At 42.8% G+C, this 284,344-nt stretch overlaps 11 protein-coding genes and 2 long non-coding RNA genes across 26 annotated transcripts; 6 read left to right on the forward strand and 7 right to left on the reverse strand.

Moving 5' to 3' along the window:
- Window positions 1–2,607: 2,607 nt before the first annotated feature.
- Window positions 2,608–29,758, reverse strand: SLC22A3 (solute carrier family 22 member 3). The gene is made up of 11 exons (XM_084514197.1): window positions 29,116–29,758; window positions 19,841–19,944; window positions 17,688–17,842; window positions 15,184–15,349; window positions 13,990–14,107; window positions 8,712–8,809; window positions 8,361–8,575; window positions 5,336–5,444; window positions 4,999–5,111; window positions 3,630–3,729; window positions 2,608–2,855 (listed from the first exon to the last, which is right to left on the reverse strand). Exons 1-11 carry the CDS (start codon window positions 29,527–29,529, stop codon window positions 2,798–2,800), a joined length of 1,650 nt encoding a protein of 549 aa, XP_084370323.1. The 5' UTR covers window positions 29,530–29,758; the 3' UTR covers window positions 2,608–2,797.
- Window positions 29,759–33,938: 4,180 nt separating this feature from the next.
- LOC311433630 (solute carrier family 22 member 2-like) lies at window positions 33,939–63,829 on the forward strand. Of its 7 annotated transcripts, none has more exons than XM_084512949.1 (13): window positions 33,939–34,070; window positions 35,245–35,387; window positions 35,818–46,427; window positions 47,771–47,874; window positions 51,894–52,048; window positions 52,953–53,121; window positions 53,956–54,070; window positions 54,663–54,769; window positions 54,933–55,147; window positions 56,757–56,865; window positions 57,132–57,244; window positions 63,033–63,106; window positions 63,621–63,658. In XM_084512949.1, exons 3-13 carry the CDS (start codon window positions 46,017–46,019, stop codon window positions 63,645–63,647), a joined length of 1,599 nt encoding a protein of 532 aa, XP_084369075.1. In that variant the 5' UTR covers window positions 33,939–34,070; window positions 35,245–35,387; window positions 35,818–46,016; the 3' UTR covers window positions 63,648–63,658. The 7 variants fall into 7 exon arrangements, with proteins under 7 accessions (XP_084369075.1, XP_084369073.1, XP_084369074.1 ...); XM_084512947.1 differs by lacking the exons at window positions 63,033–63,106; window positions 63,621–63,658 and adding exons at window positions 57,790–57,889; window positions 58,625–60,577; XM_084512948.1 differs by having other exon boundaries at window positions 63,033–63,829.
- LOC311433631 (solute carrier family 22 member 2-like) lies at window positions 55,288–75,388 on the reverse strand. 2 transcript variants are annotated; one of them, XM_084512951.1, is made up of 11 exons: window positions 73,276–75,388; window positions 71,094–71,197; window positions 69,831–69,985; window positions 67,533–67,701; window positions 66,431–66,545; window positions 65,879–65,988; window positions 65,547–65,761; window positions 65,021–65,129; window positions 63,844–63,956; window positions 62,804–62,903; window positions 60,511–62,501 (listed from the first exon to the last, which is right to left on the reverse strand). In XM_084512951.1, the coding sequence occupies exons 1-11, from the start codon at window positions 73,684–73,686 to the stop codon at window positions 62,435–62,437; spliced, it is 1,668 nt and encodes a 555-aa protein (XP_084369077.1). In that variant the 5' UTR covers window positions 73,687–75,388; the 3' UTR covers window positions 60,511–62,434. The 2 variants fall into 2 exon arrangements, with proteins under 2 accessions (XP_084369078.1, XP_084369077.1); XM_084512952.1 differs by lacking the exons at window positions 60,511–62,501; window positions 62,804–62,903; window positions 63,844–63,956; window positions 65,021–65,129 and adding an exon at window positions 55,288–55,693.
- Window positions 75,389–75,540: 152 nt separating this feature from the next.
- On the reverse strand, window positions 75,541–128,963 carry IGF2R (insulin like growth factor 2 receptor). Its single transcript, XM_084512943.1, has 48 exons — window positions 128,774–128,963; window positions 122,591–122,724; window positions 117,710–117,834; window positions 115,947–116,045; window positions 115,426–115,558; window positions 114,123–114,243; window positions 113,082–113,196; window positions 111,460–111,622; window positions 111,111–111,291; window positions 110,233–110,336; window positions 109,678–109,842; window positions 109,215–109,355; window positions 108,737–108,883; window positions 107,714–107,845; window positions 107,118–107,265; window positions 105,705–105,882; window positions 105,006–105,121; window positions 104,441–104,603; window positions 103,630–103,809; window positions 102,625–102,726; window positions 101,918–102,019; window positions 101,088–101,262; window positions 100,104–100,271; window positions 99,428–99,571; window positions 98,426–98,604; window positions 98,001–98,088; window positions 96,369–96,575; window positions 95,858–95,988; window positions 95,047–95,144; window positions 94,431–94,567; window positions 93,653–93,843; window positions 92,890–93,016; window positions 92,406–92,528; window positions 91,280–91,542; window positions 89,394–89,606; window positions 88,308–88,457; window positions 87,065–87,226; window positions 86,361–86,568; window positions 85,821–85,967; window positions 85,134–85,368; window positions 83,989–84,125; window positions 82,910–83,024; window positions 81,844–81,990; window positions 80,268–80,452; window positions 79,338–79,524; window positions 78,089–78,253; window positions 77,641–77,710; window positions 75,541–77,241 (listed from the first exon to the last, which is right to left on the reverse strand). Exons 1-48 carry the CDS (start codon window positions 128,899–128,901, stop codon window positions 76,837–76,839), a joined length of 7,434 nt encoding a protein of 2,477 aa, XP_084369069.1. The 5' UTR covers window positions 128,902–128,963; the 3' UTR covers window positions 75,541–76,836.
- Window positions 128,964–141,295: 12,332 nt separating this feature from the next.
- Window positions 141,296–142,285, reverse strand: MAS1 (MAS1 proto-oncogene, G protein-coupled receptor; the record flags this gene model as incomplete). Its single annotated transcript, XM_084515649.1, has 1 exon — window positions 141,296–142,285. The coding sequence occupies one exon, from the start codon at window positions 142,283–142,285 to the stop codon at window positions 141,296–141,298; it is 990 nt and encodes a 329-aa protein (XP_084371775.1).
- A 22,976-nt stretch (window positions 142,286–165,261) lies between these two features.
- Window positions 165,262–178,096, reverse strand: PNLDC1 (PARN like ribonuclease domain containing exonuclease 1). Of its 5 annotated transcripts, none has more exons than XM_084512956.1 (19): window positions 178,080–178,096; window positions 177,286–177,343; window positions 177,081–177,154; window positions 176,136–176,169; window positions 175,865–175,988; window positions 175,109–175,197; window positions 174,530–174,630; window positions 173,386–173,465; window positions 172,210–172,347; window positions 171,204–171,273; window positions 170,883–170,968; window positions 170,629–170,684; window positions 169,358–169,425; window positions 168,547–168,600; window positions 168,290–168,332; window positions 167,636–167,741; window positions 166,301–166,476; window positions 166,030–166,128; window positions 165,262–165,455 (listed from the first exon to the last, which is right to left on the reverse strand). In XM_084512956.1, exons 2-19 carry the CDS (start codon window positions 177,333–177,335, stop codon window positions 165,383–165,385), a joined length of 1,521 nt encoding a protein of 506 aa, XP_084369082.1. In that variant the 5' UTR covers window positions 177,336–177,343; window positions 178,080–178,096; the 3' UTR covers window positions 165,262–165,382. The 5 variants fall into 5 exon arrangements, 4 of the variants coding, with proteins under 4 accessions (XP_084369082.1, XP_084369080.1, XP_084369079.1 ...); XM_084512954.1 differs by lacking the exon at window positions 178,080–178,096 and adding an exon at window positions 177,821–177,935 and having other exon boundaries at window positions 167,669–167,741; XM_084512953.1 differs by lacking the exon at window positions 178,080–178,096 and adding an exon at window positions 177,821–177,934.
- Window positions 178,097–178,467: 371 nt separating this feature from the next.
- Window positions 178,468–181,083, reverse strand: MRPL18 (mitochondrial ribosomal protein L18). Of its 2 annotated transcripts, none has more exons than XM_084512957.1 (4): window positions 180,883–181,083; window positions 180,482–180,662; window positions 178,918–179,152; window positions 178,468–178,668 (listed from the first exon to the last, which is right to left on the reverse strand). In XM_084512957.1, the coding sequence occupies exons 1-4, from the start codon at window positions 180,944–180,946 to the stop codon at window positions 178,597–178,599; spliced, it is 552 nt and encodes a 183-aa protein (XP_084369083.1). In that variant the 5' UTR covers window positions 180,947–181,083; the 3' UTR covers window positions 178,468–178,596. The 2 variants fall into 2 exon arrangements, with proteins under 2 accessions (XP_084369083.1, XP_084369084.1); XM_084512958.1 differs by having other exon boundaries at window positions 178,468–178,661; window positions 178,914–179,152.
- Window positions 181,084–181,340: 257 nt separating this feature from the next.
- TCP1 (t-complex 1) lies at window positions 181,341–188,212 on the forward strand. The gene is made up of 12 exons (XM_084512960.1): window positions 181,341–181,520; window positions 182,325–182,410; window positions 183,020–183,148; window positions 183,523–183,620; window positions 183,925–184,035; window positions 184,170–184,351; window positions 184,551–184,677; window positions 184,877–185,052; window positions 185,784–185,907; window positions 187,034–187,226; window positions 187,516–187,679; window positions 187,914–188,212. Exons 1-12 carry the CDS (start codon window positions 181,448–181,450, stop codon window positions 188,125–188,127), a joined length of 1,677 nt encoding a protein of 558 aa, XP_084369086.1. The 5' UTR covers window positions 181,341–181,447; the 3' UTR covers window positions 188,128–188,212.
- A 142-nt stretch (window positions 188,213–188,354) lies between these two features.
- On the reverse strand, window positions 188,355–195,618 carry ACAT2 (acetyl-CoA acetyltransferase 2). The gene is made up of 9 exons (XM_084512959.1): window positions 195,472–195,618; window positions 195,228–195,362; window positions 194,232–194,413; window positions 193,152–193,269; window positions 192,166–192,309; window positions 191,401–191,523; window positions 191,012–191,166; window positions 189,134–189,244; window positions 188,355–188,627 (listed from the first exon to the last, which is right to left on the reverse strand). Exons 1-9 carry the CDS (start codon window positions 195,518–195,520, stop codon window positions 188,460–188,462), a joined length of 1,185 nt encoding a protein of 394 aa, XP_084369085.1. The 5' UTR covers window positions 195,521–195,618; the 3' UTR covers window positions 188,355–188,459.
- Window positions 191,468–192,544, forward strand: LOC311433637. Its single transcript, XR_014690868.1, has 2 exons — window positions 191,468–191,604; window positions 191,937–192,544. It is a non-coding gene; the product is annotated as an uncharacterized lncRNA (long non-coding RNA).
- A 6,035-nt stretch (window positions 195,619–201,653) lies between the features above and the next one.
- WTAP (WT1 associated protein) lies at window positions 201,654–225,510 on the forward strand. 2 transcript variants are annotated; one of them, XM_084512961.1, is made up of 9 exons: window positions 201,654–201,688; window positions 201,856–201,955; window positions 205,422–205,459; window positions 205,555–205,610; window positions 210,286–210,344; window positions 212,107–212,234; window positions 217,407–217,585; window positions 222,305–222,459; window positions 224,286–225,510. In XM_084512961.1, the coding sequence occupies exons 3-9, from the start codon at window positions 205,430–205,432 to the stop codon at window positions 224,867–224,869; spliced, it is 1,191 nt and encodes a 396-aa protein (XP_084369087.1). In that variant the 5' UTR covers window positions 201,654–201,688; window positions 201,856–201,955; window positions 205,422–205,429; the 3' UTR covers window positions 224,870–225,510. The 2 variants fall into 2 exon arrangements, with proteins under 2 accessions (XP_084369087.1, XP_084369088.1); XM_084512962.1 differs by lacking the exons at window positions 222,305–222,459; window positions 224,286–225,510 and adding an exon at window positions 217,773–218,321 and having other exon boundaries at window positions 201,682–201,955.
- Window positions 225,511–229,400: 3,890 nt separating this feature from the next.
- Window positions 229,401–237,263, forward strand: SOD2 (superoxide dismutase 2). Its single transcript, XM_084512963.1, has 5 exons — window positions 229,401–229,479; window positions 229,980–230,182; window positions 234,532–234,648; window positions 235,555–235,734; window positions 236,738–237,263. Exons 1-5 carry the CDS (start codon window positions 229,451–229,453, stop codon window positions 236,881–236,883), a joined length of 675 nt encoding a protein of 224 aa, XP_084369089.1. The 5' UTR covers window positions 229,401–229,450; the 3' UTR covers window positions 236,884–237,263.
- Window positions 237,264–244,082: 6,819 nt separating this feature from the next.
- LOC311433639 lies at window positions 244,083–248,832 on the forward strand. Its single transcript, XR_014690869.1, has 3 exons — window positions 244,083–245,511; window positions 245,840–245,932; window positions 247,845–248,832. It is a non-coding gene; the product is annotated as an uncharacterized lncRNA (long non-coding RNA).
- The last annotated feature ends 35,512 nt before the right edge of the window (window positions 248,833–284,344 follow it).

The raw sequence follows: 284,344 nt of genomic DNA on the forward strand, positions 1-284,344 counted from the left end.
AGATTATATTCTGGCTAGAAATGTCCAGACATGCCTGAGAGGCTATACACAGCCCACCTAAATGATAACTCTTTAAAGCATGTAAATTGTGTAAATTGTGATCTTTTCCTTCTATGAGAGTGTCAATGACAATATATCACATATGTATCACAATAGATCACATCATTCATTGAGCTTCTAGAATGAGGTGTCTATCACATGCAAGACAACTAAAGCTGGCAATGTTTGCCACTCACCCAAGGCTGTGTAACCCCATCATCACCTGGCCGTGCTAACAGGTTACTTTTCACAGCCTTCAAGGGGCAGCCCAAATTCACACAGACACAGAAGGATTCTCCATCTTACAAAATCTACCTGTTATGGGTAAGAGTTAGCACAGGAGCCATTACTGAATATAAACTTGTCCTGAATTTAGACCTCCTGTTGGCATTCATTGTTATTGTATTAAAGTCAGAACACATACACAGCCTTTTTTCTGATGTTCTCTACATAATTAATTCTTATAACATAAATAAATTTAATCTTCTGACACTGCCTCTAGTTAGTTTACATACAAGAATATTTTACTTGTATCCTCTTCCAAGCAATGTATGGTGCTATGCAAAACAAAGCACAATCCAAAAGGCCAGAAACAAGCCTTCACCCCTCTCACTTCTCAAGCACCTTTCAGTCATCTACAAACAGCAACAGCTGGCAAATAATATTGACATTAGTTCGTCAATGAATTATAGCTTTGAATGACCTTCACCGTCCTTCCCAGACTGCTGCAATGTCTACGAAACTGTATAAAAAATAAAACAAAATTCAGGAAGGAGAAGCATTAAAGGGAAAATGGAGGCTTAGCTCATCCAGCATCACATCTGAGCACCTCCCCATGCCTCCCAAGGGCCAGTGGGGTCTGGCTGGCTGCCAAGAAGCCAGGGCTGAGTTCTGTGCTCCCACCCCACACTGAGACACAGCAGCGGGTTTGCCCAGGGTTTGCACCAGGGCAGTGCAAACCCATGGCTTCCAGTTCAGGGCTGGTCTCTGCCAGACAGCCCTGGGGAGCTTACAGCTGCCACAGGATGATCACATTGGTGTAGGAGGAGTGTCCCCCCCACACCAGTAACTCCAATTTCAGGTCATATGCTAATCACCAATTTGCCAGATGTTATGACATATGCATTTAGTTTCATACCTTCCAATCACTCCTGACTTTTGCTAAGCATCCTTTTGACCTCCAGCTATGCCTCAGAGGAAATTAAGAATAGCCTTGAAAGACAGACTTTCATTGCTAACTATTCAAAGCATGCAAACTTTAATTTGAGATTACTAACATAGATCCTGTTTTCCTCCAGCGTGGTTGGTGGTGTGGGCAGTTGCTGGGAAAAGGGAGGGAGAGCCAGGAACTGTTGAAATGTCTGCTATACTCCTCACCACAGGAAATCCCCATGCACAGCAGTCTTTTTGCGCTCTTAAGATGATAAGACTGCAGCAGTAGTCATTCAGCTGCACTGACCTTAATGTTAGCATCACTCATTTGTGTTATGAAGCCTTAAAACCCATTCCTATATTTGCCTATGCCAAATATTTTGTTCTGAGCTAATAAAGCCCTCTACAACAGCTCAATGTCTTTCTTTGGTTTAATTCTCCATTGTTAACAGTGTATCATTTGGGTGCCACTCTCACATCCTTCACCGTAAGGACACTATTGACTGTCTGGCTCTGGCCAGGACCCAACTCTTGGTGGAGAAGCTCACAGGGACCAAAACAAAGGCAGGTTGTGCCAGCTGTCTGCTTGCAGAGCCACAGATCCAAACACTTGCTACAGGTCAGCTTCAAACAACTGGGTCCAGTTAATACTTCCCTCCATAACCAAACTTGTCTTGTCACTGCTCATTTTCCCAAGACAGCTAAACATCTCTGTCAGCATGCCAGATAACTTATCCCCAAGGCAGAAAGATGGCCAATGGTGTGAATAAGAGCAGCTCTGGGAGTCAGCTTGGCCCTTGTCAGAGTGAGGTGATTTGGTTTGCAGGAATGGACAGAGACTGTAGCTTAGAACATAAAAAAAAAAAAAAAAATTAAAAAATCAGCATATCTGGCACATGAACCCCAACAGGGCCTGGAAGGAGGCAGCGGTGGGCAGTTGTATGATCTGACCTGCAGAGCTAATGCCCTGTCACAGCCACATAACAGGAGAGGAGGAAGAGGAGTGCTGCCACATTCAAGAAAGACCGTTAATGGGCAGGGCTTTTGTCACAGAGTGTCACTGGGAGATAGGAGCAGGCTGGGGTGAGGATCTCCTGGTCTCATCCCTCCTGACCTCAGAAAGGTCTGCCCTGACCAGCACCCTCCCTCACAAGACGTCTTCTCTTCTCTTCTCTGTCCAGATTCTCCAAGGGCGAAGAAGAATGGGCTCAAATACTCATCCTCCCTTCCCCAAAGTCATCCAGTTCTTACCATTTCCAATTGTCCTCACCCAAGGGTATATGCTAACAATAGAAATAAACAAATGGCTCAAATATACAAATAAATAAATAAGAGCTCACTGAGCTAGATAGTGCATCTTTTTAAGCAGATCTGTTCTACCTAAACCAAAGAATATTCCCTTTCTGGAAACAGCACTTAGAAAAAAAAACAAATTTATTCCATATTTACAGAAAAATACGCTGCTTGTTCTGAATGTCATTACACTTAGAAGAAGAACATGCATTTTCATCCACACTCTGCAGCAAACTTCAAAGTGGCAGCAAAGTGCCAGAATAAATTCCCAGTGTGGGAACGTGGTTCTTTGTTCAATGCCATCCTTCAAAGATCAAATATAAGAGTTGGTGTCCCGATGTTTCCTTTTCTTGCCGCATTTACCATAAGGACTGAAGAAATGGAAGAGGAGGGGCATAAAGGTGGAAGAAAAGAGAAAAGAGAGTTATAGTTGAAGATACAGTACTGGCACGTTTATTATCAGTGTAGAAAGTTTCCTTATTCTTTTGTTTGTGTATCAAAGTGGGGAAAAGTTGCTGATGCAGGATCCAAAACCACACTGTGAAACACTAATCTATGGCACTACCTCCTCAAGAAATCTACTGCCAGGCAAGCCAGTGTGTTCCCTGAAAGCCTGCAGCACAATGAAGAATCTCACTTGCAGTTTCCTAGGAGTGGGGAAACTATGTTTATATCTCTTCAGCTACAAATTCATCTTGTAGGTGACTTTTCAGTGGCTTCACAAACTGTGGAAAAGCTCCCATTATCAAAAGCCCTTCCTCACTTGATGCTTTGACTGAGGTGAGGGCTGGTTTTCCTGACCAGAGAGCTGCAGGCTATGTTTTGCAGCCTCTCCCTTGTACACTATCACTTTCTGTTTCCAGAAGTGCACAGGACAACTTTGTGCCCTTATGAGAATTTTTTCTGTATTTACAGGACCTGTCTCCATAATTTTGTTGTTGTTGTTTCCTGTTTTTTAACAACCTGACTTAGTGGTACTGAAAAAGAAAATTGAGGAAAATATCACCTGCTCATAGTATCATCCTGATTAGGGAATTTACTTTGACACTCAAAATACATCAATCATTTATGACAGATGACAAGGTTAGAGGAGGACACCCTAAGGAAACCTCACATGGGTAAAAGTAAGAAAATACATATCATACCTTGATAGCTGCTCTACATCCTCCACTGTCTCTGGTAAGGAGATTCCCTTTGTCTCTGGTAAAAGCATTACTAGGATCCCGCAGACAACTGCAAGAATACCTACAGTGGACACGGAAGAAACAAAAAAAGCAATAAAAAAGTATTATAGCAATTGTGTTAAAGCAATAAAAAAGTGTAAAAGTGTTAAAGCGATAAAAAAATGTTACTTTTCTTATTTTCAGGGTTTATCAGCTGAGGAAGGCTTACTCAGATTAAGATTAAAGTGAGATGTTTAAAGCGCAACATGTATTTCTGATTAATCCTGCTTGTAAAAGCACCTTCATGATAAATTACTTTAACCTATTAAAAAACAAACAAACAAAACAAAACAAAAGAAAACACCTGAGGGCTATGGGTTCATTTGCAGCCTGAATTACCCCAAAAGGGATCATTTAAAGATCAAAATTTTACGTCCTTCAACAGGTGCAGATAGTGTGATTAGATAATGTGAACACAGTATTTCTATAAATGTCTATTATTGGAATAATGGTAATTTTTTAATGTCTTTTTTTTTTAATGTCTTTTGTTTTTCCATTTTTGTTTTAAAGCTAAATTTGTCATTATTACCATTAGCACCATTTTCCCTTCTTACTTTATTCTATCCCTTTTGCTTTTTTCCCAGCCACATGTACTTCCTTTAAGATGGGTTTATTTGCGGACTTCAGCTTCCTTGTTGGAAAAAATCTACTTTTTTTTTTTTTTTTTTTTTTTTTTGTTCCCGCAGACTAATTTCATAGGGCTCATTTCTCCAAAATTAAACTGAGGAAAAGAGTTTTAGAGGAAGAAGTTGTGGCTAATATAACATCCGGTCTTAACCGTATATACAAAACAGAAAAGCAAACCAACTAACCAAATCACAGAATCACAGAATCACAGAATTTCTAGGTTGGAAGAGACCTCAAGATCATCGAGTCCAACCTCTGACCTAACGCTAGCAGTCCCCACTAAACCATATCCCTAAGGAACAAATAAACAAACAAAAAACAACAAATATTTATTAAAGGACATCAACCTCCATTATCCAGAGATTGAGCTTATTTCTCTGCAATTACAGGACTTAGCTGCAATATTTCTCAGTATCGAAACACCTCACATAATTTCTATGGTTTTTCAACCAAGTTACTGAAAGGGCCTGAGATCTTCCATCGTGTGCTGTGAAACCACCCATACCTCACCTATTTGCTGGTTAGGCTCTTTTGCTAGACATGAAGGTTGAGAGGGGCTGGCTTGAGTGGGAGATGAGGCCCATGCTACAATTTTGCCCTAAGAAAAAAGCTCAGCTAGGAGGAAAATATATTAACAAAAAGTGTATTTAAAGTCAATTCTTACTGAAAATAATTAGAGGTAGCTCCAACCAAACAGCTGCTAGTCGGAAAAGCAGGAATGGGGCTATGATCCCACCTAGGTCACACAAACTCGAGCACAGGGAAACACCAAAGTTTCTGGAAAAAAAAAAATAGTGCCAGATATTTGAGAGATGCTTAACAAACAGATGAGCAGCAGTTTGAGAAGCAGCATGTAGGATTAACTCCAAAATTATCTTGTCAGTATATGCCATCCACACTGATGAGCAGCTTGCTGTTCAGTAAGGAAACTCTGGAGAAAAGTGAGTTTTACTCAAAAGCAGTGAAATAGGTGAAAAGCTAAGGGAAAAGTTTCAACTTACCTCAGTATTGTTGGGTACAACTCGGAGTTCACAAGGTAGACAATTTCAAAAGCGATTGTGATGCCCAGCCTTCCCAGCGTGGCCACCGTGGTTTTGAGCCATGGGATATCTGTCCGTTCAAAAAGAAACCCTGGTGAGCCGTGCTTTACCAAACCCTGCGGCCTGCTGCCAGCCAGCTCTCACTTATAGGGATTTTACTCCGGTACCTGCACTGGTTGCAGCAGAACATTTCTCAGATATAGGGGCACAAGGAAAGCCTCTGCCCTGTTGTCTATGAAGTGCAGATCACAGTAAAACACAAGCAAGGGTGAGAAAACTATATTAAAAAAAAAAAAAAAAAAAAAAAAAACTGTGATAGGTGGTGGAACAACTCCTCTCTGCCTGAGTGACCACGCACCCTCCTTGTCAGAGCCTGGTTATGGAGCTGAATGGATCACGGGTCTCCCTCAGCCATGCCATTTCTATTCTCCGGCTCCTAAAAGAATAAGCCCCAAGCCCTGTCAGCGAAAACTACAATGCAGGAACACTGAATCAGTGCAAGTCAGACTGAAAAACCACTGCTGTAGATATCAATCTATATTGACATTTATTGCTTTCCGACATCATGAGAGACTGCTTTGGAGAATCAGAAATAAATTCCAACCTTATGATTCAAGGGGTATAACTGTTCTCCTTAGAGCAGGCCAACTACAATTCACTATTTGTTTAGCCATTGCACATTAGACACACTCCTAACGATGTTAATTTTGAGTACCCTTGCCATGTACCTCGTGAAGGCACAGCCAGCTCTGGGTCGCTCTGACCAGCTCTCCCTGCTCTGCTCAGTCTCTGCAATAGTCACATCTGCACCACAGGGCAGAGTCATCCTGCCTCACTGTATGCAACACTTCAGCAGTCCTCGTGCCCTATCTGGAGAGCTGGTGGCCTCTGGAAGAGAGCCACAAGGAACATAATAAGGACTGCTGCAATGCAGTCCTTATGCAAGAGGACAGTCTGCCATATGAAACAACCATGACAGGGCAGGCTGGGAGGTTAGTGAAACAGCAAGCCTGAGCCTGTCACGAAGGGGAGCTCTGCCACTGGAGAGGGCTCTGGCAGTGGCTGTGTTTTCTCATGACTCCAATAGGAGGAACAAGAAAACATTTCAGTTTGCTCTGAAGTGGAAAATGGATGCTTGGATGTTTTTCCCTTCCAAAACAATCAAACAAACCCCCCAACAAATTTCATCCCATGCTGCGAAACTGCCTTTGCCCTGAAAAGCTCTATTTTCAAACACTTGCAAGAAAAGCAAAGGCTGGAAAGAACAAAACAAATTCACATTGTCACCCTGGCACCCCTTCAGTCTGTTGGGCCCCTGAGGTGAGGGTGACGCACGTGTGGCTCTTCCCTCTGCCATGGGACTTGAACTGTGTGAGCACCCCAGGGTGACCAAGCCCTCATAAGTTGCCGCTTCATTTCACATCTGTGCAAACACTTCTCTTGAAAGCAGGACTTGGGACTCAGGTGTTCCATCTGTGATCTCCAGGACTGGGCCCTCTGTTTCTGAATTGCAGTGCCCCATGGTGGAGAGCAGGCAGGCACCCACTCATGGCCTGATGGCTTGTCAAAGAGGCTTGCAGCAGTGGGGACATAAGCGATCATGGGCAAAATCCATCAGCAGAGCAGAGCCAGCCAGCATTCACAGACTTCAGTGGTCTAGCTGATGAACTCAAATAAGTGAGGACAACACTGCATCATCCCAGGGTGCAGTCTCACAGTCACCAGTGCCAGCACCACAACAGAGTACTGACCTTCCTGCTCCATATCCCTGTCACATCATTTCTACTTCTACTGAAGCAATGAAGCTCCTCAAACATGCAATACAATTTTAAGTATTTTTGGAGAAAACCCTCTGAAGGAAGCTTAACTGAGAGGGAGGTGAACTAACACCCCTCTCTGAAGTATTTTATTTTGCACTCACTGCAAACCTGCCTGGTCTTGTCAACACGTCTTACCTTGAAGCGGCTCCCTGTGGCTCTTCTCAAGAAAAACTATTGTCCCATGATAAAATCTGGAGCTAAAACCTTTAAGGCTAGCCGGGATTGTCACTCGCTTTGATAGGAACATCCCTGGGAGGAATCAGCCTCTCTAATGCCAGTTTGGCTGCCAGTTCCTAGCTATACTGAGGCAAAGCACACTGACATGGTAACACAGGGTGCAGAGCACCTTCAAATGCTTCCCTGGGGATACACACTTGGTGGTACAATAAAACAGCTGCACAGGAGGGAAAACAATTTAAAGAAAAGAATGGAGTGCTGGGAAACCTTCAAGCAATATCAGACCCTTTGGTCATTCTTGAAATCAGTTAAGAGTGATGTAATTGAAAGTCATAGCTTTTCTCTACCCACTTCAGCATTGTCCAAAGCCCTGGGAGGGTGAGGGCAGGGAAGCTGTCCTTGTTGCCTGCTGCAGACCCTACACCCTGTTGTGGTTTGGATGGGGATGGAAGGGCTGGGGAGAATAAGGGTGGGCAGAGCACATTGCAGCCTGGCATTGCTGGGCCGCTGGAATGACCTGACAGTGCCAGGAGAGCCATGACATCAGGGGAAGGTCTTGAGAGGTTAGGCCATATTTTATTTTTCTAGGCATCATTTTATTTTTGAATGAGGAGACTCCAACAGTGCCTCAGCTAAATCACTGATTTCTTCCATTTTTAAGTGTCTTCCAAGTCAGGGAATGTATCTTCCTCTCGTGTTAGTATATTCTTCCCTTGCACACATCTTCAAAACAATATAGGGCCTTTATATACATATTTTCCATGACTACACCCATTTGCTGCTCACTGCCCATCAGAGATCTGACCATTACATGTCCCAGGACAGTCTATAAGTAAATAAGGAATTGTTTCATGACTGTGGTGTTGCTTGAATCACCAGCCAGCTTGTACTTCTATCTACCACTTTGTGTGGCCTCCTGTCCTTGCTTAAGGGGTCAGAAAGAAGATATTGACCTAAAGATCTTGATGTTGGGAAGGGTTGGAAATTACCTTCTGGCAAGAAGGCAGTAATGAGACATGCAATTCCTGCCACAAAGTTGCTTATTGCGAAGGGAAGGCGCCGGCCAAAGCGATCAATTGTCACTAAAATTAGGAGAGCGGCAGGCAGCTCAACAGCTCCTGAAATGAAGAAGTCCAGGTAGAGGTTTCCTCCAACAATTCCTAGGCGCATGACAAGCCCTTGGTAGATCAGGGCACTTGTGAACCTAGACAGCAAAGGGAAAAAATACTGAGAGGCAAACAAATGACTGCAGGCAGCCAGAAAGACCCTAAAATTCACGAGGGGGTTATTCTTGATAACACCTCACCCTTGTAACAAGTAGCACTGAGGTGGGCACTCACCAGGCATACATCAGGATAAGCGTGTTTCTCCTCATCTGAGGAGTCCTCACCAGGTCCAGAAAGGAGGGATTGCTGACCTCTGCGTTGCTAACAGTGATCTGAGGAGAAAGGCAAGCAGCAAAGTCAGCTGTCAGATGTCAGGCAGGCACTGGAGCAGGGTTTCTAAGTAAATGCCGTGCTCAGCAGTATTTCAGTCAAGCAAGCAAAGGTGCTGATGACCTGGTTTGCTGCTTTTAGCACTCCAGAGGAGTGTGAAGTTATGGGAAATAGCTTACAGCTGAATACAGCTGCTGGCTTTCCTTCACAGCGACCATGCAAAAATTGGAAAGAAATCCCAAATCTTGACTAGAGAGTAGAAAAATGATTTCCTCAGAGTAAACTGAGAGAGGTTGACCTGGAATGCCTTGAAAGACAATAAATGGCTTTTGCAATGTCACAGTCACTTGGAGTAGAGAATGTCACAGGATGGCCAAAGCTATCGGGTTGTCAGAAAGCTGCTGGTAATACACCTGGGCACCAGGAAGTAAAGAGAAGTGTGAGAAAAATCAGATCTGTGAAGGCGCTTGGGTGATGCAAAACTTAACTGGTGAAATTCAGAGGAACTTAAAATATAAAAGCACTATGATGAGCAAGGCTTTTGCCCTGAAACAACTAAAAATCCCACAAAGTATGAATTAACAGTTCTCATATGCCTGAGAGGTACCGTAAATCTGTTCACAATTTCTCCAGTACAGACACAATGAGGCAGTTGGTGAAGTTATTAGCTAGAAGGTTTAACACTAACAGAATGGGCAGGGTTTCATGCAGCCTGTGATTATGTTTTGTAATTCATTACCATAGGATTTTGTGGAGCCAGAACACATCCATGGAGGCTGGCTCATCCAGCAGGTTTTAACCATGATGGGTCAAAGGGACACCCTGACCAAGGGGTTCCCCAAGCTGGCCAGCAACTGGGGGAACATACAAGGGGAAGAATCAGTCTACTCCTGTCAAAGATGTTGCCCTTAATTTGTTTCCCAATCATCTACTGTAGGTATTTACAACACATAATAATACTAAGACACATGCTGGCAGCCCTTTGGTTTGTACGTTCACTTTGCAGATGAGGAAGACAAGGAAGAGAAGGCATAGGTGGTTTTAGGCAGGGACCAATATGGGTCTGCCCAAGAACTGGCAGCCACAGCCGAGGTTTCCATCAGCTCTCAGAGAAGCTGTGGAAGACATGGGGTTAAAACTGATGCACCATTTTGAGGAGAACTCCAGGCAGCCTGGCTGCTGGGACTCCCAGATGTTGCCCCCTCTTGCGAGGAGCCTTAAGAAAGCAGATGGAGGAGCAAGCCCTTCTCTGCAACCAAAGCACTCGCTGCCCTGCACCCACACAAGGAGCCCAAGGACACAATCCCAGCCCATGGGGAGACAAGGTGAGAAGACATAGAGGTATGTGGGATCTCACACATCCATGATGAGGCAAGAGGCAAAGCCCAAGGCATTTGCCAAGGGGCTCCTCAGCTATGCCCACAGTTCTTCTGTGTTGTTCACATCAGAAGATAGCACAGAGAGATTTGGCTGGCTGAATTTAAGCATGACTTTTTCGTTACTAAGTGCCACAAAACTCGGACAACAAGTGGACAGAGAAATGCCACATTTGTTTGAACTTCCTTTCTACTCTGTCTTGCTTTTCTTCTGCAGCCAGAGCCAGAAGTTTTCTTCAAAGCACTGCCACTACTGTTGCATGCCAGAGCACTTTTAGGACAGGCTGATGTTGCCAGGTTTCTACACTGCTCTTGGACTCTCTCATAATATGGTTATAAAGCTTCCGTGACTTGTTTATAAGAGCAGGCTGCCAGCCATCATCTGTGCCTTTGTGCAAATATGGTTTTAGTCCTCCAAAGGACCAAAGATAAACTCAACATGGCTGTTACCATATATTTTTATGTCTTAATAAAGTCATAATAACCCCAAGCATGACTGAGCTTTTTTTATACATGAAGAAAAAAATCACTGTGGAGTCAATGATTTGTTGGGAAGAAAATCCTCTTTTTGTTCCTTGAAGTCAAGGAGAGCTTTGCTATTCACATCACTGCAGCCAGGAATTCTAAGACAGAGCCCATGTTTCCAAGATACACTACCTGGAGACTCTGTAGAAAGTTTTGTAAATAACTTCCATGACATTTTTATGTCCCATCAAATTACATCTCATTCTTTTCTGCAATAATTTTTAAAGGTTCCTAAAACACAGCACAGACACATAATTCTGCACAGGAGAGTACATGCATGCATATGTATAATATTTATGCATGGACATTAATATATACTAGAAATATCTATGTGTGAAGGGAGATGGGTTCTTGATCCACAACTCTCTCAAGGAGCAGTCTTTACTCAGCTGGCCACAGCTCAGTCTGCTTTTGGACAGAGACCAAGAGATAATTACAAGCAACTAGGAAAAAAAAAAAAAAAAAAAAAGTTTATAAAACACACACACACAAAAAAAAAAAGTTAATGAGTTCTGTACAGAGCTGAACTGTACCAGTGTTGTAACTCAGACAGCAAAATAAGGAAATGTTTATCTGTTTTTATACAGAGGTCATTTGTGGCTTCTGCATGCCAATAAAAACACAAGGCTCTTATGTCCAGAGCCATGCAAGGGAGCCAGACAATGAAACTGTTCTAGAGGTACTGGAAAATCATAACCGAAATGCACTGAAGGATAACGTTTTTCTCTTCTCCCTGCCCCTCCACACCTGCACCTCTCTGCCTGAAATTCTGGAGCTGCAACATGAAAGAGCACTCTGACGTGACTTAAGGCAAGAAATACACTCGATCCCCCACTGACATGCTTCCTGGAGATTCTCTCTCTTCTCTGGGCACAGCACCAAGGATGACAGACATTGTGTATTTAAAAGGTCCTGGGAAGAGATCCAGCATGAATCTGGGTGTGTGGAGGTTAATCTGCTGCAGCTGTGAGGGGCTTAGGGACATGAGGTGGAACTCTTCTAAAAGAAATTAAATATGACTTTAAGCAATAAGTAGTGAAAGACACACATCTCCATTCTGACGTGAGGCTCAGAAAATGCTCATGTCTTGCGAGAGGCAGCAGGTGCAGGAGTGCAGGGCTGAACATGAAGGGAGAGCTGCAGCAGCACAAATTTCCCACTGAATTTCTTTGGCACCGGGTAATGCTGACCAGGACAGGGGAACCTCAGTGAACCTCTAGCCATTTCTTTCTCTTTAGCCAGTCTTTTCAGTTGTTTTTTCTTTCACTGATTTCAATCTGCAGTCCTCCAGTTGTGCCAGAAGCTACTCCGACGTGCCTAGCACAGATCACTCTGTTTTGTGGGACAGCTGGGGGTGATTTCCTGACCTTGTCTGGTACCACAGCGATGCCCATGTTCATAGGAGAAATGGCTCACTAATTTCTGGCCCAGCCTATTACTCCTTATCAAAGCTCCCTCTATCACAATGCTTCAATAATGTACAACAGTCTTATTCTTTATATCCCATTTCTTGGCTAAAGAAGTAATATATAACTTTTTCACTGACAACCCCTCCTCCCTATCATTAATTTTTGCCTGCTACCCTGAACCACACAACATTCAAAAAAAATTTATTTTTGAAGTTTTTGAACAGATCTCTGCTGATCTATCTAGTTTTGACTTTTGACTTTACAAAATCATCAGTCCAGATTCAGCTACCTTAGGAAGTATAGCATAGGTCAGGGCCCAGCTTCTCTACAGAGTTTACTCTATGAAGTTTAACTTGCCAGAGCTGTTATTATCTGTCATTAACATACGCTTCATGAAGTGAAAATATGATCTTACCGTGGTATAAATAATCTAGCTATTTCTATAATACTTCTGTTGTTGTATATCTCTTCCTGTGTGCACTTCATGCAAAGTCTGTATTTATACCAAGAATGTTCTTGAATAAGCAGAACTGCTTAGTCTGAGTGTCTGATTTATGAAGCATGCTTCTTACCAGATAAATAAAATCCTGTGCATTTGGAAACAGATATCTGGTGTTTCAGGAAGAGAGTTCCAAACCTTATTGCTTGGGGTTCATCCAGAATTATATTCTAGGATTTTGGTGAAGCATTTCCACTTTTATTTATTTATTTATTTATTTATTTATTTATTTATTTTGATAAGCTGGTCTAAATTCTCATTTTCTCCCTTGCTAAAGAAGAGCAATGGGAAAGAGCTAGGTAAGATATGAAGCTGTGGGAACCCAGGCTGCCAACTACCTGCTACAAAGCATACACATCATGATGGCCCTTCCTGACAGGGTAGGACACACCAGTCCTCTCTGAACACTGCCAACCCAAAGTCTTTTCCTTTAGACTAAGTGACACTCTAATTAAAAGTCACACATGGTAATTTTGTATATGTGTGAGAATGAATGTATATGCATATGCAAATATGTAGGCTACATGCATATGCTACTACTGTGTACTCATAGATGGCCATTTTCTGTAACTAGTTTCTTTTCAATATGAAAACAATTTCTGAAAGTGTTTAGCTAGTCACCTTCAGGCTAGCAGTCTGCCAGTGTTTTCCCTGTGATTCAATAATGATTTCAAACATTACTGTTAATAGCATTTAATCTCAAAACCTGTTTTTCTGGAGCAAAACCCCCATTCACATCTGTTATCATTAGTCCATGGGAAATATGTTCTAAGAGCCAGGCTATGCTACCCAACAAAGCGAGGCAAATGTTATAATGCATAAAAGTGTTATGTGAAATGCATCAGTCCTTTCAGCTTTGTCAAGACCACTTTTCAAAGGACTCTAATTCTAACATATAATTTCCTATTTTTAAACAGTGACAGTGCTTCCCATATTTTGAAATTTTCTGCATGTTTTCCCTAATAGGGATGGAAGCAAATTGATATTTAGAGTCGTGTTTTCTACATGATCTTCTGTTTGGGTTGTAGAAGAAAGGTCTAGCAAAGGAGCCAGGGAAGTGGATCCTTCCATCTCCACTCACTCTGTCAGTTTAAACTGTAGCTGCTAGTTTCACATATTTCCCACAGGTTTTTAAAATTAGGAGTGTTGCAAATGAAAGACTCAACTAACTGTTTTGCAAACTCCCTTTTTTAGCCTGTATCTTTCCACCCAATTTTCTTTTAACCCTCTTGTACATAACAATGTAGGTATGGGACTGAAAATCTTGTTCTGGTATGACACTACAAGAGTTTTGCCCACCACACAAATCAAACTGAACCTTCAAAAGATTAGGAAAGCTTAGAGAAAACACTAGCTCAGACAGATGACAGTACCTCTGAGTAATGTGGTGAGAGATATTTCCCATTGTGTTTTGCAATGTCATGCATGATTTTTAATGCCTTCTCTCCCTTTTTGCGTGTCAGGAGCCAACGTGGAGATTCAGGAACAAACCTGTAGGAACACAGAAGCTATTAACAGGGATTTCATCCATTACTACCTTAAGTAAAGAATATCCTTTGCCTTTTTCCCACCTTTATACCCAACACACTGATTTTTCAGTCTTGTGGGTAAGAAAGGAGAAAATAGAATGTATCAGTGCTCTGCAAAGTTGGAAAAGGGAGAAAACTTCTCAGGTGTAAAAGACTTCCATCCCTTGCTGTGTTCTTTATTTAGATACACATGGCCAGTGGATCAGGCATTTAACCCCATCTCAATTTCCACAGTGTACATCAAAAGTACACCAAAAGATAACCAAGAAAATGACAGGCTGTCTGTAGAATGGCAAGGAACTAGTGGAAGTCAACATCACCTACATGTAGTAACAAGAACAAGCAGACCAGGAAGCTTCTAGCTGTATCACTATAAGATAAATGCACATGTGCTCAAATATATACATACATGTATATATAAACTGAACCCAAAGCAAGACTACAGATCAGTGTTTCAGTCTGTGCTAGCCCACTGTTAAGATGGCGCACAGTTTAAAAGTGCCACAGCAATGACAGACAATGTTTGAAGAAGCAGTACAACGTACAAGAAGAGAATATGGGGCTTAGTTTCTTTGCATTCAGCCCACAGGATTGCTGCAGTCCCCTGGGATGGGTGGTCACCTGGGCATAGTGCTCTGCTTTCTATTACCCCTACTGCCCAAATTATGGGACCTACAGGGCAAGTTTGGACTGAGTACATAATTAGAAGTTAAGGTGGAAATAATGTCTGAAGGGAAAGCAGACAAGTTAAACTGATCTGGGCAAGTTAACAGAAACAGCCAGTCCTGGGCTAAGAAGCAGCAGAGCAGGGTTCTGGGAAGGACTGGCTGTGGCTGATGGCAGAGACAGACCCTGAGCAGAAAAAGAAAAGTGTGTGTCTGTGATTCACTAAAAAAACGTTTAGAAAGACAGAATCAACAGGTGTCTTCTTCCTAATTTACACCATCTTGCACACTAGAGACTTTGGACCACTGTGGGGGTCTCAAGGTGCTCAGGTACCAATAGTAATAGCAACAAGAGCAATGACTGTAATGTTACCAGTAGTAGACCAGGAAAAGGAAGTTGGGCAGTGAAATGGCCAGCTGGATCCCCTGCCAAGTGGGAAGCAAGTAGGCAATGCCAGGGAGAATCATAATTCCCAGGGTGAAAAATATTTGTATGACGATCCCAATGATCCGCTGGGAAGAACCAACGATCTCTGTCACTGAGGAGATAGAAAGCCGAAATAAACAACACAGAAACAAACCTAACTCAGAAGAAGAATATTAGTGGTGGAACATAAGAAAAGATAATACTGTATCAACTCACAAATCTGTCTAGCCTAGCATCTTACATTCAGTTGTTTAAGTGTGTCACTGAAGTTGTCTAGGGCAAGCATGGGTGATACTTCTCCATCAACTCACTCACAGGTCTTCAGACACAGAAGTCTCTGACTGCATGTTAACTAATTAATTAAAAAGGGCCAGGACAGGGCTTGAGACTGCATCATGATCATGCTCAGTGGCAAATTCTTAGCACTCTCCCTGGCACTATTTTGGCCCATGCCCCAGAGAAGAGGATCCTGTGGCAGGGGCTGCACCCAACAGTTAATACGGGCAAGACTTCTGTCAGAAAAAAGTTTAGCCCTACCATGCTTATTTGCTCTGAGGGCTGAGGTACCAGCCCAAAGGCTTGTTTTATTTATGGCTGAAACTTTCCCTAAAGTCTGATGGTCTAATCTGAGTACTGCAAAATGAAGAAAGAAATGTTCCTTTCTTGTAAAACTTGACCCTGTCCAGGAAGTCAATGTCATGAAACATTTTGCTGGTTAGAGCTCTTAATAACATTGTAGGATAGGATCTCACTTTAAAATTAGACAATGTTCTTGAAAATGAAGGGGAAAGCAAATTCTGGCCCTTTCACCAGACTTTGGACCTGAGCTGCTCAGCAGTGAAACTTTGGCCAGAAAACTTAGGTGTTTCTGTGAGGGGCTTGGTGGAAGCATGTTTGTACCCATGTCCCCATGATGTCCCCAGGTCTCACTGTAACCCTTTATGTCTGGTTGCAATTCTGCTCTTGCTCACTGACTACATACAGACATGTTAAAATACTATCCCAGGCCTCACAGAGTACAGTGATGGTGCACATTTTTGTGCTATATGATGATGCTTCCACTGTGTTTTGGAATATCACAGCAGATTATTGAAGGGCTGATCTTCCTTTTAAGTAAATCTGATGCATCATCTCTAGTAGGATACTTTCCTTGGTGCCATCTTATTTCATGTTCTGCAAAGGAGCTGGAAAGTCTCCCTTTTTGAACCTGGCAGTCAATCAAAATGCCATAAAAATACCCTTTTCTCATGAACAGTAAGCTTGTTATGAAGGAGCTTCATTGCTAAGCCATGACTATAACCTACTAAACAGTCTGGATCCCTGCTGTTTTGATGCTATTTATAAAAAAGCTCCCCTTCCTTCTCCCTTTTCAGGAGGTAATAATTTTAATGTGTACCCTGGTAGACAGTATGTCCAGCCTGGCACTGAGCAAAGCTTCCCAGCTAAAGGATGACGAACAGCCACCTAAGTGTCTGCCCTCCAAGCGTGGAAGAACAGTTAACTCCTCTGAGCATCTGTGGAAGATGCCCAGACTCTGACAAAGTGTCTGCCCTCCAAGCGTGGAAGAACAGTTAACTCCTCTGAGCATCTGTGGAAGATGCCCAGACTCTGACAAAGTTAACCGTGTCTGTATTTGCACATCCTGTTTGAATCTGGGCTTACTTCATGTATTTTGATCATCTCGGTGATCTTCTATGTAATTATTAATAATAATAATAAACTTTATATACACACATTCCACTCCTCCACCTCTTAATTGTTTGTTAATACTCTACCCCTCCCCACTGTCCATAGATTAGATAGCCATAAAATCTCTCAGATAACGTCAACAGAAGCATTGTATGGCTGCTGAATTGCCAACTACCAGTTGCACACAGCCATATTCAGGAGAGCAGAACCAAGACAGATCTGAAGGACGTGGCACTCCTGCTGGGCTGCCCTTGTGCATTACTTCTTCCTCACTCTTCCCCATTGGAATTCATGAGATCAGGCAGGCAAGTACATTGCTGCTCATATCTATCTCATATCTGTACTCAGCACTGAAAAGAGTTGCAGTCATTCCCAGAGGGCACTTCTGTATTAGTAAATGAGAAGACATTGCCAGGCAAGAAAACTACCTTGTTAGCTGCTAGAGGGGTCCCTGGCATGGTTTGGACTCAGGCCAGTGGCTGTTTCCCCAAATATTGAGTTCTGGCTTGAGCCCAGACCAAGGATCATGCCAAGTTACATTTTGTATACAGTCACACCTTGTCTTGCAGGATAGTGCATTAGAAGAACGGACATGAGTTATTCATCATCTGCTCCCCCCAGGGTCAATGCTTTTTCCAAGGAAAAATTATTATTAAGGGCAGACATAACTGACTCTTTGTCCTCCATCCCAGCTGTTCCTAGCCAGGGGAAAAAAAAAAAAAAAAAAAAAAAAAAAATTAAATGAAGATAATAGCTCTCACCAATCACATAGCATGTCATCCAGGTTCCCTTGGCAAATACGCCTTGGAGAAAACGGAAGATCAGAAATACAGTGAAGTTTGGCGAGAATGCTACTATGATTCCACATATCCCATCCCCAAGGCATGAGAGCAGGTAGATGAGGATTCTGCCATATCTGTTGAAGAAAATGAGAAGAAAGTGAAAATCATGATAGACATAGAGATTTTTTCTTGTCATCTCATTTTAATGTTAGATCCCAAGGTGCCTTTTTGAGACCTGCCTGGTTCCAAATGGAGGCTGCCTGAAATTTTGTACTGTTTGCCCCAGGATATGAAACTCTTTTCACTGTGGTAGTTATCCCTGTCTTGACATCACTGATTTTAAAACTCGTGATGCCCCTTTTATTTTAGAAAACAGTTTATATTTTTGTAGCTAAACTTTGGCCTATATGTTTTAGTTCATAATTTTGATACCACTGAAACGAGGGAAAAATTTGTCAGGGATTTCTACTTTCATAAATTAGTCTCCTAATCTTAAATACAGCCAGCTCTGTGAAAACAAGTCATTTTTTCTTTAGTTACTTTATCTGATTTTCCAGTGTTTTGTTTCAGGTTAAGACCACCTGTTTTTCACGTCTGCCTAACATTTTCAGGAATCTCATCTTCTAACAAACAGTGTCATAAGCAGGTGAGCTGAAGGTAAGCCAGAATCCGGGAAGAAGAAAAAAAAAAAAAAAAAAAAAAAAGAAAAAGACTTCCTGTTTCCTGCAATTGTATAGCAACTGTGTCCTTGGAACACAACTAGAATTTCCATCTTGATCTCTTCTGCCATTGTTATTGTTGCCGTTTTAAGAAGAAATTGCGAAAAATTGTGAAAACTGGTGTAGCTGTTTATCATATCAAAAAGTGTTAATAAGAATATGTTTGTTCGTTTTGTTCTAAAGGTTTTATGAGAAGAATTGATATGGGACAAAGATCAGGATATTTTCCATCAGGCCAATTTTGTTGAGTGCTGTCAAGGAGTGTCTAATGGTCTGGCTGCAGCACATTCCCTGATTGCTATCAGGGTACAATGGTCGTATTTGTACTGTAATTACATTATCATTAATACACAGGTACTCCTAGACATAATATCTTATTTTAATAATTAGCCATAATATCTCTCCATTTACACAGTCTTAAGGTACCAGTAATATAACTGCACAGCCAGACACTGTGCAGCGTTATCTAAAGTTTGCCAGTGCCATGGCACCTCTTCCACCTTCCCATATTACTTATTCCTATATCCCTTGGAAAACTCAAGTTTTCCTTAAAAGTATTTTTGTTTGGTAGTTTAAAATTTGTTATCTGAGACGACATTCTGGGTAATCCTATAAGCATCCCTTCTTACAAAGAAATCATACTTTAGGTTAGTATTATCATTACCACAAGTACCAAGGAAAAATAGAACAGTCAGATGGAATGTATTTTACAAAGAAATATGCTCTGCCAGTGAAATCATCAGTGGTGCTCTCAACCAACACATCGTTTGCCTGTCAGTAATGACCAACACAAAGCAGAAGCCAGGCTCCTTCTTTCGCTTTAAGAACAAGGTAGGGCTAGTGGAGGCATGAAGGCTCCCAGCTCTGGGGTGGGTTGCTGCCCAAGCCTGATCATCATCCATATATTTTCCTCAGCACTCATCCAGCCCTGACACAGCTAAGGACCGCATGGAGCCATGAATTCAATGGTCCCTGTATGATTCCATCATAGGAAAGGAGAGTTACTGTACTGAGTTCACTCTTCCTCTCCTCAGGTAGCTGCTTTCTTCATCAGTGGTGCCTTTAAATGTCCTCCCATAAACACCAGTCCAGAAATCTCTTCTGAATGCCTCCTTTTCATTTCTGTGTCCTTCTGCCCTTCCCGGGTCCAGATGTGAACAGAGCACATTAGAAACCACAAAAAAAGGCTCTTTTCAGGACATTTTAAAGTCCAAGCATGATCAGGCAGCACCACTGTGTGAAGTTTCCAGCCCAAAAGGAAGTGAAGATTACTGGCTGGGTCTTGTTAACTCAGAATGGGGATATTCACCCAAAGTGAACTAAATCTCCAAAATGGTTAAACATGCTTACTGCAGGTTGCTACAAGTGACTTCATCTCCCAAAAACTGAAGGACAGCAGTGCTTCTACTTTACCTGTCTGCCGCATAGCCGAGGGTGAATGCACCAGCCAGAAACCCCAGATTAAGGATAGCCTGTGAGAGATCTAGCATCCAGGAGTGGCCGCACACAAGGTTATACTGTGGGAACAAGGGAGAGGCGTAAGTACTCCAGGTGGTTTATTCATCATCCCCAGAACAAGGTGTATAGAAACTGCATAGGGCCAAGCAGGAAGGGAAAGGATGGAAGGATGGGGACGGGGTTCACTGGAACTGGAGTTTTGATCACTGTGGATTCGCATATAGGAACTGGGTGGTTTGGTGCAATGGAGGGTTTTTGCTGTTGTCTAAGCTCCCCGAAGAGGATGCTGAGGGTATCTGACAAACGTTTCTCCTTCCCAACTGTTACCTCCCTCCTGTCTCCCTTTCTGGTCATCTCTGCTGTTTCAAATGTGTTTGTTCAACAAGTGCCGGTGGACCAGGGAAGTGCAGCAGCCTGAGCAGCTTCAGCACTCTTCAAGCCATTGTTATGATTGAGGGAAAGCTCTTCTTCGCCAAACGGATGCTGTATTTCATACATCATTTGTCCAGATAGGGAAAAAAATATTAGGGGAAAAAAATAAGGCAAAGCCACAACTTTGTTTAGTGCAGAATAAGGGTGCACAGCTATAACTAACAAAACCTGCAGCTTAATGAAATTGTTTAATTATTTCTCTTAGTGCCTCTTGGATAAAAGCAAAAACATGTGGCTACTGAGAAAACTGAAAGCAGATCTCAAGCAATTTGGACATATTAAATATGTGCTTTTTTTTGGTGTAGCTTTGCCTGACTTTTACATTCATTATACTGCAGTAGACATAACTTCACACACTTCTTACTTTTTAACACCACATTAGATTGGTGCGTGTTTGAAGAATTCATTAGCAGGACACATCAGGCACTCAGATTTAGGTTTCATTGAGCCTGAATCTGGCTTAGTTTTGGTGCCAAATGTAGTGTTTGCACTGTCACTGACAGTAACTATAACAGATTTTTGTTGTTAGTTATGATGATTTTACTGGAAGTCCAGGACGTGGGTTTGCTTGTGGGATTCTACTTTTCTTGAAGTCACAGATCTGGGAAATTTGTGACTGAGAACTGCAGCTTCCAGCTGGCTCTCACAACTGGCAGCAACCTGGGCCAAGGGAACCCACAGGTCCCTAGCTCGATGGATATCCCAGCCCCACCTACTGTTCACAAAGTCATGGCTTTGATGTCAGCCTCAGTGCTCCGGTGAGCCTGACTAGCCGCCTCTCAGCAAGTGAGGCAGTTAGCATTTGGCTTCCACTTCTCTAAATCTCAACCAGGGGCTGCAGAAAGTTCAGCTTCCTCTGGAAGGAATGAAACCTCTTCTCAGTTATCGTATTCAAGACCTATTGCAGTGCTTTCCTAAAATAGCCTAGACATAGAGCAGCACATTCAGACTTCAAACGCTGCTTAACCTCTTGCTTTTTTGAAACTATGTCAGTCGTGGCAAATCACACTAAGTGATGTGGCTTTGGAAAGCAGTTTGTTGATAAGAATAACCACTAAATTAAAGCAGCAATGCAATTGACTGTGACAGCACATGTTGGGACTCTCAGAGGAGCATCTGAGGCCACTTGCAAAGGTTACCAGAGGGTTAAAAGTTAGCAACAAGAAAGTGCTGGCTTCAAAAGTGTGCTGCTGAAGTGTAACGGGGAAGGAAATGACCACATGAAGAAGTAGGCAGAGAGGGCAAACAGGAAGAGTGGCTTCAGATGAACTCTAGGAAACCTCTCTAACCTAGCTGTACCAAGCCAGAAACCTCACAGGATGTGTGCCCAGTGTGGGACCCCCAGCCAGGGCCCATGCTGGCACTGCCATGTACACACCATAGGGACCATCTGGACAGCTGCTGGACTTGTACATGTGAAGATGTGTGTATATTGCCAAATCAGCTGTGTGTTGGCACAGCTCCTCTGGCCAGCTAGGCCTGCATTTCAAGCACAGCAATGTGTTTGAGCTGGCAGCTGAATGCTGCTGCTCAGCTGAGCTTCAACACAATGCAGCCACTGCTCTCACAGGACTTCAGTCTGCACCTGTGTTCCAGCTCTGAACATGATTTCACATGAAACTTCGCACCCCTTTATTCTCCTTCCAGCAGACACCTGTGGAGTCAGCCTGGACGTGCCATTCCCTGAGAGAGGCAGAGAGGAGTCCTCACACATCTCTCCTGAGAATCCTCGGGAAAAACAGAGATCAAGCTCACGTCCTGTGGAGCCTCTCCTGAAGGCTAAGATCACTCCAGCACCGTACAAAGATCTTGTCAGCTCCTTGTCAGATTGAGACCTTGGAGAGAAATATCAGGCTGGGAAATTAGCAAAGAGGGCTGCATACAGGACTAGATGTTAGAACCCTCACAGACTTGCCTGAATCAGAGAGCAAAAAGTCCTCTGACACTTCTGATTGCTCCTACAGAAGATGGTCATGAGAGAAGATTCCCCCTCATAAATCAAAACAGTCAAAGAGAAAGCAGGGAACCAATTAAGAGCATTACTGCCTTGCCAGAAACACCCATAAATGAGTGTGAGAACAAAATTAAAAACTTATGTAATAACAGAACCACTTAAGCTATGTCAAAATGAGATGATGTTTACGTGAACATCAAAATCAACAAATAAAAACATTGTGAAGCACTTAAAGTCTGTTGTTAATTTCAAGCCCAAAACTTCTAACACGTAAAAGCTGCGTTGGAAGCATGTACTTTTGATCCTTTTTCAAGGTATATTTTTAGTCTTTAAATAATTTGATCCCTCTTCACTATAAACAGGCAGTGAATAAGCAGTCATGAAAGAGGGTTGGAGAACACGTGCCAGAAATATACAGGGAAAAATGTGCTTACTGGAGAACACTCTTTCATCTCAACATTAGTCTCAGATGACTTAGGCAACAGCTGAAACCAGCCCTTGTCTAGCAACATAGTCAATTTTTTGAATATTCTGGGAAATAAGAAAATACGGGAAACTTCTAGGAAGCTATTTGATCTTTCTGAAGGGATTAGTGATGACACACTAACCTGTACCACCTTATTCAAGCTCACTCAGGACAACGCAGCAGAAAGGGAATGTCACCATATACTGCATTCAGTCCCCTTAGCTCTGTAGACTTGAAATTTAATTGCAAAAACATTTACTGCAGTGGAAAGGCAAAGGCAAAGGCTTTAGGTTATTTTCCCCTGCTTTGAAGCCTACTTGTTGGCATGTACAGCACTGGTTATGTCTAGAGCCTGTAGAAGCCTTGCCATCTCCTCATGGCAATCGTCAAGAGGTGAGCTAGCTCAGCCGGCCAGCCCAGCAAAGGGCATGTCTCCTTCTTCAGCACTGTCCTGCTCTCAGCTAGGTGCCTCACTGCACAAGTGCTCTCACCCAGCTCAGCACTGCCCACAGCTTGTCTCAGCATCCAGTGCTCTGGAGGCCTGAGCATTAACATGAAATCCCAGGGCACACTGCCCTGCAGTGTGACTGGAAGGAGTAACGCTGGTGCACTTTGCTGATCTCCAAAGCAGCAGAAAGCCACCTGAACCAGACCTCTCTGCGAGAAGGAAGAGGTTTTGCACTGGGCCTCTCTATTTCATTAGTGGAGCAATATTTATAAAAGGAGTGGGAAGTGGTTAGGATGAAACACAAGAAATGCTCATACATGACTAATGACCGGGAAACATAGCAGCTGTGGCAACTTCTCATTTCCCCATAGTTCTAGCAGGAAGCAAACATTTTCCATTTCACTTTGACGTAAAGACTAACAGCAGATTTGCAATTCCTTATCTTTGAGAGGACTTATGCACTGAGATACTCCCAGAATACTTCAACACACCTCTGCCTGCAGAAATTCATTGCCTTAAATGACAACACGTTATTAAAAGCTCCTCAAACATTGCACCTTTGAGTAGGAGTTTGGAAGAGCTTTTATTGTCTGTCACAATTAAATTGCAAAATGATGGGTAAAACTCTTTATTCAATAAAGAGATCTATGGGGTCCATCAGTCCAATTCCAACAGCATGGGGAAAATCCACACCTGTTGAGTGGCATCCATACAAGTGGCCAAACAGAGGCTAGTTTATCTTCCCACTCCCAGTGACAAAGATTTTAGGACAATGTTCATTGTTAAAGGAAAACTTGGGAGATGCACGCAGTAGTTCATTTGTTGCTGAGCAACTTTTCTCCCACCTCTTCCATCCTCTGGGCAGTCAAATTGTTATCTTTTGTTATCATTGAGCCTCCTAGGACATAAAGCCTTCTGTGTCGTTCCCTTTTCTCTACCCATGGCCAAAGTAAGTGGAGGTGGAGAAATGTATCATCTCCTAAACAAACAGCAGCTCTCCAAAACGCAATGAGAAATCTCAAGGCTCAAACCCTCAAGCAGCCTCAGATGGCTCAACTGCAGTGACAGAAACATGACTCCATGACGTAGCCCGTGCAGGGAACTGCTCCAGCCCCTCTCATACAGGGAAGTTTAGAGTTTCATAAGGAATTTAGCAATTCCTTCTCTCTCTGCTCATCTGTCTGCCCTTTTCCCCTTCCCTTCACTGCTTAATAGTAATCCCTCCGTGACAGTAGAAATAAGACAGGGTCCTGCTCTGCCAATGACAATTATCATACGAGATCAGCATGTGGAGGGTGAATTGTGGTCTTTATTGTGTCAGAGGAGGAGAGCAAAAGGACCAGCTGTGCTTTATCCACCCTGAGCAGCACTGCCACAGTATCCCCTGCTCTGAGGGACTGCAAGAACTCAGAGACAATCATTACTGCTCTGCTTGCAGGTTCCTCTGCAAATGTTGGCTGACCATCATTTTCTGAGACAGCTGGCAAGCAGAGAAGTGAGAAGATTTATTCACAGCAGGTGCAACAGGATATGTTTGGATGATCATTTGCCCACCTCAGACCTCACACTTCAGCAATAAGTCATTGCCAGGTGTCCAAATGACATCATCTGCAGCGTGGAGACTTGCTGCAGACAGGGCACGTTGTAATCGGTCCCTTCTGCTGAGCTTCTGCCAGCCGAGCTGCTAATAAGCCCCAACTATGCCAGCTGTGCTGGAGCTGCTGATGAGCACATAGACTTTCCTCATCCTATCTATCACCCGCCCCGCCAGAGGATCCAGCCTGCAGGTGTGACTGTAATTCATGCACATGCCTGCAGGAGTCATCGTCGCCAAAAAGTGCCTGAGTAAAATACCTACCACTTTTCAGACTCTTACCTTTCATAGAGTGCTCAATATTCCCTGCTAGGACTAAGGTGCACAGTGCCAAAGCCCGGCAGTATTAAAGGTCAATGACTCAGCACAGTTTCCTGGGGGAATTAGGCTTATTGACTTCTGTGTGTCCTGTGTACATGCGGCCTTTCACTGCAAGTCTTGTAGTGACGGGCTGGTTTTGGTCAAATGAGCTGCACTGAATGCCAAACAGTATGGCAGCCCACAAAGGTAGTAGACCTCAAAGGCAGTAGGGATGCTCCTCATCAACCTCCGTAAGGCTCACCTGGCCGGGGGTGGCAGGAAGGACCCTTCAGGTGTTACAGGGTTGGGGGGAGGAGGAGCTGGGCCGCTTGCTCACTGTCCCCAGCAGGGATGGCAGAGAGAATCGGAAAGGTAAACGTGCAATAATTCATGGGTTGAGAGGAGGGCAGTTCACCAGGTGAAGCAATAGCCAGGAACACAAACAAACCAAGCAAGAGATCCCCTCGCTGCTTCCCATCAGCAGGCAGGGGTTTGGCTGCTCCCAGACCAGCAGGGCTCAGCATGCTGAGCGGCTCCTTCAGGGGGACAAACACCATAGTCCCAGTGTTCCCCCTTCCTCCTCCTTTGCCCCAGCTGAGCACGGTGCTTCATAACATGGGACACCCCTCTGGCCAGCCCAGGCTGTCCTGGCTGTGTCCCCCCAGTCCCTGGTGCACCCCCAGCCTCCTCGCTGGCCGGGCAGTGCCAGGAGCAGAAGAGTCCTGGGCTCTGTGTGAGCACGGCTCTGCAACAACTGAAACGTCAGGGTGTTATCACCGCTATTTTCATCAAAACCCCAAAACGTTGCATCATACCAGCCTCTACAAAGAAAATTAACTCTATCCCAGCCAAAACCAGGACACTGATACATGCAGTGACATCTCCTATCTTCATGGGGAGCTGCACCAGACCCCACCAAGTTAAATGGGAGCAGAGGGCCGACTAGGCTCAGTCTTCTGCTCAGACCCACCATCAGCAACAGCACCATATTGAAGGGATCTCTGCCAAGTTTCACACATAGCGTAGCCTTTGCTCATGCCTCAAAACTGCTAAACCATCCAATTTCCAGTTTGCTCAACTCTACTTCAGGCACTGCAGTGCCAGCAGGTGACTCCCACCCTGATCTGGGTGCAGAAGGACCTACTCTCAGGTTCCATATGACATCAGAGGATTTTAAGAGGGACACCTTAGAATCACTCTCTCTCCTGCCACTAGACTTAGCTAACTGGCTTTGCCAAGCACTGATCTTATAATAACTTCTTAATAGATTTTACTCTTCTCAAATGAGGAAGACGGAAAACCTTGGCACGCTCCCAGCACCCCACTGTACCCCAGCACTAGGACTCGGGGCTCCCACAGCCACAGGTGTCTCAGGTACTGCTCACAAAGCAGCAGGGGCTTTTTAATCAGCCTGTGTTCCCCTTTTTTCCTCTACTTCCTTCTGCTGACGGTATTGTAAGCACCTGCTGAGCAGATAGCCATCTAAAATGAGATAGCTGCTAGTGAGCAGCATCCTCTGGTTACACAGAAATCAGAGCAGTGACATCAGGTACTGCAATATCATTCATTTCACATCTCCTTATAAGTCAGTCCCTGCAGCCATAAGATCTAGCTTCTTTGGGGAGCTCAGGACTGCAATAGCTTGTGCTTTGGCTGTGACATGTGAAAAGTGACATCTTTTTCCAGTGAAGGTTTCACATGCCTGCAATTGCCCTCTGCCTCCCCTGCCATGCTGCAAATCCACACCAGAGCTGTGCTGGCCACAAGCCTGGAAGATCTCCTTTGGTATCCCCTCTTCTTTTTTTTTTTTTTTTTTCCTCTCTCCCTGAACATGTGCTCTTCATGTAACTCATCCTTTCCTCTAATTTTCTCTCCTTGGTCACTTGCACTGTTAATTTCGACAGACACAAAGTGCCAGAAACCTTGAGATAGTTGAAAGAAACAGAAACATTTCTGCACACACATGGACAAAGTAATGCACTTGCAAGCAGACACATAGGAAAAGAGAAGTTTGGTGATCTGATTAAGCAGAGCGCAGATCTGTATTAATAACGCATTATTAGATATCCAGTTCCTTTTAATAACTGATTTCAAAGCAACTGAACTGGGATGTGCATGCCACAAGTTTCCTTTTTACATAAAAGAACAGAGCCTCATGGAATGGAATTTGTCTGGCAAATGTTGCACAACTGTAAATGAACCCAAGTGCCACAGGATGAGATGTCCCTGCCACCCCTGTCAGCCAGAGCCCCTCCAGGAGCAGCGGTGACACTGATGGGGGACCTGCTGCCCTGGTGCAGGGGACAAGCAGTCCCAACCTCACAGTCCAGTCCTTTCTGGCTTTGCCAACATGTCCCTTTGGGAGCAGAGGTGGGGAGCACTTCCCTGAGCATCCCCACATCTCTCCTCCCCTCCACATGGCCCTGGAGCGTCTCCTGGGACAAGGAGAGGGAGGTGCAGCTGGACAAAAGCCAGTGAACACTCAGCTTTCACTCCCATTCACTACAGCAACACAAGCAGTGGTTTCATTTTCTTTAAGCCGTACCCAGAGGCTCAGTGCTGCTGGGAAATTACAGCGACTACTAGATGCACCAACAGCTGCCATAAATATGGTGAGCACAACCCTTTGGGTGCAACTTACATGCTTTCAGCAAGGCTGAAAGGGGAAAAAAAAATGAAAGAAAAAATGGAAAAAAAAAAAAAAAAAAAAAAAAGTAAAGGAATCTCCTTATTTTTTGTTTTTTTTTAAGCTGTGACGGGAATGTCTAGCGCAGCTCACCCAGGTAAAAGACACCAGGACCTAAAACTCTCCTGTCCCCCAGCAGAGTCTCTGGCAGGCAGCAGCACAACCTCCTCACCACGTCCCCACCAGCATTTGCCCTCCCAGGTGCCAAAGTTTGACACAGGCTCCCCACGAGTCTCTTACAGCCCTCATTGCAGCCCAGATTTCGGCAGTGGCACACAAAAACTAGTGCAAGCACTTTGCTCCAGGGCCAGCCAGTTGCTCTTATTTATGCAGAGTCTGCTGAAAGCTGCCCAGATCAGGTGCAGTGCTTAGGGCACGGAGTTCCTGCTCTGAAGACCCTGCAAGATGCCAGCAGGGCTGTCCTGGCTGGATGTCCTGGGGACAGGCACTGCTTTCGGCTTGTGTTTGCTCAGGGCTTCATCTGCTGTGCCCGGCTGTGTGTCGTGGAGGGCATGGCTCTGGTGCAAGCACTGAGTTAAAAGCTAATGTGGAAGGCTCGTGAGACAGGCAGGAGCCAGAGCCCATGGCTGTGCTGACACATTTTGCAGAGCACCTGGATTGTTCCCGACCCAGCCCTTCGAAACACACTTCTGGTTTTTCAGCACCACACCGGTGACACAGTTACTGTCAGGATGACCTTAAAGCACACGCTGCTGGCGAGCAGACCATGCTCTGGAGCCACACCACAGCACAGCCACCGCCTGATTACAGCCTGCACTGGTTACCTCTTAGGTCAGCATCTTAGTGGCCTTTCTGTGCCTTATAAAAAGCAATCACTTCTGCCAGCGCCTACCACCAGTGGTAACAGGCAGCCTGCAGTACTCCGGGTGAGACATTTCAGGATAAGCAGAGCAATGGCTTGGGGCACAAGTGTGTGCTTTTCTTCTTCATAAAGCACACCCATCTCCACTGGTTCCTGTCAAACCTCAGAAGGGCAGCCAGCCACCAGTTTTCATTATTAGCCTCAGCTGCAAGGGCATCACTCTCTGTTTTAACCTGACGTCCCCCCAGTGACAGGGCGATCTCTGCGTGGGGCGTTTGGCTGGCAGAGCCACTGAGAGAGGCACCATGCGGCTCAGCTCACCTTTCCCTAGAAGCCTGACACTGACACTTGATCTTACTCATTCTCCCCGTCTGTCTGCGGCTTGGACCAGAGCACACCCGCTAAGAAAAAGCAGCAGCACCCGAAGCAGCGACCCTTCCCCACACCCTGCAGCAGCAGCCCCGCTCCCCTGCCTCTATCCTGCCCCGGGACGGAGGCACTGACAGGAGGACAGGGCTTCTCCTTACCTCGCTGACGATGGACAAGTGGGGCTGGTGGTACACCCAGCTGCCCTGGCAGGCTGTGAGCCGCGGGCTGCCCATGCTGACATTGGGATGGTGGGCGAGGGGGCTGGCACAGCTGGTGGAGGCATCCCAGGAGATGTCCAGCCGCTCACAGTGCCCGCTGGCTGAGCCGTTCACCAGGCGCAGGGGCAGCAGGGTGAAGTTCTGCTCCTCTTGGAGCGACCAGTTGCATCTTTCGCTTAATTCGTCTGCCCCGGGGATCCTGCACCAGTAGCTGCCTGGCGCCTTCCCCAGGAAAACCACGCTGGCAAACAGGAAGGAAAAAGTGACGCCGGTCTGGCAAAGGAGGAAAAAGACCCTTTTCTGAAACCGGCCGAATTCCCCGGCTTCCTTCAACACTTCATCGAACGAGGGCATGGTGCGAGGTGGCCCGACGTGCCCGGAGGGGTGGCAGGGCTCTCTCCCACGCCTGACGGTGGCTGCCGGCGCTGGCTCCCCACGGCCGTGTGCGTGTCCTCGGCACTCATGTGCACAGCCCCAGCACCACAAGCGGGGCCGTGGCGGGGCGAGGCAGCACCCACGGGTGCGCCCACGTCCCCGAGCACGCCCAGCCGGCCGCTCACGGCGTGGAGCTCACAGGCAGCCCGCGAGCAGCGCGATTTAAAGTGCACGAGCATATTGAAGGAGAGGAGGGGCGTGCGTTTCCTTTTTATCCAGAATGTTAAACGGATCGTGTAATAAAATCTGTTAACTCCTTAGGGGTGGGTGAGGCACTAATGCCTGCTGCCACCCCAGCTGTGGTAAGTACACGGGCATGAGGGCAAAGCAGAGAGCTGAGTGGGAAGGAGGCCAGGGGCTGCTGCTGAAAGCAGCAGTGAGGGATGCAGCTTCTCTGCGGGGCAGCAGGGGCAGAAGGAAAGTTATCTCAACGTGAGCCATAAAGCCTTCCCTTCGGCAAGGAGAAGTGAGTACTGCGGCGATGTTTATTTACTTTTCCAGAGCTCTACTTCACCCCTCACCTCCTGCACAGATTTAATTCGCAAGTCTTTCCTTTGTACAGTGGAATTAAAGTGAGGCTCACAAACTATTCTGTCCAAAATACAGTTTTTTGGTGGCTTTTTTTTTTTTTTTTTAATTTGGCTCCACCTATTAATAAAGGGCTTCTATATGACCTTGTTCATTTTATTTTCACAAAGTCTCCCAAATATTTAAAAGATCAGTTATGAGTTTCTCCTTCTGTCCTTCAGAATGAATGGAAAACTAATCTTGTGCTTTTCTGTTCTGCTGTTCTTTTTGAGTGAGGGGAGAAGGGAAGGGAAAGCCAAGGCTGGGGTTCATTCTGTGTGCTCATGGGCACGTCTTGTTGCCCTGAGTGAGATCAGTGGCAACAGCAGGTATTTTGCACTTTGCTCAGGATTTTAAGGTCCACAGCCCTTCTCTTCCCTTGCAGGAAGAAACACAGGGCCAGCACTGATGAAGAATGTCTCCAGAAAACCCTTGTCTCCTGTTCCCTGTAGCTTTGACCATGGATGTCTATGGCTTTGGGTAGAACTCAAATTTCCAGAACAGCCAGATCCTGTCTAAGGAAGGCTCTGATCACTGTACAGACTATCTGACATGGATTTTGTAACTGCCATGAAGACCAGTGCTGTGGTGTGAGCCTGCAAAGATGTGTGTTGCAGGGAGACAAGCTGCTGTGCTTGCATCAGAAAATGCTTTCAAGGGAATTTCTTTTGGCTCCTGGTTATGCTGTTTTGCAGTAATTGAACTTAGGGGTGATGAAAACGTCACCTTTGGGTCCAGGTCTGTGTCTAACCAAAAGGGGCACAGTCTGATGGCTGGTTTTGAAAAGGAGGAGCTATTTTATCCCAGCTGGGCTAACTGAGGGCTGATCATGCTGGGATGTCAAAGGTGAGGTGGCTTATCCTGACAGCTCGCAGTGGCCAAGAAGGTTGTCTCTTCAGGGACCTCCACAAAGACAAACAAATGGGGACAGAGCCTGATGCAGGCATCAGCTCAGCCTGTGCACTACCCTCACAGCTCCGCTTGAGGGTGTATCTAACATCCATGGCTCCTCAAGCCTTCCCCAACAAAAAATGTGGCTTTTAACCCTCTCAGGTATGGGCTCAGCTCTGAACCACAAGGGCTGGTCCCCTGTCAGCCATGTAACAGCACAGCCACACTCAGCTTTTTACCTATTTAAGAAACCATCAGTTTCCAGTTAACCAGTGGAGCTAGACCAGAGACAGTCGAGGGAGAATTTGGTCCAACATTTAAACATTGCTTCTGGAGCTTCTTTATTTCCCCAAAGTACATACGGTCTAGTAGCTGGATCTCGAAATTTCATGGATCTCACCCATTATGCTCCAGTTATGCATAGCATGTGCACCACAGCCTGCCAGAAAACCTAGCAGCTGAGAGAAATCAGCACTAATGTCACAGCAGTGGAAATCTGGGAATGTTCATAACATTCCCCACTGTAATTTCTCCTGGTAGATGTGAAGGTTCATTCAGCAAAGTCAGTTCAACTGTCTGGTATACACAGTTTCAAAGTGACCTTAAGTTTGTAGTGTTCACTAGTGTTTTCATTTCTTGCTCCAAAAACAGCTTATCAGTATTTGCCACCATATCAATGTGCTGCAAGACTCTGGTTTGTGAAAGAAATTTAAATATCCCAGTGAGAGGTGCATGAGATTATGTATTACGGTTACTCTGCAGCAAGCAATTCCCATTTTTGCTGAGGCTTTCCTGGAACTTGAACTTTGCATGCTGCGAGAGATGAACACGTCTGAGAATGGAAAGATGATGGTTTGTATACAAAGCCTGCAACTGTAGCCTCTTGAAAAAAATGTTTTTGAGGATGGATCTTGAGGTCAAACCATAATTCTAAGCATTTTATCCTACGCATACAGTTAAAAAATATTCTCTTTGATACTGGGAGATAAGCAAGGGAAGAAACAGCTCAGGAAAACCTTGACTGGTGAAGAAGACAGAAGCAGTAAAAATAGATGAAGAGAAGTGAATAGCAAGAGGGAAGGGGAAGAGTGGAAAGGCAGCAAGCCAGGGAAAGAGTAGAGGCAGAAGGAGCCATGAAAGGGGAGCAGAGGAGAAAGAGATATAGAAGAACAACTAGATTACAAACATAAACATCTTTAGAGCTGTCTTAAAACCCTAAATGTCACAACTATTTCAAAAACAGAATGAAAACTGTGTAGTCTAAAGGAGGAGACACATACGTTCCCCGTCTACTCATGGCACTAGACTACTGTTTATACTAGCCTGGAGAGCTACCCCAATCAAACAAACCCTGGAAAGTTCCAGTTTTAGTGCAACACCCTGTATAATTGTTACCAGTACTTCAGAGAAACACTTAAAAACTTCAGTGTTCTTGTTTTGGACAACATAAGCAGTGAGGCAGTGACATCAATCAATTTGCAGACACCACCCTAGATTATAGCATTATTTCCTTGATAAAATTACACAGCAAAGCACGACCTAAGTTTTAATGTCCTACGGACATATGCCTCTTGATATATGAAAGAAGGCCTGGGAGCGAGACTGGACAGTCATCTACCACCATTCATGTTATGCGACTGCTTATGTGACTGCTGCTTCGTTTTGCACCAAATTTTTATCTCCCAGACAAGTTTACTACAGGCTAGACAGTCCTAAGCAGCAGGGGTGCAAACCAGTCTGTGTCACATCATCCTAGGGCCAGGAGACTGCCTACACCAGCCTTTCTTCAGCCCTCCATGCCAGGAAAAGGGGCTGCCTGTCTACTGGGCCACAACCCTGCATTTCAGGGTTGTCTGAACCTCCACTATCTGGTGACCCCACTGCAGAGACCACCACACCTAACTGGGCAGTAGTAGCTCAAGGCATGTTGAGAAGATCTTAATGGCAAAGCTTGGTTCAAAGCAGAAGATGGCAGGACCCTTTTGTGTTCTTGTCCACTCACTTCACCTCCAAGAACTATCTGCATCCCATGGGTCTGGCTGTCCTGTACAGAAAGCATTTTTATGCCATGCTGAAATGCAAAATTTTCATCTCCTTCTTTTATCTCCCCATTCTTTCCCTTCAAGATTTCCTTTTTCTTTCCAAGAGGTGCAAATCTATTCAACGGAGTATGTCCTTTCCCAGGCCTCCAGGATCAGCTTAGCTATCTGCAGGCTAACTGTGAGACATGGGAAAGGTCAGCTCCAAACAACAGGGTTTCCACCTTTTGGCAATCCATGAAAGCAGTGCACAATGCACTATACTCCCCTCCCTCACTATTTCCATGGCCTTTAGGCTATTTTTACCATCTTGGTTCCAAGAACAAATATAAATAAATGTAGTTCTAGGAACTGTAGAGTACAACAACCAGGGGGATCTGTACTCATCACTAGGACAGCAGCTGAAACAGCAGAGAAAAATGGGGACATGGGGAGAAAAGGGAAAGCCCAAACATGATAGAAAAAACAAAGTGTGAAGGGAAAAGCAAAACAGAAGCGATGAGGAACACACGGGGGGAGCAGTAGTGACCACTACAGTGACAGGCTGTATTCCTGTCACTTTGGGCAAGTATAGACCAAATTTACAGCAGGGGAAGAAGACATCTTCTACCCCCCAGCCAGCACTCACTCCTACACCTGTAGCTTTTCCTCCTGCCACCCTGGTGCAGAGGGTGGGAGGCTGAAGGGTTTAGGTACCAAAGCTCCAGGGGAGCTCGTCCCTGCTGCTGGCAGTGACATCTGCTGCACGAGGCATGCCAGGGCAGCTGCACACTGTCCCTCTTTGCCTGCCAGAGAAGATCAGGTGCTGGGCGTCTGTGTGCCCATGGATAGTGTGCACCCATATCCCACTGGCTTTAATCCTACTCTTGTGAGGGAACAAAAAGCATCACAGCTTCCCTGTGACCAACGGAAGGAAGGACAGCCAGAGGAAAAGGGATTCCTGTGCATGCATTTTTACGGTCGGTAAGTGGCTTCCCTTGTCCTTTTCCACTTCACCCGGTCACTCTAGAGATCCGCAGAGAGGCTGCACTACCTTCCTGTTCAGATAAATATGCCATGATCACAGAGTACATTTGTCAGGACTCTTGACAATGACTTTGAATAACCGAGCATTTTGGTCACAAGACAAGACAGCCCAAGTTCAACAAAGACTAGTTTACACAATGGAATGTACAAGGAATTCTCCAGAGATGGGTGTAAAGGCCTGCTTAAAAAAAAAAAAAAAAAAAAAAAAAAAAAAAAAAAGTATCCTCCTGTTGTCAGACAGCTGTCAATCACAAACTTTTGTTCTCTCTCAGCTATCCCTGCCTCATCTGCTGCCTAGAAAGACGGGAAAATTACGTCATTTTTGCTTGTGTTTTTTGTTGTTGTTGCATACCCCTCCCTTCTGATTCTGTTTGCATCCAGTTTGGAAGCAAGTGTTTCTCAATACTAAGAAAAGGGCTGTGCGTGAAAGTTTCCAGCCCAGATTTGTGACAATAAAGGTTAAATATTTACATTACATCAAGGATGGTGTCAGTGTAATTTGGATTTCCAGGGCTGCCACTCAATAGCTGCCTGCTTCTCTAGCTGTTTTGGATGTGTAACTTCACACACACAAAAGCACAAAAACCCTGCAGAGTTTCTAGCATTAGTATTTTTAATATACTTCTGTACCATTTCTCAGTTTGCTGTTTTATCAAAAATTGTCAATGAACTTTTTTTTGGTGATCTTTCTATTGCATAATCTCTCTTTCCGAGAACACTTATGAACTTTGAAAACCACTCAGCTGGTGAGTGTAACGAGAAAGCTGACAGTCATACATTTTAGGGAAGGTAATAGAGCACTTCTCTAGAGATCACCACTGTTCATCTTATGGACAGCTTTATGTAGAAGAAGCATGACTCAGTGTAGAGAGTAACTGAGGTTCAAAATAACCAACAAATCTGAATATCTAGCTGATCAAAATCAACATGGGAGAATTAATATACACCTCATACTTATGAAAACTAACAAAACAAACAAAACAAAACAAAAGGCAAAAATACAAAAAAAAAAAAGAAAAGAAAAGAAAAAAACAAACAAAACAAACGAAAACCATAGTCTTTGTTTCTGCCTTTTTCAGATACCTTTATTTATTTTTTTTTTTTTTTAAAGCCATCACTAAGAAAGACCCAAGGTACAGCCCTGCAGAAAATACAAAAGGCTGCCTGAGCAGGGTAAGTTCAGAGCAGCAGCAGGGACTCAGCGCACTCCATCAGCAAAAGTTGGAGTCATCCTGGAAGGATAGATGGGAACAAGTAATTCTTCAACACCTTCCTCTAATCTCCGTGTAGTTGTTTTTGGAAGCTCTTAGTGGTAACAATCTATTTATAGTTGACTTTGTTTTTGTAGTTTATCTCTCCTGTAACACAGTGTCCTTTGTCCTAACTGCAAAATACTAACCAGAAAGAATTCTGTACAGCTGGGTTCTCACCCCTTGCTTGATGAGCATGCTTTATTAATAGGAAGAGGGACCAAGCCACTTCCATCAGGCTGTTTAGCTGGGCATACACCCTCGCTCTTCGTGATCCAACACCTCGTGTGCTACTCAAAATGGGCATCTTTAGATGTGTGGACCTACCACAGGGTATTCCAATTACTCTGTACTTTCAGCTGTTTTAACACGTATTTGCTTTTAAATGTCAGTACATTTATTACACAGGATTTGTTTTATTTTCCTTTCCCTAGTAAATGTTCCTGAGCGTACTGAAGAAAAAATACAAAGATGTAAATGAATAGTGTGGAGACCCAAAGCAAGGCTGATTCAACAAACATTAAAATTCAAGGCAGAAAAGGAACTGATTACATTGGTCTGAGATTCTGAAAAAACGAGCAAGCAGATGAGCTGAAACAAAGGGAGTTCAAGCTGAGTGTTTCTTAAAAGCTGCAGAATTCCCATCCATTTTCCTGTGAAAAAACCCTGCAGTGACTGGATGGAAACCTTAACACCTACGTCTTTGGAAGCTGGACCAGACAAAATAATACAGCTGGCAGAGGGAGTCTGGGGCTACCAAATGGTGAAGGGATACCAACAGCCATGGGCAAGGGATGGGACCATAGCTCCAGCCCAGCTCCATGTTGGCCAGTTGCAGTGGAATAGGGAAGCAGGGAAGGGCCCCTGTGAGGTGATGGAAACCCTGGGGCAGTGCCATCAGGGCACGTGGCCTTCCCTGGAGACAGGCCTTGAAGCCTACAGGGCAGCCACTACTTCCAGTCCTAACCATCTGCTCCTCTGCACTGAGATGAGGAGACAGGGATGGACCGCCTCAGTGAACACGCAGTTACTGGACTAACAGCCAGATCCCTCAAACTCAGATTTAGGAGACTCGCCCAAACTTGAACTTTATTTAAATGCAATTTAGATGATTAATTCATACAGCATTTTTAGCAGAATGATAGCTGAAGAAAAGCAGAAGGGGCTTACTTCAGTTTTGTTTGATAAATGAAAACAGCAGTGTTAGCACGATTTCCACATATACATCAGCACAGCTGCTGGCACCACCTTGATGGTGCCTACACCAGCCGAGCACAGGGGCTGTCAGAGCTCCTGCAGGTGCTCCTCCTCATCAGCAGCAGGACAGCAGCAACTTGAAGGAGTCGCTGACCTGGGTGGAAAGCACTGAGGTGCGCATGCCTTTGGCTGAGGTTTGGTGAGGTTTGGTGGCACCACACTGGTGGCCAGCGGTGGCAGCCAGTGGTGGCCAGACCAGGCCCTGGCAAGGTGGCACAGGTGGCTCCCAGGGGCAGCCGGGGTGCTGGGAGAGAGGGGAGCTGCTGCTCCACAGGTGGCTGTCACTCCCGGGGGGGTTGTCAGTGCTGAAAATCAGCACCTGTGACTGCTAATGCAGAAGTAATGCTATCACCACCTCAAATGTCCTTAGGGATGTGGTTTTTCTCTGCACTCACTCAGCCCACATCACCAGCCACCCCCAGTGCCTGCTTAGGAAGCTTAGCTCATTTCCTTAGAGCTCCTTTAGCCTTTTAGTCACCTACAGTCTTTCCAGATATTCTTCAGCTTCTCGCTTGCTATCCAGCGGTTTTATTTAGCAGCTCTAGATGCATTTTTTTAAGATTTTTTTTCATAGAGTTCACTTTGCCTGGAAACCCCAAGATAACCACAGCAAGGCAGAAGTTTAAACAAAGTTCTTGTGTGCTATCATCTGACTTAAAAGCTTTTCTCTGAACACTTGCCTCCTGCAGTTATCTAAGAGCACATACAACTGTTACAGTAAGTTCTTGATAAGATCAAAGTTTGGGAGTCTGCAATGTATTTTTTCCCTGCTTGGTAGCTGTCAGATTTGTTCTGAACCAGGTACATCTCTGTGCTGAGGTTTGCATACCCAGCTGCATCTACCCTGCCCAAATTCACTGAAGAAGATGATGTCTCCTACTTGGTCTGGTCCTTGATAGATGTATTTCTATCTGCTATTCCTATTATGTCTATAGAGTTCAATACAACAATGTTTTTCATGAATTTAAGCCACATGTATCCCAGACACCAGACGTGTCTGATGAGTATTTATGCACTGTTGGAAGCAATGGCAAACATGGAGACTCTCATCAGTATGGCTGCAAGGCTCCTATCACTGGGTAAAAATGATGCCAAACACTAAGCTGGCATGGGGTTGCTCAGCTGATAATGGTTCTCCCAGAAAGTACTGAAGAGACCTTCTGGCTGAGGTCCCTCAAGTTATGCTGTCATCCTGGGGCTGGCATTGAGACCCGTGTAAAAGCAGAAAGTTGGCACAGACCCTACATCATGTGCACTAATTCAACAGAGGACAAATGCCAAATGCCCAGGAGCAAATCAGGTCAGCACCGTGTGCTGTGTGACCTGGGACCCAGCGCTGATGTTACTGGTGTGCTCAGTTCTGCTGCAGGCCCCAGTGGAGGCATACATACCCTGAGGTCGGGTAGAAAAGTTGAGATCGTGGCATCTGCTGCTGCCACCAAGGAACAGCTGTAGTAATATATCGACATCACTGCAAGGTAGCTATAGGCTGCCTCCCCACCCACCCACCATCCGCCCCACACCCTAAGGATGTAGTAACACATTTATTATCACATATATCACTGTGAACAGTCAGTCACATGGATGCTCCCCACACTGTGACTCATTGCCTTGGCCACCCACTGCCAGTCTTACAGGCTCATGGAGATACATTGAGTTCAGGCTCCTAATTTCCTGGTGCACTCACAGTCCACCTGCTTTTGCATTTAATCCCCATGGGAATAGCCCAATAATTCAGAAAGTCATTGGGAACCTCTTGTAATGGATGGATGGCTTGCTCAATAGGACTGTCAGGGCACACATTTTACAAGGTCACTCAGTCTGAAATACCTTTCTGCAGAACAGTCTGTGCTCTGTAAAACCGTCTGTGCTGCCGGTTTTACCACCTCCGCCTGGGAAAGCCACCGTGAGCCCAGAGGGAGGTGGTGTTTGGATGTCAGTGCCTGCTGGCCACGGGCTGCTGTTTGACCACCACCAGCTCGGTAACACAAGATCCTCCCTGTGCACACACTGCTCCCATGCACTCACAGTGACACACCGTTTTTGCCATACATGTACTTGAATCTTCTGTGGCTCCTTTTGTGAATGCTTCCTGCACTTTGTCCTTGTTTTTATCTCTATTTGACTTGGAGGCCAAGCTTCCGCAGTCACTCAGCTAATGTGCTTGACTCGGCACCTCGGCTCCAGGCCACCAAGAGACTCTTCCACTGGGACCTCCCCTGCCCTCAGCTACCCAGGTCCTCTGAGCCCAAGAGCAGACCCAGTCCAGTCCCAGAATGGCCCCGCTCTGGATTTATGGTTCACCTGCACAAAACCCCGCAAAATAGCTGTGATTTCCTAAGCCCTATTCCAAACAGTATGTTTGGCTTCAGTGCTGCCTGCTAGCAAGTTTCCTTGCCCTTCAACCTGGACAACCCCCAGTTCTCCAACCAGCCTCTTTAGTCTAGTAAAGTCTCACTGCAGTTACAGGAGTCTGGGGATAAACTGAAGGAGGACTGTCTGCATTCATAATGGATCCAGCCCCATGACTATTGTCCCTTCTGGAGTTAAGCTACTGGCCATTGCTCCTTGGCAGCTTTCTTTATTCTTGCAGACCCAGTGGGATTGCACTTACCTTATCTCATTTGTAGTTGCAACTGGCCTTGTGTCATCGGTGTGTTTTATTATCTCCCAGAAGTGCAGATGGATGTCCAAATGTTCGTGAAACCAAACTACAGGATATCAAACCCCAAAATCTTAAAACTCAAGCTAAGATATGTAAATAAAATTAAAGAGCGGGAGCTCTCGTGTTTCCAGAAGGGAAGGCATGAGAACACCTACTATGAGAGGCAGGGTTGGATAGCCCCTTCCACAGGGGCAGCAACTCACTTGCACCCATACTGTGCCAGAGGCAGCAGACCAGAGTCGAGCACTGAACCTCACCTATAAAAGTGCCTTTTCTCAGCTACAAGAAGGTGGGGTTTACAAGCAATTTGAACAGAAGCAATAGCTTCATCTGCTACTTTATGGAAAGCCCTTTTAGGAGGACAAATACCAGAGCTAATAGCATCTGTGTTTGTAAACAAACACTGGCAGGCTACATCACAGCTGTGTGCATCTGATATTTACTTCCCCAAAGATTCAAGCTAGCAGAATGTATCTGAACTGCTTTTGCATCCAGAAAAATAAAATAAAATAAAATAAAATAAAATAAATAAAATAAAATAAAATAAAATAAAATAAAATAAAATAAAATAAAATAAAATAAAATAAAATAATTAAACTCAGAGGCTGAAAAGTCTTTCGATACAGTCTTTCAGCCACCTTAGCAGCTGCTCTGTGATATGTCAAGAGCAAGGCTGCCAGAAATTCAGAAAATTGGGTCTCATAGTGCTATACTTTTCACTCCACTAGGGCCTGCAACAGCCCAGCACTCCAGGTAGCTATATATTTCTGCCTTGTAAATCCCAAGGGATTTCAGCTGAATGCCAAGGACAAGGCTTGCAGGCGCAGCCAGTGGTTGAGGCAGGGCATAGAAGTGAGTTAGGGTCTCCAAAGAGAACCAACTGGTCTTGAAGGACAGCAGCAGTCTCTCCCCATGCCCTCGTGTTCCTCTCTGTGTTCCCTGGGTCAGGGCGTGTTGCTCCAGTGATGATGCTGAGGCTGGTGGGTATGTGCCAGAGCAGAGCTCCAGAAGCAGGGGATGGGGGCTCACTGCCACTGGGATGCACTGGGAGCAGAGCCCCACGGTGGGAAGGAGGCATCCCCGCTCTGATCTCTATGGGCAGGGCAGCCTTCCCCCCCCCAGTTTGCTCTTGAGCTGGTGTGAGGTGCCTGGGGCACGTCCACACTTCACGTCACATTCTACAGCTGTAATACCCTGTCTGAGCAGAGACAAGTACATGATTAATATATGTATTGTAGGAACTAATTAGGCACTCACACACCCAAGAACTTACTACAAAACTAAATGCTTGCAATTGACTGTGTATTTAAGTCTTGCTCAACAGGGCCAGTTCTCAGCCCTTGTAGAAATGTATCCTTTGGCTCTCCTGACAGCAAACCCATTTGCTACATTGCCGCTGTTTGCTTTCTCCTATGTTTTTTCTCTTCACTTACAAATTCACATGCTTCCTTTGGGCTATACTTTGTCTGAAACCTATTTAATCCTCCTCTTCCTTCTTACAGGAAGGAGAGAAGGAATAAATGTGTTTAAATTACCCAGCAGTAATGACGCCCAGGCTGAGAACTGTGAGAAAGGTGCTGCCTCAGCATGCTGTGGACCAAAGGGTGCAATTACCCAGCAGATTGCCTCTGACAGTGCAAGTGGTGCAAGCTACCTTTGCCACCAGCAAAAACGTATGTTACGTTGCAGTCTCCCCAGGTTCACTCCATCCTCACTTGTTTATCAAGTTTCTTGTGTAGGATCTATTTTTGTAATATTTCCTGTAGTGTTTGCACTGCTCATCTCATGACACGTCCTGCTCCCTTTAGAGCAGGTGCCAGCAGTTCTCATACACAAGGGAAATAGAACTGAGATTTAGACTGCAAGCCCTTTGGGGAAGGGACTTGTAATTTCCAGCCATAAATGGATGCTCACCATGAGGCTGAAGCTCCAGGACCTGTGTCCTGTGGATGACAGGATGGGTTGAAACATGAGGATAACTGCAGACAGCCCATGCTCCGGGCATGTGCAGAAATTGTGTGACTAGATAGGCAGGTAGTTGTGAGGAAAAAAAAACAATCACACCATCTAAAGAAAAAACATGTATTTTTCCTCCAGTGCTAAGCACTCCCTCCAGACTCTGTACCAGTAGTTGCAGCGCTGTCTGGGCTCCTTTGCTCCCCTCAGTAACCTGTTATCACTGCCCCTCTTGATAAGAGTGGCTGCACACACCCCAGGTGCATTGCAGGATGACCTTGCCATCTCCTTGGTGAGTCAGGGCAAAGCAACAGGACCCCATGGCATGGGTTCACAATGCCCTAGGGCTGCTTCCCTCTCCCTGGGCAGCACAAGCATCCCTCCACCCAACCACAGGTGGCCCATGCACCCTAGTGCTGGTGGCAGAGTAGCTCAGGAGCGTTCCCAGCCCTGGCAAAAGCCATGCCCATGCACAAGTGCACAAGTGCTACGTGCAGAGAGCAAACTCCAGCAACACGTCATGCTCCATGCTGCAGCAGATGACAAAGAGTGAGTACTGGGTGCTGAGTTGTCTTTGTCACTGGCAGAGCTACTCCCATGTTGCACAATACTAGGTAGTAATTAGTGTTCAATGAGGAAATGAGCTCAAGCTGTGACTTTTGGATCTAAAGGCAAATAATGAAAAGCTAGAGGAGTTTGCCAGATATAGTGTGATTATCATCTAAGAAAAATATGTTGTTAGTGCATGAGCCAACCGTAAGGTACACTTTGTTTCTCCAAGTTATAAAATATATTCTCATGGTGTAAATAAATACCAAGTGCAAACACGTGTTGCTTCTAATAACTTAAGCAGCCTAAAACAAAGTGTGTAGGCTCCCTCAATAGCCAGCTCCTAGCTTTTAGATACGTAGCTCCCACTGCTGGGTCTGAAAAATCGAGATCCCATCATGCCAGGAACTGGTGGACTACAGACTCCTGGGCAGCCCAAACTTGCTAAACCATTTTTGACACGCACCTTTCTCCCAGCAGGAGTCAGGCCAGGGCAGGTGCTGCCTGGATGCCCACAGTCAGTGTAACAGTGCAGCCCCACTGGTGAGTTCAGTGCTTCATGCCCTGGTTAATTTGCCAGACATGCCTGCATGTGTCAGCACCTCATCTGGATTAAATACATGCTGCTTGGTGCTCCAGCTGCTACTGATAGCTGTGGGTGCTGACCTCTGCTGTCAGCCACCACTGAGCCTCCTGTTAGACATCTGGATATAGATGTCTGGAGATACCTGGAGCGTCCTGGGCAACAGGCATGGACATCTAGCTCAGACCAGATGCCCAGCATTTGCATGGCTGAAGTTAGCTGAGGTGAAGCCCTGCTGAAAGCTGAAGCTATTTCATCACAAGGAGGACATTCTGCTTCTCTCCTCCTGATCCCAGCCTCCCTCTCCTGGCAGCTCCCAGCCGTGTGGTCCTGACCCTTCCCTTGCACTGACTCTGCCCCTTCTCAGCCCTTTGCTGAGCCCTGCAGGGCAAAACTGCAAGGACAGCAAGGATCAGCCTATGCCTAGTTCACGAGTCGGCTCCACTCATAGAGCACAGGGACCACAAGTGCCAGAACTGGGCATGGAAAAGGGATGGGGAGTGTTGGGGACCTTCACACCAACAGCTCAGACTGGCTCTCCCTGCCTCGTGTATCCGCACCCTAGTGCTCAGGCCGTGAACCCCAGCAGGAGTACAGCTCACCATTTGTTTGGAGGCTTGCGGCAACTCTCCAAGGCTTTCCTATGAATGTGGGATTCCCTCCTTAGGTCTATGGCAGCGTGTGATTGTGACACGCAACTGGTACCATGCCTATAGCTCACTGTTAAATGCTTACATCCTTGGTATACTCACAGGAAAGAGAGTTGTGATAAGGCCTACACATACAGCAAAATGCCTCACCAAAATCATTACTACCTGATGTGGATGACAGAGTGACTCACGAGAAGGAATTCAGTGCAGCAATGATTACTCATGCAAGACTTTTAGAACACCTCAGGAGACACCTCAGCGGAAATGTCCAGTGCACGTCTAGTAAATCATTTTAGCCTTGAAGACCTGAAAACTAAGCTCTCAGAAGAGCTAGCCTGTTATATCTCTCTGCCTTAGTTTCTTGGTCTTCAGGAGTAAGAAGATGCTTTCAGATCTTTGAAAGTCAGGACTATTGTTTGGTAGCAAAGTGTTATTTATACATGTATATGCTGTAATTATCAGTATGCATTATTATTATGGATAAATTAGACCTGCCTTGCATTTGTATCCATATTTTTTTAGAACATAATTTTAGCCTTTGCTTCATTTCCATTTCACCCAGCCCTGTGAGCATACCTCTAAAGCTCAGGAAGGTCAGAGTACAGGAACACTTAACACATCTTTTGGAAGGCTGATTGTAAAGCAGGCAAGGTAATGTTTCACTGCTTAAACTGAAGAGATTACTGATTATACACAGTAAAGTTGTCACAGCTGATGGTTCGTTTCATGGACCTGCCACTGCAGGGCAACATGGTTCTTCTGCTGGAGGCTCAGCCAGCTTTTGCTAGCAGAGCAGCTTGGGCTTTGTTCACCTTGCTCCTCTTGCTGATGTTACACATTGTGCATCAATAGAGCCCATATACAATCCTGTTTAGGTTCTTGGAATAAAGATGTCACCCTGACAAGCTATCATGCTGCCTCTGTTTACATGCACTCGTATCCAGCAGCAGAACTGCATGCATGCTTGCTCCCTGCTCCGATCCCCTCAAAACTGAAAGAGTCTGTCTGCAAAACACCTTAAAGTGACCAGACAGACAGACTCGAGTATTCTCAGGTGATGAGAGTGACATGCCATTATGTTGGCAGGATGAACCACTGAGGGTGTACTGAGGGAAAGTGCCGTAGCCAGGGCATGCCCGCTCCATCCCCTCAGCCCTTGTCATACCAGCACAGACACTGACGGGCACACTGAGCCCCGCTGAGCTGCTGGGTGAATCCCCTGCAGATAGACAAGTCCAGGAGGATGGAACCATCCAGACTGAGCTGTGCCCTTGGCCAGGAAGCAAAGCTGAACCAAATGGCCTTTCTTCACAGAAACTACTTTCCAAAGTGGTCACTGAGGAACCAGCACATGAGGAAGGGTTAACGCAATGTTTGTTAGGGAAAACTACTCAGTTCCCCTAAGACTGGTGTCACTGTACACAGGAGAGAGTCTTGCTATGACATTCAAGGGCAGCTCAGATATCGATAACAAAATCTTCTGGATCCCATTTAATATCTGCAGCTACTCAGTAGCTTACTGGCAATACAAGAGAATGCCTAAGACATTTTCCCAGAGAAGGAACATCAATGTACCTTAAAAGTGGAGACACAACCTTCTGGCAGAAAAACTGGCATTGGACCCTGTAATTGTATCAGTCTTGTATCCTCCACTGTGAAACTACACTGGACAGAATCAGGAAAGGGAGTAAAGTGCATATCCAGGATGCTTTATGCGCTTCTTGCTGCAATTAATTAAGCTTTGGCTGACCCAAATTTTAGCTAAGAATGAACACACCAGATACATGCACTGCTGAGTCGTGTGTGTGCAGGTGGGAGTAAGGTCTGAAGGATGCTTGTGCAGTGAGGTCCTGTCACTGACCTGGAGCATTCACAAAGGGAATAGCCTGTTCCCTGCTTCTGATGTAAAACAGACTTGAACAGAGATAGCTGAACAGTTTCGTTGTAAACGGTCAAAGGTCTGCTCCTTTCTTAACGGTAAAAGATGTTTATTGCAAAGCAGCAGTCCCTTTCGTGATTCACGACAGTTCCTAGGTATGACTGTCATAGCAATTCAGCAGGGCTTGTTATTAATAGTCCTTTAAAATATCATATTACTTATCACTTCTGTTTTCCTCCAAAGTTCGTTTAGTTTTGTGCCTCGTAAATCTCAGGGAGGTCACTGAGTGTCCCTGGGAGAGGCATTAACTCTGTGACATCCACCTGCCCAGGGATTCCCTTCAGAAGCACTGAGCAAGCTGCAAAGTCATTTCATTTTGGCTGGAAAAGAGCGACAATAAAAACTGTCTTCAGAACATTTACAGGAAGAATTATTCTTTAAAAAGCCAAAGCCTTTGCCCACAGATGTTTTTGTTCAAATCCACACCTCTGATGCACTGAATCTTTTCCAGTTCCCCATCACTTCTTACATTACTTGACAAAAGCTAATTTTTACAGGGGAAGCAAATGGGGAACAACATGAAAGGACCTTATGTAACCGCAGTTATGGGAACACAATAGAAATCATCCCACACAGCAAAACAGACCAAAGATGCCTCCATTCCTTAAGCGCATGCTCAGGTCTTTCAGTTGCTCATATACAGAGGAGAGAATGACATTGCTTTAGAAATATTTATGATCTCTGTTAAATGGAAAACGCTGGACAAAGGAATCATTGCCTGCCCCATACTGTGCACTGACAGACTGTCAATGACTTGAAATGGCCATAATGTAGGACACCAACTCTTGTATTTCAAGCCTGCCACATACAAAATAAAGCAACGAAAGAAGGCCAAAACATGAGAACCAAAGTTTGTTTAGAAGGGGCATTTGAGAGACAAAGGTTGCAATGCATGGCTTGATGATTGACCATGTTCTTTAATTATTGGTTTGTGGGTTTTGAACAAACACTTCAGCAGTGATTTAAGCTCACAGCAAAGGCAAAAGCTGTGAAAAGCCACAGTTAGGTATTTTAATGAGCTGCAGCAGAGAAAGATGCCAACCCTGGATGACATTTTAGAGGAGATCGGCGAATTTGGCAGGTTCCAAAAGCAAACCTTTTTCATCCTGTGTTTGCTCTCCGCCGCCTTCACTCCCATCTACGTGGGTGTCGTCTTCTTCGGGTTCACCCCCGAGCACCGCTGCTTCAGCCCCGGCGTGGTGGAGCTGAGCCAGCGCTGCGGCTGGAGCCTGGCGGAGCAGCTGAACCACACCGTGCCTGAGTGGGGCAGCCACGGGACCGCTTTTGGCAGCCGCTGCAGGAGGTATGATGTGGACTGGAACGCGATGGGCCTCAGCTGCACCGACCCCCTGGGCAGCCTCGCAGGCAACCGGAGCTCTGTCCCCCTCAGCCCCTGCCAGGACGGGTGGCTCTACGACTACCCGGGGACCTCGCTCGTCACTGAGGTAAGGCACGGCTCATCTGACATGATCACTCGTGTCTGCCTACCTTAAACTCACTCAGGTTAGAAAGAGGAGGTGAAATAAGGTTTCCAAGCTGAATTCTGGTTACACGTGATTTAGTATTTCCATAAATCATAAAAATAAAGTTTTACTTTTATCCCACCAAATGGTGCAGATTGCTTCTGCAGGTTAAGAGGTGCACAGCAGCTGTGAACTTTGCTTCTCCAGAGCATCCTACATGCTGAACCTTGTTTTAAAAACAAGTGATTGTCCTGGAGGCTGCAATGTCTGAGTTCCTCCTCTTTGGAGGAATCATTGAGGTAAAAAAAAGAAAAAAAAAAAAAAAAAAAAAAAAAAAAAAAAAGCAGTACGATTCCTGTCTCCCAAAAGAAACCACTGCTGTAGAGAAGTTCTTCCCCTCTCTCTTGGGTGCGGGTTGGCAGCCTGCCAGTTGTAAATCAGAAGGAGGTTACAGAGCTCCCTTTCAGTGCAGTGAGAGTCAGTCAAAGCCTGGGCTTTTTGCTGGTGCTAGTGAGGAGTGGGACAGACATATTCTTGGCTCGCCCCGGCAGGGCTCATGGCAGCGTGCTTCAAGGTGCTGCAAAGCCACAAAAGAAAGACTCCAGCTGGCAGATCTCAGCTATGCGGGGGCCTCTTCCCCTGCCACACACAAGCCTTGATGAAGGTTCCAAAAAGGAGCTCAGGGATTTACTAAAGACTCCTCTTTGACCTTTATGAAAATTACATCTGGCCAACTGCCTGGCTTCTCCCAGCTGCTGCAACTCATTCATTTTGGCCAGGGCTGAGAAAACATCTCCTCACCCACAAGCAGTGTCACCCAAGGGCAGAGCAGAGCCACAGATGGAGCCTATAGTCCCTGTATACACAGACCTCCACTGGTCCGGCGGCAGCCCCACCACCTCTCATGCCCTGCACCGCTTCCACACAGTGCGATGATGCATGATTAGGAGCAGGCTTTGACATCCATGAAGGAAATGGTGCTGCAAGTGTCCTCCAGATTTCAAGCAGATGTGGGGGAGGAGAGGGTGGGATTTTTCTGAGCTTTTTCATTTGTTCGTTCAAAGAGTCTCTGCCTTTCTCACTCCCTTTATGTGTCATTGCATAATCATTTTCCAGGGTGTAACTTTTCTGCAAGTCTGGGATAATCTCTACAAGCCTTGCAGATGTTATTTATAAGAGATTAGATAGTTTCTTTTTCAGTTTTTTTTTTTTGTTGTTGTTTTCTTTTCATTTTTTTCCCATTGGTTTCTTTCCATTACCCATCCTTGACAAGCCATGGTTTGTGTTGAATATTCCCGTTCTTCTAACTGCGCTTGCCCTTGCAGTTTAACCTGGTGTGCGAGGACTCCTGGAAGCTTGACCTCTTTCAGTCATGTGTAAATGCTGGATTTTTTATTGGCTCCATGGTCATCAGCTACATTGCAGACAGGTAGGTAGCGTGCAGGCAGGTGTAAGATGAACTGCTGCCTCTGGTTTTGTTTTCTGCATGTCACTGAATTACACGTATGATTCAAGGAGGAAATGAGTGCACGCAGAACTTGGTTCAAAAGCTCACGTGTCATGTACAAAGGGGTGGATCGTGGTTCCTAAGCCCTTGATTTCAAAGGCTGTTGTGATCCAGGAATTCATGGAAATGTCACGGCGTTCACTCGCCCAGTGGTTTGTGTGGAATTTGCATACTTAGGAGTGAAGAGATTTTGTTTTCTTTTCCAGTGGCAAACTGCAATGGGAGCTCAGAGTTTGAAATGAAATTGTAACTCCCACACCAAGATTTATTTGCCTATCTTGTAATAAATTTTTTTCACGTTAGTTTTAACACTATCCAGCTGGCCAGAAATCAGATTTAAAATAGAAGTGGTTTTGTCAAATGCAGAAATAGAAATAGTTGTTCCTTCCTAAATTTTCTTTGATCCATCCTTTTCTCAGCTGGCTGTATATAATTGGGTCTAGATTTTATTACCCCTCACATTCTCTTTTCCGAGATAAATGTTATTGTGCCATATATCTGCTCACTTTTTTTTTGTTTTGAGGTTATACTCAAAACAAATTTTATGGTTTGTCACTGACCTTCCTGTTCTTCTTTGATGCATTTTTTAGCACAACAGTAAGAGAGACTGGAATTTGGAGAGGTGAAGGTAATGCGGGCTGAACAATGAGACAAAGGCTTCCTTCTCTAGCATTGCCAGTACATCTTGCAGAAATGTTTTTGTGTTTTCTTTTTTCTTGAATTCTCAGAATTTATGAGAGTGCTGATGTCTACAGCCTTTCCTTCCATGCTGAGCTGGCCCCAAAATCAACTTTGCTGAACAGATATTGCCACAGCTCCCTTCTTTTCACTTTTCTTCCTTCTCCAAGCAGAGAGGAAAACAACAGGAAGTTGCACCACTCTCACTCATAGCAGTTCTGTAGAGTGTCTCACAACAAGGATGGGACTGTGTGTCTTGCTGGTCCCACATCATGTTTTGTTGTATGCAAACACATCTTTGGTTAGGCCGTGAGCACCATTTTTGTGGAAAAAGCTGCTACCCCCATGCTGTCCCCTGACAGGGATGAACATGCTTATGAAGAAGCACATCTATGCATAGGTAGGACAGACCACTTTTCAGTCTGCAGAAAACCATTATCTTACTGTCTGTGAACCAGAGCACATTGAAAGCTTTATGCTTAAATAGATTTTTCATCAGAAGATCCTAATTTATCAAAATAACTCTTTCTGGCCACCTCTTGTGTGCTGCTACCCCTGTGGCAGAAAGCTTTCTCAGGTGAAACACATCATATGGTTGCAGAATTACCATAAAGACCCAATGTCCAGTCTTCAGGCCTGGGCTAGAGTCCGTTGTCTGATTTGAAGGATAAAGGTTCACATTCTCAGGCTATTTTTTTGCTTTTCTTCACACATTTTGAAAAATATTGTTTTCTTTTTGCACCAAAAATTTGCAGTAAAACTACAATCTTCTCTGAAATCAAAGCTCTTGTTCTCTGTCCAGTTTTCCAGGCTTTCATACTTGAAAGTATTCCATCCTTTTTCCCAGAACTGATGCTTTGATAATAAGGCACAGCTTATGGGAGCAAAGGACAAGATATGTAGCAGCCATTCTTCCAGGAATGATAGGACATGAAACAGCAGTAAGCAGATCCTGTGGCCATCAGAGGAGCTACTCTTTAAATTCCCTTTCCAGGACAGAGATGGACTAAGCAATAACATTACCTAGCGAAGGCGTTTCTTGGCAGCGTATAGCTATGTGAACCAATGGAAACCAGAAACCTCAATCCCATTTATATTCAATTTTATCTGAAACGCTTTTCTGTGTCAAAATGCTGAAGACTCTTTTTACCATGTCTTATTATCAGGCAAAAGTATGAGAAGACGAGTAGGATATTGTTGATGTTAAGATAATGCAAGTGCTGAGGAGGTTTCTGCCACTCTACTTATTGGCACTCTCTCCCAGTTCTCTGGGGTCCTAAATCAATACAAGCACCCAAGAGCTCAACAAAATCTCATACCCATAGAAAGTTATGCTTAGGGCAAAAACAACTCCAGAAGATTCCATTTTATTAGATGGAATGGGAAAGAGGCCCAAGTTTTGTGTTTGAAATGTCCATTCTTTCCTCATCAGAAATCAGGCATACATATGGAGTGCTGTTTTTCCTGTGCTTTAGGTTGCTGCAACATGATATACTCAGGACAACTCCTGACAACATTTTAGGTACTTCAAAGGGAGGTTTCATCAGCTCTTCTCAAATCTGAACTATGCTTCTCCCAAAGGGATTAGACCTTCTCATTTGCTTCATCAGTCTCTGGGCACGCTTCCAGGCATGGGTGTCTTGGAAAGGGCACCCCTGTTTCCTGAGGCAGCTGCTGAGGTCAGTGCTAAGATGCAGCGTTTGCACATCTGTCATTCATTGCCAGGGCTCTGGGAAAAGGTCTTCTCAGGAGAGGGTTCTCTCGTGGTCTGATAAGGCTCTCTTGAGCCGGCTTTTAAGACAGAGTCAAAAATGTCTGTATGTCAGACAAAAGGAGAGAAGGAAAGTATGAGAGATTTGATCTGCCCATGTTATTGCGGAGAACTAAAGACATTTATTTTGGCTGGTATTTATTATCACGCTATTTTTGTCAGTGGACATTGACAAATTTAATGTTTTTTTAAAATCATACTTCTAAGTGAATATTTGTCTGCTAGAGAACAAATGCCTTCCCAGTGCTCTAGCAAGCTTGTTTCTTTTGGAAACAATCTATTCCTGACTATCTGTGAGTCACTGTGACACAGGGAATGACAAATAACAGGGATGTACAAGACCCCCTTCAAGAAAAGCTCAGCATGTAGCAAAGGTTATTGAGAAAATACGTAAAGATAACAGTTATCAAACAATATACACATGAAAACTATTGCAGCTTTGAAAGATGGGCTGAAGAGCTACATCAGAGCATTTCTTGAACTCATTAACTAAGTCATTAACCAGAAATAAGTTATGAGCTGAAAAAAAAAAAAAAAAAAAAAAAAAAAAAGGATGGGAAAAGTTCCCTGAACTTCCATTTCCATCAAGATGAAAAATGCTGTAAAGGGAAGAGTATATCCAGACCACTACTCAAAAAAAGGTGGGGAGAAGGGGGACAGGGACCATCTCCAGCTTCTTCACAGCATTTGTTTTTCCATCCAGCCCTGCCTGCGTGGTGGGTGAGCAGGGGAGCCTGGCCAAAGCAGGTTGCACTTGCTTTCTGCCCAAGCACCACATGGACTGCTGGCATCCATCACCAGCCTGTGCAAACTAGAAGACTACCAGAGCTCAGGAATAATACAAAGCAAACTAAAACAAAGATGGTGGCTCCTACATGCTCCCATTCCTCCCACTGATGAGCATCGTGCTGTCATGAATTCTCACTTTCCAGTGCCTAGAAATGGTCCTGAAGCCCTCATGTGGTTGCTCCCCTTTTCAACCATATCTCTGAAGAGATACGGTCCCTGTCCTTTCTACTAAGTCTTGCTTCTGGACTGGACCACTCTGCACACCATCAGCTAGATACCAGTGCTCGGACTGCTGTGGCAATGACATTTCTAAGCAAGCACGGTGGCTGCTTGGTTGAGTGCCTCGCACCTGGGCTGTCCTCCACAGGTCTGTTCCCTGGGAGGGCCCAGTCAGGGTAAGGTAAACGAGAGGAAAGGGACAGGGAAGTGCCTTGGGAAGGGAAGGTCAGCTCCTTAAAAACATCACTGAGTAGATGAGAAAACAATAAATTACTGCTCAGGTCAGGACTTCAGGTGCTAGTAAGCCTTTACTCTCCTTGTACCTAAGAAACCACCTGGAACTAGAGCTGCCAGAAGAAAGCACTTGTTATTCCAACAAGTAATGAGGAATGCCATGAGGAATGCCTCCGCCGTTCAGCTGGGGTTTTGTGCAGCCACAAGATGAGCCTTTTTTCCCTTTATTTCTTCTTCTTTCCTTCTGCAGGTTTGGCCATAAGCTGTGCCTCCTGATCACAGTCCTCATCGATTCAGTCTCAGGGGTTCTCGTGGCCTTTGCACCCAGCTACACGTGGGCGGTGGTCTTCCATCTGGTCCAGGGACTGGTCAGCAAGGGGGGCTGGCTGACCGGCTACGTCCTGAGTTAGTTACAGCACCTCACAACTGCACCCTCCGGCCACGACCCCCCAGTTTAGCAGCAGGGCTCACCTCACCTTGGGCCCCCAGTATTTTAGGGATCTGTGCATAGCAAGAGCAGACAGGGACCGTGTGTTATTTACTGCCAAAAGCGGGTGTCTATGAGCCAAGCTGTGTTTTGTTTTGTGAGATGTCTGTCTGAGGATTTACAGGCCTGCAGACTTTGTTATCGAGCCTACTCATATTCCTGGAAAGCTTGCTTCAGCTCGTACATATATGAGTAATAACTGGGAGGTGGCCATAGAAACTAGGGAGTGTTCGTACCTGAAGAGTCACATGTCAAAATGGAGAACAAAGTCTAGAGACAAGAACTGGAAATGCTGCAGAGATACCCACGTTTCCAGGAAAGGCAGCAGCAGCAGTGCTGTTGTTGAGAGACAACATTCATGTTTCGCAGATGTTGTGCCAAAATGGCTTTTGCTGCAGCCCAGCGGGGTGAGGCGGGGGCACGGGGCTGCCAGCAGGCGTTCCCAGATAGTCCTCAGCCAGGAGGGGAGGGAGGGAGAAGGCTGTCTTTGCACATGTTATGGGTGAGCCCTGACACTCCTGGAGGCAGGGACAAAGTCCCCAGCTGGACGGTGGAGGCTTCATGGGCAGCCCCAGCTGTGGCAACCTCCAAACAGTGCAAACCATACTTCCTCAGACCATACTTACTCAGAGCAGTGGCAAAGACCAGCTCCTGTGCCAAACCCACAGCCCATACCACATCCTGCTGTGTTTTACCTTCCATATCCATACCCCCACACCAAGCCGCAGGGGCTCCGCATTGTGCAGCCAGTGGCAGCTCCATTTCCCCAGCTCCCCAGCCCCACGCATTTCCCCTGTGTTTCACGTAACATTATTTTTGCAGCTGCGGAATTTGTTGGCTTAAGCTTCCGGAAGACCGTGGGCGTTATCTACCAGCTGGCCTTCACCGTGGGGCTGCTCATCTTCACTGCTGTGGCCTACGTGCTCCAGCACTGGAGGTGGCTTCAGCTCGCCGTCACCCTGCCCAATTTCCTCTTCCTACTATACTATTGGTAAGTGTTGCAGCTCCCAGCAACCCCAAGCCAAGCAGATAAAAGATGGCGAATGCACCTGGAAGCTGAAGCTGCTTTGCAGAGGACCGTTGCCTTTGGTAGGACTTCCAAGACTAGATCTGGCATTTTTTGGTCGTTCTGTTCACCCTGCCCAGGGGTTTAGCATGAGCCACCTGAGAGCAAGGGACTACCTGCAACACACAGTAATGTGTCTGTGTTTGGAGGCCTTGCCACCCATCACAAAATAAGAAATCATCAGCTTTCGAAAAGTACTTCTAGGTACTGTGAAAAGTGGGATCTTTTAATCATTAATTAAATTTGCTTTGTCTTTAACACCATCTAGTTAATTATTCGTAAAAAAAAAAAAAAAAAAAAAAAAAAAAAAAGTCAATTTTCCCTAGAAAGTATCAGAACCAGATTGAGGAACAGATTTGGTTTAATTATTTTTTCTAAAGTTTATTTTTAACATGGAAGAGCTTAAGGATCAGTTTTGCAGATGTTGTTTTAGCACCTACAGGCTGCGAGTCATTTCTAAAACATATCACACAATCTATCTTAGAGGAATGTTTCCAAACTGTCACAAACTGGTCTTAACATTAAAAAAATAATAATAATAATTAGAAAAAAAAAAATCAGGCCATGTCATCATCCAAGTGGAGCCCAAATCAGAATACAATCACTGACAGCCACAAATACCATTGAATTCAAGACTGCTCACAGGTATTCAACATACCATAGGATCCTAGCATGAGAAATTCAGTTCCATTTTCATTTTACTTCTAACAGAAAAAATGCATTTTCCTGCCTCATGGATGTCATTCTTATGTGTTGCAGGTGTCTGTCTGAGTCCCCCAGGTGGCTGATAACTCAGAAGCAAAATGATAAAGCCATGGAAGTTATTAAGCGCATTGCCAAGGGAAATAAGAAGCAGCTACCTCTCTCGTTCCAGGTGACTGCACTGTGTTTGCTGAAAGCAAACATGTATGCAAAGCTCAGGACTAACAGTGTTCTGAGTTTAAGATTGCTTAGGGCTTAGAGCAGGGAGCAGCTCAGTGACCAGAAGGACAGCAGATCCCTAAAGTAAAACAAGTTCTTCTCTTTGACTGCCAAGGACCCTAACAGAGCATGTTTGAGAGAAGAGGCTTGCAAAAGTAGCCAGCAGGCAAGGAACGTTCTTCCTCTAATTAGTACCAATCAACACACTGTAAACTCTCCCAGTCTCATGACTGAACAGTACAAGACATCCTCATTCATTGTTGTTTAAATTCCTGCTTCATGCCATGCGACAGCCTCATACATGTGGCTGCACGGACATGAGGACTGTCTACATAAATATTCATGTTTCCTTTCCCTAAAACACTTTGGGGAAGTTAATTTCCCTTCAGTTTCATAACTGACAAATCAAACCCCTCATTTTCCCATTAATCTAGAGGAAAATATCCTTGCAGTGGTCACCACCCTCTCCCCTGCCCACTCTAATCTCTTATCCTTCTCTAATCTCTTATCCTTCTCTAATCTCTTATCCTGGCTTGTGTTCCCAGTATCTCAAATCTGAGGATGACGATGGAGAAAAGCTGAAACCTTCATTTCTAGACCTGGTCAGGACACCTCAGATAAGAAAGCATACATGCATTTTGATGTACAGTTGGTAAGGAAATGGATTTGCAGCCCAGATGGAGGTATATTCAGTGCCTTAAATTGGCATCATTGATTTAAGCCTGTTTTGCTCCTGACCAGCTGCAAATCTGAGTTCTTTGCACAAACCCTCTCCCAAAGAGTTGGTCTTCAACCGTACCCTGTTCTCTGCCTAGGTTCATGAGCTCCGTCCTGTACCAGGGGCTCATCATGCACATGGGAATAGCCAGTGGGAACATCTACCTGGATTTCCTCTATTCTGCCCTTGTTGAGTTCCCAGCTGCCTTCATCCTCTTGCTGACAGTGAATCGCATCGGCCGTCGCTACCCGTGGGCTGTAGCAAATGTGCTGACGGGTGGTGCCTGCCTTGTTACAGCTTTAGTCCCAGACAGTGAGTCGTTCAGACCTCCTTGGTCAATGAGTTCTCTCCCTATCTCCTTATTATTTCTCTGGAAACAGAAAGCAATCTTTGTGAACCTACACCATGTCAGTGTTGTGATCCAGCGAAGACAAATACTGTAAAAGCTCATGTATGTCCCAGCACCACCATTTACACCAGCTAATGAGAGGCATGAGAAAAGAAATGAACGTTTCCAAAATGGCATCAAATCAGATAGCAAGTCTGCAGGTGCTAGACCCAAGGCATGCCATGTTAAGTCTACAATTTTTGTCTACCTTGCAAAAGCTAGACAAAAAAAAAGCTAATTTGGATTTAAATGCACAGTTCTGGGTGTTCAACCACAAATCCCTGTTTTCTGCTTCTAACAAGGAAAAATGTAGGGGTGCACACACATACTTAGACACTATCTGGATACAGTAAGTGCTTTCTGCAGTGCTGCTGCCATCAGCGTAGGATGTTGAGCAACCACGGTGACAGGCACTTGGTGTGTATTCAGCTGGGCATTCTCTGCAAGGAGAATGTGTCCCTCGAGGGCAACTGAAAGAAACATCTTTTCTTTCTCTTTATGGAGTATAATTAGGCTGAAACCACAGAAGTTACAGTTCACAGAAGGACAAGGACAAAAACCACAAAGTGTTATGGAAAAATGTCACAGGCAAAAAAAAAGCAATGCATTCAGACAGTAGACACTTTAACAAGTGGCTAGGGACTGCAGAGGCACAGACGGGTCCGATGTGCTTGGCTGGGGTGGAAGCCCACAGCTGCTGCCCATAGCTGCAGTCAATGCCAATCACATGGAGCAGCAGCCAGTGGTATGGCTCTAGAGAGGGTCTGAGGAAGGGGTTAGCAGCAGCTATCAACTGGTTGAATGCTGCCCAGGGCTGGGTGCATCCCTCAGCTGGGTAGATGAGGGAGAAACTCAGTGCTGCATATGTACTATTTGCTGAAATGGCCGAAAACACAACCTAAGGTCAGGTTGGGATCAAAGAACCCGTGGAGAACACAGCAGTGTCCTGGACTGACACCCAGTGCAGGGCTGGGATACTCATTTGTTGGCAGCAGGCATTTGTATATCCAGGTGTGAAAGCAATTGAGAGCACACACCAAGAGAGGGGGACAGCACAAGCTTGTCCCTGTCTGAAAGCCATGAGAAGCCTCTGTGCAGAAGTACAGAGTATCTTGCAAATTAACCGATATCAATGTTAATTTCAAAGATTTCAATGCTTCAATTAAAAAAAAAAAAAAAAAGAAAAAAAAAAAAAAAGAAAAGAAAAAGCAGCTGTGCTCTGTTTAGTTTTATTGCAAGCAGGAAAGGGTGGCTTTGTATAAGCTTTTGGTTAATACTCTGGACTAACCAAATTACTTTGTATTATTGACATCTCTTCTCTTTGACAGTTTTAAATCCCAGTTATTTGCTTGAATCACAAGACAATCATGTTATTTCTTTAATGAATGAAACAGAACACAATCACGTGCTGTCTTCATGACATTTCATACCACTATAATTACTTTTTTCTAAAATTAAATCTTTAATGCTATTTTAAGTTAAGAAAGAATGCAGTTTTATATTCCAACGTAAATGTGCATAATATCTTTCCAGCTCTTTATTGGCTTAAAATGACCGCAGCTTGCCTGGGCAGGATGGGGATTACCATGTGCTATGAAATGGTTTGCTTGGTAAACCCTGAGCTGTATCCCACTTTTCTCAGGTAAGTGCACCATCTTCTGTTAGGGACTAAAAGCAGCAGGTGTTCCCATGTATCCACTTGAGTCTACTGTAAAGACCTCAGAAATGCCTACAGTGGAAAAAGAAGAATCCTGGGAGCTTAAGGATCAGCTTTACAGATCATCTGTCAAATGACAGAAGCATCATTTAAAATTAAAAGCTCACAAGAAAGCTGTGCAAAACCAGCCCTATACTAGGGGAGAGATGTTAATGAGCTTTAGCCCAAAGCCTTGTCTGCATCCTTTCCAGGAACCTGGGGGTGCTGGCCTGCTCGTCCATGTGCGACTTCGGTGGGATCATAACACCCTTCATCGTGTACAGATTTGCAGAGCTCTGGCACGAGCTGCCCCTGGTTGTCTTTGGTAAGAGCTACAAGGCCTGTTGGTTTGCCACAGCCTAGATCAGTGAGTCTGAAGTCCTATTTCCCTCCTGTAAAACAAGCGTCGAGTAAAATGCACACACACCTGTGTGTATATAGATGCATATCAGACATGGCAGGGTCAAAAACTAAACAGAAGGCAAAATGGGCTGGGAGGGCTGGTAGTAACATTTCTTTCATGTCTGAATTAGCTAAAAGTAGGGATGGCAGCTAGCTAGTGTCACCCCCATCCCATGCCAGCTGAACAAGCGGAGCCAAAAGCTGTTTCCTACACACAAAGCGAGGGAGAAGGGAGGCAGACTGCCTGTGGACCTATGGGCCAGGGTGGCTTTCCAGGCCTCCAGTGCCCCTCAGAGATGACTGCAATTACTCTGAAAAATAAGCATCACTTAAACAAAAATCAAGTGTTATTACCACTCTGAGGAGCCCTCATTCAATCACTGGGGCAGCTGTGTCTAAATGAGAATTAATTAGCAACTTAGAAGTTGCACTGCCCTTGCAACTCCTGCCCTTGCTCTGTCTCTGCAGCTGTGATCGCTTTCATCGGAGGTGGCTTGGTTCTGCTCCTACCTGAGACCAAGGGAAAAACTCTGCCTGAGACCCTTGAAGATGCTGAAAACATGCACAGGTACGACATGGAGCACAGGCCCAATGGGGTAGGGCAGCTCTCTTTCGCATCAGCAAGGCCTGGGAAGACAAACTGTCTTGTCACTATCTTCACCAGGCTGCCTTGGTGCTTCACTGCCAGTACAGAGAGACTGGGAGAGGGAAGGGAGCAAAGAGGATGGAGGCAGATGGATGGAGAAAAATATGTGGGGCAGGAATTGAAGAAGCTGGAAAGGGAGCAGCTAAAAGTGGTTCCTCCAAGCAGGGAAAGGCCACAGAGGGCCATGGAGATGCTAAATCCTGGGCAGAGCTCAGGAGCCCTGAGTTGGGGGGTCTATAGGACCTGGCCAGAAAGGGATGGCAATGCGGCACAGGGTAGGACAAGAAGAGGCTGTCTCTAGAAGAAGTTGGTAAGTCCACACATACAGCTATACAACCAGACATTACTTCAGAAAGCACCTAAAATAACAGCTCTTACAGTAGGAAATGCCAAAGTTACTAATGCAACCATTGATATGATTTTCAGACAGCCATGCAGCTGCAGCAAGGCCACAGAAGATCTCCAAATTACTTTTTTTTTCCTGCTCTCTTTGAAACAATCTGACCTCATCTGAAAAACTGCCCATGATGAGATAACCATTATGTTTAGTTTTCCATTATGTTTAGTTTTCAGCGAATGCGAGCATATGGATTGCTTAGTGGATCACGCTCTTTGCCACCCAGAGCTTCACATGTCTTTTCTTTATTTCTTCTGCAGGCAAAAGAGAAGAAAAGAAAATACGATTTATCTCCAAGTTCTGACTTCAAAAGCCACTCCCAAGTAAAAAGGACCCACTTTGCCCCAGACCTGCCTTTGCCTGGGCAGAGGGGCAGCAGAACAGCCCTCACCTAGCGCTGAGGGAAGAGCTGCACAAACACAGCCAGCTCTTCCCTGGCTTGCTCGTGCACTGCCAGCGGCCAGAGCTGCTCCCAAGCTGCACGTCAGCTCCTGGATTTCTACTTCAGCCCTTCATGGGCCATCCTTCCCTGAATTTCTCTGCCTTCTGAGTACTTTAATGTTTCTGGTGTTCCTGGTTATCCAGTAGCAGTGACTCTTACGACTTGGGCAGGACTATCATGAACGATTTTATTATTTTTAATTATAGCAAACAAAACAAAAAATCAGACCTTTGGGCTGCTCAATTGCCGCTCATTTCTGTAGCAAGCAGGAGTGTATTTGTTCTCCCAACCCCCCCAAACACATTTCATCTGATTTTACATGAAAGAAAGCATGCAGACAGTAGCTGATTTACTGCCACACTTCCCCTACACTCCTGAAAACCTTGGTACTACTTGTCTAAGTCTCCTGGTGCTCAGCAGATTCAGCTCCAGCCACCCTGCAGCGAGCACCTCTGCAGAGCGTGCTCATGGAGCCTGGGGGCATTCAGCAGCATCTCTTCCTGCCCATGTGATCCCTCCTCTTCTGGAGATCTAAATACAAAAATTATAAACACTTATAAGTCCAGACTGGCTTTTAAGTCCAGAACTTGACTGTTAGACAAGCTGAAAAATGAAAAGCAAGGCAAAGAGGAGCTGCAGGCAGCAGAGCCTTAGGACATGGCTCAGGCCTAAGGGGAAGATGAGCCACGAAGGGTCTGGCTTTCTAAGCAGATCTCCATGAATAACATGCTGGAAAATCACTGCTGTAGGGCTTAAAGTTGAAGATGCTCTCTGTAGTCCTTAGGATCCCCTTGCAATGTGGTTCACATTATGTTCAGCAGCTTGTGTATATTCTGTGGAGTTGGGTTTGTCTCCTAACCAGCCCCAGCTCTGGGAAGAGGTGTCATTTATTCACATTTTTTTTACTAATACACTAAATGAAATGTGACAAGTGTATACAGTAGGGATTGGACTGGAGCAAGCTCAAGCACAATCTAGCACACTTACAGTTTTGATCACACTATAACAGGAGCTGGAAATGACATAAGCTTTTCATTGACCCATGAATTGGCAGAAAATCACAGGACACACACAAGACCACCTTGACGAAGCAACCACATTAAGATTATAGCTTGCAGACAATAACCCTTAATGAGTTTGATAGACTACAGAGGCTGTGGCCATGTTTGAAAGGATACAATTAGCAGTGAAGTCTCCAAATTGCAGCTATGCCAGCACTGGGATGTTTGGATGCTGGTGCTGAAAGCAAGAGCAGAGGACAAGAGGAGTGCTTAGGGACTGCTGCCCTAGACCACATCCGCAGTCAGGCTGTCTCTCAGACAATGCCAGGGAGAATACCAGCAACTTTTTGTCCAGCAGTTATGAATTAAACAGCAATTCTTTCCAAAACTCGGCTACTGTAGGCTCACGGGTAGCCTGAAAATAGAGACATTATGTTCTTCCCAGGCACAGTCTCCTTGTGCTGCAGTTTTTCAGTGGTTCCTAGGCTGCAGGTACAGCCGTGGCACAGAGCTGGGCCCAGCTGCTGCTACAGGGAACAGGAGCTGGCACAGTGCTGCTTTACCGATGATGCCACCAAGAGCAAAGGGCCCTTATAACTTTCAGGTGGCTGCAGAAGCGAAGGCACGCCAGCACCTGCCACCTCCGCAGCTCCTGCTGCAGCAGCAGGGTCGTGCTTATGGAGACACACACCTCTGTGATATGTCAGGGTTTTGAGACTCAGCTTCTGGAGTTCTCCATTTATTCATCCCAGCATTTGTTTTACTTCCTGCCTCTTCCTCCCTGCCCCCCATCCCACCCCACCCCCCTTTTTCTTTCTGTAAAGTTTTCATCAGGTTTCAAAGTGATGTACCACAACAAAAACAGATGTTCTGCCAGCTTTCTTCCAGGAAAGAGATAAGTCATCACAAAATCACAGCAGGGGAGCAGCTCCACGGGACACATACAATTGCATCCCCACGGGCCCTCTTGCCAGTCTCAGGACCAGATTTGTTTCTTGCTGACCCCAAAGCAAACATGAGTTTTGCAACAGCTCAGGCTGAAGTCATCTGAGGGCCCTGCTTCGCTGGACAACATGCTGCCCTGCCTTAGAGGCCCTCACAGCAAGGCTGAACATTAACTGATGCTTGGGCCGGAAAGCAACCCCAGGGCAACTGCACACTGCCCGTGGGAGTCCAGCAACATTTTGCTCAGCAGATCAGTGGCAGAAGTATTTTGTGGAACACATACAGCATCCTCACTGGCTTCCAGTTTTTCCCAACAGTGCTAGGGATCAGCCAAACAGTGAAGGGGAGCCACAGTACTTCATGCCCCTTCTCCTCTGCAACCACAGGACTGTTAGGGTTGCTCAGTAGTATGGAAAAGAAAAAGCAGAACATGAACAGGAAGGATGGGCAGGGGATACACTACTGCCACCAACAGCAGAGAGGAGCAGGAGGCACAGAAACAGGCAGACCCCATTTCTGGTGCAACTGCAAATCGTGAGAGGTGCTGGACAGGCCCTAGTAGATCTAACTTTGCCCCTAATGCTCCCTGTGGCACAGGAGCACTGGCCAAATCCCAGTTCAGAAGCCCTGCCCTAAGCCTGGGCCCCACTCACTCCAGAGATACAGCTCTGTGCTGGCACAAGCCAACCCTAATAAAATTATTAGGTGGAGCAGGACACTGTCAGGCCCTGAGCTCGCTGACAGCTATATCATTCCCAACTCCACACCCCCAGCTGGGCTCAACAGAATATTATTAATAAAGTTCCATATGTCTGTGTGCACACATTTATAATGACATGGAGATTTAAGAAAACAGCATCATACCAAGAAGTATAGAGCCTGTGGAGATACTAACAAGAAAATGTAGTGGCTACACTTAGTAATGAGAAAGACCCCTAGTTCTTTACAAGTGCAGTAGCCTTTCTTGCATGCACCTTCTTCATGCCCACACCCATTCTTGTAAGCTTCGGGATAGCCAGCAAAATCCACAGTCAGGACAACTGTACACTCACATGGGCGTGCATGAACACCATAACACATACGGGATAGCAAAAAGGTCTGTGCAAAGTGGTTGCTTGTTCTAACAGGATTATATGAGATTTGTAGTCACCTCAGTTCCATGACAGAGGTAATGGTAACATAACTCTTATGCTGTCCCTGTATACAACAAAACAAAGTCAGATTTCATGGGGACTTACAGAGTTCTGTTGGGAAACCTCCATCCTCAAATTAAGACCTGCTCTCATGTTTAGGTCCCACTTGAGTGAACATTTTCCAGCCCTAAAACATTAATATTATAGCATACAGAGAGGGAAGCAGCTATGCAGTCATAGGGACAACCTGATCAGAAAACATTGTAAGCAAAGGATAGGCAGACCAAAAAAAAAAGAGGGATGGGTGAGCAACCCCAGCACTGGAGGCTTTCAAGCTGCTCTTGGACGGGGTGCCAGATAATCTCATCTAGGCTCCCGTGAAATGTTGGACCTGATGATCTTTCGAGATCCCTTCCAGCCTGTGTTGTTCTGTGATTCTATGAAGAAAAGGAAAGGAGGCAAGACAAAAGGGCATTCATTCCAGTTTGCTTGTCCGTGCCAGCAAAAGTCCGTGCCCTAAAGCAGACTGCCCAGAAGGTTGTACCATCTTCAGTCACGTGCTACTTCTGATGTCTGGACATGGAGATAGATCTTTTTGTCCTTTGGAGCACTTTGCCTGCAAGAACAGCAAGATATAAGCAGCTAACCAGGAATTAATACTTTCAGCAAGCACCTGACTTCAAAATTCCTCTTTTGCCCTACCTCTTCCCCTGAGAAGATAAGCAGTTTGTCCTCAGATGCAGAGAAGAGTGGTAAAAGAGTCCAAAACCAGTCTAGTCTTAGTCTGGGAATTAGCAAGCAAATTCACGAAAGCATAGGAGACAACCAAGTAAGCCCCGTGCTTTCCCAAGGAGCTCTAGCTGGGGATTTTGTACAATTTCAAGTGAAAGTGGTCAATAGTCCACCACCATAACTCACCTGTGAAAGTTTTCAACATCTTCAACAGTCTCAGGCAAAACTCTTCCTTTAGTTTCAGGCAGGAGCAACACCAATCCACCCGCAATTAAACCAAGAACAGCTTCAAAGCAAAGATGCACAAAGAGCTTGTTAACATATACTAATTTATATGCATATAAATTAGCATATAACTCACTTTCCACTGCCTGGCACAAAGGACTCTTAAACAGCATTTTATTCCATTCTTTAGAGAGGTACTCATCAAGGCTTGATATGCAAGACAAGCATACCATCTCTGGAGGACCTGGCAGCCAAGCAGACATGGTAATGGACCAAAGTTTGGTTGTGAGTTATGCACTGACCTAGGGCACTGAAAACTGGACAGACAGCTGTAAAAAGGGAAGAACCCTTTTTAGTCTGAGCATAAGCCAGAAAATGTATGCTATTTACGTAATTAGATTTAGAAAATACTTATTAACTCCTGCACAATGTGTTTAATTTTTCTGTTTATTTTTTTTCACTGCTGATTTCATTTACCCACTTTGCACATTTGGTGTTCCTGTTTTGAACCTACTAAGCACCCTCCTAAATATGCTGTCAATTAAAAACTGCATACTGCCATTCAAGACATTTTTCTATAAATAGCACGCTGATCTAAAGATTCAGAGAAGAGTCACAGACCTCGACCTGAAAGTTCAGGTCTGAGAAAATACACCTCACAGAAGAGCAGTAATTTGTCAGATCTGAACCCATCAAAACAAAACCCCATTTAGGCTCATTAAAATGTTAGAACATTTCTCAGCTTTTCACCATCTGTCAAATCTGTATTCACCTCCAGGTTCTTTTAAAATGCAAGGAACAGTAATAAAAGCAAAGGAGATGTTGAATGCACTGACAAGTTCCAGGCTGCTACCAACAGAAGGTTACACCACACACGGATGGGGAAGGTGTTTCTGCTGAAACTGGAGCAAAATGCCTCAGCTGCTTTTCCCTCCCTCTGCAAGCTAGGCCCCACTGCTGCCCCCCAGGAGCAGCTGGCAAGGAGGTAAGGCAGCACTTACTGAAGACCACCAGAGGCAGCTCGTGCCAGATTTCCACCAGCCTGTAGACAATAAACGGGACGACAATTCCACCAACATCACACAAGGCAGAGCAGACCATCACCCCGAGATTCCTGGTTTGACAGCACAGGGATCAGGTTAGCAAGTACTGCAGGTGGAAGAGGACAGACCACGACTGCCTTTGCACAGAGCACATGGCTCTGCAAACCACTAAACATCAAGATACTTTGCAAAGTAGTTTTTAGTATCTAAAGTATCTAGTTTTCTATTGGTGGGCACATCCAAAAATTGTTTAGACCTAAACACCTAAAGAATAAAAAGCATAGCAAATAGGAACAGGAGAATATACCTGCATTTTCACAGAGGTGTGAGCAAATTCCGAAGGTTAAACAAAAGAGAATCAGGCCCAAAGTATCCAAGGAGAGTCTCCAGATACAGTAAAAAGAAAATCATAGCTTCAGTATCTCTTGGGAGACTTAGTACAAGGGGTATCAAATTATGCTTCTGTTTGTTACACACCATTAATAAAATCTTAAAATTTATCTTCCATTATGTTGATTATGGATAGAGAAATAAGATTTTCATATGTTGTGTAACTTCATGTAATGAGTTTCTCTCCAGTGAAAAAAGGATGTGTAAAAATCATCTGTTCAGTACTGACATCTTCCCTGCATGCTATGGTCTATGGTCATGGGCAAGAAGAAAACTTTGAAGGATTAGCATCCAAGCTTTAGTTACCTGCAGTGGATATATCTACATCTGAACTACGCACCCTGCAGCCCACTTACAAGTAAGGAAAATTCCAGTCTTTGGGTCAAGGGCTTGCGTGAATGTACATTCTCCATAGCAGCAGCCACTCTGGACAGATCCCTTTTCATGTTATTTTCATTCAAATGTGATACAAATCTCAGCACAACATGGGCCTTCAGATCCCCCACCCATCCTGGTTGTCCCCACTTTTACCTTTATTTCATCCACATGAGTTTCCACCTGCCTTGAAGCACATTTGTTTCTTCATCAGCTTACCTTTTAAAGCACCTTACTTGTGCTCCCACCTGCTTTGTGATCAGCACTACCTGCATAGTTCTGAGGATTATTTCATTTAGTATAACACAAAATACACATTGGCTTCAACATTTCCTGGCCATACGGCCCACTGGGAGAAGGATGCACCTACCTGATGTATGTTGGATATAGTTCAGTGTTTACAAAACAAACCATTTCAAAAGCCATTGTGATTCCCATTCTCCCAAGGCAAGCAGCAATCAGTTTTAGCCAATATATGTCTGCAGAGAAAATTCATTCATTTAATGTATTTAACTTATCCCAGTGATTTAGGATTCACTTGACACAGCAGTGCTATTTTAGCTGGACCTCTGATCTCATATCACAATGTTTTTAAGGAGCCTTCTTTCACATGTAAATCAGGAAATGGAAAGTCATCACTGCATGAGCTGTACCACAGGGAAGCTTAGAAAGCAGCACAGGGGACCCAGGTGCTTTGAAATTTAGTATTAGCCGTGCTACAAAACTGTCTCATTTCACTTCTGCAGAGTGAGGAGCACTACTAAAAGTGAGGAGGCAGCACGCAGTGATGGATGCATGTGTTTCAGGGCTGGAAGGGGAGGGAGAGGCAGGTGCTGTCCCCAGGAGGCAGTGCTGGGATGGGAAGCCACCACGTGGCTTCACCCAGGTGGACTTACCCGCTGGGATCAGTGCTGTGACAAGGCAGGCAGCCCCAGCCACCAGGTTTGCTGCAGCCCAGGGGTAACGCCGCCCAACACGGTCAATGGTGATGATGATGATGAAGGCAGCTGGGAACTCAACAAGAGCAGAATAGAGGAAATCCAGGTAGATGTTCCCACCAGCTAGACCCATGTGCATGATGAGCCCCTGGTAGAGGACGGAGCTCGTGAACCTAGGCAGAGGAGAGTGTCCCAGCTTTGTTAGTCAGTCAGAAAGACTACAGTCTATGTCCTGCTGGAGCATTCACGACCAGAGCTTCAAAAACAACTCACCAACATTATCTTCTTACCAGTTGTACATTAAAATTAATGTGTTTTTTCTCATCTGTGGTGTCCTGACAAGGTCAATTAGTGAAGGACTCTGCTTTCCGCCCTCATCATCATCTTCAAATTTAATATCCTGCGGAAGAGCCAGCACAGTGTTCATAGGAGTTGAATGCTCCCTGCTCTCCTAGGAAAGTGCCTGGGACATGTCCTGACACTACAACTATTCACAGCATGCAACAGTCCCAGAAGGGTGTGCTGGTCACCTCTTCCCATGCAGCAGGCCGTGTCTGGGCAGGGTTACCTCAAACTTCCCCAAAGGTTCTCTATGGGTCCATGCCTTCAAATGTTTCCCATCATACATGTATTTCCACAGGAAAACTCAGTTTGCTGCTTAAACAGTGTTAAGACAGTTGTGCCATCCCACCTCCACCATTAGTGTGAGAGAGCTTACCACCTCCCTGACAGCAGGGCCAGGTTTTCCAATATTCAAAGTACAATGAACTTCTACTGGAAGGAACAGATGGAAGGGACCATCATGGTTCTTGCTTACATGCATAAGCAGTCCCTGAACTTACCTCAAAATAGGAAGGCATCTTTTTCCGATTTTTTTTAGCTATATCGCTGATAATTTTCTTAGCTTCGTCATTTTTTCCTTGAGATATCAGCCACCTGGGAGACTCTGGGAGGAACCTACAATGTGAGTGAGTGGATGCTATTACACCAAAACATAAAGCACCCACAGCATTCCCACAAATGGAGACTGTAGGGAGAATATTTTGGTTGATTAGAAAGAGTTGGTTTCCTCCCAGCCAGGAAAAACAGCATATCCCCCTGTTGAAATACACGTAGGAAGAGGAGCAGTTGTTGCAGTGTCTTTGATCAGAGATGTGGTTACTAAAGAGAAATTGCAGCAGGGCTTTGAGTGAGAGTATTGCCAAAATTTTATTCAGCCTTCTGACAGAAAACTGGCACCTTCTAAAGAGCCATTGTCCAGCTGGGCCATCACAGGATAAGAAAAAATGAACAAGCTAAAACTGGTCTACCAATTCACACACACCAAAAAAAAAAAAAAAAAAAAAAAAAAAAAAAGAAAGGAATAGAAAAACAAGTCTTTTACTACTAAGCCTAATAACTCAACCCAGACAACCTATAACCAAAATTCTCAAAAACTGAAAAATATTACTCAAAAAGTTAGGAGAGATACAAAATAAAGATGGACCCATGCTCCTTCCTTCAGTTGGACCACAAAAGCTGTTTTTTCTCATAAAAAAAAAAAAGTAAATAACATGTTACAAATATGTACCTCTTTCAGTATAGGATCTTTATTACCACATTTTCAGTATAGGATCTACTTAATTGCCAAGGCATTTCTTTTCCTTTATGAAAAGGTTATCATACCAGACCATTCTCCTCCAGTGCATTTCATATTGGTGTTTAAAAAGAAACATTGGTGTGTAAAAAGACACAGAAACCAGGTGCAGCACACAGGTAAGATGCAGTGAAGCGCCAGCTGCTGAGGGATCCTATTCCCCACCCCTTGTTGCTGTGTGCCTCCTCTTTGCATTAGGAGACACACATCCAAAAAGCAGTGCCAAATCTCCCTCGATCTCAAATCCTGGGAGCTGAGAGAAACTGTTTTTTGAGTCACGGGCAGAGGTGCAAGGAAAGCAGGCTTACCAGTGGAAGAGCAGGAAGAAGCAGCTGGGCAGGGTGACCGTGAGCTGCAGCCACCGCCAGTGAGGGATGGCATAAGCAATGGCATCGAACACCAGGAGCCCAACGGAGAAGGCTGTCTGGTAGAGAATCCCCACCGTCCTCCTGTACTGTGGCCCGACGACTTCGGTCACTGAAAACAGACAGGGACTGACAGCTCCACCACCATGCAGAGCACGAGTTGCTTGCTCAGCAGCATCCACAGGAAACAAAAGCTTCCCCAGCACCTTGAAGACACCCTGAAGAAGTCCTCCTGCTAATCCTGGGCTTCCTGGCATGAAACCTCGGGACTAAAGTACCCCAGTGCTTGCTGAGGAAGGTGTGCTTTCCTGCCAGACTACCAGAAAACCCTGTTCCTGCTCTCACACTGACCTGAGGCATCCAAGCATTGTCCTCTGGCATGGAAATCCCTGAATAATTCATACAGCCCTCAAAATGCACTGAGGAATTTTGTTGCAAAACCCGGGGCTAATATACATAATGCCTCATAATGCCAATAATACCCAATAATGAAGCAGACTTCATTATTTTGTTTCCCAAGTGCACCTTTTCAGCCTCCAAGCACATGAATGTCTGTGCACAGGATGGCATAGAGCTTCATCCATTTGCACTTTGCAACCACACATCACCAGGTAGGTTGAGTCTTGCTAATGCAAAGCTAAGAGTAATTATTCCAGCAGAAAGGCATAAACATACTCATTTTTGCATCCAGTCACATCATTTCAAGAAAGCAAACAAATTAGAGAAAGAACAAAGCAGTTATTCAGCAACTCAAGGAGGCCCTTGGTTTGGGGATGATGGATTAGCTAATTCTGCTTGGCCAAATGATGAGCAGAGAACGATTCCTCAGGCTCTGTAAAACTGAGCCATAAGCAGCTGCAGGGTAGACAAATATCAAATATCCCAGGAGAGCATGACAAGGAGGCTGTTCTGCTCTTGTACCCTTCTCTGGGCACTCAGAATCAGCCATCTTTACAGAGAGGAGACAAGTTTAGATGGGCTTTGGGGTTGATTCTACCATGCCTTCTCTCATGAGAGAATTTCAAGGAGAAACAGAAGCAGCAAGATATAATTGAGGGGGGAAATATCAAGATGGGGCACGTAGTCATCCTGAGAGGGATTTTACACTCTAAAATGGCATGAAGTTCCCCAGAGGTGATGAAGGTTTTATTTGTGCCAGGAAAGTATTTAAGATGCCAGGTGAGTATCTAGAACACCCTTGGGAAGAAACAACCACATCTTGGCAGAGGACGGTCCAGACCGTGGGCTAGATGTTATTATTTCAAACATCCAGATAACTGCATCAGCACAACACCTCTGCTAAAAAGAATTCACAGATGTTTTGGGTGTTGACATTTATGCTTTAGCTACAGTTAACCGAATCACTTGGAGATAGCCAGTATAGTCACTAGCCATAATAATCCAGATAAATCTCAACTGGCCAGCTTTTACAATGTTTAATCTGCTGCTTCAGTGATTGCTTGGTGTGGTTTTACGTCTTTTTGTTTGTTTCAGAGTTTTATTTTGACATGAGCCTGAACTCCACAACAGAGAAGCTCCAGGCAGCTCCACCATCATTGGGTGACATTGGTAGTAGGGCAATGGTTGGACCAGATGATCCTGAAGGTCTCTTCCAACCCTAATGATTCTGTGATTCTATGCTGTGAGGAACACCAGCACAGCTTGGCTCTGACCATTGCTTTGAAATCCCCTGGTTTGGCTTCACTCAACCAAGTGCATAGATATCCAAACAGCTCATCTTTTCCTCAGCAAGTACATGCTGTTCTCCAGTTATTTTTAGGCTGTAAAGCCTGTTTGCCCTTTAATGTTCTTTGTGTCATAACAACGCCTCCAGACTTCCCTACCCTCCTGCCTACTTCTTCAATGTCCTCTTCTGTCCTTACCCTGTCTGAGACTGGGCTGCAGAGGGTTGGCTGCTGTCAGACCTGGGGCCAACTTCTTCCTCAGCCAGCACTCGCAGGAAGCAGGGTCTGATCTGCAAGAGGGAGCTGACCCACAGGGAAAAGCCTACCTGGAGGTGACAGCCTTAATGTACCACCACTCGCTTAATCTTGGAATGCTACTGTCATATGGGAGAAGTAACACTGCTCTAAAGAATACCAAGAAGACAGAGGGGAAACACACCCATGATGCCTGCTTGCATATATGATTTCAAAAAGCCACAAGAGGCATTTTTAAAAGGCTTTTTTTTTTCTTAATCTTTTGCAGCCCATCTATCTCAAGGAGAAGGTCCGAACTCACCTAGGATGTATCCCGCAGTCCAGCAGCCCTTGCTGACCAGCCCTTGCAGGAAGCGGAAAATCACTATCCACAGGTAGGAGGGCACAAAGACCAGGAGGATGCCGCAGACCACGTTTGCAAGAATTGTAGTTAAGAGGCAAAATTTACGGCCAAACCTGGATTGGAAGATAGTACGTGTACAACAAAACACTAGTCATGAGAACAGACATAAAATACAAGCTTTGTGCATTTTTGAAATAAAAAAAAGATCAAACACTTTGCTATACAAGGGCTAGGCACATACCAACTTTTATTTTTAGGCCATTACTCACTTATTTGCTTTTTGAATCCCTGAAAAATTACTGTGCCAATTGTTCTGCAATTACACAAAAGCTTTCAGGCTTCTCAGAGGAAGAAAAATTTCCCAAATGAGAGCAGCAATAGTCCCATATTCACAGATGTTTGGATTGTGGGTGTTTTCTCTGAATTTCAGAGCAATCCATTTATTGGTCTGTTATATGTAATAGAGTGAAAAATATGCACAGATTTATGATTCTGGTTTGTCTGTATACACCAGGGTAGCAGATTTATGTACCAATAACTTGATCCCAAAAATTGAGTGTACAGACCTTGCTGTGAGTGGGCTGCATTTCACAGCTGGAGACACACACATCCTCCTCTACTAAGAGTCTCCAGGCAGGAGGGGAACAAGGGAGAAAAAAAGGACCTTCAAATATTAGCGTTTGCTTCTTAACCCCAGCTGCCTGGGCAAGGACAATTCAATGACATCTCTGCTGGTTCTGAAGGGGCTGTTAAAGATGCCAGAACCCAGGGATTTCCAAAGCAGCTGTACCCATCTGGCGATCTCTGTGTCTACTATATCAAAGTCTCTCAAATGGAAACATGATGTTTCCAAGCTGTAGCCACACTGAGCATGACAGATGAAGGGATAGCTCCAAATCAGCATCTCCTGGCTTCTGTTAACATGCCCAGGACTCCCATGTGGCACAGCAGGGAGGTCTGGGGGCACCATCCTAGAAGAGCTTGCAAACTCTGCAGGACTCACAGAGCAGGAGAGATTTGTGCAAGCTACCCGGGATGATTTGTTCACCTAAGACAGACTACTCGCTTCTGATAACGTGACTGAACACAGTGGTTGACCTTCCTTTGAAGAGAGAACAACAGGTGATACCAGTTGCACAACCTTTTTCTGCCTTTACCTAAGGTTAGCTGCTGAACCCTGATAAGGGAGGCCAGAGGGTTTTGCTGCTGTCCCACACATACCTGTCTGCTATGTAGCCAATGTTTACGGAGCCAATAAAGAAGCCAGCATTCACAGACGATTGAAAGAGGTCTAACTTCCAGGAGTCCTCACACACCAGGTTAAACTGAAAGAACGACCACAGTTAGAAGCCAGACAGTGAAACCAGGTTGCTCACATTCACAAGCCTCGTTTGCTTCATTTAAAGATTTAAACTTGTTTCTGGATTGATGCTGATTTCATCAGCACCCAGGAACCCTACTGACTTAAGTTTCAACACTGAAAACAAGATCAAGCCCTTGGGCAATTCCCTGGTATTTACCTAGTCACGGTTCATCTCTCAATACTGAAAAGAATGTAACCCAGTTATTGCCAAGTTGATCAAATATCAAGCTAATCAAATCAGCATGGACTTGTTGATCACCCTGGGCATTTTAAACAGATTTTTAGGGGCTGATGGTTAACACATACAAGCAGTTCCAGTTGCCTCATAACCTTGTATGCCATAGCAGCCCCTGGGTGAGGACTAAGGTAAAGGCTTCACAAAGAAGTATTGCAGGTGCTTGCAGAAGCCTGCCTTGGCCCACTTCCCATGGAGCACCGGCAGCACTGCTCCAGAGGAACTTGGGATGAGGTACACCACATCTGTCCCCAAGGCCATGGCATTCTTGTTATGCTCTGGCCTTTTGCTCACCTAAACCCCCCTACAGCCTAACATGTCTGGAGATCAGGCACTCTGCATCCATGGTCAAGCTTTACCACATGGTTAACCTGAAAATATTTGCCTTCTAACCTTCCCAGCCTACTAGTAGCTGGGTTTATTTAACCAATGCATTTTCAACCAATATATACTTCTTCCTGATACTCTGTGAGGGTGCCTGTGAGGATATTCTTCCATAGGGGGGTAATTTTATTTTTTAATTTTTTTTTTTTCCTTTGAGCAAAGTAACATGCTTTGCTCTGTGATATCTTCTTCCTTGCTTAGCTGCCAGGCAAGGGATAACACAGCCTGATAGCCTTAATGGAAGCTCTCAGACAGAAACAAGATACATTGCCAAAATGAACCCTGAGGCACACGACATCTGCCAGCTATCCTGTGAAGGAAGTGACCCAAGGCCTAGCCCTGCACCACCTTCAGAAGAAAAAGGAAGACAACTTTCACTGAGCACGACTGTACAAATCCAGTCAGGCTGCAAGTTCTTTGATGTTGGATAGTCTCAAAACATGACAGGCCATCCGGAGCAGAGGCTTTGCTCAAGCCTTTTGCTGTGAAGATGTTGAGGTGCTGCCTTGAAGGGTGACCAGGACTTTCCACAACAGAATCCATCTGGAAAGATTTGGTTACTTATCTTCTCACCTTAATGTCCTGCAATCCATACATTGTGGAAAGAAATATCCTTACATTACACCCTCTGTTACGGACTACAAATAGGGAATTTACTACAACAAAAATTACCTGCTCTTACATTTGTTAAGAAGTAACAACAAATTTAAGAGATAACAGAAGTCATTTTCTTTCCCTAAGATGAAATCAAATTCACCATCCCAGATTTTTATTTTCATTTTTTTAAAAGGCTAAAGTCCCTAAAAACCTAAAACACTCTAAATAGCTTAAATACCATTTTCACATCTGTTCTGAGAACACAAAACAGCCATTGGTTTTTCTGCGGTTTGTTCCAGAATTAAACTGTTTACTTGCGGGAGGCAGTTACTTTTCCCCACCCATAGTCAGTCATTTAATCATATTTGAAACAAACTAAGATTTGTTTGTTTTAAACAAAAGAAGTCAAAACCTTCAAATCTGGGCGGATATCGCAGAAAGCATGTGTGGTTTCTGGAAGGCACCGTCCCAGACAGACGGTTTTGTTTGGAGTGTTACAGGTTCTTGATTTCTAAAACAGTGTTTACACACTTCCACCAATAGGACTTCTCATGCAATGGGAGTTTCAATCCAGACTGGACTTTATCTACCTAGGGATTTATTTGCTCCACAGCTGGAGATATAAACCTCCTGAGCAGACCAAGGCAACACTTTGCAGCAAGGACAGAGCGAAGACTATTTGCAAAGCATGCAGAGTAAGTTCAGAGATGGAGACGATCCCCTCTTACAGGTAATTGCACTTTGATACAACATCGGCTACATCAACCATCTCCCACACCATAACATCTGTAATAGCACAAGGTAAGATGGACATAGGTTTTTACCTCAGTGACGAGCGAGGTCCCCGGGTAGTCGTAGAGCCACCCGTCCTGGCAGGGGCTGAGGGGGACAGAGCTCCGGTTGCCCGCGAGGCTGCCCAGGGGGTCGGTGCAGCTGAGGCCCGTCGCGTTCCAGTCCACATCATACCTCCTGCAGCGGCTGCCAAAAGCGGTCCCGTGGCCGCCCCACTCAGGCACGGTGTGGTTCAGCTGCTCCGCCAGGCTCCAGCCGCAGCGCTGGCTCAGCTCTGCCACGCCGGGGCTGAAGCAGCGGTGCTCGGGGGTGAACCCGAAGAAGACGACACCCACGTAGATGGGAGTGAAGGTGGCGGAGAGCAAACACAGGACGAAAAAGGTTTGCTTTTGGAACCTGTTAAATTCACCCACCTGCTCCAAAATATCATCAAATGTTGGCATTTTGGCATCAAAACCACCTCAAAACTTCATCTGTCCTCTCTGCAACACTGATATACTTAGTTGGCAGCGAAGCTATTTAAGTAACGAAAACATTTGACCAAAAGTCAAGACTAACTCCATAAATTATTAAACGACATGTTGCAAGCTTTATTTTTGAAGGTTTCATTTGAAATCAGACCTTAATTCACCCAGGCAGAACTTGCATTTAACTCCTCAGAGCATGTTTTTCCCCGCCCCGAACAGCTAAATAAATACAGTACTCCAGCTGTTACATTGTGTGTATTTGCTGTGTTTTCTTTTACTTTTAAAATTAACCACTAATAGTTGTTTCAGTCTTCATTGAAGACTAATACCGCAAAAAACAAGCTTAGGCAGCTTTTCTGACAGAGGGGTAGAAAGAGAACCAGCTCCTCTCTGGCCCAGCAGGCCCACAGCAGCCACCCACCGACCCCCGGCACAATTACAGCCCAGCCAGCTGTGAGGAGGGCTCTGTGGCCCCGCACTCCCTGATCACAGCTCTACCTTCTCTTGCCAGGCAGAAGCACTGAAGCAAGGAACAAGACCTCCGTTCCTGCAGTGACCTGCAGCAGCGCTACCCCACGCCCAGCACCCCGCGGCCACCACTAGCCCATGGTGGACTTTCACCTCCCCGGCTGCAGTGCTTCAGCGTGGAGCCAGAGCTGGGACAAGCGTGCAGCACCCAGCATGCTCGTAGCAGGAGGTAGTCATGCTCACAGGGGCAGTCAGTGAGGCCAAGGAAACAGAAATCAAAGCCTGCCTGGAAAATGGGTGTAGTTGAAAACTGTTAGACCATTCCTTAAAAAAAACACACCCTAGAATACCTCACACTGCTTCTTTCCTAGCAGCTCTGTTTGAACAGTTGGTAGTGATGTACACTTGTTCCACATACAAAAACAGATCCCAACTGGTATTTTTCCCTTCTTCTGATCTCTCTCATCCTTCCCAGTGCAGGCAGGAGTCATGCAGCACTTGTCTTGTAAGCAGAGACACAGCAATAAAGAGCACTGCACCAGCAGGGGAGATGCTCCCCTTAAGGAGTCATGCTGTTGACCAGCAGAGTTCAGCCTCTAACCCACAGCCATTACTGCCCTAGACTTGTATGTTATGAAAATGGCAGGACCAGAGGAGTACACTTCCCTCTTTATGTATGAAAAGCATATTTTGCAGGAAAAATAGTTCAAGGGAGTTAGTCATGCGTACAGCAATGAACATGAGATTTAGTCTACTTACAACTGCTTAGATAAGAAGTGGGCAACAGCCCCAAGGCTCACCAGTTGTTGCTGTCAGCTTCGTATTAGAAAATGTCATCAATACACTACCTGGGATGCTTATCCAGCAGTATCTGTTCTACATAGGTTTTATTATGCACAGTAAACATGAAGCAACCATTTGGTTGTCATATACCAAGGCATTTCATGCAGCAGTTTGCAGACCGAACAACTGTAAAATGCAAGCCTTAAAGACTTGGGGAAGGGAAGCAATAATAGTCAATATCCATTCAGGGAACTCCTCCAGTGATAATTGGCAGTATTAAAAAATACACTTTGGCAAGCCTTATTTCCCCAGAGTATACTAATGCCAACTATGAAAAAGGCTGCATTTGTTTTAACAATGATGAGATGCAGCTTTAGCCAAACTGTTTTTAGACTTCACTGGGTGAAATGCAAGAGGAAAAATTATGAGTCTGAGAAAAACTGTACTGGGGAGTACCTATATATTTTTTTTGATCTTTATGATCAAACATTGAGTGATGTGATTATTAGCTATGACAGCAGAAAAGGATATCCCCAAGCTGATGACCAGTATTAGACCAGCATAAGAAAGATTCCAGACTTGAGATGTGGGGATTTGGAATACCCACGTCATATCTTTTATTGAAATTGCTGAATACTTCATATTACACTATTTTGATTCAAAATGGAGGTTTTTTTTTTTTTTTTTTATAAAAAGAAACCATTGCTGAAACTGAATAAGCCAGCCAGAATGAGCAATGAAGAGTTTCAAAAAAATTCAGACCAACACATGTATTTGTAAAATTCTTTGAAACCCTATCATTGCCCATAAATTAAACACCTGGAAAAGAGCAAAACTGCTAGAAGAAATTTGACTTCCATTAATTGCCAGCAACACTGCAAATCAATGACCACGGCCAGGACCTCAGCCTAAGATCTAGCTCTTACACTATCAGAAAAGACTAGCCCAATTCTTTTCTTGTAATGAATGCCAGAGAGGTATCATGCAGACCAGGGCTCCTCTGGTTGTTGGGCTTTTTGGGTGATGACAAACTGGGCAGTGCAAGCTGTATTCTAACAATTCTGCCTCTGACCTTGAAAACTCTTGTTCTGTGCAGTCAGTCTAGTTCAGCCATGATCTAGGAAAAAAAAAAAATCTTTGGATGCTTGTCAGCTGCTGCTCTGGCAAATACTGATGAAGTCAGTCATATGACCAGTACCTAGAAAATATCATGCAAAGAACAGCAACCATTCCAGGCTAAAGCTATACAGAATTGTACCTTTCAGTCAATACCTTTGAACCAATGATCTGTTTAAATTAGAACGAATACTCAAATTTACAGGATAAATTAGACCAGTTCTAAAATTTACATCAAATCATCCCAACACAGAAAAGTTATATTTTTCCTTGTCTTACAATGGATGAACCCATAGAAGGGCGAACCCATAGAATAATACCCTGCCGGCAGGAAGAACACGTTGCTATAAGCAAACCTGAGTAGTGAGGATCAATAAATACAAGGAGTTAAAATGCTAGTAGTCAGATAACTTGAATCTCAGGAGCCAGGGACTTAATTCAGCTTTAATCTTGTCCTTTGAAAGGTTCCTTTTTAAGCAAGCATTTAATGTCTATGCTGAGGCTTAAAAAAGTTGTCCTGGCTAGAGAGAGTCAACATAACTCAGCTAACTGGATGCTAGACATCCAGTCATTACTGAACAGATCATTGTAAACAACCAAGACATCTTTCCATCTTTCTCTTCTTCCCTTTTCAATGGTTTCTTGTTAAAGGCAAAATTCAGAAAAATCTTTCAGGCTGAAGTCCTCATATTTGGTTGGAAGTGTTGTCCCATTTTATATATAATCTCTCTATATATATTTGATTAGGCACAAAAGGAATTAGACATTCAACAAGTCCTCATCACTATCATCATGAAATGATGCTGTATTTGTAGAGTTCTGTGCCTGCTGTTGACCTGACTTGGCTTTTGTTTTCCTTTCCCTTCCCCCATTCAGCAAGTAAGCTTTGTCATCACTGCCAAAGCTCGGTGGCTTCTTTTGTGGGTGCTTGCTTTTGTCTAGTCCTCTTCCTGTCTGAATCTTTACATCTGGAATGGTTAACACTTCATCCTCACTGTCCAAATCATCCACACGGAGAGATGTAAAAGCTTCAGATGTAACGGACTTGGTAGTAACATGACCGTTCTCCTGCACTCCTTTTGCTGTTCTTTGATTTGGTGCTGCGATTTCCTCCATAAGCCACTCTGTTTCATTCTCATTAGCTTCTTCTTCTTCACTGTTTATCTGCAGGAAAAAAGATGTCCATATAGCACTCTAGACTCTTCTACATACATTGATCTCCCCAGTTCTCATACCCACTCCACACATCCTTGGGTTTAATTTAGACTGAGATAGTTATCAGCACACTCTTGCAGTATTACTATTGCTTTACTGTGTCTGAGGCGTACTCTCTTCTGGCAGATTTGTTATTTGGCTATTTACAGACTGTTCATTTCCTCAGCTCTGTTCTAAAATGGTAAAGGTTCCCATCTTACAATATAAATGTAGACAGTTTTCCTGAAGCCACATGCATTTGTTTCCATTCACTGAAGGAACTGGAAATTAAAGGTTTTTATCTATTTATTAGAGTTTCACATTAAAATTTGACAAGAAACAAAACCTTTGGTTTTGCTACTGTGTTACCTTTGTGTATTTGTAGGAAACGCCTGATGTTCTTCTGCAGCAGTTTGTTATCTTGTTCACGACAGTCTCCCTAAAGAGAAGGAAGAACACTGCATTAGGAAGACTATATTCTCCTCAATAGCCCTCGCATTTCAGTGGATTTCTATCAAAGCATTTTACCAAGCAAGCTGCAAGCTGTCGTGTAGCAACATTTGACCCTAAACCATTCTAATTACTACAGCATCATGGACTGAATATTACATCTTCCCCCCTTTAGCACAGCTTCAAGGTGGATATAGACCAGAGGTGTTTTAGTCTCAAAAAAAAAAAAAAAAAGTGGTCTTAAAAAAAGGAAGAGGTCTTAAAGTTTTTTTTAGTCTTAAAAAAAAAAAAAAAAAAACCTTCCCCTTCACTGAGGAAGCCAAATTGTCCTACCAAAAGTTTTCAGAGCCTCCCAACCATTTCTTACCTTCTTTCTTTTTTGTAGAACAGCAAGATTATCAGGCATGCAGTGAGAACAACCAGAAGGACACTCAGCACAGCACCAACAGCCTGACTTCTCCTTGAAAGACCTTTATGTACTTGGGCTTCCTGATCAGATTGGCCCTCACGGCTTCCTGGAACACTGTTTGACCTAATAACAAATTGGGAAGAAAAGGAAGACTAAGATCTACTGACAAATTGCATCAAACTAGATTAGGAACAGATTTAAATTAAAAAATACTATACTAGCCTGTCAGAATTCATAAAGAATGGAATTTAGGGGATTTTATTCTAGTTACTGAAAAAACAAAGATAGGTACTATGCCTACATTCTGGTGTGCTTTTAAGCAGTACATAAAACTAAGATAACAGTCAAGACTAAAGTGTGCAATTACTAAAGTGTGTGATTAGACACCAGATCTTAGACAGCAGCAGCTATCCACTCACATAATTAAACCTGTACCTGAGCAAGCTGTAGAAGCTACAGCAATTATTTGCTGCATCTGACAGTGGCACTGCACAGACAAACTGCCTTAACAGATAATCCCCTGCTTACACAAGAATGAACAGTTCCCCCGTGCTTTTAAGCTAGCACCTACAAAATTACAGTCCTAGAATTATTTCATTCTTTGCAGCAAGGCTGCCTGAAGAGTCAAGAATGCAGGTAAGCACTGAGATGCATCATTTTGCTTTTAAACCACTGCCTGTCACCTCATTACTCCTTTCTGGACCTGTAAAATGAAGAGTTCAATTCTGTAGAATAAGGAGATCAATTCACTGCAGAAATACATCATTATTTCTATGACATATGATTTTTTACTCTAGCCTGAAGAAGTAGGCAGATAGTTTTTGCTCTGGCTTTCAATTTTTCTAGGCAATAAGGCATGGAAAACAAAAATCCAAATACTCATTACTCCTCTCAGTAATGTGAAACAGCATGTTCTCAGCTACAGTAAGTTTTACTTAATGGGAAGAACAGTAATAAATCCTACCATACCTCTCCATTATTTCCACTGCAAACAGGAAGCTTGTAGATCCAGATCAATTTGACTGCTAAATAAATGTTTGCCATACACCAAACATTACACACGTGGACACTAGTTCCATTTACTCATAAGTCTATTTTTTTTTTTTTAAGCTTGTCCCCCACCTCCCCACCCTATTACTTTGTCAAGTAACAACAAAAAAGCCTTTAGCTGAGAAGGGTTACTTTAAGAAAACAGTTAACTACTCACATTAGTGGACACACAGCAGATGTGTACCAGGTAAATAAATACTGACAATCTGCTGTTTCGTGAAGAAATTCAGGGATGCCTTCCTTTACATGTGAACTGCAGTGGAAGAAAATTGTTGAGGAGACAAACTTTGATTTATCTTTACCACATCTGGAGTCCGATGAAAATATGACATCCAAGTCATCATCTAAAACAAGAAGAACACCTTATTTTAGCACTTCCTTGAAAACAGCCAGGAGAACTATACCCTAAGAAGTTGTGTGTTTGCATCTGCACTCCCGCATGTATTTGTTCTGCAGTAAACGCTCACATTTTGCAGCACCTGCAGGTGAGCTTATACTTTCATATAGCTCATTCCACCCAGTTGCTGTGGAATAGCGAGCTAAACTCTTTACAGGGAAAAGCAGCTAGGTGGAACAGCACAAGCAGAGGAAAACAGGAAACCTAGTCTCATCTTATATTGTTTTTACTGAAATCTTTCAGCAAGCATCAAGCCCAAAATCTACTGCTAAGGCCACATTTACAACTGGCCTCACATAATAGGAAGAAGCAGCCTAAATTATAAAAATCAGAGAATAGTTGGAAGGAACCTTAAAAGAACACCTAGTTCCAACCCCCTGCAAAAGGTAGCAACACCTCCCACTAGAACAGGTTGCTCAAAGCAGCACCCAAACCAGCCTTGAACACTTCCAGGGATGGGGAATCCACAGCTTCTCCAGGCAACCTGCTCTAGTACCTCATCATCCTCATGGCAAAGAATTTCTTCCAAGTACCTAATGTAAATTTACCCTCTTTTAGTTTAAGACTAGGAAGAGAGACTCTGGACAACTTTACAGAAATGGTTTAGCACAGATGTCATGGAAAAAGAACTATTTAATGAAACAATTCAAATGAAGATCAAGCAATTACAGCTAGCAAGCAAGTACTTACCCTCAACGTAATATTTAGCTTTTTTGGCAAATCCAATTCTCCGAAAACGACGCTCATTAGTTTTAACCTGACAGATGTTAGCTTCAGAGCACTCTGGGAAGCTTGAGTTTGTTATACCAGAAAGCTGAATTTCATATACATATTTATCTCCGTTTGTCCGTATGTCACCAGAAGCTGTGTACAACCTGAGGAGACAGAGGGCAGGTCTATACTAAGTCTAAACTCAGACTTAAGTAATTTCCAAGACTTAAGACTGGCAACAGCACTACCTGTTACCTCAAGCAGATTCCAAATCAAGTTGGAGTGATAGATTCATCAGACAGAAGAGACACAGGGCAGAGGCTTCCTCCTTCAGTATTACAACCGAGTATTATATTCAGCATAAAGCCTTCTAAGAATGCACCAAAACCAAACTCTTCTAGTTATACTGTCCTCAATGGGAGCATGAGCACTTAAACTGAATACAGAAGTATGATTCAGCAGCTCTCACACTGCTAGCATACTGGCCATGAAATCCATATTGAGTGTTCTGTAGTTATGATAAATAGCCTGTCTTAGTTTTTGTGAGTTAAGCTTTTGCGAGTTAAGTAGTCGCCCTCCTGGCAAAAGCATCTACCCAAGTGCTATCCAACTACCACTTACAGTCATATCCCTCCTTGCCGCTGGCAAAACTAAAAATGCTTTGAGACTCTGAGTTATTTGTTCTAGCCACCTGCTTGAAGACTGAGCTTGATCAAATGTGACTTGACTAATCTCTCATTACACCAAGTTTCTCAATTCACATCCTGACCTCTTCTACTCTCTCATCCAGGAATGTTTGATTTTACCTGATAACATTATAAGCACAGAGAAACATGAATGCACAGCAGGTCTATTCAAAACGCATTTGCTCAGTTACACCAATCTTGTGCTCTTCAATGCACACTACTGAATTGTGCCTTGCAGGCAGAGTTTATTCTTCCCATAACACTACTACAGACAGGTTTCCTTCCATAACACTAGAATTGATGTTAAATGTAGTTATTTATAGGAGTTCCTGGAGCAGAATTATGTGCAATGTTAGTAGAGTGTAACTGCCTTTCCCTGCCTGTCCAGAGTTCGGTCATGCTTGAACATTCCTCCAGAGCTGTACTGCTTCGCTTCTAAGGTTACTAAAGCATGGGTTCTGGCTTGCATATGGATCTACTGAGCAGGAAGAAAGGTGTTTTGAAAAGAGTCAAAGAGTACTGTAGATGAAAATCAGGATCTCTGAGAATGATCCAGTGTCTACATATTATGGAAAAGAACAACAACTCATAATAAAGAACTCTACCATCAAAATGGTGTATGTGCAGACGTTAGATTAGTCTTGAATACCCCAAGACATGCTCAAAGCTTTAAACCCAGCTGTAGGCTGTAGTAGCAACCAGACCTTTAGTTCAGCCACTGGTACAAGGCTGTCAGCAAATTCCCACTTAACAGCTAGGAATTCTTAAGGCAAATTGGAACATTATACCAAGCTTTTTTCTTGCAGTAGAGGTCTACAGAACTATATTTTTATTTTATTTATTATTTTTGTTTTTGGTCTTCAACTTACTTGTAATAAACATCCCCTAGAGAAAAGTTTTTCCCTGTTGTAGGATTAATTACTGTTCCATTCACTACTTCCACCTCCTGTGGCTTCACAGCACAAGCTGCACGTGTGTCCCAAGCGATGTAGTAAATACAGTTTTCTTCATCAATCCTGCCAAACAACAGATAACTGATTATTCCAGGAAAGAGTAACAAGCACTTAATATCTTGAGTAAGAGAAGACACAGCAATTTGCTCATGTATGGGAATCTCCTGCTTAAGCAACATGCAGAGAGTAAGCTAGAATAATAAGCACTAAAAAAAACTACCTGAGTTCTATTGATCTTATCTGAGTTAAGAGACTGCAGTCACCTGACTTCACTTAAACTCCCTGCTTCAAGAGTTCTAGAACTCACACAGTACATCACAGGGTTTTATTTAAATACTGTAGCTAACTAACATGCGAGTTTGCTCTTGGCAGCTTTACTGCTCTGCACTTTATCTGGCTGGGACAAGAAATATAAGCTAGTCAGATTTTGCTGCCTACTTCTTTGACTCAGGCACAGCCTCTTGTTCAGTTTCTTTATTCTACAGCCAATGTACAGTCAACCAAAACAAGACTGCAAAAAGCCATCAAGCTTTTTTAGTACTTGTGATCATGCACATATAACTCAGTCTAGACAGCATGTAGTTAGATAATCTGTACTGAAAGATTTGGTATGGTTAAGTAATGGAGTAAAAACATGTTTTATTATCTAAATTGCTTATCTACAGTAAGTGTTATCTACTAAATAGATCTGGAGCAAAGTTACTTAGAGCAGTTATACTACAACTGACAACATAACAGCATCCCAGCCTAATTCAGGAGTGGAATGCCTAGATTTTTGCCCAGGCAATTTAAGATACACAGAATACAGCTATTTATGAAAGTGAACAAGTACAGAAGCTTCAGGAGATCCATGTCTTACAAATACAGACCAAGATTACTCTAGGGACTGTCCAACAGAATAGAGGGTCACTGTCCTGAGAGTTATTAGAGGTCCAACAGAAATCATGAAGATCAGTCAGTAGTATGCTAATTTGTTACTCACCTCTGCAGCACAGGCACGCCAACTGTTTTTGCGCATTTCAGTACTATAACTGTTGTTACTTTCTTGTTTTTCCTGCATTCCTGCCCACTGGAATAACTAATATACACTATATTACCTAGAAGAGAAATAGCAATTCAAGGGTTTTGTAAGCAACTGACAAATTTCCTTTGTTCATTCTCCAGACTTCATTACTTTAGACTAACTTCTAGGTCCCTCCACCCCACAGACCATTTACCAGTTACAGTACTTGTGTGATTTGAGGATTTCACAATGATCATTTAAAAGTCACTCCTCCAACACTTCTGCATTCACATAGTACCTTATGTTCAGGTTGCCAGCATGGGTATAATTAACATTTATATTTAATGTCCTTTTTGACATATTAAGAGCAAGTAAACAGCTTATAAGCAAACTCAGGCAGTTAACAGATGCCTTCCTTTTTTTGTAGCTGGTTGGAAGACTTCATTTTCAGAAACTTAACAGCAATTTTAAAAAGATTCTTTATTTAAATTGAAATCTTTGAATAAAGTTGGGATTTTTACTCCTTTTCTCAGGAGAGAAGCCACTTAGTCATCTCTCACATGCTGCTCTAATTGGAAGCGTTAGCAGACAAAGGACAAGTTTTTCAAAACAGGATGAACCAAAAAATAATTCTCCCCTCCCACAGTCAGAGGTTGAAAGGTACCTCCGGAGGTCATCTTATCCAACTCCCTGTTTAACAGGGTCCCCTACAGTCACATCCTTGAGACCATGTCCAGACTGTTTTGAAAGGAGAGAGACTGCACAGACTCCATGCGACCTGTGCCAGTGCTCAGTCATCCTCACAGAAAGTGTTTCCTGATGTTCAGACAATTCACCTGTTACAGCTTTAATTACAGCACTGCTTATTTGCTTTCATGTTTTCTCGTGGCCTAAACACCACTTTTAATTTTGTGTTGTTCTCTTTAAACAGAAAAAAAAAAAAATGAGGACACATTGGCAAAAGTATCTCAAGGTTGAATAGAATCCTTTAAGAGCCATTACAGCTAGCTTGTCCGATTTAGTTCTCTCAGCTCTTTAGGAACAAAAGTTAATTATACCTGTCACATTCAGCTTCTGTGTATGAACAAGCCCAAGAACTTCAACATCTCCATTGTTGCTTTTCCTACAAATACTGGCTCTTTCAGGGCAGCCTGTGGGTCCTTCATGCACCCTCTGACAGAGATTCAAATAGTACCTAAACAAAAAACACGGCAGGAAAAAAAACTTCTTTAGGCTCAACTGTTAAGATGAAATATAAGCTTTGTAAACTCTTTGCAAGGAGCTAGCCACATTGAAAGATCAAATACTCAAGCTAGCTGAAGGAACAAAACACATTAACACTTAGCAGGTTACTCTTAGTTATCATTTTAGAGTAAACGACTGTACAGAGAAACTGATTACCAGATCAGTTCACTAGTTAGTTTTGACTCAAGTCAAAAGTAGAAATTTGAACCAAGACAAGGAATACCCAAGTTTTCTCTCAGCTATAGAGCTTGTAGCGCTCTCAGTTTAAGGCTCTTCGAAGTTATACCAGTTAAGTTTTATAAGAATAAAAGAACTAGGAGCATTACAGTTTTGTTAGGGTTTTGTTAACCTACAGTTTACTGTAATTTTAGAATTAGATGCAAATTTTTGAATTAGATTCTCTTATCCTTGCCAGTTCAACTTCTTTGTTAACCAAGTGGGTCAGACTGAAAAGATTGATGACTTCCTGACATTTACATTTTTTTAGGTTGATACTGGCAAATTTTTTCTGCCCTGTCTTTATGGAGATAAAGCCCTTCTTGAACTTTAGACAACATGTGCTTGAGTTAATAGAGAACAAACGAAACATTAAGTTTTCTTTTTTATCAACATAACTAAGAATTAGAAAATGGCATTTAAGCTACAAAATTACTTTAAGATAATTTAAGCAGAAAGCCTTTAGAAAGCTTTTGTATTAGATTTATTCATTCCTTAAATAGATACCAATAAAGGGAAATGGTGATGACGAAGAACATAATTATTCATCCTGTTCAGATAAAATAGGTCCCTTTGTGCCTTTTTTTTTCCCCCAAGGTCTACATACAGCATTAAGCATCTGCAGCTTTAAGATGCTGTCAGAAATTTAAACAACCCTGAACATGGACCTGAACAGAAGTACTATGCCATATTATAACTTCAGTTACACTGAGCAGCAGGCTGCTCCCTGTTCATTACTCACGAGTTTCCATTGTGGAAGAAGATCCATGAGCCCGTCAGAGAAGACAGCATTCTCAAGTCGTAAGTCTTGTGTTTCTCAACAAACTTGCACTCCATCTTCTTCGGAGGACAAACAGCCTGTGTCTTCCATTCAAACGTCACAGCACAGCCCAGCATCTCACTCATAAGGTATGGCCTCCCACTGCCAGCATTTTCATCACATACGAAAATAATGGTAGACTCCCTTCTTGCAGTTGCTATAAGAAGGGAGGTTGGAAGAAAATCATTTTGTAAGAGGCTTCCAGACATGTATGGATTTTAGTGTAGCAATTTAGAGGTATGAGAAATTTTAATCAGGTATTGTTTCAGAGAGAAGCAGCATAAATGCTTTACCTAGCAACCTCCTTCCCTAGGTTAACTTCCCATGCAATTTTTTCAGGAAGTTGTACAACTCCTCCCTCCAAGATGAGGGATGTCCATCAAGGCAGTCAGCACTTGAACATATGGTTTTGAATCACCATGATATCTAAAGGCATGAACTTGACTTTTAATTCACTTAAGTAAAATCAGGTTTGTTCTATAGATTCTTTATCTTGCTTACTCCCACCCCTTTCATTACATTACATCAGAGGTCTTCGGCCCAGCCCAATAATGACCAACTCACACTGTTAATTCAGAGCCTTATATATTAGATATAAAAAGTTCTTACCGTTAATACAATATCCCCACTTTTCATCTCCCTGGTAGTCTGCAGTTGTAGCACACCACGGCCTCTTTTTTTCTTCCATAATACATTCCTCATAACTCTTCCCTTTGTACTTGAAGGGGAACACACAGAGCTCTCCCTTTTCAGTCACTGAAAAAGAAAGGTATGCTCTCTGAACAACATACAGTGAAAAAGCAGGCATATCCAGATCCAGGACCATATCCAAAGCCTGCACATCAACACCATTCAAGAAAAGTCACGTGCAGAGGCAGACAACAGATACTGAAACACCGAGTCAAAATCCAATTAGAAAACTCAGATGTAGCATACAATTAGCTATGGTCACCTCTACAGAAAAATTGCGCTCTCTTCCAAAAGAGAAGCATTGATGTTGCAGGTGAGTATGGTGCACGTGACTGAAAACCATGTTTCTGCTATGGCATGCAAAATACATGTTCCTTCCCTCCCTTAGCAACAAAGCTGAGATTTAAGGGTAAGAAAGCCAACAACTCTTTCTGTAAATAGGCTCTGCTGCAGTCTCACCTGGAGGGCACCGATCACCCCCTGTATACTGCAAGATGACTGTTTCATCCTGGCGGCTATAGTCCATTTTCATTTCTTTTAGGCTTCCAAAGGATGACACACCACTTTCAGATGTCAGACACACTGCTCCATCTTTGCATTTTCCCTGGTACACATCTGCTGCCTTACTGCATACACTAACATGGTAACTTTGGGATCCAGAAAGTACCTGTGTGGACACCCAGAAACAAGGCTTTAAAGGCTGGACTAGATGATTAGGTCTTTTCTAACATAAACAATTCCATGATTCTAAGGCTGCCTCTTGAAGCCTGCAAGTCAATACTTATAGAGAACAATAGGAGTGCTTTATAAACTGCGTCTCATGCAGTCCTTGCATAATGCAGATAACTAATCTTGCAAGTTTGGCCTTCATTTATGCAGCAAAGCTGCAGGTAAGTACATCCATGGGGCCAAGGACACTGCACGTTCAGCAGACATGTCTTCGTGTTCAAGGCCAAATCAAGATTCCCTTCAGTGAAAAGTTCTCCTTCCTTCCCAACAGTAGATTCATGAACTTCCCCCTCAAAAGCATTGAAAGGCAATGCTCTAATGTTACTCCCTCTGTCAAAAAGGCAAACCACTGACACTGACCACAGCTGCAGCATGCACTTCAGTCTCTTCTCACATTCCAGGAAGTTTAGAAGAGCCTTCTGAGAAGACTTTACCTCAAATGATCTTCCAGAAAGGCTTGTCAGGTTAAAAGTATAGTGTAATTGTTCGTCAGTCACAGAGCAGCCCAAAGTTTTCACTTGATCAGGGCACACAACTGGAGTTTCCCACTCAAACACAAAACTGCAGTCAAGTTTCCGTATCATCTTTGGCCTGCTCTGTTACCAAAAACCACAAAAAAAGAAGAAGATTAGGTTTAATTGTGGAAAATTTGTTGTTTTCTGCATTAATCTCTTCCCTCCAGCAGTTCACCTCAATTATTACTGACTAGGTTTTACAGACCGTAGGACAAACTCCATATCTTAATATTGCAACTAGTACCAAAAAACCCGTAGGTGAAGAACTTTCTACCTACCTACAGAAAACAAATAGTAATTGAAGCAGGCAAGTTTTCTTATTATAATTAAGATCAAGATTTTGATGTTCACCTTGGTTGCAAGCAGGAAAAGAAATGTGAAGCTTTTGTTTCTCCACATCAGAAAACATTACAAAAATTAACAAAGTTGAGGTATGGACAGAATGCTGGTTCCTTTGTCATCCTATTTTAAATCAAAGTAGTAGTATGGCTTGTGTAGTACTCAGAGCCACCTAGGATTTCAGTTCATCTCCCATCTTGACGGAAAATTGATGGGATGGAAAACAGTTCCACTAAATACCTTTAACAAGATCTGGTGTGTCACATATACCCAAGTGCTTCTTTGCTGTTTTTGTTAAGTATTCAAAAAAAGTCATGGAATGTTAAATTTATAGCATCATGCAGCTTCAATTGTTCGGGTGTCAATGAAAAATCAAAACTTGCATTCAGATGCTATGTTTAAGTTGTAACCACTTCTCTAATCATATACATCACAGGTGAAGTATTTCATAATAGCTTTACAAAAAGTTACACTGATTCTTGTTTTAGCTTATGGTACAAGTTCAATCTTTTGGACCCAGACAAAGTACAATAGAACATTAAGCTTAATGCCAACAATAAGTTATCAGTACATTACTTCAGTGGAATCTGATCCTTGAAACCATCACAACTTGATACTTTCAAGCCTAAAGTTCACGCTCTATGAAATTTTGCCTAGTTTAGAACACAAATACTAAGCATATTCCTTCCTCGACTATATGAAACAAGACCATCCTTACACGCTGGAAACAAACAATTGATTTAGCTCTAAGCAAAGTTAATACTTGTTACTCCCCACTTCTCATTGCACTCCAATATCAACATAAATTTAACAGATGTCTTACCAGACCGGTTCCTTGGCTGCAATGAAATACAATGAGAGAAGTATAGTTCAATTTGTTGTTTATCTGACAAGGAGTAGTGCTGGTGTAAGTGATGTAAACCTCATTTACTGCCTCTTTTAGCTTGGGAGGTTCAGTAACACGACCAATATCCTACACAAGAAAAAACATAGTAAGACAAAAGTAACAAATCTAGATTTCAGATCAACTCAGATTTAGATTAGTTCAGAGATTCATCTGTTTAGCTGACATAGGAGCACAATTCCTATGCACTTTTGAAAACTTCATTCTTTAAGTAAAGAACAGTTAACTAGATTTCAGTCCTAACAAAGCAAGTTGCACAGCTCAAAACACCCTTTAGCTAAGCTTGACAAAAGCCATAAAAGCCAGGAAGATTCTGCATCTTAAGGGTGGATTCTTTTTTAAAAATCATTGTGCCAAAAATGCCAACACTTGAAAACTGTGTAGTATTAGCAAAGAGTAAGTTCCCTAGATCAGTGTGGAAGTTCATGAAAAACCATCACAACTTTTTGTTTGCGAGCTATAGAAGATGCACATAAAGCCTTAGATGCAAGAGCCTCCAGAAAGTCTCTTAAGGACATATAACACTGACAAGTTGCCCAATATCCTGTCGCAGTCTTGTTAAGACTGTGCAGCTGTCAAGTTCTTAGAAATACTAAACATGTTTCAGAGCATGCTAGGACACATCCTCCTTCATATTGCAAACAGGCTATCATAGAATCAACTGCACTATTTCTGCACCACTGAATAGCAGACTAAGAGACATTCTGCTTCCCAGCCTCAGTGCTTGGCATGCAGCTATACACAGAAATTCTCTGTAGTAGTTGTTCATACTCATCAGGGCATGGAATCTCTCTACACTCAAAAAATCATTGGAGCTCAGAATAAGTAAACACTGTTTCACAGGAAAAGCAAAGAAAGGGAATTTTGTAGAGTACATTTTAATTCTGTAGTCCATTTATTTATCCCATTGCCAAGCCTATTGCTCAAATCAGGTCTCTAGTCACGGATACTGTTATAAACTAGCAAGGAAATGCATGTTCCCATGATTTCAGGCATAATACTTACTATTGCTGGTCCACTAACAGGAACCATACAAACAGCTGCTCCAGGTGGACAATTAACATCTTTGATAGGATTGAGAGGCTCACAAATATTGATGTAGAAGTCTGGAGAAACTTCTGTTACATCTTCATCGACAAACGCCTCGTAATACCCAGTGCGATGTATCAAAGGGGACAGGTCAATAACAGAACTGCCATTCAATACTGAGCACCTCACCTATGAGAAAGCACATTTTATTTTTTATTCTTTTGTTTAACTTATTGATAATCATCCTCTCCTTCACAGAGAGAAATGTAGCTACGTTCAAAAGTTCAAAGTTTTATTGAAGTAAGGCAGCATTTATGACAACTTCTGCTTAGTTATAGATACTAAGTGCCTACAAGCTACATATGAAAAAAGTCAAGCTCTTAAATATTTATAGAATTGAATCCACATGAAAATAACATCAGAACAAACCTCTGGAATGCAGCCTCCAACACACAGTCACTACAGTGATCAGTGGATCCTACACTTCCTTCCTATTCAATGTTGTGGGGAAGATGAGGACCACTTCCAATAAAAAGCTTGGTTGTAACAACGTAAAGTTACTGCACTGCAACCTCGTGGCTTGAGCACTGCTTGAAATGGGGTCTGAGGAAACTTTTTACATGCATAAGCTCACTGACACTTGAAATCTGGGGAGTCTATTCATCTTCAACATACTGGTAGTTTTGTTAGTTTCTGTTTTCATTTCATTTCAGTAGAGACCATTATTGCTACCTAGCCATTGCCACTCTGAAACAAACTAGGGTCACTATGGATACACTGAAAAGTGATCAGAAACACACAAGTGATAACTGATCAAAGTTAATACTTTAGAAAACAATGATTTCTATGTTTGTTTGTTTTTTTAATCTGAGCATGTATTGTACATACTACTGGAGAGGAAATCAGAGCTGCATGCTGCACAACTCCTACAAGAGACTGGAAGTGGGTACATGACATTTTCCTTCAGTGAAAAGAGCCGGAAAAGCATTTCTCTAAATGATGGTGAGACCTATAATAAAACTGAGGTGGTCATGGGAGGTGGGAACAACTTGTCAGAGAATGATGGTCACACTAGGAAGTATTCAAAGTAACAAGAAGGATTAAACATTCATAAGATGTAATGTTCAGGTGTTAAAGAGACCTTAATTCACCCTCTGGCTCAGGGAACAAAACCATTCAACCTTCTATTCCTATTACTGGCTTTCATTATGTGCACCTGTTACCAGCAACAGTTTAGCTAAAACTAGCTATAGTAAGAATAGCTCAAGGTATTGTCTGGAACACCAGTTCATCCAGAGTTGACCAAATCAAGTTATCACAACTTGTGCTACAAAGCAAAGGCAGATCCTTTGTTCAGTGTTTATCAGATAGCGTGAGAAAAAAATCTCTCACAACTCTTTGCTTCTCACAATTGTCATTGCACTTAACAGAACTGATCAGACTCGCCTAACCTTTAGTCCCTTGCACAGAAGAAGACTAGCCCCAGGCACAGCAATGCCATCCCATCCTCAACTCAGCCTGATTTATTGGCCTATTCAGTTGGAGAATCTTAACAATTACTTCCTAAGAAGCTGCCTATGGCTTTTTTCAGCTGTACAGAAAAGCAGCTAAGTATATTCCAGAGAGGTTGATCTAAAGTGTTAAAGTTTTAACGTACTCACCATGTTAACAAGTTTGCCAACTACTGTTCTTCACTGCTGAACATACCAATAAAAAGTCTTTCAGAATTTCTACATGAAATTCACTTCTGGACTAGAGGAAGAGACTTTACTCTCAAGGGATTTAAAGCATACACTATTATGCATAACCTCCCCCCAGAAATTTAGTCCCACAGAAGTGTTCTGCGTGGAAGTGATTCTTACCTCTTCCTCACAAGCCAAGGACGTATGCCAAGAGAAGTAACTAGTGCACGTCTGCTCATCAAAAGACAGAAAAACAGGCTGGCTGTCATCTCCAGCATCAGACTTGCACACAAAGCTAAAATAGCTTTTATGCTTCAGTTGAGGGTCTGCAGGGCAAGGATCTCCACCTTCATAAACAAGCTTCAACACTTGATCTTCATAAGTTAAAGTTTTACTTAATTTTCCAGCATTAATTGGTTTTGGACCACCAATGATGCAGACAGCTACGGTAAAAAAGTGAACAAAGCAGATGAAGTCTGATGCAACTGCCTTTCAAACCTGTACTGCACCTCTACCTTACTGATCAGCACGTAGCTTAAGATTCTAGCCTTATTCCAATTTCCATAGGAAAGGCTTTTTCACACTATCTGGAATTACCACTAAACTGAGCTGCACTGAAACAAACTAAATACTGTTTTTGTTAACTTATTAACCAGTAGAATGTAGTATAACTATATACATTTGAGAATAGCTTTTGATTACTTCTCTGAAAATCCAAGGTATTTACCCAGAAATATCACCTTGACTATACATAATTTCATTAAGGTGCCTGCCTGTAAGAATCCTAAAATACAAGTTAAACTGCTAGTGGTATTTCAGAAGCACCCAAAAAACAGAAATCTAGAAAGGGGGCTGGCAAGATTTTGAAGCATGGACACAAGGCTGAATGGAGATGCATTATGTCAATGCAGCAATCGCCACACAGCAGTCAGTGCTCTCAGTTCATTCTAGCTGAAAGCTAATATTCTCTTTCTTTTCACAACAGCCAAAACATTTAGCATCAGCATCTACAGTCTTGCCCTCATCACCAAAACGATACCCATCCTTACAGACACAAGGGCACAGTCTGGAAGTAAACCCATTTAAGGTTTAAAATGGAATTTGATAGAACCACATTTGATTTCTTAGAACAGTTTCTGTATCTCTTCCTAAGCAATTCAGATACAGTTGTTCTCTTCAGTCCTTCCACGGTTCCAGTAAAACTTGCCACTTGCAATTTACCACAAACCTGGGCATAAGTAGTTGGTTTTTTTTCCAGGTACACCGTAGTCAGCAAATACAGAAACAACAGGGATGAAATGCTTACCAGCTCCATTAGCACATGAACTTTTAGCTTCAGCACAAACATTCAGCTCAATTCTTCTGTTATGTGAATCACTGATTATATAACCAGACTCTCGCTTCAGTGATGTCAAATCAAAGAGGTGACCTATAGGGAAAACAGGGTGTAATTTAATCCATTTGCAGATTCAAAGTTACAACATTTCTTTGTATTAAAAGCTTTGAGCAACTTTCTTTAGTTGGAAGGTCAACTAGCACCTACTTGCCCACTAGGTTAGAAGACAGTTACAATTCGTACCAAAAATTGGAAGCAAAACTACTTTCAGAACAGATATATAGCAAACTTGTTACAGATCTTTGCCAAAGAACATTGTAGTACAAGATATTTCTACCCACCACCAGTAAGCTTGTTAGTCACTACCCTTTTCTAATAAATCCCTTGAGAACAAACAGTAATGCTGCTTCCAGAAGTCTTTTCCACCTACAAAGTTCTTGGGCTTTCTCCTTACCTGTAGCAGGATTTGTTACCCGGCAGTCATTTTGCACGTTGCTTTTAAGAGGACACGCAGCAGCAGTGAACCATAAGAAGCTATATTCACAATCTTCAATGGCCATTATAAGTTCTGGTTTTGACTCCTAAACACAAAACACTAACAGTTAACTTGTAATTCAAGTGATATTGTAAGATTTCATGCCACAGGCTTATTCCTGAAGCCTCTAGCTGAGCTCGTGTCAAATACCAGTCCTAAGAATTAACCCATTCTGGGGCAGTGAATAAGCCCAAGACTACAGTATTTAACTGTAACTATCTCATATACACAGGACAGTCCAAAATCATCACCTGTAGCAATAAAACTGATGAGAATAGAGCTAAAGGCAGTCTAGCCACACAACAGAAAATCCAAAACACTACAATGAAATTCCTCAAGTGAGTATTTAATGGCTAGGCACACGGAGGTGCAACCAAGCACTGGCTACTGGCACTGCCCTATGTTTCCTACCCCACAATATGCTCACCTTCAACGTACAGACAACTTGAAGGTATTAGAGATGATAAAAACTGTTAGACTGTACAAAATGATCTCTTAAGAACTGCTCATCACCTAAAGGTCAAGCACTACTTCATAGTCTACTCATAAGGCTCATAGGGCTACCTCCCAACCAGCTGCAGAAGACTAGGGAATAGTTAAGAACTGTACCACCATCCTTCACACAGATGCAGTGGTACTAACTCATGGAAATGCAAAGCCCTGCCAGGAGAAGCCCACTTACTATTCTGCTTTCATCACATTTGAGGCGCAATATTGTTGTTTTCTTGCGAATTTTATCTGGGCACTGATCCCCATTAATGTATTTCAGAACAGAAATGCCATTTTCCCACCGGGGTCCATCAGCCACTTCTCCAAGGCTTACACATTTTGCATCCTCCACAACAGAGGCAGCAGCATCAGAAGGACAGGAACCTGTACAGATGAATACACTGCATTATTACTCCAGAAGTTGCTAAGACTGGCTTGCCTAGAATAAAACTCCATTTTCAGTTATGTCATGGCTGTTCTACCTCTAAACAAATGCCCAATCATACTCACAACCACCCGCCTTCTCCCCAGTCACAAGTAGCAGCAGCCACCTCACTTCACACAGGAAAGCAGTGGCAGCTAGCACTGGGGAAGCGGACTTCTACTCATAGTGAAAGGCTAGAGCCTGATGCCTGGTCTTCCACTCCACCATGTGGAACTAGGCTCAGAAGATGCCACGGAAAAAGTCTTAAATTAACAACCTACTCCAGACTATTTTAATCTCCAGGAGCTATGTAAGACTTTGTGTAAGAACAGAAGAGCTGGAGTGCTGATATGACCTGCAAGCAGAGCTCATGGACCAAACATGTGGAAATAAAGCCCAAAAACTAGCCTTCCCTCTCACGCCACAGTGACACCACTGTCTCCACATAATTGGCTTTTATGATCTTTTACTCTGAAGAGCCAGCAGTACTGTCCTACCATTTGCCTCCTCTATCTGTAGCTAGAATATATTTTTATTTAGCTCTTACGTGCAGCACCGTATGGTACTAGGGACTTGCAGACATTAATATAGTATTTCTGTGTAGAAGCAGATAAAGCAATTGCCTCCCAATTCTCTCTATGCCGTGTCAGAGATGAAAAGTCATAGAAGTTTCCTTCATCATCCCTGTAAGATAAAGAATTTAAATTTAGCATTTAAAAGAAGTAATTCCAGTAACTTCAAAATTGTCATTTACAATAAGCTTCATCTTAATAATTCTACAATCAGAGCCTCTTGCTAGAAAAGAACTCTGATCCAGACTCATTGGTCCCCAAAAGCTTCAAATTCAGTACAGAGATATCACTGCATCAGCAACTGGCTGCGTACATAGCCTACAGCCAATGCAAGAGTATTTCTGACTTCACTGGAGCACACAAGTTTAATGCATGGCAAGCACAAATGGAGGGTTGCAGCAGGTTGTTCCATCTTAGGGTAGAAACTTACCCTGACTCCACATGTTAAGGACAATTGCCTGTGAGTTTTATTTGACCACACTTATCAAGTATTACTACAATAACTAAAGAGGCAGTATTGCAGAGTTACAGTAGGCTGTACTCATTTCTGCCATCACACAGCCCCATCTTACATTTGTGGAATCAACTTACTTGTAGGAACACTCAGTGGATTTAACAGGTGGGCAGGCATACTGTGTATGCCATTCAAACATGTAGGTGCAATCTGGAGTTTCCTTCAAAAATACAGGCTGAAAGAAAAAAAGGAATTTACTTTCTCCAATTTAAATATAGGAACTACCAAAAGGTCTCAGTCAGCTTCAAGAAGGTCCAGCAACTTGTATTAGCACAGTATCTTAGAGACATACTGTGCCTCTGATCTGAACAGTATGGCCTGAAAAGCTCAAAGCACAGTTTCTCTCAAACCGAAGTTTATCCACATGCACACTTTTGATTAAACAGCAACCGTTAGGAGCTACTGCCATCTTCCGTGACATGAGGAAGGAAAAGAGCCAAAGGTAAACCTAAGCACCATTCTTTGTGAATAGGAAGGTGAGCACAAGAACAGTGAGAACTATTAAAAATTGCAAGTAACCAAGTAACTTTGGTCTGGCCATATACTACATGATTTTCTACAGATTCATTATCCTATATTTTATTTCTCACTAAGGGACTGCTCTTATTTCTGTGCAAGTTTCCCAGCCTCTTGAAGGGCTTTGCTAGTAGCAGGCATCTCCTAAATGAACAGCATGCTCTAACTTTCCTGGGGAATAAGGAAGATACCTTCCATAAATAGGATTGTTTTTAAACCTATTGGGAGCTTTATGTCTCCTCTATAACCTACAAGTGATTCAAGCAGTCCCTGAAGGAAGCTAATTCATGTTCTTCACCTTACCCTGCAACACATTAAGATGACAGCAACTCTGGAAGACAGTATATACACAGGAATTGTTTTGCAACTAACCTCTGATGTAGTCTTGTCACAATAGAATAATATGGCAGTTGATCGTTCATATATTTTATGACATTTTTCTCCACTAGTGTAATTAATCGTTATTAAACCATTTTTGAAAGTCAGTTTCTCTGTAAGCAGGCCTAAAAGCGAAGAGTTGAGAAAATTAAACAGTTAATCCAGTAAATACACATTATTTCAGTCATGCATGTGACAACCAGGTTACACAGCAATAACAGGCACAATAAAATAAGCATTGATATAAAGACCTAGGACTTCCTCTAAAACACACGACTTAGTTATTTAGTGAATACTGTTTGTGTGGTAGCGTTGAGCTCACTCCCAGTTGCGTGACAAGATAACTATAGACATAAGATTTTATTTGCACATGAAGTATAACTGGTAGGGTATTTTATCTCATAAAACTTGAGATTAACCAGGGTGTAACAAAAGCTACTATGTGATAAATTAATAGATCTTGCTACTCTTTCCACTTTAAGTTTCTTCTGATCAAGTGCCATACCTGCTACTTTTCTGAAAGTACTGTCCATCTTCTTTACTTGACACGATGACACGCCCCGAGCCCCTGGCTTGCAGCTTTCTGTTATTTCTCCACAAACTCTGAAGTAGTAGTCATACTCCTCTGTACTCACTTTTATGTCTTTATTGGAAAGTGGCTTCAAATTATAAACATGACCATACCTCGGATCTTTCACCTGGCAATTCTCTCCTTTAAAGGAAAGTTAAGAATTAAAATACAATCTTGTATCTGTGAGCCATACCAAATACATTTAGACAGCTAAGGCCTCCTGGCACAAATAAGGCCACAAAAGCTAAGTAGCTAGCACTCCATGGGAATGACACTACAGAACCATTTAAATCCAGCTAATCAGGCTGTCTTGAGAAGTCACTACGACCTAGAACGATAAAACTAATGCACAAATACAATTTATATATAAAAAAACTAACGAAGACATAAGAGCTACACTGTACTTCAAAAATTACATCAGGCTGGCCTGACAGGCTCTTCCTTCAGCAAGGCTGAAGGTTAAGGACAGAACCAGAGATACTAGAAGTCCAGCACTTGCTCAATTATCTGGAAAGAACAGTGAGGTCACAAGGCTGAAGCAAAAGCTGTCCTAGATATCCGTCTTCCATCTCTCTGTAACAGTTACCAAGTCTGCAGAGTTAGGTTATAACTGATATAGGAATTGTTAGCTAGAGCTTAAAGCCACACAGAGTCAATGGAGAAAAGGTTTGAGAAACATCTGGTTTCATGGGTTTAATCAGCTGAGAAGCACCTGTAACATTACTGCTGATTAAGCCCTCAGGTTTGAAGTGAGGCTTGGCTTTGAAAATTTTGAAAAGATCAGATCATATCACATGATTACTGTGCTTTCCTCAATCCCCTAACAAGCTGATACCAAGACGAATGACAAGGAAGAGGGAACTGATACAAAACCACAACTCTCGTCAACAGCATGCTGCACTGTACTTGTGTGCTACAGAGCAGCAGCTTGATAAGCATTCTTCTTGTAGCCTTGTACCACATGAGATGACTGACAGTGTCAACTAGGTTGAGTACAGATGCAACAGATACTTTACAGGAAGTCTGATATTTCAGAAGGTATTATCTACATTCACAAGGTCTTATCTACAAGCTGCAAAACAAAGCTCTTAAGAGCAGAGAAGATACCTGCACACTCAGTTTCCTACCAACTGAATATCAGAACTAGAGCCTGTGATTCCTTCTTGCATGTCCTGAAGTCAACTGTAAACTGATACTCTCTCCTCTGGTGTCTCCACCATTGCCTAGTGAGAGTCAAGTTCACAATACAATTTCTAGTTTTTGGTGGGGAACAAGAAAATATTTGACAGGCACAGGATCAACCACATTTCCATGAAATCTGACACTTACCAATATTTGCAAGACTAACAAGTTTCATTGTGATTTAACAAGGTAGCACCATGATTTGACCAGAAAGTATCTTTCCTGTTAGATTGGGAATCTTTGCTGGACTAAGTCTCTGAATAGATTTCCCTTGACAAGCCAGCATCTTTTACAGAAAGACTTGTAGGGCAAGAAACAAATGTAGCTTCACTAGGTATTCACTTCTTGTACAGATTTGATACTTGAAAGCTTAACTACATGTACCTTCTGCTTTGTGAACAGGGCAGGCTGCCAAGGTTCTCCAAACAAATACAAACTCACAGTCGTTTTCTTGCTCAAACACTGGGGAACCCTACAAGAAAAAAAAAAAAAAGCCATGTGAAGGAGATCTACTAGAAACTACATTGCAAGTACCAAAATATACATGAAAAATCCCTTTTCAATGGGGTTGCACAATCTAAGGTCTCTTACCAAATTTCTGTACCCATTTTGAACAAAGCTGTCTGCAATACAGTTCACTGTTGTGTTCAAAGGGCTCAGGAAAGCAGTTGAAAGGAAAGACAAGTGAAATGCCTATATACAAGATACTGTCGTTCTAAATGAATCAGTCTATTCCAAAAGAAGAGAAACTGTTTATGGTGTAAGTCAAGGCTCTTAAATCTGTAATAGCTACTAGCACAGAAAATTACCATTGTCTGATCGCACTGAAAGATTATACGTGTAGAATAACGTTGCTTATCTTTGCACATATCACCATTCAAGTAAATAATGCTTAGTGATCCATCAGTAGCAGCCTGTGGATTTATCTGAATGACTCCAAGGTTCTTGCTTGTATCAGCATATTTCACACAGGATCCTATGGCTCCACCTACAGGAAAACACCAGAAAAACATGTTTTAGTTCAAAGCTTCGTGAACAAGTTATCTTTATTGTAAGACAACATAATGAAATAGCTTGAAGAGAGCTTTGAGCGTTCAGCACAGTTCAAACTCCTGAAGCACAACACAGCAGACACATTTTCATAAGTTGGGAGACACTGTGTGCCTAGAGGCTTTGAGGAAGAGAACAAGTCACAGTTCTACGTTCTCTGAAATCTTTAAAACTGTATTAATCTGTCCTTATAGACTCAGAAGGCTAGAGCAACAAGTTTAAATCATACTGTCTAGAAAGGCAGTAAGACACGCATGGCATAAGCTCCTCATTCAGACTTCATTCAGTTAAGAAGCATCAACATTTAACTTGCCTTTAAAAAAAAAAAAAGTCCAGATACTTGCTAATACTCCCCCACAACAGTTTTCCTCAATTGCTTTTCCACACATCTCAACGCAAGAGTCCTGATTAGCATTAAGACTGCTCTCAGTTTGAGAATATCTGCAATGCTTCATCTTAGACATTGGAACAGGCTGTCCAGGGAGGTGGTGGAATCACCATCCCGGGGAGTGTTCAAGGAAAGGTTGGACCTGGTGTTTAGGGGGTGACATTGGTCGTAGAGGTACGGTTGGACTAGATGATCTTGGAGGTCTTTTCCAATTTTAATGATTCTATGATTATACCCCTGTGAGGTATGTGAAGTTCAGCAACTGAACAGGCAGGATTGAAGAAATTGTATTAAAATAACAAGGGTTATCATTCTGCATGCAAGGTCTGGCACCAGAAATCAGAACTTAAGAAATGCTTGCCATTTGGCTTACCAGGGCATCCAGGCACAGAGGGCAAAGGTTTGCAAACATTCAAGAAAAATGTACGCTTCTTCGCATTCTTGGAAGTATCTATAGCAACCCACGGTTCACTCTCTTTGCTCAAGTCACTTAAGTCATATTCATTACCAGCAGCATCTGGAAGAGATGTGGTACATACAGTAAACTGGAAGACCTGCTAGACAGTTGCAGTATAGTACCAGGTTTCAAATGATATGTTTCACTGATGAACGCACATAATTCAAGGTATTTTTCAGAATCACATTAGACATGCACTGAGACAAGATACTGTTCGCATAGAGATAGAGCTACACAAGATTAAAACCCAATTCTCTTGATAATCGGTTTAGCTACCACAAGCAACTATTCCACAATTCACAGGTGGATTTTTCTACAAGCAATACAAATTTAACCTGCTTTCTTCAGAGTTAGACTGAAGTTGCATTTACTTTCCATATTAGCTTTTCATCTGTTTTTATAAGTTAAACCTGCTTTAAACAACCCATTTCCTCTCCCTCTCTACAACATATCTGAAGACCTCAGGCCTCAAACTTCTTCAGACCAGGCATCCTTAAGTTATCCCAAAGCCCTACTCCATAGAAGCTTGTGGTGTTCAGTTAATCCTTCCAAGAGTTGTTGAACAAAGCCCACCTGAATCCCAGGTACTTACCTGTAACCTGACAATCTACAGGAGCAGGAGCACAGGCCAGAGCTGTGTGAAACTCAAAAAAAGTATCATGGATGTTCAGTACGCTGTTTATCTCTTCACGCACAAACTTAAGCTCTCCAGGATATGAATCATTACAAATGAAAGTCACCGTGAAAGTGTCTGATGTCCCTGTAAAACAGAGTTATCTGCTGCTGGTTTACTCAAGAATATTTAAGTTGAAGTTCAAGCTAACACTCGACTTCAACATTTTCTAACCACTTCTTCTGTTCAGGCAAACACTACATTCTGTTTATATGCTTCTTGAACATTAAGAAGTATAAGCCTTCTTTAGAGACCTGTGCTAAAGTGCTTAGCAGTCTCAAGCAGCTTTCCAAATGGGAGACAAATAGCATTACCACATCTCAAAGAGCAGAATTACATTCACTTAAGTGTGCTCCCCATGTCTGACATATGAGAAGAAACAAAAACCCGCAAGACATCAAATCAGTTATACCAGCAACCCCTACATTGCATCACACAAAAGGTGGGGTTTTATTTAGGTTGTGTAATAACTTGAAAACAAGTATTGATACTTTTTGAGTAGCACACATTAAGTTGTTTAGTTTTCCTTCCCACAGCCCATGATTACAATTAAGTGGAGGGGAGTATTTGTCTTCATTGTATCCTACAGTAATCAGAAAGGTAGAAGCTCTAGCAGTGAAATACACAATGGCTCAATCACTTGTTTTGGTATGTGTTATACAATGAAAAATCATCATGGCTATGAAAATGAGAAAATATGAGATATCACCACAACAATTTGTACAGACAACCAACACAATGGAACCATTATCATTTTTATGATTTGATCTCTTCCTAGTTTTAATATGAACTAGCCTGTTTAAGTGATTAACATCAAACACAGGTGGTTTTACAACATGAACAGACAGGGAATGAAGACCATTTACAGAACATTAATACATTGTCACAACTTCCTGAACTCACCTGATTCCACACGAAGAGGACCTCTGTAGGTAAGAGTTAGAACTCCCTCACTAGACAGATAAAGAGTTTTGTCCAATTCCACCATCCTCACTGATGTCAGATTTTCTGCTTCACATCCAGCAGCTTGTTTTCCATTGATTTCACCACAATCTGGCATGGGCCCACAAATGTTTAGCTAGAAGTTTTAAAAACCATGAGTGTACACAGCATTAACCACATCAGAAAAATTAGACCTATTTACTTATTTACATATAAGTGAGTTTTACTTTTTAAAGCCTGATTTCAAACATCACAAAATGTATTTCACTTCCACACTGCAAGACAACCAACTACACAGGAACAGCATCTTGACTCTTCAGTTTACATGGTCTACAAGCTCTCCCCACTGGAAGTACAGGATGTGGTTTAACAACCAAAAAACAACTATGGTACTATCTGTAGATAGCCTAGAACTAATGAGATAGGCAAGCCAAATTAAGAGCACTGATATGGATAGATTAAATCCATTTCTAGGCTTTCACCATCCATTTTTATAACACTAGCAGATAATCTCATAATTATACAATGAAGTCCATAATTAGTCTATGCATAGCCTTGTGGTGCCACTACAATGAGACTGATTTTTAGCTTTGCTATATAATGTCTATGCTTTTAAGACTATTTGAAACGATGAAGCAAGTTACCTTCTATTTTTTTCTCAAGTACAATACTTTTTTTGTCAAGTCTAATCTCATAAAATACTGTACAAGAGCTCCATTTCACTAATCTTGACCAGAAGAAATACAACAGCAATATCCATAAGCAACAGGTTGTACAGTCAGAATTCTTACCAAGAATTTTTTCCCAATTCCTGTTGCCATATAGCCTTTTCCTGAAGCTAATGGTTGAAGATTGAATAAAAAGCCACTGTTTGGATCTCGCACAGAGCAGGTCTACAAGAGAAAAATTACAACATTATTCTCTCACTCTGCATTTCTGGTGTTTAAGTTCTACTTCTAGCTTGCTTAAAGAGTCGAAGTAGAAATTTACATATATACCTATCCTGTCTAGGAAGCAGCAACTTAATTTGGACAACCAGAGTACAGCTCTGGCAGTAGCAACACTTCAATTCTTTCGCACAGTTGTCCACTGACAGTTATATCAAGATATCGAAGTGTAGTTCAACAGGTGTCATGTATCAGGTTAGCTAAGAGCAAAGAAATTTTAATTGGAGGATACTTCTACTCTAATGTGATCACTTTAAGACCTGTAAACGAGAAGCAATTGAGTAGCCCAGTGTAAAGAAGTGAGCCTCATTTGATGATCTGTACACAAACAATGATAACAGAAGTCCTTACGTATACATTCAACTTTACTAGCAAACTCATAAGGGAATGAAACATCCAATGCCATAGCAAGCCATTCTTCCTTGAGTGCACACTGTACCACTTTGGCCAAAAGTTACATACTTCACAAACACATCAAGACGACAGACACATCACATGCCAGAAAAATAGCACATGAAGACCATGAACATATTTGTCTCATGCTTTCTCACCTGAGAATCATCTTTTGTTTCCTTAATTGGACAAGCAGCTTCAGTTTCCCATAAGAACGTGACTACACATTCCTGAATAGATATAAACCGTGGGCTGCTACTCTGGAAACAGATAACAGAGAAAAGACCAGAATCAAGGCAAATGTAATGGCCAACACCTTCCCATGTTTGAGATTCTGCTTTAAAATTGCGATGTTCTAAAAGATTTTGCTACAAAAGCACAGAATTCCCAACCCAGTTTCCTCACTCCTTTTTATTTTGAAAGTCAGGAGAATTGAGTCTGATATACAAATATTCAAATGCAGTTCAAAACTGAACCCAGACACATATCACACCTTTCTTCAGTCTAAGTTTTGGAGAGTTTGGGGTATAAGGTACAGTACACTAAAAAAAATGAAGTACCACAAAACACTGTCAGCTGAGGCAACTGCAATAATAATTACTTGATTCATTTCAGTGCTTTCAGACAAAAACAAAACAGTTTGTAACTGCATCACGTCCCAGATTTTTACCATATGTCCTGGGGAGAAGAGCAAGTGAGGGAAATAAGACTTGCAGATTCACAAGCTATCATGAAAAGGTTTAGGCAAGCTTCAGTGGTCCCCCCCCAGTCTAAAATTCAGCAAAAGTTTTACAAAATTAAGAATGCATCTAGAATCAAGCTACGGAGATGCAAAACCTCAGCCTGAAGATGCACTTTACAGTGTTCTTCCTCTTAAGGGGATCTGCAATGTCTGCATGTGTAACTCCAATCTTCAGTCAACTCCTCATGCACTTTTTCATGCTAATTGAACTAGCCTGAAGCATCAATTTCCACTAGGGTTATTAGTTGTTAGCTATTTATTACTTATGATAAAATACTGAATCTCATATACATGTTTCTCTGGCATCTAATTTAAAATAGAGATGTAAAAACAAAGTTAAGACCCCAAGAAGTCTGTTATCATTAAACACTTGATGGAAAGCCTCCTATGATAGAACAACTGAATGATCATTTGTCCTTACCAGAGTGCCCCTGGAACAGACAAAGTGGATGGTTGTGGTATAAGTTGTCATCTTTCCATCAGCATTGATGCACACAGAGCCATTTGAATAGGTTAGAAGAATGTGACCAGGTCTTTCAACTACTAATTCTTTGCTGGCAACACCAAGATTGCTAATAGAGGTGGCTTCATAGTAAGAATCCTAGAAATACAGAAAACTGTCAGCAACTTCAAATTCAAGTGCACTGTTACAGAAATGTCCAACAAGATGGTACCTACCACAATAACCTTATATACAGAAGACTACCTTGAGTTTTGAATGCGACTGAAAGGTCTAGAGATTCCTCCATATTTCTCCCCCGTTCTATATTTAAGATACACATTTAACCACCAGGAAGTTTTACTTTACAATAAGGTGCCTAGAGTGCCTCAAAAATCATCCCCATCTCACCAGCTACACAGCTCAGGAGTTTAGGGAGGCCTACACCTCATATGCAATAACTACAATTTAATTTGTGCAGCTCTTTAAAACAGTATGTAGAAGGCCCCAGTCATTCTTAGAGCAGGCATTACTTATCTGTCATGCTTAGGAAAGTTTAAAAAAAACACTAGCAGAAGTTGAGAGAGGGAACCTTGTAAAAATTAAAGCTTTGGTGTTTCAAGAGGCTGGTAGAAGTCTGCCATACTGCAGTGACTATGCCAGCACTAAGGATGCACAGGATACCATTGTATGCTGCACTAAGGGGCCAAAATTCACGTGCTAATCTTGTACTCCCCTTTAACTCAATCACTTCGGCAAATCAGCTCTGAGCTGGGACAAAAACACTACTCACATGATCGTGTCGATATTCCATCTGACACACAGATGCTCGTCGGTCACATCCTGGAACAGCAAGCAGTGGTCGACAGACATTTATGTAGTACTTTTTGCGCTCACTTGGTCTTGAATTATCCATGGCATACCAGTTTCCACCTCTCTTCTCAGATTTTGCTAAACTGCGTGGGAGGAAAAAGTTCATGCTGGGATTCACATGTTATTCATAGATTCCCTCTAGCTTTGTTAAGTTTCAAGAAAGGAACTGCAAGGCATTTCAGTTTGCATTTCATGTAACTTTTTCCCCTCATTTTTAAGTGTCACAAAAAATTACTCCTAGGAAAGTAGAAAACAGTCAAAGCAAGTTAAGCAAAGCCAACCCAAGAAGTCAACTTACATCTCAGGAGGCGTCAATATACCAGATTGAAATATCTCCGTTTCAAGATACTTGCATTTAAGACTGTCAGAAGAGATGACTTTTCTAGTGCATTTTATGCATGAAACCGGTGTCATCCAGAGTTAAACAATCAGCTAGCACACTGAACTAAAATAGCCAAGTTCACACAAAGACTGCGTTACTTTACCTCGACAAGTCATATTGGTCCATGGTGTTGGGATCAGTCACAATACATTCCAAGGGCAGTTCAGGACAGGCATACTCTGTGTACCACCTGAAGTTGTAGGTATATTTATCTTCTACCTAGAAAAACAGCAGAATAGGTCAAGGGAGGCTTTCAAACAGACTACTATGTAAAGCAACACTACTCCTTTGTATATTAGGTTTATTTCCCCCTGGGTCTTGGGATGCACTTTCTCAGACTGATTAGTACAGGTCGGTCCATTTTCACATTGATCTTGCCATTATTTCCCTACTGTAACACCAAAAGCACTTGCAAAAACAACCATAGCAACGTAACTACTGTTGGCTGAGTTACAGGGCACAGTCCTAGCACTTCAGATCTCTGGCCAAGAAACATGGCTTTTTTTTCCCCCCGATTTGAAATACAAGAGGATCAAAAGCACTAGTAATTATATGGCCCAGAAACTAGAGAATAGAGAATAGTGAGGTGAGAACCTTGATGCAGGTCAACAGTTTACTACTGTTCAGTATAGGCAAGATGAGCACAGGCTGATATACCAAGAAAAATACCTGTTTTGTTGAGCAGTCTGCTTTATAGATATGGTTATTTCCATCCACAAATCTCTGCTGTACCAGCCTAGCAGTGATTATTTGCATGTTTTACGGATGCAGAGAGTTCCCTTCTTCATATGTAACTTCTTACCTGATATTCAGGCTGACCTACTCCAGCCTGACGGTCACACAGGAAAGTTATGAGAGTAGATCGCTGTGTTTTCTTCTCATCGTTATATGGTGTACCATTTTTGTAGGTCAACTGAATCAGACCATCGTAATATGAAAGTTTGGAATTAGGCAGACCAAGACTCCAAAACTGCTTCTCACTAGAAAAAAAAAACAGGCTCTGAGACTGTGCAAAATTCAGATGTAGTTATCTTAAAGAAAAGTCAACCAAACAGTAGGCACACAGGTATGTTTATAGAATACTCTGTAATAAGACAAAAGGATTCAGCAAGATTGAGTATACAAGTTCAAAAACTAAGATAAAAACGACTACCAAAAACAAACAAACCAAGAACAGGTGTCCTTCTTTGGGAAGCAAATGAAGTTATACCTTACTTAGGTACCTAGAATACTAATGCTCCATTCTCTAGAACAGTAACAGAAAAGAATGGGCTTCAAACTGCAGACACCCTAACACCAAGCTCATGCTGGTTTCATGCAACCATGTGAGGATGGCAAAGATCTAGGACTCCACAACAACAAGTCTGCTCACTTAAGAAAACTGCCTTTATATGCTCTTAGCTCAGGATCAGCTTTGGTCTAGGAGAGTTTCTTTACTCTGACTTCATGTCAGACTAGCTCTGTCAGACCTAGTCTAACCACCTTTCCCCACACAGGTACAGCAAACTCTCCTTAACTGGAGAATACCCCAAGATCAAGCAAAGTGCACTGCACCACATCTCTAGCAATAGGCTGACCTGGAATCTGAAGTGTTGCACAGATACTACACCTTAGACGTGGCTGGTAGAAGATAGAACAATGCTGCTTACAGAGTAGTTGTGTACATTGGGACTGTGCCTGCATTTTTACCGACGGAAACATGCTGCTACACCCAAGTTCTGGGCTCTGCTTCACATAAGGCAGCTGCTACTCAGCCTTAGGACCTTGGCTAACCTAGGCAGTAGTTGTTCTTTACAGCAAACACTCTTGAAACCCAGCTGACTTGAATTCAAAGTGCAAGTTGGCTTAATACAGCTGGAGCAGTCAATACACAGCTTAAAACCCCTCTGGGAACACTCACAGAAAAAATATCCTGAATTGAACGGGGCCCACAAGGATCATCAAGTCCAACTGGCTGCACACATGACCACCCCAAAAAAATCATACCGTATGTCTGAAGGCGGAGCAATGGACAGTCTCAAAAGCTAATTGCAGGCAAGATCACATATACTTCACTTGAAATAGTTGGCAGCATAATTACTACACTGACACTTATTTTACATGCAAGTTACCTGAATCTACTACAGGTAGTAATTACTTTACATGCAAATTGGTCACTGTTAGATAACATCACACAACAGGAGATCTATTACAAGCAACAGAACTAGCAACTTACCTTTGTGTTACTTGGCATGCTGCTGATGGTGTGTGACACAATTCGACTGGCACACTGCCACAGATATTTATGTAGAACAAATATTGTGAAGTATTAACTAAGTGGTACCCGTTTTTCTTGACCAGTGGTGATAAATCAAAAGAGAAGCCTAACAGGGAAGGAATAAAATTTCATTCAGCCTAAGATTCAGTCACAGTTTTTCCCGTCATCTCTCAAATTTTGATTCTACCAGCCATACGGCTAGTTATTATACAGACACGTTCCCCTAAACGTATCTCCCCTTCCATGTAATTGTTCCAGAAACATGGAAATTCAGACACAATGGAAGCATATGCTTTCTTATAGATGAATTTACTACAGTCAAGTACAAGTTACACCTATTTCCCCACACACACACACTAGGAAGAGCATTAAGCTCACACTGGTCTCATTTTCACATGTGCATATACTTCAGAACTCTGTGCTCCACTGTTTTAGATGCTTAGACTTAGAACAAGTTCACTTTGATTTTGCACATAAAGAGGACTTAATGCTCAATGCCATGGCAGAAGTCCTATCCTTGAAGACCCTTCAGTTTGGCCAACATAAACACGTACCTGCCTGAGCATCAGAGACTTGACAGTTATCTCCTTCAGTTTTAGACAGGACACATGCAGCAGCAGTATACCAGTCAAAAGCATATGAACATTCACCTTCAGACATCAAGATTGGAGCGCTTTCTAGATCACCTGGTATTGAAAGAGCAACATGTTAAACAATACTCAGTACAGTCAGGCTGCCAAAATTATTACCCTAAGCCTACAAACACTGACTTCTCCCCAAAAGGGGACCAGAAGTAATGAAGTACCTCTCCTGTGAAAATAAGGACCACAATCAACAATTCCTTACGCTAGTTCTTTGCATCCTTCTCCCCATGTTTAGCCAAGAGGTGAGGATGTACTGCTCAGTCTGTTCCCAAGAACTCTCTCACTCCAAAAACGTTTCTTTTGATATGCAAGCTGGGAGCTTGGCTATAAAGCAACAGGTTTATCAGAACTAGTGCATGACCTGATCTGAACAGTCAACACGCAAAGGATTTAGCTTCCTCAGGCTGAGGTGCAAGAATCCAAGATCTCTATTTCCCTGGAAGAAGTTATACTAGTGGGCTATTATAGGGAGATGAAAATTAACAGCTTCTGCAAGTGTTCCTGCTTACTGTAAAATGCAAGCAGTTCAGAGAAAACTTATTGAAAAAGGTTAACGTAAATGAATACATGTATGGTTCAGAACCAGTCTTTTCTATCAAGACAATCTAGAGGTAGAAAGTGCTTTCTAGAGCTTGCAAGTGTTCACAACGCTTTAGTCACTTAAACTTACCTTCATCTTGTTTGAAAATCTCAGCTCAAGAGATTATTAAGTGGTCTTGAATATTCAAAGAGCACTTTTATAAAAACATGAACAGAGATAGATACCTGCAGTTAAATTGCTGTCATCCTAGCAAACAATAGTCCTTCAACTTTTGCATACAAGAAAATGAAAAACAAAGACAAATACTAAGACTTAGCACTCACGCCTGGGAATATGAAGTGATCTCCATTTTTTAACTGGATTAAAGAAAAAAAAGGTGTGGATATTCTTACCTGGTCTGCATATAAGAGTGATGACAGTTTTGATTTTTTTGTTAACACCACAGCTGTCTCCATTTGAATAGATAAGTTGAATATTTTCTCCAACCTTTTTAGGCGAAGAAACAAATGTTCCAAGATTCCTGCTCTTGTTTTGTTTATCTGCAAGGAGAGCAAAGGCATCACTTTTTTCCCCTAGAAAGTTTACTCTAGGGAGAGAATATTAACTAGCCAAATGGAAAGTCATAAGAAAGCACGCCATTACAAGTTGGTTTTCAACCTTCCCTAGACCGTTCTACAAGCCATGGAGGAAAGTGTAATACCATTCAGCTGTTAGGAAAGTATACTGCTATCATGTCTTTTGAGGTCTTTAGCAGCACAAGGGAATTATGCTCCTAACTTCCATTTCCTCAAATAACAGAAGGCATCCAGTGCAGACCTTTTGCATTTACAAAGAAAGAAACACCAAGCCTTCAGAGATTTAAAGACTCACCTACAGAGCAAATAGCAGCAGTATCTGGGCAGAGAGAAGCTCCTCCTCTCTTCAGCACTTTATGGCAGATGTTGATGTAATAATGTTTCCTTCCTGCCTCTGAAAGGCTACTGTCAACAGCTTCCCAGTTCTGGGCTGAATCTGAAATACAGACAGTCACTAAGAACAAGTCAGCTAGCTTTATCATTCCAGCCTCTCGATTCCAAAACACCATTCATCACAGAAATACAGAGTCCCTTAAGACAACAATAACCAAGACAGTCACAGATACAGCTACTTTCCTAACGCGATTATTTCTTTTGAGAGGATGGAACTGGGTGCCAGTACCCCAGAAAAATACCAAGAAAAGTGACAGCCAAATTGCGTTCTGCTAAGGAATTGCAATGACATTAGAAATGGCACGTAAATTCAGAACAGAAGTTTCAGAACAAAAGTAACTGAAAGTGAGCTTTCACTGCCATACCTGAACTGCGGATCAGAGGTGACAAATCATAGTGTTTTCTCTTATCAGAAACTCTGCAAAGGAGATCTTCTCTTTCTTTAACACACGCGTATTTTGTATCCCAAGTGAAAAAATAGGTGCAGTCCACTTCGCCAGTAAACACTGGAGTCCCTCTACCATCATTACCTTAATATTGAAGATGAATACACAGATTAGGTTTCCAGTAGGAAGAGAAAAAAAGCAAGACATATTCAAGAACTCAACGCAACAAGCAAGGAAGACAGAAAAACCACAACTCCTGTGCAGCAAAAAGATTTATTTTGTTGTTAAACTGTTGACTAAGAAAAACAGGTATTTTCATGCCTCAATATTCTTTATCACCAGTGCTAATTTAACATATCAGTGCTACTACGGTGTACAAAACAATCCTGCAAGCTACAGAAATTAGTGCTTACTCTAGCAATATTTAGTTCTTGTGTTAAATGTGGCTCAAAGCATGCATTCCTTTGAGCATAAGGTCTACCAGCAAGCACAGAAGTCAAACTCTGAGCAGTCACCACAGCTGATTATACTCACCTGCGGTTTCATTGCACTCAAAGTTTATGACTGTCATTCTCTCAAAGCCGGAACTACATGCATCCCCATTCGGATAAATTAAAGTGAGATCCCCATCAGAATATCTGAGTGAAAAGTCAGTTTTAGATAGAAATGTGATCAGGCAATAACACAGTGTTCTCCTCATAACAGAAGCCATATTTTATTCTACTTTGTTTTCTTTTTTTTAAACTTAATCACCTCACTCAAGAGGGAAGACAGATGCTTGTTCAACATTAATACTGATATTTCTACTTCAACAAAGGCTTCCAGCCTCAGTGGAACATTTCTTCATATTACTTTATTTCATGGCTATTTTTGCAGGTGGAAGAAGCCATACCCCCTGGACGACTGCTCTTCCATGTCTGCCATATGCATACATACAGAATGAAAGATCCTACCTAAGCAAAGAACCTCTTTGCTACTGTCCCAGTATGGGAACCCTCAGGTTCTTAAACACACACTAATTCCTGAACTCAAGTAATCTTGAGTATGATTAATGCGTGATTAATTCTTGCAAATGAGCTAAAGCTAAAACATCCAGCCCTGATGCCACACTGCATGCAAAACTCAAGAAGGGCAAGATGCAGTACAGCAGTCTGCAGTTCCGACAAAGTTGGTGAAAGTTTCCTTCCTTTGTAAGCATTGGCCCCTACCAATCCCATTTGCTCCTGTTTGCTAATGCCATCTTGGCATACTGTTAATGTTTTCCTACACAACACCAAGCACAAATGCTTGCATTTTGTATCCAATATTGCTTACAAGACAAATAAGGGTGTCAAAGTAGGAAACAAAGAACAATCATCATTCAGATAACTTAGCACAGCTAAAGAGCCTGGAAATATTTTTAATATACGTACCTTAGGGTCTGGTTCTCAAATCTTCCTGCCACTTTTTGTTGGTTATTCATAGATTTTACTTGGCAAGATGAAGTGTATCCCGTGCTGTCCTTGCAGTTACCTGCACTAGTTTTCCCACATACATTCAAGTAATAGTAATACTCATCTTTGTCATCTTTGGCTAAATACGGTGTGACATAATCTGAATAAATAAAAAAAAAAGTGTTATAGCAGAACAGACAAAGTCTACCAAAAACTACTTGTCAGGTATGACCCAAATATCTAGATAGGATATTATTCCCAGTCTCCAAACACGGAAACAAAACTGATTAGTAGCACCACAGACTCAAAATAAAAATAGTGAGCTTACCTGGAAGTTGAGTAAGTGGTCTCAAGTCAATGGAGATATCATGTTGCTCATTAGTCAGAAGACAGCTCTTACTCTCCAGGTAATCCCTGTGACAGGCATACTCAGTAACCCACTCAATTTCATACCGGCAATTTGTTTTTGCAGTGAGTCTGGGACCTGCACTCTGATACAGAAGTAATCAGGATTAAAATTACAAGTGTAGAGATGTACTTGAAATGGAATCTGTCAGTTTTGTCACATTTGTTTCAGGTGAGTAATGAGCAGCTTCACCTGTAATAAATTGCTTATGATCTGCAAACACCATCTCTGGCTATTCAGATATTGAGAATAGAATAAAACAGCTCTTACTGATTATGTGGCAAACTACTAGAAGTCTAAAAAGAAGTAAATCATCAGCCATTAGCAGAGGATTAGAAGTAAAGTACATTTTAAAAAGCATTTTTTATTTTACATGTTGGCGAAAGAGAACATGGAGGTCAAATTGCTGAGCACAGCTTGGATTGCGTTTGCCTCTGGGGATTCCTCAAAAAAGGGAACAGATGAAGTATTCTCTGAAGGCAAAGCAGCCTCTTAGCACTGTACATTTTAGCAACTTTAACTTCCCTCAGTCCAAATCAGGATAAGAGGGAGTATTTGACAATTCTTTAGCCAACGCTTTCACTGGATGGTGTTTTTTTTTTCTGTAGAGAAATATTTTTGCACCTCTTGAAGAGGAACATTTAGAAGCTCACTGATTCACAAACTAAAACAGGTAGATACACAGGTAAATATCATGGAAGTTACAGGCACAGTTAACATTAGCAATACCATTCATATTATGTGTGTGCATAGTTATGCTGATGTATTACAAAGTGACAGAGGACACCCTATGTCACCCAGTCATGAGAATGATGTACGGTACCTATCTAGGTCATAGGAGGGACAAAACATTAAATCAAACTTAGCCTGACAAGAGTTCCTCCTTTGCCAGCCCACAGCCAAAAGCGTTGCAACATGAAGCAGTAGAGCACTAGCAATATCCACACTGATCCAATTTAAGGAATGCAGGTTACTGAAATTACCTGGCATCACAAGCAGTAATTACCATACTGCATTGAAGTTGACTCAAACAGTGTCCTGCAAAAATTGATTTGCTGCTTAACAGTACAAACTTTAAGGTTAAAGGAGTTAGCCTGCTTAGCAAGTGACAAACTTTTGCCAAGCAGTGACACTTTATTTTTTTTTTCCTGAGGAAGGCCAGAATAAGAAACAAGTAACAGAAAACTATAAGCATGCCCAAGCCTGACTGGTGAAAAAACCTTCATCAACCAAGTCCTGTGCCAAGGACTAACACTGTTTTAAGAGTCCCATTCAGACAAAAATGTTTAACCTACAAAAGGATAACTAAATTCACCAAAATAACGGAAGAATATAACCCTGGGAAAATTTTATTCAAGTTCTTGTTTTAAGTTTTAGAAGACAGTTTTTTGAATAGTATTTACTTTGAATATGCCGCACTCCTGAAAAGCCACAAAACAGCAGAATTTTTCTGTTCACTTTAGTTGTCAATTAAAATGACAGATAATGCACACAGAAGTTAGAAGACCGACCATTTAACATACACACTAGAACAGCAAAGTTACCTGTTCTCCTCTCTTTGATGGGCAAACAAAAGTGATTGTCACTGCTGGATTATGGCCTAGGCAGAAGTCTGGCTTTTCATCATCAGTGTACAGTCTCTCATAACTCAGTACCAGCCTAGAAAGAAAAAAGAAGCCGAAAATACACTTCAGACACAACACACTGCACAGAAGCATACTGCTGGAGAGACCTCTCTTTTACAGGATACAAAGTAGTCCCATTCCTGGAAGTTGCTGTTTATGGATGCGTTTATTCCTTTCATTTTACAGTTTTCTAAATAACTCTTAAAGACAGGAGTCAGAATCTTGAAGGTTGGAAAAGACCTCCAAGATCATCTGGTCCAACCACCACCCTACCACCAATGTCACCCACCAAACCACGTCCCTAAGCACCACGTCCAACCTTAAACACCCCCAGGGACGGTGACTCTACCACCTCCCTGGGCAACCCGTCCCAGTGCCTGACTGCTCCTTCTGAGCATAAAAAAAAAAAAGCAGGAAACAAAACAGAGAGCATCAAGGAAACAGTTTCTCCTAGCCCCCGCTCTTCTGCCACCACCAGAAACAATAAACCTCGCATTGCCTATCTGTTTCTTGTATTAAGAACCCATTCATACAAAACTACAGAAGGGCAACATCTGGCCCTATTCTCAATTTAAAGCACTCCTGGGCAGTAGAGAGAGCCAAACAAAGTGAGTCAAAACACAGAGCCTACACATTTACCCTTCAAGCCCTGAGACATTAGACAGATGGAATTAAAAATCATTCTTTTGCTTGGAGGCAGAGAATACTACTTAACCCTGGCTTCCAAGAAATTTGCAATTTTGTAAAGAGCCTCTGACAAGGAAGAAAATTTGCTGTGCTATGGCAATACAATGGGATGTCTGCAAAAAGACTCTACCCTCCCACTATTCAAAAAAAATAATCTCTGCCAACGCTTCAAAATTGAACTCAAGCTGATGGCAACACAGGTCTTCTAGAAGTTAATAAGACTACTTCTTCCAGCCTAGTTGACTGAGAAGCACCACCAGAAATATGAAGTACCTGTCTTGGTCATGATGCTTCAGCTGTTCCTTTGGACGGCCAACATCATATGCATGACCTTCGTGTATCAAGCAAGCCGCGCTGCCAGCAGGGCAGTTGCTGGCCTCTCCACCTGAGCTTCCTGTTAAAGAACATAGCAAACAAAATTCAATTTTTAAGCCCAGCTCTGCACAGAGTACTCCGTGATTTCATTCGTGACTTACTTGCTATACATTGCTTCACCCTTTTTTTAAAATATCTTTAAAATGGGTAACAAAGAATGTGTAACTGGCAAGACAAAACCTGAAGTACTTATGTACAAGGAGAAGCTCATGCTGTCCCATTTTTTCCTTGCTGAAATTAGTTTCTGGTAGCTAGTACAGCAGTTGGATATATATATATATATATACACATATATACACACACACACACACATATATATATATACATATATATATATGGCTCAAGAATTTCTAGAAGTATTTTAACTAATTTTTCCCCCCACGACAGTGAAACAGTACCAAGGGACAGAAAGCCCTAACTGTCAGGAAAGGGCTTTTTCCTCCTTTGATTCTTATCTTATCCAAAGCTGTCAGCAAAAAGCTTCAGACTAATAGTTCTTCTGGATTTGTTTTTAAAAGAACAGACCTGACACTGTAAGTAGAAGTTCTAGTTTAGTTGTCCACTAAACATGGGCACACAAAAAATAACTGCATGGCTTAAAAAAAAAAAAATCAGTGCAAGAATACAACTAAGCATTTTCAATAAGATTCAAAGAAATGATTTTGCTATTTTAATTCCTTATCTATATGGCTGGCTCCCAACTGACATCACATTGATAGCTATGCATCATTACTTATCAAAGCACCTAAACACTTTCAAATTCGTTTTGGGACAGACTTGTAACAAAGCAACAGCCTGAATGGGAGCCCAAAGCAACCAATAAATTCAGAGCACAAATGAATGTTAAATTTTAATAAACTCTGAATACATTTATTAAAACATGTGCTATGAACTATCTTGGTCCTATCTGGCAGTAAACATGAACAGCTAAAAGACTTGATTGAGTGGAAGAGCTTAAGTAAACTTCTCTAACAGTCCTTGCCCTTCCAGTAGGCAAATATCTCTGAACAGCTCAACAGTTAAGAGAAGAAAACTTGGCTTCACAAAAAGCAGCCTTCAAATCATCAGAAATAGTTTGAAACAATAGTGAAAATCCTAAACCACCAGTCTTCAGTCATGGGACAACCTCAACTGGGGCACTAGAAGAATCATACTGCTAGGAATTTATACTCTGACAGGTGATACAAGCTTGTGTCCACACCTAAGTCCCTGCAGATGTTTATAAACAAGGAATCATCATCATCAGAATCATCCACCAAGTAGTGTCCTGAAATCTTGATGAGAGGATTTAAGTCATGTTTCTTCAAATCTTCATCAAATACATAGCAAGGCACCTAAAAGAAAATACATACAATGCAGGCCAATGAAGTTGGGAGAAGTTAGAAACAGGCATTTATAAAAACAATTTAATACATGAAAAAGTCTTTTACTTCTGGAAGCTCAAGTACTTTCAGATAGACTTAAAGCTAGATACACTGGATAAAAGAAGGCACCAGAACTTAGCGTATTCTGCTCCAGCTCTTACAGTTTTACCATAAACCATACAGATCTTAAGGGGTTGAAGAACTACCAAAAATTCTCAGCTCCACCAGCTGTTTTATAAGCATGTGAAGAAGTCTGGCCTATGGAGGTTGTTAGGATTTGTTTGGGGTAGGAGGGTTGGAAAAGTAAGATTGCCAGATCTGTGAAAATAAATTTCTATATGTATAGTACATGGATTACCTCTTTCACAGGTTTAAACAAGTCTTTCTTGCAAGCAACAAAGGTCCTCCACTCAAAATAGTGCACACACTCTGTTGCTGTTACAAATTCAGGCGTACCCTATTTAAAGGAGAAAGTCATTTTAAGAACAGGCTTCAGTTTTATTTTGTATCTACAGACAGAAATAAGTTAATTTAAGAGATTAAGAAGAGGATACAGAACATCAGATCAAAGCCATACAATTTCTTAATAGCACCTAAATAGCATGACTGTTGTTTGTGCCTTTTATCAGATTTGTTGGTAAACTCATGAAAATGCAGGATGCCAAATCCTTCTCACTCTGCATATGCAAGTTCTCTAATTACCGTGTGCCAATCCTAATATGCAAAAATTGTACTACATCTTTTAGAAGCATTTACTTATGCCAACTGATATTGGCAGAAGTACCAGGCACATCTAGTTACTAAAAATGAAAAGACCAATATCTGTGTGTGTAAAGAGACAAACAGCAAGACAATGCATCATTTGCCCGTTCCCTATCTTTCATCCCACAAAGTCTGATTAGCAAGTTCTTCAGCTATACAGAAAGGATACCTCTGAAGCCAGCTACTTTTTTTTTTTTTTTTTTAAATAGGCTCACATCAAACATTTGCACCTATTTCAGGACAAAGCTTCTACCATAGTTTAGAGCTTGATGCTCAAGTAAATGCCTCTGCTTATAGAAGAAAAATGAGATTTTTTTGCATGCTGTCCCTTCATCACCTCAGCTAGAAATGCTTTAGCCTATTGAAACAGATACCCTCCTCCATTTAACCCTGCAAAAAGTGCTGGAGGCAAGTTGTTCCAGACACTATTACAAAATCTTTTTGCTAGGTCACATGAAAATAGGTGTTACAACTACACTAACTAGAAGAGGTTTAAAGGTGGTTATGATCTGGTGATATATCTGGAGCTGAGGAACTATTTTTAATTGCTTACAGAATCATCTGCTAAAACAGCACAGAGGAAGCCTTTAAACCTCTCTGCTGCACTGGCACCGTGTTTGAATTGGGTACGCTTCCAAAAGAGGGTGTGCAATGGTGTTACCTGTGCCAACAGCAGCCCTGATACATATTTATCTCTGATACACAAACTTATCAGTCTGTACAGAATACCAAGCTGGGGTATCAGTTAAGCGTTTAGAAGGTGCAACTCCAAAAGCACATGGATATGAACTGCATACACACACTTTTCAGGCATCTCCGTCCACACTTTAGGCAGATACCCACAAACAACTGCACCCCCAGAAGCCCAGCTAGATGCACAAGCACTCTAAGCTCAACTATGTGCAGACAAAATCTAAAGCTTACTGATGTCATCTATGCTGACTTGCACCAGATATCAGCCTTGTTCTTCAGGACTGTTTTATTAAACAGCCACTCTAGGTCCACAGCTCAGACAGAGCCAGTATTGAAACAACAACTTTCAGTTACAGCACCCAGTTGACCAATTCCTCCATATCACGCTATTAAAATACTACAGAAAAACACGAAGATACAAGTGAAAACATTAAAGACCCAGAAAAGCCTGCGATCAGACCTAAACAGCAGATCTGCAATTATTTTCTAACTTGATTGAATTCTGAATGCTCCTTTGGATCACATCCTTAATTTGGTACCAAAATGTAACTTAGGCTAAGAAGCTTGTTAATTACTACATCCACTAGTACAGCAAGTCTCTCTAAAAAGCAAGTTAAAAGTACACACTTTACCCATTGAAGATAAGAATAAGCGATTTAGACTTACCAGTGTTTTCCCACACAAGAAGTTAATGTTGCTTTGAATTTGGTGCTGACTGTCTTTCTCTGGGCACTTAGCTGTAGTGTTGAGTTCCAGAAGAGTTTTAGAAGCTCTTTGCAAGTTTAGATCACCTAATATTTGGAAAAAGAAAAGAGGGGGAGGGGTTACAGTACTGCGCTTTTGTGGAAGCTCAATACAAAGGCTCTAAGTTCAAGCACTGAACAGCACGAGACGTACCAGTCCACCTGAGAACAGTCTGAACAGAGTACAGCTGCAGACTTCCCTTGCAGTTCTCGTGATCTAAAGTCCAGATCCAAGTTAAGACTGTATTTGATCTCTCTAATCACACATCTACTTCCTCACGGCTTTGTAAGCAAACACCATTACGAGCTAGCTGCAAGTACCACAACTCACTCCTTCCTCCCACTGGCTTCAATTTATCAGCTTCTTAGCCTGTCTTTTAAACAGATCGTGTCAGAGAGTGTACTTAATGGGAACTCCATCAGTGCCTGGGTACATCTGCAGTACTGACATTATCTCCTGCTAAACCCAACGCAGAAGCACTACATCCATGCACGTCCTCCTACAGCTCTCATCCCCTTTAGCACAGCCTGCATGCTGCAAGAGGGCTGGGGTCAGTGAAGCTTCACTGCACATCCCTTTTTCTCCAACACCTGACAGGAAGGGAAAGGGTGAAGCATGTTTCAAGTTGTGGTAAGTGCCAGCTCAAGCTCAGGAATGTTCCCGTTCAAACCCATTTGGTTAGCATTAAGCAAAGTCCTCCACACTGCCCATTTTTACTAGGTAGATTTTAGTGCTGCAATAAGTTTGGGCTGAACTGCAGAGAACACTATAAAATGCCAATATTAACTGGCTTCCCTCCTTATTTTTTTTGTTGATGTCTGCACTAGAGATAAAGTCAAATCTGTAATCACTGCAGATAGCAGCTTTGCATCTAGGTCACATATGAGCCCAGCCACATTTCCCCGCCTGTTAACTCCTCAATCAGGACAGAACAAACTACACCGCACCCAATCTGGGGTAATACAGTTCTGAGAGCAAAAGCAGCAGATGTAAATGAACTGGGCAGGAAGAGGATACAAGAAGCTCAAAAACAGTCAAGGCAATGTTCTGTAGCAACACCTTCCCAACCACTGTTACCAGCTGCCAGGGCTTTCCCTAATGACATTCTTTGGCATCTTTCCATCAGGTTGCCCAGCACTGTTCTCCAGTCCTGTCCCGCACATTAACTGCTTTGAACTGTAGCAGGAGAAAGCTGCTATAGCCACCAAGCTTGCAGGTAAAACTGAAACAGTGACAGGCAGAACAAGACCTTGATAGCTAACCCTAAGTACGATAAGAACTGCCCATCGGTGCTGCACATGATCACATCACGCTAACTCTGTTACAAGAAGCCCCATCGAGATGCTAATACCTAAGCAGGCATTCACGGCACCCCTCTGTATATCAGGGTAACAAGACAGACAGGATTCAGTAGCCACCTGCCTTTTCAAGGGAAGGTAAGATTGGAGACTTGTCAGCCCAGAAGAGCAGCATAGACCGAACCTGCTCATACACATGTGCACAGGGATTTGTGCCAGGCTGAGAGCCTGACACAGTGATGCATGTTACCACCATGCAGTTCTGTACCAGCTTTCATGCACATGAAAGCTGTCTGAGATCCCCGCCTTTTGTATTTCTTGACACTTACCAAAACATGGCCTTCATGTTTTTAGGACTATGAGCACTGATGCTGACAGAAGCATCACATAGCCCTCTTATAAACATTAAGAGATGCACACTACTCTGAGAGCAAGATTTCTACTCATTACAACATCCCTTAGAAGATGCTGTCAGTGTCTTCTCTTCTTCACTAGGAGACCTGGTAGGAAGGAAGCCAGCATAACTTTCTAGTCAAAAGAGGTGCATATGGTAACGACACGCACAAGTTATTGAACTCTGTATAAATGTGTATGGTTTCAAGCCTCAGTTTAGCCAAGAACTTACAGCAGCAGCCTCTGAGGACCTAACTTAGCCCTCTGTAAGCATCAGCTTTCTCTCAGTTCTGAGAACACATTAATTACATTGCTCTAAAGGCCTTGTTAGTTGACTCCAGTTTCCTCAGTTAAAGTGATGTTCAAGAAAAAAACAAGCAAAGCCAGTACATCTTGTTTAACCCAGGACAACACGCATGCTCTCTCCCCTCCCTCGTGCATGCTTAAAAGCTACTTTAGGAACTTACAAAGATCTTAGCAAGAAACCCTTCAGTAACACACTGTGAGCAGGGTTGGGAGTAGTCTTACAAGCCACCCCCTCACACTGTCAGCTTCCCATGGATGTCCTTCCCAAGTACCAGTTCTGCAGCAACCTTCCCTACAACAGGCTCCCTCTCCAATCACATTTCTCCATGACTTTTGAGATGCATTCTCTGCTTAAAGTAACACCGCAAGCCAGCTTCTACAGGTCAGAAGAGTTAGCAGTTAAACTTCATTTTACACGGTTGTAGTAGACCAGTATTAATGACACTATTCACAACACTTTTTACGCATTTGTTCCTTCATCTTTTAGGCTGCTCGGAAGGAGAATGTCTTCCCTGATTGCCTTTTAATCAGTCACCCAAGAGAAAGGGGGCATTTAGGTGGCAGCTATCATTTCATGTCCAGCCTGTTGCAGCTGAAAAACCTCATGTTTCACCACTCAGGTTAACACAGTTACAACTAACAGTAGAAATACTGCTGTAACAGCAGTCCAACTAGGTAGAACATCAGTCACTACGTATGACACCAAATTAAAAAGGTACCAGGTCATTTCTATCCTCTGACGTTTAAGAACTATGCATTCTGCCTACACCCTAAAAGCTGCTCAGGTCAACCAATAAAGCTGAAAAGCATTTTCTAGGAGAGGCCTCTGGGATCTCAACGCGACACTAGATGTCCCGCAAACACAGTTAGCATTGGCCACAAGGCTTCCCTTGCATACAGTTTGATTACAGTCACAGATCATACAGGTCCTGCTCCCACCAAAGTTGAGTTGATTTTATTGCTCCCTATAGCTGTTACCTCTTGCATAGCAAATATTTAAGAGCAAAACTGTTGTTTGCAGTCAAAACTCCTCTTTGCAAGGTAGAAATCTGATTAAGCCCGTACTAGACCAAAGTTTACCACTTAGCAAAGTTTATCAGCTGACTTTTTGCTCTTCCTTTCCCTAAGTCAAAACCCTTCAGCTGCACTCAGCACAGGCATGCAAGTAATCTCATAACAGCCGGATTGCTTTAAGACAGGCACATGGCTTAAGCTGCCTTGGCTGCTAACCTACAATGGGAGTCTACATCCAGGTAGACATGGATTCAAGGATTGTTCTTCTCTTGCTAGAAGTGCCTTGGATTGACAAACAAGCAGCTTAATAATACATCAGCATGACCTCAACTCAGTCTGACGGTGCTGAAGTCCCAGTACAACCAAGACAATGCTAAAACAGTTGCTCACGTGCTACTTCATTTTGCATCCACATGCAACTGAAAACTCAAGAGGTCAGATCCACCTCAGCAGGAAATAAACCTTACACGTTTTGGGAACAAAAATCAGCAGCAGTGACAAGTGGTCTAGAAAGATGTCGTGCTCCTCAGAGTAGAGGACACCACAAAACGCAACTGCACTTTGAACTTTGGTGCATCAACCAGCCATTCCAGAAAACTCGTGCATAGATATACTGCACTGCTTTAAAGAAGTACAGCCACAAATTGAGGAACACTTCTACTCATCACCCAGTGATTTGAAGTCCGGGTCACAACAGCATGAAAACCACTGATTGACCACAGCCTGAAACCAAAGCATCTCTACAGCTAAGGGAGAGGGGTGGGTAAAAGGGAGGCTGACTAGATGCTGCTCATCTGCACACAGGTGAGAATCTTTTTCCTCACCATCTTCCAGCAATTCAAGCTCAAACACTTCCTGAAGACTCATAGCTTCTCATAAAAGCTGTCTGCCAACAGAAAGCACAATTGACAAACACAGCCAAATTCAGACATCAGATCTGCAGCAACCAGGATTCAATCTGAGAAGATACTAACCTTCAGAAAGCTAGCACATCGTTCTGTTTTAAGGAGCAGCCAGCCATGAGAAAACCTCTTTACTGGTATCTGTATGCTACTGCTTCAGTTGCTGAGGTAAAGAAGGAACCTCAAAAGTGAAAAGCATCCATGCAAATCAGTACACAAGTACAGTTTAGACCGTGGGCTGCTTTGAACCAGAAAAAACATGTAAAGCATGTGGCCAGGAATATACCAGTTTCATACTTAGATCAGCCCCCTCAAGTCCACCACTCCTTCGGATACCAAGGATGCCTCAGAACTACTGAAGCAGCCACCAGATTTGACACATGGAACTGAAAACAGGATTGTGCATCATTAACTTCCTTTGGGTAACAACTTAAAGATATCCCAAAAGCTAAGCAATACAAGACCGCATTACAGAATGTCACCTAACCCTGGTGAAAGAGCTAATTTAACATCAGGCTAGGCTGCGATACAGTTTAGATCCCTAACTCAAGCTTTTCCTATGTCTGGTATCGAGCTTCAAATGAGGATACACACCAGATAGGATACAACCTACCACAGGTAGTTATTTCTACTTGGGATAGTGCTGCATAGTTTCCCGCTGTAGATTTTTATTAACTAGATAGATGAGGAGATAAACTTCACTGTCCTGTCAAGTAATCATCTGAAATCACAGTTTCTCAAATTTACATAGTAAATCTACAACAGAATGAAGTGCTAAACTGTTCTAAGAAAAATCTTTACTAATACAAAGAAGCTTGGAAAAATAGTTATGAGACCATCCATTAACTTGGCTCTGGATTACATAGAAGGAAAGACGCTTGTTTACTTACCTACTGACATATAATTCTTCTTATTGATGTCATATGCACAGACTGCACTCGTCCTCCCACACTCTTCAACACCAACACAGAAGTTTATTTTATAAAGTACATGTCTGTCTGCATCAATTGCTTCCCATGTGTAACTGAAAAGAAAAAAGCACCTGGGTTAGTTCTGTGCTGCCATCCTCTAGGCCCCAGTCCCTGAAGCAACCAGGTTGCAAAGTTAAGCACACCACTACACCAAGTTGCTTGTTTGTGTTCTGTATCAGTATCAGAAATAGTTGTTACTGTGTCAGGGCCAAGAACAAAACAGAGATGCTTCTCTAGTACCTAAATATTTCCCACATTTCTTGCAGTACCCAACCAACCCCTCTCCCTCCCTGAAATCCCTGAGAAGGGTACTCTGAGCAGGTACATCACAGGTGGTGAACCTTTCTCCTTGAGAGCCTGACCAATTTGTCAAATCCCTTAGGCCAGCTGCACACCACTGCCTTTCAGCAATACCCAACAACAGTGTAAAATCCTCAAGCGTAAGCAGACTGGAGCAACAGGCCACGTCCTGAACACCAGCAGCAAATCCATCTAGCTACAAGGGAAAATCTGGGTCTAAGATTCTTACAGCACTCAGACAGAAAGATGCAAACAATGCTTCCCTGGACTATCTGCACCTCTACGCACTTTTATATAGAACTCCACATTCCAGGGACAGCTTCTGAAGGGTGACGTCAGAAGCTGAAAAGCAAGCAGAGCTATCCACGAGGGACAAAAAGGGATCGTGACAGCTAGCTACAGCCATGTCAGAAAACCAGCCGAGTAAAATCTGATAAAGGAGCATGACACTCTAGATAACACAGTGGGGAGTAAGTTAGAGCAAGAAAACAAAACCAAAAAATGTACTGCACTTCTGAGGCTGAATAAGTCCTAGCTTCCCTCATCACAAGCACCGAGACGATGGTGCGGATGTGATGAGCTGCATGACACGGCATTGCTCACTTTGGAGCCGCGCCCGGGTCAGCTGGTTTTGGTCAGGAGCTCTCCAGACGGGCTGGCCTACTAGCAGGAAGCACCATCCAGGCGCTGTTAGAGGCCCAGCTCAGCAGACATGCACCGTCGGCTTGGCTCTGAGCTCTCCCAGTTCTGGCAGGAGCGCGCATCCTCTGGATTGAGCCGATTTCTGCAGTGTAAGAGATCCCCCAGCTTTCCCCCTCCATCTGAAACAGCAACTTCAGTGGGATTTGATGCAGACTCGTGCCATCGGAAAAACAAAGGCAATAGAGCAACTTCCTAGGCATTCCTGATATTTACAATTCACCTAAGGTTTAATGAATCTGACCCAAAGAAGCATTTGCCTTCATCTACAGATTAGTCCCAAGCCCATCAAGGAGGCTCAGCTCCCCTCTCTCAGCTATCAAAAGATGAGAAGTTGACCAGAAGCTTCACCCCCAGGGTTTGGCTGCCTCCACCTCGACCTGTAGGCGCTACCTCACTCGGCACTGCCATACCCCAGCCCCCCCAGGAGGAGAACCCACCACTCTCCTGCCACTTCAGAAGCCCAATTCTTAGACAAGGATGGGGCAACAGCAGCTCAGCTCCTGTATTCTGATTTTTTTGAATCCTCTAAGAGCTCCTCTGAAATCCAGTGAATCTCATCTCTAATCAAAGAGCCAGCAGTAGAATAACACACAATTTTTCCATGCAATTGCTGAGTAGAGGCCTCTTGGCTTCCCTGTGCTACAGCAGCCTTAATTTCAATCTGCTGGTGGCTGGAACAAGTCAGGGACAAATACAAGAGCTCCCTCTGCAAACTGAAAATCATCATCTTATTACAGGAAGAGAAAGCTCAGAAAAACCCCAACATACCAGGTACTGAGTCATACCTGAAACACCAGTGAAACTATTTTTGAATCTGATCCTTGATCTGATTAAAGGATTGTGTCTCAATCCTAAACAAACGCTTGCCATTGTTCTTTCCTAGTACACAGAGTTGATATTTTACAATCATACTGATTAGCTCAGAAGTGGACCATCTCTGTGCAGGAAGATGATGCCAATTAAGTTATAGTAGAGAAAAAACAGGAAGGTAAGAAAACCTGACAAGGAAATCACACAGAATAAGTTGGAAGAACCTGACCTCAAGGGCTCTGAAAACATAAATTAAGACTAAAATCATTTTTTCCTCCATCAGAAAATGTGTTTCAATCAAAACACAACTGTAAGAGGAAGTCCTGGAAATTCCACGTTCTGCTGAAAAACTCCCAAAGGCTCCAGTGCTCTTTTTGACTTGTTTCAGCAGATTACAAAAGAGGCAAAGAATGACATTTTTTGATCAAGCTGGAGTGTTCTTCAACACCCACAGAGAATTTGGAAACTAAAGCTTGTTTGTGAACCAACAAGAATCCGAGTCCTTCATACAACAGAATTATCAATGTATTAGAGATTAGTTCCTTGCTTTCCCAGTTCCTTGTTATGAAACAGAGGACATCAACACCTTAAAGTCCTCTCACCCACGTATGAGAAGCAGAAGAGAAACAAGATGAGAATGCTTACAGAACTGCAAAAGAACAGCTGCTGAAGTCAGCCTCTCTCCGGCCTGTCATAGACCCCTACACAAGGAAGTCAGAGGGATTTTTCTAAACAATCCAGGGCAAGTAAGCATGGAATTTCTTGTTTCATCATGTTCCAAACCACACCTTCAATGGCACACACAAATGAAAGCCTACCCTGGTTGCAGAGCACAGTTATTTCAGGAAAGCTGAAGGGCCTTTTCTTTAAAAGAACGGGGACGGAAGGAGATCTGTTCATTGCACTGCCCAAACACACCAGAGCTGAACAGGAGGTTGGATGTAGTCTGAGCAGCTGTTCTCAACTACCAGCTGCAAAATGCACATCCACAGCAACAGAAAGAATTATTTATTTCACAAGTAAAGCTCCTGACATGCAATGAATGCCCAGGGATAGGATCTCACTGCAGCCCCACGGCATGTGCTCTACTTTCCGATGCTTACAAACTGATCTCTGCCATCAGGGAAACAGTCTGTCTGCAATCACTTGGCCACAAACTGATCTCTGCCATCAGCTAAACACAGTCTGTCTGCAATCACTTGGCCACGCCAGCTGCAGCTGAGCCACATGAGCTGCCTTCCTCCAGCTGCTCAGCAGACACCTCCTGCCAGCAGTTACTCCTCCTGCTTGGCCCCTTACCTGGTCCAACCAAGGTCATGCAGCTAGCAAAGAGCTGCCATCTGAGGTGCTTAGGATATCCCAAATTAATTCTAAGGGAGCTGTTACAGCAGCAGCTCTGACAAGCAATAGACTTGGTTATAGGGGTGGAGAGTGCATGAGCATTAACCTCACTGCCTGCTCCGGGCTGCAGCTAGAGCCAAAGCAGCAAGAACAACCTGAGGAGAAAAAAAATACCTGGTCATTTCCAAAGCATCGCTTCTTGACAGGCTGCAAACTCAGCTTGTGCTCCGCCACAAGAAGAACCAGAAAAGCCTCTAGTGCCACCACTCCCCGAGGCATCCCCAGCTCCTGCAGACCCCCAGGAGAGAGGAGCAAAGCCACATGCTCGTGCCTCACACCACCCAGGCAGCCACTTCTGCTGCCATTCAAGAGCTGTGAACAAAGGCAGTTCAGAAGTATCCACCTTGACATTAGTTGCAAAATAGCTAGTTCTGCTGAAATTACATGACAGCACCTGTTTCCAGATAGCCCACAGTTGGTTTTATCTCACAGTTACAGGCCTGAAACAGATCCACCTCCACCTTGCAGGGGAAGTTCCCCTCTTCTTTGCCTTCCCCTTCCCCGTTGCTTATTTCTGGCCTCTGCTTGCGACACAGGCTGGATGCAAGAACTGCTCTGCCCCTGAATTGCCTCAGCACAAACAACAGGTGCATGCTCAAGTGCACAGGGAGGAGAGGAGCCAGCCCCAGGCCTGGCTCACTGGGAACAGGAGGCAGCAGAAGGCAGGGAGGATCCCCTGCTGGAGGCAGCACCAATCCAGGCTACAGCCGATAGTTGTGCAAGCAGTGTCCAAACACGTACTTGGATTGGACTTGCCCGCAGGTCAGTCTTTCCAGCTACCTACCTTTATGTCCTTGCTTCAGTGTCTTAAAGAAAGTTAAAATACTTTCTAGCAAACCCTAAGCTCAATAAAGCGCTTGGCATTTTTTGACAAAGCAAAGAAGCAAAAAAGGTAGCATGAAAAGGGAGAGAAGCATCAGTGAGTTTAGTTTACCTTGGGAATGAGCAGCTCCGGTGTTGAAATCAGCAGCTTGCAGAAAGGCCGGCAGCTCGCATGCACCATTTAACCTGAACCACAAGCCGCTTTGGGGTTTGAATGGTAGCGAACCACCCCCAAATGCAACGAAGCATGGGACAGCTACCACCACCATTTTCATAAGCACCCTCAGCTTCCTGGTTCTCAAACCCCATGAGATGCCTGCTAGGAAGGCACACCCCCACCCCAACAGCTACAGGGCATTGATAGGAAGAGGCATTGCTACAGGGCATTGCTCTCGAGGGAGGCACTGCCGGCTCCCTTTGCTGAAGGGGCACGACAGCCAGACCGCCCAGCACAGAGGTGAGAAACCTACAACAGTGGGACTGGAAAGCTGATCCCTCAGTCACTGTGCACCCATACAGCCTCGTGCCCAGCACCTTCTCAGTATGAAAACATTGCAGAGGCGAGACTGAAACCAGAAGACTTCTGCGAGCAGGTTCAACCAGCGCGATCACAAGCTCACAGGCTTGGGAACAGTTTCCAGGATGATGATTTGCAATCAGCTTAGATGCAGAACTTCCCACAGAAATCACCATTAGATGTGGCTAACATTTTAGCATAAACATGCACAGAGCAGGTTTGTTTCTGTATCAAAGAAAGCTCTCCCTAGAAGAAAACCACAGCTTGAACGGCACAACATACAAAGCTGCTGCCGTACTTCAAGAGCTGAGAGAACACTTACTATGCACCCCTACTCATGCTTAGCTCCTCTCTGCTTTACCTGTCACCTTTTCCGATCGTCACACACGGCACATGTCTTCAGGCAAGTTCTCTGACAGGAACATCATGCGTAACAGCCTTACAGTTACACCACATGCCCTTCAGCTTTCGATCCTTGCATGCACTTTGACATTTCACCTTCTGCGATACGGTCTAAACCACATCTACTACATCATATCACAGAACGTGTGAGAAAGGGAAGAGCAATGCGAGGTTCAGACATGCAAGAGCTATAGGAAGCCAATGTGCTGAGAAGTCACACTGAGGCCATTGCAGTGGCAAATTCCCAGGCCTATGAAGCAACCATGGACATATGCAAATAAGTCCAGTAACGAGTTATTTATGACATCTCCCATTTAAGTCTGTCAAAGCACTTAATAGAGCTGAGCAAGTTCACCTACAGGTCATCTCCCTGTGCTTGGGGCATGCCTTTTCTCTGAGGCTAAGCCAAATGCTAAACCCAAGGCTTCTAACAGCACAAGAGCACACTGTGGTTCCACAACAAGTGCTGAAAGGAGCAAACATACTGCTCTGGTCATTCTCACTACTAGCTTCATCTATCCAACCAGGTCCTCTGTATTCTTTCCCAGGTGCTCACATTGCAGCAATCCTGGAGGCGCCTCAGCAGAGAAGATAAACACAGCTAATTGCAAGTCACATGGCCGCACGGCCAGCTTCAGGAGCACGCAAGAACAATAGCAAAAGCGTGACGACACCAGGCACTGCAAGCCACCACATTCCACAAAGTTTCAGAAAAAGCAACGCAGGTCTGTCCTTCCTCCCCCAGACTGCCCAAGCCTGCCTGCAGTACGGCTACCAGAAGCAGGCAAAGAAACCCACTCGAAGCTCAAGCAGCCTCACACTTCAGTTACTGCGGACAGAAGTTGTGATAGCTTTCTTCCCCACTGCAAGCGGGCCTTCCCCACCTGGGTGCCGACCTGCTCTTATTTACTTACAGGCAGCACAGCACCTGCCCCCCTCCGCAGCGCTCTCCCTCCTGGCCCAGCTCTTGGCACTGGCACGGCGGGGCAGGGCAGGGCTGCTGCAGCCCGCAGAGGCCCGGGCACGGGCCGGGGCCGGCCCCGGGGGCAGCCCCCAGCCACAGCGGCCCCGCTCCCCGGGCCTCAGCCCGCCCGCGGCCGGGACTCACGAACACGGACAGACAGCGGCGGCGCCCCCCCGCCACCCACCTGCACAGCTCCCGGTAGGCGTCGCCGAGCACCGGGGGGGGCCCAGCACCGGCTCCCCGCGGCAGGAGGAGGCCGAGGAGCGGCAGCAGCAGCAGGGCGAGGCCGAGGCCGAGGCCGGGCAGCGCCATGGGCTCGGCTCCGCTCCCCTCCCCTCCGGGCTGCGCTCGCCGCGGCCCTGCCGACGCGGCCCCGGCACGTCAGGCGGCGCCTCCTCACGTGACCGCCGCCCGCACGTGACGGCGGCGGGAGGGGCGCGCGCCACGTGACGCGCGCCCGCCCCGCCCTCTCCCCTCCCGCCCGCCGCGGTAACGGCCGAGGCGGCCGTTGGGGGGGTAATGGCAGCTCTGGGTAACGGGCGGTAGCGGCCGCTGCCCAAGTGCTGAGGGGGGAAGGTGGCGGGGCTGCTGCCAGCGATTTCGCTGGAGCACTGGGCTGTTTTCCTGTCCCATCCCCTGTCATCCAAGAGAACACGACAGCGTGAAGATCTGCCTCTGTGGCAGATCTGGTCCCAAGCTGCTCCCTGTTTTGTTTTTATACACATATTGCTCCAACCTGACCCGTGCCCCTCCTTCCCCTGAGTCACACGCTCCGCTTCCCTCCTTCCCAGCAGCGCCGCAGGGCAGCCATGGGGCTCAGATGCTGGTCAGGGTGAGACCCACCGTGCCCTCTGGGCTGCTCTGGGTTCGTTTCCAGCCCTGCCATGGCCCGAGCTGCCGCACAAACACCGGCAGCGGCTCAGGGCGAGGAAGCCCGAGGAAGGCATAGCACCAGCGTCAGCTTTTTGAGCTGCAGTGAAATGCCACCCTAGGAGACCCAGCCAGAAGTTAGAGTCCAGCTCTAGCCCACCGCTCACCGCTGCCTCGCATGGCCTCGGCCCCGGGTCCCCTCCTGTCTGCTGGCACAAGGTGGTTCAACGCTATTCAGCTCAGAAGTTCAGCCCAACAGAACAATAACCTGTGGGGAAAATAAACAAACAAACACACAAACATATTAGTTTTCTGCTGGCTCAGCAATAGTAGCAGCTTAGTGAAAGGATGAATCCTGTACGAAGGCAAACAAGTGAGAGGAGAGAGGAGGAAGAGGAGGAGGGATGAATGAAAAGGATTGGCTAAGTGCCATTACCCGTTCCAGTTTTGTATCACTGTATGACAGATCCTTGCCAACCCATGAAGTTTTGTTTCAGCCTTCAATGGATTCCTTAAAGATCCAAATCTGTTTACCCAAGAATCCCAGATGTCTGTTTTTTAAATTCTAGCCTATATAGTTCAAGGACAAGCCTAATGGCATGTACTCAAAGGCTCAGGGGAAAAAAAAAAAAAAAAAAAAAAAAAGTAGACAAAAAGGTATACTGAGTCTATTATTTCGGTGAATTTTTTTAATTTTGTTGTTCTGCTAGCTGTACCAACATCACTCACTCTATACAGAGCAAATCCATTAATCCATTAGACTTAACAGTAAATTCCAGTAAATTCCATCTCTTTTCTAAGTTGCATTAAAACTGTATTAACCACAAAGTTCACTGCAGGCATTAGTGCTAATCAAGCTTTATTCCTGAAATGATCTTTTTGTATGTTTAAACACGAGAGTGACTCCACTGAAGACAATGAGACTACTCACCTTGCTGACATTAGGAATGTGAATAAAGGTCTGCAGTGTCAGGGCCCATGAACAGTTCGTATCAGTTATCTGATAAGAGCTAGTTCTAAGTTGTTTGCTGATAAAGGAAAGAAGAAGGTTACAAGCAAGTTGCATTCTTCATTCTGCATACTGCTTTGTATGCGCTGACCGCTGTATTTGCACAAGGCTCAGAGATTTCAGAGCAGTGTCTTTGCATACAGAGAAAAGCATGTGAAAAGCTACCTAGCAGGGAGGAAAGAAGTTGAAAAGGCAGAAGACAGTCCTAGTTCTTCCCATTTTTTTCTCCAAAGGGGAAAAAAAAAAAAAAAAAAAAAAAAAAGGAACCGTACTAATACATATGCATTCATCAACCCCTAACTAGAAAGGGAAAAAACAATGTTCTCTAATTTGCAGTATTAATACATAAGCATTCATCAACCTCAACCTAGTAATGAATCGAAGTTGCCGCACAGCAAGGGTGGCTGTGGAGCTGCTTAAACACTGAAATATAATTGTAAATACAAATTTATACAAAACTCTTTAACATAAATTTTAAAAGTAAAAGATTTTTCAGGGGTGAGAAATCTCACATGCAGATTCTAAGCCTGCAAACTTTTCAATTTTCTATATATTTTCCTTAACTTTTATAACCCAGGGATTCCAGCAGTTCTCAAGATCCATGGGATTTCTCCCATGCTTAAAGCTAAGTGCATGCATAAGCATTTGCGGGAGCTGTGTGTCAGTCATTTCTATACCCTAAACTATGTTTTGCCAATACAGCATGGCAGGACTGTTTCATTCTGAATATCTTCTATAAATAATAATTTACCAGCCATGCTTAATGATATTGGCATCCCAGCTTGTCGGGTGCTGTGGAGCAGTGTTAAAATATTCTGGAATGTAATCTCATAATCTTACCTTTTCCTCGGGAGTGGCTCGGCACGATGACTGATAGTTAAGTTGCAGTACATCCTAACGATGTGAAACTCTTACAGAAGCTTCGTAGTTGCAGATGGTTTTCAGTAGACAGGGTTTCATGAATCAGAGATGAATAAACAGGTACTCTAGGATTCTTCCTTGCATCTTGCCTGGTCTCAGATGTCGGAGTCATTTCATGTTCTGATTCACACTCTTGCTTCATGTGGCCAGTATCGGCTGCGAGGTACAGGCTGCCTCAGAGGCAGCTCGCCTCTACTCTTACCGTCTCAGTTCCCTTTAAGACTCGTATCTGATCTCTCTGCCTTTTCAATAAATAGGAACAAAAACTCTTTGAGAATCCAGAGCTGTTTTTACTTTTGATTCTGGGAAGTTCTTTCTCCAGTGAGATTTGGACAGTTTATTTCCAGCTGTCTGTATAATAAAATAATTATTTTTATACTATGTGAAAACTATTCCTAAGATTCTTGCACGGAGCTATGCCGTTCTACAGAAAGCACAGTGGCACTGCTCATCTCTTTTTTCCATTTCTCTTGCTCTCTACACCTAAACTTTTGTCTTTCTAATCTTATACCTACTGTCAATATGCCCTTGTTCTATTTTGCGGCTCACTGGATCTTTCACCACCCATCTAATTCTTTCCCTTCCTTTCCCATTCTGCTTCTGCTCTTCCCCGGTCCTTTCTCTTTAGCTTTTTCCAAAAGCAAGCCCTTGATGAGCTTTACCTCCTGATTTGTTATGATGAGTTAGCCTGCTTTACAGCATTTCAAATAAGACTGCTGAGAGGAGGAAAACAGTGTTTGATGACCTTGTTTTGCAGACATAGGTTTAGGCTTCCCAATGCAGTTACAGAGATAATTAATGACATTTCCTAATCTAGCTGATATTGTTCAATGAAACTGTGAAAGGATATCAACTTTGGTCTAAACACGTTGACTTTATCTGAAATCTTTGTCATGCTGGGAAAGTTCTTACACGGTGTACTCAGCGTGAGCTCTGTTTTGTGCTGCGCCTTGGAAGACAGCCCCTGTCAGGGCCGTTCCTGAGTCACTGCCTGAGCAAGTCTGCATCAGCGCTTTGGTATATCTCCATCTCTTTTCTTCACATCCTTGGTCTAGATTTTGAGGACTATGGCTCTTGACTATTTGTTCTTGGGCCAGAATATTGATATTTCTTTAAGGATCTGAATTACCAGCTAGGGCCTAGGTTACTCAGTGGACATTCACCAAGTAGGGCAAGAACTGTAAAATACAAACCACTTCACCAGAGTTAACCAATGGTACTTTCACTGGTAGAAATTTCACTCACTCGAGTCTTAGATATCAGAGGAGCATAGTCTGATTTCTCTGCTATTTCTCTTCCATTTGGAGCATCTACAAGAAACTTAGTATCAGTGATTTAACCTCAAAGCACCTTACAAAAGCAACAAATGTAGAGTGAAAAACTGTTCAGTGTTTTAAACATTATTGCCCAGTCCAGTGATTTAACTTCTGGGCACTTTGACATCAGTGGAGCTCTTCACACTGTGGCCTGTTCTTCTCCCACAGGCTTTGGTCTCTGTGGTCTCCTGTGGACGGTCGTGTTGGAGCTAACCACCACCTTTGGTACTGTGACTTGTGCCGGTACCAGACAAGTGTGCAACACTCCCCTGCTCTTGCTGAGCTCACCCTGTTCTCAGAGCACATTCTTACAGATGAGCAGATATAAATGTGGTGGTAGCAAACAGCCCCCAGTTGCAAGGTAGGCTCAGGGAAGAAAAACATCCCCACATGCATTTGTTATTTCAGAATTATTTGCCTCTTTCCCCCTTCTGACTTACATTTCTCAGTTATCTCCGAGACTCCTCCTTTTCCTATCTGTTGTCATTAATCATGCACTCTAAATATATCACCATCTCTTTTTAAATATGATCCTCTATCATGTTTTGCTCTCCCGTGACATGATTTTTCCATTCACTTTTTCACTTCTGGAGATGAACTGTTGCTCTTTCCTGCATGTGGGACCTCATCTATAATAAATATTTCTCCATGTAATTTGCAGCTCAGCACAGAAAGATGTGATAATGGAAACTCATGGATGCTCCCTCATCTGAAATAGCTAGAAATTGCATCTGATGTGCCTGAAATCAGTAGTAGTTCCTCTGCTATGAGAAATGTTAGCTAGTACAAAGGTTTATAAAGACCACTTGCCTTGGCAAAAAACTGTGGGTATCTGTTGTGGAGCTGAAGTGAACAAATGAAACTTCTTACACCTGGAAGACATACTACCCCATGGTGTTGTATTTTTGTCCTGAGACAGTGACAGAGATAATAAGCAACTTTCCTTTCTCTAATTCAGGAGCTATTTTATCTATTTCATTAGTACTATGTATGACAATAGACTGTCATCTGCTCCATCTTAATTGTAATGAGGTAGCTGATAAATGTCTTTTTTGCTTCATTTTTCCCGGCCCTGTGTGGTGTGACTTTTTTTCACTTGTAATTGAAGGACGTTGAAACGGAAATGCCATCTCCATCAAAACACTCAGGAATTAACAGATATCATACACAGCAGGGAAACGACTGAATCAATTTTGTTTAAAGGATGACAGCTCAACCTAAATTTTCTTTCTTCATGTTCCTCTCAGGGGAAAGAATCTATGCAAGACATTGCTTGCATAATGTGCTATTTGTGGAGGACTAAAATATGTGGTATAATTTATTCAGTTGATTTTTCTTCCCCCTGTCTTGCTAGCATGTATTTGTATATTATGCCCATATATACACGTTCATTTTCATAGCCACATTCGTAAATATGCCCATGCTTGTATTAAATGTCTTACAGACGTGCATTTTATTTCCATTATATTTTTACGTAAAATATTTTAAGGCATCTGAAGCAGAAGAATAAGAAATAAGGTTACACGTAAACTCATTTAGAAGAAAAGCACCATTCCACTGTTTAACAATTGGTACCACATTTCTCTGTATGTTTTATATTCACAAGTATCTGAAGTAAACAGTGTAGAAGAAAGCAGATATCAATAGCAACGTATGTATGAAGGCACAGTTAAGCCATAACAGGATTAATGCCAAATAACAATATTGTTTAAATGGTTCAATTAAAAATAATAATAATAGATTGCACCTGTAGATCATAAGACAAATAGGACATATACAGAGTAAGTGCAGTTTTGAATCTAATATGTCCACCTAAGTCAGTGGAAGTAATGACATTTTCCTTAACTATTTTTCAATTAGAAACTGATCCAAGAGGAAAAGAAACAGAAGACATGTAAATATTATAGTGAACATGCTAAGAAATATGCATTGCATCTGTATGTGATGACAACACACGACAACAGTCTTGAGCAGTTTTCCAGCATTTTCTCATTTACTGACATGAAATCTAAAGATATGACAAGTGTTATCATGGGGAAGGAAATCTTACAGATCCACCTAACTGAAGTGAACAAAAATTGTGGGTGGAAAATTTACCAGTGCTAAATATTGGTATTTCCAGACAGCTGTTTCCTTAGCAGCTGAAATAAAGTAATATTAGGAAATACTGTGTATGATGTCCCCAAAACAGGATAGATGGTTTGTGCCACACAAGACAGAAAATAGCTTCTTTCTGTATATTTACATTCCTCTTCACAGTGCTGTGATGTGCACCTGAGCCTTACAGCACGTGCTCTGAAACAGGCGTTGTTAAGCTTTCTGACATAACTAGCACTAGCTGGACTTGAAGCCTTCAGCAAAACTGCTTGGAGGGCTTTTCTGCACTTCCATTCTTGTTCGACACAAAGTAATAAATGAGGGGCCTGACACTGTGTTGGATGATGGACAGTGGTGTGGAAAGCTCTTTTTCAATCCATCTGGCCAAGTTGAGGAAAGTAATGGCTGTAGTTGCTCTGAATAGATGAGGTGGGAAGCATCAGAGCTCAGCAGAATTTGGCAAGCCTTACGCTACAATCAAACTGGGGGAAGTATGACTGAAGTACACAGTAGAAAATTCAGGATGGATACAAAGCTGAGAGATGAATGGCATATATTTTGCTTGTAACTAACCAAAGACTTAAAAGCACAGCACTGTAGGCTTAAAGTCTTCTGCTGTAGTGATTAAAGTAGGGAAACGCCCCAGGACAGCATGCACAGCAGCTGAACGCTCCTCTGAGAGGAGGTGTCATACCCAGACTGGGAAAAATAGAGATAAACATTTCTCAGTGCTGAAAGCTGCCAAGAAGCACAGGCCAGTGCTGTGCTCAGAAAGATCTGTGCTAATGGGTAAATGAACCAAGAGGGAGCTCATAACAAAGGAAATGGTTGGCAGAGCTGTGTTTACAGAGGACCTCAGTCACGCCAGGGTTAGCAATAGAGGCATTGTGCATTGATCAGGTGCTGGTCTGACTGGCTTGGCCTGGCCACTGGCTATGGCAGAGGTCCCTTCCATCGCCTTGCCCAGGGAAAAAGTTATCAGAATTAGACACCTGCCCCCTCAAAAATAATAATGAAAAATGTTTTTACATGTTTGTTTTCACAAGAGTCATTTCCCTTCGCTGTAGTATGTAGCAGTACGTTCAGTGAGCTCAGAGTTTGTGTTCGTCTGAAAATTTCCCTTGCAGGAGAGATGGTTTTCCCCTAAAAATAACAAAATAAGCTATATCTCACAGACATATGTTACTCTTTCAGACAAAAAATAAATCCAGACAGACCAAAGACAGCATGGAACATAAAACATCCTCCTCTGATGTGTATAAGCAATTTTTTTTTTTCTTTTGGGATAGAACAGTGACTCCAGGGTGCTCAGTCCATTTTCTGCTCATAGCTGTTAGAGCTTTTTCTTCTCACTGTGGACACTTTATACATGAAAATGCTTGCTTCTATAAATATTTTGATATAATTATTCTTTGTCTTAACCATCTCTTACCATTTATTATTAATATTTATTTGCTAGAATATCAATTTGTCATATTTGGCAATTTGGTCTGTATTTAGCATAAAGTAAATACTTAATGGGGGTAAATAAATACATTATTTAAAATAATTCCTAGTCCAGATTAAATCACTTCTCTCTCTTCCCTACCCACTAACCCTCTGTGGCAAACAGATCTCTCTCTCTCGGGTGAAATACTCAAACAGGATTCCACACCTTTGCACCATCAGCTTCTTCATCTGCTGGGATGACAGCGATGACCCATTGATTTTAAGAAGAAATAAATCTATGAGAAAAAAAAAAAAAAAAAGAAAAAAAAAAGAGAATGTGCAAAGCTTTTAACCAGTTTCAGAGCTGGTTTTATTAAAGGGTTCATGTACTGTTCTTTTTGCAAATTGGCGAGCTAAGGCAATATGATTTATAAATGACTTTTTTAGTGTCACTCAGTAAGCCATGGACACAAGTGGAAAAATAATAGTTTCCTGAGCCCTAGTTCAGCAAGTCAACCTACTGAATCAGACTTCAGGTAGCTAGAGTTTCCTTTATTACCATTATCTATATTTCAAAGCTGCCTTTGCTATCTTCTTTCCAGTTCCTCAAGGAAAATGAATTCCTTGTGATAGACATTAGAGCAGCGAAGTGACAAGGCTTTGTAACACCAGGTTATTTCACAGAACATACCTGTGAAGTCAGTGAACCTCACATTTGGGTCTTTCCTTCCTTGTTACAGTGAATTCCAGATCGTGCCTTCTACTGACACTAGCAAAGGCAGCAGCCTCACCACCATTGGGTCACAGCTGGGAGGTGGTTTGTGTACACCTCAATACGGCACACAAATATTGGGCTGCAGGAGCAGTCTGAGGGCCGTGCAGGAACTATGGACACTAACAGGTCTAGGAAGCGGCAGCTCAAAACAACCAAAAGGAGGATATTTTTCAGAAAGCATTTAGTTAGGCTGTGAAACAGAATATTGAAGATATCAAAAGCTTGTATGGCCTCCAGTGGAGTGGATGTATTTGTTCAAGAGAAATCCATTGAGGGTTGCAAACTACAAAGTCTTCTAGACCATGAGGTCTGAGACGAAAACTGTCGAAGGCTGGGAGAGGATGAGAAGAAGGCATGATGATTTATGTTTCTTCTCCTCTGTGCACATCTGCTTGTGACCACTGCTGGAGATAGGATTTGAGGCCAGATGGACACTGCCACACTCCCTCCCTTCTCCTGTCCTACCTTCCCTGTTTCTGAAACAAATGAAGCAAGGATTTTGTATTTACTATGTACCAGCATCAGGTCCAGTCTGTACATTTGATAAGGCATGACTCCAGTTTGGAAAAAAAAAAAAAAAAAAAGTAATAATAGAGTTAAAAATTGAACGATTATATGCAAGGCCAAAGTATTAGAACCACACAGGCTATCTCATCTTTGTTGTACCTCTTCTCTGAATTCAGTTTTGCAACTACAGTGCTTTGCTTTGAATGCAGATCATTGTGCTCCATCTTTTAGGTTGCTGAGTCCACTGGAATAGCAAAAATAATTCCGTGTGGACATCACATAAGCAACCAGACAACTGAATGAAAACCAAACAGGCCTTCCCATTGCACAGGTAGCTAGAAGTTCAGAGTAGTGGATTTTAATAAATGATTTCTATGTGCAGCTAGGAAGAAGAGCATCGAACCACACACATTACAGGCAGCATATTGTGGCAGCTACACACATGGGCATGCACACAGACACATACAGACAATCCCTTGCTGATTTTGTGCTTTCCCTTGATGTAGGTGCCATCCAAGAATACCCTCTGCTGACCAGTATCACCACTGCAACCTCCACAGGCTACTGCTTGAAGTGAAGGAGAGACTGAAAGCACCAGCCAGCAGCTGTCTTTTCTTCAGGAAACCCAGTGGTGCAGTGGGCACACAGCTGGGTCTCCCCCATAGCCCATGGGGATGCCAAAGAGGTCCACACCCCCCCACAAGGACCAGAGCACACAGCACAGGTCTGGCACAACAGACAACAGGCTGCGGGTATTTGCAGGTCAGGAAAGCAGAGCAAGGAAAGAAATGCAGAATGCAGCAGATCCCTGTAAATGGATCACCCTCACCCTGAGATTAACCGAGTGGGAGGACTTGGGAAGAAACCTCTCCCAGGTGCATACCCTGCCAAGCATCACAAACTGCTGGAGGACAAAATCACCTGTGACATTAGTGGAGATCTCTCTAGGATATTTTGGATGACTCTGTAGTTTAACTGTCCCTCCCATCCTCCCCATAGAAAGTGACCTGAGGCTTTATAATGGGAAATGCTGTGCACTTGTAGATTATTCTCATGCTAGGAAAGGGAGCAAGGTGGGATTTTTCTCTACATCATCAATCAGTACAACTGGGAAGTAATTCAGCTTCTCTAAGAGGATTTCCCAGAATAAGAAAATAAGAAGATTTTGTAATCCTTATTTTACATGCAGGAATGTGAGGGACAGAAAGATTAGATGCCGAGTATGCATCAAAGTAGAACCCACATCTCTGGACTTCACCCACAAGACAAACTTTCCTGTTCTGCACCACTGCAAAGTGTTTATTAACACCTCCTGACACTGCACAGGGCTATTTCACACTCTCCCACAGACACAAATAATTTTTGAAAAGTCACACTGGTGGAGAATCACTTTCTTGTTGTGCAACAAATGACATGTCACATTCTCCATGTTGATTTTTTAATGGTGGAATAATGTGCTTATAAGTTTCCCTTGTACTGCAGCCTGTCTGCACAGGCAAGAGTCATCAGTCGCTGTGATAAAGAAGAAAGAACATCCCTAAGATATTTTTATCTGTGGAATGGGTAACATTAATCATTTTTCAGCTGCTAGCTCTTCATCCTTATTCATACTTCTGGATGTTCATCTCATGATTAATGTTAATTTTGTCTGCTCTGTACGCTGATCTGTGGACATTTGTCCAAATTCTGAAATGTTTGGTGGCGTAGACAGACACAGGTGAAATGGGGTAGGAAGTCAAACACCCCAGAGTACCTTGTGCAGCTTACGAGCACCCATATTGCCCTTTCAGATCTACTGACTTAGCTGCATGCATAGTGACCTTTAAGTCAGACCTGTCATAGTAAACAAGGTATGGTTAAGCACAGTGACATGTCTTGGCTCACCTGAATCACTTTGAGAGCTCTGGGTTACGTGTGGACAGCAGACCCCATCCAGCAGCAGGTGCACGCACACACTGCCATGCGTATGTGGACACCACACACACACATTTCCACTGCCCCCAGGGTGCCCACAGACCTACTTGCCATGTCCTGCAACCACCTCTGGCAATGGGAAGCTGCTCTGCTGACGTGTCATTCCAGCAGTTTGGTAGATCAGTACCCAAAGAGAGGAGCAGGCTGCACTCTTCTACTACCTAAATCTACAGAGGAGGCAAGCCTGGGACTGCAGCCTCAAAAAGAAGATCTTGGACAAGCAGAGGGGCTGTCACAGGGGAGGGTTTAATGGAGTGAGGGAACTGGAAAGATAATAGAGGTAACCTTTTCCTTTCCCCGAGTCTTTTCTGCAATGACACACTGCAACACTTTAACGTAAGGAAAAAGGGGAATGTGCGTAGAAGAAATATTTATCCTTCTGAGAGCTCTTCTCTATGTTAATTCCCATCCAATCCTAGGCCTTAACCTACCATCTTCCTTATTCCAGGGCTGGCAATCTTTCAACAAAGGAAGGGTAGGTTGTATTTTTCTTTCCCCAGTCAGCTATTAATTGTGCCAGTGGAAACTTGGCGGGAGGCTGAAGATGCTGCCGCTGCCCATGGCAGGAGCTTTCCGTTCCTGCTGGATTTGGAGCCCCGTGGGGGCTAGAGGCAAATGTGTCTCCCAGACGTCTCTGAAAGTGCCAAGACTCTCCTTACTCTGTGTCTGTTTGATAAATGTGACCTAGTCCCATCCTTTCCTTGCTGTTGTCTTCCTCTGCTCTCTGCAGCTTTGCTCTAAGTGGGCAAGCGGCCCTAGGAATTACACTTAGCAACATACCAGCACAGGTGCCCTGCCATACAGGAGGCAGTCAGCTGGAATGGTTTTGCTGAGGTATAGCTCCAGTCATACATTGCTTGAGGCACCTCTCTTTCTTTCCTCCTGAGCAAAGCTGATATTATAAAACTGAGATCACAAGGGTAATACATATTCTCCAGAGAACAGCTGAATACTGAAGACACGACTGGGACTGCAGGTGTTGGGATGACTTTCTCATAGACCCCTTGAATAACTAAGCCTACGGGAACACTGCCGTTTTGGAATAGGCCAGTCCCACCCTTCACAATTAGGGCAAAAACCCTGTGTGTGTTGACAACATCCATATGTTGCCAGCTTCTCCTGTGTGTCAGGTACCAAACTATCCAAGGAACCAGAGGATGATGATGCCACTGGGAATCATGCAGCATATACTTTGAGAGCAGACTCTGAAGTAGCCCCTTAACCACAGAACTTGATCATTAGCATATACTTGCATGTCTTGCTAGACCAAAGCCGTGCTATATGTTTGTGGGTATGTATGGGGACCATATGTGGATTTCTTCCTCTGCTCCCCGTGGGGAGCAGCTCTTTTGTGAACTTGAACAAGCTGGAAACAGCTGTAATAGATCCCAGTATGTAACGTAAATCCTGTGTTTAGTGGGTTTGACTTTTAAAAATGCGAATACACACAGGCCCTGATGACTTCAATAGCATTTATGAGTGCTCAGTGATTTTATAAATGTCACACTATTTATAACATATTTGTGTCCTTTTTTTATATTCTCTGTTGGCCTGTCTCTTTTCCACTGTGGTATCCTTGACTGACATAGTCACATCAAGATGTAGCATGTGTTTGAATAATTAAGAAAATACAAATAAAAGTTATCTTTATTCTAGTCCATATTTTTCCATTACTCAACCACCAAAGATAACAGTACCATTTCACTACTTCCCTTTACATTCTATGGAAGAAAAATGCTCTTAGTTTTGCAGTGGTTTATTAAATCTTGCAAGTCCGATTATTTGCCCCCAGAACTTCCCCCCTAAGCCTCAGAAAATCGTTTCAGCGATATCCAAACTCATGCCAACTTCCTGGCTTCTCGGCCGCAACCCATCTGCGAGTGCTCTGCTAAGAACCACTTTGAGACTCTCCTTGAACCTCTTCTTCTTGCTGCTTCCTACAAAGAAGTAAACAAGGGGGTTGATGCTACTGTTAACGGTGGAGAGAACAATGGTGACATGGTTCTGCTGGCTGAGCAAAGACGACCAGTGGTGGTAATTGAGAAGATACAACAGCCTCATAGGCATGGCAAAGATGAGGAAGACAATGACTGTGGCCACAATGATGATGTAGAGCTTTGATGAGTGAGGTCTCAGGGAGTTACGATGAATCCTGATAACCAAGATCAGGCTGGACAGAATCATTAGAGGAATGAAGATCATGAACGTCAGGATCCATGTGAAGATGAGCATTGCTTGGCAATGGTTGGCTTCATCAAACTGTTCTTTTGTTGAATCATCTTTGCATGTTAAATACTCGGCTATTGTCATCAGAAAAGACAGAGTCCACAGAATTGCGCACACAATTGCTGACTGGTGCTGTGACCGGTGGCATCGGTACCAGATGGGGTAAACAATAGACAGACACCTCTCAATACTGATGGCTGTCAGGAGATAGAGACCAGTATTATATCCAAGAAGGAAGACAATAGACAGTGTGGTGGTTACATAGTAGTAAAAACCATATGCGAATCCAAAACCAGCAATGTACTCAATTGACAGAATAAATGTACAAAACAGTAAGGAGATGTCAGCAATGGACAGGTGTGTGATGTACGCAGTGAATGGGTTTCTTTTGATCTGGAAGCAGAGGCACCAGAGGACAATTCCATTTTCACAAAAACCCAGGAAGGAGATGATCATAATTACCCAAAGTGGGGTCAATATCTCCCAGACCCTTTCCTGTGTAGAAATGTTTCTGTGCATTGAGATGTTCTCTGTGCCTTCGCTGGGATGAAACGTTATGTTTGACTCATCCATGGGGAAAGCTCAAGTTTGGATAGCACAGCTCTTCCTTCTGCAAATATGTATAAAAATATACTGTGAATATTGTGTGCTCCTCCCCTCCCCTTGTTCTTTCTACCTTGTGGACCCTGGTTTTCTGGTCATACCTGAAAGTCTTAGCAAAAGGAAAACCATCTTTGATATACTAATGCTAGCTGAAACCCAGCTGGAACTATTCTCAGCAAGTATTAAAGATTGCTAAGCCCATCATGCTAGGAGAAATACTGAGCTTTCTTCTCTGTGAGCTTCAGCATGTGGATGCTAAACCACAGCTAAAGAGATGCCCTTGAAGAGCTCTTGGACAAGCAACCTTTCTATCACATTGTGAAGTTTCTTGATGTAGTGGTCAGAGGTTTTATTGGTGTTTCTTAGCACAGCACTAGATTGTTCCCGGACAGGGCTATTAAGCTCCCTTTGAAGCTAATGGCGTTCATTTGAAGTTATACATATGTATTTCAAGTGAATTTCGCTCATACGTTTTTGTGTACCACAAAATTTTGTGTATGAAAAAATTTGTATTAATACCTTTTCCAGGAAGGTTTTAATCAAATAAGTAAAATTAATACGCAGTTACTCATCACTCTATTCCCTCCAGGTGTGGAGGTAGAGGGTATACAAAATGCCACTGTTTGAGACAGTTGTATTTGACCAGCTTTAATTGTAAAAAGTATGCAACCATACAGTCATAGAATATCCCAAGTTGGAAGGGACCCACAAGGATTATCGAGTCCAACTCACTATACCAAATTTAACCATGTTTAAACACACTGATTCCACTTAACAAAACTGCAAATATCCTGCAAACAATTACAAATCCAACCCATCACAAAGTGAAATAGTTGTTCAGGTTCCCTGTCATTGTTATAATGTTTATAACAGCTGTTTTGGATGAAGTTTTCCTTTTCTATGTCTCTTTTTACCCCATAAGAGAGAATAAGCAGCACTGGCTTCAGACTATTTTCATTGTTATGTAGGAATATGTCATGCCTGCTTCCCTGTTAGTTTCCTACCTGCCCCAATCAGGTTCTGGGCACTTGCTGATTCAGTGGTGTTAACAGGGACTAACTACTGGAAATAAGCTTGTCCAGCTGCCTTGGCTCATCTGTATATGCAGCCCTGGTGGTTAACATGCCATGCTGGGAATTTACCTATATCCTCAAGCAGTCAAGAACATCAAATGCTAGGGGAAGAAGTTTTACTGGGGTTAACTTTTGCAGTGAATACTTAAACAGAGTTGTTGACCCCAATCATAAATTTTCACTCATGAGCCATGGCTTTCCTGTGTTCACTTGCATCTTTTTAAGAAAAGGTATCACATCCTAAAAAAGAGCGTTCAGTAAATAATCTGGGGAGCCTCAGGGCTTGCCGGCATTTAAACCCGCACAAAAATGGTAATGATGATCTCACCTGTATGTTGACTGTGCCACCGTCTGATACTCAGTCGGAGGGAACAAACAACATAGCTGGAAATGTGGTAGAGAAGTGAGTGTGAGTGCAACGGGTAAGTGAAGTGACTGGAGTGAGTGGGAAGAGTCCCAAAAGCAGTGCTCTGGAAACGCTACAGAGGGAGGGTGCTCAAAAGCTGTGCTGCTGGAAATGTAGTAAAACTTCATAGGAGAAAAGGAGAGGAGAATATCTATATACTTCAAGGGTTAGAGGAAATAGAAAAAAAAAAAAAAAATATGAAAAGACCCAAGTCTCTGCCTCTGAAGAGTAAAATGAAGAGGAAAAAGTTCTGGACTTACTAAGGTCATTCCCACATGAAAGCATTCAGAGATGAGCATGGAAAAAATCTTCTTCCAGATACATCCATGGTGAGTTCAGATTTCCCTGAAGTTGTTGAAGAACGTCCTTGAAGAAGCTGAAGGTTACCTTCTCCAACCATTTGCCTTCGGTGAGAGGGAGAGCAAATAATCACTTTGACCATGGCTCCCTCAAAAATAAGTGTGCAGTTGTCCCATTGCTCAAAATGACTGAGGCATGCCAAGCAAAGGGCCCCAGGCTCTTCATCTGAGGCTGTGCTTCAAATGGCATCACTCAGTATCTGGCAAGTCATCTGTCTGAGAGCCTGGGAGTTAACTATTGTGGGAACTGAATGGCAGTACATGGAAAGTTGTCCTGAGCTCCTACAATACCAAGAGGCACAGTTTAAATAAACAAACATGAAGTGAGCAGGAAATCTATTGGGGGATAATAAAAACTGAAGGAAAAATGTCATTTTAGAACTTCACCAAACATCATCTAAAACAATGCAAGTTGATTTGTGTATTTGTTTTATATTGCTTTTTAGTATAAGAAGGAGAGAAAGTGAGAAAGAGAGAGGGAGAGGGAGAGGGAGAGGGAGAGGGTGAGGGTGAGAGAGGGAAGGAAGGAAGGAAGGAAGGAAGGAAGGAAGGAAGGAAGGAAGGAAGGAAGGAAGGAAGGAAGGAAGGAAGGAAGGAAGGAAGGAAGGAAGGAAGGAAGGAAGGAAGGAAGGAAGGAAGGAAGGAAGGAAGGAAGGAAGGAAGGAAGGAAGGAAGGAAGGAAAACCAATCCACAGAGAAAAGAAAATAAGCTAGTCCTTTGAGTTAGTCTCATATATACATTACTCTTGGTAAAAGTCATACCCTGAGATTATTCTAAAATAAAAAATAAAAAGGAAAAAGTAATATGAAGCTAAAGTCTGTTCTTGAGATTTAAACAGTCTCCCCTGAAAAGTTCAAATAAGCCTAGGAGCAGATAAAAGTCCCTTGAGGATGTCCCCTGCTTTTGCCCCAAGTATTAGGTTGTTTTTATATTCAGATATTAGCAGAACAAACATTCTTAGCCAAAAAAGGAGAGAGTTTTCTTGGTCTTCTCCTTTAGATGTTTCACTAAAACTACCAAATCCCCAAATGGGAAAAGCTACTAACTAACATGAGAAATAAATGACCCCAAAGGGAGGGTCAAAATAAAGTTAGGAAAGAAACAGACTGAAGTGAAAACAACTTCTAATTGCTTTTGGTTGGTTTAAGTTGCAATCTACCTTACATTCAACGGCTATAGCACCAAAAATTTCAAGGTGCCTCCAGAAAAGAAAAAAAACAAACTTGTTCCCAACCCATAAAATGAGACATGTATGTGAGCAACGAGAATGATCATTGTAGGAATGCATTAGTATTTCAAGAGTGAGCAGCTACCTGTGTCCGTGGTCTATTCAGTCTTCTGTGAAAACGCATTCCAAGACCAGGAATGCCCTAGCATCCATCCCTCCACTGGGGCCAGTGGTTTCTGGTAACTTTCATACGCACACAGTAAACATACAGTTCCTTCAAGACTGGTACCAACAGTCATCCTCAACATGGCCAGGGCAGTAGTGTGAAACCTGATCTAGAGGGGAAGAGATCACAAACGCAACCTGCCCTGCTGACCTCAGGAGCAATGGGAGGATTGAATAGGGCAGGGGGACCCTGTGCCTGCTAACTGATGGAGTATTCACATCAGGTGCTGCCAAGAGATGGAGTGGTTACTTCTGAATCAGTTTAACTATTCAGATATTGAAGAAGGGGAGTGTGATAACAAGACCTGGAACCCCAATGGATCTTGGAACTAGAAATGAGTATCAACAATAAAGTCATGATTGCCAATACAGGCATTCCATTAATTTAAGTCTAAACTGCTTATAGAGCAAGATATGGCATGAATGATAATTTATCTCAAAACTTTTCAATTAGACGCTGACTTGGTGGGACAGAGCAGCCTTGCCATAGGTGTAAATTGAATGTACACTTTCAAATATCCTGCATGTACATAGCTGGCAGCATTGCTTTTTTATTGTTTTGCTTTGAGCCTTTGAATAATTTCATGTTCTTGTGTCTTTGGTTACTGGAAGGAGAAGGCAAAGTTCTTTTCAAGAACTTGAAATTCTTTCATTAATAATAATAATGATGATGATGATGATGATGATGATGATGATGATGATGATGATGATGATGATGATGATGATGATGATGATGATGATGATAACAACAATGTAGGACAAAATTAGGAGCAGTAAACCAAATTAGAGGGTTTTATGGGGCTGATACAGGTGCTAGTATATAAAGCCGCCTCCATATGGCTTGGAGTCAGCTCTCCTAATTACATACTTGCATGAACCATGTAAAAACTCTAAGGAATGAGCTTTGCCAGCGCCTTCAGGTGGTACATTTTTTTCTGATGGTCATTCAGTCAATAGGCACTGTCAGACAGTCTCATCCAGCCTTCAAAGTGTGGCAGCAACTTCTTCCTCTTCTCCTCAGCAAGTCTTCAGAGCAGAGAGAGAACTAGGGATAGACAGGCCTGAAAATAATGTGCAGAGCTCTGTGAATCTCTGGAAAATAAGTGTGATATTTGGTTCATGACAGCATTGCCTAGGCTGGTGGCAGGCTAGTGGAAGTGTTTAGCTCAAATATTTAAATTCAGTGGCTGACTTTCCCCTGAACATGGAAGGATCAGGAAATAGTCCTGCTCAAGGCTTGAGCTGAACCTTCTTTTTTTCCCAGCAGCACAGCATAGGACAGCATGCCAGTTGTAGCTGTTTTAGCTGAGTGCTGCCTGGGCACACTTCTGCCAGTGGGGCAGGACAGCTCCAGGCTGACACCACTTGTGCAACCCCACAACCAGAGGTGAAATCAGCCAGCTGGGATTGGAAGCTGGATGGTTGCACTCATGTGATAGCAGGTGGTGGAGTTCATCACCTTGGGTGCATTACACATGATGTTCGGGATCTGAGCTTGTGCCTCTGCATCCCGCCAGTGCTGGTGAGGAAGCAGGCAGAGGGAAATTGCAGGGAGTTTCCCACATCAGAGAAGGGTAAGGAGGTGCAGGAGAGTAGGACAAAGTGAGGAGCTCTTAGTGGTGCTGTGAGCTTGAAAGAAACTAATGAAAATGAACAAGGTTTCCTATTGCCCAATTTATTTATTTATTTATTTATTTATTGGGACGGGGAAAGGAAAAATATTAAATATACTTTTAAAGTTGTGAAAAGGTATTGTTGGACAAAGAAAGCAAGGCATATCTCTACTAAAACCCTCAGTAATTTACCTCTCAAAGAATCTTTGTGACGCGTTTCTGATCTGTTGGTTTAGAAGAAGAGTTCTTTGTAAGAGGAAATACGTTCCTGCTCTCCACCAGACTCTTACCAAGCCACACAGAGAGGGAACTTGGGCATCCCTTCTCTTTTTCTCTCTGACCTTAATAAAGTACAAACCAGCTGTCTCCTTTCTTCTCAAACCAGGCTCACTCCCTTCTGTAATCTACTGCAGGTTGCTCTTTGCCTGTGTCAATCTTTGGTCACTATCAGTCAGTCCCCTGCAAAGCCTCAACAACATTTTGTTCCCTATTTCCCTCTTCAGAAGAAATCCACACGATCCTTTCACAAAAGCTTGCTAATTCAGCTAGCTCCTATCTTTAGATATCTCCTATCCTACACTGAATGTGAGGAGCCTCCTTGCAGCAGGCCTGGGTTTTAAAGGCTGAACAAGCCTCTCTGTAGACCTACCCTTCAGTGCTAAAGTACATAGTGGTGGCAGGTCTTGTTGTGGAGAGGGTAGAGTCTGTCCACAACAGAAATCATGCCTTTGCTAAAATCAAGTCACAATTTTGCTAAAATTGTCCAGTCACTGGTGGCCCAAACACTAACACCAAGCCCAGCATCATGACACATAAGGGAAAATACACTGCACCTGCCTGCTGACAGCCCCTCCAGCTACCAAGCGTGAGGGCCACTGCTGCCACGTAGCGTGAGGAGTTACAGGAAACACTTTGTGATAACCTCTGGGGAGACAATGCTATAAGAAAGCTAGTAATAGCCTGGCATATATGAGTGACTAGTATGGGCAGCTTAGACCACTTCAGCTTCAGTTGTGCAAAGCAGAAGTTACAGGATTAGAAAATATCTGAGACACATGAGAGATGAGTCAGAGCTTTCCATGATAAAAGGTTGGAAGAAGTATTCTGAGTGCCAAGCAACCAATAAACTGAGCTTTTACTTTGTTTAGGTTGAGACAAGATGGTCGTGCCCAGTGACCTTATATAGACAAAGACATTTTGTATTACTGGTCAAAATATTGAACAAATGCCCTGCTGTCCTGGTGCTCTGTCATTCAACCTGCGTTGATTCTGGAGGTTCTCTTCTAAAGATGTTCAAAGCTTTCTTGAAACAGAAGTGCTGATCAGACTGAGTTAAGAGAAGTGCCTGCCCTAGTAATAAAGAGCGCCCTGAAATAATCTTTACTCCTGATTGCACTAATCTGTTTGTCTTTTTTCTCCTACCCTTCTTTTTATTTTTATTTTGTATCACATAGTCAACATGTACATGTATTTCCAACCTACCACAGAATTAGCCATTATTCTTTATTTGCTCTCTGCATTTCAGGAATAGGTGGTTAGGTAAAAACCTTAGTACCCATTACTGTAAATATTCAGTGCCTTAGTCTGGATTCACTGAACACCCATGATTTTTCAGCTGAAGTCTGGTGGTCCACCTATATCCCTGAACTCTGCTCCTACTCACAAAAGAAATAGCTCTTGTACTGAAAAATTATTAAAAGAGATGGTAACTGCTGTATGGAGGTGTCAGCACTTCAAAAAATCAACACAGATGAAGCATTGACAGACTTTTCTGAACACCATTTAGACTCAACCAGGACAGGTCTGTGCTTCCTCAGGGCAACATCTTTGCAAGTCATCTAATGGCATGCTTGCAAATGTTATTACTGTGTATGGACATTAATTATGTAATAAGCTGCAAAAAAATGGACCTTCGTAGTGGCATGACTGGAAGAGCTTTATGTTATACGATGCTGGGATTTAATAAAGCAATTCCTGTCTCAGCTGTGAAAATAGTCTAAAAGTCCATGGATTAATTTCCCAATCACAATACTTTAAAATCAACATTTCATTGTGGATATCCCATTATGGTTATATTGCAGAGAAAATGTAACCCAGTTTTCTTATGTCTCATTTCTTCTTTACCAGATGGAATTCCCCACAATTCACCATGGAATGGGGCTTTGTAATACAGCTCTCTTTTCTCTTCCTGGTTGAGAGCCTGACTGATAGACACAAAATGGAGCACAATGCACCAAAACATCACTTCAGAAGTAAAATACTTTTTTCTACTTCAGGATTTTTCACAAAATCTTGAACTTTTGAAAAGGAGAAAAGCTTAAGTAGCCAAACATTTTTATATTAGTAATTTTTTAATTATTATTTTTAAGCGGCTTCTAATACTGACCTCTTTTCAAAGATAAAATATAGACTCAGTTAGTATTTTCAAGCTCATCCAGTAAAACAAGCTCATGCAGTAGGTTTACTACATAAAGCCAGAAGGTTACTAAATGAAAACACTGAATCAACTCTCTCTTCTAACAAGGGTATGTCCTTAGAGTAGATCTAGAATCCTAAAATATCAAAAAGCCATTATAATTTTTGCAAAATGATATTTATAAAGCATTGCAAGTGTACAAAACAATAGTTCTGAGGGCAGACACCATGGGACCTATGTTTACTTTGTGCCAGACTTCTTTATCAAAATTTCTCCTCTACAAAATGGTAGTAATACGGCAGCACTGGGAGGATAGCTTAAAGTTTGTGAGGTGTTTCACTAGCACAGTAATATACATGTAAATATAAAAAATACAAGGAATTCACCTACTATTTCGACCTTACTAATGTAATAATGAAGTTTGATTCTATTACAATAAAATCAAGTGGTCTTGGCTTTTTTACTTATATTTCCACCTTTTCCAACTTTCTCCCCCATAAGATTGCAGGCTCAGGGTTTCTGGCTCCCACAGTGATGTGGTGGCACATCTTGTCAAAGCTTCAGCAGCAGCATCAATCGGCTGTGTCATCAGCTTACTTACAGAAACAGGATTGACTTATCCTCTTCTATTCATAGATTAGTTTGGTAACAGAATTTGCTCTGCAGAGTTGAGATAACACAAAATATGTTAGGTAATGGACATCAACAAACTCAACTGAAGCTGGAAATAAAGATACTAAAGTTCTGCATTTTTAAAAACATCACTTCTTCCTGCATTAAAACCTCAGGTTCATTCTTCCTCTGAGGTGGAGTGGCTAAAGACACCACAGCAGTCTCCCTCCCTATAATAGGGATTTCCAGCAACTAAAAAGTGATGAGACTCGCTTGAACTATTTTAAAATCTGAGTCTTTTGTTAATAAAAATTATTTTCCTCAGAAGTATGTACTCCAAGTACTGTCGTTGCCTCTGTTTCTTGCTGAACACATGTACTAGGACTACATTTTTAATTCCTTGGCATGCTTTCCCTTTATCTTTCTATGTCAAGGACACACAGTGTTCTTTCCCCAAGAATGATGCCAGAATTTTTTGTTTGGCTCTTGGCCATGCAATACATGCCACCAACCACAATGGGGCCAGCTGCAGGAAGGGGCTCAGGGCATAACCCAGGTGGGCACCAATTTCTCTGTGTGCAGCCCACAGTGTGACAGAGCAGAGCTGAGTTGGCTGTGCAGCTGAGAGCCAGGGTAGCACCGAAATGTCTGGATTGCCACGAGCCCCCTCACCGACACTGTCCCAGTAAAAATTACAGGGTATAGCCCCAGAAAGGATGCTGCACTTTTTACTGGTCACAAGACACTTTGGTTAAAAAGCTAGAAGGCTGGCAACTCTCTATCATCCTGGCTGTTTCTCTGTCTCACTGACCTATATTTCTTTCTCCCAGTCTGTGGCCTAATCATCTAATACGCTGTTGTGGTTTACACACACCCATGTTCCCACTGATAGGAATATACATTCTCATTTAGGAACAGAGTTCGCAAGCATGACTCAAGGCACACTTAACAACAGATTGAGTTTTCTCCACCTATGTTGTCAAGAAGATTGTTCTGCTGTGGCACAAAGAGATCAGACCCTGATCTAAGATACTCCCTTGGTGCCTAATATCGATTGACTGAAGGAGACAACGAGGTATCAGTCACACAGCTAGACGGGGCCTCCTCATCAAGGGACTGTGCGGATGGGTGAACTTCTGAAGCTGGTGCTACAGCAGCCACCCTGTGCAGTGGTGGTGAGGGAGGCTGTGGCAAGGACCCATGCTCAATGACCCTCTCCCTGCCACAGAGAGCTGGTGAGATGGTCTGTGTGTGTGACAGGGAACTCCAGCTAGCTGCCTCAAGAGCCACACAAGGCCCCGTGCCAGGCGGACAAGGCAGTGGGGCTCATCTCTTCCTGTGGTGGACAAGTCCTCAGAGCCCATGTCTCCTGCACGATGTCCTCTGTTTTGATGGCTGCCTTGTGACAGAGGAGGTGATACAGGAGAGTGCTGTAATCACATGTAAATGTGCATGTGTTGTTCCTGTCACCTGTGGTAGTCTCCATGTGTATCTATTACTGTGGTTTTGGCAAAGATAAGCTACAGGACAGAATTTGCTGGCCCAACAGGGAATGAGACCCTGGCTACTTGATGCTTTCTCACCAGCTTGGTGATCCCAGCTAACTAGTTTTACAGGGGGTTCTTGCATCTTCTGAGCTACTTGAGAAGCTGGTAAGCATACCTGAGTGTGGGATCAGGGTGGAGCCTCTGCACACAATGACTTTGTATGGTGTACAAACCACTAACTCTTCTAAAAGGCAAGCTGAGTTCAGCATGGTGTAAGCACATGTTTTAAATCACATCATCTAAATTCACGCATATGTTCAGGCACTTTGTTCAATCAAGGCTTTAATGTTTCAGTTTTCACATTTTCATCAGCTGGCAAGAGACATCTGAGAGGGTGGCACTGTCTGTCCCATACCACCAAATGTAAACCTTCCTCTTGATGATGATAAATGACACGTGCAGGTTTCCTGAAGACATGTTGTGCCAGGCAAAACAAGGCCAGGCTTTTCAAGCATTCAGCCCATTGTGTCAGTGGTGAAACAGACTTCCCCAGTGGAAATGTGATTGTGTAAGCCTAATTATACCTTCTGGCTTCAGAGAACAAGCCTTTATTTCAATGCAACATTAAAATAAAGGAGGCACATGCCCTGCCCTAATTCACAGCCAAGAGCACTCTCAACTACAAGTAACCTGCACTATCTTTGAGTGACAGTACTCTCTTTTTCACTTGTTACTCACACATCTCAAAAACGTTCATGTATCACAAGCAGATCAGCCTCTTGTATCACTCTCAGACATGCATGTTGTAGCACCACAAGGCAAATTGTGTGTTTGTGTTTTGAAAAGCCTTTCTTTCCATAGAAAATGTTGCATAAGAATCAAAATTCTCCTGGAACAGGCACAGGTGGCCCCTCCCTTCTAGGGTCATTTCTTTCTCATATGCCAAAGCCAAGCTGTTTCTCATATGAGGATTTGGAAACACTTCTGGGGCAAGGAGGGAAACCATTTCCTTTTTGAGCCTCTGCCCTAGTCCGTTCTACTCTTGGATAACTTCACAAGCTGATAGATGTAGAAGCCAGAGATGCCCTCCTGGGGCTATGCAGAGGCCTGGGCTGCCAAATCTTCCCTTTGACGGATGATTTGAAAACAAACAGACCCTAAAATAGTATTTCTGCCATTGCATTGGCTTCAAACTTTCAGCCCTGTGTTGATTACACCAGGCAAAATGGGCAGAATATACAGTGCTAAAATGACAGTTGTCTCCTTTGTCCACCATTTTACTCCTATGTCCACAGCTACTGCTTCTTCTTCTTCATCTTCTTCTTCTTCATCTTCTTCTTCTTCTTCTTCTTCTTCTTCTTCTTCTTCTTCTTCTTCTTCTTCTTCTTCTTCTTCTTCTTCTTCTCTTTTCTTCTCCATTTTATCTCTTTCTTGACTTTTTGCTCTGTCCGTGCTCTCAAAAACTTTGTGCTACAGTTCTTTCCAAATGTTAACTTCCTTCTTCTGACCACTTGAATTGCTAGACATGGCTTGAAAGACTGGGAAAACAAATAGGGAAGAATGAAGGAAAGGAAAAAAAAGAAAGAAAGAAAGAAATATAAAAGAACAATGGGGAGGGAAAGAAAAAAAAAAACACCTTTTTTTTTCTGAGGAAAAAAAGTCATATGCCATCTCCTTTACCTCAGTGCAGCCAGAACCTTAAAAGCATGCTGGTGTTATTCAAGAGAAATTAAGTTATTTTCAAGGTGTATCTTCAACATAATAATTACCGCAGCAGCCAGCACAGCAAAGGCTGTTGGTGTTCCTCTAGCCCTGCTCAGGTGCAGTGAGGTTCCACCACCAAGCAGTCCTCAGCAAAACCATAACCTCTTGGAGAGCCAGTAGGGCCTGAGAATAAATCAGCTTCTTGCTTTCCAAATGTAGCAGCCAGGCTCCGTGAATGTTTTCTGTAATGAGTGCATTGGGTAAACTCTGACAAGGAGTAGTTTCTAAGGTGATTATGAGAGAATTTTCCTCAGTACTGACCAAAATCAGGTGCTTGCCTCCTGGCAGTGACCAAGGAGACGTTGTGTCACGCATCTGGACTCTCAGGATCCGCTTACTCAGTGACATCCATATGCATGGCCAGTTCTCCTTCTTTCTTCCTTAGGCAACCTCAAGCAAAATTGTGAGAAGATGGCTTGTCTGATCCTGCTCGCATTGAAATCTCCAGCAAGCTTGCCCCTCGGCTTGGCTGGGAACAGAGCCTTTTGTTCTGTAAAATGGAGAAAGACTGCTCAGAATGCACATTTTTTTCTTCCAGCTTGGAAATGACACGGTCACTTTTGACAAACGTTATCTAAAAGTGTCAGAGCACATTACCCTGGCTGACAACTTTCTCTCATCTCTAATGTGATATAGCGTCTAGGCTGGAAACTGAACCAACTGTCAGAGGAGCACTGTTTTGGGACAAGCTGGGAGAAGAATGGGCATAAAATCCTGACCACCTTAAGGAGGGTGTATGATGAGCTTGAACATGGGGTTTATGATATAATAAGAAATTGGACTTTGAAATATAAAAGATCCCTTCTGGTCCTTGTTCCCAATTACTTCAACACATTAGTGTTCTCACCCCAGTTTAGTGGAAAAAAAATTATATATATATATATATATATATATATATATATATATATTTTCTCCTTTTTATCTGTTCCAGAGAGAAGTCTCTGCTCTTGGAAACTCCACATTCAAGTACTGTATCTGTAGCACTGGTAAAGATCTGCTTATTTAATTTTCAGCTGGTTCATGGGTATGTCCGGGACTTTCCATTCCTGTAAGACCAGCGCAGCCTTCAGTGTCCCGTGTGTTTAGTTTTGCATGTCTTACAAGAAGGAGAGTTGTCTGAGGAAGAAAAGGACCATCTCCTGTCACTGCCTGGAGACCAGAGCTGCCTTAAGCTTTTGCAAAAACACATGTACGCCTTTCTGCCCTCAGTTCCACTTCAAGGGAGATGAAAAAGCACGTGAGGCTTCCGGGAAACCCACATCCTGCCTCTGCAGGGACAGCAGGTGTGAGCACTACGAGCATATAGCATAAGCTATAGCAAATGCCTCCTGCCCACTTCGCCTACAAAAAGAAAACTAATTTGAATCGTAATACTGGTTTGTTTATGTTTTTAAATCAATGACATCAAATACTCATTTTTTTCAGAGTCTTTTTAGTTAATGGAGTATACAAAGAAGTATTTAAGCAGTCTAAAGGGTTCTTTCTGTTTCATTCAAAATTTGGAGATCAAATGCACCAAAATAAAGATTTAATCTCACACTTAATAAATCTTTTTCTTTTCTTTTGTCAGTTTACATAGTGTCATTTTTAAAGACTGATGGCTGACTTTTACTTGTATTTATTTACTTTAAGAACTCCCTGTGGGCTGTCTGAATGCAGACTGATGGTGGTGCTTCCCCGTTGATGACAGGAGATAACCCAGGACATCCTGGGAAAGCTGGTGATGACGGAGCTGTGTAGTTTCCTCTCATCAGGCATATTGAGACACAGCGACTGCTCCTGAAGGAGATAAATGTCATATAGCAATACAGCTGACTGGACTTTATGTCATGGCACCACCTCAGGTCCAGGCAGAAACAGAAATGTCCTGCTTTCTGCTTTGTGACCGAAAGAAACAAGCATTTTTTAGGATTTGCTTAAAAGGGCCATTGTTATCTTTGCCTCTGCCTTCTGCAGCCATGCTGATATCCCAGAGCTTGTCACTGGCCTGATCTTCATTTTCTCACACAACCTGTCTCTTAGACATAGATTTTCCCTCTGCAGAAATACTCTCTCGTTGGGTTGGTGCAGAGCTTTCCTGTCTTTTCTATCCTGGAGACAGGGAACAGCCTCTCAGACACTCAGAATTTCCAGAGCTTCTCCTCTGCTGCCTTCTCCTGGCTGGGGTCCAGGGAGGACAGTCCCACTTGCTTGACTGAATTCATTTTTTTCCACCACAGTCACAGCATGTGATGCTGATGCTGTATTTCAAGCACCTTATGTTTCCTCATTTTCTCTGTCTTACTCTTGTCCAGTGTCAGCCAGCTGCCCTAGTCCAGAACAACTACCAACAAAGCCTCCAGCACAGTGTCACAACCCTCAGGATGCTCTCAGCCAGCCCCCAGCCTCCTGTATTACCACTATTTCTCCAAAGCTGATGCAGGGGCATGGCAATGCCTCTTGGACAGGCACCAGCAACAGAAAAAGCCCATCCAATTGCTTCAGCAGAGGACACCGGAGAAAGGGATGTGCAGGCATTCTTCACGGCCTGACAAGGCAGGGCCAAAGCACTGGTTTTCAGAGGAAAAATATTCAGTCCTCATTTCCCTCACAACTTTTATCCTGTAACACTACCGTTACTGCTACTGGTGCTACATCTGACTGAAGTGTGTGCTCTACAGGTCAGGCAAGCAAATCCCACAGGAGAAAATAACAGGAGTGTGGGCAGAGCCCAGGCTGAGTTGCCCAGGTGCTGGCACAGGCACTGTGCTCTCCCTGGGCTTGTTTCCCTCCATCAGCTCCAGGGCAGGCCTGGGTGAGTTAGGCTTTGAGCACTCCACCTGAAGAGCAAGCGTAGGTGAGATGCACTGAGGTCTGCCCAACTTATTTAGGAGCAGCGCTTACTTGAAATGGAAAATATGGGAGGACCACACAGTGCAGAGCCCTGTGTGTGCAAAGGAAAGGCAACTGAAGAGACGTGACCAGAGGGAGGAAGGTGCCTTGTTTGCTTCCACAATGCCTCTTTGTGCTGTGTATAAACACACATGGCATTGAAAGGCATTTGCAAAGCAAAGCAGCTCCGTGAACACAAGTTTTCTTCTTTCCTCATCAAGACTTGGTTCTGCTCACTTTGTAAATATTTTCAGTTATTTTAATTAGCACCAAAGTGCAACAATTCTTGCAGAAATTGCCTTCTTCCAAGTAAATCTTTTCTCCCTTTTCCTTGTAATAGGGATGAAAATAATTCAGTGAGCACAAGCCTGTGAAGAAGATGAACTTGCACAGGTCTATTTTAATTTCTATTGAATATTTAGAGCTGAAATCAGCACACCCAGAACTGAAGGAATCATTGCTGCACCCCAGCTAGATCCTTGGAGACAAATTACAACAAAGAAGTTCATAACTTTCATGGAAAATGTAGGTCTCAATCCTGCAAAGCAATGAATGTTATCAGCTGTTATTACCATAAAAGCAGTAAAAGATGTCTGCTGCTTTGTAGAATCTGTTTTGTATTACAGTGTTTGTTTGTAGGGTTTGGGTTGTTGTTTGGTTTTTGTTGTTCGTTTGTTTGTTTGTTTTTCAGTTCTATATAAATATGAGCAAAATACATTAGATAACAAATAGTGCAAGATCAAATGAGACTGTGAGTTATGTATTTATATATGTGTATGTTTATATGTTAACACAATTCATTAATTGCCATTTTAACAAAGAGGGACACAAATTATTTTGATTTCTGCCTTTGTGTGCTCTAAAAAATCCACAAACTTTTAGGTTACATAAACATGACTTTAGCAAGCTGTTGTGATTTTTTTTTCATTGGTGACAGTTACGATTTTGTCTGTTTGATTTCTATTAATAGTACTTACTAGCTGACCAAACACCTTATAATACAGATAATTTGCTAACATTTTGACATTTGCTGGATCCACAAGAGAAGAAGTATGCTTCATTGCTTCAGGGTTCTGGGTTATTAATACCCATGCACATAAGTAAGGTCAGTAGGTCCACACAGTACTTATTTTTTTCTAGTTAATTCTTTGCAAGCACTGCTATTTAAATGAGAATATCTGCTGTGCCACCAGCTGAATACTGTCAATTTAGACATTTGCACAATTTTCAGAATTTCACTTTAACCTTAGAAGCAGTCCTCTCTAATGAGTAACTTTCTCCCTGCAAGAAATTATTTTTACTTTCCCTCTCTCCTATCTGAAATGAGATCTTTGCAACCCAGCTGTAATGGAGAACTGAGAATCACTCAGTAAAATATCTGTAATAGAATATGCAGAACAAAAATGCATATCAGCTTCTGACTCTAGAGTGTTCAATAAACCTGTCTCTCCTTTGGTGAAGTGATTTAATTAAAGTAACGTTCAGAGACTCTCTCTTTTCTGTTCCTAATATGTGGGACTCATGAGAAATTAAGTTCTTTGCAGTCACTCTGAATTATAATACCTAGGAAGGTAAAAATTACTTGATTAGATGCTGATATGTTTCCGTCAGTTGCAGTAATGCAAACTGATGGCAGAACATGCCCCTCCTGCTGAGAGAAAACAGCACGTGCTTCAAGTGACACCATGGCACAGTAAAACACCACGTTGTCCCCGCTAGCAAATGACCAGCAAGGCTGAACAAGATCAAGTCACATGGTTTAGAAGACAGCACATTATTTCTGAAGGCAGCCTTTGCCAATTTAGTGCTTCCCAGCACCATGTTGGGATTAGGTGGGTACGGTAACATCCTCTGGTTTCTTTGCTTCGAGATGAAGAGGAGGAAATGTGCTGCACATGTCTTAAATATGGTCATCATTGATTTTGTCTTTCCCTTCAGATGCCTTGTTAGATACAGGCTGGCACTAACAGACCTGCGGTCACCTGTTCAGAGAAGTTCCTCAGCTATCTCCATGCTGGGTATCATTTTCTCCACTGGGGACAACACAAGGCTCTTTCCCTTGACAGCCATCAGCACAGAGCAGTGCCCAAGCATCCTGTTCCCCTTACAGTGCCAGCACAGGTGGCCTGAGCCTCTCCTGCCTGATCAGCAGGATGAGGCATTCCACTACGTGAAGGACTCACAAGCCCTGCTCTCAGGGCTCTGGAATAAGCAATGCAATCATTATCTCCATTTCCAACATAAATTTGCCTAATTTTACACACACACACACGGTTCTCTCCAGTCTGATCTTGTTCATCACTGTCCAAAAGAGGTCTCTGCAGCAGAGGCCTCATATGACGCTTTCCATCACCATCACTGTCACTGTGATGGTATTCCTCATCTTTGCTGTGCCTGTCAGACTCACAGGCATTTTGAAATGCGGGACTCCTAAATCAGTGTCATTTAGACATTTATAAAGATTAGATTTCTAAAGTCACTAAGTGAGGTTGCCCAGAAAGATTTGTGAGTCTTCAGTGCAAGCAGATGTGAAGGATCTCTGCCTCATTCTGTGGGCTGGAGCAGTGCTGTGGGTGCACTCTGCCAGCAGCACCTCCCTAGGAGGGAGAGGCACGATAGGTCCCCAGTGGTGCCTTTGGACTCAGTGGGGGCAAAGTGCTGATGCAAAGCCCATTCCAGGTGGCAAAGGCTCTGGAGGATAACCATAGGGAGAATCCACCCACATGCACAAACCAGAAAGACATGTTCCAAAGCATGGACCACAGAAACTGAGGATGGTGCCCAGCAGGAGGGTGGGAAGGAAGGGAACCAGCAGGACAGAAGCACTGCTCCTTGCTGCAGGCCGCCAGCTCCTCTCCCGGACTGCTCCAGCCCTCTTGCCTGTATCTGCTGAAAGGGCTGGGCGAGCTTCGTGCTGCTGAGTGTTGTTAGCCTGAAGCAAATTAGAGGGTGAACTTGCAAAAACCCAAGAGAAGCAGTGACCTTCAATGAGGAGGAAGTGATGTGTAGGTGAGGCCACCCAGTTTCACCCCAAAGGTCAGCAGTAGCTAACCCCTTCACATCACCTCAGGTTGCTGCCTTCCTCTCCAAATCCTGCTTCTTCTCCCTGCCCCTCTCCCCTGCTGAGAAGAGGCAAAGCCAATCTCTCTCCTGCACGCACTGACCCTGGCAGCTGGTGGGAGCCAACAACTGGGAGGAAAGGGTGGGACCAGGGTCCTCCTGTACGCTTGCTTTTGCCTGCAGTGAGGCATGTGCCTTGGCATGTGTGTCACCAATTTGTGACCATTGCTGTAGCACAAATACTGTTAATAGAAATAGCCCACGGGCAAGCTTGTTCTGCCTGGGAACTGCCTGAAGCAAGGGGATGGAGCAGTGCCTCGCGCTGCAGCAGCCCTGCCTCCTGCTCCGTGCGGTGTCCCTCATCACAGTGACCGAGCAGCCACCGACAGAAGAGATTTGTTCCTCCAGGTGCCTCTTCCAGAGTGACAGCACTGGAAGCACAAAGGTAAAGAAGACTGATGACAGGTACCTATGGGATTAGGGAAGAGCTCCAGCTGCCTCTCTGTCCCCCATCACCACACTCTTCTGTCGTGCCAAGTCATGGTACATGCAGGATGTTCATCAATGCAAGCTGAGATGCATGAACATCCCCCCTTCATGGGGATGCCTCCGGCTGCAGACAGCCCCCAGGCACCCCTGGCTCAGCCGCCAGCCCCAGCCCAGCCCCTGGAGCCCAGCACGTCTCCTGTGGCACTAGTTCCCATGACCCAGCAGCCCTATGGAACAATTACATCAAGCTGCTCCGCTACCGCATCCCAGGGGAGGGGGCAAATTTCGAGCACTGCAGGCGGCTGTGGAGCGTGTGGGTTTGCAAATCCTCTTCTTTGTGTAGGAACAGCCACGCCTGCTGTGTGTGTTATGCACAGGACAAATCAGTTCTGGTGGGTGAGTGAACATAGCCTGTTTGGCTATGCTGGCTGCAAGCAGTTTGTTAAATAATGAGAAATTTTATAGCCAGCACGACCTTCGGTAATAGAAAACCGGAGGCAAAGCAGAAGTTTCTAGCAGCATCTTTTAGAGAGAACATGCCACAGCTGTGTCTAGTATCACTAGTATCACTTTGTTCCAAGTCTTAGGGAACAAATAAAATATTCTGTATCAGTTGAAAGTACAGAATGAGAGTTGCTGATCATTCTTCAGCAGTTTTCACTGCTTAGAAACCCAGATGAACCTCAAGGGTGTTAGTAGGTGGGACCAGGTCCAGACTTAGAATTACTTCAGGATTTCTTCAATTTGTGTATGTCTTGGGTGGCATTAAACAACTTATTTTCATGTTTTAAATAGCCTGTTTTCCTCCTTTTATTTATTTATTTTTTTTTTGTAACCTGGATGTGTTTTGCAGGACATCATACATTTCTCCTGTATAGTAACCATTACCCATTGTAGATTTTCACCCCATAGATGTTTTAAAAACAAGCCTTATAGCACTGGAATTGATTTTGTTTGTTTGTTTGTTTTTACCAAGTGAGTTGCTGCTGCTATTTTCTTTTAAAATCTGTCTGGAGAGGACCTTATACAGGTCTCTCTATGATACCTGTATATATACACTCCAGAAATAGCAAGTCCACCATCAAACACTGTTGCTTGAATGGCAGCCAGGGGCATTCCTGCATGTGGTGCTCCTGCCTGAAGGCCAGCAGCTTCTGCCCAGATACCCCTCGGGGTTGGGACTGCTCCACGCTCTGTACCCGAAGGTGAGCCTGAAAGTGCTCACACAGCACTTGGAGTACTGGTTTTGTTAAAACCAGTTTAAACCACAAATCAGAGCAAGGCAGGTTTTGCAGCAAGAGAAAACCTGCATGAGCTCCACGAGACACTCAGCATAAGCTCTCCCTCCTCCCCCAGGCATCTCTGCAGTACGATTCTTCACCGCTTTTCATGGACTCCTGCCTTGAAACAAAGTCACAGCCCCCACAGAAGAAAATCTTTCTTTCTGTCAACCCTGCCTGCCTGTGCTCTCCTTCCAGTCTTCATCTTTGCTGAGGCCCCTTTCTGCCTGCCCTGGCCTGTGTCCCACAGCCTCCCTCATTCACCTTCTGCCCCATCGATCCCCATGTCTCTGGGGCAGCAGGCAGCAGCCTCCCTCCCTCCTCACTGCTCACTCACAGGCATTTTGACTGAATACATAGGACTCAGACACCCTCACCAGGACAACTCTCTGCCAGCACTCACTGGGTATGTGTGGCCTAGCCCCGGTTATGGCTCTGACGGCAGCCACATCTGCTGCCAGATGCTGGAATCCGCCTCAGGACACCTCCAGCTGGGTCAGCGTGACTCAGGAGTAATTATTGTTATTGCAGGGCAAACCAAGAGATACAGAGAGTCGTGCTCTTCCCAGAGTGGCTGGTCTGCTTTCTCCTTCAGACACTTGCCTTACAGGGGACCTGACCAACACGTTTCCCTTCCAAGAAGGGAGCACTCCCTTCTGTCATACCCTTTAGTTAAGCAGAACTGATGTTGGAACAAGTATGTCCGCAGCATTCGATCCACTGCCCCCTCAATGAGTCTTCTGGAGAATGGAGACTACAGGAGATGGTGGACTATCAGGAAAAAGGAAGATCAAATCAGAAAATCAGAGTCAAACCTGGCACTCCACATGACATGTTAACAGAACAGTTGCACAGAAAGATTTTCTCATGTTGTCTGACAAGCCCAAAGGCATACAGAAATTTCCTCAGTTGTTTGATCAGCATACAAAGTTCAGACCCAGCTGTGATGCTGCAGCACAGCCAGAGCACCCCTGACTTGTTGGGCTACATAGCATCAAGAGGGTGAGTGACACTGGCGCTTAGTATGGTGCTGTTCCTCTTGATTCTTCCAGCAAGGTATCCGTAACCTTGCTCTTCCAATATGCAGCAAGGTTTTCAGCTACAGTGTATTTTGATTGAATGCATAACATTACTAAGAAATATTAATTCACACCACTATGAAACAGAGGGATATATAAAGCTTTCTTCTATACAAAAACTATACATTGACTTTAACCAAGAAGTAAATTCTGCTCTCCTCCAATGCCAGTAACTGGAGTATTGCCACTGAAGCCATGAGCAGATTGTTGTTTAAAAAAAAATAGTGATAGTTTGGACTCTTACATTTATGGCACCATAGACTTTTTGCATAATTGAAGTGTTTTGGTGTTTGTTTCTTTTTTTTTCAAAGCTAATGGCAATGATAAAATTCCTCAACAAAGGTCTGGCAGGATGGTATTTCTTTTAACGTAAAGCAGTGCTGAGCTCCTCTGCTGCAAGACTTCTGTTGTTGGTGTTCTGCAGCAGGAGATGCCCTGAGAGGTTACCTGCCAGGGGCAGAGAGGTTAACTCAGAAAATAGGCATCTAATCATGAAGATTTAAAAAAATATATATATAAAAAATCAAATTGTTCTTAGAAGTAGATACATTCTGACCTGCAATTCTACACTGCAGGGTAAGATATTTAAGAGGGACCTTTACCATTGTTTCAGTGAGGGTTGGAATTATTCTTTCCAACCTTACAGGCTGAATTCAGTGCAACTTCCTAACAGTGCTGAGAAGCAAGTGTACAACAACTGCTGCTGGGGACTTTTTTGCTGCTGGGTTTTGTCACTGACTTCAGGAGGCAGGTTTGACTTCTGAGCTGCCAGCCCTCACAGCTACCCAGCAACTTTGGCATGCACCTCCTCAAGGCTGGAGTTACAAGGCAGGTTGCACCACCTTGAGCTGGTTTTATAAGACTCTGAAGTTCTTCCCCCTCCTTGCAGAAGGCGTGTAGGAGTGGGTGTAACCAGAACTACTTTTGATACTTCCAACTTGGATTAGTAACAGTTCCCTAGTCTGGAGCAAAATCAACAGCTGAGGTCAGAATGGCCATATTGGCATGTTCAGGGAGATGTCGTCTTGATCTAAAGCTGCTCAGAACTTGTAAATCTGTTCCCACAGATAAGAGCTGCTGCTCTGATTTGTCAGACTAGCCCCCAGCTAACCCATTTCACGAGAGCACGCATGATTGTTATCTTTAAAATGCTCTCAGAAGTGAGTGACCCTAGGTTATTACACACTGGCAACTTGTGATTGCAAATTCTCCCGAGGCAATCAGAAACCTGCTCATATTTCTTCTTCTGTATACAATCTGAATGCAAACTTAGCTGACTTAAAGGAATATCTAGTAGATCTAGAGCAATTTTATTTATAAGTTCTCTCTCCCAGCTCTAATGCAGGAAACCCAAGTCTTGGTTCAGTACAGTATTTGGCTTTGTGAGGTATGTCTGTGCCTTGGACAGGGAGAAGGCATGGTCAGATCTATGGGCTGTTCCTGAAAAAGGGGTGAAAGGACCTCTGCTTTCTGCCAAAGAGAAGCATGTTTCTTTAGAGGATAAACTACTGCCATAGTACTGCCATGAGCCAATTCAGTATTTGTCTGTTTGTCATTTGGAAAAGAAAATGGGAGAAAGGAAGCAAAAAGTTAAAGGCAGAACAAATTATTTATTTTTTCCTGAAATCAAAGTGCATGCTCTCTTAGAAGCAGCAGTGTTCCTCAAAGGTAACAGCACCTATAGTCTTGTGATCCCTAGTTTGTAAAGATTAGATGCAAGGGAGGCTGCATCTCCCCATATTTAGATAGCTAACCAAATAGGGGGCCCATAGACCAAGGGTATCGTTTCCTAGCTCACATCCCAAGATGTGTTTTTATAGGAAAATGAATGGCACTACATGTCATTCTTAGTGTAAACTTTCCCCATTCTACACAACACAGACCGTCTGCACATGAGGTCTATAGGGATGAAGACAAAAAGAACCTTACTTACACTGGCGTTTAAAGGAACATTGTGACAGAAAAGAAAACCCCATCACTGAAGGGGTTACAAAAAAAAAAAAAAAAACTCTGCTCCTTGCAGACAAATAACTGACTTATCTTATGAAACGAGAGGCACAAACCACAAGCTGTGCAGAACTCACGAACCACATCTGAAGACACAGTGCCCTACAGAGCAGCAACGCAGCTAACTGTTAGCAGCAGGGCGCACGTGATCTTCACACACACTGCAATCCTGTGTTGTTGCTTTAAGGTCCTCTGCAGCAATTCCCATTTTAGAGTATAATAAAGGCAGATTCTACTTATTGTATGACCATGAGCCCCCTTAAATTATATGGTGACTAACAAAATCTAGATTTAGAAATCATGGATTTCTAAATTGATTTAGATTTCATGGATGATTTAGATCTAGAAATCATGATTTAGAAATCATGGATGGGCAGATTGGTTTTAAGAAGGATATCTGTAAGAAATATTTCTGAAGATGGCAGTCCCTGGACTGCTAAATACTCTAGCTATATTGTAGAAATTGATCTCAGTTTCTCAGAGTGCGATGTCTCATCATATTTTCAGATAAAGGAGCCCTCACATGCTGTGCACTAGAAGCAAACAAATAACATGCCAACTCACCTGACCTGTGCATATTCTACAAATTGCAAGCTGACAAATTCCACTTATCTGCGACTATCTTCAGATCCACTACCACTGAACTGCACAACAGTCATGCACTGAAAATTATCTTCCATTCCCCACAATCCTTCATGAACTTCGAGAGTGGTTTCTCCATCAGCTCTGCCCATTTTTGTTTGGTAAACAGTGACATTTCCCCTGCTTTACAATTGAAGTTAAAAATAGTCTTTCATTTCATAACTTCCAGAACTTCAGCACGAATGTGTTTTATGCAGCAACAAAAGCACTAAGAACAAACCGAGGTTATGCATAGCTGTGAAGAACCACTAGAACAAAGTATATTAGTCATCAAAAGAACCACCTCTACCTCTTCAGGAGGGGGCTATGCTTTGAACAGATTACAAAATAATACAAACCAGAAACCAACACATCCTCTTCAAAAGCTCATTTCCAAGAAATAAATTTAAAACACTTTTTTTTTTTATATATATATATACTTTATTGAATGAAGGGAAAATGAAACAAAACAGAACAAGCATTCAAAAAAAAAAAAAAAATCGGTGTTCCTCATGTCTCAGCTGAAAGAGAGTCGTTTACGATGAACAGCAAGGACATCCTCCAAGTACAAAGGCCAAGAGAGACCACAGTGCCACAATACCAGACACTCTAAAGGACAAGAATGATAAAACATTGTTAAGGCTACTTATATTCAGGTCTGAATTTTGTTCTTATTAAAAACTGAGATTCTTTTTCTAACTGTGTCAGGCCAGAAATTCACTATTCATTAGCACTGCTGCCTCTCCTTCCAGAGGGATGCATTTCGAATTTGGAATTCTCCCCTGCTACTGAGCTTTCAACTCTGCTCCAGAAAAACCCACAGCCCTCCCACACCTGGGAGACTCTGCCTCTCTCTCCTTGAGCTTATTGGAGCTAGCACTGCAGCTCATCAAGGTAATCCTCTGTCTGTTATGATAGCACATGGTTTTGTGCTCTCCACGGTGAAATGTTCTTGGGTTAACTTAGATCTGGTTAATCAAGATCTCGTTTGAAGTCCTGCTGCCCAGGGATGAAAGATCACAAGTAGCAATCCAGCAGTCAGCATGGGAACCTCTTTCTCAACTCCCCGATCTCTAGAAGGACACAGAAAGAGCAGCACACTGCTTCTGTGACAGGGCCCCAGCACTATGAACAGGATGTCCTTCCCTCCCTCCTCCCCATTCATGTGATTTTCATAACTCACTGCAACAAGCAGTTCACACGCGGAGAGTGCCTCCAGTGGCGATAGACAGAGATCTGCAGATGAGGGTGGTGTTTATAATTGCGGAGAACAAGCCTGACACTGTAATGAAAGCAGATGTCATTAACCATGACTTGCAGGCTGCTTACAGCATCCCACAGATCAGGACAGAAATCTCTTTATCTAAGAGCTGTCATAACAGAGAGAGAGGAGGATGAAAACTTGGATCAAAGAGGATCAAGGGACAGAAAGGTAGGATTTTCCAGTCACTTACTGCTTAAATTTATTGGAGAGCAAAATGAACTGGTTCTCTGATAGCCTTCTGACATCAAAGCGACAAAGAGCTTTTAACTCCTGGTAAATCTGCCTTTCATTCATCTGTGGCCAGCCTCGGACACGGACAACCAAGGGAGGGGGATGTTGGCTGGGTACATCTTCCCCAGAAAAATTCTGGAAAATATGCAATGTTGAGACATATCTGAGTTCAGGAATAGTACAGAACTATAGAACTACAACAGAATCAGGAAACGTGACAAAAATAGGACAGCATACTGCACAACTGTTGGTGCAAGGCTACTTTTCTTTTGTCCCAGTATTTTTCTAAACTGGAGTCATAAAGGCAAACTATTGCTACATAGAAAAACAGAGAAACAGCAAGCTCTTCTACAGAGCACAGTGTTAGGACAGTGTAAAGTGACTAATGCCATCCTGTAAGGTAACAATATTAATACAATGAGGCAGCAAAACTGCTTGGCAGGAAGGGACCTGGGGGTATTGGTTGACAGCCATCTGAACATGAGCCAGCAGTGTGCTCAGGTAGCCAAGAAAGCCAACAGCATCCTGGCTTGTATCTAGTGTGGCCAGCAGGGCTAGGGAACTGATTGTCCCCCTGTACTCGGCTCTGGTGAGGCCATACCTTGAGTACTGCGTTCAGTTTTGGGTCCCTCACTGCAAGAAGGACATCGAGGAGCACATCCAAAGAAGCACAACAAAGCTGATGTAGGATCCAGAGAACAAAGCTCACAAGGAGCAGCCGAGGGAGCTGGGCTTATTTAGCCTACAGAAAAGGAGGCTCAGGGAAACCTTATCACACTCTACAGCTACCTCAAAGTAGCTGTAGCAAGGTAGGGGGTTAGTCTCTTCTCCCAGGCAACAAGTGATAGAATGAGAGGAAATGGTCTCAAGTTGCACCAGGGAAGGTTTAGGTTTGATATTAGGAAAAATTTCTTCACTGAAAGCATTGTGAGGCACTGGGACAGGCTGCCCAGGGAAGCGGTTGAGTCAGCATCCCTGGAAGTATTTAAAAGACATGTAGATGTGGTGCTTAGGGACATGGTCTAGTGGCAGACTTGGCAATGCTAGGTTAATGGTTGGACTTGATGATCTTGGAAGTCTTTTCCAACCTAAATGGTTCTATGATTCTGTTTCATGAGGCAGAATTTCAACTCATTTGCCATTTTGAAAGGTCATTTGTGTCACTTGCATGGAGACAACTTCTCCCAAGGTGGGCCCAGGCACTGGTGGATTTTTGTCCTCTAATGAAGTCATCAGCTAGGCTATGGACCTACGTACCCCACAGAGTGGTTACAGACCTGCAATTCATACGCACAATGCTTGAGGCACCACCTCGGATGAAATTCACCTTGTTCAGGTACTCAGCTAACGCAGTGAGATACTGAGAGAAAGAAGGATCAGCCTCCGCTGTATCACTACATCTGAAAACAAAAAGGAACAATGTTTTGTCTCTCCAGCACTGCAGTGCCACACAAGGTCTCTGGAACACAGAGCCCCCAGATTAGTGAGGGAATAGGTATTCCAAGGCTTGGCTTCTGCAGAAGATACCAAAAAGCTGCAAGCAGGGGGAAGGGATTTGAACAGGAACTTAACTGGCTGAAGTCACTGAATCACACAGTTTTCAAAAATGGAAAGTAATGGAAAATGATTTGACCCTTACCCAAGTGAACTGAACTTGAGAGAGCTTGTTCGAGGATAAAGGATTCACTATGCCATTTCCCAACCTCTGAGCCATTTCATGGCCCCTGATTACATTTTTCAAAATGTCAGCTTTGACATAAATCTACTACTTTCAGATTTATAAAATAACAATCTAATTAGAACAATGACATTTTCAATAACACTTTCTGTTATCCAAAAGGAAGGTCAGACTGAAAAACACAAAGTCAGCCAGAGCAAACTCAGGACTGTTTTCTGTAAGACTCATCTGTGTAACAAGACTTTTGATAAACACGTAAACACCACTCACTTTGTCACTCTGCGTAGTAGCAAATGAGCTGACTTCAGAAGAACTAGAAGGAGAAACAACGATACTTTAGATCAAAGATATAAGAACATAACTAAATAAATGGAACTACAGAAAGTAGAAAACTCAAAGTGCAGGTAAGTTACTAAGAATAAGACTGTGTATAAATAAATATTACTTAGCACGGAGTAAACAGAGCAGGAAATGAATTGCCAAGCCCCAATAATAAAAGTTCAAGAAGCGTTTGAGAAGCATTTTACCTGAACCACAGAGAAATGCATCATAGCCTGCCTCATGAGGGGATTTCTTCTCAGCTGTAAGTGTCCAACAAAATTAAAAAGAAATAAAAGCCTCCATCACACTGTGGAAACTGCTTGGCTACAGAATCCTATTTTTTTTTTTCCCCCATCCCTCAGCAGTTTCTCTCCTTCCCTTAAAGCCTTTACACCCAATAGCAGGTCTACAATTCTACAAGGCATTTTAAAACACAGCCAACAAAAAGGCAGCAGTTATACCAACAGCTGAAGAGCTTAGTAAGATGCACATAAAAAATAAAATGAACATTCATGAAAACCTAAAAGGAATTGTGTTTTATGCTACTGATGGCATGGGAACTGCTTCGAAACACAGAAGGCCATGGGCTACAGGACACCAGGACAGGCAGGAAAGGTCTGCGAGCTACCTAGCTCAGCTGTTTTCTGGGACTTACCTGCCACTAGCTCCCTCTTCTAGGATCGCTGCTTCCCACCTCCCCTTGCCCAAGGGCTGCTGACTCTTCACTGCACCAAGTTGGGCTCAGTTCAGCCCATCTGAGTGCAAATGCCATTTATGCCAGCAGCGTGGTGTAAACCTTTGTGTCCTGCCCTGCCTTACCCCCAGCAGCTACCAGGGAGGAGAGGAACATGCAACTTTCTGCAAGCCCAGGCCTTGGGTCAGGACTGACACACATCAGAAGCCCTGTGTGAATTCAGCAGTCCTACCAACATTCACTCGCACTTTCCATGTGGACATCCACACAATAAAACAAACCCTTTTAGCTACCCAACTTTGAAGATGTGCTTAAAAACATACCGTATCGTGAACAGTCACTTGCGAGAGTAATCACTGGGCCCGTTGGATCTGTGGGGTTTAGGTTGTTGCTGAAGACAAATGGATGTGTGAGATTTTTGTCTCTAACATACCAAGGAAGGACAAGACAAGTTATATGCCAGGTTTTCCTGTTCTCTAGTGACCCGTGGCTTCATTTCAGAAAAAACTATTGAACAGTTTAAAAGGAACTTTGGTAGTATCCTATTAAAGGCTGAGATTCCTTGCTGAACACTAACAGTTTTCCTGAAAACTAACTCCTAAAAACTACCTCAGTCTCCTCCCACAGCCAAACTTTCTAAGCAGCAACCTGCTCTAATTGTAAATAAAAATGCGAACTAAACTAAAAAAAAAAAAAAAAAAAAATCAATGGACAACTTCAAGGAGAGAGGTGGTTTAGATGGCTCTGTTTGAGTGCTATTTGAATGGGGGACAGATTAAATAGATACCTATGGAGTGACTGAAATAAAAGAAAAAAAAACAAAACACCAAAACTCTGAGAATCTGCAGTCTGAAAATGCTACAAAACAAGGAACAGTGCTGTTTTTATAAGCTCTAATTTGGCATCTACTTCTTGGGAGTAGGGGTGAGGGGAAGAGGAAATTTTGCTTTTTCTTACCAAGTGTTTGATACACATGCAAAAACAACATATCCAAAGAACAAGCGTAGAAAACCACATCATGGTTAAGCTCATGAAATAGGTTATCTACTGAGGCTCCACTTGATCACTGTGTTTAATTAGAGCTTTGAGCTGAGTGCTAATAGCCCTTTCCTGGGAGCTTGCATTTGAAATTAGGGTATTTTTTCACTGAGAATTTAAACTTATTCATTTCATAGCATGCCATAGCCTTACACGCAATTTTACATTTGTGTGTTGCTTATCTGCAAGCTAACCCTGAGACCAATAAAATGAAGGTGGAAAGCCCCTTTCAAAGCTCTAAAGCCCTGCTTGGTATTCAGGAACGTAGGGGTCACTACAACCACATAACTAACATGAAACATTTCAGTTACATGGTATAGACTAGAATACATTTTATGGACTCTAGGCCCATAAAGCTCTGATGTGAGCAGTGACTTTTAGAATACTTCACTCGACAATAATTTTATAAGAAAGATGAGAAAACATTTTGCTCTTAAATTTAGAAAGACAAGTAACCAGCTGGAAAATATCTGGGAGAAGGGAAATAATGAATATACAAAGTATCTTTCCCAAGAAAATTAAGTGATAGCAGAAGCTTCTATAGCCCACCACTGACCTGCACAGGACCTCATACACCTCCAAAAGAGTAGATACTCGAGGAAATCGATGATTCTGTAAAAGAAGAACATGTTAGAAAACCGCATGAGCTCCTTTGCTGGTACTGCTGTTTCATTAAATGAGACCTCGGGTCAGAGTGTCTCATGGCAACACTTAGAACTAGTCACAGCTCTGTAACCACTCAGGAAAGTCTTTCACCCAGCAGAGAAAATACAAGCTCTAATGCCACACAGAAGCACCATCACATCTTACCCTCCAGATGGATTTTGTTACAGTCTTGGTGTCTATGAGGACAGGGAACAGGTTGTGAATATTCCTTTTAAACTCCTCATAGCTTTCTGAAAGCAAAACGCATGGATAAAAACGTTATGAAACTGAGGAAAAGCCAACTGTATTTCACCTGAGGAATGATGCCCTGCTCCAGCAGTTGGAGTGCAGAAGAGGTGACTAGCACCAAGCACTGCAGGGCTACCTGCTGGGGTGCTGAATGCCCACTGTGCTCAGCCTCCCATCCCTGCTGCAAAGGCAGCTGCCTGGGGCACAGACAGGGACAGCCGACACGTACAGCATTACCTGGAAGGGGTTTGTAGAACTTGTCATGAAGATGACAGAGGTCCATGAACATGTTATGTCCCACCAGTGGCTGTTGGAAGAACATAACAGCCTGTTGGAGCAGCTTTCTGCATAAGGACTCAGATGTAACCCACCTCAGACCTGCTCAACAGCTGTAATTCTTTCCCCCCATGGACAGCATCCACATGCACTCACACAGAAGTCATTCAGGTTGCAAAGGCCACTGCAGGACTAGTGCTTTCGGGAAATCAGACTTGTGGACTGTCTGAAGAGGGTATTTTTGAATAGTATCCTATTTTGTATAGATCTAAGAAACTATGAGCTAGATTCTCAGTTCAGCTGAACAGTGCTAGCATCTTTCAGCCATCACATTTATAGGCCTAACCAGAAGGGGAAGGACAGCTTTCAGGCCTAAACTCTTCTGAAGCTGAAATTCATTCAGTGACCTGCATACAGAACATGAGAATTGCCATATACAATCACATTGACAGCCTACATGGCCCAGTAAACAGGTCTGCCACATGCTGAAAAGCACAGTATCTTGCCCCAGAGGCAAGAATCTGCTCAGCTTTCTTAGACGGTGACTCATGCTGTGTAACGCAAGGATTTTCAGCGTTGCAGACTCCGCTTTTTCTCAAATAGTTTAAAAAACACATTGCAGAATGGCTTCTGACTCACTCTCCTCAGCCTCATTTGGTCTGCAGGATTAACAGAAGCGTAACACAGGGAAATCCAGCATTTGGATCAATAATGCTGAGCATGCTTTGGGAGAGGAACCTGGTCAGTAAGATCATGTTGTGTTTAACACACATTTTTTCTAACCACGACTGCAGTCTAAGAATTCATCTCAGTTTTTCTGACAGATAAACAGGATGATCACACTGAATGAACTGAGTCACTCAAACTACTTCTTTATCTTTTATCTCTACATCCAGTGTAGTAAATTAAAAAAAAAAAAAAAAAAAATAAGAGATGAAAAATTAGAGTAGAGACAGGGGGTTTTCACCTTTTTAGCTTTAACAAGCATCTGGAAAAGGTTGGTGAAGCCCCGGGCAGACGTGAGAATCAGCTCCTTCCGGCAGTAGTCATAAGAAGAGTTTTCCAGAAGCCGGCGCTGTTGCGGACTCACTTTTTTCACCATTACCTGAAAAGAACAGATGTTGGATACCTCAGCCTCCCACACTAGCTGTATGTGCATTGCTTACTGGGGTTCAGTAATGCTGAGGACTCATGTTCAGCTTCCAGGCTATGAAGAACAGACACTCCCGGGACCTCAAAACGGCCTCACTTCTCTTCCCTACTGAGATCAGTGCTCCAGTAATAAAAAAAATAAGTCCTGTTCTAATGGTGTCTCATTAATGCTTCTCTTCTTAATGGGATAGTTCCTACCACAGATATTTTGGACTGCAAATAAACATAATTCAGTTTAACTTTATGCCAATATTGTAAGCTTGTGGCACTGAAAAACAGAAGAAAAGAGCAATCACACAAACTGAATCCTCAAAGGCTGTGCTGCAGGTGAGTGGGATGAGTAAATCTGTCACTCTGCTGACATTTGTTATCAAGCCAAAAGAGTACTAATGTAAAAAAATATATATTTTTGTAATCTATATCTAAGCAACTGACTGTTAAGACTCATGCCATGTTTTGAGAGCTCCACAGCCTTAAGTTTAATTCAGAAAATACTGCACCAAATATTAAAAAAAAAAAAAAAAAAAAAAGATGAAAAAGGCATACCCCACTATAACAAGCCATATTAAGAGTGAAAGTAATCAAAGCAACTATATGGCAAAATGTCAGCAAATGAAAAAAAAAAAAAAACACCACTTAAAAAAAAAGCTAAAACTGCACATTCTTGGGAAGGTATTGAAAGAGTTATCTGTCAAAGTCTAAAGACAGGAAGAAAGTCCCTGCAGAACCCCTCCAAGGACAAGTACTTCCACAGCTCAATGTATTTTGTGGCTACAGGTGAAACAGAAACCAAAAGTTATTCAATTTTGTAATATGCCAAGGAAAGGGATCCAAAATCAGCACTGCCCAGTACATTCTTTTGTTTTGTTTTCTCCTCCTGGACCCCCTATCATGAAAAGTACAAGCAACATTTTGGTGCCTCTACGAGAACACCAGTTCTGTCTATCTAGATGGAAATCCCCTCTTCAAAAGGTCCAAGTTTCCAGCTCACCTCACCATCTTCAAGAGGCTGCGTCCAAACATCCTGGAGAGCTTGTCTCAGAACCAGCTGAACTTCAAGCATGTGAGAGCCTAAGGCAGAAAAGAAATAGTGACAATTTCAGAGGGGCAGAGAAGCCTATTTGGAAAACACTTTTTCTAGACAGAAGGACTGACCAGATTTTTCTCCTCCACTGTACAAAAAATAGGCCTGAATGTATGATTTTGGTACATTCCTATTCACGTCATGACAGCAAAAAAAAAAAGTCACAGTGAGAATTTCAGTCAAATAAGCCTTTGTGAGGACATAGAGGAAAGCAAAAGACCAACTGAAAACAAGAAGAGGGAGAAAGGTAACTATGAGCGCTCTGAGAAAGACTGGCTGTGTTTGTGAAAGGTGTCAGAGCAACACACTCAGAAGCCAAGCACAGATGAGAGGTGGCTGATAACAAATTAACCTGTTGTTTTATGAACAGCATGCTAAAGGACACTTTAATCAGTCTCATTGCTTAAATAAATTAAGTTTCATTATCATATCTACTACAGCAGGTGTAGTAAATACGAAACTGAGCACACTCTACCCTCTGCATTTCACACTCTTGGACTGGACTGAGGGGAAGAAAAAAAAAAAAAAAAAAAAAAAAAAGTATCAGAGTCCTTCCTAACCTTTTCCTGTGTTTCACCCCCTGACCTGGAGGATTAAGGTTTGGTCTCCATGAACAAACCTACAAATTAGCCCCTGCTATGATTCCATGTACTTCTTCTCCCCCAAAATAGCACAGAGACTTCTCAGCTTGCAAACAAGCCCAAAGTTCTCCTGATTCAGATCACCTACAAATTCTTCACTTACTATTCTGAAGAAGCACAAAATAGAAGCCAGTTACTACAAAACAAGCTCTCCTCATCCCAGCACCTCCACCACAGGAAGACCCAACGCCACAATAGCGCAGAAAAGCAGAGCTCAGAGACGAATTCCTGACAAGAATGGAGGCAGAGGCAGAGGGCTGTAAAGGCAGGATGGGCACGTGTGCTTTCATTCTTGTTTAAGACTTGTTTAAGAGAACAGGCAGCAAAGGACACCAGCAGCCACAGATGTTCAGCAGTGATGAAGCCACTCAGAGCCTGTCAGTACCCAAGGGAAGCGCCCTGTTCCATACCGCTCAGATCCTTCAGAGTCATGGTCTCCCCTTCCTCTGCTGCTACTATCCACCTGGTCACTTCATCAATAGCCTTCTTCATCACATCCCTGCCCACAGCACTAAAGCAGGATCACGGAAAAAGAGGGAGAGAAATTATATTTTTGTTTGTTCATTTTATAGCTGAGACTCATGCCTTGCTGTAGGAATGCAGAAGTATTTCCCAAATATCCAGCCAACTCTCCAGATTGTACCCTGTGATATTTTGCATCTAAACATCAGGAAGCGTGTTTCTGTACTGTGTGGGTGACTCCCCTTGGAGATCCTCCAAAGCCACCTGGACGTGGGCCTGGGCAAGCAGCTCTGGGTGGCCCTGCTTGAGGAGGGGGTTGGACCACGTAGCCTCCAGAAGCCCCTGCCAACCTCAGTGAGCCTATGGTTCTGTGATCTCAGTCCGCCTCTGGGCAGACCACAGCATGCAGGAAGAACTGGCAGCAAGGCATCCAGATCAACATTTTACTGATTTACAAAACGTGATCTGGGTGAAGGAGAGCTGTCAACAGCATTAGTACAGGAGCCACCCCTCTGAGTAACGCTCACCTGCAGACTCTCCAGCTGCCCTCTGAGAGATGCTGGCTCAGGCTCTCCTCCTGTACCTCGTTCATGTACGGGATTCCATCTTTCAGGAACTGAAGGGAGAAAAATGGTTAGTTAATCTCCCCTGGACTTTCTTGCACCAAATTAAAGAATAGCAGGTTAGTCAGTTCCAAAACTGACATGTATTTAGGAAGTGCTGGTGATTCTTGTTCTCAAAATATCTTCTCCAAAAACATTAACTGTAGGTAATCCAAGATGTATTTGTTCATAAAGGAAGATACTTTTTTTTTTTTTGCTCTGCTTTTACCTTTCCTTTACTGAGATTCTTCAAACATCAAGATACCAACATATGATGCGACCTATCCAAAATTGCTAAACAGTGCTCTTATTTAACAGCCTCAGTTTATGGGAAGCATGGCAATGCATAAGGTACAGGTACACTGAGACTCCTCCACCTTCATGGAAAGTTAAAAACTCCCACTGGGCTCTGTTTAGCAACTTCTAAGTTCAAAAGACTTGTGTTTTCATCTTTGGGGATAGGGGAATTTGTCTTAGGCTGACAAATATGTGGATATTGCCTCTCAGGCCCTTCAGAAAACCAGTGCTCACTCTCCCTGCTAATGAACCACACAATGGATTCATACATCAGGAAGAAGCTGCCTACCCCAAGAACGTATCATTTAGAGATATTAATCATAGTTTCTCCTAGAATTGCACAGACCTCCTCTGCTCTAGATTCCTGGCATAGAGACTACATACCTTATTAAAGTCAAAGCCGTAATGAGACAGGAATTGAATGCTAGATGCAGAGAGGGTGAATTCAACATCCGTAACTCCCAATGTTGACGGAAAGAGAAAAAAGTTGTATAAATGCACCACATACCTAAAATGAAAAGAAAAAATCTCTAGAAGATGATTACAAGAAATGACACAGCCCTTCCCAAGAGATTTCTGCATAAAAGCTCAACCACGCTGCCTTCGTTTTAACAGAAAAGCCCAAGTCTACGTGGAAAGGATGCTTTTTACTTACTTGTTTGAATTTTCTTTTGTGAATATTGCCAGCCCTGCAAGAAAGAGAGACCTGAACTGAAATAGTGATGTTGGGCTGATGTCTACAATACCATGAAAATGAAATCAGTGATGTGAGAGATCCCTGAAGGAGTGTGTTTCTCATTTACTAACACCACACTGCAACCTTTACACAAACTGCCAGGCCCCTCCTCAGCTCCCTGACAGCCCTAAAAGCTCTTCAGCGCTCAGTTAAGCAAGAAGTCAGGTCTGGTTAAGCAGTAAATAGACTGAGCAAGGGGTGAGAAGAGGGGAGTCAGTGACAAAAGTCTCCAACTACGCACACGTAGACCAGTGGGTCCAGCTTCACTACAAAAGCATGTATAAGGAGCTGGGTATTTAGGTCCTCATTTTCCTATTAATCCTTAAAAAGCACATTAAGATCTTACGTAGATTACGTGTTTGAAGAATATTTAAAACACTTCCTGAGTTTCACTCCTAACCTTTAACTGGTTCTTAAGAAAATTTTCAGTAGCCCTCCACCAGTGCTCCCTTCTCTTGTTGACTTTTTTTTTCCCTCCATTTTAGGAACATCAGAAATACCACCCTTCGTTTTTCTCTCTCACGGTCCCCTTACACATACATCGTATCAACTGTCAACGACAGCCTTGAATTGGAGCTGCTATCACTTAGTTCTTGCTTGCACCCTTGTTTTTTATAGCTCTGTATTTGTACCTGGGATATTTAAATATGAATAGCTTTAGATCAGTAAGAAGCATATGGCCCACCTGACTTTAAATTATTTACAGTATTAAAAAGCTGCTAGTAGAAACATCAGAAAAGAACCAAACCAACCAACCTACCATTGCCAACAAATGGCTCTGTGAACAGAATCCACAGGTAGGGCTTCAAGGGCTCAGCAGCCAGCAAGGGGCCCTCATGGGGCTGCTCTCCACAGAGCACTTACCGAGCTGGGTGACTGTGAAGCGCTGCACACTCTGCCTGACCTTCAGGTACCGCTCGGCGGGGGAATCAAACAGGCTACCAAAACAAAACCCAAAGCACGGGGTGAGGGAAGGGGAAGGAAAGTGAGAACTGTGGCAATGCACAGGTTGGCTTTCACAGAGCCTGAACAGCAATTCTTCCTCGCGATTCAAGTCCAGCAGCTTTACCTGGGCTGGTTATTTTGTAGGACAGTCGAGTGTAAGCCAGTGAACTCCATATCAAGGCCTGTTAGAAAGAATACCAAAACAAAGCAAAATAAACAAAATACGAGGCATGCATTCCGCCAGCACCTGGCCAAGGATCTCTGAAGGATCTCTCTTCACCACAACCTCTTTGTTAAACCCAACAGCAGGTCCAGAAGAAAAAAAGGGATGAACTGCTGCAAGAGCAAACCCTCTCACTCCCTGAAGAAGGGCAGCACCCTCACTGCCTGCATGTAACACAGTGAGTGTGAGCAGCATCCTGCTTTCTCCCCTTCCCTCGGGGGTCATTCCAAAGCAAAGGCTGCTTTAATGCCTCCCTCTGCATGTCCCCACTTTCCTTCCAACAGCCTCCAAGGCTCTCATTCCGAAAAGCGCAAAAACACCCCCACATGCCCATGGGGCTCGCTCTCAGCCAGCACCAGCAGCTTGCTGCCCCGAGCAGCCTACAGCTGCAACAGGGGGGCCCCATGGGGGCACCCTGCCGGGCCCCGGCGCTCACCCAGGAAGGCGGCGTTGCGGACCCGGTCCCGCAGGGCGGGCAGGAGCCGCCCGAAGCCCGCAGCCCCCACGTCCATCGCCCCCGGGACCCCAAGACCCCGGGACACGGCCCCGCTCCGCCCCGTCCCCCCAGCGCCTGCGCGCCTGCCCCGGGGCTGAACGGGAAGAGGGAAACGGGCTGCGATATAGGGGCGGGTCGCGACACCCGACACAGCTGGGGGACGGGGAGGGGCGAGGGGCAGCGGGCATCTCGCACCTACAGCGTGCACCTCCGCACCGAGACCTGGGAAGGGTTGCAAGAAGGCTGCAAAGATGAGTTAGGGGAATGCAAACTTATGTGTTGTTTTTTGGTTTTGTGTGTTTACTGAATTTAGCATGTAACTTTGTGACCACAGTAAATGCTCACCTGATGGCCATCTGCTAAATTAGACTGCCAGCATACAAGGGTCAAATACCTAACAAATACCTTCCCAGTGTTCAGGTTGAAACAACACAAATGAAATAATGAAAATTTGTTGAAAAATTATTGATTTACAAAATAAAATCTGGTATTTGAGTGACCAGCAGTAAGGCTGAACCATGAGAACAGTTTAGCCTAACCTTAGAAGAAAGGCATTGATAGTTTTGGAATCAAGAATACGACACAAATCCATTTAAAAATGTTTTATTAGTAGATACTACGGTCCAGCTTTTTCCATTTCTGGACCTTCACTGTGCCTGTACACACCAAAAGAAGTGATTTTTTTTCCTTGGAAAGTTTTCCAAATGATCTCCATCTTACAGATAAATTCTTCGTGGCTCTTGCAGAACAACACCGCCCTCTTTCATAGCTTTTTCAAACTCTTGAATCTTGTTGAAAAGAGAGAGAGATGTGAATAAATACAGAGAAAAGCAGTCAGGATCAAATACCTGTGGTGGGTCAGAGGCTAACAGCCTCACTGAAGCACAATGCCATGAATTGGAACTCATCAGGGTTACCATTTTGAATGTTACAAGAAGGGACAGTCAAGCCACAAAAGAAAATTAATAGTGAGAAGAGTAAATCAATGCTTAAAAAGGTAAAAAAGTCAAAACAAGTATAAGGAGATGGGTACTTGCCGAGTCACAATGACGTTCCCAGGGAATAACAGCTTTAAAGTTCACAAAGTTGATTCCTGCTTCCAAGCAGCGCTGTGCCATTACACGGCCGAGGTTCTTGCACGCCGTTACCCCCTTGGGGCTGTACAGGTGTCTCTTTATAGCCCACTCTCGAGTAGAGGCAGACACTACAACATCTCCGTTACAGCGCTCAACAAAGGCCTCTACGTAATGCTGCGTCCGCTCCAGCCGTAATCTGGGTGAAGGAAAGAAGCGACATGGGAGATGACGTCCTTTCCAGGTCTACAAAGAGAACACACTGAAATTCTTAAGTTACTTGCTTTGTGAAATAAAATTGGATGCAATAGAATTGTTATTATATTAACAATTTCTTAATATCGCTTTTTTATCTTTTTTTTTTTTTACTTCATTAAGATATAAAACAGGAATCATGTTACCAATTGAACTGAGGGAAATTCCAAGAGTGACTCCTGAGCAATTACGTGCACAGCCTGACACTCCTTCACACCACCAGCACTCACACCGAAACCAAGCACTGTGTGCCCGTACAGGGTAGCATTGGTGCTTGTGCAGGCAAACTGCTCCAGTCAAAAAATAACGTTAGGTTTGTCATATAGTCTCTTAAAGTCTAACGTTCTGATTTTGAATCCCCAGCTGGAAGCGTAGTTATTTTCAACTGATTCAATAACCCAAAAAGTGCATGAAGTTCAACAAGGCCAAGTGCCGGGTCCTGCACCTGGGGCGCAATAACCCCAAGCAGAGCTACAGGCTGGGAGAGGAATGGTTGGAGAGCTGCCAGGCAGAGAAGGACCTGGGAGTGATGGTGGATAGTCGGCTGAATATGAGCCAGCAGTGTGCTCAGGTGGCCAAGAAGGCCAACGGCATCCTGGCTTGTATCAGGAACAGCGTGACCAGCAGGGCTAGGGAGGTGATCGTCCCCCTGTACTCAGCTCTGGTGAGGCCGCACCTCGAGTACTGTGTTCAGGTTTGGGCCCCTCGCTACAAGAAGGACATGGAGGTGCTTGAGCGGGTCCAGAGAAGGGTGACGAAGCTGGTGAGGGGCCTGGAGAACAAGTCCTACGAGGAGCGGCTGAGGGAGCTGGGCTTGTTCAGCCTGGAGAAGAGGAGGCTCAGGGGTGACCTTATCGCTCTCTATAGGTACCTTAAAGGAGGCTGTAGCGAGGTGGGGGTTGGCCTGTTCTCCCACGTGCCTGGTGACAGGACGAGGGGGAATGGGCTTAAGTTGAGCCAGGGGAGTTTTAGGTTGGATGTTAGGAAGAACTTCTTTACTGAAAGGGTTGTGAGGCACTGGAACAGGCTGCCCAGGGAAGTGGTGGAGTCACCATCCCTGGAAGTCTTTAAAAGACGTTTAGATGTAGAGTTTAGGGATATGGTTTAGTGGGGACTGCTAGCGTTAGGTCGGAGATTGGACTCGATGATCTTGAGGTCTCTTCCAACCTAGAAATTCTGTGATTCTGTGATTTCATTGGGATTTCACACGGTGCTTTTTTTAATTGTTATTTCTTTTGGAGTCTTTGCTCCTGCTAGCGATCTCCGGCCTCACCTGTGCCAGAACTCCCGCCTGGGCCACGTCGTCCTCCAGCCCCGCTCCTTCCTAGCGAGGGCCAGCTGCTCCAGGTTCCGAGGGTTCCTGTTGGTGAAGTCCGGGGCGACAACATCATTGTCGCTCGTGTCTGCCGCGGGCTCTGCTTTGACGCTCGCTGTAGTCGCTGCAGAACAAAAACCTTGAGGAACATTAAAAAAAAAAAAAAAAAAAAGTAGGTATAGCACAAATAGTAGAACAAATATGATACAAAATGATCAGTGCTCAGCCTCATTCTCTGACATGCGAAGTGGATTGTAAACTACAAGTTAAAGGCACATGACGTTTCAGCCGTGTTTTAAGACCCACACATAACACAAACCCGAGCACACGCACAAGGGGCGCAGAAGGGCCGAGCTTACCCGCCCCGCGTGCCGGGAGCCTGCCGGCCGCCAGCAGCAGGCAGCAGCGGCCGCTCAGCGCCATGGGGCCGCGCTCCGCTCCCTTCCTTTCCTTTCCCTTCCCCTCTGCTCAGGGGCGCCTGGGTGCCGCCATCTTGGGTGCGGCCGGCACCTGCCCCGGAAGCCCACCGGGAGCACTTCCGCCCGCGCTTGGTGACGTCACGCGGGGCTGCACCTCCCCCCCCGGCGGCCGTAACCCTGCCCCGGAGGGGAGGGGCTGCGAGCAGCCAGTGCGCATGCGCGAGTGCCCCGCCCCGCCCCTCATCTTCTAGAAGGTCCTGGAAGCCCCCCCCACCCCGCCCGCCGCCCGCCGCCTTTGTTCCACCGCGCGACCCAATCGCGGCTCGAGGCTGCGCCGCGCCGCGCCCTGCGATTGGCCAGGCGGGGCGTGGCCCCGCCCCTCCGCCTGGAGTGCCCGCCGCGGGGGGGGGTTCCCGTCGTGCCCCGCGGCCCGGCGGCCATTCCGCGGCGGGGCGCGCCCGGTGCAGGCTGTCCCCGCTGCAGGCCGGCGCTGCACGGCGCGGACATGGCGGCCATGGATGGTCCCCTGGCGGTCTTCGGCGAGCGCACCAGCGGCGACAGCATCCGCACGCAGAACGGTAACGGCCGCCGCAAGCGCCGTGTGGGGAGCAGAGCGGCGAGGAGCCGCGGGGGGGCGGCCTGGCGCGGCCGCCATGTGCTCCGGCGGGCCCGCTGCGGGCCCTCAGGGCCTGTATCATTGCCATAGTCGTTACATTCTGATGCCGTACTCAGGACGTTTAAAATCAAAGTTGCGCTAATCTATAACTGGTAATGGCGATTTTGGCGATACAGGGGTGGTTCCTTTCAAAAGCTGCTGCTGCCCTAAAAGGAAACAAATTCCTGCATCGTCTGAAGTTCAGAGTGAGGGTCTACGTGCGAGCTCTTCCCATTATACTACCACTTTTTCAATTTCCAGATGAAGTGGCTATGCTTGTGGGATAGAGAAAAAAATGCCACGGTCTGAAGGAAAAGGTTGATTGTATCTTTTTCCTATATGAAGCTGGCAGAACATCGTTTAAACAAGGCGCTATGTTAGCAGGTCATAATTCGGGGACTAAAGATCACTTTTAACGTAAAATGTTTAGTTAAAGAGTAACGATTTTGTTTTAGTCATAGACCTAACTGAGGCTAAAAGACTTGTTATTAGTTGTTACATGGCGGTACCATTCGTCTGTGTCTGCCTTGATGCACGCTCCTCTATTTGCATTTGGTACTTCTAACGGCAGGAAGCCATCTTGCAGCTTAGCCAGGCTAAAACATAATTCTAAATAAGGTCACTTTAGCTTAAAAAAAGTCTCTGAAAACACAGGTTCTTGGCACATCTTCTGTAAACCTGAATCATCAGAAAGTTTTTTTGTTTTTGTTTTCTTTCCCTTGTACAGTTACTGCTGCATCTGCTATTGCTAACATTGTGAAAAGTTCTCTTGGGCCAGTTGGTCTGGATAAGATGCTGGTGGATGATATTGGGGTAAGCGAGCTTTCTTGAATTGTGAAGTGCCAAAATGATTTGTATTATTAATTGTTTCCGGCTAGTGCGTTTTACCCATCTGATTGATAATGCACGTACCTGTTCAGATTTTGTGTGTTGCTGAGAGGGAGTGAGAGCAGAATTTGGGGAGGATTGAGCATGCTTGCTATCAGGTGTTTCATACTGTGTCGCTTTTGTCATAGCACAATTGTCTCCTTTCCCCATGTAAATTTTTGTCACCACTTAAGCATTGGTTGGAATAAGGGAATGAATAGCACCACTAGTCAGGCCTCACGGTGGTCTTGACTTGTTTATCCTGATCTCTACGTTGTAAGAAACAACATAAAAACAAATTTAAATAACTGTAGCAATTTTAAAATAATAATCCATATTTTGCATTTACACTTAAAACAAATTAAGGAAACTTTAACTACAGACTGCAGTAACCAACTATGATATTAGAAGCTATTCGCTACTCTACTATTTTTTTATAAATTATTTTATGGGTGGTTGCAAAGAATTATTACTCTTCTTCATATTTACAATGAAAGACATCAGTAAAAGCCATAGACGTGTACTTTGTATTAACGTTTGCTTTCTGAAAACCAGGATGTGACCATTACTAATGATGGTGCAACCATTCTGAAACTGCTGGAAGTGGAACATCCTGCTGCAAAAGTGCTTTGTGAGCTGGCTGACCTACAGGACAAAGAAGTTGGTGATGGGACAACCTCAGTGGTATGTAAAGGGTTTTACAGACAGATACACGAAAAGGCAGTGTTTCATGGTGACAGTGCAGCTTTTGATTCATCTGTTATGAATCTTGATGCAATGTGGATTAAGTATGCAGAATGAAGAAATCTGCAGATGTCTGAATAAGAGTTTTCTTGCAGTAGGTTACATAGTAGCTAAGGTGGGGGGGGGTGTTTGTTTGTGTGGAGAGATACCGGTGCCCATACATGTCTGGGGCTCTGGAGTGGAAGTCACTGCAGTTTTTTCATCTTTTTTTTTTTTTCCATTTCCTGAAAGCCAGTGATTCTGATTTCAAATACAATGAGTAGTTGTTTTGTTAATATGGGATATCCGTGTTTGATATTTGTATTTTCAAACAGGTAATCATTGCTGCAGAACTTCTAAAAAATGCAGATGAACTAGTCAAACAGAAAATTCATCCTACCTCCATTATTGGTGGATACAGACTTGCTTGCAAGTAAGAAACTGATACAATTGAAGTATTTTGCCTTTTCAAGGTATAATAACTGCATGCTTTTTGTTTATTTCTGTATTTATGATTGCATTAATATAGATTTCTTAGGTGCCAAGTAGATATATTTATTGTTTTTGTTGTAGTTTTAATTTGGAACTCATATAGCATTACATAAAATTGTCATCTTTAATGTCCTAGAAGGCAAATTTACTTAGTTCCTATGTTCACATTTGGAAGGTTGAGAAATGTGAGACTTTTTTCTTTTGTGGGAGTGGCATTCTTCACCAGTGTTTGTCTTATTCTGCAGGGAAGCAGTTCGCTACATCAATGAAAATCTTACTATTAACACGGACGAACTGGGCAGGGAATGCCTAATTAATGCTGCTAAAACATCAATGTCCTCTAAGATTATAGGAATGTATCCTTTAAATACGTTTTCTTTTGTGCTTCTAAGCATAGCACTTCCGTAGTGTGTTCTGCTTTTTCTCCCTCCTTTCCTTAAGCATAATATTAGTTTTCAGCTTCGGTTTTAACCTTAACTGAGCACTTCAGTGATGGTGATTTCTTTGCCAATATGGTGGTGGATGCTGCAATGGCAGTTAAATACACAGACCAGAAGGGTCAGGCTCGGTATCCAATCAACTCAGTTAACGTTTTGAAGGCACACGGTCGCAGCCAAAAAGAGAGCATTCTCGTGAATGGCTATGCTCTGAACTGCGTGGTAGGCTCACAAGGTAAGAACATGCTATGTTTTATAAAGCTTTTGTGTGAACTCTCGCCTCTTAGTCTTTTTGCATGGATCCTGACTGAGTGTGTAAGTTCTAAAACTTGGGGTTGCAAAAACGAAAGCATTAAATTCTGTTCTTGAATGCTAAATTGAGGATCTGCTAACCTGGTTTGACATCCTTTTTTTTGTGTACTCCCTCTTCTCAGGTATGACCAAGAGAATAGTTAATGCAAAGATCGCGTGCCTTGACTTCAGCCTGCAGAAAGCAAAAATGAAGCTTGGTGTGCAGGTTGTTATCTCAGACCCTGAGAAGCTGGACCAGATCAGACAGAGGTTTGTGGAAGCTTGACTGACTGAGCCAGCGGGGTTTTGTAGGCTTGTTTGGTCTCTTCAGTTGGGGTGGCTTGATGCAATTTTCACTGAAGGCAAGAGGCAAAAACGTTTTAAATGTTAACATCTCCCAAATATACTGAATAGTAATTGTAAAAGTCTTTTCCAACTTCGATAACTTCTATAACTTCTCTCCTTGCAGAGAATCAGATATTACAAAAGAAAGAATCCAGAAGATCTTGGCCACTGGTGCTAATGTTATTCTCACCACTGGAGGTATTGATGACATGTGTCTGAAATACTTCGTTGATGCTGGTGCCATGGCAGTACGAAGAGTTGTAAAAAAGGATCTTAAGCGGATTGCTAAGGCATCAGGGGGTATGTGTATATGGATTTATTTTTACATAAAAACTGCTGTTAAGGTATTAGGAACTGATTTTCAAAATACAGCTTGTTAACATGCAGGCCATGCAAGTAGAGGATGAGTAGAGCTGAGACACTCCTGTTAGTTTTTAACTTTACTGTTGCTTTTAAGTAAGTGCTCTGTCAGAGTATTTGAGTACTGTAGGAGTTGACTGCTGAGAATTTACAGTGGGTGGAAAAAATGTTGCCTGGCACTGGAAAAATTTTCTTCTGCAAGTGGAAACCAGAATCAGTTATTCTTTAGAGGTCTTTGTTAAGCATACCTGCAAAAGTAAACTCACTGTTTAGAGAGTTATTTTTGTGTTATGTACTTAGGATGGGTAGGAATTTGTCTTAAATTCATTTCAAATGAATAAAAATTCATTTGTCTTAAATATTTTAAATACATACTGAAAATCTGTTCCCGCGCAGATGTTATCTGTCAAGCTTGAAATTTGCGGGAAAGCATTTTCATTGTGGTAAAGCACAGGAAGTTGTACTAGTTGTGGAAAAGTGGTATGAAAATGCAGTAAAACCAGTAATGTTGATTATAAGCTGGAGAATATTGAATTTGCTAACTGAGAATTAATGAATCTGCGTATTCTGCTTTTTTGTTTGATTTTTTTCTTACTGTATGTCATTTCTGGGAAGCTTGCAAAGAATGTGTTGGAACTGAATGCTAATTTCACCTTTTTGTTTTGTTAAAGCAACTGTATGTTCAACCCTTGCAAACCTTGAAGGCGAGGAGAGTTTTGAGGCATTAATGCTGGGACAGGCGGAAGAGGTGATTCAAGAGCGAATCTGTGATGATGAGCTGATCTTAATCAAGAAGTAAGGACCCCTTTTAAAATAGTTCTGTGTATGTTTGAGATAAAAATCTCCTTTATTTGCTTCCATGCTAAGTCAGTGGTATGAGTAGTTATGTGCATAGGAAAGAGCATACAAGTCCACTGCAAATTAGAGGTGAAAGTATGAGTATTTGAACACACCTGCTGGGGCTGGACAACTGTCTCATCAACCATAATGTATCAGACAGATTGCTAGATAGGCTTTACTGAAAATTCTGCTGGTAAACTAAAAAAAAAAAAAAAAAACACTCTAAAATGTATGCTAAAATCTAATGAAATTACTGGGGACATTACAGGATTCACATTGTGTTCCTTTAGCTAACTGTTAGCAGCGTAGTCACACTGGGTTCCCTTTACAGGCAGCGAAGGGCAGTAGGTACTGGCTGAGTCATTTCATCTAATTAAGGAGGTACAAGCTGAATCTCCTCCTTCATAATGGAAAGCGGTGTTTATTTGCAGTGGTTGCATTGATTCAGTCATCCGGGTGGTAGTAGCAAATGGAGTACAGTTAAAAGGCTGTTAGTTAAGTTGTTCTATTGGTAGGAGGAGCAAAAGCTGTTAAAAACCTGAGCAAAATCCTGATCCGTGGGGTATTCTCCCTGCAAGTTTTAGCACGCTGCTGCTGTCAGCTACCAGAAGACTTGAGAATTGTAGTTTCTTTCAGAAGAACATACTTGCATAATAACTTCTCCACTGCTTCTGGTCTCCCTTACATGATTGCTCATGCTGTATCACTCCTGTGCTTTTCCTCCCATTCCACACCTGTCCTGAGACTGAAGACACTAAATTGATGAAGTTTTATATTTTTCCTGGTATTTAAATATATTCTCCAATATGATGTAAAAATATCTTCTCTGTCATACTTTTCTCAAGTATCTTTGAAAGGCTAAAACTCTAATCAGGCTCTTACATTTTAGAATTTAAAATAAATACTGACTTCCTCTGGATGTATGTATCCTCTGAGGAAGTGTAACGTTCTTAAGATACTTCTTTCCAATGTTGGAAACATGTGGGTCCACTGAACTGTTCTTAAAAGAGTTTTTAGCAAGAAAAGTTTTAATTCATGTTCTGTTCAACAGAACTGACTTCTGACTCCTTTTTTTCCATAGTACAAAGGCTCGTACTTCAGCATCAATTATTTTACGAGGTGCTAACGACTTCATGTGTGATGAAATGGAACGGTCTATACATGATGCTCTCTGCGTGGTTAAGAGGGTGTTGGAGTCCAAGTCCGTAGTTCCAGGTGGGGGTGCTGTAGAGGCAGCCCTTTCCATATACCTTGAAAATTACGCAACCAGTATGGTAAGTCTTGCACAGAGAAGTAACAATTTCACTGGGACAGTGTGGATTCTCAAGTGTTTTTCTTCTACCAGAAGTCAGTTTCATGATTTGTGGAAATATAATTATCTTACAGAATTGTAAGATGCTCTTTTTAAGGGGGGGGGGGTATAATTACTCTCTCTGATAATTAAACTACGTTTTTTTTGGCCTAAATATGTTTTGCTTCTGAAACCTCGTACACACTATTGAAACCAGTTATTCTTCATCTAGTGGTGCAGCAGTTGTTTTTTAAACTTCTTTCTCTTTATAGGGATCACGTGAACAACTTGCAATAGCAGAATTTGCAAGATCCCTCTTAATAATTCCAAATACATTGGCAGTAAATGCTGCTCAAGATGCGACAGATCTTGTGGCGAAGTTAAGAGCATTCCATAATGAGGCTCAAGTTAACCCTGATCGCAAAAACCTGAAATGGCAAGTATCAATCAGAAGGTTTCACAGTGAAATGTGTTGGTGACTTGAGTGTAAAAGTGTTGTGCTGGCTTACCAAGGCTGGATTTGCATCTGAAAAAGGTGTGGGTTAACTCTGAAATCTTCCCCCTCTGTCCTTCTGTACTGTGTGTCATTAACACCTAGAATTAAATAAGATGCTCCAAACCTATTTTTACCTGTACTACCTCTCCTTCTAACAATAATTTTTCTTTCTAGGATTGGTCTCGACTTGGTCAATGGAAAACCTCGCGATAACAAACAAGCTGGTGTCTTCGAGCCAACCATGGTTAAAACTAAGAGCCTGAAGTTTGCAACAGAAGCTGCAATTACTATTCTTAGAATTGATGATCTTATCAAACTGCACCCCGAAACCAAAGAAGACAGAGGGTGCTACGAGGATGCAGTTCATTCTGGAGCACTTGAAGAATAACTTAGGTTTTATTTATGTTTGTCTAAATTACACTTCCCACTCTTGTACGTACAATGTTAATAAAACAAGTGGTTGAATGCTGCTATTTTTTTGTGAACAAATTAATTTCCAGCAATAAGAGGGATGTTGGTCATTTTGGGCTCTGTGTTTAAAAAAAAAACGAGCACCTGTAGTTGCCATTAATACTAAGTGTCAAAGCTATGACATTAATGAGCAGCAGAAAGCAGTTGAATTAAGTTTCTTTAATTTTTCAGGAAAATTAAAAAAGTAAGCTGCAGGACACATTTATTAGTAAATTCTTTCAAAGCCAGTCAGCACACTACAGCTTATATTCATCTCTCAACGCACATAGCTATTCCCATTCCTCCTCCTATACAGAGAGCAGCAATACCACGCTTTCCACCTGTTCTTTCCAGTGCATGTAGAAGAGTAACAAGGATGCGACAACCCGAGGCACCAAGAGGGTGGCCAAGAGCAATGGCTCCACCTTGGATGTTGACCTGAGGGGGTAAGAAAAGACAATATGGAAGATCAAGTCATTTAACTTTGCTGAAATTCAACTACTGGGTATAGTTCCTGCATATGAATAAGCCCAAATCCTTTACAAACACTTCAAGGAAAACTAGATCAGGGTCTGTAAAAGCTGTTAAAAGTAACAGTCTTTCCCAAAGGGGCCCATCTCATCATCCACCTTTACTCTCTAGTGCAGTGAATTTAGGAACTGGAGAGTAATGTCTATGTTTTTTGCCATCTATAGAAGAAAAGGGCAAATTCCCTTCCAGGAACAAGTTTAAACAGGCTAATAACTATGCTCAAGCAGTAACCTACATTTGCATAAAAATCTGCTGTAGTAAAGCTACAGGCTTGTTCTGTTAAACAATTTGCCTGCTAGCAAAGCAAGCCCACAGCTGAGTAGCTTAAGGAAATGCCTGTTGTGGTTCCCATCATTTTTGCCTACTCGGAATGCACTCCAGCTGCACAGAACTACCTTAAATACATTCTTTACCTTTTCTGGGTTTACTTTCAATTCTTTTGCTATTGCAACAGATAGTGATGCAAAGGCTTCATTGATTTCAAACAAGTCAACTTGGTCCAGAGTCCATCCAGCTTTGTCAATCTGGTAGAACAAAACAGAGGCTTTTACTATCTTTTAGGTTTTCCTCAGCACCCAATGCAGCTGTTCACAAGACACGTCACATGATACAAACCCACCATTTCTAAGAAGTTAATGGAAAAAAAGGATGTTTTCCTATAGCCATGGTTGATAACTTTTGACAACAAGCATAATTTCATGGTGTCTGCAAGAGTACAACATGCTAAAATGTGCTGGCTGCTTTTATAATATCAAGGTTAATTTTTTACACCTATCGGTGCTGCTAAAATTCCAGGGAGTCAAACTGCACGTGGTGCCCTTAACAAGTAAAGTTTTCAAAACTAGGTTTTAACTGATTAAAAGCAAGTACAGGAAGTAGTGAAGTGACCAGTAGTCATAGGTGGAGTGGAATTGCTCCAGTCCCTCCTGCGTTTATTTGGAAGCTGTCTTCCATAGTGTTATTTTAGAAGACAATGTGGCTAATGTTTTCACATGAGAAACTTCCACAATTGCCTGCTTAGGTACAGGCTTCGGCATGTTTTTGCTTCCACTCAGTTTCTAACAACAATATGAAAAAGTATCTAAGCTTTATTATGTCGCAACAGTAAAATGCATGGTCTAGTCAATCTCTCTAGAAACTGTTACGAAATTCTGAAGCAATTGACTGAGGAGGGTGTGAAGCATGTGATAACGTGCATACAGAGTTCATATTAAGTGAACTTTTTCAGAATACCTATAAAATTTTAGGTAGTGCTAGTTACTGCATGTTTATTCCCCAATGTAAACTAGAAACGTGTGTTTTACGTACAAAAATGAACGTTTACGGTATTGATTTAGAAGAACAGTTTGAGGTTAGATTAGGAAAAGCTTCAGCTTTATGATTCCAGTTTTCACATTAAAAGCCACAGGTTGGGTGACCACATTTGGTTTCTACATTGCTGAGACATTTCAGAGATGAACAAAGTATGAGGTCTCCATGGTACCAATAAAACTACGAAGGAATACTAAAGCAAATTGATCCCTGTCATAAAAGAGCTCTTTTCACACAGCTTCATAGCAGTTTCAGCAAATCACCTGGAGCTGCCATAGGCTACTTCTGTATTAGCAAGCAATGTGGCACCATAGGAGCTGCTCATAATAGTTGCACTCCAGGTATTTTAGTTGGAAATCTCGTCATGTGGACTGGATGCAGTAGATCAGTGCATGCAGTAACAGTATGAGCACGGTGGTTGTGGTTCTGGAGTGCACCTTGTTTCATCTGAAAGGAATTGAGCTTGTATGTGCCAACTGTTTTGCATGGCAAACCAAAACACACAGGGCACCGCCACAGATGCTCACGCTGACCCTTCTCACTCTCACATTGCAAATACAATTAGGCAATGATATGAAACTTAACCTCACCAGACACAGAACCAGAATCAGATGGTGGTAGGACCAAATCATCCCCAAATTTGGTTAGTACACACTTCCACTAAGCTTGATCTTTAGGCCCCTATGTTATTTGAGGCCTTCTATAGATTTGACCAGTGTATTTTCTGAACTCTATTCTTACACCTATAAAAGCTTTTTCAGTGAGTAGGTACTGGCCTGGTAGCACAAGAAATCTAATATACTCTCCATTATTTTAAGTCTTGTTTTCACTTACTTCCTTTTTTTCTACTAAGTTTTCCCTATAATCTAGAAAAACAAGATATGGCCAGAAAACAAAGAGAGACTACAAAAGTTTTTTTTTGTTTGTTATTTTTTTTTGTTTGTTTTAAATAATGGATACATAGAAAAACAATTACTTACAGCTTTCCTTATTGCTGAAATGGGCCCTACTCCCATTATGGATGGATCTATGCCTGTCTGAGCCCAGGACACGATCCGAGCCAAAGGCATAAGACCTCTCCTAGCAGCTTCTGATTTCTTCATTAGAATTACAACTGCAGCTCCGTCATTTATACCTGTGGAATGACAAACAACTGCTATGCATTTGCTGGGTAACCGCCATCAAATATTGCTGTTATTGTCCAAATACTTGTATTGCTTCACAGAAAGCAAGCAAAGACAAACAAGCTCCTCCACAGCTATATTTTATGAGTTACACCTGTGTTGTCAGACATGCTGTTGCTTCCTTTAAGGTGTACTCAGCGGAAACATCCAGCTTTTCCATTCCGGTTTTAGCCTGACTGACCCACCTGAAGCATTAGCAGCTGTTACCGTCCCAGTTCCATCTGTCAGAAAACAGGGCTTTAACTTTGCCATTGTTTCCAGGTTGCTCCCATGCCGAGGGTGTTCGTCTGTTTTCACTTCTATGGGACCTGCAAAATGGAGCGTTAAACTCACCAAGTGTCTAACCACACGCTTGTCTAGAACAGAAAGCTGCCACAACCAACCAGCTGGTAAGGAATCTATGCCACGTTCCTTTTACCAACAAGCCATTCTGACTGAGCCCAATCGGTGTGAATTAATGCTCCCTCCAGCAGCTTCTAGCAGAACAGAGAGCGGGGTTTTCTGAAACACTAACAAATACAATACTGTCTAGTTGAACTAAAGCAGATCTTGTTCTTACTCTCCATAGGAAAACAGCTTCTCGTCTAAGCTGAATGCTATCTTCCAAGTGGTAGTTGTAGGAATGTCGTTGGAATTGGTAGTTAAATGACATGAAACCTAAACTGGTCTCAGGAAAGCCCTCCACTAGTTCAAAGGCCTAATGCCAGAACTTTTCCCACAGGATCTATTCAATGCGAGCACAGAACAACTGATGTGTGACTTCTTGAAAAATTCAGGTTTTGCATCCATGAGGGCTATTTAAAGAAGAACCACTGGAAATTGAAAAAGAGAGAACAGCTTACAGAACAGCTTACACAACAGGCTGCATAACTGGGAAAGCACTGATTATAGGAGTTGTAGTAGCAAACAAATTTCTATTTAAAATTGGCTCATTATCCATTCACACCTACCTTTTTTAGAAGGTACAAGAACAGGAACAATTTCTTTTGTAAAATAGCCAGCTTTCTGTGCTGCCTCTGCTCTGTTTTGTGACTGTACAGCAAACTGGTCCTGTTCCCCTCTGCTAATTTGCCACTGATTGGCCACATTTTCAGCTGAAACGAGAACACAACGCAAATTAACAAAAATAACTGCTGAAATTGAAAGTACAAAGGTAGTCATTAATGTTTGCTGTAGCAAGCAGCTAAGCTCATTGAATAGTTTTCATTCTGATTTCTTGTTTTGTTTGCTCATGATCCTCCAGTAGATTTTGGTTTAAGGGTGAACATTTCTGTATACAATTTCCTTCCAGATGATATATCAAATTCAATACAAACGTAAACAAGCTTTTCTATTTGCTTTTCTGAATTGTGATGCTCAGACCTCCCAACATCTATTTCAGAGGAGAGAACAATTCTGAAGTTACTGTTTCATAAGCAGGAAGTGAAAAAGCAGTTGGGTGCCTGTGTCACTGAGGATGCAATAACCTGAGGACATGGAACCATGTGCATCCACACTACACTTTATGTAACTCCTTCCCATCATAAATCCATGCTGCTGAATGCTTCAGTTACAGATGGAATTAATTTGGTTACTTTTCCTGAAATTAATTTAAATTGCTCAGATGCATGAGATGCAGTGAGACAAGGTACAAAGAGGCCCAAGCCAGAGAGTTCAAAAACCTATTTTTCCAGGTCAACACTTCGTTAGCTCAGTTAGAGGAAGAGGGGAAAAAAAAAAAAAAAAAAAAAAAAAAAAAAAAAAGTAGTTTTACACACAAAGCAGAAAATGCCTTCAACACCTTTCAATATTAGGGTTTACTCTCTTTTTCATGACTACAACTTAAGGATGGCCTGAAACATCTTATTTGACAATTCAGATTTCTGAAATTTACTCACAGTGAGTTCTTCCTCCCTTCACAGTTAACCATGTCATTTTCAGGACTGCCACCACTTACCTGTTATACCCATGTGATACTGATAAAATGCATCTGTGAGGCCATCGCGGATTATACTGTCTTGCAATGAAGCCTCTCCCATTTTCACCCCAGCTCGCATGTGAATTACATGAGGAGCCTGCAAGAAGTATTTCAAAAGGAGTTAAGTCTTTCATATCCGTGGTACACAATACAGCCAAGACAGCTGCACAGCCAGAGACAGATCCCCACCTTGGGGCTGCAGGTAGCAATCCCAGATCCCAGCTCACCTTTCTCTCTTGCAGCCCTGCTCACATACATACCCCTCCTGCCCCAAACACCCTAATTCCTTTTTTCACACTGCAGTATAGAATGAGCATCACGGTAAGGGGAAAATTAGGGTCCTTGGCCAGTCAACACATGAGTTTCTCCATCTGCCTGATCTGTCTCTCCCTCCAGGGTCTGACAGCTGGCATGTTCTTTGGCCTCCACATTTCCTAGGCAGCAGATCACCAAGCAGCAAATGTTTTCTCTACGCGGATCGAATCAAATGGTTCTGTGGGGTGATGCAGCCCGTGGGTCTCTCCAAACAGTTCCCACTGCACTACCAGGGAACACCAACCCTCGGCACTGACAGACAGTGAGCCCTGGCAGAAGACCCCACCCTTGCCAGGCATCAGACCATTTGCTCAGTACCAACCCATGACACAGCCTTGGGCTGAAAACCCTGAAATGAAAGTGCTTTGCTTCCTTTCCAAGATCTAATTACTGAACAATTAGTCTGCAAGAGAACAACATTTCCAGTTATTCATTCTTTGGGCCTCTTGCAGCACAAAAGCAACCCTCGCTATTGCCAGCTGTCTCAAGCAAATAATTCATCACTAGAGGGCTAGATGGGAATTAAAATGGAATTTTTGATGTGCGTTTGCAATGGCACCTTTTAAGTAGCTACAGTATCATTAAAAAAAAAGCTACAAAAGACCATTTTTGGATGTGTAAATTAATTTCCAAGGGCAGAAACTGCCTCCAAAGCACTAGCCTTGAAATACATGGTTTCAACATAACTTGATTGCTGTTTGTTCCCTGTAAGCCAGAAAGCGAGAGTGCAATCTTTTGCTTTACCTTGCTCATACTTTCCATGCCTCCTGCGACCACAATGCTGGACTCCTCCGTCATTATGGACTGCGCACCCAGACATACTGCTTTCAAGCCAGACCCACAGATCATCTGGCAGCTCCATGCAGGCACGGAGTAAGGGATTCCTGCACCAACACTCGCCTGCCGAACAGGGTTCTGCCCAGCACCTGCAAGAACACACAGCGGTTTTCCTTGTCCACTCTCTGAAAGCAAAGGCAGGCCTTGTCACTTTCTGTGACAGGTACCCAATTCCACCAACATTTAGGGTTTGTTCCTGTTTTTAGTTGGTAGGCAAGGAAGTTCCCAGCAGCTCAGTTACCTCTCTCGTTTATACAGATGGTAAGACCAGTGACTTCAGCCACTTGCTACTCGTATTTTTTTTTATTTGCAACTCTGCTTTTGACTGCTGGTGAGATGAAACGGCATTTATTCAATTTCAGATTGGCACTAACCTGTTGCACATGTATAAGATATGAGTTCATTTAAACTGCTGCTAGCTGAAGGGCTTATTTTTGATGTCTTCTGAGCACTGTGAATAGACATCTTTCCCCTTTGGTTCCCCTGGAAACCAAAAGCGCATTTGTACAAATGAAAGCTTCCATTCATTCTCACTCGCAATCTGCTGCAGAGAGAGAATGGGCGCACTATATTCAAAGGCAAAGTTCTTCATCTACACCTCCCCAGGCCAGAGCGAGGCCAGCTCTTTTGTATGTAAAGGCAGAGATAAGGAGAGCACAGAGCCAGATTCGCATAAACCCGAATCAGCTTTAAATATGACAGCGCTTCCTTTACTTTCCTCCTCACTGTTTAGCAGAGGGTCTGCCCTGTGGCTCTGATCAAACATTACCCTGGACGAAGCACAGGGCCGTGTCAAAGCAAACAATTCCCTGCACCCACATTTCCACGAAATCCCTCCATTTGCGCGTAGCGAGCAGCAGGCAGCCCCTACAGAGCTCCCCCCCCCCCCGCTCGCGGCCCTACCTGCGGCCAGCACCTGGCCCAGGACCACCTCCGACACCTCCTCGGGGGCCAGCCCTGCCCGCCGCAGCGCCTCGCGGATGGCGGCGGCGCCCAACTCGTGTGCGGGCAGCGCGGACAGGGCGCCGTTGAAGGAGCCTGGAGGAGACACAGAGAGGGACGGGGGGGAGGAAGAAGGGGAGCGGTCACCGCCCGCACGCAGCCCCGGGCACATCGCGCGGGGGGCTGGGCGCTGGGGGCCGCTCACCCACGGCGGTCCTGACGGCCGACACCAACACCACGGGGTCCGCGCTCATGGCTGAGCCGAGCCGAGCTGAGCCGAGCGAGGCCGGGAGCGGAGCCGGAGCCGGAGCTGAAGCCGGAGCCTGGGGAGCGGGGCCGGGTTCGGGTCCGCCCCTCGCGTGGTGCCGGCGCCGCCCCTCGCGTGGTGCAGGCGGGGCCGGGCCGCGGGCGGGGCGGGAGCCGCTGAGGGGAGAAAGGGCCCCGAGGGTCCCCCCAGCCCCGGCGGTGCCGCAGCGTGCAGCCCTACTTTTAGGGCTTTTGGGAAGAAGCGAGGGGCGAATTGCGGCCTCGCGTGGCAAGTGCTGTGTGATGATGGGTGTGCGCCACGGGGTGTGCAGCGCCAGCGCGCCTGAGCTCGCTGTGTGGAAACACCGAGTGTAAAACCAAGGCAGCGCCCAAGCTGGACCCGCATCAGGCTCCAATCTTCCCTTGTAATGTAAAAACCTACACAGGAAAATAGCACAGCTTTGGAAAGCAAGACCGTTAACCTAGGTTTCACCATTACAACAACATCACTGGCATAAGTGAAACAAAAAAAGACATCTCAGATGTCTTCAGGAGCAGAAATCTCTGGTTAATCCTGTGGGCAGCCAAATCCTTCGGCGGACTAATCCACCAGTCGCCTCAGGATGCACTGAACAGCAACAGGCGTGCGCCACGGCTTGTCTTTAACAAGGCTGCGTGGCCAGGGCAGCTGGTAATGCCAACAGGGACCTCAGAGTAAACCTGGGTGACAAAACCACGTCTGGAGTCTTTCCACAAGACTCATCAGTAAGCAATTAGTAGATCTACCGTACAAGCAAAACCCACAAATACGTGATTTTAAGCTATAAAAAGCGGTTGTTTTAGAGGAACATCACACAGTTCCTGGGCAACCTTCTGCGACTGGAAGTGCTCTGCACCACCTCAAAACTCAGCAGAGACTGACTCACGCAGATGTACGGAGGCAGCACCAAGTAACCTAGTTTATCAGCTGTCCCGTATACCAACACGTCATTCTTAATGCAATATTTGACCGATTACAATTTGAAGTCATCAATGCAAATACAAAATCAATAATGTAAGAAGAGCCCAGAATAACATTAAATGTCAGCAGGTGTGCAAAGTCCAAAAATGATAATACCTCTAAAGTAGCTCTTACACACAGGATTCCCTTTTATTTAAACCTTTACAAATATCAGCATTAATCTCTCCACACTTGATCTTTAATCTGCTAACAGACGGAAAGAGTTTGAATTTGAAGAGGGCCTTGTGAATTCATGACAGCTCAGGCCAATGAGCTGACTTGCTGCTATTTTGTTCTCAACCACAAGCAGCTGAACTGTTTTCCAGCTCAAGAGGAGTGGGAGACCAGCCTGTAATGTTGGGCCAGCCTGAAATGACAGAATCAAACGAGTTTTATCCAGGTACTTTTGTCTGGCTTTTGTTATACTGTTTAATTCTGCTTGGACAGTGTCCAGGAGGAGATCCAAATGCATAGCAGGAATGTGTAAAGGAGCAAAACAACAGCAATTGCACAAGACAAATAATGAGGAAACTTGTATGGTACAGATCAAAGTTAAGTTATTTAAACATACTAGAAAATGACTAAACATTAGTAGGCAGCTGTGCTTTGAATTCAGTGCAGTTAATGAGCAGGATAATAACCAATAGCAAACTACTGCCCAATGCTGGTACATTTTCACATTTCTTGGAAATCTCGGCTCTGGGAAATTCAGTCAGTAAAAATTAGGACATCAGTTTGGAACAATGAACTTCACCCACTATCATTCAAAAAGTAAGGCTATGTTGCACAAAGTTTATGCGTTATCTTCCCATTATCACAATGAAATAGGCTTGTGCCTTGTGTAAAATATTCACAGATTTGTGCATTTTCATTTGGTAATGGTAGCTCAGTTTTATTAGGAATAGGCTAAAACTTAGAGCAGTCCAGTGTACTGATGTACTGATGTACTCTTCTGCTAAAAAATGTTTTCTAAATTCAGCCTGTCCAGATATCAGTGTTGTTACCAACATATGAAAACTTTGCTCTTTCTACCATAAATCTGACATTTGGTTGGTCAATATTTATAGCAATACTTTTGTTGGGTATGTGAGTTAAAAAAAAAAAAAAAAAAAAAAACAGATCTTTGACAAAATAAACAAATAAATAAATAAATAATTTAAATTCATAAATCTTGACAAGAAGATAGAAAAATCTCATCATACTTAGTAATTCTCGGGCCCATAGTTCTCACCTGAATGCTTTTCAGAGGCATTCACCCTTCAGATGCATGTTTTCCATGCTTAGTCTGTATTTGAAATTACTTTTATTCTTGCTAGGGAATATGAATTGTTCTTTGGTTGGTTTAAGCAAAAAGCAAGGTTTTTGTTCGTTGACAAAAGATGAAGTCGTATTTTTTACTCCTTAAAAAGTTAACTCAGGTACCAAAACAGGTTAGCTTGACAATTAGCATCATTTCAAGAAAATTAGAACCTTTTTCATTTGGGGGAGATCTGAGAAAGCTTTTTCTTCTCTCCACATTCTTTAACATTGTGCCAGGATAATACAGGGCATTCAGGCTTGCTGAACACCTTTAGCACCTCAAGAGTCTTTCTCAGGTCTAGGAAGAACATTCGTTCTTTTCCCAGGTTTTCTCACTAGGCTACTGATGCTCAGTTGTCTACAGATGGGTTCAGCAGACAAAATACACCTCAAAGAACAGGCTGTTTTCCTAATGAAGATGAGATTTACGTTATCTAACATTCCTAAACCTCAAATTCCCTCTGGATTAATCGGGTCCTTGGAAATCAAGTTCCCGATAAGTAAAAAAAAATGTTTTGGCTGTGTTAAGAGCCATCTGTGTTTTCCTTGCAACTGTGTTTGTCAGGGAAAGCTCATAATCTAATCAATACTTAATAATAATAATAACAACGTTCCCTTCCTCTCAGACAGAAAAAACTTTGTGATATTAAAACCATTGTAACTTTTATATGGCTTAAACATAGGTATAGTAGATACCTGGCTTTATATCCTTAGTAAATATATACAAATCATTGCTCCAAATGCAAGCATGCAGTATTTATCAAGCATCGCAAACCCAAATTTAATTTGAGTCACCATTTGGTTGTAATTGTAGATTCATTGATTCATTGCCTTTTAGGGGATGTCTTCAGGAGACCATCTGCAATTTACTTACCAGTGTGGTCAGCCCTACCCCAAATTCTCCCCCAAATCCTTGTATTGTATTTAGGAACTCACAGGTGTGCAGTGGCATCACAAGTGCTGCAGTCCTGGAGACTGTTGCTGTCAAATTGACTCCATGGACAGTAGAGTTTTAAAATCAGCTGTATAACAACGTACATGCTTTCATGAGATCTTATATGTAAATCATAAAAAATTACCATTAATTAAAAGGGAAGGCTCTCTAAAGAAATTCTTATTACCTCTTGCTATAGAAATAGAAGAAAAATACATTGCAATTCCAGTAAGATCCTTAGAAATCTCTTATCAGGGGACATAAAGGAAGTATTAAGGCTGCATTCTAGGATGCATAAAGCTTTTGCAAGGGAGGGAGAGTTCATGGAATTCAAATTTGGGGTTTTTAGCGTCTAAATCTCTACCTGCTAATTACCTGAAGTACCTCTCCATATCACTTTTTTTTTTTTTTTTCACAGTGCAGCAATCCATGTGTTTTATTTTTCCACCACATCTGTAGGCTTACTGCAACATTTTCTAGTGCCCCTTAAGAGCTCATGCTCTGCTCCTGCAGCAGGCATACCACCGTTTTGCCTTCCTCCATCTTATGTCCTTACAGGTCAAGGACAAACCTTTGAGGAGCTGATTAGCATTCCTTCCATTTGTTATTTTAAGTTTGCTTAAAATGCTAAGAAATGTATGTAACAGCATTCCAAACTATTTTATTTCTTCCTTTTTTTTTTTTTTCCCCACCTTTTTCCCCCCTCCTATTTCTTAGCTTTGTTGACCTGCAGACTATCACTGCCATCTCTTGCAGTTTATTTAATGAGTCTTTTATAAATCTTTTTTTGATGCGATGCAGGAATACTGAAGCGCTCTGCCTTGGTCTCAGATGGGCCAGAGTTGCCCTGCATCTATCTATCTGTCCATCCATCCATCTATCAGTCTGTCCATGCAGGGTGCAGCACTGGAGGGACACAAGCATGGGAGAGGGTGAGGCAGCCCAGGTGAAGGCATGCAGAGAACAGATGGAAAACTTAGCCATGAATATGCAACGAACAGCTTCCTTCTAACTTTAGAAGTGTCTTAATTGTTGCTTTGTTCCACTTGGTGCCATTGTCAAAGCAAAAGGTGAAAAATTCAGACCTGAGCAGGTAAAAACAATGTCAAGCCTCAAGCTTTCTAGAAGGAAAATAATTAAGTGAATGAACTACATGCTGGCATTCAAGGAACCCAGAATGAAACTAGAGGAGCCAATATGAACAGATTTAAAACAAAAATGGATTCTACTTTTATTAATATCCACTGAGCAGGCCTGGTAGGTAAGAATGGGCCAGAAAGAAGGCAGCACGTTATGTGCCATTACAAGGGGGTCAGTTTAATGCCAAATGATGTTCTTGTGCAGTCATTTTTCCTCTTACTTTAATCAACTTTTCCATCAAAGCCAAATGTAGGAGAGTCAGCATTAATTTAAAACACAGTTCAGGTGTGTCATAGGTCACAGGAAAGAGATGCAAACACAATATGCTTCATGAAATGGTTAATTTCACCTTAAACATTTCCTGCATTTAATTACAGAAAGCTGTACTGTACACATTGATATTGGTTCCTATTTAATCTTAACATTATCTATATTGTGCTGCTTTATGAGTTTTGCTTTCTCATTGGTATTTTCATCTGAGGACAAACAATGCTGCTAGGAGTTATCTTGGTACCATAAAAAAAAAATTATTCCAGTTACCATACCGTAAATGCAAGCCAGTGCAGGTGTTAGCATATTTATTCCCGTAGCACTGAACAAAGTCCCAATATGCTTTACGTGCATTTTTAGCATTGCAGTGTTTAGATTTGTACATGAGGACAAGTCAATTCACTATGTTAATGTTCACGTTAAGGACTATTATAGAACTGTAAGACCTCTCCCAGGCTGCCACATCCTGTGATTGCTTTATCTGTGAATCAGTATCTTAAACGTTTAAAGCAAACACCTGCAAGGGATTTGTGTGAGGAAACTGGGGGCAGAAGCAGAAAACCCCAAAGAGCAATCACGGTTTATATTTCCTCAGTTTAAACAATGAAATAAGGCTTTGAAAGAATTAACTCAAGCCTTCTGTTCTTGTGGTCACTATTCACATGATCTGTACTTTTTTTTTTTTTTTTGAGTAGCTATGACAAATCTCTTTACATGTGCCTTGGGTTTCAAGATGTTTCAGTTGTTCACTGAAAAAAAAATGTTTATATAGATGTAAATGTGGGGGATATGAATGCTGGAATCTTTTCTATGGTGAATATATTGCTTTTGCTACCAGTAGCACAGCCAAGAGGGCTGATTCTGAGAGCATTTTCACAGAAAATCGGTGAGTTATAACCAGCCACACCTGTGTGACCCAGCTGGCAGCCTCACTTCAGAGTACAGAAGCCGTAACACTTCGCTGGCAGCGAGGGAACGTGTTTACTTGGTGTAAGGGCACTGCGGAGCAGAACCATGAATTCCGCTTTAAAGCAGCGGCTCCGTGCTACTAAGGGGAACAAGGTGCCTTTATTATCCTCCTGTAACCCTACAATTTTATTTCTGTGGAGGCAGGAGCGCTCAGTTTGCTGTTTTTTGCGGCACACCGAGGACAGCAGCGAGCCGTGTGAGCAGCGCGGCGCCCCGCCTCGCCTCCCGCGGCTCCCTCACCCAGAGGGCGCCGCTCCCGCCGCCCGTATCCTTCCGCCCGGCCCATGCTGCCCCACGCCCGGGCGGCCGTTTAACCGTCAGTTTTCAAACCAACGCCCCAACGGGCAAAGAAACGGCAGCGGCGGGCAGGCGGTCGGGGGTGCGGGGGCTCCCCGGTGACCGCCCCCCAGCACCGATCACCGAGGCCGCGGGGCCTTGGCCGTGCGGTGCGCTGCGGTGCCGTGTGCGCGCGCAGCCGCCGCGCGGGGCGGGGCGGGCGGGCGGGCGCTCATTTCCTCCGCGGCCGCCATTTTGTAGCGCAGAGCCCCCGCGAAGAAAGAGCGGGCGGGAGCGGCGCGCGGGGCCGCGCGGCCGGCAGGAGGACGGGGAGGGGGGCGCGGGGCGGCGGCGGCGGCCACCACAACCACCACAGCCACCGGCACCACCACCACCACCGGCAGCAGCAGCAGCAACGGCGGCGGCCACCCCCGGCCTCCGGAGCCCCGCGGGAGCCGGCGGCGCGGCGCGGCGGCGTTTCGCCCTCGATGTGACGGGCGCGGCCCGTGCAGCTGCCGTGCCGGGAGAGCGGCGCCTCCGCACCGCGGGCCGCAGGTGAGTGCCCGGCCCCGCCGCTCCGCTCCGCTCCCCCCCGGGGGGGGCTCCGAGCCCTACGGCTCCGTCCCTCGCCCGGCCGGGGGGAGGAGCGGCAGGCCGTAGAGCCATTTTGTGCCAGGCCCCGCCGCCTCGCCGCGGCCTCCTCCCGCCGGGCCCGGCCGCGGCCTTCCCCGGGGAGAGGGGAGCGGGGGCGGCCCGCGAGGGACCGGGAGCGGGGCTGGGGGGCGGCGGGGCCCGGCCGAGGCCTGCGGCTGCGCCTGGCGCGGGGCCGGGGCGCAGAAGGCGAAGGCGGGGCCGGGCCCGCAGCGCGGCTGCTGGGGGTGCAGTCAGCACGGGCCGGGGGGTCGGGGCGGGGTGGGGCCGCCGTGTGCGTGTGTGTTTTTATTTTTTTGGGAGCAGTTGGTTCAGGTGTAAGTAGTAAACCAACACTTCACATACACATATTTAAGTACTTAAATTCTTACCTCTTCCTATTTATATCCTGTATTTCCCACACACCCCACTGAAAGGCATACCCGCTACCAGAGCTTACAAAACTAGAACGCGCTTTCTTTATTTAGTCTCCGCATTTGAATTGCAATAAAAACCCAAGACTCGATGAAATTCTGCAAAAGATCTGTTAGTACCCATGACAACGTCAAGCATGGAATATAGTTTCATGTTGTTCGTTGCTAGGAGCAGATGTAGGAGTGGTGTGTAACAGCTTATATTTCTCAAAAATCAGGTGCTTAATGAGGGTAGTACGGTTAAGCTGTTCATTATATAAATCATGGAAAAGCAGGCTGTGTGGGAACAGTGTTTTCATCGGTTCCTGTTAGTGTAGAAAAGAGCACTTTGTCATGCTCTTGCAAAATCTGAACTGCGTAGCAGACGGATCATCTCTCTTTCAGGGGGCAGATGAATGATGAAAAGCATCTCGCTGCACAGCTCTTGAAAAGTTACAGCATTAAATTCAAAGAGCGAACACTTTAGTTGTCATGTTATTGTCTGTAGTTTCTAAATGTATCTGCTAAAGAACAGAAAGAACTAAGGTAAATCACTGATAACTGACTGATATAACCAACCTGATGCTCCTAATGCTGCCAGAGAACACTGAGCACAATGGTGGAAACAACCTAGAGCAGTAATAAATCCCGAAGGTTTTTGTAAGTCTCTGTATGTCCTCAAACTGTTGCATGGGAGTAGGGAGGTGAAATTCACGCATACGGAAAGAATACTATTCTTTATCCATACATGTGATCAGCCTAAATTTTCTAAAGTAACTTGTTGAATACATGTACTTATAGTAAGCTTTTTAGTGGTGGTATTTTTCTTTTCTAGTTCTATTGCTACAAGGGAAGAGAAGTGACAGTAAGACTAACTTCTGTAATACTGTGGCCTGTAACTTCTGTCTTCATCACTTCTGTTAAAGGATCTTATCTGAAAGCAAGAGAGGGCGTTTGTAAAGAGGTTTGTGTAGCCTGGTCTGATGCTGTTGTGGAGGATTGAGTGCTGCAATCGTGTGCTGGGTATGGAGATGCAAGGTAGCCCAGCCTTAGATGGAGCATCAGACTTAAATTTTTTTCAATCACAATTGTGGCAATGCTCAAGTGTTTATAGTTATATGCTGCGGCAGGGTTCATGAGCCAAGTGATTGGGCAAACTCACCTTTTTTGGTATTTGTGTGCTTCTGTTCCTTTTTGAAGGAACATGCAAATAATGGCATCAGCTATGCATGATTTAATTGATGCTAACTGTAGTTCTGGGAAATGTACAAAAATAATGTTTGTTGCTGTGAAGGACCTGATTCCAACTGAAGTCTTCAAGGCTACTTCCAAACACGTAAGGAGTAAAGATTCTAAAATTTTTTAAGAAAAGTATAATGGGTGAGGTAGGCAACCTAAATGTAGGGGACCCCAGCATTCTCCTTCTTGAGCTATTCCATCTCAGTGTGAATGACTGAGTTCAGCACAAGCAGGTTTGTGTTAGTAGCCTCTTGTGCGTACAGGAGGTGAAACAGGAGCTGCAGCCAGAAGTTAAAGCAAAATGACTGAGCAACTGCTGTGGGAGGAGAGGACTTCTTACACTGGGGAAGCGATTCAGTGTCTGCTGAAGTACAGGAACAGGAAGCTGCCACTCATCAGCGAGATGCTTCTGCTGCATGCTTTTAGAAACTTCCCCATGTATTCTGATGTCAGCTTTTATTTTATGGAGGGCTTGGAATCTGTTTCAGCTGTGCACTGTGTGTGGTGTGTTGTTTTTTTAACGATATTCTTACTTGGTGGAATACTGCGTATTTGACAGTGGTTAGCATAGGTTGAAGGGAGTATGCTTCATTTGGCATGTATCTGTCTTATGGGCAGTGGCAGGGCTCTTAGCTCTTGCACAAAGTATCTTAGGTACACTAAAAAAGGCAACCAATGAATTGATTTAACTTTTGCAAGTCTTTGAGAAAAGTTTTTTCTTTTTTTTTTGTTTTTTTTTTTTTTTTTTTGTTTTTTACTAAAGTTTTTTTTTTTTTTGTGAAGCTAAGTGTTGGCTACCAAGGAGTTGGCCATGCCCTTTTTCTGGTACATATCTATTGCAGCAATTTTACAAGTCTGTCAAATCCTCAATATTTTCAATTTTTTGTTGGCATATTGCAAAGGTGCATGCCTCTAGTAAGCTTGACTTCACTGTGAAATATGTGCTTGTAATGCTGTGTGTTTATGATCTTTTTGGGCTTAATATTTAATGTTATCAGTGATAAAAAGTATGTATCCATTAGAGGTAAGGAAGTATGTCCAGTAAGTCAAGGAAGCGTGAACAGTTAGCATAACACGATACAATCCTGTTACAGTGCATATACACAAGAGGAGTTGAATTTGATGATGTACCCAAGTCATTTATTTGACCCACTACCCTTACTGAGAAGGTAAAGGGTTTTAAGTTAACTGCTTAATACTTCCTATTTATCAGAATCTTAAAAATGAGTACTTAAAAGAACTTGTTACTTTGGTATAGTCCAAATATTAGTGGTAGCGTTCTCAAATCATTAGCTTTATTCCAAAGAAGTATTAAAATAGCAGCATAAATTGCTTTTACCACTTCTGTGTTATGCTCTGCCTTGTAAAAGGCAATGGTAAATAGTTATGGGCCCATAGGAAATGCCAGTCCCTTGATCTAAACAAATAAGGGCAAAGTTGGGTAGTTCGCCCTTAATTAAATAGGAAAAATTGATAGGCTTTTTAGACACTAAAGAAAGTCTTCTTGGTTAACTTTTAGGGAAAAAAATAGTCTGACTTTATATCTAGATTACAGTGGTGTAGGTGTCATAGTACTGTATTGTATGCTGACTATGCATGGTGGGGAACCAGTATTTTACTAGTCTTATACCCCAAACAGATGAAATTAAGACTGGAAATGCAAATGTCTTACTTGCTGAGTATTTCACATCCAGTAGTAACTACACTAAATGAAACTCCTTTTCTTTCCCTCCCTTCAGAGTTCACAATGACGAATGAAGAACCTCTCCCGAAGAAGGTATGTTTAAAAATACTTCTGTGACACTCCTTTCCCCCCCCACCCCCCATTTTTATGACAGCTTGATAAATTGTGCTTCTCCTTTTGCTCCACAGGTTCGCCTTAGTGAAGCAGATTTTAAGGTTTTGCCTAGAGATGAGCTTATCCTAAGGTATAGTGACAGAGTTCTTGTTTTGCAATGCTTTAGCAAACTCTTGAAGATGTCACCTCACTGCCATTGTTTTTAACGCTCTTGTTCTGGAGACCTGTTTAGCCTTCTTGTGATACATTTTCTGTAAGATTTTCATAGTCTGAAATGTTTTCATTTATAGTTTGGGGGGAAGCACTTTCTGTAGAAAGAAAATCCTGAGCAGTATTTTCTAATCCATGAGTAGGAGTTATTTTTTTCTTTATTTGTGACTTTAAAAGACAAGGTTGCTTACATTCCTTGCTAGATAGCAAGTTACTTTTAAACATCACAAAAATGTCAACTGCTTACTCCTACTGTGTTTTCGGTTTTCTTGGTGCATTTAGTTGTCTTTTCAGCATGTTCAGATGCTAACAATAAAATGTTAAAAATGAGATTTTCCCCTAGAGCTTGCTTAAAGAAGAGCCTGGTTATATTTTTTACTTTACAGAAAGTCAAGGGCCACCAGGGAAAATGGAATAGGTGATTCTGTGATAAAGACCGCTTTTTTTTTTTTTTTTAAAAAAAAAAAAAAAAAAAAAAAAAAAAAAAAACAAGAGAGAGACCAAAGCTTCAGTTTTACAGGATTTATATACCTGAATTTCCTGATTGATTAAGAAGGAACTAAGAAAAGTAGGCATCTGCAGGTCATTTGTTTATCTGCTTACAATAGTTTGTACATTTGAATAAACTTTAGCTCTTGGCTCTTGGTACATTGTAAATTATTTGCATTTATTACAGTCTCTCCAGTTGGTTAAATACTGTCATCTCATAAATGAGTTAGACTTAAACTGTAGAAACGTGAGGATACAAGAAGTGTAACACTTTGTTTGATCAGCTAGTCCCTCTTTTGGGGAAACTCTCCTAGCTACTACTGGAGTGACATTTTTTTCCAGTGGGATCAATATAGTCATTCTTCATATGTTTCTAACTGGCCTCAGGCTTCATCTGCTCAAATACCTGCTTTTTGGGTAGTAAAGAATAAGGTTTTCAAATAGTAGGAAAATGCTTCTTTGATGTTAGGTGATTTTGGTCTTAGGAACCTTTTATAGAAGTTTTCATATTCAAGATTGTCTTAGGGGAGTAGCAGACTTGAAAGCCTCCAAAGCTATGCTCAAAATTTCTATCAAAGCATAGCTTGTGTGGTTTGAATCCTGATTGTATGAAGAAAAAAAAAGTTTTCCAACTGTAACCAGTTTGCGTATTGCAATGGTTACTTTCTGCCCTAGAAGAGATGGATTTCTAGGGTTTAATAAAGGGAGAATGCGGCAGAATCTGCCCGAGGAGGTAAAGTCTGACAGCAGCTAAACTGAATTAATGAAGAGAAAGGAGGGAATTTGCTGGTGACAGCTGTGTTGCTATTGTCTTCCTCTTAGTGTAAACAAAGCAACTTCTGTTCTTAAAAAGGTCTCCTTATTGGTTTAAGGACAGTAGCTGTCTGTACTTACGTGCCACTTTGGCCATGTTTCATTTGTTAGTACTCAGCAGTGTTAAGAACACTTCTTTCTCTTTCATTTGAGTACATAACTAAATGATGTATACTATGTTTGCTTTTCTTTATGACTTCATGTGAAACTGGTAATTACTGTGCTAACTGCTAACTTCTTTTGTAGGTTGGAATAAGATATCACATTATAGTGTATATTTTAATCAGAAGCACCTCTACTACTTTCAGACATAGAAAGAAAAACCTGTGTTGACCACCAGTATATCATCTTAAAATAAGAGTTGGAATTTGTCTTTTGGTCAGTGTGTTGGCAGGACAAATCCTTCTAAGATACTGGTGTGTCATCTGTGGTTTTGGTATTATATGCATCATCATCCCTGTGCAATTTGCACTGGTTGAATACGTACATGTGCAAGGTGCTGTTTCTGTCAGTTCCTGTGCATTGAGTCAGAACTTCATTGTTCTTTTCCACAAAGCACATAGCAAAAGTGAACAAACTTCCATTGACAAAGTGAGCAGGACAAACAGGAAACCTTTCAGTCTAGCCTTCTGGGGATTTCGTTGTCTTATTTGTGGTGATAGGCTCATCTGCTCTCTTCTTCTCTTTAATGCAGTAGGTAGCTAGAAGCTACACTGTCATTTTGTGGAGGAGGAGTCGCCAAGGACCTATAGCTAAAAAACTGTTTCAGTGTTCCCCTGATGGTTTATCCTAGTGGTTAGTATGTAAAATATTGAAGTACTTCTATTTACACAAGCGGTTCTGATGAAATACAGTGCTTTTACTGACTTCCAACCAGCATGGACATACAGCCAATCACTTCTGGAATGGCTGAGGTGCAATGCTGCCTTCAGGAATGTTCTCAAGAAACTGTCTTGTCAATATATTTTGTAAATATTTGGACTTAAAAAAATCTTGGTGATTACCGAGATGAATATACATCAGATATTTCTGTAGTCAAAGAATTACAACTACAAGTTGGGTTGAAAGGGAATCGGTCCCCCTTCACTAAGGGCCTATCTATATATCTGCTTATTTTTTGAAGCTTAAGTTACTTATAGGAATGATCTATCTGATTTATGTGGATGTTCTTAAAATTCATTTTTTGTTTTGATGCTTTTAGCTTCATAGATTGTTTTAATGGTTTTTAAAAAATGTAGCATGAAACAAGCCTGCTTCTGGTTTTTGTCTTTGTTGCTAGCTGTTTTGCCTGCAGTGAGTCAAAAACATTGCTAGAAGAGAAAATTATTCCTGACATCTTTTGTAGTTGTACCAAAATCATTGAGACCATGCTTGTGTATGAAATTGAAGCTGCTGTGATAAGAAAAACTTCAATTTTTAAAATTTGTGGCTTGATTGTTGGAGGACTTCTCTGTGCCAGTATGGTGCTCAGAAGTTTGTTCTGTACAGTTTCTTAAATGTGAAAACTGTAGCAGTTCATTTCCAAGCACAAGGTTTTGTGCATTTTTACAAAACCAAGTAATCTTGTCTGAGGAGTCACCTTTTTAGAGGAGTAGGTAGGCACATGACTTGTAAATCCATGACATGGTCTAATGAGCTCTGTGTTTTCTCTTCCAGGAATTCAGCCCTTGCTTAAATACTCACTGAGAGGTGACCTAGAGTTATTAGAGTTATTACCTCTGACTTACTTGGTCACTACAGGCCACATGTTTTCTTTCTGATGGTGGTCTGTTCCATCTGCATAACTTGTGTTTCAGCGTTTCAGTTCACTCACTCTTTGTATAGCTTCTGTTACCAATCAAGAGGTCACAGTTCTGAGAGAACTATTATTTTCAGGCTGGGGGACGTAACTCAGAAGTTAATCGTTCAGCTATATTTGAAGACCAGCTTTTTTACTCTCATGTAATTCTTTCAAGACAAATACAGGTTCTTTTCAGACTTGCTATTTAGTAGACTGTTTCAGTTGCACTTCTTGAGGGTTGACATAGTTAATGTTGAACTTCAAGTGGTCAAATTATGAAACCTTTGTTTCTAACTATATTTGTTTTCAGAGCAGAGAGATGCTGAATTTAAGGATTAAGTGGGAACACTGGTGCTCTCCTACAGAGCTTTGAAAGAGTTAATTCATGCTGATTTCTTCTTCAGCTGAAGAGAGAAAATTTTCTTGTTGCCAGAAGGAAGAGACCATGTGCTTGCTTTTGTTTTTCACACTGATGTGATCTCACTTGCTGTTATAGACCAGATGTTTTGCAGGCCCTTTACTGGGCTGCTTGAGTTCACTGTAACATCAAAAATAATCTAGGTGTTATAGTTTTGTTTGAGGTGGTATTGTTTTAGGTTAGGGAGGTTAGTGTAGTTAAGATGGGTCTGGCATAGAATAGGTGTGGAGGGAAAGAGTAAGTTGAGAGGGAGGGAATAGAAACCATCCCTTTCTGTAGTCTCTAATAACTAAGTTATTAGATCAATTTATTTCATCTTCTGGTATTGTACTGTAGTGAGGTATACACAGTTAGGAGTACTTCTTTTAGAACACCACCTCCAAAACAGGAAAACCCTAATGAACACCACCATCACCACCTCCCCCCCCCGCCCCGCCCCCCCCCCCCAAAAAAAAAAAAAACCACCCACAACCCATCCTGTGAATTTTGTTGGCAAGGCATGTCATGGTTACCTTTACTCAGGACTTTATTTGCTACTGATTTGATGGTTTGTACTAAATGCAATGCTGCTTTTTTAAGTGTGAGGTTTTTCTGGATGGATCATTTAAATAGCATGCCTTAAAAGAGTTATTAAACGGATAGCTGGGCAGCAAATATTACCAGCGTGGTCTTGGTTTAAATGAGCTGGAGTAACTAACAGACTGCAAGTTACACTGTTGTGATATGCTTCTGTTTGCATTGCTGTTCGCCTGGTAACAGATGTGTTGTCCTTGTGTTATGGTTTCTGTTAGAATTTTGTTTTTATCTGCTTTGAGAACTAGAGGCATCTTAGGTACTTAGCTCAGATAACTAAGTCTTGGATTCTAATATTTGACATATTACAAGAATTTTTTAAGTTGTAAATTTTGGGTGGTAATGGACAGCTGTATTTTTATCCTTTTGAGTTGCGAAGTGGATTTTTTTCTGTAATACTTTTTACCAAGTTACGTATCTCTTAATGTTTTCTGATTGTGATACAAATATACTCTGTTTAGGAATGAAATGTCTTGATTTAATAAACTAATCGTCAGGAAAATCTTTTTCTTTCTGCAATAGGTGGAAACAGTATGAAGCATACGTGCAAGCTTTGGAGGGCAAGTACACAGATCTTAATTGTAAGTTTGTAAAGTTTCAAAATGGTATTAGTTACCTGAATGATTGTATAAAGCAGAGTGGTCAAGTAGTGTTTGTAATTTCTGACAGTTCTAGAAAGAGATACTCTATTGTCACATTATTATTAAAAATAACAGTAATATTTCCTTAGGAATAGACAGTCATGATATTTGTCAGAAAAATGCCTGTTTCTCCTGGTGTAAGCTTTGCAGTTTTCCGAGCCATTTGTTTTCTTTGCAGATCTTGCATGGCTTCTAAATTCTGTTACTGAATCTATGGGACCATCTGTACCTGGACTGCTAGGAAAAAAAAAAAAAAAAAAAACAGAGCACAACCCCACAAATACATGTATTTTCAGGATTTGTGCAATAGGGAGAAAAAGCTTTTGTCTACCAAAATACTTAGAATGTTTGTCCTTTCAGTATTTTCACAGGATTGTAAATCACGTGGGAGGGGAGATGGTGTTTGTAGAGTTAAAGGTGTAAAATTAATATCCAATTGATTTTTTTTTATCTCATTTGGGAAGTTGAATTAGCTATTTGAATGTCAGTTTTAGGTAGTCTTAAAACTTTGGTCTACTTCAGTATTTCAAAAAGAGAGAATATGAGAAAACATCAGCATACTCTTATTTAAGAGTCTGAATACATTCTGGAAGTGACTGGATCACCAGTCCTAAGTCATGCAAAAGTAGCATCAGCAGCTAGAAGCTCTCCTGATTTCTATTCACCTTGTCAGTCAAAATACCCAGAGTCTTGGTGGCAGTGATAGCGCTGCTTTTGAAGGTTTTTTCTGCCAGTCCAGGCAGATGTTCCTTGTTACCTCTGTTACATTCTTCATCTATTGCCATCTCTCATCTGAGTTTTGGAGGGACTAAAGTACAGCAAATGTAAGCAGTTGATTTCATCTCAGGGTAAAAATGTCCTAATGTAGATAGATTTTTTTTTTTTTTTAACATTCCCAGTTTCTTAATTTTAGAAACTCAAATGCATAACCAGCATTAGTAATCAGTATTATTGGATTATCTGCAACAAAAAATAGAAGTAATTGTCCTGAAGTGAGTTGTGATGTTCTTAGTTCATACTTGAAGTACATAATTCTTGAGTAGTTGTAAAAAACAAAACAAAACAAAAACCAACAACCTCACAACTTAATTATTCCAACTTCCTATTATTTTATTTCTGATAGAGTGAATGTATTGTTTGTACCAGGCTGTTTGCACGTTCCCAGTAGAATAATTTGGCCTTCTCTCATATTTCATATATAAACTTCTGTAAATGTTCATGGATCAGAACTCTTCTAGCTGTGACAAAACTGCCATTTCTGAAGTTTTCCAGTGTCATTCTTACTGTTTACTCTGAGTGCTGAGATCGCTTTGACTGCTAATAGCACTGTTTTATGCACTGTGAATGTGTTGTAGATAACAAGACATTTCCATCTTACCTCAATTTCAGACTGCAAGTAGTAGTGGTGAAGGACAGAGTGGTTGGTTAAATAAGCACTTTAAAAGTTAATTCTTGTATAAGCATAGAAACTTTTTCAGAAGTTTAGTTTTAAGTCTTAAGGAAGGATTAGAAAGACATATTCAAAATCAAGCTTTGTCAAGCTTTTCTAATACTTGATCTTTTAATCTGTGCTAATTACAGTCATACTTACTTAGCTCTTCTGTTTTTGAGTTTGGTTTTTATATTTTTGTAGCTGTCTTTAGGCTTAAACTGTTCATGGGAGGATGCTATCAAATGTACCTTGTTTTATTAATTCTATTAGCTAATGATGTGACGGGATTGAGAGAATCTGAAGAGAAGTTGAAACAGCAACAGCAAGAATCTGCCCGAAGAGAAAATATTCTGGTCATGAGGCTGGCAACTAAAGAACAGGAGATGCAAGAGTGTACTGTAAGTATTTAGAGAGGATAAGGGTTAGCTTAGACTGTTACAGGAATATCTGCTCATAAGAGTAACCATGTGCTATATTTTTCATACATCTACAGCATTCCAGTTCCTGTGCTTTAAAAATGGTAGGACACTTAAGCTTTCACTCAATCAGTGAAGATAATTTCTTAAAGTTTTTTTTTAATATTGGTTATTTTGGTTGATTTTTCAGCAGCAGCTGTGCTTGGAAAGGTATTGCAATGCTTGCTCTATAGCATTTAGGAGCTGTGCTTCTTTACCAGAAATGTTACTTCTAACTATCACTGAGTGCAGGAACATACTGAAACCTTAGGATAAGATGTGGTATACTGAATTTTATTTAAGAGTTTTTATACTGGTCTGTATGCTGTATTTGGATAGCTAGCTTCTGCATCCTTTTGGTTAGGTAGGGAAAAAAGCTACTGACATGATAGGAAAAGAGTTGCTGACTTTTTTGGAGGGAATCCTTTTGAACTTTGTCAGCCTGCTTTGTAGGGTTTCTGATGTTCTTTGCCCTGAATGTCTTTGTTGTTTCTCTCTCCTTTATTTCTGTGGGTTTTCTGAGGCTTTCTGTTTAGTTTTGATTCCTTGAAACAGCCTGTTGCCAATCTGGGCCTTCTGTTTTTGGATCATCTTTTTAACATCGTTTCCACCTGCTTCTTTAACTGGCAGTTTCTGAGAGAAGATTGTAGTAAGTTTCTTACTGATGGTTTGTGAAACATGTTCTTGAGAGCTTCTCTTATGAAGATTATAGGCTCTGTGCAACAGCAGTAATAAGTTTTGTTGCTTTTTGTTATTTTCCTCTTCTAGCCTTTCTTTCTTTTCTTTTTTGCTGTAGGTGTCCAGAGCTGTCAGGTATAGCAGTGTAAGGCTTAAATCTGTACGCGTTATTTTCACTGCTCCTAAGACTACTGTAAGATGACATTAGTCCATAGTAAGTACTGGTATGAAAAGAAAACTTGCTCTGCAGTGGTTTAAAAATAAAAATCACAACCACTGAGGTTGGAAGGGACTTGCAGGTATTGTCTAGACCAAGCTACCTGCTCAGAGCAGGGTCAGCTGGAGTAGGTTACAGAGGGCTGCCCAGCTATGTTTGCAGTGTCTCCTAGAATGGAGACTACAGTCTCTCTGGGCAACCTGTGCCATTGTTCAACCACCCTCACAGTATAAAGCGTTTTCTTATGTTTAAATGGAATTTCTTGTATTTCAATTTGTGCCCATTGCCTTCTGTCCTTTCAGTGGGCACCACTGAGAAGAGCCTGGCTCCGCCTTCTTTACCCCCCCCATCAGGTATTTATGCACGTTGGTAAGATCCCCCTCAGCCTTTCCTTCTCCAGGTTGAACGGTCCCAGCTCTGTCAGCCTCTGCTGCTTTGCCAGATGCTCTAAGCCCTTAATTGCTTTCATGACCCTTCTTCATTGGCCTCACCCTAATATGCCCATGTCTCTCTTGTACTGGGGAGCCCAGAACTGGACCCAGTACTCCAGGTGTGTCTCACCAGTGCTGAGTAGAGAGGAAGGATCACCTCCCTCCACTTGCTATCAGCACTCTTAATGCAGCCCAGGGGTGAACATCACCCAGTTCAAAGACATTTTGGAGGAATTCTTGACTTGTATTGTTAGATACTATTGTTCCAATGAAAGAACAGCAGAAAAATAAATGCTGTTGTGTGAACTGCAAAGCTAAACTAAAAGTTGTTAAATGATTTCATAAATGAACAAAAACTAGTCACCATATGATAAATCTGGTATGTCAAATAACATGTCCATAAGATAATTTTAGCATAGTTAATCATGTTTTAAGATCAGTGTTTACGTGTTAGATATACCAGTGACACTGAGTTATTTACATTAGCCTTGTTTTCTATCACATCTTAATTAAAAAGGCAGCTTCTATGGTGTCAAGTTGCTTAAAAATGCATATAATAAAAATACATATACTTTAAAATACATTTTGCATTATTCTTAATGCATTAGTGGGACACGAATGTGACAAGCTTGTAAGTATAAAACGAGCCTTGTGAATTTTAAATGGATGAAAATGCAAAAATGCAATACCACATTCAAATAACAGTAGTTGACAGGTGTGGGTGCTTTTGCTGATTACCAGTGTGTAAAACAATTCACTAGTTAAAATATACTAGTCCTGTTTTAAATAGGGTGTAATGGACTGTCTTGGTTGCTGTTCTAATTTGTGCCCTTCTTTTTAAAAGACAAAACACAGCAAAATCCACTTAACTCATAAAAGTTACCAGTCTTCTTGTTCTTAAAGACCTGAAGGTATGTATGTCAGGGCAGTTCTGATTCTGTTCCATTCTTTTGTAGGAACAAGCAAGTATGTACTCAACTACCATCATCCTCTATTGGGCTCTGCTCAATCTAGCTGCAGAGTACCTGGGTTTCTTTTGAGCTAGGAGCTTACAGAGTCTGGTGTTGCAAACTTCCTTTGCATAGCTCGTGGCTAGCTCAAGGGCTCATTTGCAGTTTGAGTTGAATAACTCAAGTGCCCCATTGTCAGCAACAGCCTTATTCTACCTTCCCCATAGCAAGAACAACTCCCCATCTGATCCTCTCCCCCAAACCCCACCCAAGAGAGGCTGCTGTCCTTAAGGATGCACAGGCAAGGTGTTCACTGCTGTCTCTACACAGAGCTTTACTTCTAGCAGGGGTGGTGGTTGCTAATTCAAGGACAGGCTTTGACCCCCCTCTGAAGCTACTGCTTAGCTACTGTAGTGGACAGGTATTTGGAAATACTTGATCCTCAGAGTTTTTCCATGGAACTGGGACCAATAATGAACGGAAGCTTCCCGTGGATGCATTTGGACTGTGGTACTGAGATAGTAATTACTCTCCATAACTTCTTGTGGTTTAGGTTACAACTCCTGTTGTTTTTCTTCATTATTGAGTTCCTTCCTTTCTACTCCTACTCCTTTCTAATCCTTTCTTACAAGAAGGATTTAAATCTGTGCTTATTTAGATTGCTTGCACTTTTTAAGCATCTGTTTTCTGTTTGAGTTCTTGATATCAGACGGTCTGTTCTGTGTCAATATCTTTGGACAACCTTGGCTGAAAGGCGTCAGCTGTTCTCAAGACCGTGAGAAGCAGAGGTGTTGAAAGCACTTGCCTGTCTTAACAACAAAAATCCACCCAAACAAAAACCTGCACAGCGTGCTGTCCTATCTAGAATACTTCATTACTTTCTTGCCTTGGGTTTAGAGCAAACAAAGATAATACAAAGGTTACAGGCTTTTGAAAAGTATAAGGAAGTGTCTGCTTTTATGTTTGGAAACATGAACAGCCGATAGGTGTTTCGAGTGTTAGAGCGAGAGTGTCTTGGAGTCTGGCAGTGGCCATGACTATTCCTGTATATGTAGCTCTAGCCTGAGGTTGAGCTGCTGGGCCTGTCTGTATGAGCGCAGATACCTGTTAAACAAGGGGTTTCACTCTCTGCTAGTGCTAGCCCTCACAAAGAACAGCAGGCTGTTGAAATACTTCTGTTAGTGCAAACATCAGAAACTTCAGTGGGTATAACAGTAAATTAAATAAATAACTTCTTACTCAATGAGTATCACTGTACATTTGTTGAGATTAAAGTCCTGTAGGGATAAAATGCTATCCAAGAAATGGATAATCTTACTTTGGGCTTCTGTTTTTTAAGTAATACTTGTGTGGGTGGGTTCTTGAGTGCTGTATTTCTTGAAAGCATTTTTTACATAGTGCTTTGCTCCCTTTCTGTTTCTTTCTGGACACAGACTACTATGTTTAAAGTTACATTGAAAAAATGCGATGATTGTTCCAAATATATTTCGGTAATACTAAATGAATGTGAAGTAAATTTGAAATATATTAGACGTTTCAATAACTTTGAAGATCACATATTTGAAATAAAATTCAAGAATTGTTGCTATTTGTTAAATACATTAACGTGAGTTCTTCCTAAATCACTAAGTGGCTGAGATTGCTACTGCACATTTTTTAAATAAATAAAGATGCTTGTACTTATATTTTCTTTTCACTATTGCTGAGTGAAAGATTCGATAGACAGTAGCTATGTATACAGTGAAATGGTTAAACTGACTGCTTTTGACTGTGCTGCTTGTTTGAAGTAAAGCAAAGTGCTGGGGGAGACTTTCCCTTAGTTTTGCTGGTGATGGCTTGTACTATTCATTGAATTTGTTGCTGTCAGTCTGGTCACAAGATTTGTTGGCAGCAGAAGGCAAAACCTTTGACCTTGAATTAATGTTTCTTTTTTCATCTTGTGTAACTTTGTTTACATCTTGGTGACAAATGTGTAATAAAAGGAACATAATAAATTGAATTTCAGAATGAACACTGTCAGTGCAGGCTGTTGTGATTTTTACTTATTAGCTGGGTTCGAAACATGGACTAGTAGTCTGTGCACTGTTGTGTAGTAGTCAGTTTTAAGATTGCCTGTTGTGATGAGACAAAAATTTGAGGTGCTTTCAAAAAAATTAATCCTGTTCAAGTATATTGAAAATTTTACTAATGAATGCTGATTTTAAAAGACAATCTCGTAGTTACTCCTGAAACTTCTATGACTATTTGCAAGATTTTGCTTATTGCAAGTGAATCAAATCAACTAAAATGTGGTTAATTGATGTTTTTAAGGAAAAAAAAAAGATGCAAACTTGCATTATAAGCAATTCCTTTTTTTTCTGTAAATGAGGTAAAAACTTTTTTTATAGATGCTTAAAAATGCTATCAACAGTAACTTTAATGAAAATTAATACTGAAACATAAAAGTTATATGGGAATTAGTCATCTGTTTTAAGCAGGCAACTCTTTGTATATTTTTCCCTCAAAAGACTGCAGGCAGTTTTGAAAGGGAGGGCGAATTACAATGTTCCAGTCATTTTTTGGGTGAAGGTAAACTTACATGTACAAAACAAATCAGAACGTTTAAAAAAAAATAATAAATTGCCTTGAAAGTAGCCTTGGCAGGGAGGTTGGACGACATGCATATTGATAGAACCCAGATGGGCAAAAGTGATTTTTATCCTCCCCTTTTCAAGTTAGGACATGTTCTTACAACGTTCTTCATGTCACCTTCAGAATAACTACTTGTAATTGTATCTGAATGACTATAAAATTGTATTGAATGATGTACAAATAAATATTTTTTTCTTATTTTGTGCAGAATCAGATTCAGTACCTCAAGCAAGTCCAGCAGCCTAGTGTTGCCCAACTGCGATCAACAATGGTGGACCCAGCCATCAACTTGTTTTTCCTAAAAATGAAAGGTGAACTGGAACAGACTAAAGACAAACTGGAACAAGCCCAAAATGAACTGAGTGCCTGGAAATTTACGCCTGATAGGTAAACAAAACAAATACTCCCCAGTCAAGACTTCCCTGACAGTCCCACTACGAGAATGCTATGGTGGGACAGCCAAGTACTCGTTTCCACACCAAGACTCAGACGTTTTGAGGCAAAAGCCACATTCTTATACTGTCCAGCTTGTAATGCTTAATGTAAAACTTACCAGATGAACCTTGTGTTTCAGCTTTTTTCTCCCCCTTTGCTTCAGAGGCCTGACGGCGTCGGACTATTCTGAAGAAATGGCCATCTCCGAAAAAAAATCTTTTCTAGAACATGTAGACATTTGCAAAATTGTTCTATTTGAAGAAAATAGAGGGAAAAACAGAAGTCTTAAGTCTGTGGCACACTGTGTCTACAGACAGTTTGGAGGAGAGAGAACCTAGAGATTATAAATCATGAATTGAACATGTAAAATTCCCGTAAAATGTAGAAATGGAATATGCTTCGCTCTTAACCTTGAGCCTAGTGACTTATAGACACTGTAAGTCAGTTTTGCCAATAAGACTGTGGACTTCCTGCTTGTTCACTGAACTGCTGGGTCAAAACTCAATGAGGTGAATTTTGCATTAAAGAGTTTACTTGCTAAACAGTTCTGAATAGCCATGAGCGCTATTTGATATCACGTCAGTGGTAGTGTATACATTTGACTGTTAAGCATCTGGGCTCCGTAGCACTTGACGGAGCCTTAAGTCAATGTTGCTAAACAATAAACTGTTCTCTGGATGGTTGGTAATGCTGTGGACGCCTCAAAATTAGGACTGTACAAGAATGTACGTTCTATCTAATTGCAGGTTTAAAGTTGTTGGAAGCAGTATATATTTGATCACAACTAGCATGTGTAAGAAAAACTAGTTGTGATAAGTATTTCACTGCATGTTTTCATGCAGAAATGAGAATTTTTTGATCTTCTATATTAAGAACTGATCTCAAGTGCTCAATACAGAAGGCACACAATGGCAACTGTTTTCAGTGTTGGTGGGGTGTTTTTATTCCTTTGTACACCTGTTTTTTTTGTATTGCACTTCTATATAAAATGTGCCTTGAAATAGTTGTAACATATAGTTCAAGGAACACTACTGGTTATACTGTTGTATTGTGAAACTCCTGGGATGAACGAGAATCGAACAGATTGTTATTTCTGCATTGTCTCGTTCTCTGAAGAAAAAAAGACACTATTTTAACAAGCCACAAAAACTTAAATGCATGCATTTTCCTTGGTGGAATCAGTGAAGGAACCTTTGCTACTCTATTGATGCCTCTGTTCTTGTCCCAAGTTACTTGTAAGAGTAGCAATTGGGGACAGCTGGGAGTGCATGTCTGAGGTGTGTAAAGTGAAATGCAGATTTGGTATAGCATTTGTGTATTTTTTTTTTTTTTTATCTTAGCGAATTGAGTTCTAGTAAACTAAGGTTTTGGTTTTTCTAATCAGTTGGGCAATATTTTATGACTCCGTCTAATTCTAGAAAATTCAGTTTTAAATGAAAAAGATCCAGCTGTCACAGAAGGTGATGTATTCTGTTTGAACGATTTCTACTAAAATGGCACTACATATTTTTAACTTAGAAGTATCTCAACTGTTTGTGCTTTAGATGATTAACATGGGATTGAAGAGTAGTGTACTTATGCAGATTTATTTTTTTGCATGAGTAATGATTTAACAGCAAAAGAAAAGCCTTCAGAAAAACTTTCTTTTAAAAAGTGATACATCTGGAATGATTTTGCTATAGCAGTATCTAAGGTTTTAATGATCTAGCATCAAAACAGAGGTAAGACTTGCATTAATGAATTGTTAATTGTGTTGCCAAGCCATTTGTAAAGCTCACTATAATGTGCGGATAGAGGCATGCCATGCAGATTGCTTGTTTTACTTGGAGTTCAAAAATTATTTAAATATCTCTAGATAGAGGCTGGTTGGTTTCCTCAAGTTCTCAGGCTTTAATTGTGTGTTTACAACTGAGACGCAACTTACTACCAATTTCCTTCAAGCAAAAGTATTCAAAGGACTTTGTCACTTCTGTAGCTACAATATACTTCCATATGCATCATATAATTTGAAGTCACACTGGTGTGAATGTGGAGAACTCATACATGCAGTAGCTGGAGTAGAGAAAATTAAGTTTTATTTCCTGGTAAAGAATTGAGGCTATTTTCATTACTGGTTCTGATTTTTATTTTTTCTGGAAAGGTAAAGATATGACGATTCATGTGAAGTGTTCATAGTATTTTCATTCTTTGCCCTCCTTAGCCCCACACTTTGTTTTAATTGTCCATCCTTGTATGCAACTAGTCTTGTTTCATGTCACCTGACCTAGTTCTTGAAAGAGCTGATGCTCCTATTCAAATCCCTCACTGATGTTCTTGAGGTAACATGTTGACTGCACCCTTAACCACTGTTAGTTCTGGACCTTACCCATAGGTAAGGGTGTGCAATATAATCGCCAAATGCGTGGAGGAAGAAATAAAAGGGTATATAATCAAAGGAATGGCTGTACTAAGCCATTTTAACCACTTTTATACATACAATGTATGTTTGGATTAAGAATTAGTAGAAATGCCATTTGCAAAAAGCCTAGTTGTCTTCTGAAACCTAACCATTTAATTCTTACAGGTTTTGCTGCATGTATGTTCAAATGGGTTTGTGAAAACTATGCAAAATTTAGTTTTAAAGTTAATAGGAATTACTTTAATAGCTACTGGATTTGATATTCTTGCATGTGTTGTATTTTATGTAAATTGCAAGGGGAATTTATTTGGTGCAATACTAGTTTAGAACATCTGGAAAAGAGATGGAAAGAAACAGCATTATAGGTAACTATGCAAATTTATATACAGGTAATAAATATTTTACATTTTGGCAGGAGCTAACGTGAAAGAATTAATGGGATTTTAAAATTGTCCCATTTCCAAGTACCTGGTACTTCATAATTCTGCAGTTTACATTGTTTTGTGAAGGAGAGAAATGTTACGTGTCTTCAGCACTTTGAACTTACTTAACTTGTAGTGATGAATATAGTTACAGGAGTCTGCAAATGCCTGGAAATCATTGCATGTCTGCCTAAAAGCTTTTGGATTATGTCACATTGGTCAGTCTCCAAAGCAGTCCTGTTTTACACAGAATGAACATCTGTCAGAAAACTTGCATCTTAAGTGTGTTACTTGGATTGTATTAGGTCAACACAATTTAAACTTCAAGGACCTGGCATTGGACATCACATCAAGAAAGAAAACAGGTTGCTGCCTTTAGCAGAGTTACAGGCTTCCAGGACTTTACACAGCCAAATTCCTTCTGGAGCAGCCCATCTGAAAGATTTGGGAGAGCCAATTGGAAAATGCTTACTGAGGCAGTCTTGGCAGAGCTTAAAAATTGTTTAAGGCTTGAATGCTTAAAAGGTAGTCAATAAGGGAAATTACGATTTTAAATTCTTTATGTTGCTTGGGTGTATTGGTTGCAGGAGAGAACCATGGCTGTGAATCACAATAGCAGAAATTTCCTACTCTACGTTCTTAATCCTCAATTTCTGTCTATTTTTTGTCACTTAAAAATTAAATGACTACCTTGGTCTTAAAAAAAAAAAAAAAAAAAAAAAAGTCCTGCCATTGAATTCACAACAAACCTGTTTAAGTTCTTTTTTTTTTTTTTTTTTTTTTTTTTTTTTTTTTTTTTTTTGACAGAGCCTACGCTTCTGTAGAAAGACAGCTTCATTATGTTGCTCGGCCTTATAAAAGAACTGTTTGTGGTTGCTATTCTGACTTTGGCAGACAGTCATGAAGGACTTGAATTCTTAACCATATTATAGAGTCAGCCATATTGCCTATATATTAATTTGCATATTACTTCCTATAATGCTTCAAAATGCAAATTTATTCATGAAGATTAAAGATGTGATGTTACCTATTTAGCAGAAGAAATCTTGCCAGTTCAAAACACTTTTTTCAGCCCATTTGTTTCAGGAACTGGATATTCTAAAACATTACCCATGATCTGAATCTGTCATCCTGAATAGAGTATCATGTATTCCTTAATTTCCTGCCAATTTACTTTGTCTCCATGATGCAAGATGTGTTTAGCGAAAGCTGGCTATAGGAATCTTGAAAGGAACTCTGTGCGCTTCTGTCAAATACATAAATGGAGTTGAAAACTATGCATCTCATTCTTTAAACAAGAGCACCTGGACAACATTCAAATGAATGTCTTAGCCTCACAAAGAAGAAACGGATGTCACTATAAAAAATGAACGTAAGGTTTATATTTCCCCCCAAACAACCTTCTTCTATTAGTAAGTTCTGCTAGCATGATAAAGGAAGAAGGTTTGTGTTCATAATTAGATTTACAAGTTTTTATGCAGTACTTAATCTTTTCAATTACAAGGCACATCTTTAATCAAATATTTAACTCCATTAAGAAATAGCACATGCAAGATTTTGCAACTGATAATCCAGATGTTGGTATCAAAAAAAAGAACATATGCTTATTCGTATTTGCAGTAATAAAACTTGCCTTCCACTTTATGGGACAGCGACAGAAGATCAACTGACATTGGAACAGCATGTGGTAACTATAGGGAGACTTTCTGCTATGACAATTATGTTGAGGCATAATGTTCCTTGAATTGTGACATGCAGAAATTGCATCTCCTTCTTGTCTGTAATTGTGATTGAGGAAGATTACTGAAGGTTTTGTATTCATTTTGTGATAGATGGCTCTTTCCTTTGCAGCCAAACAGGCAAAAAGTTAATGGCGAAGTGTCGAATGCTTATCCAGGAGAATCAAGAGCTTGGAAGGCAGCTGTCCCAAGGACGTATTGCACAGCTTGAGGCAGAGTTGGCTTTACAGAAGAAATATAGTGAGGAACTTAAAAGCAGTCAGGATGGTAAGGGATTTTTTTAAGAAAATGGAAGTTGCCTTGCACTTCTGCTAGCTTAATGTTCTAATGATATGGGTACTGTAAAATTTTTGCCAGAATTAAAGGGCAGTATCAAGTAAAATACGAGCATTGTAAGTCTTCACTGGTAGCCTTAATTTAAAAAAAAAAAAAAAAAAAAAAAAAGACAATATAAACTTAACTTTGGGGTGCCGGTGGGATTTGCAGCTCCAGTAATTCAAGGTTTGAATATGGAGCTGCTGGGTTTTGTTCTTTAGGTCTCCCTGTTTAATAGGGAATGTTAAGGTAAGCATGCAATGAAAACAATGCTTCTTTTTAACTCTGACACATTTTGGAATTATGTGAAGAAGGAAAAAAACACTTTAACAAACACTTTAACAATATGTGAGAATAATAGAAATGCATTTTTTGATGAGTTAACTGGATGAACTAAAATGTCCCATCGTGTTCACTGTCCAAATTCTACAGCATTATGAACTTAAATTGAAATTATCCATAAACTCTGACCTCTTGCGTAACTTAAATGGAGGGGAAAATGCAAATTAAAACTTCAGTTGAGAGTTCAGCATAGAATCAGTGTTCTTTGAGGTGTTCTTTTGGTTGAAGGTTACACAACACGTTATCTGATTATTACACTAAATCTTGAGGCAAGCTATTTAGATGTTACAATGTTAACCTGGAGATGTTTGTTTCACGACTGATGCCTCAAATAGCATTGACTTGATTTGGCATTTGTCTGAGTAACATTCTGTATGTTTAAGGATAAATATTTTTCTGTAGATCATATTTTTGTGAGAAAATAACAGGATGAAGTGATAGATAATAAGGAAAATTCTTAAGGTAAATGATTCTGTAATTATGTTGGAGTAGTTAACCTTTTGCCTTTCAACTACTCTTTAGATAATAGTTATTTTAATGCACTAAGATGATCAAATTCATAACTGGAACAAATACAGGCATTCTTTAAGGATTTTTGCTCTTGAGTGTAGCTTAGTAAGATAAGCTTCAGAATTGAAATATGTTCTTAGCCTCTAGTGCTTCTTCTCTATATGAATGAAGGCTATGGCAATCTTACAGTACAAGTTTTCCTAGCTATTTTTTTGCCCATAGCAGTGAGAGCACTTCAGGTTTCTGATTTTTTACGTTAATCAATTTGCATGTTATTTGCTCTATTGTGTCAGTGATGCAGTTGAATGCAAGACTCGGTGTTCCTTTTTCAGGACAAATTTGTTCTGCTCCAACATGCACTCCCAATTGTGAAAGATTTTTCTTTGTACGTAACAATTCCACAGGGTGTTTCAGTGTTTTTGTTGATAGAAGTGTCAACAGAAGTCTACCCTATTTGTGTCCCATTAAATAGGATTAGAAGTGGTAAGAGTTGAAATTTCCTTGAAATGTGACTACAGTCTTCTGTTGTATAGGCTTTTGTAATCATTCAGATCTATTAGATAGTGATTTAGTTTGTGGTCACTTTTACAGTATTTCTGCTAAGATTTTACACTTCAGGTAAGTAGGTATGTTAGAATTCAACTGCAAAGCATTAATTGTTGGAATTGAGCTGCTTTCCAGACACCCTCTTTCTTGTCCAGAAATTTTCTTCTCATACATTCTAAGTTGTAGTATGAAAAGTATGCAGGTGCCAGTTCCGCATTTCCTCCTTCAGAGGCAGAGTATCAAAAATGGTGCATATCTGACGGCTGAAAAAGTTGAAAAAATTCAGCATAACGTGTTGTTACTGCGTTGTGATTGTCTTGATGATTCAAGCTGCATAACGGTTATTAAGTATTTGCAACAAATGTGTTTTCTTTATATAGAGTTGAATGACTTCATCATCCAGCTTGATGAGGAGGTAGAGGGTATGCAGAGTACCATTCTAGTTCTTCAGCAGCAGTTGAAGGAGACTCGCCAGCAGTTGGCGCAGTACCAGCAGCAGCAGTCCCAGGCCTCCAACCCAGGTACCAGCAGGACTCCATCTTCTGAGCCTACAGACCAGGGAGAGGCTGTGGGTAAAGACTGCAGCCGCCTGGCTAACGGACCAAGCAATGGTAGCTCCTCCCATCAGCGGACGTCTGGGCCTGGATTTTATAGGGAGGGTAGCAGCACAGAAGATGACTTCCCGGCTTCTCCAGGGAATGGTAATAAGCTGTCCAACCACTCTGAAGATAGAACTGGTAGAGGAGGTGGTAGCTACATAAACCAACTCAGTACTGGGTATGAAAGTGTAGACTCTCCCACTGGCAGTGAAAACTCTCTCACTCACCACTCAAATGACACAGACTCCAATCATGATCCTCAAGAGGAGAAAACAGTGAGCATGAAAGGTAACAGAACTGTGGGTTCTCGTCATGTCCAGAATGGTTTGGACTCCAGTGTAAATGTGCAGGGTTCAGTTTTGTAACATTTTTCTGCAACATTTTTATACAGTGTCATTTAAATTGGGAGAGGATACTGTCCAGAAGCCGTTTAAATTAGTGCATACTTGTCACAATTTTTGCCTTTTTGTGGGTTTCTTTTTGCTTCAATACCTCTGCCACTTTGGAAATTTTAACAGTTAATTACGTTGAATGTTGCTAAAAAGACGTTTGTGTAGCTCAAGTTATTTTTATATGAGTTAATGTGAAGTTGAAATGGAAATTATTTCCATAAAGTATAACATAAATGATGTCTGTACAAATCTGTGTATATCTAGAACCTGTGCTGTGTAAGGGCATTCTTACTCATACTGTTATACTCACACCACCTTCGAGATTTGTCATAATAGCTGTGGGTTTATGACTGCCAAGTTTGCCCAGTACAGTAGTTTTATCACTAAAAGATGGACTTACTGAAGGAGTCCCGTAGTAGTTTCAGTGTTAATTACAGTTTTTCCCACCATACATCTGTGCATTTTCTCCTTAGGTGACCGAATGTTTATGGATTGTGTGCATAGTTACTCAGTTTTTAAGAACTGTTGTATCCTGTTTATGCATATTGCTCTGTGACTCCAATATTATCTTATCTGTACTGACCAAACCTAAATAAAAACTTTTAATAATGTAATTTCCTCATGGTTCTGCATTGGCTTACCTGACTTACTTGTATGGAGTGTGTTTACAGTACTTGCTTCTCATTGACTCTGTTCCTGTGCCAACCCCACTTGATACAGTTTATACCAAGTACCTGTGGTTATAGGTTTGTGGGCTATCGTGTTTCAGGCCAGCCTTTTAGTGCTTATTCTACAGGTTTTCTTATTTACAGATTTAAAAAAAAAAAAAAAAAGTTAATAAAAGCGAATCTTTGGAGTTGGAACCTGGCTCTTAAAAAAAAAAAAAAAAAGACTAGGAGGTATCCTACAGGTAAATACACAAATTATGACACTTTAAGAAGGTAGTAATTTAGCATTTTTTAAAAACACAACTCCTTTTTTTAAATAGCTTATGTGAGGGAAAGTTCAGTGAGCTGACTTAAGTTCAGAAATTTAAATATATACTTTTATTGTTCAGTAGCAGTGAATTATGAATTGCTTGGAACCTGACCTTCAGGTGATTTTTTTGTCTGCTAGTTTTGTGATGGTAACAATAAGAAAGAGGCAAGGGAAAAGTCCTGGCTTTTAGCATTGTTAAAGGGAAAATAGAAGTATTCAGCAGCATACTTTTAGGCAGACTTAACTCAGTTTCAACATTTTCCTACCTGAGAATCTTGCCATTACCAAACAACTAATGCAATTCTTTCACATATAATCACTAGAATAATAGTAAATAGCTTATAGCTTTGTAATTCACTGTGGAACAGCAAAACTTGACTGAAAGTAGTTTATCTTCAAAGTTATAGGAGACGCTTGGAAATGCTATCGCTGTAGTTTAAACTAAATAAATTCCTAGGTTGTAGAAGGTTGTTCCCATGCTATATGAGAACTAGCATCAGCAATACTGTGGTCTAAGATAAATGATTATAATTAAAATACTGTTAGTCGCTGTCACATGTGTTGGAAACAAATTAGTCTAGGTACTGCTGCTACTTTAAATTCATAGGGCTCAGTTAAAGATGCTGAAATAACTTAGTCTCACTGGAAGCATAAAGTCCATTTGCAATATGTGGTGGTTTTGGGGAACATTACATTAGCTCTTATTGCCTGAAAAATAGTACTTACTGGGCAGTTGGGCATGTAGAAGAGAAGTGACAACATCTATCCAAAAAAAAAAAAAACAAAACAAAACAAACAAAACTACTAACATCTGGTGCCCAAAGTAATTTCTGGTTTACAAAAAAAATCCTAATTTTTTAGTTGCTGGTGATTCATATTTAGTTTTAGTGCTTTATCACTTGAGTATCTGTAGTGTGTGTGTATATATTCCGGTTACTTGTGGTGGAGTATAATTCTTTTAAAACTTCTTTTAAGTTTAAAATGATGGTAATGGACAATAACAATGACTATCTGATAATACAAATGGTAAAAAACCTTATGATGAAATCAGTGGTGGTGGTTCAAATCTGAAGTGTGAAAGCAACTCATTTTAAGAAGATGGCATCTAGTGTAACGGATTAGAAAGATGCAAAATGTTTGGAGTTGCACTAACTGCTATTAGTTGTGCTGTTAAGGTCTTTATTAAAAGTATGTCTTTCAGGCAAAGACAACTTGCCACTTAATGCTGCCTAAAGAGCATGTCTTAAAACCTCATGAAGATTTGAATTTTCTCAAGGGTGAGTGATTTTTAAATAGTTAAAAATGAAGTTTAGCTAAATAGCTTAAAAATACAAAACGGGTACAGACTAAAAGTTTACTTAACTTTTAGGAAAATAATTGTAAGGTAAGATAAGCTATTTCCTTTGCCATTCTCTACTTAGAGAGTATCTGCTAAATAAGTAGGCTGGGGTATTTGAATTATTTTCTAAATGAAAGCAACCCAACAATTACTTCAGTTAATAACAAAATGCATCTTATAATTGGCTTGCTTTCTTGCAGTACTTGCTGCAAAGCAGTAGTGAAATACAGTATAATAATGCACACAAATGCTAAACCACAGTAATGTTCATGTTCTTGGCTGTCAGTAAATTCATACAGCCTCTATTAAGGCATTTAATCATCCTGGAGATGATAGTTCATGGATTTACTTCAATATTCAGGAAAGTTTTGTTTACAAATCTGTAGACTTCAAACAATTCATCTTTTATCTGTTGATAAAGTAGTTATTTTTTCTGCTCAGATATCCAGAGTACAGCTGGCTGACAGGTTAAAAAGAGGAAACTTGCGTGGTTTTCTGAGGTCCTTTGAAAGGGTGTGGAGGGGCAACTACTGTACTTTGCGTCACAATATTTGGATTCACAATATGGATCTCTGTGGATTTACTGGCAAATTCCAAGATGAGGTAAGTTACTTTAATCAAGGTTGTTCACACTTAACCCCACTGATTTTTTTTTATGCCAGTAAATTTGGGTTCTTTAAGATCTCTGGATACATGAGCTTTTTTAAAAAGACAAAACTCAAAAGACTGAGAGCTTTGTGGTAGCAAAGATATTTTCCCATATAGTTTACATTTAATCTAGTATTTGTCTTTATCTTGTAGAATGCTTCATAATGAAGAGCTTTTCTCACTGGCCTTACAGGAGAACTAATTTTTCATGTTTCTTTGAACTCTTTTTCACTAACTATTCAGTACTGATTATTTTATCTGATGGAGTTAAGGTCCACAAATGAAGCACTCTCATGTGTGTTAAGGGCCGCTGAACTGACGCTGGGAGAAACAGGTGTTGGGAAACAAGAAACTCAGAGAAGTGAGAAAAAAATGGAACGGATCAAAAAAGTAAGTAGATGAAATAGTTAAAAAGGTGTTTTTAAGTGCCCTCCTTGTTCCCAGAGGTTAGGATCCTAATGGCAACTAGTATTTCATGGGAGTGTGGGGCTGCTTGCAAGCTCTGGTACAGGCTGCTGCTCTGCCTCTGCTTTCAGTACTGAGGCCCGGGATTTTAAGGTGGTAATGTCCTCCACTGTATGCATAGACATAGCTGGGATCAAGTGACAAATGAAGAAAAATACTTTAAATAAATACTTTGAGGAAATCCTTTGTCTCACTTCTATGGGTTTCCTTTAAAAGCACAGAGGGCACGTCTGTTTAACAGGTACTTATTTAGCCCACCTTTGCTGAATTATGTGGCACTAAGAATACCTGAGTCTGTATGTGTCAAATTGTCAGAGATTTATGCAGTTTGCAAGGTGGACAAAATGTGATTATAAATGGGGAAAATGCATGTAGACTCCTGAGGTCAGAAGGAACTGCTGTGTAGTCTGGTCCCATGTATTCGGTGGGCCTGTTCTGCTGCTGAGCCGTATCCCAGATGGTTCTTCAAGGCTTAACTGCCTGTTGGTTTCTCCCAGACAGTACTGTGATGTCTGACATCACAGCTCTTCTCCACAAGTAAGGTTTACACACAGTCAATGTTCAGGCTCTTTCTTAAAGAGGAGGAGGTCAGCTCTCTAGACTTATTTTATGGAACCTTTTTTCACCCATTTCTAGAATTTCTGCTTCCTAGTGGAGCACTGCGCCGAGTGGTCTCACCAGTGTTTGGAAAGGTGATCTTGCTTTCCTATTCCTGCTTAAAATTAACCTTTGAAACTTCTAGTGACTGATCTACTTATTTTACTGTGTTCACATTGACATATTACATAAATGTTTTTTTCCCCCCTCAAGAATCAGTTTGAAGCACGCTGTGCATAAAAGGTAATATGCGAACAATTTATCTCGATCAGTCAAGGGTTTTCAACTGATCACCAGTGCAATTGAGAAGTATTGTTTTTAATGTCCTGTTAGTCTTTGTTAACCGCTGACTTCACAAATAAGAGTCCTAAGGTTACGGCTACCAATTTTTAACTGCAAAAACCACAGGGCGGGTTTGCCTAGGACCAGGTGCTGCCGAGCCCTCAGGCCCAGCCCCTCCGCCGCCTCCCCGGGCACCTCCCCCGGCCGTGAGGCGGTGCCAGTCGCGCTGCTGCCCGCCCGCCGCCATGTTGTGTCGCCTCGCCTGGCCGGGCCGGTGAGAGCCTGGGGGGAGGCAGCGCCGTGCAGGCCGCTGGGCTGCGGCGCTGGGGGCGGCCGGGCAGCCCCCGGCTGCCGTGGCCGAGCCGCGGGAGGGCGGGGAGGAGGCGGTGGAGGGCTCGTCCCCTGCGCTCCGCTCTCCCCCCGCCATTTCGGGGGGCTGCTGGTGGCGGTCCCGCCCTGCCGGGGGCTGCGTCGCCCGGCTCGGGGCTGCCGGCTCGGCACGGCGCTGCCCCTGCCTGGCCGCGGGGTTTTGTCCCTTCTGCACGCCAAGGTCAAGGCGGAGGGGCCCCGCGGCCGCCCTTCCTCCCGGCCCTGCAGCGTTTCCTCGTGTCTCGTTACAGCGCGGGGTGCTTTAATCTGCAAAACGGGAGCTCAGCTTCTTTATCTAAGACAGCACCTTGCGTGTTTACAGCAGCAGATCATAACGGTCACTTCAGCCTGCGGAAGCGTTAAAACACCGAGTAACGCTGCTTCCTTCTGCCTTTTCTCTTCCAGAAGCGGGGCCAAGCTGGTAGCCCCCCTGGGGTGCCTGGTGTCCAGGCAGAAGCACACCCTCCCGGACCTGCCCTACGACTATGGCGCTCTGGAGCCCCACATCAACGCCGAGATCATGCAGCTGCACCACAGCAAGCACCACGCCGCATATGTCAACAACCTGAATGTGGCGGAGGAGAAGTACAAGGAGGCGCTGGCAAAAGGTTTGTGTCCGCAGTCAGCAGATGAGATGGAAGCTAGCTTAAGTAGATGATACGAAGAAAAAAAAAAAAGACAACTTTCTTCTACAGGAAATAGTTTCTTTACATTTTTTTGGATTGTGTATTTCAACCTTGCATTTTTTCCTTTTATTTTGTAATAAAGTAAAATGTTACTAAGAGCAGGTTTGTGGTAGGCTTCAGTGTTGCTAGGGTTAGCCAAAAGCCCAAGTTCCGCCCTCTGTAGTACTGTAAAATATGGGGAAACTGTGTTGACTGTGGTGGATTTAGTCCGTGTTTACACTAGTAACTGGAACCAAAGCGCCAATAGGAAGTTGCAGTCATTTTACTGAATAAATACTTTGTAATGAAAGCTTAGCAATAAAATTATGTAAAATATATAGAACATGTGCACTTCGATGGTTCACGCATCAGGTGCTTTGCTGATTGTTGTGAAGTAATCTTAGTCCCGTACAAGTGGATGTAAGGCGAATGTCTATGTGATACCCAGTGAGGAGAGCTGAAATTTGTTGTCAGTATGCCACTGGGTCAAATTAAGGGGTCATGTAGCTCGTGCCAATGTGAGGAACTGAAATACGTAGCATGACATAAGGGATTTTTTTTGTGTTAATATTTCAAATTGAATCTCGAGATACACTGGCTTTTGTGAAAACTTCACAGTTGTTTTAGCCAAACTACAGTGAAAACACATGAAATACTTTTTAAAAGACTCATTTCAGTCTTTAAGTTGGACTAATGAGAATGTGTGAAATATATGTATATATCCTTTTAAGGAGGCGGAATATATTTTTTCTGTAGTAACGATCTTTCTAAAGAGCTTCAGTTTATGTCTAAAAGGTGATGAATTTATAGACTCACTTATGCCTTGTTGCTGAGTGGCTCTGTAGTGTAATTTTGTTTGGGCTTAGATGAAACTGTGAAAATTGTCCATGTCTGAGTAATCTTGAGCCCTGTACCCCTGAGAAGTACCAGTGTGCTTGAATATAGGATGTTAATTACTTGTGAAAGTTTAGAGATTTTCAAGTGGCTATGTAAGACTAAAAATAACTTGTGCCATTTAAATTCTAATGAGATTTGATTAAGAATCATGCAATCAAGATTGCTGCTTTGTCCTGCCAGTGGTGGATCCAGGAAAATTGTCTAGCAGAGATTAATTAGTGCAACTAAGGAGGGAAACAAAACTATAAGAAATCAGTATATCTATTGCTGATGTTGCTCGTGCTGTGTAATGACTAAGGCTTCAGCCACTAGTGAAGGCAAAATTTCTGGTTGGCAGAAACATCTGCAGTGTCCTGGATCCTCTAAGGTATTTAAAAAAAAAAAAAATAAAATACTATCAGTTGATAGGCTCTCATCACTTGGTCTTGGTGATAGTGTTCCTAGAGGTAGAATTTAATCTTTCCGTAACGATTTTGCTGCCTGTATTTTGCAATGTATTATGGTTGTCATGCACATCAAAGCCAGACAAATATTTGCTTACACTGTTTTTGTGTGTGTGTTTTGGGTTGGCTTTTTTACTTCAGTGATAGCACAGTATGCAGTGTGTGGGATTTTGACCCTCGTTAGAAAGACTGGGAAGACCAGGCTTTAGGAAAGGGCAGAGTCTGAACTGCCACCTAATTCTGTCAGTACTGTCCTTCTTTCCCCATACTTAAAAGTTGAGCCTGGCCAAAACTTTCTGCACAGCATTTCACTGTTCGGTTAGACGTAAATTTATTCACTATATCACATCTATCTCTGTCACATCTATTTGCTATCTCTTCTGGATAACAGAACCTTGGCAATGGCTTCTGTTCAGCAATAGGAGATGAACTAATCTTTTTAGATCATCTTTAACATGTTGTTAACCTATCTGTAGCTGTTTAGACAACTCAAAAGCTTTCTTGAGTGGATTCCATTTGCTTGTGTTGTCAGTTCTTTGAAAATGAGTATGTACCTCTGTGACAGGATCCAGCATGGGAAGTAATAACTTTATTCCAGAAAGCTTTCAGCATAATCTGGTTCTGATTACTGGTCCATCAAAACATGCAGGATTTTGCCAATTGAAGGATATAACCTTGAAACTTATTTTCATTGAAAACTTATGCCTACCAGAATTTTCCATTCTTTTCTGACAGTTGACCTATGGTGCTTTACTTGGCTTCTGTATGAAGGAAAGGAGTGACTCTTAGCAGCAGACTGAGAAACTGAGCTGACAAGTCTCTTGAGCACCACCTCTGAGCTGTCTGTCTTGGTTTACTGAATTGTCCTGTGGTTTACTGAGTTGTCCTCAACAACTTCTGGGTTGAGGAGTGCAATAGGCTGGAGGGGGCACTGTATACAAGTAGGTTTCAAGGTAAGTTGCAGTAACATACAGGCAAGTTACTTTTGTCCATCATCTTTTCCAGTGCCAAGTTCAGCAGGACGGTTTTGACAGCAACCAAACACTGTGTTTTAGGGGCAGCAATCAAATGCTGTCTCAGCTTCACAGTGGTCATGCTTCTGCTAAGGCATGGTATCATAAACAATAACGGTGTTTAAAATGTCCTGGGTTATTTTTGGATTCCTGGCTTGTGATATTGTGGATATGTTTCTGGATTAACTTAAAGGCATGCAGAATTCAAGGAAAATGTCTTGAAGATGCTGTTTGACGGGATATGAGAGACGTCGCATCCTTCATTTGATACCTGAATGCAGAAATAGTGTTTGCACTGGCTGCGTTGGATGCTTTATTCCATTCCTGCCCCTGTCTGGTTTTGTTGCTCTGGGTATGGTTATAACTGGAGATGCAGATGCCACGTGTTAGTTACACTTTTTTTTTTTTTTTTTTAACTTGCAGATATTTTTCTGAATAAGAAAAAAAATCTATATTGCACTTGAAAGTGAATTCCTGCAGGAACAAATTATTCTTAAGAAAAGTTTGTAGGAAACTGTTTAGTTTTTGCATCTTAAGGAAAGTCTTTACAATAACAATGATCATTTCCAGCAAAAATTAAGCCGAAGGTGTGTGGTTGAGCATTACTGTAATCTATTGTAACAGAGGATTGAATTCTATATTTTGGGGAGATTTGTGAGACATCGTGGAACTGAGCAGCTTCATCCAGATACTTTATTTGTATGAGACTTACCAAGGTCATTGTGGTTTCTTAAGGGTATGGAACTTGGAATCCTAAATTCAAACCTTAGTGACAGGTGTGCTGCTGCTTTGTGACTCGTCTTCACGTCTGTCCTAGGATGACTCATTTATTCCTATAGGAGGACTTATGCCACTTGTTCCTGAAAGTGAGGGGGGGAAACAGCTGCCTGCACTGGTGCCTGATTTGAGAATGTACTGGAATGGTGGAAAAAGCTTCAAAAACTTTTGCAATGTTTCAGTTATTTTAAAAGGCAAAATAACAGTCAAAACACTCATGTTAAAGTGGTGCAACACGATTCTAAAACGTAAGGCACTAGTGAATGCTTTAAGGAATATGACATGTTTTGGAGGGGGAGGAGGGATGGACAAGGTTGTCTGACCTTGGGTGGTATGAGCGTTATGTGCAGGCCTGGAAACGAGGGTTAGCATTACATGTGCACTGCTTAGATGTGCTGCGGATGCTTCTAGATGGACTCCTGGTCTTTGTTTTTCTCTTGAAATTAAAGCCTGCCTGGACTGGGGAGTTCACCTATATTAGACAGCGGTATTTGGAGGACAGGTTTCAGATAAACAATTCTTCATGTTGAATAAAATGTCCTGGGTCATCACATCTCTTCCAAAAACAATCAATCAAAACAGCCTCCACCCCCCAAAAAAAAGAAATGAAAAATTGGAGGGAGAGGAACATTGTGGTTTATGTGCTGACTGTAGTCAGCAGCTTTTTCTGGAGCACAAACTGTTCACCCTGTTCAAGGTGTTTAAGAAGTTTAAAAATTCACAGTGGGCAAATCAATGACTTAAAGGGTGAATAGTGTTCTTTTCTAAAACTGGTGGTATTGAGCAATTTACAAGTGTGAAGTCCTTAACACATTCTGGCTCTACTGGTTGCTTTATTTAGCTGTAGAATGGCAGTAGATACTTCAGTACTGTACGTGTAACATGAGCTGCCTGAGAGGTGCAATATTGGCAGGTCACACGTAGTTATAGGACAAGCAAAAGATGAGAAATACTTAATGCAGTTTGCCAGTGGCTATCTAAAATCTGAGTAGCAGTCACAACCCCCCTTGCCTTTTTTGTAGATACGCTACAGGCTAATAAGAGTTGAAAGATGTTGGGTATCAGTGGAGGCCTAGTGGCAATTTAGTGTTTACTCTGGTGGTGATGTTTTTGTGATGTTTTTATTTGTCTACTTACTTATTTTTATCTTCTGCATCCTTAGGTGATGTTACAGCTCAGGTGTCGCTTCAGCCTGCACTGAAGTTCAATGGTGGGGGTCATATCAATCACACCATCTTCTGGACAAATCTTTCGCCTAATGGAGGAGGAGAGCCTAAAGGTTTGTTGTGATGGTTTATTGAGTCAGTTTTAAATGACCAGCAGAACTGATGATCTTTTGTCTCTTTGGAATAGTCTATATCTTTATTTTTTTCTGAATTTGCCTTTCTATGCGACAATTACCACAGTTCTGAGGAAGTCAGGGCCTTTTCAAAGCAAGGTAAAAATTCAAAAAGCTAGTTCTGTGCTCAGTGTATTTAATTTCTAAAACTGATTACGTGTACATTGCAAAATACTTGGCTATTGCTGTATATGTCCTTTCTATCTTCATAAGAGAAAGCTATCCAGAGCTGTGGTAATTAAGTTCATGTACATGTACTCAGCTTTCACAGAAAGAGAAGAAATGTGCTACAGACCACCCAGCCTAGTGACTGGATTTATGCTCCTTTTTCAAGTAGGGATAGTTTAACAGTTAAAACCTCAAGGAAGAAATCCCTTTGGGAGGATAGAGGAATGATAATCTCCAAGTGACCTGCAATTAAAGGTAACGGCCCTATAATAAAGATCTCACAAAAGCTGTTGTGGTAGACTTGAAAGTTTTTGAATGAAGTGTTTATGCCCGTCTGTAGACTGGTGGGATTCAGGTGCATAAGATTTTGAAGCTGAAATTTCCGCTAGTAGCTCAGCAGTTCTGTCCGTTTCTGATGGAGCTTTTTTCGGGTGGCATTCTTAGGAAAAATGCTTTAAAGCTTTGCCTTTGTCTATTTCTGTCTGCTTGCTCTCTTAAGCAGGTTGGGACAGAATTGTTAACTGACAATGCATCTATTTTGTCTAGACAGTTCCTTTTCTCAGAGCCGAACTGCTTCTGCCTCTTTCCTTCTGTTTTCAGGCAATACATGGAAGTTAAGAAGTACCTGACATACTGTGACATTTCTGTGTTTTTTTTTTTTTTTTTTTTTTTTTAAAGGAGAACTGATGGAAGCCATCAAACGTGACTTTGGTTCCTTTGCAAACTTCAAGGAGAAGCTAACAGCTGTATCAGTTGGTGTTCAAGGATCAGGCTGGGGGTGGCTTGGCTATAACAAAGAGCAAGGACGCCTACAGATAGCAGCTTGTGCGAATCAAGACCCTTTGCAAGGAACAACAGGTCAGGTTTTTTTCCTTCCCCTCCACTTTTTGTAGATTGCAGAGGCAAGTGTGTGAGATGGGAGAGGGATTTTTTAGACATGAAGAAAAATAGCTGGATAAATCAGTTCACTTCTAGCAGAAGTGAAAAACAGTTGCAGTTTATAAAACAGCATTTGTAAACCAGGACTTAGAAATTCTGTGGAGAGCAATAGGGCTTACAGTCTGTCTAATCAAAAAAAGGGAAATAGATGGCACATACTGTGGAAGTGCTGTCTCACACAGTAATTTCAGTTCAGGCTCCTTTGGACTGTTTCTGAGTAATTGGAGTCGCTTGCCTGTAAGAGCATTGGGAAAAATAATTCTGTTACGTTTAGATTGTTTTCTCTGACAGGAACTATTTACAGAACCCTAGGTATAGGCCAAGCAACAGGAGAGGGAAAGATGCATGTAACACCTCTTGTCTTGAAACAGGCTACTAGGTTTAAGATGGAAGGCTTATAGTGTACTTCCTTACTATTGGTAGATAGTGATGAATGTCAATTAAATAAGTTATTATTATAGTAATAGTAATTATTATAATAAAATAACACTTAAAATGGTCTGTGCACTGCTTATCAGCGGTAAAAAAAAAAAAAAAAGAAAAAGTATTGAAACAAACAGTGGTAAAGTGGGTAAATATTGCCCCTTCTCTCAGTGAAAACTCTCCACTAAAAACCTCAACTAGAAAAATGTTTTAGTATAAAAGCAAGGAAAGTAATGAAACAGTAACTTGTGATTAAAACAGTGGAAACAAATATTGGTATGGCAAGAGATTCTTTTGTGGTGGTGTATTTCAGGAAGATACTTGTGTTCTTATACATGTAAAAAAAACCTGTAAACTTATTAAAAAAAAAAAAAAAAAGACCTCAGCTGGTTTCAATTCTGTCTTTCTACAGTTGAAGAACTTGGGTAATAGCAAAATAAAACTTTACATGTGAAGCATTTTTTCATAGACTTAAAGTTTTTATCCTTCTTTTCTACAGGTCTTATTCCTTTGCTAGGAATCGACGTATGGGAACATGCCTATTACCTTCAGTATAAAAATGTTCGACCTGATTATTTGAAAGCCATCTGGAATGTGATCAACTGGGAGAACGTATCTTCAAGATATGCATCATGCAAAAAGTAGAGTGGAATTCTTGCACAGACTACTGAAATGGCACCACTTCTACTTCGGTATCACTCTGGTAGTAGTATCTGTGGCTTACAAATGAATAGCTCTACTGCAGAAAACACTTAGCTCATCCGACAAAAACATTTCATAATCAAGCAAAGTGTCTGCTTGTCTAATCCTGTGGAAGGTATTCCTTAGATTTTTGAAGCTTTAAATTGTTGTGCAACAAAGGGAGACACTTGAAATAATCTTTTCCATTGCATATAAAAACATAGCTCGCCTTGCTGAAGCTTAATGAAGTAATGGATTTCTTTGTTGCACTTAAATACCTAAGTGGAAGCACACACTTTATGTTACTATATGTTACTATGAACAAATAAAAGAATCTTCTGTAATTGTGTGTAACAGACTCATTTTTGGTAGCAGCTGGTCCAGTTACTTGCTTTGAAAAGGGCTGGGGAAGAGAAGCACCTTCTGTAATTTATTGTATTAAAGGCTCTGCAACTTTCTGAGAGATCAGGAAGACAGGAAAAACAAAACAGGCATCGCTGTGCCTGCCTGACTTGATGGTCTTCAGTTATCCCTGCCTTTCCTGGATTTCTTGTCTGAGATCTTCATGTGTTGTAGCAATGTATTAGCTTTTGAAGTGTTACCTTGGGCAGAAGATGGCAGTACTGGGACAGACTCAATTGTAGTTCTTACAGGAATGACGGTATGTGGTACTCATTTCATACTGGTTAAATATATTCTATATATTCATCCTTTAGCTTTAGGGCCTGATTATGTGCCTCAGTCAAGTCTAAACTGCCCACAGCTGTGTTCCTGAAGCAGTAGTAACAGGTTGAACTTCAGGCTTGAGACGGGAATGAAGTGCTGCCTGGTATACGGGAGCATGCCCGAGAGGTCCTGAGAGGCACGAGGAAGGGTTAGTGGGTTTTGGTTGCTCTGCTAGTTCTGTTGCACATCCTTCAGACAGGATGCTGCTGGATGTATGAAGTACTTTGTGCCTAAGTTTTCTTTGAGGGTTCCCAGAGTGCTCCTTTAAGTTCAGGATCGATTCTCAGAGAAACAAGGAAGAGGCTTGCATTGCCATGGTACTAGGCTGCTATTTTGAAGTATCAAGTGGGATTAAGGGGAGAAGTGTTTTTAAAAAAGAAATGCCTTTTATTAGGTGATGGAGGGAGATAAATTGCCACTACCATAGGAACAGTCTTTAACCAAAACTGTGACTAGTCAGATACTGTGTGTTGCACAGGATGGCTTGTTTTTACATTTAAAATATATTTTTTTAATTTTCATACTTGGGGATCTTCTGTAGACCTAATTCTCATCTCAGATATGCAGCTTGAGCTGCTGCTGCTTAACTCTGGATTGCCTTATATCTTGTTTAAAACATACACTGACATAGTTCTTGATATCTTGCTATCATGGTTTACTTCTGATAATGTGTGAGGAGTGATGAAGAAAAGTACCTCTACTGATAATCAGTCTGGCAGCTTTGACTTCAGTTAAAAGGAAAAAAAAAAAAAAGACTACCAAAGGGTTCATGCTCTTGCTCTCCCAAATCCGAAAGTCTGGATAGCCGGTGTGGAAGTCTATCATGAGGTACGCTCAGCTTTTCCTATGAAACCTTGGTCTTCAGGAGTAAAGACTAGCATCAAATGCATTTTTCCTCCAGTAGGACTTTCTGGCAGAAGGAATTGTACTTCCCAGGGGACACTTCTAATTAAGCAAAGCAAAATCTTTGCTGTAATTATTTACTGGGCTGAGAAGTTCATTTTGAGATCCATCTTGCTACCTTAATGGTGCAGCTTCTTTGTTTCCTTCTAAGCATTTCAGAATGCTTAAAATCTTGATAAAATGCATCATGTAGCCCATAGTATTCCTGATGCCAGACCACTGAAGCAAATCCTTTTTAAGGACTTAATTAGTTATGGAATTGACTAATATTGCTGACAATTATTAGGGGGAGAAAGGAATGGTATTTACAGTACCTTGTAAGTCCTGTGTAGGTGTAAATCAGTAGCTAGCTACAGATACGAAGCTTAATTAGGCAAGTTCATTGCTGAATGCATTGGTACATAAAATTTATGCTCATGCTGTTTTATTTGTGGTTGTATTTTGTTTATTCTGCTGTTGGGTTGGCATCTGGATTAGTAAAGGCTAATACTTTGATTTTAGTTGTTGGGTTCAGTTTATTGAGGCCCAGCTTCACAGAATTTGTCGGGTCAAGCTTATTGATAAGGTGGATTGAGTGGGGTAGAGAGAGAAGCAGGGGCATTTAGATTTCTAGAGGAGGAACAGGGACTTAGATAAGAAGAGAATCCTCTCTTTCTCACTTCCCAGAAGTATCTTCAAAGTATATAGGAGGCATATTGTGTTTGCCATGGAGTCTGCCTGAAGATGGAAGAAACAGCAGATTATTTTCTTCTTTCCTTATATGAGACTACATGATGTGCTGAAACACCATGTAGCAAAGAGATCCTCTTTAAAGACAAGTGAATGCTGAGGCAAGGCTTTGTTGAGTGCTGTAGCGCCTGTCTTGGGCATCATCTCAGTACTGCTTGCTCTTAAAGAACAGAGATGGATGCGGTCTGGGAGGGAATGCTTAAGCCGAGGAGGAAGTCTACATTAACTTCAGACCATGAGGAGGCAAACCATGGAGATCTCAAGCAGGCCCAGCTCTTGCTCAAGCTTTGAAGCCCAGCGCAAGGCTTGGTTTCTGCTGTGCAACAAGTTAAGAAGCTTTGCTAGCTTTCAGTCAGCTGGTGAGCTTGTCCTGATGCCTTCAAGTCTGAAAGCAGAAAGTCCAAATGGAATATGAAAGTTTACAAAATGTTGAGGCAAACGTTAAAAACACTGAAGCAATGAAAATGATTCAATGCATATTTCACTAGACAGTTATAAAGTACTTTTTTTTGTTCATTTGGGGTGTGTGTGTCTTTTGAAAGAAGAAAGGGCTTGGTTAAGCTATCTTAACTCCACGCTTCTGTGAAATCTGGAAGAAGTCTTGGTGTTTATGCCACTAGACCTGAAGTACATGCTTGTAATTTCTGAGTCTGCTAGCAAGGCTGGTGACTGTCAGGGCAGAAGTGCATAAACCTCGTACTGATCTGTCGGTGTTCAGACCCAGCAGTTTGCATTGCAGAAATTGCTTCGGAGGTGGGCAGGTCTGTCTCTCCCCACGTGGGCTAAGAAGCAGGTAAACGATTACAGCTGGCCTCAAATGCCATGTCTGAGCGGACAAGTCCAAGACACGTTACCCAAAATGTAACCTACCTGCAGTTTGTTCTACCTGGAGCTTTCTGGCCCTAACCATGAAAATAGTGTCTGTGTGTAAAGTTGGCTCTAGCACGAACTGTGCAGGATCTCTCACCAGTGAGCATGACATACATTATTTACAGACTTTATCTATAGTTCAGTTAGCACTGAAATTAGGAGTCTTTACCTGGGCCAGACAGAGGAATTGCAAAACTATGCCCACAGTCCCTCTGAGCCTCGCTGTTGTTGGTCCTTGTTTAACTGTGCTCCTTATGAAGGTGCTGTGTGTGTATACACAGTGAAATTGTGTTTAAGTCACAGTATGTTAAAAGAAGAACTTGGAAACGTAAAGCAGGAAAAATATTGCAGCACCTAGCCCAAACCCTCTTGGAAATGCTCATGTACTATGAGTAGAAGGACAAAGTGCGTCAGGGTGATGTGATAGAAAGTGCTTATAGGTGGCAAAGCTGCTGCGCTGGAAGCTTGGTTTGCAGACTAGGAATGGATTTCAGTGACTGAACTTTTCAGCAATGGGTGCAATGGGATCTCAAAGGGCAGTACACTGCTGGGACATGCAAGTGAACACTTTATATTTTTTTAGAAGAAAAAATATATAAAAAATTAATATATATATTTTTTCTTTTATATTTTTTTCTTGTAAGAAGGCACCTAATGCTGGTTGCAAAGCACATGCTTATCCCTGAACTAGAAAAGGCTGGGGCAGGTTAAGGCCAGCCGAACCAGGCTCTTGCAGTCCCTTTGCTGCCTCTCCCCGAGGCGGGCAGTGCGCGCTGATGCTGTTGGCAGTTCTGGAGATCCCGGCGGGTGGCGCCTTCATCCTGCCCTTGGGACAGGAGGGATCTGCACATGTGCACATTGCAGAGCAGTACTGCGTGAAAATAGATAAAAGGTGTTCTATTTTTTTCTCCCCCAGATTCTACTTTCCACCTCACGTTTATTTCACCTTCATCTAGAGCAAGTCTTTTTTCAAAAAAAGAAAGCTAAATGCCAAACCACTCCAGAAAATGCCACCTGTGACTCAGCCTGCGAGCTGGTAGGCTCCTGCAATAGACGTAGTAAAAACTACATACAGAAGACTCAGTTGTCTTTTTGTTTTGCATTCAAGATTTTTTTTCTCTATTACAGCAAAACAGGTTTAAAACGTGGCCATGCCTTCCTGCTAACATTTTACATTCCTACTGCTGCAACCTCTCAGAAGTTAATCATTACGCTAGCACAATGCAAAAGACTTCTGGTTGTATTCATGCCTAATGCTCAGCAGACAAAATACTGGTAAGTTTATAGGCTTAGGCTGCCTTTTCCTTGAAATGCTTTCTGCTTAATGTTGAAAAGTAATGCCTTTAGATTTCATCATAGCTTCTATTGCCCCTTTGATTTGAAAAACCAAGCTGCTTTGGGCATCCATGGTAGGTGTGTGTGTTTGCAGGGCTGGAGCCACTCCTGTCCCGGAGAACCAGAGCTGTACTTTTCCCACTAGAGGGGGGTATGTATCTGCTCTATTGTCAGTAGGATTTCGGAGCTGAATTTCCAAGAGGCAGGTGAAGAAGCAGTTCGTGTGCTCAGGCTGCGCAGGAAGGTAACTATTTGGGCTGCTGCTTCCACTTTCTAAATAATTGGGGTAACCTCTGTCACTGAAGCTACCTGTCAGCAGTATGTGGGAGGAGACAATGCTGTAGAGAAGACAACTTGTTTTGATAAATATAGGCAGATATGTGTCTTGCTGTAAGTAAGGCATCCAGAGGCTAGAGGAAGGTACTCCTAGTTAAAATAAAGATGTTCTGGCAGCCTCATCAGTCTCTAGCTATGTCTGTGTAGGGACATGCATTGTCCACGGCACCCTGAGTAGTCTAAAACCCAGACATTTAGCAGCAGGTGACAAAGTCTTTTACGTTGCTGTAATTAAGACAAGGCTGCAAAGAGTACCCCACAGACTACCTGAGGCACTGAGGTTAGAGTTGTGCTGCCTTGTAGGGCAATTGCTGGCCTGAAGAAACTCCAGATTTTCACTGGATCAACTTACCTGAAGAGATGGATGAACAAATTAGCACAGGGGCAAGTGAGCACCTGCTGCCTAGGTGTCTTGGGACCCGCCAGAGCTGCTGGTGTCCCCACGTAGCCTTGCAGTAGCATTGGAGCAGGGCTCGGACAGACCTGTCCTGCTGCAGCATTTTCAAGCATCCCTCTGGATTGGTAGCAAGTCCCTGCCAGGCAGAGCTCCCTGCAGCACAGCACTTGGGAAGCCTTGTCACAGGGGCCATGTGAAATGACTGGCAGACCCTTAGTGGTGGACTCCTCTTGCACATAAACTTCCAGAAGAAATGACAGCTTCCTCAAGTTGGATCTGAAGGCTTTAATTTCTCTAAAACTCCAGGGAAACCAGCAAAAATTACTGGTTATTGCACTAGGCAATTACAGACAGGTTGGAGGCTTCCAGGAACTAACTTCCTTTGAGTGGATTAGGGAAAGTGGATGCTTTGAAAAGCCCAGGACTCTCCCAGTTAAACTACAATTACTTTATCTTTTTTTTTTTTTTTTTTTTTTAAGTGTTAATTAATTAATTAATTTGTGGGGAGGAGCCAAGCCTTTACCTTCCTGGCTTCTCCTGACTTCAGCTGAGCCCTTGCTGAGCACTGCTTCCTTTAGGGTGAGCTCTGTGGTGCTTCTGTGCCTTGAAGCTGTGCTCGTTCCCACCTGCTGCTCCATAGTGCCTGTGTGTTAAAGGCTTGTCCCTTAGCCTACTGGAAACAGGCTGTAGCTATAAAGAGTCTGAGCTAGAAGCAAGTAGCATGGTAACTGAGTTCACAGGATTCATAGGATTTAACAGAAATCATAGGATTCATAGGATCCTAGAAGCACAGAATGGTTTGGGTTGGAAGGGACCTTAAAGACCATCTAATTTCAACCTCACTGCCATGGGCAGGGACATCTCCCGCTAGACCGGGTTGCTCAAAGCCCCATCCAGCCTGGCCAGTTACTATTATCAGTGAGTTTGCAACACTGGCAGTCGTGGAAGACAGTATTGCACAGGAATTCCAGTTTTCTGTTTGTATGTTTGATTGGTTTGTTTGTTTTTAGAGAAAGTTAAAAGTTTTCACATTATTACCACAGAGCTTGTCATTGGGACTGTGGAACGCAGACATGTCTTGGAGGTCTGGAAACCAGAAGGTACAGAGAAGAACCAGCTGTTAATTTCAGTGTCGTGGTTCTGAAGGTAATCCCGCAGTTCTGAGAAAGGTTAATTTGTCCCATCCCAGCACTTGGCCTTGGTGGGAACGGGTAACACTGCAACCTCTGCTACGCCTCTAGAAATTCTGACCTGAGGCAGGGAAAAGTAAGGGCTTCCAGTCTGCAGGAATTTTGAGTTTTGGCTGTGGTCAGTACTGGCCAGAACCAGAAAGTTGTCAGTATTTCCAGGAACGCAGGAGCTCCCCAGGCCCCGCAGCTGCAGAGGAAGGCTGCCGTTCCTGCCTGCCACAGCAGCTGGGGTGGGCTTCGAGCCTCAGCCTTCTCCAAGGGTCATCCAAGCAGAACAAAGTGTCTGGGGCTCACCAAGGCAGCGACTAGGAAAGCTCTCCATCTCCCACTGTATCTATGTGCATCTGTGTTTGACTAAATGCTTCACTGGGGTATTTCCAGCCACGCTCAGCCCTCATGCAGAATTCTGTCGAGTAAGAGCTGTAGGAAGGAGGGGAAATGCAGCCTTTCAAAGGGTGCATCACTGGGCTTCATCATCCCATAGGAGATGCACACAGATAGCTAGCCTGCCCCTCTGGTTAATCAGTGCGTGCTACTTGGGTCCTGTGAGTGTTTTAGTTCATTTCCCAAGCTGCTGAGAGGAACTTGAGGTACGTCAGAAACAGCATACTCTTCTTCCATCTGGGTTCCCCTGCCTCTACTTCAGGATTTCAGACTATTCCAAAAGACCTTGGGTTTGACTGCAGTAAGCCATATCGGTGTTTTCAAGGAAGAAATGCTTGTAAGTTCATGCCTATTTACTATTTTGACAAAAGAATAAGGATCACAAAACTGAAACTCTCACCTGGATTGTTTGGGGGGATGGAGGAGTATTATTCTGGAGAGCTAAGTGTGGGCTTGGTGTCTGTTTGCATAACTAAATGAGATAGGAACCGTAAACTGGAATTAGCCTGTCTGAGTGTAAAAAGCTCCAGCAGGAATTTTTCCCTTGTCTTCATGGGATCCAGGTCAGTTAAAAGCAGTTCAAAGCCAGAACTGCTGCTTTTCTGTATTAGCTAGCTGGGAATTGGAGTTCTTCCTGGATTTTATCTTCAGTGTAAGTTGCAGCAGTTAAGCGATTGTTGTTGTCCATCTGCTGGTACTCACTGCTGGTCCAACTGCGTTCTCTCCAGCTGTTATGAGACTGTGGATGTACAGAGTATGTGGCTGGCAAAGCCATGCTTTTCATGGGGCAAAGTACAGATTATTAATTGGAATTTAATATATTTGTTCCGAATGTGGTTGTCTGGCATAGGCTCTGTGGGACAGATAGAGGCGTGGGCTGGTGATGAGGCTTCAGTCCCAAATCTGGTCCACGAAAGTAACATCTGCATCTACTCGTCTTGGGGCTGGGTTTTTCTCCAGTGAGCTCTGATGTCAGCCTTGTTAGAAAGAAGTGTGCTTCCATGGCTGTGGTGAGGTATACCAGGAGCTAGCTCGTGTTGGGATGTGGGAGCATCCCATCATAGCCCGCTTTCCTTTGCCTGAGCCCTTTGCATCAGCAGCTGGCGCGTCACAACAGTACAGTGATCTCCCTGCTGTATGTGTTATTCCAAACCACGCAGGGCTCACTGTAGGTTTTGAGAGCAAAGCTCTCCTTGGCCAGCAAGGAATCTGACCCCAAGTCCTTGGAGCCAGCTGCAGGGAGATGCCGTGGGCTGGATCCCAGGGCAGGTCCCAGCGTGGAGGCAACGATGCAGAGAAGTGCTTGTCTGGCTGCTGCTCGCCTGGAACTTCTTCCAGGCTCTGATCTGGACCCGACATCCAAAAATCCCAGCCATCCCGTCCAATTATGGATCCTCGGGGATTACAGATTTGAAGGGGCTGACGTGTTTGTGCCTAAATATGCAAATGTGATCATGAGCTTATCTCTGTGTGTGCCGTTCTGTTAACCTCTTCTGGGTGTTTGGGGGAAAAATGGCAGAAATATCAGCTGATTACGCTCAGTCAGGGAACCCAACATCTGGCTGCCAGCCTCAGGAGGCTGTGTAATCCCTGCTCATGTGCTTTCCATGCTTTAGTCCCCTGCTGTGACTGAGCGCTGGCGTGGATCTCACCCCTTGTGGCAGAGCGTGAGCTGATGTGTTGGAAGGACAGAAGGTGTCCACCACTGGGCCTTGTTTACATGTAAGTGCTGCCAGATTAATCCAAATGGCAGTGTGTGTGTACAGTTCTTGTATTGCTTCATTGCTCAAGCCTTGGCGTTAGGAAGCTGTTGCTTGGGCTGGAACTGCTCTGAGAATTACCCATGTGTGTTGTGTATTGCTGGGCCTGCACTGTCAACGTCACAAAAAACAAAGGCCAGTGGGTATATTACAGGGCAGGACAAGCAAGATCTCCACCCTCGACTTGAGGCATTTTCAGCTGGTGCTCTGGTTATAAATAATTTTCTGTTAGCCACTAAATTGATTTCAGAAAAAAAAAAAGAAAGTGTTTTGTTTTCCTCCTTCCTCAGCGAAATGAGACTTTGTGCCTTCTCCCCATGAGTTATTCTGGGATGAATGAAGAAGGGTGAGATGACAGCACCATTCATGCAAGAAGGGAGGAGGTGGGTGCTGCAGCTTTTTCTCTGCTCTCTGGGTAGGCAGTTAGGATGGTCCTCAAAAAATGCAGGAGAGCAGCACTGAATTCTTCCTCTGCTGAAGTGGGCCTGAACGTCCATCTCCCACCAGAGACTCCTGCCTGGCCATTCCAAGAACATTTTGAAGGTGATGAATTCTTAGTTTCCATGGACAAAATTATTTCAATGTGCATTAACAGAGGCAGTCACACAGATGTGACCCTCTCCAGCCCATGCCTGAGCTACTCACTGAAAAAGGAGGCTCTGGATTTCCAAAAAACATGGCAGGCAGTATCCTGACTGCTTGAGGGGAGCCACCTGCCCACACACACCATGGTTTCATTCCACTATTCTAACTCCGTATCTCCTTTCTAGCTCCAATCACTTGGTGACACTGGATGAATGGGCAAGACGTTTTAAATCAGTCAACACCCTGTATTCAGTAAATAAGTTATTTGCTTCCCCAAGTCTTGCCCAGAGCATTTTCCAGCTCCATGAAACTATTTTCTATTGGCTTGAAAGAGGAGCAGGAATCAAGTTCGTTTGTTGATTCAGTCAGAGAATGTTTAGCAGCAACTAAACAAGAACTCTGGTTTACTGATTTTCATCATGATCAAATTTAGACTTCATCTACAGATACTTAGGCTTCAGAGTGGATTTTTTTTCTTCCCTCCCTCCCAAATAATTTACAATGAATTAATTCGTCTCATGTCAGAAGGACCTATATTGGTGGCAGTTGGCACTGACATTAGGTTTATGCTAACTTGAGCGCAAAGTTATATATAGCACTGAGTAGGAATCAGCAATGTGAAAAATAAGAGAAAAAGAAGAAGAAATTCCCTGTAACACTTCAGATCAAAAAGGAAAGAACTATTGGAAGGTCACAGCATCCGTATTCGGTGTTAATTTTTGCAGGGAAAAACAAGGACTATAGGCCAAAAATTGAAATAAGTTTTTGTTTGTTTGTTCGCTTTTTTTTTTTTTTTTTAAAGCAACATAACCTCATTTTCTCTCGGGGAAATGACTGAGGTTTGTCCTTCACCTGGACCAGGAAAACAAATGCAGTGGAAGAGGCAGAGAGAGGAGAGATCTTTTTGTTTTGGCCTTTTGTACTAATTAGTATGTTATTCTTGACAGCGATGAAAAACTTGTAGAAATTTACTGGAAAATACAACAACAACAATCCAAGAAATCAGATAAAAAGGATATTACTGGGAAACTACAAAAGAAAATAAGTGCTTGTAGAAAGACAACTGTTTGGTCATCTATTAGTAATAATTATTGGCGGTAGATTCAAAGCTGCCCACAGAAGTTAGTATCGCCATCATCCACCCAAAACAACCCATCCACCTCCACCACCAACCATCCGCTTGACATCATATCAGTCAACTTTTCAGCTTACAGTCAAGAATTATCCAGAATGCCTCAGCCTTACTACTGGCATTAATCTCCAAGAAAGACACAGGAAATAAAAAGTCACACCAATGTCTTCCCATAGGAAGGGTGCAGGATGGCTGCAACCATTTTGGTGAAGCCTTGCATATACAGCAGAGCTGCCCTTCCATGGCAGCTTTCAGGGTTGAAGGGTTGAGTTCATTGCATGGTGATTCATCACCATGAATCAGGTGGAGCAAAGCAGCTGGATGACTCTACTAAGCCAATGGCTATTAAGAAATTATCTACATAGGGAGGAGCACTTGCAGCAGAAGATAGTATTTATTTCCATAAGAACAAAATCATCCTTTTTATGTTGATTTCTTGGCCATGTGGCAGAACAGAGAAGGGAACAGACAGTGGTAATCCCTGGGTACTTCTTGCACTCTCTAGAACTGTGTGGATGATGCTGTACAAGTTCAAAAATCAAGTTTTGAACAAAATTTTTTTTCATCTTTTTCCCCAGGAACTCATTATTATTGTTCATGGTGTGCTGTCAACTCAAATACATGGAAAAAGCAAGTGCTGTCAACCTTAGGGTTGCCTAGAAAGGTTGTATAATCCTTGGAGATCTTCAGAAGCCATCTGGACATGGTTCTGGGCAGCCTGCTCCAGGTGTCCCTGCTTGAGCACCAGATGACCTCCAGAGGCCCTTGCAACCTCAGCCACTCTGCAATTTCACAATACCGTGCTTCATCCATCATTCAAGGTGGCCAAAAATAGAGACAAAGTTGACTGTAAAAGTGTTCTTGTCAGCAGGACAAGGTCTGTCACTGGAAGTATGCCAACCTGGTACAGAACGGAAGTGGTGCCTGATACAGCTGGCAAATAATCACATGGTACAGGTGAAAAAACAGTGTGATGTAGGAAACAATGAGAAGATTGCCCTAAAATGTATATTCTGCTAAATGAAACCATTGCTTCATATGTTGTCTTTTCTTTGCAAAATTTTTTGTTTTGCTGAGGGTCATGTGATATTTTTCTTCAAATTTGTCATGTCACCTTTGTTCTCTGAACTTGGTTTTGAGTTTCAAGCTTTGTGTGGATCCCGTTTATAATGAACAATCAATAAACTTTGGTTTCGAACTAATCCAAGCAACACATTTCTAGCTTTGCCTGCTTACAGTTCAAAAATAAGCTGGCCAAGAAAATTTGCTGAAGCAAGAGGAGTTTTTGATAAAACATTCAGGAAACAAGTGAATTTGGGATGTCAGTTTGTAGGGATCTAAATTCTGAATGAGTACTTTTGAAAAATATGTCTGATCTATATATAGTTGGAGAAAGCATAAACATCTTGAGAAATGTTTTGTATTTTTACATTGGAATTTGAAAGAGACCTTGGGGGCCCCAACCAACATGACTCCAGTCTGTGAATGTCTGATGGGTAATGCTGGATTAGAACAGCTATGAGCAGATGGGCTATGTGCTCTTCTTGCACTAGAATTTAACAGATTATCGTTAAGAAAGTTTCTGGAAAAAAAAAAAAAAAAAAAAAAAAAAAGCCTAAACAATTACTGCTGGTGTCTAGAAGGTCACTGCCAGAACCTTTGGCCTAAGATGAAATTTATATCAAAATAAGACTCTGTATAAGTAGGGCCCAGAGACCATTGGCTTTGTGTAGGACAGACAAGTCTGTCTGCTTGTGTTCCCTAAGGCGCAGCCATAAATATCACTGTAGTAATGAGAGCTCACAGAAAAATCTGAGACAGTTCTTGCTCCGAGGGATGTTGCTGCAGAAGAAGTTTGAATAGCACTGTGTTCTCTGTTAATGAGATGTTGTGCATCTTACTCTTTTGAGATTGCCTAGCTAATACATTGGCTACGTCTGAGATATTTTTGCACATATAGACAAAAATTCAGAGCCAGTGCCTAGAAAGTTGTGCATGAATATATTCCCAAGAGGTGAATGGGTGATGCTGGCAAAATACTGCTATATTGCATGCAAGTAAATACTATTATTCTGAAGATATCTGTAATTACAGCTGTAGAAAAACTAACTGTGTGTTTGGATGTAATCAATCATGCCATGGCCAAGTTTATGAAGGAATTAATATGAAATGGATGATCTCTATATCTCTTTGTGTTTAAAACCAGTAAATTTCATATATTTTAATTTCCTTTCTCAATTCCCACTTCATTGGCTTTACACTTTTTGTCTTTTTCCCTGATGAGAATTTTTCTCTCTCCCTTCTGAAGCTGAGGGCTTTGATCCAGTCCTTGCCTCCCTCTTATTAATTTGCGTAATCCCACAGAGCAGTAGGATGCCTGTGGCTCATCGGAGCCTCTGTGCCGAGGTGGATGGAACAACTGGATTTTGCAAGATCAACTAATCCCATATGATACACGAGCTCCTCAAAGAGTAGACACAAGCTCTGTTCTCAAAACAGCAAAAACTAATCCCCATTTAAATCACACTGATGTAATATATATTTTTTTCCAGGGGATTCAGGTTGCCAAGAAGATGGTGTATATTTGGTGAGCAGTGAATTTTTCTGGGAAAAAAAATAATTCAGGTGTTTCACATGCCAGTTTCATGTTCCCATGCTTTAGTTTATTTAACTGAGCTGCCAAAGGCATGTCCTGTATGGTCTCTTACACATTGCATGGACATGAACACCAACCAATGATGAGATTTTTCTTGATGCTGATCTGTGAACCCACTCCAATTTTCGGATATGTCTTTGTGGTCATCAGCCCGGTACTTTGGGCTCTCCTTGTCCTGCCTTCCCCGGTATTGTGTGCGGAGGGTGAAAGCATCCACTAGTGTTGCTTCATACTCTCCTGTTTACCTACCACAGCGTCCCGTTAGCTCTCCAGAGAATCTCAGGCTGTTGTTTTCTGGAGAAAGGATGCTAAGAATAGGGAGAGCACAAAAGTAGTTCTTCGTGATCATGGCATAACTTCAGAAAAGGCTGCAATGAGAAGCCTGAAGTGAAAAGTGCACCCTTTGAAACTACAAACATAATACCAAGGAAAAGTCCCCATAGCAGCAGAGGGATGGGTGGCATGTTTTTTCTTCTCTATGGTGAGCTAAGTGCATTGCTGCTCGGAGGAGAGGTGTATCCCATGAAAATATGGCCCTCCTTTCACTGCAGAGCATGGAGCCTGCTCTGCAAGGGGGCAGGACGGGGCTCTTGTCGTGTGCTGTACAGTCTGTAAGCCAAGCCTTCTCTTTGGACCTATAGGGAAGTCAGAGGCACTGCTGTTCCAGCTGATGACTGAATATAAGTCTATGGAGGAGAAGTGGCCTGCTCTCATGCAAGGTGGGCTCCATCCTGAGAGACCTTCTGCAGACCTGGGAGGGTGTCCTTGCAGCAGGTGACTTTTCTCACTGGTCCCTGGGAGTAAATCTGCCCTCTTACATGTGGCTGTGCCATACTTTTTTGTAGCCTTCCAGGCTACTTTCTCCCCCAGCTTCTGTTGACTTGGTAATCATTAAATCAGGATAACCCTGGCCAACTATGTCCTTTAAGGACAATACTCATTGTTAAATTATCTTTTTGGCCAACATTTTCTCAGGGACTACACATCTTTTCTTTGATAAACAGGAAAAAAATGCAAAAATCAAAGAAATGAATCAAAATGGAAAGCCAGCAAGTGTAAACCTAAATCTCTGCAAAGACATGGTTTTCACTAACAAGCATTGTGTGAAGAGCTGAAATTCCTTTTTTTTTTTTTTTTTTTTTTTTTTTTGTAGTAGCAAGAAAGTCGACTGATGAATCCAAACTGAAAAGGAAATAAAATCACACTCCCATCCGAATTGCCAAGTGAGCGCACAATAGCTGCATTTATTTTATTAGCCTTCTGACCTTTCCCTTCTCTGGTGAGGTTTCTTTTTCCTATTAGCATTATTAGGATGTCTACTGAGATGGCAACAAAACAAACATTGTTATTGTTGGCTAATTCCCCTCCTCTCATCACGCAGGGAGCGCAGACACAGCGGCCGTGAGCAGACACTGGCCTTGCACCTCCTGCTCGCACCCCATGTACATGACACCAGGTACCAGCAGGAGCACCACCACGTGGAGGACACCGCATCTGTTCTTGGAAGGCACCTCAAGTCATGCTTGACTTGGAGCCTGGGACTCGACTTCTTTGCCTCCAGTGGGGGAGTGTTATTTGGTTTGATACCCTTCATGTATTTTTTGCACAGATAAGGTCTTTTTTTGCAGCTGCACCACAACACCGCTTTCTCTGGAGATGATTAACTCTAGACCTTGTGGGGATGGCTTGATATTTCCTGTTCCCATTATTCCTAGGGAAGGCTGGTCTGCTACAAAGTGCTGCGGCTACTGGACAGATGGTGTGATGATTGTGGCAGCACTTGCCCAAAGCCCTGTGCGGGTTGTGTGTCCTTAATTTACCGATCAGCATAACAGACTGCTCGGCATCAGTGGAGCTGGGTGTTTCAAAGCTCTTTACCAAGAAATAGGGGCCGGCTGTCACACTGCCATGGAGCAGGACTAGGGAATTTTTGGACTTATATGGAAGTCTGAGGAAACTTCAGAAATAATTCTGGAATGTGCCCAGCAGACTGCATGGTAACAGAGGAGCTGGCTGAGGAATTTATAGCTGTGGAGAGAAAATAATCATATTTTTCTAAAGAAATTTTGATCCAGGGAAGGGAAAAAACAACTCAGAAGGCTAGCAGAGAATCTGTTGATTATTTTTGCCTTGGTGGGTAACTTATCTGGGACCTATGTCCATAAATCACAGTAATAACACATGCACAGATGAAACTACCAGCAGCATTTAAGCTGAATTTGGGGTGAGGATCTCACAAGCTTTCCAGAATGCCAGGGCTGCAGTGCCATGTTGTTCTAATATCAATCACTTCCAGGAGATAAGCTTGCATATAACCCACAATCTGCGGTTTCAGGAGGGCCAAGCCATTTAGGAATAGCTAAATTGCTAGTTTTCGAGCTTAAGTGGCAAGACGATAAATATGACCTGTTTGCTGTTAACTTTGGGAAAGTGCAGCCAATTTTTCTTTAGTTTAAACTAAGGGAAAAAACACATTAAATCTTCTCATGCTGGCATTCCAAGTCTTTGCAGAACAGTGACACACCATTTCAGAATTTAAGGGGGTGGCTGAATCAGTTGCTCCTATACATTTACTCTGTGTAATTACTTTGTTCTATTAATTAATTTGCCTATATTATTTTACCACTCAGAAACCTCAGTTACTTGCCATGATCCACAGTATTAGACACTCTTAAGCACATACCACCATCAAAGAAACACAACTTACTCTCTTTCTGTGGTTAGCTGGGTGCTGGGAAAATTGTTTGCAGAAGCTGTGCATGTTGCAGCACAGGAGGTGCCTTTCAGGTGTTGTGTCCACCTGGCAAAGAGGTGTCTGGAAGCACCCACGACACCCAGATGTGTGCTGCACTTGTCTTTAGGAAGGGAGTGGGAAGTTACTGACTCCTGGGGGAGCAAATGCTCTGCCCATCTTCTGCTTGAGATGTGCAGAACTGCAGAGACCACATTGCTCCTCTGGACCCGTGGTACAAAGGGTTAAGCCAGGACTCAGGTGGGAATGAACTTCTTGGAGTTTGTGTTGAGAGGTGCTTTAGGATTGCCTCTCCAGAGCTATTGCTCAGAGGGACACAATGGTTAAGAAATGATGAAGAACCTGTTCAGCTGTTTTTCCTTTCTTTTTCATACCCCTGAAGGAGGTGCTCAGTGCAGCCTGCCAAGGGGGTAGTTTCCAGGCTCTGCATTTGTCCCACATCTGTGTAGTGCCAGCAGGGCTGGAGTCCTGGCTCATTATCGAGGCACACCTCAGTACAAAAATATAGGTGTGAACAAGTAAATATCATCTTCTACTTAAGCCTCCTAAGCGTTACTTCCACATTATTAGGAGCCGTGCTTTCCCGTGCAAAGATGTTCTTGCAACATCCCAGATAAAAGACAGAGAAGATTAATGAGACAGATGTTGACCTGTTTCCAACGCCTAGGTTAGACCCAGGCAATAACTTTAGTTACACTGATTTGATTGATTTTATCCACGGAGCATGCCAAGAATGTATGTACTATTATGCATTGAGGAGATGCATGCTCCATAAGCTCTGAAGCCTTGATTGGCTGCCCTAGAAATATTTCTAAATGAGTGTTGCAAAACATTGTGTGATTTTTAAAGTGGTCATTGGCCTCTTACTATTTTTTGAGCAGGAAGAGTCAGGAGAATAACAGAGTCAAAGAAATTCCAACCTGATGGATTCATGGCAGCACGTTTAATAACAGTGAAGCAAATAGTGCAAATTATCCTAATGAACCCTTCCAGTTTAATAGCTGGGCTACCTCTGTATTTTTCAAATAACTGAGGTTATAAAGTTTTCTGCTGCTTGACAAGATTGTTTTTTGTTGTCAGTTTATGTTACGTTTTATTGAGTCAATGTGGTGGTTTCCTGCCAGTTGCATTTCATGTTTTACAGACAAGTCATCTCTATAGGGTACTGTTATAAAATATTTTATAACCTCTCATGTCTATTTGCAAACCACAAACAGCCTCTCTGGTAAAACAAAATGCATTCAATTATCTTAGCTTTTACTAATTTCACTTTTCCCTGAAAAGCCCCTTCAGTTGTGGAGAGCACAGCTGCAGAGGAGGAAGCCAAGAGCAGCCCAGAGAGAAAACATCAGTGCTGGCGGGGGCTGAAGAAGAGGGCCACGCTGGTCCCAAAAACCCTGCCTGTGGGGCAGGAGAAGAGCAGGACTCATGGCCCTGGGAGAGCTCTGGCTGTGGCCAAGCCTGTCCCACAGCACTGGGGGTCCAGGGTGGGCGAAGCTGTCCCACCCTCAGGTGACAAGGGCACGTGTGGAGGGTGACAGTAGCACCCTGGCTTGCTCTTTGGGATCTGCCCAGAAGGCTTTTAGTGCTCTCCTTTCTTGAGGACGAGGGTGGAAGGAAGGGTTGGCCTTATCCTCGGGGTATGTAGTGCTTGTAGGGTCGGGAGGCTGCTGAATATCAAACAATGGACAGGGTTGTCTTCAGTCTGGAGCTCCATATGGGATACCATCGGTCTTTACCAACTTCTGCACTCTCCTTTAATAGAAGCCAGCTGCTCTAATAATGTGTTTTGAAGGTTCGAAATCCCCAGTAAGTTCTTCGCAATATGTTTTCCATATGATTTTGTTTTAAATCCTGACTACAGCCTTGTGGCCAAAAGGCTTTCTCATCTCTGCAAGCATGTGGATGTAAAATAAACCCTGCAAGGTAAACGCTCTGAGTTGTGTGCAAGGTTGAATCATTATGTTGGAAGCAGGGACAGACAAATGGAAAGAACAATTTCGAGCACATTCTGTCACTGCAAGGTGCAAAGTATGTGCTGGGTACAGTTCCTATTTATACTTGTATCCCAAAACACTCCAAAATCCAAGCTGAAGCTTGCTCTTCTCAGTGCAGTGGAACAAAGTGGTCATCCCACACTGGGCCCGGGTGCCTCGAAGGCTTCTACTTACTCCAGCAGACTTTCCAGGGATGAGCTGACTCTTCCCCTTCTCTGAAGTGTGGATCTGAGGCATTGGTGCTGAGTGTCAATGCTACGGTATTTGGCCCCCAAAGACAAGAGAGGTGCTTGCTGTCACCCTGGTGGCACATAGGGTCTAGCAATACACCACCTCTGTATATTTTTCTCAAAAAATAATTGTAATTTCTGTCCACAGCAGCAGCAGCTTCATGGTGATGAGTAAAACATCTCCAAGGAGCTGCAAGGAAGGCCTGTTTTGCATGCAAAATGCCAGGGATTAGTTAACACCCTGTATTTTAGCTGGTGTAACTGGAGATTGCAGGTGTAGGCTGCTGTGGGTTGAGCACTGATTTTTTTTAAATCTATTGAAAAGAAAAATTGATTTAAGCAAAGCTAAAATAAAGTATTTCAATACTGCTTTTTTTTTTTTTTTTTTTTTTTTTTTTTTTTTTTTTTTTGGTGCAAAAACTCCAGTTGGCTCCACCTTTTTTTTGTCTTTTTCTTTTATTTTTTTCTTCCCCTAGAGGCTGTACCACTCACTCTTTCATTTCCGACTCCTCTATGTCTGCTGCAATGAACTGGGTCGTGTTTATTCCCTGGACCCTGGCTGTGTTTAACGCCGATGGCTGCGGATGCTGAACAAAGGGGCAGGGTACCGGGAAGTGCTGGTGGGCTGGAGGCAGCCTTTGTGGTTGTTGCTCCTCCTTTCTCTCTCCTTTCGGATGGGGGGATGGCTTTGTGCAGCCTGAACTCCCCGTTAGCTTGGTTGGTGTGTTTTGCTTTGGCTGAGTGCTGCTGTATTTTGAAGAGACACATAAATGGAAAACAGAAAAGGCAGTGATTGGTGAGACGATACCAACAAATAGCCACACTGGCTGAGCTTGCTACAAAATTCACCTACAGGAATATAAGAGCCACTGAGTGGGGCAGAAGAGAGGTTCACCCAGCCCAGCTGATACTGGGGGAATCTTGCAAGACTGGGGCACATGTGAAGGGATGCTTTCCCCTCCTCCTGCAACTGTGTCTGGGCCAGGAGTGCCTTTGTTTTTATTAGCTCTTGATGTGTTTCTGGTTCATGATCTTGTAGAATTGTCCCTCAAACCCAAGTAGACTTTCACACCTGCAGCATCTTGTGCCAAGCATATATGGGGTGCAAAGATGCTAATGCTGGGTTCCTCGTGACATGAATAACAATAGAGCAGTGAGACCCTGAGAGCTATTCAGTCTTCTTGCAGAGATTTTTTATAACAAGATGCTCCAAATGACCTGAGATGAAATATTTAGTATTGTAGATATAATGTATACCAGGCCTCTGATACACTGTGTCTGCAGCTATGTCTGCCTCCTAAGGTCCAAATATACCCAAAGAGCCAAAGCTCCTGTTGTAGTGATTCACAGCGTGTTTCTGTGTGGTGATTTTCCCATCTGGCCTCCTTTATTCACAGCAGCAGCTCTTCTCTTCCAAGATCCTGTTTCTTTTTGCTTTGTTCTTTTTCCTTTGAGGTTTCTCACCACTTTGGGGAAGATGAATGGACACGTAGATGGTGTTGCACAGCGTGAGAGTGAGCGCACACCTTCAGAGCAAGCAATCACTGTCATCAGCTTTTCTGATTTCACCGGGGCTCCAGTACATGTCCTCAGCTGCCTTCAGGCAGCAAAAAAACGAGGAAGGGCAGGACCCAGTGCTCACCACTCATGGGGCAGTTGCCATGCCAGCAGTGATGCTGGGCCATGCTGTCATGCTGTTACTCAGGATGGGAAGTGCCCAGGCACTGGAGGCAAAAAAACTTAGTCTGTTTTTGTAAGTAGACTTCAGCTAGCTGCTGCCACTGTCTGCCTACAGCTCATAAATTAAGGACAATTAAATGCACAAGTGATAAATTAAGGACAATTAAATGCACACGACACTGTGAGTCATTGCTTCTTGCTGGCCTGCCTTTTTCCTCTTGCCTTGTGCACTGGAGCTGTGAGGTAGCAGTTTCTATGGGGAAAAACACAGAAGGACAAAAACCCAAACTCCAGCTCCCCAAAAGAGAAAGAATAAAACAAAGCAAAAGGGAAGGAAGCTGAAACACAGGAAGAAAGGTGTTGTGACCCATTAAGTCTTTTGTTTGCAATAAAAATCACTCTGTTATAAATTGAGGATATGATTGGATTCTGCTTATGAGAGAGGAGAGGCAAAAATAGTGAAGATGCTCACAGTGCAACGAAGAAAAGAGAGACAAGCTAGAGGATGTTGTTGGACTTCAGAATCTTGGAAATTAAAAAGCCACCACTATTTTTTGAAGGGAGCTTTTGAAGAATTATGACTAATTTCACAGCAGGTGTAAGAACGTGCAAACAAATACAGAGCTTTAAAAGCCAAGATGGAGCATGTGCCAGCAGATGGGGCACAACTGATGCCTCTCAAAAGGGAGGCTGTCTCCTGACTCCCATCGTCACTCTAGGAGCATGCCATAAGTCCTCTCTGGGTAGAGTGGACAGAACCATCCACTGAGAATCCACTGCTGGTGAGGGTGCTGTCCAACACCCAAGTTGGAGGGGACTTTTGCAGGTCACCTATTCCAGCCCCACTCTTAATGCAGTGCAAACATTAAGTGAAATCTCCAAATCACCGTGTGCAGTTGTCCGGCACCACTGGGATCAGCATCACTATCTTCATAGCTCCATACTTCTTCTTAGCCCTCCGCTTTCTGCTGATGCTTTCTGTGGTTTAGGTCAGCACCCAGGATCACCCAGTGGTCATAAGGGTAATGCTGGGGTGTTGGTGGGGCCACACAGCCACCTGGATTTGTCATTCTCCCCACTGCTGGGCCAGGTGACCTGCTTAAGCTAGATGTCTAAGTTACAGGCAGTAAAACTGGATGAAATGGCACCCATGCCTTGCCAGGCTTTTAAAACCATGTGGGTTAGAATCACAAGGCTTTTATATGAAATGAAAGTTGAGATTTTTCATCTAATCCAGATGCTTTCAGGAGTGGGGACTACATTAAAAACGTTAGTATCAGCAACTCATGATACAATTGCAAAAGTTGGCAGTGCTAAGTTTCTGTTTGCCAGCATTTTTAGAAGCCAGATTGTACAGTGAACAGTGGCAACAATTGCAAAATTTTCCCCATTTTAGAAATGGTTGTAACTCCCTGTAATATCCATGGGACCCACCTGCTGACATCCTTTGGTAACGTTTTCTGTCGGATTATTTTATACAAGCACTTAACAGCTCTCTCTGGGTGAGTTCTATTTTACTAATGACAAATTCAGAGCAGAAAACAGATACCAGTGCCCACAAAAGACAAACAAAAGCCAAATTGTATGCAATTTACAATAAGATGATATATTTAGCTCTGTTTAACATATGTTAGTGATGAGGGCAGTGGTGCTCTATTTAATTGGATCCAGAAAAATGATGAGTATTAGTCCCTCTGGAGTTATTCCTGGTGAATCTCCAGGAAGATTCACAACTGTTTTAATAAATTAAAGACAAATGGGAGGGGGAAAAATGAAGAAAAAAATAATCAAATTTCTTCTTTTTATCACACACATTCCAGTTTCAGCCCTTATTGCCCCACAGGTAGTTCTCTCTGATGCTGCATTCAAACAGCATCTCCTCTACCCCACACCAGCTCTGCCCAGCCCACAGCCTCCTTCTGAGGTTGATGAAAGGAGGCAAGGCACCCTGCTTCTCATTCAAAGCCAAAAAGCTGCTCGAAGCCAGGGGCTGGGGGGACGACAGCCATGGCTCTGGGGCTGGGGGGAGCCACGTGGAAGGGCTGTGTGCAGGGAGCTAGAGGAGGGCCTGGGAGATATGCTCTGCCATGGTAAGTCCAGCTTCTGCACAGACTTTTGGAAAAGAGGTTGGGTTTCTATATATTAGCAGCCTGCAGCCAGAATATTAACATAGCAGTGGTATATGCAGAGGCTCTGGTTGACATGGCAGGAGCTCAGGGATGCTCGGTCACCACCTGCAAAGTGCCCTGAGAGTGTGAAGTGCTAGAAACAAACTATCTCCTGGACTTACCTTTAATAGTTAAAGGACCTGCACAGAAGTGCAGAAGAAAGCAAAGAAGTAAAATCCATTGCAAAGTAACTCTGGAGGCATACAGTACATCATCCACACACTGCCTTTAAACATGACCACTGTGCCATGTACCACAGACAGCTGACCTCCACTTACAACAGTTTCAGTTCTGCCTTCCAGTCAAATGGATCTGACAAAAGACAAATTTTGTCTGAAAATGTGTCATACAGAAGGAGAAAGAAATCTCCATACAAGAATCTCATGAAAGTTTTAGAAAGCAGAGGTGCATTGGGAGTCTAACTGGAAAAGGCAGTAGGGAAAGAAAAGCTTCTTGTAGATCCTGCTCTTGGTGAAAAGAGGCACTTTTGGCTTGGACTGACTGAGCCAAAGGATGTTGAAAAGAGGCAAAATAAGTGGAGACAGCACATGGAGAGGTGTCATTCAAAAGGATCAGCAAAATAGTGGCATATGCCCTGCGGAAAAGGAGATAAAGAAAGGTGACAAAAGGGAGGAGCGACCAGTGAAGGTTCAATAGGGGATATTTCTGGGTGTTTGGTGCAGGCAGGCTTTGGGGCAGAGGAGAAAATGGCTTGTTAGGATTCAAGAACCTAGAGACCATAAGCCTGGAGATGGGCTGGTGCAGGGAGAGGTGGGGTGGGGTTCTGCTTTCAGACACCCTACAAATGCCAAGAAGCAAAGTACCTTCAGCATCTCAGGGAAGAGGCATTTCTCTGTTAAAGCAGAGGCGTTTCTCTGCTACAGACTGAATAAACCACTGGATCAAAACATGATACACAATGCTGTGTTATGAGAAGCAAAGGAACAAACGTCCCTCCTCAAGCTCCTTGCTAAGAAAGGGGAGGTCACTGGGGGGGCAGGCAGTGGTGATGGGATCGAGGAAGAGGTTTTAAGAAGGAGCAGATGGTGACATATTTTAAAGAGGTTATAAAAGGGGGAATCCTTGGGGCAGATGTTTTCTCAAAAACACCGGAACAAAGCACTGGCAATGACAAGAAACTATGCAGAAAATGTGTGTCTGTTAGGAGATGGCAGCAGCCACATGGCTTGGATTAACTTGGCAATGGCTGCAAGATGAAGTGCAGCAGCAGGTGGGTCAGGCCTCAGCAGAGCTGCAGCTGTGCAGCAAGCTCTGGGCCTTCCGTCCTCTTTACAACCGTGGAAACATCTGGAAAGGGGAGGTCAGACCTCACACTCTTCATCTTACGTGTTAAATACTACACTAAGCTCTGCTTTGATCCCTTAAGATAAACTCAAGCCTGTCTGCAAGCGGACCTGGCTCTGGCTGCAGGAGAAAGAGAAGAGGAACTTGCAGTTGACTTGGCTCGTGGCAGCAGATGCACCTTGGCAGCTTTGACATTTGCCACCCTGTAGAAAGAGCAGGAAAATGTAAGCTTGCCAGAGGCCAGACAAGGGCTGGGACATACACAATGAAGTGTTTCAGTGGAGCATCTGAGACCGGGGCAGATGACTGAGATCATCCAGCCACCGGGAGAGCAGACATGGGCTCTGAGGAGGAAGCCAGGAGGGAAGGTGCAGACTCGCTGGAGGGGTTGGGAAGAGGCTAAGCTTGAGGATATATTTTTTGTTTGAAGGGACATGAAGGCACAGAAAGACAATAGGAAAGGGAAGAAACTGGCCAGAGAATGTACATTAGCGATTTTAGAAACAAAGGATATCGGCCTGTAGATGTGTAGATGTGGTGTTCTGCAGAAAAAGCTGTGCAGTGGGGACAGCCCCTGGCCTCGTCACAGAAAAGACAGTGGTGCTGGCTACCAAGAATTTCTGAAGGGATGAAGCCCTTGGGATCACCAGGCTGTCCGTGTAAGCATTTGGGTTTTGCTGAGCCCAGCACCGCCCTGTGGTTTGGGCAGCAGGAGATGGAGCAGGTTCCCAAAGAGTGTTAGACACGTTTAGCTTGGCTCTTCTCAGCAAAATCTGTTTTATTAGTTTTCCTCTTGGTACAGTGCAATTTTATGGTTCGTTTTTACTGTATAGGAACTATCTGCACATTTTGGAGAGAATGCTTGCCAAAAAAAATTATGTCTGTTACTTAAAAACATAAGAGCCTTAAAAAAGCCTAAGAAGTTTCTTAGCTCTAATGCTGAAAACGTGGCACTTCTGAACAGATGATGTCCTCTCCAGAGACACAGTAGTGGTGTGGGGATATGAACACTTCAACAAGCAACTTTCAGGGCTTTCTCATTGCAATGCAGTGAGCAGGTCCTGCTTTGTCTGAAACATTCTCTATTAACAGAATGTGATTTGCCATTAACATTTGGCCAGTAACTTTTTTTTTTTTTTTTTTTTTTTTTTTTTTTTAATAGGGTTGTCAGAAGCCTGGCTAAAAGTTCAGGCAATCACTGGACTTATGAATGTGTTTAATGTGTTTCTAGGAAAATGTATTATAACAGATCTTTAAAAGTGGTCACACTTCAACCTTGGTTTGAGGGTTAAAAAAAATAAATTGTAAAAAGAATTGTAAATAAAACATTTGAAAACAAATGTATATCAGTTGCACAACAAACTTGTTTATAGCTTAGTGCCAAAATGCTGGGATGAGACATATTTTTTGACTTACAACTAACCTCAGTGGCTTAAGTGGGAATTCAAAAGCATCAGCATGAACACCAAGAAATCCTGACACAGAAACTCTGAGGCCCTGTTATGAGCCTGTTCCACCTGCCTCCCCTCAGAAAAAAGTGCCCATGTGGCTCTTCAAAGTGTAGGCTTTTCAACCACTGCCCACCCTGCAATTTTACTGTATTCAACACGTGCCTTTATTGTACATCTGCTGAATCTAAAGTATGTTCTCTATATTCGTCTGTATTTATGGCCATGCCTACTAGTGCTTTATAAGGCCCTTTCTGGTAAAATCTCACAGGGAGTTCATTGGTTCCCAAGTTTTTTCAACTTATTTTTCCTCTACCTTCTTAGCTGCTTAGAGATTTATGCTGCAGTGACCACTAGGGTGTTTTCATGTCTCCATCCAGCATCTGCAGATACCATGTTGATAAATGTTTTATAGAGGAAATTTTGTTCCCACCTTTTACCAGAGTGATGTCTGAAGATTTGGAATATAAAGTATGGAACAGGTTAAAACCATTGCTGATGAACTGGTCTGTACCTTCACCAATTACCTAAGACAGCATGTGAGTTTGTTATGTTTCACTGTTACCAACAACAACCTTTTCCCTGGCTCTCAGAGAAAGCACAAAAGGAGAGAAAGCATTCTGCTGGTTGGTTAGCTGCAGGGAATGGATAACTTAATCAGAAAAACTGAGGTCAGTGCACAGCAATTGGGGCATTCGGGACCACGGCTGGAAGTCTCTGCCTGTTGTATAATTCAAAGAGTTGGCTGCCATCTAATACCCACTGAGCGTATGGTAGCCTGCAAGAAGAGGCAAAAGCTCTGTTAGTGTGACACGGAGGAGCTGAGACCATGGGGAAGGGAAAACATGAACTCAAAGTGATGGCTTCCAAAATGTTTCTCCATTTTTACCTCTGGCAGGTTTGTGCTCGCTGAAAGTAAACCAAAACAGCTATCAGCTCTTGGCTGGGTTTTGTGCTTGTCACTTGGGCTCCTTTGAGGACACATCAAACTCCTGCCCTTGCTGGGCTCTCCAAGCAGCCCTTCCACAGGAGGAGGTAGAGGCACGACACCTCTTACAGATATTTCTGTTTATTCCATTAGGGAAAAATTCACCTCGAGACAAATGTGTTTTCAGGCTGAAGCTATGGTAATGACTAAGGAAGTTAATGGAATTGGCATATTTATACTGCATGTGGGACCTCTGGATAGTTCAGTATTCTTCCACTGAAGGAGGGAAACCCAGCCAGTCACCTCAACCTACAGGCTGGAAAAATAATGTTCAACATCTTTATAGATAATGTGATCCCAGCCAAGGTCTTTGCATGCTCATCCTTAAACAGCATCCCACGGGAGGCAGCAAGTGCTTTAAGAATAAGGACTGCTCACTGATGGGTTTGCCATATAGAGATGTTTTCTGTATACACGTGTATATGGTTCTGTTTATGTTTTTATATATGCATACAATTCCTGCATAATGAAAGGTATCTGCCCCAAAAGACCACGCTCTAAAAGCACACGGCCACAGTTTTGGGTCTATGACAAAGGTTTCCAGTGGCTCACCTCCATGGCAGTCACACATCTGTGATGTTCTTGAGGGCTGTGGGCAGGTGCTGGTCATTTGCTGTGGCTTTCCACCAGCCACCAGATGGCAAGGCTGATGGCTGGGTCCCCAGGCAGGACAGTGCTTGTGTGGTGAGTGCACGGGGGGACACATTGCTGACCCTTGAAGGAAACCAGCTAATTTTCTGGGCTGTTGGGACAGAATTAACTTCCTAATGACAGAGGTTTGTGTCATCAGTGATGATTGCCTCAGCCAAAGCATTTGCCCCGCTGTCCACATGTATCAGAGCCACTGGTTTTCTTGCTCTGTTAGTGATTGCATGTCCTCTACCACATCCACAGGCACTTCAACCCTGGGTCACGCTTTACTGAGGGGTGATTTCTTGTCTAACCAGGTGCTCAGGCCTAGGGAGAGGAGTCTGGTTACAGCCACGGGAATTGCTATTGCCATTTGTGAGCTGCCTCCATTTGTGCACAGGCTACAGGGTCCATCACTCATGGATGGGTCCTGCAGACACACACCTCATCCACTCCCCTTGAGAGAATCAAAGCAAAAGCAGAACCACCACAGAGAAAATGTTTGAAAATGTCATTTTAGGACACTGTCAGGTGGTGTTACAGCTAAGGACATGCTTCCTACTGCAAGTGAAACTATTTAGTCCATCTTGACAGCATCATTTGAAAAACGATGTTCCTAGCAGCCTTGTGACACAGTATGTTTTTCAGACATCTTATAGCACCACCAGCAAGCTCTTATTGCTTTACAAGATTTAACATAAGGCTTCACCTTGTACCAAAATTTGACCCACTAGTGTATTAATTGAATTACCACCTAGAAATTCCCTCCAGAAATTGAAAGCAGTCTTCTGGGTTAGTGGGAGGTAAAGCTGGAAGAGACATTATGGCTTGAACTGCAGAACAATGGCCATTAATGTTAAATGTGAAACAGCTCTAGGCACCACTGCCTGAAAGAAGCTAGTTAGTTTGGGGAATGGTATTTCCTTGTGCTAGTATCCAATACTCACCTCCTCAGAGCATGGTGGCAAAGGTTTGTTTAGGGGGACCTGCAAAAGAGACAAGACTAGGTTCAGAAGGAAGAAAAGAGCATTCACAACCATCAGATAGGCAGTCTGGAGGGTTGCTGGCCATCAGAAAAGCAGTTTTCCTGAGCAAGCAGTCTGAAACAAGTGAAGAAGCAAGAAATGAACCCACTACCCCAGCCTATTTCCAAATGCCAGACACACAAACCAAGAGGTAGGAGCTTTTCCTCACTATTTCTGATGATTGCAAAGATGACACAGTTGCCCAGGAGGTCTTTGTAGTAACCTTAGCGCAAAACTTGGTAGATCTCAACTGATACCCTGAACATCACCCAAAATCTGCCAGGCAGCCAGGCCAGGCCAGCAGGAGAACCTGCTCTCAGCAGCCTCACCCCCATATTCTGCACTTCTGTTTTATGACCATGTTTTTTTTCTGAGTTTCAATTGTGTTTTGGGGAACCTATAGCAGCCAATAGCCAAGGCCCACCAGCCTCCAAACAGTCCCTGAAGACCAGAACAGTAGAGACAGATCATTCATCTTGACATCTCTAAACCTCCCAGTACCTGTAATCTAACCAGCTGAGAAATACCTCCACCTAGCCCAGATATGCTTGAAAGCAGTCCAGAAGAGGTAATGGGAATTCCAGTTTCAGTGGCTTAAATTCGAAATTGGCCTGCCTTTTTTCTTTTCATTTTGTTTGGGTGCTATAGCACTGTCATGTTCAGCTTGTAACATCCAGGGTTATTTATTTATTTGATTGGTTAGTTGGTCGGTTGCTGTTGTTTATTGGGTCTTTGTGGGGCTTTTGTTTTGTTGGTTGATTTTTGCACAGCTTGGCTATTTATCTTGTTTAATGAAAACTGGTCCCAAATGGATATGGCACAGGAGATCATGAGGAGTTTGGGACACATACACCTGAATAACAGTGCTATGTGTTCCTGTGAGAAGTAGACTCTTCCTTCACCACTGCATCAGGCAAACATCCTCTTAGTTAGACATTGCTATCTTTCAACTGTATGAGGAAAAGCAGTCTGTTGATGAGGTTTAATGCCAAGCTCTGAGGTGTATAAACCTTAGATGCAGGATGTCTATTGAAATGTAGGAAACTTAACAACTACTAGCAAGATCCTCCTCATTTTAGGCAGCAGATCAGTTCTGTCTTGATCCGTGGCACATCTGGAAAGAGACCGTCTTGCAAGTTGTTCCTTCAGATCTGTTTCCTCCTCATTGTCTCATCCCAGGTGCCCTTAAAATGGTTGACACAATACAAACCTTTGTCCTTGAAGTAAAGATGACAATCCCATCTAGTTCAAGACAAGGAGCATTTGGAACAGCACTTGACATAGGTATGGGCACCAGAACAGACTGAGTCTACTCTTGTCTAGTGGGCACCAGCGGTGGTGCCTCAGCTGCTGCTGGCTGGCTGTGCTTCACTTGGTTCTTCATATGGCTGTGTCAAGTCTTATTTAAACAGCTAGGTGAGAGGAAAAAGCTGGTTGGCTTTGGATTGAATTAAAAAGGTAAAAAGAAAGAGGTTTAACTTCTCTTCCAGTGAAGAAGAACCAAACTAAGTCTGCTCAGGAAACATTCTTTATGACTCTAGATTAAAATTTTCATTTCAGGCACTTAGAAGAAAAGTGAGGGAAACAAGCAGCAGAAAACAAAACACTGGAGAGGAAGGCAATGAACACCCACTTTTTCCCAGTCTTTGGGGTGTGAGAGATCCAGATTCATGACCATGTCTGTCCCCAGAGCCATCCAGGTTCATCTTCTAAGAGAGTGCCCAGGTGAGAGACATTTTGCACCTGGAATGCTGCTACACTCTTCTCTGGCAGTGTTCACTGTGTATAAATGTCTTCGTTAAAACCCATCAGCTCCAGCTGCCTCCAGAAATACTGCAGAAAGAAGAATTTGGCCTCAGATGTCCAGATTGATGATCTTACAGTATGTTTAAATATTACTCATAGCTGTAGGTGAGTGGAAAGATTTTTCAAATAAATCATTACTGTGAGTATCATTTTTTCCTGATATTTAGGAAGAGGGAACAATGTCATCATTTTGAAGAAGCTCTATTAACATTTGAGACCCTTTGGGAGGGGAAGCAATAATAATGGAAAACTAAGACAGAATAGAAGTTAGATTTTTACTCTGAAAGAACAGCTAATGTGTACACATGGACAGAAATGCACATTTACATCTCTGTACTCATGGATGAGGGATGAGGGTTGGGTTGTTTCCTTTTTTTTTTTTTTTTCAAGTGAAGATATGTTACAGGTATTGTGTTCCTTCTAGTACATTTAGCTGTCTTGATTAAAATGAACAAGCTGAAAAGTGGGTGCAAGGTATCTTATTCATCCCAGTTTAGGAAGGAAGGAAGGAAGGAAGGAAGGCAGGCTACATTTTTCAGAGCATCTACATTAATAAGTAACATGACTACATTCCTCTGAGAGTTTTGCATGCCACAGCCATCCCAGTGTGGCATGCTGTTTATATAAAATATGCTAGGTCAAACTCTGTCTCTGGTGCAGGCCAGGAGCAATTCCCAAGTGCTGGGGTTGGGATCCGTGTGTGGATCTGAGCTTTCCCTGGTGTTGGTGTCTGAGACATGGCACCCTTTTTCTGAGCATGGAGTTCTAGCCAGGAAAGAAAGATGAGAATGTGCTGTCACTCTTGCATAGGCAGAAATTGCCATGCAGATGTCCAGCAAAGGCATCCAAGTGGGCATTCACCCTGGACCTGGAAAAGTGAGGAGGTTGTTCATGATGGTGAGGTGGGGACCAAGGACAAGTTTAGCAGCCTGTTCTGACCCAACGCAATGATTCTTTGGTTTAACTCTGCTGTTGCTTTGTTCAAAATTGTCTTCGCAACCTCTAGTGAATCAAACCCAGCAACTCTCATGACAAAATTTTGTGATACAGAGATGTTGTTTTGTTATGCTCCATATGTGTCTGTTCTTCTCTTTTGCTTTGATCATGGACTTGAAAGGGGATGGAGAATCATTCTATGTTTGTATAACACCTTACCAAGCTGAGCATTGGTCTGTGCCTAGAATTTCTAGGCACTTCCTTGATATAAATAAATACTAGTAACCTATATTTCTGAGAAAGGCCACAAGCCAGTAAGTTTGACACTCGTATAAACAACGTAAGAAACAACAGAGCTCCAGTCCTCACATCTGCGGGAATATCAGATGTACTAAGCAAGAATCACCAACAATAACAGCAAAAGCAGTTACAGATCCTGCGGCCCAGATTTTGAACACTCCACTGCTTACTAAGAACATCGTTTTGGAAATCCACTTACACCACGTTGGATAAGGAGTGAGATACAGGGGAAGAGGCTGCAGTAACAAAACATGTGGACAGCTAAGCAACATCAGCATCTTGCTCTGCACTGACCCATGCTCACATGCAGCCCTTACATAGGTGCTGCGTTTACTCCAGCATGACCTGGTGGTGGCTCCTCAGCACAAGGAGAGGCTTTCTCTTATTCCACATCCACAACACCTTTGTATCATACTCCCTGAGATCTAAACAGCTTCACTGTACATGTATGTTCACGGTGGCACAGTGTTGTGGCTCTTCCTCCACAGAACAGCCTCCTTTAAAAACACTTTACACATACTGGTGGCCAAAACCTCTACAGGTTCCACTTTTTTTTTTCTTAGAACTGGGCACTCTGGGATGCAGATGACTAAATGAATATGTTGAGCTACATAATGCAAGCTGAGATCCACATAAGGTAAATTCCACCCAAGCAGAAAGTCTCAGGTGTCTCTGAGGAGGCTTGGAGGGCACCCTGAGGGGATGAGCAGGAACTTGCCAAGGACTGGTTGCTGGCAGGAAACACAAGGCAGGAAGACTCCAGTTGATCACAGGATGCTTGGATTTGGTCTTCAGTGTTTTCCCTGTAGCAGAGAGCTGGAGTGTGTCTTATCACGTGATACAGGCAGCTCCTGCTCCGTCCTGGCTACCAGAGAAGGAAGGTTGATACCCATTTGATGTTGAAGATTCAGTTGTCTATGCTATGTTGCCTTCCGAAGGTAAGCCTACTTTTAGTATTCAGGAGACAGAACTGCCACGATCACATGGGGAACTGGAGAATGATCTTTACCTTCACTATACTGAAAAAAATGTTCAGCAGCTTTCCAGAAAACAAACAAACAACCCCAAACCCCAAATTCCTTTCCTGCAAAACCTGGATGTGTACTGTAGATTTTCATGCTTATTTTAAAAATAATGGATGGGAGGGAAGACCCCTTTCCTAAGCAGAACTGAGGAGACGAAGGAAATGTAGTTTTGCTAATGCACTTCACATCTTGTTGCTAGTCTATACCAATGTACCGATCTCTTTGTTCAAGGCACAGTCTCTCACGTGTATAAGAGTCCAGTTCAGCATGGATGTGTTCGAGCCAGCAAAAGAAAAATGATAAATCTGTTCTTTCTTCTTGTGTCTCCAGTGCTCCTGTCACTTTGCCAGTTTTGCAGGAGATGGAAAACAGGTTATCCACTGAGCCTGGTGAGGGTAACAGGCCAGGATGAAGCTACAGAATGAGGTAGACAATGCTTAGAGGATTTAGCTCTGGCAGCCAGTCCTGCTGCAAAGTCACCTTTCTTTCATGCAAGTGTAATTTATCTTGTTGGTAAGCACATAAGCCATAACTTTGGCAGCACCTTAGAAGAAATAGTTTTGTAAGGATGAGGAGTTATTCAACAACTTCTTAAACACAAGTACATCTTCAGGCTCAGGTACTTTGTATGGTATCTTTATCCACGGCTCAGTTAGCATGCATTGTGAATAAGGAGAGCAAAATGGAATTTATTTTGCTGGAGAGTGCAGGCATGGAAGTGACGGGGTGAGTTCAGTCCCACAGGGCCAACAGCAGGGACTGGGCTTATGTCCAGAAAGGGCCACGGGACATTTGTTCCTCCTGCCCCACACTTGACATTCACTGACACTACATTGGCCTCACGCCCACCACTACCTCCTGGACTCCCCAGTGGCTCCTAGCAAACTCCAGACACGTGGTAGATGTCCAACATTCATCACCACAAGGTACCAAGGCAGGGAGGTAGGGCACTGGCAGTGGGTCCCCAATGTGGGGGGTGGCTCCAGTTACAAGTCCCACATTGTGCTAGGTGATTTTTCTTTCAGACTCTCTTGTTGCTGGTCTTGAAGCGTCCCTGTCTCAAAAGGTATTTGAAAAATGGCTTCTCCCCATGTTGATATAAGTAAATGTTTTCCTCAAACCATCCCCATAAATGTTACAGCCTGAGTCCCGCCAGGGTCAAAACTGTGACCCAGTGGGAGCTCCTGTCCTCTTAAGTTAAATGCCAGTTGCATTTTTTGGTTTTATCTAAGTATAAATGCACACTCAACATCATACACAACAAAAAGCCATGCTTCCTTCCCTGAGAATTCATTATCTCTTAGGCTCACACAAAGTCTGTAAGGCTTCTTGGGATTTCATTCTTGGCTGAGCATACTGTCCATATTTTAATATATGGTGATCTCAGGACCTTTTGAGATGTTTACATGGAAGGTTGATTTATACATTAACCTCTCCAAGACTCTTACAGTTCTCTGCCAGATCAGAGAAATGGCTGTTGCATGAAGTCCACACTGTCAGTCACAGAAGAGAGTAACAGTGTGCACCATGTGCATGCAGACTCCAAGTGAAGGTCTGACCTTGAGCACACACAAGGCTGGAGAAAAAATTAATGCTTCGCTTCATTTAATACCTCTATGAGCTCCAACAAGCACGGATCTCTAGCTGTAGTTACTGACTACAGACTCGTTTCTCACACCTCACTGGTACCCTCTCAAAATCCTGCTATCACCATTGCTTTCCAGTGTAGGATTATGAGGCACTTGGCTCCTCTGTGCTTTTCCATGTTGAAAATCCTGAACCTTCCAGAGGGTGTGGGACCAGGCCAGTCCTTCCTGATTAAAACACAGCTGTACTTCTGACTGTACTCCTCACCTGGGGCTCCCCTTCCACTGCATTTTCCCTGGGGAAAACAAAGATGCTGCGTGTCCCTGCCCCAGTGCCTGTGGTCCTGGCTGCACCACAGCATGGAGAGGTTGTCACACGGCTTGTGTGCTGCCTTGCACACCACAGCCTGGGGAGCTAGAAATGAATTAGCCTCTGGACAGGCATTTCTTTAGCATGGCCTGAGTGTACCAGGAAGGATTTGTCAATTTAGCTGAAGTTTGGGCTTACAAAGCAGCTTTTGAGGCTGCTTAATGAACACTTGTGACAGCGAGGACAGTGAGCAGTGTTAACAGCTCTGCCTTGCAGGCACTGTTATCTCTTCCTAAGCTGACAAAGACCCACAGGAGATATCATATCCTGTAGGAGGGAACGATAGAGGGCCGTCCTGTTCGTCCCTTTAATATTACCATAAGCCAGGATCTATGAATACTGGGCCATTTCCAAATCATATGGAGGCTGGAATCTTGTAATATATTGTATCAGAGAACCTGAGAGCAAGCCAAGAAGTACCTCAGCAAGCTACAAGGAGCTGTGCGCACACTGGAAGGCTTGGGAGCCCTGGCATTTCCTGGAGAAGTTTTCTGTGATGAGTACATTGGGCAGGAGATTAAGCAGGGCTCCTTGGCTGGTTTGCTTCAGACCCTCCAGAGACTCCTCTTTGGCGCTTGGCAGGGATCCGCAGACAGTAGAGATGGATTTGGGCATGGCTCTGCTATCAATTCCAAGTCTGAAAGCACCCATTGATTTTTTTTCCTGCAGAAAGGTATTTATGGAATGCTAGAGCCTGTAGGTCCGGGCTGTGCCTTGGATAAGTGCTTGTCTCTCCCTGGGACAGTGCTTTTGACAGGGTGGGTGGTTCATGACAGGAACTTTCAGGCCTCTAAACTCACCATTTTTGCAGTTACATTAGAAGTAGTAGATTTAATATAATTCTCTAGTCAAAATGAGTGATTGCATTGCAAGAGAGAAGAATGTGGTTTTGAGTGTACTTTTCAAAGCAATGGTCAAATGGTCTTTGACTTTGGCCAGACTTGGATTTTTCTGTCCTGTTGAATTTAGGTACTTAAATACAAGTTACTTACTTTTAGACACATCTTATCTTTCTTCTCCTACATGTCTTCTGCATCATTCTGTCCTGATTTGCTCTGTAATGCTGTATTTTTGTGAAACCAGCCCTAAAATTCAAGGCCGGCACTTTCATTCCTATTATACTTAAATGGGCACAGTGGATACTTGCTTGTCTGCTGAATTTAGCAGAGCTAAAGCTCAGTTCTTTAGTGACCTTATTTATATGAAGGAAAAGAGATGTTCCATGGCATGGGTTTCTCACAACTTGCAAGTGCTGTCCCTTCAGGGCAAAGTTATTTTTCTTAGAGCAAATGTAATGGAGCTGCAGAGAAGGTATATTCCAAGCCCCATGTTAAGTCTTACGAGTTTTATAGGTTTAGATAAACAATGTTTAATATCCTTTATGGTGACCTGCAGGTTACTTCATACGAAATAACAGAGGGCTCCCATTCTTTCTCTAGCAAAGTTTGATCCAGCTTATCATAGAGTTGGCTGGGAGTATGGAAAGCTGGAGATTTACAGATGATAAAAAAAATGACATCATGTATCTGGCCTAATCTCTTGCTTGTTGCTGCCTGCAAAAGAAGTGTGTTTTAGGCAGGGCTGAGCTTCTGCACATTTCAGTGCCCTTGCCTGCATGCAAGGAGAGGCTGGATCATGACCAAGCCAAAGCCCTGGGCCACCCTATTCCCCTCGTGTGTGACTCTTCCCTCTGTGCTGGCAGGGGAAGATCACAGAGGAGATGCTGGGGATGCCCCCTCCTCCAACTGTAAGGTAGCACTGTGTTTGGGAAGGGATCGGATGTCAAAGCTTACCTGAGATAGCTGTTGCACAGCACTTGACAAGTTCAGGTGAACCTTCCTACAGCTGGGCGTTGCCTTCCTGCCTTGCTGGTGTGATCAGTGAGATAAGGAAGAGTACTTATGGATGTGTTGGGTGGCACTGGTCTGGAATGCAGGACATGTCTGAACGGGATTCCATGTTTGCCTTTGTCCAGCTGAGGGGCCTGAGGTGACTGAGGTGGAAGTAGAAGACCCTTCTGCTTCTCTTGGACCACACAGAAATCCTTCCACCAAGCTTCATAGGCAGAATCTCCACCGCAATGCAAGCAAGGCAGGATAAGACCTAGTGTCCCCAAGGGGAGCACCAGCTTAGTGGCCCACATTGTGCAGGAAACAAGACACTGACTTACACTGTTATGTTCATTTAGCAGTTTTTTGCTGGTAAATCTCACTAACTCTTCCATTAACCACAGGTACCTGGGTACTAAGTTTTAAAAAATGACCAGAGATTCAGGAGCACAAGTCAAGCAAAAAGTCACTTCAAAGTCCCACTGTTCAGTACCAGGCCCGCTGGTATGTAAGACAGGGAAGGTCCAAGAGTTGTTTTTGATCTAAATAACTCCAAGTGCTGGACTTACAACAGGGGGCACTCACTGGTTTTGGTCATGGAAAACTCCTCCTGTGGTTGTTGAAGAAATTGTCAAAATTGTCAGTACCATCAGAAACACCATGTCTGTTCCTCTGACACAGAGAATTTTTCTGGTGTAAGTAGGAGTGTTATGCCTTATGAAGCCTTGAAGTCAAGGGTAGCTGATGGTCTCTAGAGTTTTCAGGTTCCAACAAAAAATTGGCACTTCACTCCCACGAACCCTCTCTTTTAAATGAATGACTTATTTGTGTAGACTTCTTGAGTATCTCAGCTTTTGGGAAATTATGACACCTTTACCTCACCCTTCTATAGTCCATTCTGATACTTCTCCTCTCCTAGTGTTTTTTTCCTACTGTAATGCTTGCTTTAAAAAATTTATGGTAGCAAAAAAATAAAATCTCTCATGGGAAACACATTTAGAAGCTGAGATTTCACATATATCAAATTCAGACAATTAAACCCTTGGAATGCAGGACTCCCTAGGAAAAAATGCAGCCTGAGCTATGGAAAATGAGTTTTCTTCCAGCTTTCATAAGGTCTGCAGCAACCTCTGGAAATCTGCAGGCGGCTCAGTGGATGACCAGCTAACTGCAGAAAGTCCCAGGAAGACTTGCAGTAGAAATTCCAGGCATTTCTGAAAGAACTGAATAAAAAGCATCTGTCTGAGCTAGTGCATAATCTCTTTTGATCTGAGTTCAGATATGAGGTTTTATAGCAGTTTATGTCAATTGGGGTATGAGACTATCATAAAATGTGACAGCAGATAATACTAAATTTATTGCATCAAAGTCAATAGCGCATAATGACTTTACTCCATGGGACTACATCAAGAGCTACCCAAATATTTTTAGCACATATTGGGGAAACAGACTTCAGGGTGGATCCTTCCTTTGCTACATATTTATGTCTGCTTTTATATTTTTGAGGCAAAAGTGATGAACTTTGTCCTCTTGCAGAACGATTATAATACCAATAGCACTATACAAGAAGGCTTAAGTTGGATATCATTGTAGCAGTGTGAGATAAATAGCCTCAAATATCAACACCAGTCTTGAAAAGCACATGCTGATTTTGTCTTGTAAAATTTTTGTTCTCTCTGCCTCTGAGCTGCTCTGGAGATGAAACAAGGGTGCTGGTCTCTCAGGAGCTACAAATTAGCATTGCTGTATCAGCTTCACAGAGTCCCTGGTGCCCTATAGGGATGTCAGGTGGTGAGCTGTACCATAGCTCTGATGGCAGTTGGTCAGCTCTTTCTCCTAGAGATGAGTTATGTCATATTATTGACATCTTTTTGCTGAGAATTAACTGTCATACACAAATCCTCCCTCGGTTCCTGTCTCTGTCCCTGTGGTGGTGCTACTTGCACAGAACTCCCCACAGGGGTGGCTGTGCTCCTAGCCCCATGGGGGCATTCCCATCCAGCCAGCATCCCAGGAAATGGTCTGAGTTCATTAGAGATGAAGTTGGTTGAAGTCAGTGTGAGAGGGTAAGACCAGGACAAAACACCTCCCACCCCACCTGTGTTACAGCCTTCTCTGTAGAGAAAGGCTGGCCTGGGCTGGCTCCAGGCCTCAGTGAGCTCAGACTTGCTGAGAAATAGGGCATAATGTGTGGAGAATGGCCCTGTCCAAACAGTGTCACCCACCTCGATGTGGAGGCTTGGTCATAGGCAAGAGCAAAGGAAAATAGCAGCTGATGGATGTCTAAAGGTTCAGTGGCTTCATCCCACGTATTAATTTTGTCCACAGAACAGAAGCTGCTGTGTAATCTGGTATCCTTCCTTTAGGCAGACCCAAAGGAGAACAGGCAGAGCTGTTTATTGATGTGTCCATCTGTAAAGTGGGTTATGCTTAAACTACACTGATGCACATTGCAGAAGGGCCTTGAAACAGGTTACACTGCTGCAGCTTCTTTCCATAGCGTTAGCTCAGGGCAAAAATTGAAGAGTCAATGCTATCAATAGTATTTCAGGGTAAACAACTTACAACATTTCCTTCAGGAGGTACAAATTTTTAGCCTAATTTATCTGGTACTTGTAAAAATTTAATTTGTTTTTCTATTGTTTACAAGATTTATTGTTAAGAAGGAAAAGGTTGTTATACACACATTCACTTATTTGACTGAATGCCAAGGGAATGCACAAGGAATTTATAAGCAACTGTGATACAGTATAATTTTAATGAGCTGCAGGTCTTTCCAGCAGACAATAAAGACCTCTGTGAAGACCAGCAAATTAAATATATACTGGATGCAAAGCTGTATGCTTCAGGGGGGTAGGAAAAGAAGAAGCAAGTTGCACTATAGAAAGTTAATTTTCTGAGGGGTCCTGAAGTTAGCTTACATTTTAGGAAAGGGCATGTAATTATCCATTTCCAAAGATTATATAAAATTCAGGTTTTCAAATGATGCAGCATGTGGGCTGGGAAATATGTTTTCTGGGAACACTGCTTTGTGTGTGACAACTTTGGCAGCCAAATTCCTTTCTTTCTCCAGCAGGAGCCTCCCTTTCAGGTGACTGTAGCAGCAATGTTTTCTGACTGCAGATATGCATGAAAGGTATTGCACTTGGCTAGATGTGATCATAGCACGATTGTGGTGGTAGATTCAGAGGTGTCCAACAGAGACTGCCCTTTATTGACCTGGCTGCAAATGAATATCTGATCACTTGAGCAGAGGGCTAATTGAAATAGGTTAACAGATTGTTTTGTTTGATTGATTGCTTTTTCTCTCTCTGTCTCTCTGCATACACACCAGGTATTACTTGCAGATACTTCTGTACATTTATTTTGAAAGAAATGCCCCAGGGCTTTGATCCAATTCCCTCTGCCTAAAATCCTGTTCTGACTGGTACGGAGAATGTGACAAGGCTAAATGTGAAGCTCAGGCTTCTTTGACACTGAGGACCTTTGCCAACATAGCCACATTGTGGGATTTTGACGAAGGAGCATGCCCTGTAGCAATAATTTTAGGCAGGCACAGCCCCATTGCAGACTGCACCAGCAGAGCACCCACCTGGCAGCGCAGTACTCCATTCTAGGAACAAGGTCCTGCTGTCCCAGCAACACGGCTCCTTTGCTGTGTCTCTATGGAAGGACCTGCTGGGATTGCTCAGCCCCAGTGGGGAAGTCTTCGAGACCAAGAATTGGCTCCACTACCTCTTGTCTGTATTTGGGGGCCAAAGTCTGATGAAGATGGTAAGGATGGGATTCCCCTCCACCTAGTGTTAGCCTTTCAAAATGTATATACTTTACCTGAGTGATTTATGACTCTTTTTTTTTCTGTTCTTCAGGCTCTGTTGTCTCAGCCAAATGAGCCCCAGCTACCTGAGCAAAAGGCAGTTTCCACACAGACTGCTGCTTGCTCTCACCCCAGGGCAGCCACTGAGGGGGCGGTCACCCTGCTAAGGGCACTTGCAAGGTATGTCATGGTCTCTGTGACTGGTCACTGATCTCCTTCATTACTTCTGAGGAGGAGGTGTGACACACCTGACAGCCGATGGCCAGGCCTTCACTTGCCCATGTGCTGAGAGAATCTAAAATGGCTGCATTGATGTGACAGCTTTGGCCAGCTTTGGAGGATCTGTAGAGTGCAGCTTTTTTTTTTTTTTTTTTTTTTTTGGTGTGTATTACTAGTGGGTGTGCCAGTTTTATTGGTATGGCTATATTTGTACAAACATCACTTCATATCCTTATATTGGTGAGCGTTCCCAGAGGAAGCCTGTTCTGAACTGGCATTTCTTCATGCTGCTGGAATCACCTGGGACCGGATGGCTGGTAAACTCTGATGAGGACAAGTACATGCCTCCTCTGCATGTTCTCCTCTTTCCATTTGCTGTACTTCCATTACTGAATAAGACCTAGACAAACTAGAAGAAACACATCTCTATGATGAAGATGCCAACAAAATGCAGAGGGCAGTTACCATGGCTAGTGTGAATTGAGACCCACTTAGAGACTAACATATCCAGGAGCTGCTTCCGTTATCATTGTGTACAGTTTGTGCTGTTACATAAAATCTAGAACTTCTCATATACATGGTGTTTATTTTACATTCTTCTTCCTCTGCAACACTGTGGGGAATAGATTATTCCTGTTTTGATTTTGGCTTGTTCTGAACAAGCAGAATGTTTTAGGTTTGGAAGGAATACTTTATCTTCTGTTTTCTTTAATCGTGAACATTAAAATTAAGTCTCCAAGCAGGCTGTTCTTCATTAACCCCAGCCCTTCCTTCCTTGTCTTTCATGTGTGCTGGTGACTCACCCAGAGCAGAGGCACAGTGAAGGTGAGTTGCAGGGTTATTTGTGAAGTGAATTGGAGGATTCCTAAACACATCTAAACTTTTCCGTCCATTTGCAAATGATCAGCTGAAATGTAGAGCTATTCCTAATGAAATGAAATGAAATGAAATAAAATATAAAATAAATCCCAGACGAGTTTTCAACTTCATTTCTCTCCAAGAAAATCCTTTGAAGAGATATGGTATTCAGGGCTGCCTACACTATTTGTGTCAGGCATAGTTACAGCTTGACTTTTTGATGCACGTTGGCTCGCCTCACATTTTCGCCATTGATTTTCAGGTATGACTAGACATTTCTGTATCTTTCTTATGCCATCCCTTAGATGCCCTTTTACCTCCCCTCCAACCAGCCAGGCATGTACATTGCTCTTCTCCCACCCTCCCTGTTCCTTCCAAGCATTCTTTTCAGGCAGTCTTCTGATCTTTGCTCCAGCCAAAAACAAAGTCACAAGTTTTGGGCTTGGTTTGCAAAACTCCAACACAGCTGTCTTGGGTGGGGTTGGAAGCCAGTGACCTTCACAGTGAAATAAGAGCTGCAGTTCAGAGGTAACATTTTCTGCTGCATGTTAATTGTTCAACCCAAGCAACTCTGTGCTTAAGTTCAAACAGTACAGGCAGGATATTTCTCTCCTCTCCTCTCCTCTCCTCTCCTCTCCTCTCCTCTCCTCTCCTCTCCTCTCCTCTCCTCTCCTCTCCTCTCCTCTCCTCTCCTCTCCTCTCCTCTCCTCTCCTCTCCTCTCCTCTCCTCTCCTCTCCTCTCCTCTCCTCTCCTCTCCTCTCCTCTCCTCTCCTCTCCTCTCCTCTCCTCTCCTCTCCTCTCCTCTCCATTTTTATTTTTATTTTTATTTTTATTTTTATTTTTATTTTTATTTTTATTTTTATTTTTATTTTTATTTTTATTTTTATTTATTTATTTATTTATTATTTTTTTAAAGGTGACCAGAATTGTGCACAGCATTGCAAATGAGGTGCCATAAGAATTTTATGTAATCTCCTTTGTTTATTACTTCTTGTATGTGAAAAATTTGATTCATCTTATTATATCATACCTACCTTTCTTATAGATGTACCACATTTGTGGCTTGATAAATAATATATTCAAGTCTTTATTCTCAGCTGCTTCACACAAATGACCTCCTGTGCTATAACTCTTAGCCTTCTTTTTAAGCCCCAAATATATGTCCCTGTACTTCTAGTTTGTTCCATTTCTACTGCTTCAGATTTCCAGGTCATCCAGGTTTCCCCAAATTATATTGCATTCCTCCTCTCCTGGCAGTTCCTTTCTGTGCTGTGTCAGTAGCAAATTTTATTAACATATGAAAAACTGTAGTAAGTCATACAGGTCATTCCTAGAAGTGTTACCATTAGATCCAATACTTTCCACTGGATGAGCACCACTAATAACCTACCTTCAGCACAAACATGCCCTTTTTGTGCAGCCTGTTCTCTGCTTTTAGCCAGTGTGATGTCAGTTGTAATAATTTCCCTAAGTATTACAGTAGAAAATGCTCTACTCAAGGCCAAAGGAATAGGTCTACCATGCTTTCCTCTTGCAAAAATCTCTTATCTCAAAATCATATCAAGCCTCTTATATGTATTTTAGGTTTTATTGTCTTTTCCTCTTGTCACATGTCCTCGTTTCATCTAAGACAGAGTTAATTTTCTTCCTAGTGGCTGGTATGGTGCTGTGTTTTGGATTTTGGATGAGAATAATGCTGACAACACACGGATGTTTCAGCTGTTGCAGAGCCGTGCTCACACAGAGCCCAGGACTCTTCTGCTCCTGGCACTGCCCAGCCAGTGAGGAGGCTGGGGGTGCACCAGGAGCTGCGGGAACACAGCCAGGACAGTCCAGGCTGGTCAGAGGGATGTCCCTCACCACAGGGCATTGTGCTGAACAATAAATAAGTGGGAAGTTGGCTGGGGGGGTGCCACTGCTTGAGGTCTGGCTGGGCATCAGTCAGTGGGTGTTGAGTAATTTCATCGTGCATCATTTGCTTTGTGTATTCTATTATTAGTATTTTATCAATTCTTTTTCTGTTCTATTGAACTGTTTTTATCTCTACCCATGAGTTTTTTATTCTTTTTTTTTTTTTTTTAATTATTATTTTTTAAAATTCTCTCCCCCATCCTAATGGCTGGGAGGAGTGAGCGAAGGGATGTATGTGCTTAGCTGCTGGCCAGGTTAAACCAGAACACACAGTACCTTTATCTGAGTTCATCACTTTCCAGGTCCAAATGCTAGTTTTTCCAGAATTCTGGAAGAAGAAATGTATGTTCCATCTATATTTCATACATTATCTTCTTTCAAATTTCCTTACACTGTGGTTTAGGGCAACAGCTCTTTCCATCTAACACTCTTATTAGCCATTGCAACTTTGTTCCTATGTTCAAGATAACCATCTTTATTTAAAGCTCAGATTTTGGTCCTTGTCTAGATTACTCTTCATTTCAACCTTCTCTACACTGCCTATCAGGCTCACATTTCAGTCCTTCTGCTTTTTCTATATGCGATAGAAAATCTTTCTTCTTTTTTTTTCTAAATCCTTGCCTTTTTAATTTCTATACCCATATATCCTGAAATCTTAATCAGAAGCTTCTTTATTGACCAGTTCTTCTCTCCCATTCCTTCCATACTCTGCTTGCTCATAATGCCTTTTTTTTGGGAGGGGGAACACTACCTTTTGTGCTAGATTTTCATTCAGTTAAATAGATACGCAGTCCTTGTGTGTAAGATTTTTTCCTTATTTGAAACACAGGCTGCAGATAGCTGTTCTACCTCTTACAAAATCTCTTTAAACAAATACCTATAGTAATTTGCATTTGACTTAATTTTGCAAAAGCAAAGCTTCAGCCCCTTTTTGGTTCCTGTTCATGCTGGACTTGTTTCTTAGAGTAACATTGATAAGAAAGTACAATAAATACCAGTTAAGTATAGCTTATTTGAACTGATCTGCTGGCCATGGATAAATAAGGTAACAAGATAAATTTGATTTTATAGAAGGCAATAAGGGTGCTGTAAGCATGCAGGTTTCAGTTCACAGTCCTTTGCTAGAGAGAAGCATAACAGTGCAAGTATTTTGGCAAACACTGTTATTTTTGCTTATTAAAATGATCTAATCCTGAAGTCAGACTGTCTTTGCAAAATGTTGCATGTGTCTGTTTAGTTTCTGCACAGCTTCTTTCTTAGTGGGGTATTTTTTTCTTCTCCTAGGGAAAGCTTATTAGAAATAAAGTCATTCTGGACTGCACGACCATGCCAGGTCTGGCAGCCACCTTTGGTGTCCAGCATGAGTGGAGGCAGAGCCCTCTTTGGCATGTCCCCAGGATGTTATCAGAGCTGGCAGCTTCCTCATCCCCAGGAGGTTTGCCAAGAGCTGGGCTGGCACCAGGAGTGTGCAGTGGGAACACCTGGATGGGACCTCCACCAGCAGATGGCATTCAGGGTGGCTGAGTGCCTCACTGAAGTCACAGGACATCTGGGGACACAGAGGACCGCTCCTTGTCTCTGTGGGGCTGCAGCAGCTTTCCTGGTGGTTGCTTTTGTGTGTATCTCCCATCACTGTGTTTCAGTCTCTGATTTATTCTGCACATGGCAAGGGAAAAGCAGAAATGTCTGCCAGGCAACTGTGTTACCACAAGGATGGGAGTTCTGTAAGGAAAAAGCTCAAAATGATCTTGATTTCAGCATATTTACTTCAGGTAGTGTATGCACACTTTTTCTTTTAAGTCCTCTAACATATGGTACCTTTTAATTTACTTTAGGTCACACAGGGGACAGCGTGCTTTGAAATACAGGCTGAGTAATACAGAAATAAAGCAATGGGCTCAGAATAAGAGAACTGCAGGATCCAAAGGCCACAGGAGTGTTTTCACTGAGCTGCAGGATGCCCCTTCAGCTTCTGCTGCTGTGACTCTCAAAGACTTAAAGGTGTAGAAGTGCACCTGAAAGACACTGCAGAGCCAAGCAGATGTTTGATATACAAGCAGATGTTTGATATAAATACATGTACATTGATACCAGCCCATAAGACTAAGCCTAAGCACAGATTTCCCCTTCCAGGCAGAAGAAGCCCATGAAAGGAGAGAGAGATACAGTGAAATTCTGGCCCTGTTGAAGTGGATGGGAATTTTGCCACTGATTGTTCAACACAGGAGCCTTCCCTACAGACCTGTAAGGAATTTAGTAACCAGATTGTAATTTATGCTGGGGAAGATGATAATACAACAGGGAAAATTTGGTGCTTGGATAAATGAACCATTGATACTGCATCTGCTTACATATTTTCCACCAAAGCCATATCAGGTCATCTCTCCTGCAAGGACAGAGAAGCCTGTGAAAGAAAGGAGCAGAAAGAGCCCTTTTTCTGCCCATATGCTCATATGTGTCATATGCTGAGCAGGTCTGAACCCTGCATGAGTGTTTATGGTTATTCTTCAAAGGCTCTGCTTCAGTTCGGACAATCACAGATGATGAGAACTGCCACTGACGTGTACTTTTGTTTTCTAACATAGCCTCTTTGGAAACTATGACGTTACAATACTGGCTAGTCAGTCAGTCTGTAATTCTTGGTTGGCCTCTCCTGTTGTAACACAATTATATATATATATATATATATATTTTTTTTTTTTAAATTTCCTTCAGCTCTCAGAGAGATCAGGCTACAAAATACTGACTTCCTCCTGAATCTTTGGATCCCATTGGTATCTCCTCTCTGCTGGGCCTATCTATCCCACATTTCAAGTTTCTTTCCAGGCAGTTCTCAGCATCCTCTTCAGAGCTGCGTCCTTGGTTTATTGATAAGCTTTACAGACTGGGAGAAGAACTCACTGAGAGCAGCCCTGCAGAGGACTTGGGGTTCAGGTGGAAAAAAGGCTCAACATGTGCCAATGGTGTGCTCTTGAAGCCCAGAAGGCCAACTGTGTCCTGGGCTGCATGGACAGAGGAGTGGCCAGCAGGCAAAGGTGGTGATTGTACCCCTCTGCTCTGCCCTTGTGAGGCCCCACCTGGAGTGCTGCATCCAGGGCTGGGGCCCCCAGCACAAGAAGGATGTGGGGCTGTTAGAGCAGGTCCAGAGGAGGACCACAGTGAAGATCAGAGGCTGGAGCACCTCTCTTGTGAAGAAAGGCTGAGAGAGCTGGGGGTGTTCAGCCTGGAGAAAAGAAGGCTCTGAGGAGATGTCATTGAGGCCTTTCAATACTTAAAGAGATCTTATAAAAAAGATGGAGAAGGACCCTTTACTCAGGTAGATAGCAATAGGACAAGGGAGAATGGTCTTAAACTAAAAGAGGATAGATTTATAGTAGACAGTAGGAGGAAATTCTTCTTTCAGAAGGTGGTGAGGAACTGGCACAGGTTGCCCTCAGAAGCTGTAGATGCCTCATCCCTGGAGGTGTTCAAGGCCAGGCTGGATGGGGCTTTGGGCAACCTGGTCTGGTGGGAGGTGTCCCTGCCCATGGCAGGGGTGTGGAACTAGATGATCTCTGAGGTTCTTTCCAACCTGAGCCATTCTCTGATTCTATGATTTCAGCCTTTGCTGAATATCTGACTTCCTCACAGATATAAACAGAGTCATTTCACAATAACTCTGTTAGACGAGGAAGATTGATCACCTTGACTTAGACCAGAAACATGGAGGCTTTCACAGTGACCACAAACACGCGGTAGCCAAAGACTAAATGATTTTTCAGTGGAGAATACATTGTGTTCTCACCCAGAGGAGCTGAATCTTTCCTGAGTGGGGTGAAGATTTCTCCACTGACACAGGGTGCGGCTGAGGGGTGTTGAGGAGCCATCCCTGGAGAAGTGCAGTCACTAATTATGGTGATTGACTAGAAAGGACATTCCCCAAGTTTTGGCCAGCAAGCGTAGGGTTAGTTTAATACATTGCAAGGATTTTTATTTATTTATTTTCTTTTAATTAAAAGAAGGAAGGGGTGTGCTCAGTTTGTAAACACAAATGCAAACACATTTGGTAACTAAGCAGTTTGGCTGGTGTTCTGCTTATAAAGGATGAAGTTTGCTGTTAGGCTTTGGAATAATAGCATATGGCAGTACACTGAATATTTGTCATGAAGTGATTTCATCTTCTACATTAAAGTAGTCTACCAAGTGTGGTGACTGATGTTTTTAAAAGTCAGATGTGACAGAGGAAAAAGTTAATCCCTTAGAGAAAGAATAACATACTGATTGGATTCGTTATTTAGGGCTATATAGATATGCATTTAGATCATGCTGGTTTTAATATTTCAAGACCTGGATGCAGTTCTTCACGAATATCAGCTCCTAAGAATGTTAAAAATGCTTTTATTTTTAAAGAAAATAAACATTTTCAGTGCTTTTATGACTAACTGCTTTTAATATTATAATTCAAAGATAAAAAACACTGAAATAATTTATGGAAGTTGATACTGTATGTTTACATACTACATTCTTTTTTAGTTTAGATACTGATAATAGATTAGGTGATTATTGACTTTATTTCTAGAAAATGTCAGCATCAGATTCCTATTAACACATTGCTACAGCATTGGACAGTTGTGTCTAAAATCAACCTATCCCTCTGAGTTGTAGAACTGAAGGGACACCATCACAGTTTAAAGTATGAAATTGCCTCACAGATGTAGAGTGAGGACACCCTGAAACAGGAGGAAGAAACCCAGAAATAAGAGAAAGCTCTTTGTATTTTTTTTTCTTAACACAACGCTGTTACACTGACATTGTGCTTCTTTTAGTTGCCTATGTGTCGAAGTAAGAGGATGTTTTTGCATCTGATGCAATTAAAATATTTTCCCCTCGCCTTTTCATACCTTCAAATCCTCCCTTTACTACTCTAAAAAAAATGAATCCCATTGATTGCTAAATGTTTAAAAGAATTTAATTAAGAAGCTACTTTGGTTACCAAATGTCTTTATTTAGTCAAGTCTAATTTGTATGCTATTTACACTTCCCTGCGTTTCTGTTTCTGGGAAAGATTCAAATGGTGCTTTAAACCAAGACATTCAAAAGGACTTAATGGTTCAGAAACATTCTTTATATTGTAAATCTCTTAATTGCTTGATAATGTGTCTTTTCATTAATGGCATATCCTGAAGAGCCTGACTTTGTGGTTCCTGCATAGCACTTAACAACGACATTTCCACAGACTAGGCATGTAAAGAGAGGGCACCAGGGTCGAAGCCTCATATTGTGTAAATGCCCTTAGCTCTTACAAGGCTTCTTCAAAAGTGGCTATTCTTGATTTCTGCATGGGCATATTGGCTCACAGCAGCTGCAAGTCTTTCCTATATACCAGAACTTGAGGCTGAACAACTGCTAACATAATGGCCACAGAATTTCCACCTAGGGTGTTTCCAATGCTTATGTCAGGCCCAAACATTTTTGCTATGCAGCAACTGACTCCTTGGCATTTTCTGGAGGCATCAAGGAGCTAGCTTCTGCTCCCAGTTAAGCTTTCACAGTGCCGCACCA

The sequence above is a fragment of the Aythya ferina genome (assembly GCF_964211825.1).
Source record: "Aythya ferina genome assembly, chromosome: 3".
NCBI classification, from domain to species: Eukaryota; Metazoa; Chordata; class Aves; order Anseriformes; family Anatidae; genus Aythya; species Aythya ferina.

What these genes read in the sequence shown, in the direction of transcription:
- ACAT2 (XM_084512959.1), bottom strand. Translation starts at nt 195,520, where the DNA reads ATGAGCGCGGACCCCGTGGTGTTGGTGTCGGCCGTCAGGACCGCCGTG. An exon ending in GGGCCAGGTGCTGGCCGCAG is followed by an intron (nt 194,414 to 195,227) that starts GTAGGGCCGCGA and finishes GTGTTCTTGCAG; the next exon opens with GTGCTGGGCAGAACCCTGTT. An exon ending in GTATCACATGGGTATAACAG is followed by an intron (nt 192,310 to 193,151) that starts GTAAGTGGTGGC and finishes TTCTCGTTTCAG; the next exon opens with CTGAAAATGTGGCCAATCAG.
- LOC311433630 (XM_084512944.1), top strand. Translation starts at nt 46,017, where the DNA reads ATGCCAACCCTGGATGACATTTTAGAGGAGATCGGCGAATTTGGCAGG. An exon ending in CTCTTCCTACTATACTATTG is followed by an intron (nt 53,122 to 53,955) that starts GTAAGTGTTGCA and finishes TATGTGTTGCAG; the next exon opens with GTGTCTGTCTGAGTCCCCCA. An exon ending in AGCTACCTCTCTCGTTCCAG is followed by an intron (nt 54,071 to 54,662) that starts GTGACTGCACTG and finishes TTGTGTTCCCAG; the next exon opens with TATCTCAAATCTGAGGATGA.
- IGF2R (XM_084512943.1), bottom strand. Translation starts at nt 128,901, where the DNA reads ATGGCGCTGCCCGGCCTCGGCCTCGGCCTCGCCCTGCTGCTGCTGCCG. An exon ending in TGGAATATCGACACGATCAT is followed by an intron (nt 103,810 to 104,440) that starts GTGAGTAGTGTT and finishes CTGTATTTCTAG; the next exon opens with GATTCTTACTATGAAGCCAC. An exon ending in CCTTGGCTTGTGAGGAAGAG is followed by an intron (nt 89,607 to 91,279) that starts GTAAGAATCACT and finishes GCTTTCTCATAG; the next exon opens with GTGAGGTGCTCAGTATTGAA.
- SOD2 (XM_084512963.1), top strand. Translation starts at nt 229,451, where the DNA reads ATGTTGTGTCGCCTCGCCTGGCCGGGCCG. An exon ending in CAAGGAGGCGCTGGCAAAAG is followed by an intron (nt 230,183 to 234,531) that starts GTTTGTGTCCGC and finishes CTGCATCCTTAG; the next exon opens with GTGATGTTACAGCTCAGGTG. An exon ending in TGGAGGAGGAGAGCCTAAAG is followed by an intron (nt 234,649 to 235,554) that starts GTTTGTTGTGAT and finishes TTTTTTTTAAAG; the next exon opens with GAGAACTGATGGAAGCCATC.
- PNLDC1 (XM_084512953.1), bottom strand. Translation starts at nt 177,896, where the DNA reads ATGGACGTGGGGGCTGCGGGCTTCGGGCGGCTCCTGCCCGCCCTGCGG. An exon ending in CTACAAAATAACCAGCCCAG is followed by an intron (nt 177,155 to 177,285) that starts GTAAAGCTGCTG and finishes TTGTTTTGGTAG; the next exon opens with CCTGTTTGATTCCCCCGCCG. An exon ending in TAACAAAATCCATCTGGAGG is followed by an intron (nt 170,685 to 170,882) that starts GTAAGATGTGAT and finishes CTTCTTTTACAG; the next exon opens with AATCATCGATTTCCTCGAGT.
- WTAP (XM_084512961.1), top strand. Translation starts at nt 205,430, where the DNA reads ATGACGAATGAAGAACCTCTCCCGAAGAAG. An exon ending in AGGAGATGCAAGAGTGTACT is followed by an intron (nt 212,235 to 217,406) that starts GTAAGTATTTAG and finishes TATTTTGTGCAG; the next exon opens with AATCAGATTCAGTACCTCAA. An exon ending in ACTTAAAAGCAGTCAGGATG is followed by an intron (nt 222,460 to 224,285) that starts GTAAGGGATTTT and finishes TTCTTTATATAG; the next exon opens with AGTTGAATGACTTCATCATC.
- SLC22A3 (XM_084514197.1), bottom strand. Translation starts at nt 29,529, where the DNA reads ATGCCCTCGTTCGATGAAGTGTTGAAGGAAGCCGGGGAATTCGGCCGG. An exon ending in ACTTGTCCATCGTCAGCGAG is followed by an intron (nt 19,945 to 29,115) that starts GTAAGGAGAAGC and finishes TTGTTCCCACAG; the next exon opens with TATAACCTTGTGTGCGGCCA. An exon ending in TACTGCCTTCTTGCCAGAAG is followed by an intron (nt 5,445 to 8,360) that starts GTAATTTCCAAC and finishes TTGAACGGACAG; the next exon opens with ATATCCCATGGCTCAAAACC.
- TCP1 (XM_084512960.1), top strand. Translation starts at nt 181,448, where the DNA reads ATGGCGGCCATGGATGGTCCCCTGGCGGTCTTCGGCGAGCGCACCAGC. An exon ending in TGCTGGTGGATGATATTGGG is followed by an intron (nt 182,411 to 183,019) that starts GTAAGCGAGCTT and finishes TCTGAAAACCAG; the next exon opens with GATGTGACCATTACTAATGA. An exon ending in GATCGCAAAAACCTGAAATG is followed by an intron (nt 187,680 to 187,913) that starts GCAAGTATCAAT and finishes TTTTCTTTCTAG; the next exon opens with GATTGGTCTCGACTTGGTCA.
- LOC311433631 (XM_084512951.1), bottom strand. Translation starts at nt 73,686, where the DNA reads ATGCCAACATTTGATGATATTTTGGAGCAGGTGGGTGAATTTAACAGG. An exon ending in TTCTTCCTGCTCTTCCACTG is followed by an intron (nt 66,546 to 67,532) that starts GTAAGCCTGCTT and finishes CTCACATTGTAG; the next exon opens with GTTCCTCCCAGAGTCTCCCA. An exon ending in GCTGCCTCTGGTGGTCTTCA is followed by an intron (nt 62,904 to 63,843) that starts GTAAGTGCTGCC and finishes TTTGCTTTGAAG; the next exon opens with CTGTTCTTGGTTTAATTGCG.
- MRPL18 (XM_084512957.1), bottom strand. Translation starts at nt 180,946, where the DNA reads ATGGCGCTGAGCGGCCGCTGCTGCCTGCTGCTGGCGGCCGGCAGGCTC. An exon ending in GCTCCCGGCACGCGGGGCGG is followed by an intron (nt 180,663 to 180,882) that starts GTAAGCTCGGCC and finishes ATGTTCCTCAAG; the next exon opens with GTTTTTGTTCTGCAGCGACT. An exon ending in AGGCGGGAGTTCTGGCACAG is followed by an intron (nt 179,153 to 180,481) that starts GTGAGGCCGGAG and finishes TCCTTCACCCAG; the next exon opens with ATTACGGCTGGAGCGGACGC.